Raw genomic sequence first — 262,268 nt, forward strand, 5'->3', positions numbered from 1 at the left:
CACACACTACGTCCTGCTAGGCCTCACATCCTTGTCACCGTCTTTTCGTCCTGATTAGTTCCACGCATTTTGTGGAAAAAAACTGGTGGCACTATCGACTCAGATATCAGAATAATGTTCCTGAGAGGCTTCAACGACGTAGTATTAAAATCAGTGATAAGTTATATGATAAACTGATAATGCGATTAATTGCATGGACTGTGTAGCAAAATTAACGCAGCTTTTATAAGATCTGACAAATTAAAGGTTCTGAAGTATGCACATTTGTGAATTGCGATGCCCTGGATTCAGGAACCTCTCTGCAAATTGTTGGTGAAGCAGACAAATGAATTGGACGGGAAAGGGAACAGGTGAGAGGATGAAAATGAAAGAAAGAGAGATCAGAGAGAGAAGGAAAACCACGGGATTATTCTGATGGTATTTCACCCGGATAGAAAGAAGATATTCTCCTGGTAGTGGATTCGTGCCCCTCTTTTTTCAATCTGATGCGAGACAGAGTTCTTAGTTTGGCGAGCACGGTTGACAAAGTTATTCAGAAATTATAATATTCTGCTTGTGATTCGCCAACTGGGCATTCATCTATGCAGACATTGAACTGATAATCTATAGTATGCACAGAGATAACGTCAACATTACGAAACCCAAATGAGCATCTTTTCCATCCCAAGCTGCAAGTCTCCATCCGTTTCATATCATAAGTCGTTTTATTTCTTTAATTTTTTAAAAAAGTTTTATCAAATTTATAGAAAAAATAACAATATCTATAATACCAAAGTAGTTTGTTAACTATTATATTGAACATATTTTAATGATATATGTTTGTTTTGTGTTTAAAACGTTACTATATGTTTCTATAAATTTGATTAAACATAAAAACTATTTAACTAGAAAAAAATTAAAGCAACTTATGATATAAAATGGAGGGAGTAGATTAGCCATGAATCAAAGCAACTTAACGAGAGGCCATGCAACGTGAGCGCCACGTCAGTGAAGACCGAGTCAAATTAGCTATGTAGACGTCACATCAGCCAAAATCGCCGAGGGATCTCATCTGCACTAGTTTTGACAGGACCCATTGTATCTGGTTTTCCTGTTAACAAGTTAAGAGACCTTAGATGAACTTATTTCAAAGAAAAAAACGTAAAGCATCAAGACCTCCCTAGTATAGATGGCCATAAGGTCCAAGGCTCGACGGCACGGCCCACGTCACGGCATTTTGGCATGGCCCAAGCACGGCACGGCTCAACGAGGGTCGGGCCCGTGCCGACCCGCGATGGAAGACGAGGGAGAGAAAATAGACTTATTTTAAAAAGGCATGATGGGCCACCCGGGCCTTCGGACCGAGAATTTTTTTCGTTTTAAGATTTTTTTTTAATATTTACAGAAATAATCTATCGACCAAAAAAATTGCAGAAATAGCCCCTGCCGCCCAAATGGTGGGCGGCAAGCTGACGTGGCAGACGGTGGGTCGACCGCGCCGTCTGCCGCCGTCGGCCAAAATTGCGATTAGGCCCTTGCCGCCCATACAGAGGGCGGCAAGGGGCTAATTGCAATTTTGGCCGCCCATTCAGAGCTTGCGGCCGTACTTTTTCATCTGGGTCCCTTGCCGCCCCAATAGAGGGCGGCAAGGGACCCAGATGAAAAAAGTACGGCCAAAAGATTTTTCTATGTTATGTTAATAATAAATAAAGAAGTATTTATTGGTAAAACTTGTTAATATTGTTATAAAAATGTATTGAAGTTGGTTGTTGCGCAATTTCATATGTTAAGTGAGGTATTATTTTGTACCTTATTCGACGTATTAGTACTCGGATAATTTATATAGGCCTATCGCAGTCTAGGTCGTAGAAACATTATATGGACTTAAACAAGGAGAATTATGTAACATGAAGAAATAGTAGTACAATTTAAACATGATACAACTATTTGCATTGCGGTTACATAGATGATATTAGATTCGAACTAGGAGGGAGGTAGTGCAATAGTTGAACACAACGACGATGTAATAATGGGACAAGGAAGCATGACAGTAGAAATTTCAATATGCCAAGTTGTCCGATAATAGCTAACCCCTACGTGAGGATCCCTCTCCTCTCTCAAACCGCGCTTTAGTAACGCTGTATTGCTCTGGTAGTTCAAGCTGCACAACACGGCTAGGTGGAGTTAGAACCCTTCTGGTGTCTATCCATTCTCTGTATTGACATCTCCTTGGTGGTTCCTGGGAGGAAAGAATAGATGTAAAGCAAGCAAAGTTAGTAAATGTTGTGAGAAAATAAGGAATCATGTAATCAAAATATTCTTACCATGAAATCGTCGTCAAGAATATTTGGACAAACAAAGAACCTTCGACCCAATGTTGTAGGATTTATGGAACGAAGAACCTGACAACGATCACCACACCTGCATCTTGGACGGGCTTCCCATGGAGGGAGTGCCGTAGTTAGCACCCGCCAGTCGCTCTGTTGTTCACGACATTGTCGTTCATAAGCCGCTTTTCTCTGTAAGTATTGCTCAGTACTTTCGGATACGAAATACCAGCGACCTTCTTGTAAACAAGTGGTTAGGTCGAGAACGGGATTTTCTGTATCGACCCACTCGATGTATGCGCAAGCCGTAGTGCGGGTCTGCCGAATAGAGTAGTGTTACGAAGAATAAAGCGATTGCCCATACGGAATGAATAAGCATATGCAGATAATAAAATACCTCACGGTCATAGTTAGGGCACCTAAAAAAGCGCCTTCCTCGAATATCAGGATTCCTCGAAGCCATTAGTTGGCATCGATCACCGCATAGGCAGAGAGGACGCTGGCACCAAGGTGGTAGTAGGTATACACAAGGATCGCCACGCCAGTTTGGATCCTCAACACACCGGCGTCTAGCCATTGACGAAAGCCGGTCGGATTTGTAATGAAGCAAGTGGGGAAGAGAGTACTGAATGTGACTGAGTTCTGAAAGATTGTGAGGCCTCACTCGTTAAGGCGACTTATATAGGCGCAAAAAATCGAGTGATACCCCTGACATGTGAACATGGTGGGGTATGGTGGGTACGCTTGATTGGCACCGAAAGATACATGCATGATCGGCGCCGAAAGTTACATTGGTCGTATGCGCCAAATGGCGGGCAAATACTCGTATCACACGCGAATAAAGGAGGCTGCATCGGTGCAGCAGAAAGTAGTCGTGCATGCGCCGAAAGGTATCGTGCATGCGCCAAAAGGTATCGTGCACATATAACAACAACATAGTCATTACATAAGCATACAGTACTGGAAAGTGAAGCAAGTAAACAAAAAGAAGACTGCTCTACTGGCCCTGCCCCGCGCCGCGACCACGCTTGGTCCTCCGGGCCTGTGCTCGCACGTGGTCCTGGGAGTAGGTGAAACGATCCGGTGGCACAGCACGGGTAGCACGAGTGTCCCGCGGAGGAGTGGCCTGCGCCTGGTCCTGCGTCTGCACCGGCGGTGCGCCTCCCAGCTGTGAGGGGCCGATGACGTCCTCTGTCGAGCCTGAAGCGAAGTCGAAGTCAGTGATGTCAAAGAGCACGGTGGAAGACAGGAAGGGGTCCGACGAGGTCCCAGCATGGTCCAGTGGTGGACCCTGACTCGACGTGCCGGCTGCCTGTGACGCTGACCCTGCAGCCTGGGAGAAGTGGGCGGCCTGCGTCATAGCGAACTGGGCGAAACCTACACATCGACAACGGGACCCTTGTAAGCTAAGACATAAAATGTATGTAAATTGATTGTGGAAGTAATGTTGTTTTTTTAAGTACCTGTGGGGGGCACAACAGAAGGCCTAGCCGAGGAAGGCGGGGTGCTGAACGGTGCACGAAACCCTGAAGCAATCGGCAAGTGAAACGGCTCACTTATATGTGCGAGGCATGTACAGAAGTAGTAATAAAAATACTTACCTCCGTGCGGAGGGGGAGTCGGCCTAGGAACGTGCGCAGCTGGACGGGGACCAGTCGGTACGGGTGGCCGCTGTACAGCTGCGTCTGCCCGAGCAACGTCGTCTGCACGACAGGTGAGCACTCGGAGAATCGAGCGCATCGACTCCACCATCAGCGTGTACGTCGTCAGGTGCTCCTCTACGGGTACCGGAATCCCCGCGTCTAAACGTTGGATAGTCGTTGAACCGCCAACGACGACCCGGTTGATGTCGTCGACCTGCATGGTTAATTTGTTCGTAAATATTCGTAAAATTTGACGAAGAGAAAGACATGAAAACATAAAGGAATGGTGCGATGCAGGGTACTCACAACACGAGCGAAGTCCTGGTCGCGGTGCCTGGCGTAGAGGTCTCTAGTGCTCGCAACGTGGGGCTGCTGCTCCAAGGGAGCGAAGGTGACCCTAGTACGGGTGCGTGGCTGGTACCAGCGTAGGTAGGCCTGGTACGACTCCTCAGTGTGTGGCTCTCCCTCGTGGTCCACGACCTCCTCGGTTGCGAGCAACCAGTCCTCAACAAAAGTCGCCAACTTGGCGGGCCAGTCGCCAGCTGACTGCTGACCCTCGCGCGAGTACCTGCGAATTAATGTGTAATATTAGTGTGAAACGACAGATGTTACAAATTATTGTGAACAGGCAGATTTTAATGCAACAACGGAAAGCGTAGTGCAAGATCTTACCGGTGAACAGCAGCTGGGACGGTGGTCGGAAACGGTACTGGAAAGGGCTGACGGAAGCCGAACTGCCGCATCACGCGGAAAGGGGCGTGAGGCTCAACGCAGATGTCGAAGACCATCGGAACCGTAGTCATCCAGTACGCCTGGTCCCTGGTGCAGAGTGTGGACAGACCCAACGGCGCACGAGCCTGGGTAGCCGCGGCACTGTAGGGCTCCCACACGACGTCAGTCGTCAGAAGGCGGTCGAACTCCATAACAAACTCAGGATACGACCGCCTAACCTGGACGTGAGCCCATCGGCGCTGCAATACGAGACGATCGATGTGATACAATGAACTTAGCAATTAACTTAACAATACGATAAGATCGATGCAACGTACCTGACGACGGAACCACAGAGTACCCATCGTAGGGTAGTCGACCTCTGGTCGCTCCTCGTACAGTGACTCCTCGTACGCGTGCTGGTCCACCTCAGGGCGGCCGATCGCAATCCTCTCAGCTGCCCAGATAGAAAGAAAGAGAGGGCACCCACCAAAGGTCGCGCTGGGATCCGTCTTCGTGCAAGACTCACAAAGTGCACTGTACAGAGCAGCCAACAACGCGGAACCCCAGCTCCACTGAGGCACCTCGCCTACCGCGGCGTCGGCGATGCTCGTGGCGTAGTGCACGAGTCCCTTGTCGACCGCGTGCCCGTGACCGCCACAGAACATCACCCAGCCAAAAAGCCAGAGCAAGTACGCCTCCAAACATCGGCTGTACGAGTACTCATCGGCCTCCGCCTGTAGCTGCTCAACCTGCAAGCAGTCAATAAAATGTTAGGCACCTTAACTGCGGACTAAATATGTAATACGATTGTCATTTCGGTACAAAAACACTCACGGTGAACTGAAGCAGCCACCTCTTCGTAGGTCCGGTATTGCGGTGGTGTGCCAACGGCTCGAGCGGGAGGTGCGGTGCGCGCTGTACTAGTGCGAAACGTGCCGTCAGATCGTCCTGCCAGTCCACAGCCGTGGTCACTGGCCCAACAGCGTCTCCCGCGAGCGGTAGCCCCAACAAGTACGATACGTCCTATAGGGTAGGGGCTACCTCACCGCACGGCAAGTAAAAAGTGTGCGTCTCTGGCCTCCATCGATCGACCAAAGCTGCTACGAGGGACCTGTCCACAGTCCATCGTCTGGCCGGGTCCGCGTCGCAGGCCGCAGCCTCCACCAGCCGACACATCGGTAGGAGGCCGGCCTCACGTAGCCTGCAATAACAAATTAATATGTCATTATAAAAAATATTACAGTGCAACTAACTTATAGTAAAACATTGTTCGTACCTCTCGACAAAGGAGTCGTGAACCGTGAGTAGCTCACCGCACGTCCGTGCCCGGAACGTCCCAAGCTGAGCCCCCTGCACCGCAGTAAGGTAAGACCGGTGTCGGTGATCTATCGCCGGGTCCAACAACTGAGGTGTATCCTGACGTGCCATCTCTGAAAAATATAGTGTTTCGTGTTAGAACAATTCAAAAAATAGTACTGTAAAACAAAAGATAACTTGCAAAATTATGAAATAGTAATAAAATCATGAGATTAATTATGTACAACAAGAGTACAGGCTATTTAAATATAGCAAACGTTACTAATGGTACATAACGATGACGTGCAATTTAACATATATGTAGAGTTCAATAATATAACATAACATTACGTGTCGAAGTCCGACATACATGAGCATACCTAAAGACGTTAGGCGCCTTAGTCCGACGTTACATCACGAGACCTAAAGACATGACATGCCGAAGTCTGACATTACACGACGAAACATAAACACATCGATAAGTTCGAAACGAATTACAAGCAAATCCACATGCCGACATAGAACATAAGAACTACACCACGTAACCAGACGTGGCACGACGACGCCTAGGACGTGGTCGAGTGGAGGTAGTGCCTTCACCCGTAGGGCGAGCTCCATCTGCTGCTGATCCTGATAATCCTGCCTCCGCCGCACTTGGTTTCTCCTTGTCTTTAGGACAATGCTTGTAGGTGTGCCCATGTTCATCGCATTTGCTGCAACGCTTCACCCTGCCAGCCTCCGACTCGTCCATATCGTTGCGGATGCGACGAGTCCTCCTCCTTCCAACCTTGCCTCGGAGCTTCGATGGGTCAGGAATATTGAGTACTTCATCGTTAGTCTCTGTGAACTCCCCAGCTATGCCGAACCCATAAATCTCGCCGCTCCATGTATGATATATTGCTTGCTTACTGAAGTACTGTGACACATATACTGTATCTGGTATGCCACACTCCGCTGCGGCAGCAATGACATGGGTGCATGGCCTGTGGAGCAGCTTCGGCTTTGCACAAGAGCAATGACATGTGCCGTCGTCTTTGAGAACACACTCCTGCTTCACTCTCTTGCGGTAGATACCCCTGCCTGCCTTATCTTGACATAGTATCTCAAACCTGTGCTGTTGGGTACCTTGCACTAGAGCTCGATGTTTCATGGCCTTTTTACGCAACTCCTCTAGCTTTTTCTGCATGAAAGCTCCAAACAAAATGCTGTTGTTCGGCATAGAGGGAAGAACTGCCTAGAACCGATCCCTAAAATACCTGCATGTCCCATGTAAAATGAACTCCACTATGCCAACTAGTGGCAGTCCACGGACACCGCGCATCACCCAGTTGTAAACTTCTGCCAAATTTGTTGTCATTATTCCATATCTAGCACCACCTGTGTCATACGCCTTGGCCCATTTCTCTTTTGGTTCATGCAGAATCCACTGAGAAAATTTCCGAATCTCCAATCCAGTTCTTCTAACCAATGTTGGACTATCCGTTGGGAGAGGTCCAAGAGCTTGAGGAGGGTCAGCAACGGCGGTTGATGGAGCCGCTGCACGCTGATCACTGCATTTGGCTGTCAACTCATCTAATCTCTTCCAAAGCTCATTGAATTTTTTCTCCTGGTTCTGATTGCACAGCCTCTTGAACATGTTCATGAGCTCCTTGTTCTTGAATTGCTTGAAGAAATTAGCTCCCATATGACGCATGCACCACCTACTCTGTACATCTTCCCAAACACCGGGGTATCCTCGTTCCATACTCCCAAACTGCAACTCTCCTATCGCTCGCAAAATGCCAGCGTGCCTATCATGTATCAGGCATACATTTGGCCTCATACCAACAACTTTTGTTTTAACCAATTTCAGGAACCAGTACCAGCTGTCGGTATTCTCACTCTCAACAAAAGCAAATGCCAAGGGCAATACCTGATTGTTCCCATCTACCCCTATTGCTGTTAGTATCTGGCCCCGATACTTTCCTGTCAAGAATGTCCCATCAATGCAGAGAACAGGACGACAGTTCACGAATGCCATCTTGCATGCATGTAGAGCTAAGAACGCCCTTTGCAGCACACTCTTGCCAGGATGTTCAATTGAGGGGAATTTCTTCACTTCGTAAGAGCTCCCAGGGTTTCTTTCCTCGATAACACCAAGCAGGCGTGGCAAATTGTCATACGAGGCTTCGTAAGTTCCAAATCTCATTCTATTATTTTCTGTTTGGCCCTCCAGGCCTTGGCATAGCTAATAGTATACTTGTATGTCTCTTCGATGTGTCGGATTATTGACCTTGGTTCATATGTGAGATTATCGATGACATGCGCATACATCTCAGATGCAACAAATGCACATGTAATGTTCCTGTGGTATTTCTGAACACCAGGTAGAAAACATGTATGCTTGGTAACAACTGACACTGTCCAATAATCCTTCCATTTCCCCTTATACGCGTGCACTCTCCAGGGACAACCATCTTTTTCCTTAACACACCGAACTTCATATTGTGACCGGTTCGACTTGGCAACCCTAAACTCTCTATGAAGTGACACTGCAAAATGTTTTACCGCCTCCTTCATATCTTCTGCTCTACTATAAATCGCTCCCTGAATAACCTTATTTTCTTTGTACTCCCATCTCACACTATCCTCTTCAGAGACGATCAGTCCAGAAAAATCCTCACTAGCCCATTCTGCTGGATTAATATCCGTCTCATCATCTGACGAATCACCTTCCTCTACACGCTCGTTGTCAGAATCCTCCCTCTCCATTTCATCCACAATGGCACCGACAGTCTCCCCCTCGTCGGCCACTCCACCTGGTTGAATGCCCACTGGAGCTACTACGTCCCCGTCCTCTCGTGCGTTGACCTCCTCCACAGAAGTCTCGTTTACTTCAGCACTTGGTCCCTCGCCATCATCCATGTTCATCTGCACACCTGGATCCTTCGGGTGAACAAACGGAACCAAAGCTAGAGGCCACCCGCGTTGCAATGCATTTTCCAAATACCATCTCCACACTCGAGAGTTTTGAACTGGCATTAGTTCCCAATAAAAACCCTCAGTTTAACATTGATTGTTATGTCACTTGTCTGTGGATCAACTCTCAAGCCCCTCATTAACCATCCTTTTATAGAAGGTACACTCCTCTCAGCCGGTCTCTCAATTCCCCTTTCTGTTACAATAAAATCTAACAGATCTACCCCAGTTGGCCCGTAACGGACGTTTCCTGGTCCATGGTAAACTTGGAATATTTGTTTGTTCGACATATCTGTCAACGAAATAACTAGATCATATTACTCTTTCATGCAATAAACATCTACAACGTAATATCTTCTTGTGTAAGCCAATGCAACGGTAATGTATTGATTCCAAACTAGCAGATCTACGTAGTTACCGATATCTATAATACGCACTTCTAGATTAGTACAACTAAAACCCTAAAAATATAATGCATTTATTCAAACAAATTTTTAAAAAATACACACTATTTAACTCAATAGTCACATATAGGATCTATGAATATTACCTGAAATCGGCGTCTGAATCCGGCAGGGCTTCGCCCCTTCTTCTCTTCTCCTCCCCTCTCTTCTTTTTTTTTTCACTGGAATTGAGGAGAGAAGAATGAGGGCTGGGGGCTGGGCAACAGGCCTTTTATAGGCAGTGAGGCCTGCCGCCCGGCCAGAGGGCGGCAAGGGGCCGCCTGCAAAATAGCCGGCCCCGACTGGCTTTTTTTGCATTCGGGCCCCTTGCCGCCCCACCAGAGGGCGACAAGGGTTTTCCTGCAAAAAACCCTCCCTCCGTCACCGCCCGTTCCTCCCCCGTTTGCCACGTCAGCTTGCCGCCCCAGAGGTGGGCAGCAGGGTCTATTTTTGTAATTTTTTTGGCCGATAGATTATTTCTGTAAATATTAAAAAAAAATCTAAAACCGAAAAAAATTCTTCGGACCGATACGGCACGACCCGACTGCTGGTGGGCCATGCCTGGACAGAAGTGCAGCCCATGGGCTGGCACGGCCCATGCAGAGCGAGCCTTATGGCCATCTATACTCCCTAGTCCCTACTCCCCTCTTCCCAATTTTCCATACCTAATACGTAGCGTTTGGTTATAGCTTTAGCTCCGCCCGCCGCCGCCGCCGCCTGCGCGAAGTTGAGTTCAAAACCGAACCACAAACAGACTGGGATTGCATTTGCAATAGGCAGGAGAGGAGAGGAGTAGAGATCTGAAGGGGGGGGGGAAACGGAAGTGATTTTCTCGGCCAGATCCGTGGGAGGAAGGGTATCTTCGTGTACTCGTCTATGGGGATGTTGGCGCTGAACGGGCTCATGTCCCTGCGGCGCGACCGCCGGCGGCGGCGGCGGCATCACCGGCCGCAAATCCGAGCGCGCTGTAAGCCTCTTTCCTCGCTGAACAGCTCACCCGCCCATCTTTATGTTAAGTTTGGCTCGGTGGATGTGTTCGTTATTGTCAGCTCATAAAAAGATAGTATTTCTTTTTAATACCTATCTAACTCGTCTGGATTGATGTGGGCCTGTTACCGATTTTTCACTTGTTTGACTTCAAATTTTTCACTTTGGTGAATACGGAATAGCAAAGATTATTGATTCTCCACCACTTTCTCCGTTTGAGCTCCTTTTAAGTTTTAATTTATTTTTTTTTCGCACAACTAAGCAACGGGGTATTTCAGATGGGTGATACCCTGCATAGGTTCCTCAGGAAAAAAAAGATCAAATTAATTTTGGGAGATATCAAGGGATTGAGTGCCTTTTTCTGCTTTTCTTCCGTTCATGTCTCTGCAACCATAACAATCCTTTTTGTGTCGCAGCAGGTGGGCTTATTGCCTCAACGGGTAAAAGAAAGACATCACCCTGTCAACAAGATGACTATGATGGTGATTCTCAAGCTGGCAAAATAATGAGAAATTCAATCCCAGACCTTCCTGAGGTACGAGGCATTGAATTCCGATGATCCAGAAATTTTCTTTAGCCTGGGCATGCTTAGGCTGCGTTTGAGATGACATCTATGATGAGATTATGGTCCACATGCAAAACGAGACAAGTGATTAGGGTATGGTTAATTAGGTATTAATTATCCATAGATTAAAAAAAAGGATATAACAAAACAGAAGAGAGAGATAGTGACCTCTGACAATAATCTATCAGCATCAAGAGTCCAATAACATGTTCTGCTTGTTTGCCATTTTTTGCTACCTGTCTTAAACTAGTGCACAATTAAAAGGCTGCTTTGGTGCTCAAATAGTCGTGCAGGACACCATACTAAACTACAGACTGCACCATATAGAAGCATGACGCCTGGCGCCGCTTGTTGCCCAGGAGCGAATGCCATTGGCTAGCAGAGGAACAGCATCAGAGTCCACAGCGGCAAAAGACTGGGAGCCCGGGCAGCTGCCCATGCTGGCCGGGCCCTGAATCCGCCGCTGCTTAGATTTCAAGCATAATATCACCACGACTCACCCATCGGACTGATTATCTTGCTGACTGTGCTAGGCTGGCTGTATATTACTCCATTTTTTTTATATGACCATATGGATTTGCAATATAAATGTTGATCTTTACGTCCTCCATTTTTTCTTCACGCATTCTGATGTTTGTGTATGCAGGACATATTGTTTCGTATACAGTCCTTTATGTCAATGCGTGAAGCTGCTCGTGCTGCTTGCGTATCTCGTGCTTTTCTACATTCCTGGAGGTGTCATCCCAATCTTATCTTTAATAAAGATACGATTGTCTTGAAGAGAAATGCGTTTGGAGAGAATTTCCACGGAAAAATTGGGCGCATTCTCAGGAACCACTCAGGCATTAGCTTGAAAACGTTCCAGCTTGACTACAGTGGTATGTGTGGGTTCGATGGCACTAGTTATCTTGACAGTTGGCTTCAGATTGCTCTTAAACCAGAGATTGAAGAACTCACCCTTTTTTTGCCTGAAACAAACAAACAATACAGCTTCCCATGCTCACTTTTATCTGATGGGGTCCGAGACTCACTTCGGTACATTAAACTTCGATGTTGTGCCCTCCATCCCACACCTGAACTTGGCCCCTTGAGAAACCTATCAAATCTGCATCTGTTGTATGTGAGCATTACATGGGCTGAGTTAGAGTGCCTTCTTTCCAACTCTCTTGCTCTGGAGCATTTAGAGCTCAATCATTGCAAGGGGATAATTTGCCTGAAGATACCTTGCACCCTGCAGCAGCTCAGCAGCCTTAATGTCGTTGAATGCTCAGGCTTGAAAGTGATAGAGAGCAAAGCTCCAAATCTCTCTAGTCTATTTGTTAGAGGATCCAGGGTAAACTTCTCCCTTGTAGAAACATTGCAAATAAATAAGCTAGACATGGGACATGCAATCTGTGATGCTCGGGCCAAGCTGCCATCCATTATGCCAAATCTTGAAACTCTTGTCATTGAATCGGGGCATGAGGTATGTATTCTCTAAAAGATGAGGTGCTGTAGTATGGCGATATATACGGATTACTTTAGTACAATGATATATACGGATTACATTAGTATAATGATATATATGGATTACGTTAGTGAGTGTTATATATCGATTACATTAGTGATACCTGTTGTGTAATAAATCTGATGCATGCCATATTTGTTGTGCAGGTGGTTGATGCACCAATGCTGCCTACCAAATTCCTCTACCTTAAGCACCTGACCATTCATGTGATAACAGGATCGACCATTTCCCAGCCATATGACTATTTCTCTCTGGTTTCTTTTATTGATGCGTCTCCGTCCTTGGAGACTTTGATATTAAATGTATGACATTGGCACTGTTCATTCATTCATTTCATCCTCCAAAGCTTTTTGATCACTCTGGGTCTAATTCAAGCATATCATCCTTTTCATGGTCAGGTGACTCAGGTACGTATGGTGCATGAATCGATTTTCACGGATTCACAACTGAGACACATCCCTGGACACCGCCATGGCCACCTCAAGAGTGTGAAGATCACTGGTTTCAGCTCTGCGAAGAGCTTGGTGGAACTGACATGTTATATCCTCAATAATGCGGTGTCACTTGAGTGTCTTACATTGGATACCATTTATGGTCCTAGGTGTGATCAAGATAAGTATAGGCGGTGTTTTCCCATGATAGATGGTGTTCTCACGGATGCTCCAAGAGGGCTTGCAGCTATCAGAACATACATTGAGGATAAAGTTCCATCTACAGTTAATTTGACTGTTCTGGAACCTTGCAGCCGGTGCCATGTTAGAAGAAGAGGGTGAACATCATCTCAATCGTGCAATGCCGATTCCATTCAATTTTAGATGAACCAATATTTGTTTCCTGAACTATTTATGGCTGTGGCCCAATGTGCAATAGTTTAATTATCTTAGATGGACAATGGACCAAGCTTTATCTCTGTATTATCAGACCTGTTTAATGTTTATTTTTTGCTGTACATGTATAAGCTGAAGATTTATATGTTTTTGTCCAAAGGTTGAAATTTTCAGGTGCAGGATGTGTTGTGATTTGTTTGTTACTAGCAGTTACAAAGTTAGTGTTCAATCTGCTGTAACCAGGGTTTGCACTTTTAATTTCAGCGAAAATTTCGGTAGCATCGGTATTTACAAATTTTTTGCACTTTTTGACCGAAATTATTTGAAATTTTAACCATACTTGAATAAACTTTAACCAAAATCAACAAAAAAATTGAGGAAATCCAAAATTTTCGGTTGATATAAGACTTGCTGGAGATGTCCAAAAATTTCGGTTGATATAATGACTTGCTGCAGACAGGAATCTCTTCTCCTGGGCCGAAAGCCCGAAACCGATTGCAAGCAAACTTGCATTCCACACGCTCATTCATTTTTCTATCATTGTATCCAACACTTGATAGAGTACATAAGAATGAACATGCAAAACAGAGAAAAGGAAACTTTGCATTCCACACGCTCATTCATTTTTCTATCATTGTATCGAACACCTAGTAGAGTACATAAGAATCAACAAGCAAAAGAGTCATCAGATTCAACATGCAAATGAGAAACGAAAGGGGAGTGTAACAGACAACATTCGCACTCTTAAAGTTTTCTCATTAGATCGCAGTCTTAGGTACTCTAAAGTTTTCTCATTAGATCGCAGTCTTAGGTGGAGTGCTTTGTATTATGTTTGGTGTACATGAAACAATGAAACAACTAAGTGGCAATGAGAAACTATTATTGCAAAATACTCTATCGAAGATGAATGGCTACAGAAGGTCTTGTTATGAGTGTGTGTACTGAATTCTTGGCCAGGATTAACCAAGAGATTTTGTAATCCCCTATAACTCTTGGTTTTGGTTTCTGGTAAGGCTGCAGCCTGATCCTCTTTGAAGCAAACAGGTCTGCCAGAATTAAAACATGCACTGAGAGTCCTAGAGACACTAAAATAGTCATCAGATCACAATTCACAAACTTCAAGTTGGCATAGCAAACCTGTTGGTATGATATACCAAAGGGCATTTGGAGTTGGAGACACTTTTCCTTGATGGATGGCACTAGAAAACTCAGTTTCCATCAGGGGCTTACAAACCTAACTCTTGAAAGGGAACCTGAATTTCAGCCATTAAAAATAAAATAACCAGCATTTCTCTGCATTTTAAACTGTAGAAGAAACCCATAGAAATATTTGCCAAGACTAAATCATGAATCAATAACAAACCATTAGAGACAACACGACCCAAACAATGACATCAAACTAGGAGAACGAACCCAATAAGAAAAGCAAAACTTAACTGGGCTGGCTGGGGCTTCCTCAAAGAAGAAAATGCATTTGGAAAAATATGTTCAGTCCTCCATCTGAAGTAGCCTCAAATACACCCCCCCCCCCCCCCTAATGTCTCTTTCCTGACACTGAAACACAAAGAGAAGCATACCAACTTTGATCTTCTTTATGGAAGCTACAGCGTGGCCAGGAAGCCCAAAATGTTTTTTTCACTACCATACGGCATACACTCCAGGTTTTGATTAAATCTATTCAGCAGGTACTGTTGCAGATTCCTTTAAAATGAAAGAGGAGATAATGGGACAATGCAAAGTATAACCAATGCAGGTTTTGTTCATCGAACACTTGCGGTTGCTATTCTCCAGAAGATTAGGCACTAGTAACAACAAGCAAGTCACTCACATTTAGCCTTCGCATTTCAAAACAAATCAAATCAACAACGATCATGACCAGTATACCTGAAGAACAATGTCAGGACCCCAACACAACAGTAGCCAAAATAACAAAACAAAAGCTTCTATGGTTTCAATAAATACCTCAAATCATACAAGATCAAATATCAATCAGGTACAGGTACTACTGTACTAGTGCTTCAGTCTCCAAAATTAGATGATGCAAGAACGGTAAAAAAAAAAGGCATACAAACTGAAAAGAGAACTACGAAAATGAAGGTCAAATGTATTTTCCATTGCAAATGGAGAGGAAGAACAAAGAGTTATCCCACAGTTTATCAGCTCAAATGCAGATGGTTTGTTTTGGACCATATGGTGAAACTTGATGCCCCGATCCGCCGGTAGTCAGAAGACCAACGCAGTCGGTGCAGAATGAAATAGCCCGTACGCCATGAGAGAAATACTAGCACGGGAGGAAATCCAGCCGACGGGGGAAGCTCGCTGCAGCAGGATCTACAGGCGTTGGTGTCGTCGAAATTCATCACATAAATCGGCTAAGCTCATTGCCTTCCCTTTCAGGTGAATTTGGGAAAAATAAATGGCACGGTAACCAAGGAATTCGAGAGAAAAAAAATCTGAACCCTGTGGATCCACAGTTTCCGCTGCAAGAATTTCCACGAACGATCTGATGGCAACAAAAAACGAACGACAATTGAAGAACACGCAACAGAAATGCAGCAAAATTCAGAAAGGGGATTTCACGACAGATGGAAGAAATCATTCAACGACGTCACAAGCAAAGTAAAATTCTGATGGACAACACTTAGATCGGGTGGACATTTCCATTTCATGGTATAATTGCTTGGATTCAATTTACAGTGCTCGAAGCGATCTGCATCTGCTACTAGAATAAGCACATGGATTCATGTACTACTGTTGACGAGATTCTAAGAATGTTACTCATATACTACTAAGGTTTCAGGATCGACAGTCGCAAAAGCAAGAGAAAACGAGAGTAGTCTACTGGAAGAAAATGTAGCAAACAACCCTCACCACACGCTCGGCGCTCGTACTCTTCACAAACACGCCCCATGGTCATGCATCGTCAGCTTCCTCGTTGTCACCTTGCGGGCTGCCGAACTCCGGGCCGTCCTCGCCGTCGTCGGATCCATCATCGCCACCGAACTCCGGGTCGTCCTCGCCGCCGTCCGGTCCATCGTCGAGGCCGAGCTCGGGGATGAAGACCACCATGGTGTTGAGGTCGGCGACCTTGTCGCGAACTCTCTCGACATTCGCGACAAGCTAGTCCCGATCGCGCGTACCATTGATCATGTGGTCGACGTGGTGGCGGAGGAAATTGCCTGCCGTGACCGCGACCGCGTGGAACGGCCCCTCCGGCCCATCGACATGGCGAGCGATGTGGGGGAGTGACCAGCCTTACTGAAGGAGGAGGCGGCCGGCGTCGTGGTGGAGGGCGTTCTCCCGGAGCATCGGCACCAGAACGTCGACGATGACGACGATCTCGTTCGCCAGGCGCGCGAGCTGACGAAGCTTGTGGTCACGGACCAGATCCCACCCGCGCGGGAGCCGACTGGCCTTCGTCAGCAACTCCAGCAAGGCGGGCGCCTGGCGGAGCTCTACGTCCGTGACGATGACCTTGATGGGGTCGTCGCGGCTGGCGTACAGCATCGCCGCCTCGCGAAGCCCCGAGATTGTGAAGAGAGGCGCCGCCATGCTCTCCTCCTCCTCCTCTTCCTCTTCCGCCGCCTCTCTCTCCTCCGGACGGATAATGATTTGTGGCGGTCACGGCGACCCATCTCGTGTGGACTTTATACAGACGAGGTGAGGGAGGGGATTTCTTCCGGAAGTTTCGATCTGACAAAGCGGAGATGGCGCGGGAATATTTGGCCGAAAATTTGAAGGCGGGCGCGCTTGCGAAAAAACGAAAAAGGAAAAGGGAAATGAGCGCGCTCGAGCAACGAAAATCGAAAAATGAAAGGAATAAGTCCACTCTGAGTCATTTAAAAATAGGTCGAATCTAATCCATGACAAAAACTATAAAACCGGATATCTCGACCCTCGAACTATTTAAACTGGTGTAATTTAACTGTCTTGTGGTTTTGGAAGACAGTTTTGTTGATTTGGCACTGACGTGGCAAGGTTGAGGGGTTGATGTGGCGCTTAGTTGGTATTTGAATTAAAAACGTATACGTGGAACCCGTTTGTCATTCACACATAAAAAATTCAGTACCACTGAGTTCGACACACTTCAACAATATGCCACTGACTTTGTCGATATCCATAATATACTATCGCCTTTTACTTAACCTCTACGATTTACCATCACCGTCTATAGCCTGTTAGTTTGCATTGGAGAAAAGACAAGTGTGCCCTTACTGAAGATTGGCAGCACTGAGACCATGTCGTGCAAGGTACCGAGAGTTATAATAACTGTTTATTTATGCAATATGATTATAAATAATTACGAGCACATATTTTAAGTATTTTAATTATGAGCAAATATCTCCAAGGCTACAGGAGGGGGCGGAGTTTTGTTTTGCCGAGGACTGTTGAGGAGCGGTTGAGGATTGCACTAATCACAGATGCAGCTCTCCAGCAGGGCCAGGGCCACCGTGTCCCCTTGCATGCGATGGCAGCGCTGACGACGGCGGTGGCACCCGCCACCAGCAACAGCTCTCCAACAGGGGCGTCGTGTCCCTTTGTTTGCAACGGCAGCACCAGCAGCAGCCCTCCAATAGGGGCGCCGTCTCCCATCAGATGTGACCACGGCGTTGACGACAGTGGTCGGACCGCCGCTGTGGATGGCACGCGGTTGGGCCAGCGCTACGGATGGTGATGCTGGTGACGAAGGTCGTGCCGGCGCTGGGGACGAAGGTCGTACGTGCTGGCGCTAGGGATGGCGGTGCTGGGGACAGCGAGCGGGCCGACGCTAGAGATGGCAACGCTGGCGAGGACATGTGAGCGGCGGTGGGCAGAGATGCGGCGTGGCGCCATGACGGCACTGGGAAGGGTGGCAATCCGGCGTTGGGAGATGCGATGCTAGGAAGAAAGGGGCCCTGGGCCATGCGAATTAGATGATTCAAAGGGTATTTCGGTCATTACTAAAAAAATTAACAGTGCAAACAGCATGTAGCTTGACGGCGATGGTAAATCGTAAAGGTTAAGGAAAAGGCGATGGCATATTATGGATATCGACAAAGTCAGTGGCATATTGTTGAAGTGTGTCGAACTCAGTGGTACTGAGCAGATTCTCTCAAAAAATTATGGGGCTTACTAACATGTGGCACCACATGTCATTCTCTCTCTTTCTTCTTCCTCCCCTCTTCCTCCCTTCCCTCTTTCTCTCCCCTTTTCTCCCTTTCGACCGGTCGCCGCCGCACGGGCTGGAGCGATGACGGGCGGGGGCCAGAGCGGCGGCGGCCGGCGGGAGCTGAGATCAGCAATGGAAACGATGGCGTGGGCGGCACCGGGGAGCATGGGGAAGGTGAGGACGCTGAGGAGGAACCAGTTGAGGCTGAGCGGCGCGACGGCGTCGGAGGAGGAGGAGGAGGCCGGCCTACCGCCCTGGAGCGCGGCGGCGGACTCGCGGAGGAAGAAGCGCGCGACGCTACACATGGACATATCCACTGTGGCGAACATCTCCGCCAGCAACGGCAAGCACAACGCGTCCGCCGCCCACACCACCGCCCCCACTGCCGTCGCCATGCCCAGGCTGACCATGCTCCACCGCCTTGCCCCGACGCATATGCACGGACGTCTCGAAATCCTCCTCCTTCGTGGTCACCTCCGTCGTGCCGCCGCCACCGCCCTCCTCCTCCTGAGCGGCGGCAGCTTCGTCTGCTTCGTCTCTCAGTCCTTCCTCTTCCTCATGTTCGATGGGCGCGTGGACGCCGCCGAGCGCCGTCGCCGGCGGCTTCTTGTCCCACATGGACTTGCCCCTGTGCTCCAGCCCGTGCGGCGGTGGCTGGTCGAAGGGGAGAGAATGGGTGAGAAAGATAGGAGGGTGGAAGAGGGGAGGAAGAAGAAGAGAAAGAGGATGATATGTGGGGCACATATGTCAGTGGGCCCTATAATTTTTTATGTGTGTGAATGACAAACGGGTCCCACATATACGTTTTTAATTTAAATACCAACTAAACACCACGTCAATCCCACAAAGTAGGTCAACCCTGCCACATCAGCAAAATTGCCATCTAAAACCATCAAGGGAGTCAAATTGCACCGATTTCAATAGTTCGGGAGTCGAGATATCCGGTTTTGCGGTTTAAGGTCATGGATTAGATTCGGGTTAGTAAGTCAAAGTGGACTTATTCCAAAAAAAAAAAAAGAAAGAAAGAAGGTAAAGGGCGTGCTCGAGCAGACCATGCCGGGCTGGCCAGCCCGTTGCTGGTGCGGCCCAAAAACAGCACGGCCTACTGCAGTACTGCTAACCGGATTGTGTCTTGTCTCGGTCGTCTACAAAGTGAATAAGTCTACTTCACATTCTTCATCTCGTACCTGATCGAATCGACTGGCTTACCACAAAACCGTATAACACATCCTTCTCTTTCCCCGCCCATTCATTCTCTCACCATCTCTCTCATCCGGATGGGTAATGATCTTGAGAGTGACATGCTAAAGAAGATTAATTAAGAAGATACCATTGAAGATTTTATTTCGAAATACACTATAATAATGTTTTAGTGCGATGCTTTCCAGGTGAAGATTAGAAAAATATTCTTCTTCCGTTCTATTTTATGTTGCTATGAGTATAAAAATATACCATGAGTAAAAAATACAATTGTTTTATTTTATGATTTACTTTCTCCATCCATCCTAAAATAAGTTCACCTAATATATGATGTGACATTCCCTAAATCTACAAGTTTAAACAGATAAATTTTTCAGATTCATAATACTATAATATGTTACATTCTATACTAGATACATTTATATATTAGGACGAATGGAGTAAGTTTCATACTTGTTTTTTTCATATGACCTCCAAAATTCACGGGATGTCGCTTCTCCTATCTACCACTCCCTCCATCCTAAAATACTCTCTCTGTCCCAGAATATAAGAACCTAGAATCGAATGAGACATTTCCTATACTATAAACCTAAGATCGGATGTGTATATGTCACTTTAAAATCTTATATATTATAGGACGGATGGAGTAGGAACTATAGCCTTTTTCGTGTGTGCGGTACTCGTGGTTTAGAAAACCATACGGTTACCATGGTTATCACGTGCGGTACCCTTCTCATTTTTAAAACTATAGTATATCTCGTGATAATCACACGGTTTTTATAATAACCAGGTAACCTTTTGGGTTTTGGGGAACCCTGGCGGTAGTGCGTGTGCCTCGCACGATGGAAATGAAAGAAAGGGAGAGAGATGGAAAACTACGCATTTCATGGCTTCATTAGAATTACACACTCACACAGGCTTTGCAAGTCAAGTTTAACTGCAACGTCAACTTCCGAGACCCATCGGCCATCGCTCGGTAGAAGCCTAATCATTTCTTCATCTCTCATTTTCTCACATCAGCTACTCAAAGCATAAAACAGCGTGCGAGACCCAAGCACTATCCGGGTGATATCAGTAGCTGGCTACTACTAGCTGCTGTATGCATATGCCACCGTCGCTGTCAGCTGGTTCAATTCTGAACACATTTGTTGCCGCTTTTCTGCTTGACTTTCAGGACTTCGATTGGTGCAGAACTAAAGAAGAATCTGACTTGCATCGCAATATCGCACGGTATGACGCTACTTCTGATCTCTGAAAAAGAAAAGGAAGAGGAGTTCGTTTTGCCAATGTCAAATACTCCCTCCATCCTATAATATAAGAGATTTTGATTTTTTTTTTCAACGCTTGATTACTCGTCTTATTCAAATTTTTTGAAATTATTATTTATTTTATTTGTGACTTACTTTATTATACACAGTACTTTAAGCACAACTTTTTGTTTTTATATTTGAAAGAAAAATTAAATAAGACGAGTGGTCACATATTTAAGATAAAAACTCAAAATCCTTTGTATTATGGGACTGAGGTAGTAAAAGATATATTAAGCTAGTATTAACCCCTTTACGGCTTTGCTTTACCTACCGGTAACCGACTACGTCCTGGTAGGCTTCACATCCTTGTCACCGTCTTTTTGTCCTGATTAGTCCCACGCATTTTGTGGAAAAAGCTGGTGGTACGATCGACTCAGATATCAGAATGCTCATGAGAGGCTTCAACGACGTAGTATTAAAATCAGTGATAAGCTATGTGATAAACTGATAATGTGATTAACTGCACGGACTGTGTAGCAAATTTAACGCAGCTTTTTATAAGATCTGACAAATTAAGAGTCATTTTACGGTACCTCCCACTTAAGGTGGTAGTAGTGTAGTAGGAATAAATCTCACCGTTGATTTTGTTGGTCATTCTAATAATTTGTTTAAGTGAGGTGGAAGGGTAATCTTGTAATTGTGCTCCCGTGATAGATCAAACGGGCCAGGTTTGCAGACCCAATTTTATTTCATCGTGAGTTGACGAAGCAGAAGAGAACAGGAGGGACAGCCGCCGCCAAAATCTTGCGCTCCTAGCCGCCGTCCGCCTTCAATCTCTCCTCGTCGCGCAAGCATGGTCACCGCGGAACCATGCATAACTGTAATCAATCCCAAATTCATGCTTTACTGTAATTAAACCCACAACATGCATGCGTGAATGTTTAGTTGTTTTTAATCAATTTAGTTATCCCGATTGGCAATTGCATGTATCAATGTAATTAATCCAGATGCATGTGATCTGTTGTACGCTAGTTTTTCGTTTATTTGATCACGTCGGTCATGCCGGTTACCGAGCAGATTCCCCTCCCGTCAGTGGCCGGCCGTCACGATCTCGCGGACGCCGTGTCCATGAGGAGGAGGTGGCCCTTCAGGGAGAAGCGAACGCGGCCGGAGGAAGACGGCCGCAGCGGCGAAGCCGCCCTGCTGAAAAGCTTTTATCCCTTTATTACTCTGTTCGTCGGACGGATCTACGGAATAGCGATGAACTACGAAACCCTTCAACAACTACGTATTTACATCAGTGCCATGTTTTTTTTTTCTAAAATACCCTTCTACTACACTACTACTCAATCTAATAGGTGCAATCTAATAGGTGCAGTAGAAACAAATATGATCTGTTGGATCTTATACAATAAACGGCTCGCATTCACTCAGAGGTACTCTAAAAAAATCCATTAAGATGCCCTGGATGCAGGAACCTCTCTGCAAATTGCTGGTGGAGCAGACAAATGAATTGGACGGGAAAGGGAACAGGTGAGAGGATGAAAATGAAAGATAGAGAGAGAGAAGGAAAACCACGGGATTATTCTGGTGGTATTTCACCCGGATTTTTTTTAGATGATGGTATTTCACCCGGATAGAAAGAAGATATTCTCCTGGTAGTGGATTCGTGCCCCTCTTTTCTAAATCTGCTGCAAGACAGAGTTCTTAGTTTGGCGAGCACGGTTGACAAAGTTATTCAGAAATTATACTATTCTGCTTGTGATTCGCCAACTGGGCATTCATCTATGCAGATATTGAACTGATAATCTATACTATGCACAGAGATAACGTCAAAATTATGAAACCCAAACGAGCATTTTTTCCATCCCAAGCTGCAAGTTCCTCCATCCATCTTATATTATAATACACTTTATTTTTTCAAACTTTTAAGTTTAATCAAATTTATAGAAAAATTTAGCAACATCCACAATACCAAATTAGTTTATATTGAACATATTTCAATGATATATGCTTATTTTGTGTTAAAAACTTTACTACATGTTTTTATAAATTTGATTAAACCTAAAATTATTTAACTAGAAAAAAATCAAAGCAACTTATAGTATAGTAAAATGGAGGGAGTAGTATAATATGGTTTAAATCTTAGTGCTCATGCGTAGATAGACTTTTAATATGATCTTAGTGAGAATGGGGATGGGCCATTGGTTTCCATTTGTTAGGGTCTTAGCTTAGGGAACATATTAATGGGATGTGAGTGTGTTGCTGCAGCTAATGAATGGTAATGCACAAGAACATATTCCGTGTAATAAAAAAACTAAAAGCGAAGTGAGCGTAGTTTAATTTGTTAGGTCAGCTCGCTTGGTTTAAATTCTGAATTAGATACACGTGCTCGCATTTACGACTAATTCAGCTCAATGGCGGAGCCAAGAATTTTTTTAAGCCCGGACAAGTCTAATGAATGGTAATGCACAAGAATCTTTCACATATGTAAGATTGTGCAAATAATATTTTTCACTAAAGTATCATCATGGTTCCTTGTATCAACTAAACGCCGTGACATTAAGTTTGAGCTAGAGCTAGATATAGATAAACACAGAGGATCCTAATCCAGTACAAATCTGATTGATTAATCAAATATAGATCACAATAAAGTAATGACTAATAGAAAAACAATTCTTATTAGCACTTCAGTGCTCCTGCTGATCGGCCAAACGCTGTGCTTGCTACTGCTCTTGCTGCCAAAAAAAAGTGCAGATTTTCATGCAGCTTCGCCAGCAAAACAGAGCAACCGATGTACTGATGCAGACCGAGGAGCCCGAGCAGCTGCCCAGCCTGGCCGGGCCCTAAATCCGCCCCTGATTCAGCTGATGTCCGTGCTGAATTCGTAAATTTTAAGATGTACCGAACCCGTAATTTTAGATGAGCTCATAGAAATAAGATATGTGTATGTTTTTACCGGGGTTAGTGCGTGCATTGTGAGCGCCACATTTGTCCCGTGTTTTTATAAAAAAAAAATACGCAATAGCTTCACGCCAAGGTTCTCTGGTTGTGATCGATCGGAGCATCAGACAGCCAGGTCGGCGCGCCAGCTGCCGCCGCGAGAGCAGCCCGCGCGCGACACGAGAGGCCGCGCGCGCCGCCACAAGTCGCTCGCCAAAGCTGCGCGTGCAGCACAGCAGCCAGCCAAGCCAAGCCAGCCAGCACGCAACGCAACGCAACGGCGCGCGCGCGGGCGCGCGGCGATCCCACCCAGTCACCCACAGCTCACGCCGCCGCGGGCCCACCCCCCGGCCCGCACACCATTTTGCCGTTCCGCCCCTGGAACCCGCGCGATTTAGCGCGCGCCCCTCGCATTTCTTTTCCCACCCAACCCACCCACACGGCCACACCACTCCACCACCAGAAGCGCAAGCGACTCCTCTCTCTCTCACCTCCGCTCGCCTCCGCGCCTCCGAGCACCAAACCCTAGATCTCGCGGCGGCGGCGGCGACCGGGGATGGCGAAGCCCTGGGGAGGCGTCGGCGCGTGGGCGCTGGACGCGGAGCGCGCCGAGGAGGAGGAGCGGGAGCAGGCGGCGGCGTTCCCGGCGCCCGAGCCGCCCGCGGCCGCCGGTGGCGCCGCCAGCTTCCCGAGCCTCCGCGAGGCCGCCGCGGCGGCGGGCGGGGGCAAGCAGAAGAAGAAGAACAAGGGCACCACCCTGTCGCTGTCCGAGTTCAGCGGGTACGGCGCGCAGGGGCAGCGTCGGGGCGGCGGTGGCGCCGCCCCCGTGGATCCGAGGGGGCTCACCCCCGAGGAGATGATGATGCTGCCCACCGGCCCCAGGGAGCGCTCCGCCGAGGAGCTCGACCGCTCCCGAGGGTTCCGCTCCTACGGCGGAGGGTTTGGCGCCGGCGGCGGGGACCGCCGCGGCGGGTTCGACGACGACCGCCGCGGGCCCGGTAGGTCCTCGGATCTCGACATGCCCTCCCGCGCCGACGAGGCGGACAACTGGGGGACGAATAAGAGGTTCACGCCGGCTCTCGGCGACTCTGGCCGCCGTGATAGGTTCGGCGGCCCCTCCCCAGCCGGCCGCTCCGATGACATCGATGACTGGTCGCGCGACAAGAAGCCGATGCCATCGCGCTACCCAAGCCTCGGTTCTGGTGGTGGTGGTGGTGGCGGCTTCCGTGAATCACCTGGTTTCCGCGACTCACCAGGCCCCTCCGACTCTGACCGTTGGTCTCGTGGTGGTAGCTTTGCGCCGATGCCGCACAACGGCGAGCGTGAGAGGCCGCGGCTCAACCTTGATCCACCGAAGCGGGATCCCTTGGCTACTGCTACGCCACCAGCTGAGGTGGCACGCAACCGGCCAAGCCCATTTGGGGCTGCAAGGCCCCGGGAGGAGGTGCTGGCTGAGAAAGGGTTGGATTGGAGGAAGATGGAGACCGAGATTGAACAGAAAACTAGCCGCCCTACCAGCTCACAGTCCAGCCGGCCGAATAGCGCACATTCCTCCCGCCCTGGGAGCCCTGGATCACAGGTCTCAGCAGTTGGGAGTGAAGGGGCACCGAGGTCACGGCCAAAGGTAAATCCGTTTGGTAATGCCAAGCCACGGGAAGTGGTGCTGCAAGAGAAAGGGAAAGACTGGAGGAAGATAGACCTTGAGCTGGAACATCGTGCCGTTAATAGGTATGTATATGAAGTCACCTCTTGATTGCACTTGGCATTTCTCATGAATCTCATGATACTGCAAACATGCAATGCAAGTGTACTGATATAGCTTAGCGAAGGTGTATTTCTTGTGGTAATGGAAACATGCAATACTGGAGGACTGATATAGGTTAGTAAAAGGAGTGCTTCTTGTGATAATGTAAAACATGCGTATTGCAATACTGGAGTATTGGTATAGGTTAGTAAAGGTGCAGGCGTGCAGCCTTGCATAAAGAATTGTGCAAGTTCTGCTTAGTTCTTTTCTAATATATAAAAAACCTAGCAATTTACGTAGCATGTCCTAACAATAATTGCCCTGCTGTTTTTGTTATGTAATATTTTGGAAGAATTGCTTTTGTGATAACTTCATAATTGAAATCCAAAAAATGAGCAACTAGAAGTGAAGGTTTACCTTTATAGTATACTTCAGTGAATTAAGCATTTAATGTTAATGTCGAACCATTTATTGTTATGAAGTTATCTGCATTAATCCTTTGAACGGTGCAGTGGAGTCAACAATCAACATTTACAGCAATTGTTCAGTTAAATTCAATCTTCTCTTGTGGGTGCTGAATGTAGTGATGCATATGCAGTTATATGTTGTCACTTCCATTCAAACTTGATTGTTCACCGTTACGCTTAGTTTTGTGGGAAGTGAAATTAACTGGGGTCGCTAGCAAAATGTAGCATGCTATTGTGTTGATAAAGACATAATTTGCTTTTATAAGTCATCACTCATGGATGGCAAGGACATGGATACTTGGATTGGTTCCTTCTGAAATTCTGTTCTTTTAGCCAGTGCAGGTTTGTTTTCTATTAATTCAATATATCTGTACCTCATTTTTCAGGCCAGAGACGAATGAAGAAAGGATCTTGAAAGAAGAAATAAACCTCCTCAAGGAGAAACTGAAAGAAAGTGAGGCCAATAAAACTGATGGTCCGGACCAAGCTTCCCCTGAGGATCCAGAGGATTTGTCGGAGAAGATAACTCAGATGGAAAAGCAGCTTGAGTTGCTTACTATTGAGTTGGATGACAAGGTTCGATTTGGGCAAAGACCTGGTTCTGGAGCTGGCAGGGTTTCAGCAGTTCCACCAGCTATTGCAGAGGAACCACAGATTGTGGTATCCATCGTGGATAGGCCACGCTCTCGTGGTGGTATGGAGCCATTTCCGAAACCAGCTGAGGAAAGATGGGGATTCCAAGGTAGCAGAGAGAGGGGCTCTTTTGGTGGAAGCAGAAGTTCAGACAGGTTCGTGCAATTCTTGCTCAATTTCTTTCCAGGTTAATGTTTCCTATTGACAGTTGCATGTAATTTGCTGGTTAGCTGAAATGCCTCCTTAATCCTTCTATATAGTTTAATTCTTTTTGTAAATGTATGATGCATCACACTTTCATATTGACGTTAATTTTTCATGCCTGCCTTGTTGTGTTTGTCATGTTTAGTTGAATACGGAACCTTTTATATAGTTATTCTTCTTGTATGGTGATATACCATGTTTTGATTATAAGCCAAGTAGCACTTCAACTTTGGACAGGTTTGAGATTGAACGTATAGTATACTGTTCGATTGAAGATGAGAGTTGGAATGGGATATTTGTCTAGGTAGGACACTAGAGATTCATAGAGAGGATACAAAGCTCAGAATTGGGGTTTCTTTTTTATTTGAAGATAATTGTCTGCAACTTTGTATAACCTTTTCTTTGTATTTTTTTTCCTCTGCTTTGTATTTATCTGTAATTATTCTCTATTTATATTATTTAATAAAGTACATGAGGAGCCTCTCCTGCTGTTTCTTGTAAAAAAAAAAAGAAAAGGAACCATGATCACCAACAGCTTAAACTTTGTGAACCAGTGGTGAAGTGTTCTTGTATGATGGTTGCTTTTTTAATGGGTAGAAATAGGAGCGTAGAACCTTTATATCTATCTTGTTCATCTTATTTGCTTTAGTTCTTGATGTGATACAATCTGGTCTATTTAAAAATATGATGGAAGTCAAATCAGTTTCTAACCAATTGATGTTGATATTATCGGTTCATGTGCAGCTCTTAATCGGTTTTGTTTTGTTTCTGTTCAGGCCAATGACAAGGCAGAGGTGGTGAGATACGGCGTTTGAGCATTTGTTAAGGAAACTCTGGGTCCTCGTTTTTTGTTTCGAAAGAATGGGGAAGAATAAGTCATTTTCTTCTGTGTTTTGACTCCCATTTTGTCTGATCTAGAAAGATTGGAGAGAAGCTTGTCAATGGAGGTTACTCTGCGTGAAGCTATTTATTATCGCCTCTTAAGTTGTAGGGTATTTTGGTTCCCTTTTTGTCATCTCCCATGCCAAAACAAGACCTGGCAAACTTTGATACTAACTATTGTTCCTGATCGGTTCATGTCGCATGTGGTCTCTTAAGCATTCATGGATGGAGACCTTTTGTATGGATATTTTGATATTTTGTACAGTTGCATGTGTTAGCCATCTGTTCTGTTATTTGTTGCTCCTACTATTTTGCCAATGCTTCTTAACTTCTCTTTACTGTGCCCGTTGTACTGGTGCCTTGCAATGACATGCCTGAAGTTCTCTCTCACACCAGTTCCATTGCAATAGAATGTAGGATAATCCCTGCGCGCTTGTTACTTATACTCTTTTTTTTTTTACGGAGGGACGGTAGGTGTTTAGTACCTGGAAATATGCAAGTGATTCTCTTCGCTGTTAGTTGCGTCTTGCCAGCTTGTGGATTACTGCTGTCTTTGGTCTTGGTGATTTCTGCCGTACTGCCGTTGCGCGCTCTGTTACTGGCTTAGTTGGTCATATGGTTTCTGTTTTTTATGTCAATCGCTACTTCCAAATCAGCTGCAGCCTCACCTGTGCTATTGGAGAAGCAATTCGCCGGAGCGGGGGGAGTGAGGGACCCAGCGCTGTGGTGAATCAGGATCATTTACATTAGAGGTTCTAATGTTCTCCCTTCGGCTAAAAAAAACTCAATCTTCAGGTTTAAATCTAGACACACACCGATTGAGTGTTTTTTTACGAAGGGAGTAGAGAATAAATAGCAGAGTGTATTAGGTGAGTTGTATCCACCCAATCAAGTATGTAAGGCTCAGATGTTGCGCTACAATATTTTAGAAACATTTTTATTGTGTGTTTTGCTTGTATCACGTGACCTGAACACCGAACTGGAATGGTGATTACTAGGAGACAACCGGCCTTGTTGTGGCTACCACTTCGATCTCCAGTTCCATTTTCAGCGGCTAGCGTTACACCAAACTCGTGCAGAAAGCGTCTAGCCGCCAGGGCACCTAAATCGCGGCTCAACTCGAGGAGGCGCGACTACGGCGACTTGTTCGCATAAAACGGCCTCGGAGACTAACGATAGGGCAGTTTCTGGTAAGTTATGAGAAGGATGCAGTGAATGGGCTGATTTGAGGCTCGCCGGAAAGGCAACCTCCGAGAAGGGGAAGAAGGTTGGTGATCGTTATAGTAACATTTTGAATGTACCTTTATCTCAATTCAGCCGTGTATCCGTCATCCAATGGCTACTAAAAGCGATGGAATGCCATTTTGCAATTTATCATATAATTTTGAGTTGCTGTCATTCATAGAGAACTTAGTATTAGCCAGTTTACGTACGGCGTTGACCGAAAGTAATCGGTTTTTACCGGTTTTCCACGGTTTTTGGTAACCGATGAGGAGGGTTTTTATTTCAAAAACCAAAAACGTCAGCACATCGCTGGGTGTCCTGTGTTTCTTTCATGCAAGGGTCTTCTCACTCTTCTGCGCCTCTTTGTGGTTTGGAGTACACTTGTACTTATGCTGTTGAATTTTGTGCCATAATAAAAGAGAGAAACTGAGTTGAATTTTGTGCCATCATAAAGAGAGAAACCGAGTCAGGAAGTGGAGGATCATATGAGCAGGTTATTTGCATTGCACTTGCGCCTGAGTTTTTCAAAGATCCATCTATTATTCCGTTGGTTTTGTAGGTTGAACATACGGAGGTGTGTGTGCTGGGCGCTGTAGACACACTCCGTGCTGTCGTACACAGTCACACATTACAATTGTACAGACTACTAACACAAGCAAACCACAATCACTTGTTCTTCTTCTTGTTCTCGAGGACGAGGAAGACGGCGAGCGCGGCGACGGAGAACGCGGAGAGCACGCCGGCGGCGACCTCGATGGACGCGGTGACGCCGGTGATGCCCGCGACGGCGAAGCTGGCCGAGGGCGCCGTCTCGCCATAGGCCACCCGCGCCCCCGACGCGTCGAGCGCGTAGGCGCGCACGTAGTACGACGCCGTCGGGACGTCGCGTGCCACCGTGTACTCGAACTTGCCGGCGCCGTCGTACGGCTGCTGGGCGATCTTGAACTGACACGCCTTGTCCTTGCTCAGGTCGTCGTGGGCCTTGCGCCACCCGCGGCCCACCTGGCTCGCCGGCGCGTAGCACAGGGTCACCTTCACCGCCTTGTAGCCGGCATCCGCCCCGGCCGCCGCCGCCGCCGCCGTCGCGTTCAGCGACCATGTCACGGTGATGGCGTCCTCGCCGGCGTGCAGGACTGGTCATCAATTTGACAGCGTGACAACGTTACATTGACATGCAACATGTTGCCAACTTGGAGTCACTATTCCACTTGAGATTGTAAGAACTAGACGAATTAGAAATTTGTGAGCCAAAACGCTTTTGCAAAGTCAATAATATCAGGCTCTAGAGCCAACCAAGTGAAGAAAACCACGGATTTATTCAAGTATTTGTCCTGAACTATATTTCGCGTGCAGATTATGCTAGGATCGTCCCCATTGAAAGATCAAATCAAGGTGCAAAGTCACAATCCTCTTGATCAGTTTTCACCAAATCAAAGTACACCAAACACAAAACAGCACAGCAAGGGAGAATAATATATATGCATATGGATGCACGCACCTTGGCCGGCACGGGGCGACGCCTCGACGACGAGCGCCTTCGCGAGCGCGGAGAGGCGCGCCCCCGCCGCCGCCGCCGCCGGCGTGACATGGCAAGCACCGAGAACTACAAGGAGCAGCAACAGCGGTAGAAACACGCGGTGAATTACCGCCCCAAACCGAGCCATGATCGTTCTCTGCTAGAGGTGGAGGCCATTTGAGCGGAGCGGTAGCTTATATATAGGCGTGGTAGCGTCGAGTAAGTTGACTCGTGGAGAGGGAGGGAGATCGGGGGAGTTCAACTTTGTGGGGTCGAGGAGGGTAGCGATGGGTGGTTCCGAAAGTCGGAGCTTGATGGTTCACGCGGGTCTGACTGTCGGAGCACGTACGTTTGGCTGTCTCGTCGGCTCGATGGGGCACCTCGGTCGACCTTTTGAGGGCCATGGCGATGTGAAGCGGCGAATGCAGGCTAATGCAGCTGTGTGGTATCTGTAGTACACTGCACAGTAGTAGTAGTAGACTAGTAGCAGTACCACGTTAACGGTAGTAGTCAGACAGTCTGTTGGTGGTGGTCAGAACACGGTACACTGTTTGCCGGAGAAAAATCACGAGCCCTCCAATCCAAGAAATACCATTAACGAACACAGCTTCCTAAAAATATTATTGTACAAGCGCTTTTATTCTAAAAATATCATCGTCGTTAGATTTTCGTTTGTAGCCATTCGTTGAGTGCTATAAAAAACCATTTTACCCCTACAAATTATTAAATGATTAAAACTTTTACTCTTTCAGTCAATTTTCAATATTTTAGTGTAAAGAGCAAACTAATTGAGTGTAAACTAACGAAAAGAGCAAAATTTTTAATCAACCTTTAATAATTTATAGGGTAAAATGATCTTTTTATAGCACTTAACAGATGGATGCAACCGAAAACTTAACAACGATGGTAACTCTAGAACAAAAGCACTTGTACGATGACATTTCTAAAGAGATTAGATTTATCGATGATATTTTTTGAATTGGGGAGAGTCTACACATCTGTCGACAGATTTTTCATCATAAATTTGTCAAAATTTGTACCTTTGGATTAAACCCATAAACGATAGATGGATGACACGTGTACAGCACTGCTGAGGTCCCGCATCTACTAATCGATAGTATGGATGGGCTTCCGACGTTAATTCACACTCTCGTTTCTTAATCAAAATTAGTTGGTTATTTATCCATATTAATTATTAATCCTTGAGAGCTCATCTGCTCATGTATAGTGTGATATCTACTAGATATTTTTTAGTGCATACAAAGATATTACCAATCCATCTACTAAAGTTACATTGTTGTTACACTATAATTACACCATAGTTACAAATGTAATTATGGTATAGTTACACTGTAATTTTAATTACATTGTTGTTACACTATAATTACACCATAGTTACATATGTAATTATGGTATAATTGCACTGTAATTTTAATTACATTGTTGTTACATTATAATTACACCATAGTTACATATGTAATTATAGTATAATTGCACTGTAATTTTAATTATATTATTGTTACACTATAATTGCACCATATTTACATACATGTAACTATAGTATAATTACATTGTAATTTTAGTTTTCTAACACTGTAACTTCAATATAAACTTTATTTTGTCTTGAACCAACTTGGCTTAATTGCTCTGTGGTGTACGTTTAACAGGGAAAACTAGTGCTCTTGGAATCGATCCCCCGCTACGCACAGACTTGTCTCTTTTATCCATCGTATTAGTTAGCACAAATCTCCACGCAAATCATATGGCCCAAAAATCGACAAATCTTTAAACGAAAATCTGTCGACAGATGGATAGCGAATTCGTTTGAATTGGGATATTTATCGATGACATTTTATGAATTTTCTCTTTTTACTATGGCAGTTCGCCTGTTGGCAATGCAATTTTGCCCAAGTAGCCCATAAAACCTCCGGACCAACACAAGCACAAGCAACAACAGAAGAAAAAGCCCAAAAACAGGTAAGGCCCAAACCGCGAGACAGGAAGCCGCACCAAAAACCCACACGGCCCCCCACGAGAGATCCATCATCCACCGTAATCCTCCTCGACGTCCTCACACGCCTCACCTCACCTCACCTCACCGCCGTCTCCTTCCTCGTCTCGTCTCGTGGCGTCGCCCAAAAATCCCGAGTCCAAAGCCACGCACGCAGCTCAAAACCCCACCGCCACCACACCCTCTGATCCGACGGCCCAGATCGCTCCCCCCCTAATTCCCGCCTTGCCCCCTCCTCCCCATGTCGCCGCCGGTGGCCGGCGCCGCCTCCTCCGGCGACGGGCCGCCGGGGCGCCCGCCGCGCGAGCTCTACACCATCCCTGCCTCCTCGGGTAAGCCTCCGCCCCCCCACCCCGAATCGAGGTTTCCTCCTCCTCCTCTTGCTCCCCCTCGCTCTCCTAGGGTTAGGAGAGGGGAGGATTGGGAGGAGGAGGAGGAGGAGGTTGCGGCACGAGAAATAATTCCGTGTGTGCGTGTGTGTGTGCGCGCTCTCGCAGGTTGGTTCCAGTGGGATGAGATCCACGAGACGGAGCGGCGGGCGCTGCCGGAGTTCTTCGGCGGCGCCGGGGGGAGCGGGTTCGGGACGGCGTCGCGGAACCCGCGGATCTACAGGGAGTACCGCGACTACATCATCAGCAGGTACCGCGAGGACACCTCCCGCCGCCTCACCTTCACCGAGGTCCGCAAGGCGCTCGTCGGCGACGTCACGCTCCTCCGGAAGCTCTTCGCCTTCCTCGACTCCTCGGGCCTCATCAACTTCTCCGCCTCCCCCTCCCGCCCCGAGGCGCAGCAGCAGCAGCGGCAGACGGAGGCGGAGGCCGTCGTGGAGGCGCCCGTGGGGCTGCAGGTGACGCCACGGCCGCCGCCGTCGTACTTCGCGGAGGAGAAGGGAGGAGGGGGCAACGAGAACGGATTCCGTTTGCCGCCGCTGACCTCGTATAGTGATGTATTTGGAGAGTGGGCGCCTGGGATGGCGCCTATATGTGGGCTCTGTGGCATGGAGTGCAGAGACGGGAATGCCCAAATATTGAAGGTACTATCGAGTTATAAAGTTCCTTTTTGCATTAGCTGGGATAAATGTGGGATATCAAGGAGGAATGCGGTATCAATTATTAAGAAAATGGAGGTGATGAGTGGCTACGTCATCGAACGCAGGCTGGCGCAAAGCTCTTGGCAGCTATCTGGCAACTGAGCTGTGCGCCATTCTCTCTCCGTTTGCATTAGGTTGTCTTCTTTAGCAAATTTTGGGTTAGTAATCATGTCTTGCTAGATTTAGGATGCTAATGGTTACAGCGCTACTGTGTGGCAATCAAATGATTGGTTTGAACTTTGTATCATGCATGCAAAAAATGTCCAAAGGTTTAAATTCTAGGCTTTAGGAATGCAAGTATTTAACATTTTACAACCTACAGTTTTGAATAAATTACTTGTCGTCTTGTGGAGAAATAGATTCGTGAATATGTTATGAAATAACAGTTCTTACAAAATATTAAAGGATATTTGGCTCTGAAATAGGTAAAGCGTTTAGATTATAGATTGGATCGCCATGTATGTGTCTAGCATGATGTCCTTCTGCACTAATGGTTTTCATGGAATACATACTCCGAGATGCCATTATTATTATTTTTTATTATAGTATTTCTTGCAGCATCATTACTCTATTTATGGCATTCTGTGAGATGTATCTATTATTGTTTTATTATAGGATTTCTTGCAGCATCGCTACTTTATTTATGGCATCCTGTTTATGTTGTCGTACTCCTTGACATGATTTTTGTTGCTTATGCTTCATAGCACACCAAGCTTCGACGGGAATAATCTGAGAAAAGTACATGTTATATGTTTGTTAACATTTGGTATGCTTGCTTTTCAGGATGGTTTTAAAGTATGCTCAAAATGTTATGCCAATAATGATAATAAGGGTGAAGCAAATATACATCCAGGTGACAAAAAGGAGCGGATCGACAATCATTCTTCTAGTGCATGGACAGATGCAGAAACTCTCCTTCTCTTGGAAGGTGTACTAAAACATGGAGATGACTGGGATCTCATCGCCCAGCATGTCCGCACAAAGAATAAATCAGAATGCATTGCAAGGCTAATTCAGTTGCCTTTTGGTGAACATATGCTGGGCACAGTAAATGGTAAATTGGATAACAGACTCCATAAAATCCAAACAACCGATGGAAAAGTGAACAAGTCCACTGTGAAGGAGTCTTCAAGTCAACCAACTGAAACAGTTGATGACATGCAGATTGATGGAAATGAAGATGGCGCTGATAAATCTGTTGAAGAACATCCTACAAAACATAGACGGTTGTTTTCTTCAATAGATATCACTGTCTCATTAATGGAGCAGGTAATAAATAAATAACAAACAGATAACAAAAAACTCGTGTGTGAGGACACATAGATTTTAAATGGAACGAACTGATGATTGCTATTGGTACCTCAGTTAGCGCATCTTACCACATCGACAAGCCCAGATGTTGTTGCTGCAGCTGCTGATGCCGCAATTAAAGCACTGGGTAATGAAAACCCCCAAGCAAGGAGAGCTTTTCAACTCAGTGAGAAAGAGTACCAAACCAGGGCATTCTCTTCTAACCATGCCCGGCAGAGGTAAAGATATGGTATATATTGTTCTTATTTGCCAGTATCAGTGCAGTTTGTTTGTATTAACTGTTAGGGATTATTGCAGTGATGATGTTGGTGGTGGTGATCGGGATGTAGAAATGCACGGGCACCCAGGTAGGCCAAATATTTGGATCATTGGATGGCTAACTATTACAGAATTCTTTCTATATCTGTTGGTGCAGTTGATCCAACCGGATCTGTTATTATGTTGTCTAGACTTGATCTGAATCACCACGACCAACTATTAAGAATTACAATCAGCGTGAAATTTGTCATCTCTTGTTATTAACGATGAGTAGATGACAAATCTGAACATAAATTATTACTACCAGTTCGGAATCTTGGTTTTGAGCCTCCTGGCTTGAGTTAATGTTATTATCTACTCCCTCCGTTTCATATTATAAGACTTTCTAGCATTGTCCACATTCATATATATGTTAATGAGTCTAGATATATATATATATATATATATATATGAATGTGGGCAATGCTAGAAAGTCTTATAATATGAAACGGAGGAAGTATTTGTGTTTATACTGTGATCGTCTAAAAGGTATATCCTTTCTTCATGTAATCATGTTTCAGATAAAAAGCAGGGGAAGATGTTTATTTCTACCACATATCAAGTAAGGGCAGCTGTTGCTACGTCCATAGGTGTAGCTGCTGCCCGTGCTAAAATGCTTGCAGACCAGGAAGAACGGGAAATGGAGCTCCTAATGGCGTCCATAATAGAAACTCAGGTTAAATCTCTTGACCTATTCTTATTTACATCTGCGGGTATAGTTTAAGTTCGTAGTTCTAACACTGTTTATTCATCTGAAAGTTACATATCTGACACATCATGTACATTCCTGCAAACCATTTCAGTTCATGACTTCACTACCTGAACACTACCATAATTCAATCTCCTAGCTGTTTTTATGTTCTAAAAAACATGATATTGTTTAGAGAGGGATGATATCGCAAACATCGTGCTTAAACGGTTGGGGAATAAATATGCAGCATGTTCTTCTACATCAAATGGCAGAGCGGAGGGACATAACTCTTTTTTTAGTTCTGTTGTGCGAGCCATTTCCTTTCTATCTGTGTGACATATTGTAATGTGGCTAAAGGGAAGAGGTCCGTCTAGTTAAGTCTGTTCACCTAGATATCATTTTTAACTTCGTTCTGGATCCTGCAAAACCTGATGAATCATGATTCAAGTTATGGGTTTGATTTCTGCTGCTAGCTGAACTCCTACCATGGTGGCACAGCACATGCCCCTTCCTTTCACAGGGCTCAAAGAAATGAAATTCTTATTGCTACAAATTCACAACCTTATTCTTACACTATTACTGCTGTCTTGATGATTGTCTGACTGTTTTGTTTCGAAACGAAATAAACTCTGACAGACCTTATCTATACTTTCTGAATGTATTTCCTTAATGACCGACTGCTGTCTACTTTATGTTGACCAGCTAAAAAAGATCCAATACAAGATCAAACACTTTGAGGAGCTAGAGTTGATCATGGATCAGGAATACGCTACTCTACAGCAAATGAAGTCTTCCCTTGTCGATGAATGGCAAAAGGTCCTCAAGCGAGCATTTGAGACTGGAGTACCAATATCGAGGGATGAAGTGCTTATAAAGTTGTTCCAAAACAAGCCAAATCTGTAGAGAAATTGACCAAAGTCGGTTAGATCTCCATGAGGGAGCATTGGAGGTTGGGATATCTGTACTGAGGGATGTGCTGTTCGAGTAACATCCCTATTCCTTAGAGAAGTTGACTGGAGTCGATTATCCCTCCTCTGATCTGCCTCTCCATAGAGCAGTCATCTAGCAGTTTAACATTGTGGTGTCAGAGCGTGGCTGTAAATGTGCTGATTGAGCTTTGGGTTGATCTCAAAATTTTGCGTTTGAGATCACATCGATCCTCTGTAGTTTGTATCATCCTATGCGATTGCACGTGATTGCTCCGTTATACTATCCAACTAGGTTAGACAAGTAGTGTTGCTAATAGCTTCCTGTACCTGTCTACATTTCGTTGATTTCATTTGTTGGGATGTGCAAATCTTCCTCCAGCTGGGAGTTTCTGTATGTTCTATCACATTGTCTGATTGGTTACTTTGATAAATTGATAGCCATTGTATCTAGAGTAAATTTCATGTAACCTAAGGTGTTGAGTTTGTCACACAAAATCATGTGTTTTAACATCTGATATATTACTCTCGGTTGTACCCAGACTTTAACAAAACCACACTATGAAACAATTATTCTTTGACCCACAATAATTATGAGTTCTAAAATCGAATCTTAATTTTTTGACATTATTGATCTATTCTATAAAAAGTTTTATCCAAGTTAACCTTTTTCTTAAAAAAATCTCTACCTATATAACCATAATAAGCGGGGTACTGGGTTGTGGTTTTAGTTTTATTTTGAAAGTTCATAACACCCATACCCAGGTTTTATAAAATTTACTCCATGACAGTTCTGCACCTCTAAACTGTGAAAGTTTAATAAAGGAGAATTCTTTCTTTATCTGCGCAGCAAAGCCAGCAATTCGGTGTTTGGAGAATTGGAGCCATCCTGAACCGTTTAGGGTTTGATCGGACGGCTGGTATGGAATCTCACAGAAGGGCACCACCATTTTTCCCCAACGCGGAGCGGCGGAGGCGGCAGCCAAAAACCCCTCCCTCCTCCCCTCCTGGACTCTCGGTTTCCCCTAACCTCGCGCGCCACCTCTCCTCTCCTCGTCCTCCGCCTCCGGACGCGCAGTTCACGGGCGCCCTAATGGCGAAAAAGGGCAAGGCGGCGGCGGCGGAGGCCGCGGCGCCCGACGCGGGGGTATCGAGCCCGCAGGGCGGCGGCGGGGAGAAGGAGGGCAGCTTCCTGCTGGGCTCGCCGACCTGGGAGGACGCCGGGGGCGGGCGGTGGCGGTGCAAGGAGACGGGGCACGAGCTGCCGGAGCGGGAGAAGGAGGCGTACGGGCGGTCCCGCGCGTGCAGGCTCGCGCTCATCGACCAAGCCGTCGCGCGCAAGAAGCCGCCGCTCAACGCCTTCAAGCCTCACCCCGAGCACAAGTGCGTACTAGTACCGGAATCCGCCCCCATCTTGTGCCGCGCTACCCATCTATTATTGCCTTTGCTCTCGCGTTACGCACCAAGGCGTATCCCACGTATCGTGCTCGGAATTTGTTTATGCTTAATCTTGGTTTAATTGGTTATTTTGCTGTTTAATACGAGGGTTCTAAATTCTAGTGTCCAACGTTTGATCGTATTTTGTGAAATAAAGTTGGAAAAAAATCTATGTTCTTTTTAGGATGCAGTCGAGATGTTGAATCGAGTATGTTATGTTGTAGGTCGAAGCTTATATGCAATATTACTGGGGACATTATAAACAAGTCGGAGGAACACATCTGGAAGCACATCAATGGGAAGAGGTTCCTCAACAAACTAGGTAAATAATCCTGTAGCGTTATCTTATATGCAATGCCATGTGTGCCAACGGCCTATTGAACTTTGAACTGAGCTCTGCCTTTTTATATATCGAACTACTAATTTAAGAACCCATGAGGTTGACTATTTCCATGCGGCTATCATTTTCTTCATGCTGTATTCTTCTATAGGCATGTGATTTATCATCTACTAGTATGAATTTTCATCAACAATGATTCTGAGAGAGAAAAATAGTGATTGACATTGGATGAGTAGTTGGTACATTTTCTCAGAACAATTATGAACGGATTTCATCGTTAATGCTTATTCAAGTGGATGATGTGCCTTGCTTTGCAATGGTTATTTGAACTTTCTTATATTTGTTTTCCATTGTTCTGGAAATAATATCTTCCAAAGCAATTTGCATGGAATTCTTTTTTCCCACACAGATAGCCTTTCCATTGCATTGGAATGTTTGGTTGCTCCTATATTTAACATGTCTATTACTCCTATTTAATAGAAAAACTAGAAGAAAAGATGGCATCAGGTGAAATGGCCGAAGGTGAAGCTGAACAGTCAAATGAAGGGGAAAATAAAACCAAGTCAAGGAAGAAGAAGGACAAGAAGAAAGCTGCTGTTGTTAACCCTTCTTTGCCACGAGAACCTAAACCAGAGATTGATGATTCAGATAATTCTGATGATCCAGATTTCTGGGTGCCTCCTGTTGGAAGTCGTTGGGATGATGATGATGGAAAAGACCGATGGACCTCCTCTCCAGTGAAGGATAAGGATGATGCAGCAGAGGATGAAGGTGAACTTGGCAAGCTTTGCTTTTGTTTTATTTAACTGCTTTAACCTAACAAGCCTTAAAGCCATGATCATAACTCTTAGCACATGCGGGAGATATTGTTGCTGCTTTGCTTGAGATAGTATTGGTCTAATACTTTGTATTTATATATACTGAGTTCTTTAGAATATGAGAAACAGATTCGTATGCAGTTGTATGAATGCATGCGAGGTTCGAGAGTGGTTACATTTGATCTGCTCAATACTTTCAGTGGAAATCTTCCGCTTCTGAATTTTGTGATTAGCTTATTATAGTCTTTTGCTATTATAGATATTGAAATTTGAACTATATGATCTGGTATGTTCCATGTCTAATTTGGAATATGATAGATGGTGATGACGATGGTGATGACATGGCTGACAAGGATGACAAGGAGACAAGAGAAATTGCTTCAAGGTACTCTCGAACATTTCTTTCAATATTTCAATAGTGCATACAACATAGTTAAGAGATATTTTTTAATATAGCAGGACAAAGCGACTGTCAGTAGAAGCAGTTGGCCCAAGTAGCTTCGCTTCAAGGAAGAAAAAAACCAAAAAGGAGCAGTAAAGGTTGGTCCACAGCTTATCATCGAGTTCAATGAAGAACTTATTTGATCTTTCTGTGTGGACGAACAAAGTCCATCTTTGATTCCTCTTGGCTGGCTAGTCAGGTGCGGGTTTTGTATTAATTGGTTTGCTTTTAGTTAGTGCTTCTCTGTGTAGCCCTATCGCTGCACCTTTCAGTGGTATACTATTGCATGACAATTCTCTATACTTGCATTAGTTAATTCCTGTGATTTTGATGTGAGAATGAACTGTGCTACTTGTCCTATATTTATTCTTGCTATATAACTTCATATGTTTCTTTTGTATTACTTGTGCATTTGAGTACGTTTGATGGTAACATAAAATCGTTTAGACTCCTCGTAACTATTGGCTTTGTTTAAATTTATAAGGCATGCCTGGTTAAAATAAAACGATATCGACAGGATGGGCACCTGACATTAAGCCTGCTAATGGATTGGATGGAAATGGATTAATTGGGTTGGATTTTTATTTGGTTAGCTTTGGATTGGAGGGAAATGGGCTCGTGCGGTAAATGGATTGGTGCGGGTTGGGTGCACATACTGTTGGGATACGCGTAGGCTACGATAGCATAAATCAAAATTTTCTATCCCGTAAATCAGGAACCATGCAAGTATTAGATCATAGATCGTTACCACTCGACGTGCTGCGCAGCAGAAGAAGACGCTGAGAAGTCGAAGGAACTCTCGCGAAGTAGCGCGCGTCGATGTAGAGGAAGTAGTCGATCGCACCGGCTCGACCTTCTCCTCGTGCGTTCTCCTCACCGTACTTCCACGCCGATCAGCACCGCAAACCAGCGGCGCCTCTACCGGTATCCACACGCATAGGGACGGAACGCCACGCGTAGATGTGCTAGCATGCACGCGCGGCTAGGGTTTTGCTCGGGAAGGGAAGTGACGGCTAGGGTTTCTCACGTGATGCAATGCCTCCGCCGGTCACACCCCTCACGAATATATAGGATCCATCACTCGGGCCTCTAAGGCCCGTAGGACTCCTATTCGGATCCCTATCCGAATTAAGCTCATATTGGGTCTCTATCCAATCCCCTTATTCCGGCCCATTAAGCTTGCGACCCTGTAGGTTCATATATACTCGGTTGTAACCTAAAAACTCATTTTCGGTCCACGCGTCAACAGCGGCCCCTAGCAGAACGTATTGACCCACCGGGTATACATAAAGATCATATCGGCTGAACCTCTAGTGTATACTTGTATGAACCCCTTTGCCTCACGATATCGATTGAGCTCAAGGCTAAATATGTGACATTCTCTAATAGCTCAATCATTCACTCGAACTTGTTGATAGATTATATAACTTGTGATTGACTCCTCAATCACCTTTGGCATGGCCATGCACTTCCATAATCTACAACATCGAGGAGCCCAGAGATATCTCTCCATAAGAGGGGCAAATCCCATCTTGATTATTCATATCCCACTACATGTTTCATAGCATACCCGAAAACTACTTTTATAACTACCCAATTACGGAGTAGCGTTTAGCAGTCCCTAAGTAAGCTACTACATATGTTGAGAACCATGATAATCTCAGGTCTAAGGATTCAACACCAACACTCAATGAGATCACTGATAACACAACACATATGGCTCTTGCAGTGTCTCATGTTGGGTCTATCCAACAACATGTTCACCAACATGTGTCCACATTATTAATTTGGTATCTCTATACCATGATCCATGAGACATGATCATCAATTAATACATGTGCTGTTCATATAAACATATTTATTCTACATATAATATTTGATCAGGGATCCTTTAGAAATAGTAACAAACAACATAAAGAGTCTTATGAAAGAATCACATATTCATTAACCAATAAGGAGTTATCTATTTCAAGGAACAATGTCGGATAAATATGTAAACATAGTATATAATATAATCATCTCTATGATTGTCTCTAGGGTATATCACTAACACATACCAATTGGTTTGGAGTGGTTTGGTTTTGGATGTAAAATATTGGGGCAAAAATGGGTTGCGTCCATGGGTTCAAATGGATTCTAGGCAATAGCTTCGATCCAAATCAGTTCAGAACACACGGGCAGTCTCCACCTTCCTCTCTCCTGTTCGTCCTCATGCAACCATCCATACCTCCATGCTGCATCAAGCACTTGAGTATCTGCAGCCTGACGAGGATGAAATCGTAGCCGACGGCGAGACGGCGCCGAATAGCAGGTTGACGACGACGACGACGCCGCCGCCACCGCCCATCATCATGAGGCGCGCCGCCTCGGCAACGGTGGCCGGGTGGCGGCCTGCTCGCCCGTACGTCGTCGTCACTGTCACCGCCGCGTGCTCTGGCGGCTGTGCCCTGCGCTGCACGCCTACTGGCCGACCCGTCCACGTGCCGCCGCCGCAGCTGCTGGTACACCATCTGCTGCTACTGCATCGCCGCCGCCGCAGCCGCGGGGTGGTAGCCGTGGCGGCGGCGGCGGTGGTCTTCTCACTCTCGCCTCGCCATCTTGCTCCTCCAGTTTCACGGCACAACGGCGACGACGAGATCGTGGCGGTGGAGGGGGATAGCGCCAGCACGGGGGATGTGGGGCTAGGCGCGCCGCGCGAGTTAGCACGGGGCACTGCAGCCATGGTCTCCGCCACCTCCACGGCTTGATACGAAGTGGCGAAGCCTGCAAGTCTTGCACCGCACACGACGCACACGATTTGGGTTGAGTCCATGGATTGGAAATGGGTTGAGACCATTTGACAATAATGGATTGGGTTGGTTTGGTCCTACATCTTGCGCGGGTTGGATTGGTTTGGATTTTAGATGTGATGAAGTAGACTGAACTGGTTTGGTGAACTGTGTATAATGGAGATGGGGTGGGTTGGATTTGGATTGGATTTCTGCCCATTAGCAGGCTGTGACAAGTCGATTGACTGGACGAGGAATAGTAACCCTGCACATTGTGAAGTTCAGATGATGTTGCGAGGGTCCATTTTCAGCTTATAGGTTTATGTTAGCAGACCAGACCATGTCGCACTGAATTGCCATTTGGCTTACAAAAAGTGGGCAATGATTAATTATCTATTAGTAATGTGTTAACCAGGATAGAATCTCATTATGGTGTTGGCTTTATATCTTTGGTCGAAAAAAAAGGGGATATAATCTCATATTTTTCTTTTTCATACCATATTGAGTTTTGCAAGGGTTTTGTGCACCGAGGATTAGTTTAGATTACCAGAAATCAAATTAATGAGAGGATAATTTAGAACTCCATAGAATTCATCTGAAAATCATGCAAATTTCATGTAAAACTTGTGTTCCAAATTGACCTTGAGCCCCGCTCACACACGCCCTGCCGTGCACGTCGTGATACCTGTTTTTACCTGTCAAACCATTCACTTTCCTGTCATTTCGGCCTATATCGGCCTCTATGGTTTCCAAATTCCAAGTCTCCTGCCATAACCAAATAGCCCCCGATTGGCCAATCATTTAGTGATCGTCTATGTTGGTTGACTTGACTCGGTACAAGGTAAGCTGGAAACACATGAACAGTAGTGCAAGGTAGGAGCACGAAACACCCAGCCTCGCGGTTGCGGTCTCCGGCGAGTCTAGTATTCGGGAGTCTAGTTTTGGGGTGAATTCAATTGAGGTTGCTACAGTTTAATTTGTTTATTTTATCAATTGACGTGTTCATGCAATCCACAATTGATAAAACAAACAATTGACATGTAGGGATTGCATGAACACGCCATTGCCGGCTTCCGCCATCACCAGACACCAGCTTGCAGCCTGGCACTCGCACGCACACCTTTCTTCTTCTACATGGAGAGATTACATACGAGCCGTAACCACGTCTATGGCTTCATCATCATCCTCCTCCTCCTCGTACAAGCTACGGCCGCGGCCACCTCGCGGTGCCCGGCGCAACAGGCCGCCGCGCTGCTCCGGCTCAAACGATCCTTCCACCACCACCACCAGCCGCTCCTCCTGCCGTCGTGGCGCGCCGCCACGGACTGCTGCCTCTGGGAGGGCGTGTCGTGCGACGCGGCCTCCGGCGTCGTCGTCACCGCGCTCGACCTCGGTGGCCACGGGGTACATAGCCCCGGCGGCCTGGACGGCGCCGCCCTCTTCCAGCTCACGTCGCTCCGGCGGCTCAGCCTCGCGGGGAACGACTTCGGCGGCGCGGGGCTCCCGGCGTCCGGGCTCGAGGGGCTCGCCGAGCTCACCCACCTCAACCTCTCCAACGCCGGCTTCGCCGGCCAGATACCCATCGGCGTCGGCAGCCTGAGGGAGCTCGTGTCCCTCGACCTCTCCTCCATGCCACTCTCCTTCAAGCAACCGAGCTTCAGAGCTGTAATGGCCAACCTGACGAAGCTGAGGGAGCTCCGGCTGGACGGGGTGGACATGTCGGCGGCGGCGGCGGCGGCGGCCGGAGACTGGTGCGACGTGCTCGCGGAATCCGCCCCCAAGCTCCAGCTCCTCACCTTGCAGTCCTGCAAGCTCTCCGGCGCCATACGCTCCTCCTTCTCGCGCCTCGGGTCCCTCGCCGTCATCGACCTGTCATACAACCAGGGCTTCTCCGACGCGTCCGGCGAGCCCTTCGCCTTGTCGGGTGAGATCCCCGGCTTCTTCGCCGAGCTCAGCTCACTGGCGATTCTCAACCTCTCCAACAATGGCTTCAACGGCTCGTTTCCTCAAGGAGTGTTCCACCTGGAGAGGCTCAGGGTGCTAGACGTGTCGTCGAACACCAACCTCTCCGGCAGCTTGCCGGAGTTCCCGGCCGCCGGGGAAGCCTCCCTGGAGGTGCTGGACCTGAGCGAGACCAATTTTTCCGGCCAAATTCCGGGCTCCATCGGAAACCTGAAGCGTCTGAAGATGCTGGACATCAGTGGCAGCAACGGCCGCTTCTCTGGTGCTCTTCCTGATTCGATCAGTGAGCTTACATCCTTGAGCTTCTTGGACCTGAGCAGCAGCGGGTTCCAACTCGGGGAATTGCCTGCTTCCATCGGCAGGATGCGGTCACTGTCCACGCTTCGGCTGAGTGAGTGTGCCATCTCCGGCGAGATACCGTCGTCCGTTGGGAATCTCACACGCTTGAGAGAGTTGGATCTCTCACAGAACAATCTCACAGGTCAGTTTCAACTTTCTTGTCGTACACAAAGCACACAAAACTGCTATCTTGGAACTCCTTTTTAGATAGTTTTTGGGTTATGTTATTTGCAGGGCCAATAACCTCCATCAACAGGAAAGGGGCATTCCTGAACCTAGAGATATTGCAGCTATGTTGTAACTCCCTGTCAGGGCCAGTTCCAGCCTTCTTATTCTCACTTCCACGATTGGAGTTCATATCGCTCATGTCAAACAATCTAGCAGGTCCCCTCCAAGAATTCGACAATCCTTCTCCGTCCCTAACATCTGTTTACCTGAATTACAACCAGTTGAATGGATCAATACCCAGGTCTTTCTTTCAGCTCATGGGCTTACAGACACTAGATCTCTCTAGGAACGGCTTGAGTGGGGAAGTACAACTTAGTTACATTTGGAGACTCACAAATCTAAGTAACCTATGCCTGTCAGCAAACAGACTGACAGTGATAGCTGATGATGAACACATCTACAACAGCTCTTCCTCTGCATCACTCCTTCAACTTAACTCCCTGGGGTTAGCATGCTGCAACATGACCAAGATCCCTGCCATACTAAGGTCAGTTGTGGTGAATGACCTTGATCTCTCGTGCAACCAACTTGATGGGCCTATACCCGATTGGATATGGGCAAATCAGAACGAGAACATAGATGTCTTCAAGTTCAATCTTTCGCGCAATAGATTTACTAACATGGAGCTCCCTCTGGCTAATGCCAGCGTATACTATCTTGATCTTAGTTTCAACTATCTTCAAGGGCCTCTACCTGTCCCCTCATCTCCACAGTTCTTGGATTACTCCAACAACCTATTCTCATCAATCCCGGAGAACTTGATGTCAAGGTTGAGCAGTTCTTTCTTTCTGAACTTGGCCAACAATTCACTGCAGGGGGGCATCCCACCTATCATTTGCAATGCAAGTGACCTCAAATTCCTTGACCTGTCTTACAACCATTTCAGTGGTCGTGTTCCACCTTGTCTACTAGATGGACATCTGACCATATTGAAGCTGAGACAAAACAAATTTGAGGGGACCTTGCCTGATGACACCAAAGGAGGATGTGTTTCTCAGACAATAGACCTGAATGGAAATCAATTGGGGGGGAAGCTACCTAGATCACTCACTAACTGCAATGACCTAGAAATCCTTGATGTGGGCAACAACAATTTCGTGGACTCCTTCCCAAGCTGGACAGGGGAGCTACCAAAGCTTAGGGTTCTTGTTCTACGATCCAACAAATTCTTCGGCGCAGTGGGGGGAATTCCTGTCGACAACGGTGATCGAAACAGAACACAATTCTCTAGTTTGCAGATCATCGATCTTGCCTCAAACAACTTCTCTGGCAGTTTGCAGCCGCAATGGTTCGATAGCCTCAAAGCAATGATGGTTACAAGAGAGGGTGACGTGCGAAAGGCCCTGGAGAACAACCTCTCGGGGAAATTCTACCGTGACACAGTCGTGGTCACGTACAAGGGCGCGGCCACGACATTCATCAGGGTCCTGATCGCCTTCACGATGATCGACTTCTCCGACAACGCGTTCACCGGCAACATTCCTGAATCCATTGGAAGGCTCACCTCGCTAAGAGGTCTCAACCTGTCGCATAATGCCTTCACCGGAACAATCCCTTCTCAGCTCAGTGGATTGGCGCAGCTTGAATCGCTCGATCTCTCTTTGAACCAGCTTAGTGGGGAGATCCCAGAGGTGTTGGTGTCTTTAACTTCTGTCGGCTGGTTGAACTTGTCCTACAATCGTTTGGAGGGTGCTATTCCGCAGGGAGGTCAATTTCAGACGTTTGGAAGTAGCTCATTTGAAGGGAATGCCGCCCTATGCGGCAAACCGCTGTCTATTCGGTGCAATGGTTCGAATGCAGGGCCCCCTTCGTTGGAGCACAGTGAGAGCTGGGAGGCCCGGACAGAGACCATTGTACTGTATATTTCCGTTGGATCAGGGTTCGGTTTGGGATTTGCAATGGCCTTCTTGTTCCAAGTGTTCCGCGGAAAGTGAAAAATGAAGCTTGGTGGTCAATAATAAATAGAGGGAAACAACAATATGACATGCCTTACCTTTTAGTATACACCCATGATAAGTAATGTACATATAAGCCTATTCTTTCTATATTTTTAAAGAACTGTCGAGATAAACTTGCTACACTTCCGTTTTAACTGAGTTACTCTAAATAGTTAGACTACCATGAATAAAAGTTCTAATTTTATGGTTGATGCAATACAATTTGATAACATGGCATCCACATATTTAAGTATTTCTAATTTTTCAAGAAAGACCGAGAGGTCAAAACTTGAGGATGAATAGCTGCAATGTCAGTTTTTTTTTTAAAAAAAAAGAGATAGGAGTACAGTGTTTTATTCTCTATCACTAAGTTAAAGTTCATGAAACCTTGTACAATTTATTTGGCATGCATATAACCCCATCGGTAACGACCTATACTTGTCGGTACCAATCTCAGAGATACTCGGTGGCACCAAGCCTTATGCCGATCGGTGCAAGATCGATACCCAAATAACAAGCTTAGCACCTACAAGATCAGGGGCATCCCGGCCAAATTAGTCCTCGTGCGAAATGTTAAAATGGGGCCCTAGTAGCCCTAGTGCCCCTGCTCGGTGGTGTCCTGGTGAACTGTGAAGTTTTTTTGGCAGCCAATTTTCTCTGGAAGCTTCACCTTCTCTGTATTGCTATCCTTATTTACATATACATGACTAGATGGGCCCTCTAGCAGATGGGCCAGCACATAAAACACACACATACTGTTGTATTTACAGCCCAACACTCCCCCTCAAGATGGGTGATAGATATCTATCATACCCATCTTGTCACATGAACTATTACACTCTTTAACACCTAAACCCTTTGTGAAACAATCAGCAACTTGTCCACCAGACATTACAAATTCTAATTCCAAAACTCCCTCATCCAGTTTTTCCTTGATAAAGAAACGATCCAACTCCACATGCTTTGTTCGATCATGTTGAACTGGGTTGTTAGCAATGCTGATTGCTGACTTGTTGTCACACCACAATTTCATTGGAGTATCCACCGGCAACATCAACTCAGAAAGAAGATTCCTTAGCCATAACAACTCACTCAAACTCACTGACATTGCCCGATATTCTGCCTCAGCGGTTGAGCGAGACACCACCGGTTGCTTCTTGCTCCTCCAAGATACTAGATTGCCACCAACAAACACACAATAGCCTGAAGTTGATCTTCTATCATCAGGACAACTTGCCCAATCTGCATCACAATAGCCTTCAACCTCCAAGTGTCCATTTTTCTTAAACCATAGGCCTTTACCTGGGCTTCCTTTCAAATATCTCAAGATCCTATAGACAGCATCCATATGCCCACTCCTTGGATCATGCATATATCGACTCACCATACTGACAGCATAAGTTATGTCAGGTCGTGTATGACATAAATATATCAGTCTCCCAACCAGCCTTTGGTATCTTTCCTTATTCACTGGATTTCCAGACTCTGCACATAACTTATGATTTTGATCAACTGGTGTAGAGGCTGGGCGACATCCAAGCATACCTGTGTCACTGAGCAAGTCCAATGCATATTTCCGCTGTGAAAGAACTATCCCTCTAGGAGATCTTGCAATTTCAATACCCAGAAAATATTTCAACTGGCCTAGGTCCTTAACTTCAAATTCTTTGCTTAGATTTTGTTTCAGCCTAGTTATCTCCGAGCAATCATTTCCAGTGATAATCATATCATCAACATAAACAGCAAGAATGGTTATATGATCTCCACTATGATGATAGAAAACTGTGTGATCTCCATTACATTGTTTATAGCCCATAGCACACATTGCACGCCTAAATCGATCAAACCATGCTCTTGGCGACTGTTTGAGACCATATAAGGATTTCTTCAGTCTCAATACTTTACCTTTAGTTTGCAAAGTAGCAAATCCAGGTGGAATTTCCATATATACCTCCTCTTGAAGATCGCCATGTAGAAAAGCATTCTTGACATCCAATTGATGTAATGGCCAATCAAAGTTAACTGCACAAGATATTATAGTTCTTACCGTACTCATTTTTGCAACCGGTGCAAACGTTTCATCATAATCAATTCCATATGTCTGGCTATATCCCTTAGCCACAAGTCTTGCTTTGTACCTCTCCACTTTTCCATCCGGATTTTGTTTCACTGCATATACCCACTTACAGTTTACCACTTTCTTTCCATTGGGATAGGATACAAGATCCCATGTTTTGTTCTTCTCAAGAGCTTCTAGTTCATCTAGCATTGCTTGATGCCACCTTGGGTCTTGCTTTGCCTCTTTCCAATCCTTAGGAATTATAGCTGAATTTAGAGATGCCACAAAGGCCTTGTATGTCGATGACAAGGAAGTGTAAGATACATAATTGGCTATATCATTCTCATCACCACTTTCATCTCCAATTTCAAAACCATATCTTTGTGGAGGTTTGCCTGCATTGCTTCTCATCCCCTTTCTTATGGCAATTGGCAAGTTTGATTCTTCTTCTCTAATTTCTATTTGTTCTCCCCCTGACTCCGAAGACACTTGCACATGAGTAAGATCATCTGATACTTGATCATCAACTTCAACTTGTTGAGTTGTTGGAAGTCTCATTCTCCTTGTGTAAACTTGAAGATTTTCCTCTTCATGTGGCTTTCTCCATTCTTGTTCTTGTACAGGATCACCTATAGCACATGGAATTTCACCAACCACAATCTTTCCCTTTGATTGTTCATTCTCCTTGAGACCCAAGATTTCACCTTCCTTTTGTTGATCATGGTCACCTCTAGTTAAATCATCAAGATCAACAAATAAAGAGCTTATATCTGTTTTCTCACCATAGAATGGAACAGATTCCCTAAACGTAACATCCATACTTACAAATGTCCGCCGTTCTGATGGACTCCAACACTTATACCCCTTCTGGCTGGATGAATAGCCTATAAAGATGCATTTAACAGCTCGAGGATCAAGTTTCCCAATAGATGGTCTATGATCTCTAACAAAACAAGTGCAGCCAAACACCCTCGGTGGAACCACAAATTCATTCTTCCCAAATATCATCTCATATGGTGTCTTCATTCCAAGTATTCTTGATGGTGTGCGGTTGATGAGATAAGCTGCCGTCATTACTGCCTCACTCCATAGAAATTTAGGTACATTCATAGTATACATTAGTGACCGAGCTATCTCCAAAAGATGGCGATTTTTTCTTTCAGCCACTCCATTCTGTGGAGGAGTATCAGGACAAGAAGTCTGATGTAATATTCCTTCCAAAGAAAGAAAGTGACCGAATTCACTATTCATATACTCCCCTCCATTATCAGTTCTAATAAATTGAACCCGAGCATTAAAATGATTTTTAATATATGCATAAAAGTTTTGGAAGCATTTAAGCACTTCATCCTTATGTCTCATGAGATATAACCATGTCATGCGGGAATAGCAATCAATAAAGGTGACAAAATATTTCATTCCACTCATAGAAACCACAGGCGACGTCCACACATCTGAGTGGATTAGCATAAAGGGCAAAATACTGCGAAGTCCTCTACTCACATATGATGTTCTAGTATGCTTCCCATACTCACATGCATCACATATCAGCATATGTTTATCCACTTTACTAAACTCTACCGGGAACATTTTACTCATAATTTCAAAAGATATATGTCCTAGTCGACAATGCAAAAGTAATACCTCAGTCACTTCTTTACTTGTTGAAGCCATTAGTGCACACACATCCTCATTTGTCCCTCTTCTGTCCAAGTACCAAAGTCCATCACGCATGATACCAATCCCAAGTTTCTTCCCTGTTCTTCTCTCCTGAATTAAACAATTCTCACGATCAAGGAAAACCCGACAATCCATATTATCAACAAGAGAACTTATTGAAATTAAATTCACTGGAAAAGAAGGGACATATAACACTGATGACAAAGTAATGGATGGAGTACATTGCACTATGCCCTCCCCCTTAACCTGACATGATGTGCCATCAGCAGTTTGAATGGTCTCTTTGTGTGCAAATGAATATGGTTTATATGATGTAAATTCTCCACTCATGCCAGTGACATGCCTGGATGCACCTGAGTCTAATATCCAACTTGAATGAGAAGTGTTCATAGACATAAATGCTTGATTAAAACTACCTGAAGTAGAATGAGCAAAGTTGGCAACATTGTCAGGTGTAGTCCCGGAAGAACCCTCTTCTAGAGTAACTGCATTAGCCTTGTAATCACCTCTATATCCATAACCTCTTCCTCTATTGCTCCTACCAGCATAGCCTCTTCCACCTCTTGTTCCACCTCTATCAACACCTCTTCCTCTCCCATAAGTAGGCTTGCGTGGAGCATGACAATCACGCATAAGGTGTCCCATTTCACCACAATTGAAGCACTCTCTAGTCTCTTTACCTTGTACAATTGCATAGGTGGGACTTGGTGAACATGGTGCGGCACTAGGCAATACTTTCTTCTTAAGCTCCTCCTGTGCCATAGCTGCAATGGCCTCATCTAAGGTAGGAAGAGTGGTTTGGTGAAACATTGCATCTCTTCTTCCTTCGAACTCTGGATTTAGACCCTTCAAGAACTCAATAACCCTTCTACGCTCAACCCATTTCTTCATTTTTGCTATGCAATCAGAGTGCTCTAATCCAAGAGGATCATAATGATCTAAATCGGACCACAAACTCTTCAACTCTGCGACATATTCTGCCACAGAGCGCTCCCCCTGTCTCAAAGCACTTATCTTCTCTTGTGCCTCCACCATTAGCATCACATTACCTTCTCCTGAGTATAGTTTAGTAAGAGTTTTCCACATCTCACTCGCACTAGAGATAGTCTCAACAGTTGTAGCAATAGCTGGGATTAATGAAGTCAACAACCATGCCACCACTAAAGAGTTGGTAGTGCTCCAAGTCTTCCATTCTACACTTGATGTGTTCTCAGGCTCCTTCACTTCTCCTGTGACATATCCTTCTAACCCCTTTGTTTTTAGTATTAGTAATGCCCTCCTTGACCAACTCAAATAATTTTTGACACCCAACTTGATTTCGTTTTGCATTAACTCAATCTTCAGTATTGATTCAGTATGAGGGATAATTGCATTGCTTGTAGTTGAGGCCTCACTAAATTTTTTCGCTAGCATGTCCACCAATTTACCCATCACTTGTTCTATTCCTTGATTTTCTGCCATAATGCAAATTCTGAAACTGCAAACCAGTAGAAACCCAACTAGCAGATCTGAGCCCCCTGTTCTACCTTTCCCTTCCTATAGATTGCTCAAATAGTCAATATCACAAAAGCAGTAGCTGTGCTTTTACCTCGGTTTCCTTGCCAATCACACACCCACAAGAGATGCAAAGTCTTCACTGTGCTGTGACCCCGCCACTACAGAGCAAGAGCCACTTCTTCCTGAGGAGCACCAACACCAGCTGTTTACCAGCACTTTCTTTCTTGCCTCAGCCCAAAGCAGCTCTGCACCTGCGAGCTCAGCCCCAAGCAGCAGCAGCAGCTCCGCACCTGCAGCTGCTCGGCTTCTTCCTCCTCGACGCGCCGCGCTGGCCCCGCTCTTCCGCGCCGCTGCTGATGCGCACTCTCTACCCTGCTCAAGCCTCCACGCCTCCGGCCAGCTAGGGTTCAGCCGTCGCCTGCCGCCGGCCGGTCGGCTCTGATACCATGAAGTTTTTTTGGCAGCCAATTTTCTCTGGAAGCTTCACCTTCTCTGTATTGCTATCCTTATTTACATATACATGACTAGATGGGCCCTCTAGCAGATGGGCCAGCACATAAAACACACACATACTGTTGTATTTACAGCCCAACAAACTGGCATGTGAAGCAGCGCGGAGGCTGGAGGGGACTGAGGAGAGGAGACTTCGGAGACGCGGATGGCTGTACAATGGAAATTGGAAGATGGATCGTTTACCTTCTGCATTATTTTGGGCCTTAGTTTTACTACTATTTAGGCTGCAAATTAACAAAATTAAAGCCTCTAATATCTATTATATTATTAAAGGAATAGAAAAAGGAGCCTCCACGTTCGCTCTCATGGCCTAGAAATTCTCACATTAATCGGAGAAAAAGAAAAAACAGAGTCCATATAGAAATACAATTTAGAAATAGTTGAAATTCGGAATTAAAAATAAGGAATATTAGAAGTAGAGTATAGAGTCCATATAGAAATACAATTAGGATATAACTGAAATTCGGAATTAAAAATAAGGAATATTAAAAGTAGAGTATATAGTACATATAGAAATACAATTAGGAAATAACTAAAATTCAGAATTAAAAAATAAGGAATATTAGAAGAGGAGACTAGAGTCCATATAGAAATACAATTAGAAAATAACTGAAATTCAGAATTAAAAATAAGGAATATTAGAAGTAAAGTATGGAGTATATATAGAAATACAATTAGAAAATAACTGAAATTCGAAATTAAAGATAAGGAAAATTAGAAGTAGAGTATAGAGTCCATATAGAAATACAATTAGGAAATAATAGAAATTTGGAATTAAAAATAAGGAATATTAGAAGTAGAGTGTAGAGTCCATATAGAAATACAATTAAGAAAAAAAAATAGAAATTCGGAATTAAAAATAAGGAATATTAGAAGTAGAGTATAGAGTCTATATAGAAATGCAATTATGAAATAATAGAAATTCAGAATTAAAAATAAGAAATATTCGAAGTAGAGTATAGAATCCATATAGAAATACAATTAGGAAATAATAGGAATTTAAAACTAACTAAAATTTGGAATAAACGTAATAAAATTAAAAGTAGAGTTTAGAGTCCGTATAAAAATACAATTTATAAATAACTAAAATTCGAAATTAAGAAAAACATGGGAAGAAGAGTTTAAAGTCAATATAGAAATACAATTTAGAAGTAACTAAAATTTGAAATTAAAAATTAAAGAATATTAAAAGATGAGTTTAGAGTCCTTATAGAAATACAACCAGAAATAATAAAAATTCAGAAATAAAAATAAATAATATTGGAAGAAGAGCATAGAGTCTATATAGAAATACAATTTACAGAAAATTCGGAATTAAATATAATTAATAACTGACACGTATATAAAATACAATATGAATATTACATATTTGTATTTTCGTAAAGCTATTGCAAAATTTAAAATTATGATGTAATTTTAATATTTTTGAATAATATAATGAGAAAACATATATGCTATTATATAAAAGAAAATATAATGATGCTAGCCGCGCAATCTGCACGGGCCACCATGCTAGTTATTATATATTGGGTATACTTAATAGGGGCCCTTAAGATTTGGGGCCCTGTTTAGTCGCACAGTCCGCACTGGTACAAGACGCCCTGACAAGATACAATGCCTCTAATCCTCATCCTCTTTCACCTTCACATTACCAATTCATGCACTTCTCTCACCACCAAAGACGCACGTACTCATTTTTTTTCCTACTCCTCCAAGGAAAAAAACAAAAAAAGAATAAAGATAGTGATTGAATTGATGAATATGTGGACGGACGACAATACCGCCATGATGGAGACCTTTGCCTCTGCAGACCTTTACGTGGAGGTAGCTTCCATGCCGCCGCAGCAGCAGCAGGTGGTGCCAACAGCGCTCGCACCCACGGTGACGTTCAACCAGGACATGCTATTACAACTCCTCCAATTCATCATCAAGGTCCTATTAAGAATATACGTAAAACATTTTTTTAAAATTTTCTATGATAATTGTATACACGTAAAAGACTTATGTGTATAGGATACATTCCCGTGCAACCCATGGCAATTATCAACCGAACCAATTAACCATTCGATTATTTTGAGGGCGACCCATGCATTCGCGCCCCGTGGCCGGCCTGCGTTGTCTGATCTCGATCGCGATGGCCCGTGACGCGAGGCTTCCGTGACCCGGTTTGTCCAAGTTTACTCCGTACGTAGTAGTATATTTGTTGCCGTTGCCAATGGAACGGTACTCAGGCGGGGGCGGCCGGCTAGTTCCACACGCTGCCACCGCTTTGCCGAACCCGCGCGTCGATCGTTCGTGCACGCGTCTCGCATGCATCCTCCACAAACTCCGGCCGTATTCTGCACGTTGATGTTGGCCTCTGGCGGTCCAACAACAGCGCTGCCCCAAGCCATCCAGATACGGCCATACGGGAAAACCAATGGCGATCGGCGACCGGGACGACCATCCGTTTATCTGTACCTTGAAGGTGACCCGTGCGCACGACGCTCGCCGCCGCTTCCTGTACTGTCTTTACCCAATCCTGCACCGGAAACAGGAGAGAGAGAGAGAGAGAGAGAGAGAGAGAGAGCTAGTAGGAACCGGATTAACTTCACGACGGCTTCCATATGCTCCCCGTTCTAGCTGGCCCTCTCTGTAATGTACTACCAGTAGTACTGTCATTTCTCACCAGGACGGCTACACAGCTACTGCGTTTATCTGAGCTGGAAGTAGGAAATTCGGGAACCCACCGAGCTTAAATTTTTACAGTATCACTTTTGATAACTAGATATATACTCCATAGTAATGATACTCCGTAAGTTACATGCCTGCATCGTCAATGAGCATCTCTGTTACTCTTGCTCTTGGTGGCGATGAGCACGAGAGGGTTCTTCTTGCGCACCGCCAGCCCGTTCTCCTCCTCCACGTCCACCTCGCGCCCCGGCAGCGCGCGCCAGTCGAAGCAGAAGAGGAGGTTGGCCAGCAGCAGCTCCGCCGCCGCCGCCGCGAAGTGCACGCCGGGGCAGCTCCTCCGCCCGATCCCGAACGGCACCAGCGCGAACCCGTCGTGCTCGTGCTGCTGCTCGCCGTCGGCGTCGTGGGCGCGGTGGCGCTCGGGCAAGAACCGCTCCGCGTTAGGGCCCCAGACGCCGGGGTCCGTGTGTATCGCCATCGCGTTGATGACGACGCGCGTCCTGGCCGGTATCTCGACGCCGTGCGCCGTGCGGAACGGCTCCGTCGTCTCCCGTTGCACCAGCGGCGACGCCGGGTGGAGCCGGAGTGTCTCCTTGATGACCAGCCGCAGGTAGTGGAGCTCCGGGAGGTCGGCTTCCCGCACCATGGCGCCGTCCTTGTCGCCGCCGCCGCCGCCGGCGATGACGCGGCGCACCTCGTGCTGCGCCTTGGCGAGCACGTCCGGGTTCCTGACGAGCTCCGTCATCGCCCACTGCACCGTCACCGCCGACGTGTCGCTCCCGGCAATGAACATATCCTGCAAGACCACACAATTCGGTTTCGATCGATCAACATGTCCAGGAAAACTGGGAAGCACCAGCGGCGTGGTGTTGGAGTCCTGGGTGCATGACTCCAGTTCATCCACTCAAGTTCAAATCCTAATGCTCACACGAATTTTACACAGACGTAGAGGGGAAATTGTTTTAAACACTCGGGTAGACGTCCACCCGTTTCTTGTATGGCATTTAAATGGTTATGAAAAATTTTCAAAAGAAATGACATGATAGGTTAATATGTAATATATCATCTCATAAATATGCAAGTTCAAATTTGGCGTCTACAAATTATAATAAAAATAACAAATTTAACTGTGAATATACGTATACTAGTTAGAGTTTAATTTGTTGTTTTTGTTACAACTCGTAGTAGTCGAATTTGAACTTACATGTTTGTGAGATGATATATTACATGTTAACCTATCTTATAATTTTTTTTCGAATTTTTTCATAATTATTTAGGCGGCATGCAAGAAACGGGTGGACGTCCACCCGAGAGAATAGGGCAGTCCCAACCCATAGTGTCTATAAGTAGTGTCTATGATGTCATGTCAATAAGACATCACAATAGAAACTATACTCTACAACCCATGGTTTTTTAAAGTGGGACATTAATAAATACATCATCTTTCTTCTCTACTAATCATATTTACTCTTCATCTATTATGAAGACACTATTCTCTCCCAATGCAAAACTTGATAGTGTCTATTGCATAGATTCTCGTGTTGAAGCTGTGTCTTGCATGAGACCCAGTTTCTTCCTCTCTTCACTCTCTCTCTTAATTAATATAGTGTCACATAAGCAACAAGTTTTACATGGTAATGTAGTTAATGCTATAGACACCATAGGTTTCGATAAAAATTTAATGAGATGTGAAATGTGTAGCTAGTTTCCGTCTACGAGTTAGGAGACATATCCGCGCGGTGTGAAAGTGGTGCGCGCGCGCATATCGCGTCTTCCCTATGTCCAGGAAAACGTATATCACAGCGTGCTATGCTCTTGTCCAGGTACGTAATATGTACACGTACCGTGAGAATGCCTTTGATGTGGGTGCGGCTGCCGAACATGCTCCGGTGAGCCGGATCGCCGTGGAGGCGGAGGAGCACGTCGACCAAGTCGTCTTCCTCGTCGGATGCATGCTTGCGCTTGTTGATGTGGTCGTCGATGACGCGCTCGTAGAATGCGTCGAGCTGGCGGAACCGCCGCTCCAGCCGCCGCCTCATGCCGCTGAGGGTGTCCACCCACCGGAGCCACGGCACGTAGTCGGCGACCCAGAGACCACCAAGAAGAGACTGGGTCTCGTCGAGGACAGCCTTGACGTCCATGCTCTCGTCGCCGTCGCCGTCGCCGAAGGCGACGCGCCGCACGATCCTGCTGCTGGTGGCAGCGACCATGTCGCTCAGGTTGACGGGGGAGGCGCCGGCGGCCGCCACGGCCGCGATGAGCGCGGCGGCCTCACGCTCCCTGGCGTCGCGGAGCTCGCACACCCGCGGCGCCCCGAGGAGCGCCGACATGCACGCGCGGCGCGCGGCGCGCCAGTACGCGCCGTCGGGCGCGAAGGAGATGTTCTTCTGGCCGTAGGAGAGCCTTGTGGCCGCGTACAGCGCCGGGCGCCCCGACAGCGCGCGGTCGTTGTTCCGGAACAGCGCCCGCGCCGCGTCGGCGGTGGAGACGACGAGCGTCGGCACGGAGCCGAGGCGGAGCAGCATGAGCGGCGCCGCATGCCTGGCGGCGAGCGCGGCGAGGGAGCGGTGCGGGAGCGCGCCGACCTGGTGGAGGTTGCCGATGAGAGGGAGGCCCTTCGGGCGTGGCAGCGACGGTGAGGCGGCGCGCTTCTTGGACGACGGCGCGAGAAGCTGCTTGAAGAGGAGAATGGTGGCGAGGAGGAGGAGGCATGACGCAAGGAACTCAGGAGCTTGGAGAGACGCCATGGACATTGCTGTCTTGGTTGTTCTCTAGCTTGTCTCTAGGGCGGCTGAGTTTATCTATCTATATATATGTCATGTCAGGAGGAGATATCTTAGGGCATCAACAATGTATCCTTACCAAGTAGTAAGTAAGTAAGGTTGGACCAACCAAAAGCAGAAAGCAGGTAATTGTTATTCAAGGTGGGTCCCACATGTATATAAATATAAATATAAAGACGTAGTGACGACGACGACGCCGTCACCAGCAGCAGCCGCCGCTGCCCACGGCCGTGCTGGCCCGCGTCCCCCTTGAGGAAGGGACCGACTTCGCCGCTGCCGTCGCGCGCAAGGGCTCCGGCTGCTACGTCCTCGTCGTCCTCTGCCGCTCCCGCCATCCTCGCCGAAAGCCGGAATGGTGCCGCCCGAGTCGTCACGCGCGCCGCCCATTCTCCCCGTCGGCCGCCGCTCGTCAGTCGTCCTCCCCATTGGTCGCCGCCCGTCCCGACACCCCTTCTCCCCGCCGGTCGCCGCCCGTCACGCCATCCTCCTCGCCGGCAGTCGCCCATCTCTTCGCCGCCTGTTACGCCGTCCACCCCACCGACCGCTGCTCGTCTCGGCGCCTTGGCCGCATCTACTCCTCCTCCGGCGGCCACCGCCGCACGCCGCCCCTTCTCCCCGGTGACCACCGCCTGTCGGCCATCGCGCCTGATAGAGGAGAAGAGAGAGGAGAGGGGGAGAGAGACGAAGAGAGGGGAGATGGGGATCGAGCGAGGAGGAAGAAGAGGGCAGTGAGATTGACATGTGGGGCCCACATGGCCCACCTTTATTAATTATTGTTTTTATGTAACTGACCTATGGGTCCCACGGGTATTGTTTTTTTCTCAAATCGAGTTGTCACTTAAGCGCCACATCAGTGCCACGTAGCATGGAGACCTAGTTAAACTAGCCACGTAGACACCACGTCAGCCAAAACCGCTATGTGCCGGTTTTTGTAAGTTTGGAGACGGGTAGTATCCGGTTTTGGAGTTTAGGGATGAAAATCGGACTGGGCGACGAATAGAGGGACTTAAAGTGAACTTATTCCTTTGCCGAACCCGCGCGTCGATCGTGCGTGCACACGCGTCTCGCAATCCTCCACAAACTCCGGCCGTATTCTGCACGTTGATGTTGGCCTCTGGCGGTCCAACACCAGCACTGACCCAAGCCATCCAGATACGGGTACGGGCCGGTTGCGCCTGCGTTTCCTACCTGATCGCGACGGGAAAACCAATGGCGATCGGCGACCGGGACGACCATCCGTTTATCTGTACCTTGAAGGCGACCCGTGCGCACGACGCTCGCCGCCGCTTCCTGTACTGTCTTTACCCAATCCTGCACCGGAAACAGGAGAGAGAGAGAGAGAGAGAGCTAGTAGGAACCGGGGCAACTTCACGACGGCTTCCATATGCTCCCCGTTCTAGTTGCTTGTACCAGTAGTACTTTCATTTCTCACCAGGAAGGCTACACCCTCAGTCCCAAAAAAGAATTAAACTCTAGGGATGGATGAGGACTGCCGTTTTTGTGAAAGTTTGGGGACGCAAACGCAACCCATTGGCTCTTGGCAAATGCAACAGTCAGTGTCATCATCTTTCTGAGGGCGACATACGTACCCATCCGATCCGGAACGACCGAGACCGTTCCAGAATCCAGAGTCCGTGGCTTCTGCCTTATGTGAACTTGTGGTATCTCAGTACGGATACGTCTGAGCTCCGTCTTGATGGGAGCAGCATTAATAAACTTTCTTACTGATGATTTAGTGCTTAGAGCTTCTTCAGTTTTTGCTGAAATCAACCTAACCGATATTTAGCGTTACCAAATTTTGGCACATTTTAATGTTGTCAAATTTTCATAGCATTAGTTGCATTTAGTTTGTAGCCCTATCAAAATTTGGTAGTGTTTATATAAGAAGAAACTTTTGAAATGCTAAATTTTGGTAGAACAGCAATGCAATAATTTGTTTAGTTTGTTAGAATGCGGTAACAAAGTGAACATATCCTTATAATACTATCAAGAAAATTTTATAACCCTTGAGAAAGTATCTCAAGATAATAATACCTTTTGCACATGTTGTATGTACCTTTTACACATGTTGTATGTACCTTCTGATAAAATTACCCTACCAGCAAGGTTACATGTCTGCGTCGTCAATGGCCACCTGTGTTCCTCTTGCTCTTGGTGGCGATGAGCACGAGAGGGTTCTTCTTGTGCACCGCCAGCCCGTTCTCCTCCTCCACGTCCACCTCGCGCCCCGGCGGCGCGCGCCAGTCGAAGCAGAAGAGGAGGTTGGCCAGCAGCAGCTCCACCGCCGCCGCCGCGAAGTGCACGCCGGGGCATCTCCTCCGCCCGATCCCGAACGGCACCAGCGCGAACCCGTCGTGCTGCTGCGCGCAGCCGTCGGCGTCGTCGCGGTGGCGCTCGGGCACGAACCGCTCCGCGTCCGGGCCCCAGACGCCGGGGTCCGTGTGTATCGCCATCGCGTTGACGACGACGCGCGTCCTGGCCGGTATCTCGACGCCGTGCGCCGTGCGGAACGGCTCCGTCGTCTCCCGTGGAACCAGCAGCGGCGCCGCCGGGTGGAGCCGCAGTGTCTCCTTGATGACCAGGCGAAGGTAGTGGAGCTCCGGGAGGTCGGCTTCCCGCACCTTGTCGCCGGCGGCGACGACGCGGCGCACCTCGTGCTGCGCCTTGGCGAGCACGTCCGGGTTCCTGACGAGCTCCGTCATCGCCCACTGCACCGTCACCGCCGACGTGTCGCTCCCGGCGATGAACATGTCCTGCAAGACCACACATTTCGGTTTCGATCGATCAAAATGTCCAGGAAAACGGGGAAGCACCAGCGGTGTGGTGGTTGAGTCGTGAGTACATGACTCCAGTCTATCCACTAAAGTTTAAATTCTGATGCTCAAATTTTACACGCACACAGAGCTTTCGACCGACCGAAATTTAGTGAGATAAGAAATGTGCCGCTAATTTCTATCTCTTAGTGTATGTGTTGGGAGACGTATTCGTGTGGGGTGTGAGTGTGGTGCGCGCATATGCGTCTTCCAAAACATGTCCAGGAAAACGTATATCACAGCGTGCTATGCTCTTCTTGTTCATGTACGTAATATGTACCGTGAGAATGCCTTTGATGTGGCTGCGGCTGCCGAACGTGCTCCGGTGAGCCGGATCGCCGTGGAGGCGGAGGAGCACGTCGACCAAGTCGTCTTCTTCGTCGGATGCATGCTTGCGCTTGTTGAGGTGGTCGTCGATGACGCGCTCGTAGAGCGCGTCGAGCTGGCGGAACCGCCGCTCCAGCCGCCACCTCTTGCCGCTGAGGGTGTCCACCCACCGGAGCCACGGCACGTAGTCGGCGACCCAGAGACCACCAAGAAGAGCCTGGGTCTCGTTGAGGACAGCCTTGACGTCCATGCTCTCGTCGCCGTCGCCGTCGCCGAAGGCGACGCGCCGCACGATCCTGCTGCTGGTGGCGGCGACCATGTCGCTCAGGTTGACGGGGGAGGCGCCGGCGGCCGCCACGGCCGCGACGAGCGCGGCGGCCTCGCGCTCCCGGGCGTCGCGGAGCCCGCGCACCCGCGGCGGGCCGAGGAGCTCCGACATGCACGCGCGGCGCGCGGCGCGCCAGTACGCGCCGTCGGGCGCGAAGGAGATGCTCTTCTGGCCGTAGGAGAGCCTGGTGGCCGCGTACAGCGCCGGGCGCCCCGACAGCGCGCGGTCGTTGTCCCGGAACAGCGCCCGCGCCGCGTCGGCGGTGGAGACGACGAGCGTCGGCACGGAGCCGAGGCGGAGCAGCATGAGCGGCGCCGCATGCCTGGCGGCGAGCGCGGCGAGGGAGCGGTGCGGGAGCGCGCCGACCTGGTGGAGGTTGCCGATGAGAGGGAGGCCTCTCGGGCGTGGTAGCGACGGCGAGGCGGCGCGCTGCTTGGACGACGGCGCGAGAAGCTGCTTGAAGAAGAGAATGGTGGCGAGGAGGAGGCAGGACGCAAGGAACTCAGGAGCTTGGAGAGACGCCATGGACATTGCTGTCTTTGCTGTTCTCTAGCTTGTCTCTAGGGCGGCTAAGTTCATCTATCTATACATATGTCATGTCAGGAGGAGATATCTTATTTGACTTGTACTGTTCTATCATAAATTCAGAATTATTGGCGGTGTTTAGTTCCCTTCAAACCTCCTAAATTTTTGTCACATCAAATATTTAAATACATGTATAGAGTATTAAATGTAGAGGAAAAAACCAATTGCACAGTTTACATGTAAATTGCGAGACGAATCTTTTGAGACTAATTACGCTATGATTTGACAATGTGATGCTACAGTAAACATTTGCTAATGACGGATTAATTAGGCTTAATAAATTTGTCTCGTAGTTTATAGGCGGAATCTGTAATTTGTTTTGTTATTAATCTATATTTAATACTTTAAATGTGTGTCTGTATACTTAAAAAAATTTTGTCACACGAACTAAACACGGCCATTGTCTCTTTGTTTGCTTATTTGCTGCAGTTAAATATTAATTTTTGAAATATAGTTTTAATTTACATTTGGGGTTTTTTTCTTAATCATAACCAATTTTTCAACTTGGCTTTTAAACAGCCAATATATTTTTTTAATACCCAAAATACTTGCGTACGTTTCGTATTAAGAGAGGGAAGTTGTAAACAGCCAATAATAGAAGTTTTCTTCATAAATTTTCTTTGATTATTTTGTTCATATTTCCGCTGCCTCTTTAGCTGTGGCTCAACCGATAAGAGTTTATAAGCATTATCGTTTTAATTAGTTAATGCACGAATGATGTACTCCCTCCGTTCCAAATTAGTTGTCTTTCTACCATTCAAGTACTATTTATCCCATCAATCACACACATTCAAATTTCTTTCTTTTTTAGTACCCCTCAACCACCCTTCTAGATTGGGATTCGGTGACATTCCCACGTGACATTCTCGGTGACATTGAGTTACTGACAGGTGGGTCTAGGCACAGACCCACCTACTCGCTAGTGACTGCCAAGTGCTAACTACTTTTGTTTAGGATCAGAGCAACATGAAATCTTCATTTCTTTGTCGATGTAAACGTAGCAGGTTTAATCTTTCGATGACATGGAAAAGATAATACAAAAATGAAAAGAAAACGAAATGCTGACAGCTTTGACTTTTGATAGTGTTACTTCATTTATACTCCATAAACTAAAACAGAAAAAAGGGTTGCTGTAAAGTACTCTACGTCTGTTTTTTAATAAATGACACCGATAGTTTTTTTTTTTCCTTGAACTAAAACCAACAATATTTATTCAATTAGTTATTTAATTAGAGCGAAAAAAATACCAGTACATTCGTCATCAAAACACTTTACACATGTCTAGTATGTTTAATCTATTTGCACAAATATTCCTAGAAAAAACATGGATAGTAAACAAATTTAAAAAGTCAACTCAATCATATATTAAGAATCGGAGGTTGTAATTGGTAAGAAAGGTAATGGGATGACTGGAGTATTCAAGATTCAAAATGCAAACTGTATTCCTTCCGTAAAAGCTAAGCACGAATTTGAGAGGTTGATTTCTCATTTGAATTCATGCGTAACACAGTAGCATGTGGTCTGCACACGATTCACACCAATTGATGGCTTGATGTTACAGTACCTTCCAAGTCTTTTTCTCCCCTTATACTAGCAGGTTAGCAGGTTTTCCTTCCAACAGTAAACGATAATTGTTGTTACATGTACTACTCCAACAGTAAACGATATTCGATATTTTGGAGTACTATTTACTCTCTGCTCCAATGAATAAATCAGGACATCAGGTGCGCCTCTTATATACTCCTATATAAAAGAAAGCTCAGCAGAGAGAATTAGTATAGCAACTCATCAGTAATCATTGGCTCATTGCAGGAGCAAGAACCATCTTTGAAGTGATTGAAATCTATTCTTGCCACGCACAACAATCTCCCTGTTGTACACCTTTGTGGTAGAGTGGCAGTCCAAGCACACTCTCAGATTCTTGGATAACTGAATTGTTGCACCGAGACGCAGTTTCATCAGGCTGAAGGCAATGGTCAACTTCTTGCTGTGATGTGTAACGGAGGCTTCCTTCTCATTTTGATCAAAGTCGAGCCTTACATCATCTGTACCTGGCCATAATGATACTTACAATCATCTCCTCAGCTTTCGCATATATCTCCGTCATCAGCTGGGGGTGGGGGTGGGATGGTCACTGTCTTCAGCGAAGAACTCAAAGAGAATGCACCCTCCAACTCAATGGGAATGCATCCTGGATCAGTCCAGTGTGATTGACTAATTGGGTCCAGTGGATGCCTCAGTGCATCTTGCATGTTACTATCAACATTTGTGTGCACTGTGCAGGCAGAAACTAGTGCACTCCAAATTACTGCATTTGGCTCTACCGCATGGTTTTGATAAACTGATATGCCTCATCGATCAGTCCAGCCCGCACTAACAGATCAACCATACAGCCATAGTGCTCGATCCTTGGCTGGCGCCATAATCCCGGGTCATTGCTAACAAAATGCCTGCGATCCTACTCATCTAAGCAGCTGTGAACTGCAAGACAGGAGAACACCAGTGAATGCCACGTCCGTGGGCTTTAACATTGGCCTCACACATGGATGAGAAGAGCCCCGGTGTTCCTCTGAGTTCCTCACAGGCAGCCACCAACTTTGAATGCTTATCTGCATTGTCACTGCATCCACACTTCGCATATAAGTCCACCAGTGCACTGCCAAGTCCAAGAACAATGGTAAGAGGAAGACCCTTCCTCCTTATGTACTACTGACTTACAGTAGCCTCATTTGGGTTCAGCAACAGCACGGTAGTCTGCATCTCAATGAAAAGAGTAAGTGCCTCCAGACATAGGCCCGTATGTGCGTAACTGTGTATCCAGAGATCATTGCAATCCAAACAGAGCAAATGCAACCACATCACACCACTGCATACCTGTATTCCATCGAACAACCTCGGCGCCTTGTCAAGAAAACTCAAGATCACCATACGTCCGCCATTGCATTCTTGAAGTGTCCCCGCAACCATTGTATTTCACGTGACCGCACCGTTGTCCTCCATGGCGTCGAACTGCACCAAGTGATGCCGTGACATCCCCACAGCCAGCAAACGATCAAACATGAGCCCATGCTTGATGGTGGTGTAAGCCTGGACGCCGCGCCTAAATCCAGAGCGCACATCCTCGAGGTGGGCTCGAGAGGTGCAAGCGACAGTGTGCTGTGCTGGTGCAGAATGGGGCCAGTGGCGTCGAGCATTTCCACGAACAGGTGGAGGGCGTCCTCCGGCTCCGAGTGACCAGCGCCGACGAGGGAGGGATGCTGTACAACCGTGCGGAGAGAGGCGAGCAGGGGCAGAGGAGGAACAGGCGGAGCGCGTGGGCGGTGAAGGTGCCATGGGCCGGGAGTGCGGTGGCGTCAGCTCGAGGAGAGCATCGACGGATTCGGGCGAGGTGGCGAGCGCGCCCGACTTGAGGAGGGCACCCCAGCGTGACGCTCGCACGTTGCAGAGAACCACGCCGCGAGGAATGCACAACTCCGGCGCCGTCGCCAGCGCGGTGGGGGGGCGGGGAGAGCCGCCGCCGCTGGGAAGTCGGCGGCGCCCGCCATTGGAGTCCGCTTGGGCAGTTGGGCTTTGGGCCCCAACCGCTTAACCGCACGAGCCGCGGCTGTCACGTTTCGCTAATTATCAGAGCGGAAGACCGCACGTGACACTGCAGCTGGGACCCACCATTTCCCCGGCCCCATCTGTCATAGGCACATCTCTTCCTTTTAAACCCCCCTCAGATCCGCCACCGTTGGCCACACTTGTTACCATGGCTTCTTCCTCTCCACTTCTCCTGCTGCTACTGCTGCTCCCGCTCGCCGCCGCCACCGCCACCGCGTCGCTCCCGCCGCTGCCGCTCTCGACGGCGTCGCGGTGGGTGGTGGGCGCGGACGGGCGGCGCGTGAAGCTGGCGTGCGCGAACTGGGCGTCGCACCTGGAGCCCGTGGCGGCGGAGGGCCTGTCGCGCCGCGGCCTTGGGGACATCGCGGCGCGCGTGGCGGCGATGGGGTTAAACTGCGTCAGGCTCACCTGGCCGACCTACCTCGCCACCAACGCCACGCTGGCGAACCTGCCGCTGAGAGCGTCGCTGGAACGCCTTGGTATGCCGGAGTCCGTGGCCGGCGTCCGGGTCAACAACCCCGGACTCCTCGACCTGCCCCTCATCGATGTGTTCCAGGTGAGCGTCTCTTCGAATAAGCAAACACGGAGTAAATGACAACGTTGGTTTCTCCAAGTTGTTAAGTAAACTTATTATTAATGGCAGTTCTAAGAAATGGCTGTTTTTTTTTTAACAACCACCATGGGAAATGGAAGCTGTTTCTATTGTTAGCGAGTTCGAGTCTTCGAGATGGCGCCAAATTTTACCGTGTCTTACCGCTAGATGCTACTACCTCCGTTTCAGATTATAAGACTTTCTAGCATTACCCACATTTATATAGATATTAATGAATCTAAGCACACGTATATGTCTATATTCATTAACATATATATGAATGTGGACAATGCTAGAAAGTCTTATAATATGAAACGGAGGAAGCAGTATTTTCGCTGATAGAGTGCAAGAAAATACTCCCTCCGTCCAAGAGTTGTAGGAGAAATTAAGTAAAGGTTAAGGTGAAACCACTTTCATGTACCCTGGTTGAATCCCCATGCCACCATCCGATTCACCGGGATGGGGAATATAACTATGAGGGATGGTTGAAAACTTGGAATGTGGAAATATACTCTAGAAATGTTTATAGAAAATATTCGTGGACTAAATTTAAACACTAGAAATGCTTATATTTGTGGACGGAGGGAGTAGATAACGTTGTACCTAGAAGAACATTTACATTTTTTGTTGTTGAAAGCTATGGGCTCATTTAAACATTTAAGTCAGAGTCCATGTAAATTTTACATTTTTCTGAAGAAATAGCTATTATGATGCATAAGGCTTAATTGTGGAAGCAACAGTATGCAATGAATCAATTGACTTATAGCTAAACCAACTGCAGGTCATGTGGTTTAATTTAACAAAAACAACTTGCTAAGAAGTCAAAATTTTGCAGATTATTGATTTTGAAATCAGATGATCTCGTCACAATCTTTTCACAAGACTTGCCAAAGAAACCTAGGGTATCCTCTTTTTTTTTTGCTTATTTAATAAGAACAATCAATTTCAAGTTGAAGGTTTAAGCATAATCAACAATCTGATCGTCCTTTTCTATTTCAGGAAAAACCAATGGTAATTGTTTGAGTAGCTTTCCCTTTTTCCTTTTGTTTCTCTTCCAAACCAGTTTATGTGAAGATGACATTATTCCTAATAGTCACCAAATTGATGGTCCAAGATAAGGGTGCCTTGAAAGTCTCTAGCTAGATAAATTCTTTCTTTGTAAAATATGTTCTGACGATAGATGGCAACTGGGGTCATTAGGTGGTCTGCTTCCTTTTTTTAAAAAAAAAAATCCAAACCAGGGATGTATTAGTTATCTCTCATTTTACAATGATGTATCTAGTTAGTTGACCTAGTAATCTACCAAAACATGTGTTCACATACTCAGGAGTATATTCTGGGAGAGTTTACCCGTACTAAACATTAAATGAAATAAAGTAAACGAGATTTTTGCTATCAAGTGTTGAATTCTGATTATTTACTCCTTCTGTTAAATTAATAACCATAGGAAGTGGTGTCAGCTTTGGCCAAGAACAATATAATGGTTATACTTGATAACCAAATGACAACTCCAGGATGGTGCTGCAGCGAAAACGACGGTAATGGCTTTTTTGGTGACAAGTACTTTGGCCCAGAAGAATGGTTGAAAGGCCTTAGTGCAATGGCAACAATGTTTAGGAACACAAAAAATGTTGTGGGCATGAGTTTAAGAAACGAGCTCCGAGGCTCCAAAAATGTTAGTTTGTGGTTCAGGTTTGTTACTTACACACTGAGTCTTACTTTTGCTTATAGAAGTATTGAAAAGGCTTTTATGTGTGACTCGTATCATTGGAAAATTTTCGTTTATAATCTATTCCAAACTTAGGTACATGCAACTGGGTGCTGAAGTTGTGCATGCGGCAAACCCTGGCGTTCTTGTTATTTTGTCAGGCCTGAACTTCGACAATACTCTGGATTTCTTGGTCCCAAATCAAATTCAGCTAACATTTACTGGAAAGTTAGTCTTTGAGCAGCACTGGTATGGTTTCTCAGATGATGGAAACTGGGGATCTCAGAACCAAAACGATGCTTGTGGGATGGTTGTTGATTCCATAAAGAAAAAAGGACTGTTCCTACTTCAGCAAGGCTGGCCACTGTTTTTCTCCGAGTTTGGGTTTGACATGTCTGGGACACATGTCGCTGACAATCGCTATCTTACCTGCTTCTTAACCGTGGCAGCTGAAATGGATCTGGACTGGGCTATTTGGGCTCTGCAAGGGAGTTATTATATCAGGGAGGGTACTCTAGCTTATGATGAATCTTATGGATTGCTATCCTGGGATTGGTGTACAGCTAGAAACCCCAGCTTTATTAAAAGGATTAATGCTCTGCAATCACCATTCCAAGGTTTGTACTTAACCTATCTCAGTTTTATTCTTACATAGCAACGTTGTTAGTAATACAACTCTCAAGATTTCTGGAACTGTGCTGTTGTTCTACGTTTTGATAATCACATTAAAAATGGAGCTCTCTGGTAAAATTGAAGTTATAATGAATCCTCAGTTGCTGAACCAACAGAAAAAACCTGTGCATATTTCATTGGTTGAATTGGACCGCTTTTCAGTTTTTCACCTTTTTGGGTTGTGTTGGAACAGATTTATTGGAACATATATGAAATCGGAGCATTAACTAGTATGCACACATTGGTTTAGCCCTCATCATAGAATAACGTGTCCCTTGAAAAGAAATCACTTGGATGGATACACAGGCCGATGTGCAAGAAAGTAAGCAAAGGGGCTATGTAACTTGTAAAAGTCCACTAAAAGTTTGGTCACAACAATATGCACTGTATTTCCTTGAGCTATACATATTAATGAATATTCCATCCTCCAGGTCCCGGGCTTCCAAACAGTCAACAGCCTTACAATGTTATATTCCATCCTCTATCTGGGCTTTGTGTCTTGGTGAAATCTTCAGAGGCACTTGAGTTGGGTCCATGTGATAAATCAAATGCTTGGAATTATACCAAAGGATACGAGTTAATACTCAAACAAACTGGACAATGCCTCCAGGCGAAGTCTGTTGGTGAGAATGCAAAGCTTGGCACCAGTTGCAGCAAATCCAGTTCAAAGTGGAAGCTACTATCAAATTCAGGAATGCATGTTTCAACTGAACTCACCAATAACGGAACCAGAGTATGCTTGGAGGCCAGTCCTGATGGAAATATCACGACAAATCAGTGCAAGTGCCTAACCGTAGATCCGAATTGCAATCCTGAGAGTCAGTGGTTCAAAATTATATTAAGCAGTAAACACATACCAGGCGGCACCTCCATTTTGCAGTTGCCATCTCATGGTCCCTGGTCTCCAACATCATCTAGTTAATCTTGGACTATTTCGAAAATATCCTGTTTGAATTTGATCAAGGACGAATATGACAGAGCAAGTGTCAAGTTCCAGATGGTTATTCAAGGCAATTGGATGACTATAGTATTGCAGCTTGTAAAATAATACACAGAACACCGTATGTGTACAGTAGTAGTACCATTGATTTCTTGTTTTCTAGAGTCCTGTTGAAATATGTCCTATCATATGTGTACAAAAATTAAGAATAAAAGAATGTACAGATAAATACCCTGCTTTTTCTTTGATACTACAGAGAATAAAAGGGATATCTTTTTATAGTTGGTGTCATATGTTGACATGGGTGAAAACATTTTTTAGCCGGGTTGGCCGAAGACATGGCCAACCAATTACTTCCTCCGTTTCACAATGTAAGTCATTCTAGCATTTCCCATATTCATATTGATATTAATGAATCTAAATAGATATATATGTTTAGATTCATTAAGATTAATATGAATGTGGAAAATGCTAAAATAGTTTACATTGTGAAACGGAGGGAGTACATCAAGATTTAGAGAGAAAAGTTACAAATTACAAATTGATGTTGACAGTAGGCTGTCGAGGGCGGGGCTAAAGGAAATAAAGCCGGCGCATCTTAGAACACAACTATTGTTAGCGTGCCGGTAACAGCAAACACCAACTACTGTTCTTGCATCTTGAACAAACCCCGCTTCGCGCCACACCATGATTTTCTCCTTCCTTCACTTCCGCGAACAGACATCAACTCTGCATTGCTTGTCACTGCATCCGCACTTGGCGAAGCCCATGCGAATATGCGATGATGGTGTAAGTCCGCCCGCACATACAGCCAGAGAAACGCATCCGGTGTTGAGCATTTCCACGAACAGGTGGTGGGTGTCCTGTGGGTGCCCCCCTCACGCGCACGGAGCAAGGACGTTGTGCGTTCTGCTCGGAGAGAGGCGAACAGGGGCCCGAGGCGGAGCAGACGGAGCGCGTAGGCAAGGCGGGAAGGGAGAGCCACCGTCAACTCGACGGGAGCGACGACGGATTCGGGCGAGGTGGCGAGCGCGCGGGGGCTTGATCAAAGGAGGGCCGCGTGGAGCTGATGCGCGTCGCACAGAGCCACGCCGGCACACCGCGGGAGGTATGAAAGGCGACGGCGGCGGCGGCGCCGTCGCAGGCGTGGCGGTGGCGAGGAGAGGCGGCCATCGGAGTGCGCGCTTCCGCAGTTAAAGCCCCCAACCGCTTAACCGAACGAGCCCGGGCTGTCACGTTTCGCTAATTATCCAAGCGGACGAAGACCATACGTGACACTGCAACCGGGGCCCACCGTCGTCCGGGCCCACCTGTCATTCACACGTCTTTTTTCCTTTTAAACGCACTAGATCCGCCTCGTTGGCATTCTGCCACGCCATAGTTACCATGGCTTCCTCCGCTTGTCCCACTCCACTTCTCCTGCTGCTGCTCCCGCTCGCCGCCGCCGCCGCCTCGCTCCCGCCGCTGCCGCTCTCGACGGCGTCGCGGTGGGTGGTGGGCGCGGACGGGCGGCGCGTGAAGCTGGCGTGCGCGAACTGGGCGTCGCACCTGGAGCCCGTGGCGGCGGAGGGCCTGTCGCGCCGCGGCGTGGGGGACATCGCGGCGCGCGTGGCGGCGATGGGGTTCAACTGCGTCAGGCTCACCTGGCCGACCTACCTCGCCACCAACGCCACGCTGGCGAGCCTGCCGCTGCGGTGGTCGCTGGAGCGCTTTGGCATGCGGGAGTCCGTCGCCGGCGTCCGGGTCAACAACCCCGGACTCCTTGACCTGCCCCTCATCGATGTGTTCCAGGTAAGGGTTTCTCTTCGAGTAGCCAAAACAATATCCAAGCATTGGTTTGGCAAAAAGATTTTGGAGCTATCCGGCCAGTGTTCTACCCTTCTTAGATTTTGGCATTTTTAAATCTAACCTCGTTAGATTTTGGCAATGTTAACCAAATCTTATTAATGATAGTCTGAAGAAATAGTTCCTTAGTTTTTCTTACCACCACCATTAAATTGGCAGCTAGCTGTTTCTACTGTTAGCAAGTCAAAGATGGTCAATTTTTTACTGTCTTGCCGCTAGAAACTAGTCTTTTGATGATGGAATGCAAGAAAAGTAAGTAGGAGTAACTTTGTGTGAGATGAACAGACTGATTTACAATCTTGATGAAAGCTATGTGTCCGTTTAAACATTTAAGTCGGAGTCCATGCAAATTTTATATTGTCTGACGAAATAGTCATTACGATGCAATGATGCATAAGATTGTAGACTTACATTGTGGCAAGCAACAGTATGCATTGAACCAATTGACTTATAGCTAAACCAACTGCAGGCCATGCGGTTTTATTTAACAAAAAAACTAGTTGCTTAGAAGTCAAAACTTTGGAGATGATGGATTTTGAAATCAGATGATATCATCTCAACCTTGTCATAAAGCTTCCCAAAGAAACTTTAGGATATCCATTTTTGCATAATTAATAAGAACAATCAATTTCATGTTGAGGGCTTAAGTGTATAAGAAAGATCTGATCATATTTTCTATTTCAGGAAAGGCCAACAGTAGTTGTTGCTTGAATAGATTTCATTTTCCCCTTTTATTTTCTTCCAAACAAGTTTAATTTGAACGTGTACAGATTACCTACTAGTTACCAAATTAATGGTCCAAGAGGGTATCTTGCAAGCCACAATACTCTAGCTAGAACAGATCTTTCTTTCTACGGATCTATTCTAATGATTAAGATAGACGGCAACTGGTTGCATTAGGTGTACTACTTTTTATCTAATCCAAATCAAGTATCTATAGTTATCTCTCTTTTTGCAATGAGTTATCCAGTTAGTTGACCCAGTAATCTGTGAAAACAGATGCTCATAGAGTCACGAGTATATAGAGAGTTTATATGTACTAAATATGAAAGGAAACTAAAGTAAACAGTTTTAATACATGATAAAAACTCTGGTTTTTTATTCCATCTGACATGGTTAACATTGAACAACTGTAGGAAGTAGTGTCAGCTTTGGCCAGGAACAATATTATGGTCATACTTGATAACCAAATGACCACTCCAGGATGGTGCTGCAGCACAACTGATGGTAATGGCTTCTTTGGTGACAAGTACTTTGACCCAGAAGAATGGTTGAATGGCCTCAAGACAATGGCAACAATGTTTAGGAAAACAAAAAATGTTGTGGGCATGAGCTTGAGGAACGAACTCCGGGGCCCCTATGAAAATGTTAGTTTGTGGTACAGGTTGTCACTGAAACCTAAAGGCCTTGTTTTTATCTCAATTGATAGGGATTTTTTTGTGTGACCCATGGTATTGGAAAATTTCATTTACAATCTATTCTCATTTAGGTACATGAAGGAGGGTGCTGAATCTGTGCATACAGCAAATCCTGACGTCCTTGTTATCTTGTCGGGCCTGGAATTCGACAACACTCTCAACTTCGTGGTCCCAAATCAAATTCACCTATCATTTACTGGAAAGTTAGTCTTTGAGCAGCATTGGTATGGTTTCTCAGATGGTGGCAACTGGGAATCTCAGAACCAAAATGATGTTTGTGGGATGGTTGTTGGTTTCATAAAGAATAAAGGACTTTTCCTACTTCAGCAAGGCTGGCCATTGTTTTTCTCCGAGTTTGGGTTTGATATGTCTGGCACACACACCGGGGACAACCGCTATCTCACTTGCTTCTTAAGTGTGGCAGCTGAAATGGATCTGGACTGGGCTATTTGGGCTCTGCAAGGGAGTTACTATATCAGAGAGGGCACTCTAGCTTATGATGAATCATATGGATTGCTATCATGGGATTGGTGTACAGCTAGAAATCCCAGTTTTATTAAAAGGATCAATTCTCTGCAATCACCATTTCAAGGTTTGTGCTTCGCCTATCTCAGTTTTATTCTTGTCTAGCAACATTATCAGGAATATGGGAACATAGATTTTTGGAATGTTCTACATTTCGAATTTTATGTGGTAAGATTATATACTTTATACTGGACTGTTCTAATAAAAAAAAAGCATTTGACCTCTTTTAGTGAATCAACACATAAACTTCTGCATGTTTCGTCATAGGATTGGGCCCCTTCTCAGTACTTAATTGTTGGCTGAAATTTATTTTGCACTGATATAAATTTCAGATTATCCACCAGTATGCATGCATTGTTTTAGCCCTTTCATGAAATGACAATATGACATGTACCCTCTTAAGAGAACACTTCGATATATGGATAGTGCCGATGTAAGACATTTAAACAAAATATGGTATGTAAGACATTAGACAAAATAAGTAATGTGCCATGTAAAAATCTGGTAAATTTTAATCATTGCAATATGCACTATATTTCCTTGAGTTAGATAATAGTGCAAACTTATTTACACTCCAGGCCCTGGACTACCGAACAGCCAAGAACCTTACAACGTAATATTCCATCCTCTATCCGGGCTTTGTGTCGTGGTGAAATCATCAGAGGCACTTGAGTTGGGTCCATGTGATGAATCAAACGCTTGGAACTACACATCAACACACGAGTTGGTACTGCAACACACTGGTCAATGCCTCCAGGTCAAGTCTGTCGGTGAGAATGCACAGCTTGGGACCGATTGCAGCAAATCCAGTTCAAAGTGGCAGCTAATATCAAATTCAGGAATGCATGTTTCGACTGAACTCACTAAAAATGGAACCAGAGTATGCCTGGATGCCACTCCTGATGGTATCATCACAACAAATCCGTGCAAGTGCCTAACCGGAGATCCAAATTGCAATCCTGAGAGCCAGTGGTTCAAAATTATATTAAGCAGTAGACACACAGGCACCTCCATTTTGCAGTTGCCATCTGATGGTCCCTGGTCTCCAACATCATCTAGTTAACCATGGCACTATTTCGAAAATATCCTGATTGCGTGTGGTGGATGAATATGACAGAGTAAGGGCCAAGTTCCACCTAGTTAATCAAGGCAATTGGATGACTATATTATTGTAATTTGTAAAATAATACACAGAACTCCACATGTATATAGTGATGCCATTGAATTCACTTGTGCCTTGTTCTATAGAGTTCTGTTGAAACATGTCCTATGTGTACAAAAACTAGAGAGAATAAAAGGAATGTACAGAAAAATACCATGCTTGTTCTCTGATATACTATATAGAATAAAAAGTGTTAGTATTTTACGGTTGGTATATGTTGACATGGCTTAAAACATTGCAAAGTTCACTCAAAGGGATGGTGTCCAGTTATTGAGGTCGCGTGCATGGGTTGTCCACTTATTGAAATTTCTCATGCACATCTCAACTTGTGCATAGTTGGATACTTTTTTTTCTTCTGAAGACTTCACAGGTACTGGCTCAACAACCTCATAAGTCACTGCTTTGATTCGAGGGATGAAGCAAAAAACTACAACAGGAGCATCAGTCTGAGATCAATATTATTTCAGTTCCTCAGCAATTTACTGAATAATGCAGCTAGGAAATCTGCACTTCCCTTCTTAATACATTGGTACACAACTCTCCTACGTGTTCGAGAAAATAAAATTGTATTCTGAATCTGAAATATGCAAACAGCAATCGTGGCGCCAGAGAAAGGCCTTTCCCTATATTTTCAGTACACTCAACTTCTTTCCCTCTTTGTTCATTTCAATGTCGCCTTTCTCCTTTCCTTTTAGTTGAAGGGCAAAATCCTCATTCATCCTAGTTCATATTCAGCACGGCATTTCTTAACTGATCTGATGTGAGACAGATACGGAATCGCAAGCAGTTTACATGCATGATCTGGAATACAACTAGCAACATTCTTAGAGTAAAAGCAAAACCTCTTAACCTGTCTTTGTAGCTGAATTGTTGACAACGGCGTGAGGCTTTGGACGAGCTCCTCATAAACAGGATGCAAATAAATCCCAGTTGTGTGTGCACCAATGCTACACTACTGAATATTGATTGCTTCACGAAAAAATTATACTAACCAACCACGATTAGATCTGGTATTAATTGCAAATGAGGTACTACTAATAATCGATGCAAGTAACCAACATCAATACTCCAGTATCACTATAAGAAGTCCAAACCGAAGCTGTAACTGCAAGGGTTTGGTGGCCATTTTTACTCCAACCACCCACCGACCGACGTGCAGAGATTCTTTGTTTTCTCTGGTTCTGATTTCTGAAATAGGCCAGGTTGGTTTGGCTCATCAGTCGGATTATCAACCGGATTATTAGTACCACGATTCCAAAAGTACGTCTTCGAAAAATTTCTTTATCAGCATTGCTTCTTTAATTCATAAGTACGCCATACATTGCCCATAATAAGCTATCATCCGCTTCTTATTAAAACGGATTATTTACTCCATATTTCAAAAATATTTATTTTCTTTACTATAAGCAATGTTGCCTAGGCTATTTATTTTATATTATTCATTAAGTTTATTTCTTTAAATATTTAATTTATCTTTATAATTAAATTGATAGTTCACGATAATAATGTGCAAATAAACGCGCTATGCACTGCATTGTCACAGACGTACAGTGATGTCGCTTAGCTTGTCCTGCCTTGAAGGATAAAACAGTATTTGGTTGCATTCTTGAAACATCAGCAATGCGATTTGCTCACTCACCCTCATTCATGGCCTCTCCACTTCACACATGTCAAGGACCAGCAGCATAGCTTAGGAGAGATCGTCGTCTTCCGCCCATGGCAATCCCGTGAAGCCTCGCCATTCCCCATGCCGAAGCAACCCCGCCGCCGTAGTACTCGCTATAAATCCACCTCGCCGCTGCTTCTTCTCGGTGTCTCGCATTGCCGGACGGCCGGCGTCGACATGAGGCTCGTGGTGGTGTGGCTCGCCGCGGTGGCGGTTCTTGGTCTGGCCAGCCATGGGCGCCCCGCGGCGGCGGCGGCAGCGACGACGCTGTCGACGGCGTCGAGGTGGATCGTCGACGAGGGCGGGAACAGGGTGAAGCTGGCGTGCGTGAACTGGCCGTCGCACCTGGAGCCGATGCTGGCGGAAGGGCTGGGCAAGCAGCCTGTGGGCGCCATCGCCAAGGACGTGGTCGCCATGGGTTTCAACTGCGTCCGCCTCACCTGGGCCACGTTCATGGTGACCAACGCCTCCTACTCCTCCCTCACCGTCGCCCAGTCCTTCCAGCGCCTCAACCTCACCGAGTCCCTCGCCGCCATCCGCGTCAACAACCCCTCCCTCGTCGACCTCAAGCTCATCGACGCCTTCAAGGCAAGATCATTGTTATCTACTACTTATTTTTGACAATGCGAGAGAGAGAGAGAGATTGACCGACGACGCGCGGCGCGGCGCGGCGTGGCGTGGCGTGGCGTGGCGTGCAGGCGGTGGTGAGTAGCCTGGGGGAGAACGGCGTGATGGTGATACTGGACAACCACGTGAGCAAGCCGGGGTGGTGCTGCGGCAACAACGACGGCAACGGCTTCTTCGGCGACGCGTACTTCGACCCGGACGTGTGGGTCGACGGCCTCACCAAGATGGCCACCATGTTCGCCGCCGTCCCCAGCGTCGTCGCCATGAGCCTCCGCAACGAGCTCCGGGGCCCCCGCCAGAACTCCGCCGACTGGTACAAGTAAGTCACACCAGTTCACCACCCATTTGCTCGATCGATCCTCCTCATCAATTTGCACACCGACCGCCATGATTAGCATCTGCATCCAAGAACCACGCATTGTTCATCGTCGGCCATGTCCTGGATCGATCAGTAAATGAACCTGAAGCTAGTGGTGGTTGGCAGCTGAGCTGACTGACCGCGTCCGCCATTGCTCGTCCCTGCACAAGCATGTGAAGAACAGTAATGGCAATAATCTGATGCAGTTGCAGTTCGCATCATTCATTTCAGTGTACTGTGTACTAGCGCCATCTGCAAAAAATAAAAATAAAAAATGGCGCCAACGATGTAGCGGCTGAGCTGATAGCTGACGACTGCGCGGGAAAAAAATGGCGTGCGTGCATGCAGGTACATGCAGCGCGGGGCGGAGGCGGTGCACGCGGCGAACCCGCGCGTGGTGGTGATCCTGTCCGGCATGAGCTTCGACAACGACCTGGCGTTCCTCAACTCGCGGCAGGTGAACGTCAGCTTCGCCGGGAAGGTGGCGTTCGAGGTGCACTGGTACGGCTTCTCCGACGGGCAGGCGTGGCGGGCGGGGAACGCCAACCAGGTGTGCGCGCGGGTGGCGGCGAGCGTGTCGCGCCGCGCGCTGTACCTGCTCGACCAAGGGTGGCCGGTGTTCCTCAGCGAGTTCGGCGTCGACAACCGCGGCGGCAACGTCAACGACAACCGGTACTACGGCTGCGTCGCCGCCGTCGCCGCCGACCTCGACCTCGACTGGGCGCTCTGGACGCTGCAGGGGAGTTACTACCTCCGGGAGGGCGTCCTGGGCCTCGACGAGGTCTACGGCGTGCTCGACTGGGCGTGGTGCAAGCCCCGCAACGACACCGCCCTGACCAGGCTCCACGCCCTGCAGCGCCCCTTCAGAGGTAGGTTCGCCGCCGCCGCCGCCGGTATCTATCTTCTCCGGCGATGACTTTGGTTTGGCGTGTGCAGGGCCTGGTCTGGCGGAGGCGGCGCCGTACACGGTGATGTTCCACCCGACGACGGGGCGGTGCGTGGTGCGGCGGTCGTCGTCGGTGGTGCAGACGACGCTGGAGCTGGGGTCCTGCGGCGAGGCGGAGGCGTGGGCGTACACGGCGAGCCAGCAGAGGCTGTCGCCGCGGGACAGCCCGCTGCTGTGCCTCCGCGCCGAGGGCGCCGGCCGGCCGGCGCGCCTCGGCCTGTCGTGCGGCGACGAGCTGGCGCGGTGGAGCCTCACCTCGGACTCCAAGCTGCACCTCGCCGTCAACGCCTCGTCGTCGTCGTCGTCCCCCGAGACCAGCAACGGCGGCATGCTCTGCCTGGACGTCGGCGACGATGGCCGGAGCTTGGTGACCAACCCGTGCCGGTGCCTGAGCGCGGACAACAGCTGCGACCCGGAGAGCCAGTGGTTCAAGCTGGTGACCAGCACGAGGAGCGTGGCGGCGACGAACACCATGCTCGCGCAGCTGCCGCCAAAGCTCAGGTCATGGAAGATTAGGTCCCTCTGATGATTAGCCAAATCCATCTTGCACGTGCGCGTGAGCACAAGCTCACCATATACATGGTGGAGTAATCCACGTATCCATTGTTGTTGTAGAATGATCTTGCAAATTGCAATCGCCATGACGCCATCTGGCGCAGGAAGGAGAAGACACTGCCCTTGAACAAGAGCGGTGTTCTTGTGATGTAACAATTCAATTCATGATTCATCCATGCAATTCCTTCCCGTCTCTTATAAAGTTACGTACAGGTTTACCGCGAGAGGGATAATATTTTTGTTTTAGGTAATATTGGCACAAAATTGGAATTGATCTGCCAAAATACATATTCGTATTATAACTGTCTCCGGCAGATTCGAAACTTAGAACAAGCCCAAATTAATTGGCACAAACAACACACGCGAGATGCAGTAATTCAGAGCTAACACACGCTTGCGGGAAGCAATAATTATCCACAGCTAAGAGCCTGAGAGCAGCATAATCTGCTCGAAAGAGCATAAAAATCACACTGAAAATGGAGGTTCAGGAAGCTCTGTACAGAATCTCAATGTTCCTGAGGTTGTCCTGGGACGAACCGTGAGAGAGATCAAAGGCCAGGAAGCCATCATCTGTGTGTTTGAACTCTACTTCATGCTCATCAACACTGCAAATTTCCGGCCTGGTTGCTGAATACGCCCCAAACCGACCTGGCCCTCGGCATTGGATCTGAATTGTGATCTCTGAACAATCACCTGTGCTCGTGACGTTTTCGAGCGCACCACCTGAGTTGTACATGTTAACCAGTCCAAGAGGAGCAAACTGAACAAAGCCACCAAAAACCTGGTGCAAAAACAAGAGCATTTCTCTAAGAAGTAAACATATATCGAATGATTCATTGCTCAAGTATTCACCCAAAAAAAAAAATTGATTGCTCAAGAATAGATTGAGTTCTTAATACAAAGATACAAAAGGCTTGCATATTCGCGATAAAAAATTGATTGCTCAAGTAAGTAGGTGAATGGAGAAAAATCTGACCTTTATCAGCGCTATGGTATATATCTTACATGTCATAGTAGACAAGGAAACCTCCATAGTCTGATGCTTCTGAAGCCTTGAGAGAGAACCTGAAGGCGTAGCTGCAGTTAATAATCGTGAAAAAGATCGATGAAGGAGATGGGTAACAGTTGCAAGAAATATGTGTCCAATGGAATTTACATGAATTAAAAGCAAATACTGCAGTCTCTCCGTTCCAATCATCCCCAGCTATCTCCTCAAGTAACTCCACATCTGATGGGGAGAGATCACCAGTGATGCAGACGGTAGTGGGAACATGAGCATTTTCTTTCACTGGATAAGTCCAATTTCCAGCACCCTGACAGTTAAACACTCCGATGACTCCAGAAAACTTGTTCAAGTTCCATATTTTCAACAGACTGCACAAAAGTTAACTGAGTTAGTATTATTTTTAGAACAAGTAGCAGGAAACTTTTTAGAAAAATTGGTGTGTGTGTGTGTGTGTGTGTACCTTTTGCCATCCATGACAGGGTCATTGAACAGGCAATCGCGAGTTGGACGACCAGCATGCTTTGTTCTTAGAATCAAGCCATCTGGCAGAACAAGTTTTTTAAGAACACTGAAATCATGCATCCCTGGTTTGTCGCTGCATATCAGTTCAGTAATATAAAATCCATAATGAGATCATGCAAATTTCTTAAATGCAAATACAACATCTGCATAAATATACTGCAAGAATTACCTGACATAAACACCACCACCACTCAGAGCCCTCGCAGCTCCATGAAATTCTGCTGATTCATGCTTACTCTTTACATTGGCAAGAATGGAAAATTAGCTGCCAGCCTGGCATGAAAAAAAAGAAAGAAAGAGGTACTGGGGATGCCATAATCTCACATGAAACATATCCCAGTCAGGTATGAAAATTTCTCCCAATAAAAGGCTATTGAATGCCACAGTAGCAATGTGCAGGGTTTGCATCGTTGGCTCCCGAGGCATGAAATCTTCTGATGCTCTAGCAACTGCGCTCTTCAATGAACTACAAAGAACCAAGATTTACGTCAAATTTCATGTATGTCACACATATTGTTCAGCGACAAGAATATGTACCTAAAAATGCTGTCTGTATTGTGACTCATGCAGCAAATTAGGTTGTTTCCTTTGAAGTTCCGAGCGATAGATTCCTCAAGTGCTTGTTGATACTTCTGAGTTAATGCAACACGACCACCAAAACCCTTCCCAAGAGTCTCCATCACATTCTGCACATCTACCTTCACACCATCCACACCCACACTAGAAAGGTAGCTGTGCTGATCATTGTAGAAGTCATATATCATGGCAGGATCAATGATACCCACTCCAAATTTCTCCAAGCTGTCCATAGCTATATCCCTCAAATTTGCAACATTACCGGGAGACTGGACTGGGTAAACTAGCTGTGGATTGTACTTCTTCATCGCATCAGGTGTTGTGAGGACACCACCCCAATACCCATGTAAAGCATGCCATATGTAGACATACCTGTAGTTTCATACAAAGCCTTTTTCTCAGCATATATTATGAAAAGCATATTATAGAACTAGTATTTCAATAAGAATCAAGTACTTGACTCCATAGTGCTCTTTGATTTTCTTGACATGGTCTCCAAGATTCTTGCAGGTTTCTCCCCTAAACTTATCGTTCTCTGTCAGATCGATAAGTCTCTCCGCAAACCTAATAATATTGCAACATGGGTAAGGAACAGATGAGTGCACTTTTATGTGTATAGATATAATATGAGGTTATGACAGTGATTTACAGTTTCAGGGGAAAAAAAAAAGGAAATTGGATAGGAAATCTCACAATAAAGAAAAAGTATACAGTCTATGTTGGTGGATCTAGATTCTCTTTCACAAACAGATAAGGAGAGATTTCAAAATGTATTGGTGTTTATTTAATATGAAATCAAATACTCAAACGTCCATTTCCTGGAGTAAATTTTCTTTGTTAAACAGGAATTTAATATACTTCATGGACCGATCAGCAAGTTGAAAAATGGTTAGACGCTAACACAGTCTGTTCAATAAAGGCCTCATCCACTTCCTTGAATCCGTTAACGGTTTCTTGCCAGCCATCGTCTATAATTAGAAACCTTGGTGGTGCACCTCCTTCACACAAACTATACAACAAGAAATGCTTTATCAGGAATTGACAAATGGAGGATGCGGGTAATAAAAAAGACCTTTCAATTGTTTTCGAATATCACATAAGTAAGATCGATTCATTTGTACCTTTTAAGGCCCTCTTCAATTCCCACTGGGTTGACAGATTTATAAAAAGCATCCCAAGTGCACCACCCAAACCAGTCCAGGTTTGCAGGGATCTGGCATTTGTGATGAATTTCAACAGGACTTGTGAAAAACAAAATAACATAGAACTATAAATGACTAGAAAAGGTTTACATGATTAACAGTCTTATTCTAAGTAGAAGATAGAAGTACAAAGATGAACATCCTTAGCTACACTATACCTCTTTGTCCTCTATATGACTGAAAGTTCCTTTGATCTTAGATAACATCCTAAATGGAGATACAACTGAAGTGAGCCAGTTGCAAATAGAACAAAAATATGTGTCATTGTGGTTATGTTAGAGGATGACATTACTTGATTGATTCCTTCATAAGCTTGAAAGGGTTGTCCCCTGAGTTGATGAATACAGCATCAACTGCTTCCAGTGTCTGAACCTCAGGATCACCTAAAAACAGTCCACCACTGTACTCTTCAGAAATTCCAACCGAAATTCCAAAATTTGCAGTTCGTTTCAATTCGAACACCTCAGAATCCAGCAAATCCAGAATAAACCTACCGCTCTCGAAGCAAAATTGGAGCTCATTCTCAGGACTCCCCTGGAGGCTGGCTCGGAAGCCGCCGTCAAGAACCGGCAGCATGAGCGCGTACAGCGCGGCACCCGCCTCGCTCCTCGACTCCAAGAGCAGCATCTGCGTCTCCGCTGGCACGCCGGCGGCGTCCTCGCCCACCGTCGGGATCATCCACCAGATCTTGAACCTGAACAGGGACAGCCACTTCCACCCACTGCACACCAAAACCCAACAACGAATCAGTACCACCGCTGCCGGCCGCGGCGCACACCGCAATCTCTGCTCTGGGGGCGGGGGCTCTACCTGGCGAGGGTGCCGAGGGAGAACACGTGGCGGCTGGACGGGGCGGGCGCCGTGGCGCCAAGGAACGCGGCGCCCCCCGGGGAGGCGACGACCGCGGGGCGGCGGAGGGCCACGCTGGGAGGGGCCCGCTCCAGGAGCTCCCGCCCGCCGACCACCAGCGACCCGCGCTCCAGCCGCGCCATCTCCTCGCTCCGCGGGCACGCGACGGCGGCGGAACTGAGGCTGGGACGCGGCCACGGCCGGCATTGCGCCGGGACGAGGCCGCGGGGGCGCGAATTATTCCCGCGCGAGGGAGTAGGAGGAGGGGCCCGAAGCGGCGACCTCCAGGGCGCCGTCCCCGTCATCGCCATGTCAGCTTCGAGCTGGGATAGACTAAGATATCCGGTAGTACTTCCGCTGCCATGATCGGGACCCCCGCGTGTGGATGGGGGCGCTCGCCGCGACGCGAGAGAGACGGCGACGCTCGGCTCGCGTGCGCGACTACGCGGGGGGGACGAGGGCGACAGCTACGAAATCGGGGTTTTTATGGACTATTTGGCCCCCTTCCTTCTCGAAGAGCACTGCTAAATGTACTTAGTCCTTCCGTATCATAATATAGCAATATAAAATCGAACGAGACATTTCATAGTACAATGAATTTGGACATACTTCCTGTCCAGATTAGTTGTATTATAAAGGATATGTTTAGTTCTCACTAAAATTAGAAGTTTGGTTGAAATATGAACGATGTGATGGAAAAGTTGAAAGTTTATGTGTGTAGAAAAGTTTTGATGTGATGGAAAAATTGAAAGTTTGAAGAAAAACTTTAAAACTAAACACGGCGAAAATGTCACATCTTTATAGCACAACTAATATGGACAGGGAGCATGTCCAAATTCACTATACTATGAAGTGTCTCATCCGATACTAGATTGCTATAATATGGGACGGAGGGAGTAACTTCTTTCTATTTTTACAAAACTCTCATAAACAATAATATCATGCGTTTAATTTAAGAAGATAAAAATCATAGATATCTACGTATACTCACAGCATGATACATAGTCTAGTCTTAGTAAAACTTTAGGAAAAGAAAATTTAATACTAATAAACTTTTCCATTCTCAAATACCACTATCCCCTCTTGGATGACTTCGTTTTTTTACTAGAAAGAGACGATTTTTTTTCTCTCGTGTCAATTTTTAGCCAGCGAAATGCCACGTCATCATTTATGAGGGCAAGACTATCATTTTTCCCTCAGATATGGCGACATGACGCCTCGCGGGCTAAAAATAGCACACGGGCTAAAATTTGAATTTCAGTTTAAATTATTTTAAAGTTTAACCTGTTTATTGAGGAATGAGGATGATATTTGAAGCCACATAAAACGATGGCCTGAAAAGAGGGAGTTTTGATCTGCACTGGACTGTGCCACGGTCACTACACAGTGCACACTGCGACGCCAACCACTCGAACTCCCCGACGAGATAAAGCGCCACGTCCAGCGACGAGCCAGTGAGCCTCCGTTCTCCAGGGCGACGGCAGCAAATCGCAGCCATGCTCCGCGCTCCGCCTCAGGCGCCGCGGGCCTCGCGACGGCCGCCTCCGCCGCGGTGCTCCCCTGCCGCAGGCGCGTCGCCGCCGCCGTCGGCCGGCGGCATCCGGCGGCTGGTGCTGACGCCGGAGGGCCGGGCGAAGCTGGACGCGCGGCCGGACCGCGACTTCTACGCGTTCCCGCGGCTCGTCAAGCACGTGGACGACGGCTTCCTCGCGGCGCTCGCCGACCTCTACCGCGAGCGCCTCCGCCCCGGGTGGGACGTGCTGGACCTCATGAGCTCCTGGGTCAGCCACCTGCCGCCGGAGCGCGAGCTCCCGCTCCGCCGCGTCGTCGGCCACGGCCTCAACGCCCAGGAGCTCGCCAAGAACCCACGCCTCGACTACTTCTTCGTCAAGGACCTCAACAAGGAGCAGCGGCTCGAGCTCCAGACCTCCAGCCTCGACGCCGTCCTCTGCACCGTCAGCGTCCAGTACCTTCAGTCCCCTGAGAAAGTATGCCCGCCATTGCTGACATTGGGAAAACTCTATTCATTAAGAGGATAAACATGTCACTTAAAAAGTCATCGCAAATTATTTTTAAAAAAATTAGTATAATAATTTAATATGTAATATATCATTTCACAACTATACATATTCAAATTCAACTTATACCGATTGAAACAAAAATAATAAATTTGACGAAAAGAACACGTATTTCATGGTCAAATTTATTGTTTTTTTCCAGTTGTATAAATCAAATTTTAACTTGTATATTTGTAAAAATATATATCATATATTGATTTATCTTGATTTTTTTAATTATAACATTTTGAACGCCAATCTGCCATTGCTGCATTCTTCTCCAGATCTCTTGATTGTTTTGTGTCGTGTAGGTTTTCGCGGAGATCTTCCGGGTGCTGAAGCCGGGGGGAGTGTGCATCGTGAGCTTCAGCAACCGGATGTTCTACGAGAAGGCGATCGGGGCGTGGCGGGAGGGCACGGCCTACAGCCGCGTGCAGCTCGTGACGCAGTACTTCCAGTGCGTCGACGGGTTCACGGAGCCGGAGGTGGTGAGGAAGCTGCCCTCCGACGCCGCCGGCGGGAAGCCGGCGTCGCCGCTGGACGCCGTGATGAGGCTGTTCGGGATGGCGGGCTCGTCCGACCCGTTTTACGCGGTCATCTCGTACAGAAACTTCAAGCCCATGTGAAGTTTTTACATGTAGGTGCCAGAGCCAACTTACTGCTAAAACTCATGGAAATCTTGAGATGTACATCTAGTATTATAATTAGGGATGTACTTCCTCCGTTTCAAAATATTTGACACTGTTGACTTTTTAGCACATGTTTAACCGTTCGTCTTATTTAAAAAAATTGAAAATTATGTAAAACTATATGTGTACATGAAAGTATATTTAATAATAAATCAAATGATATGAAAAGAATAAATAGTTACTTACATTTTTTTAAAATATTTGACACTGTTGACATTTTAGCACATGTTTAACCGTTCGTCTTATTTAAAAAAAATTAAAAAATATGTAAAACTATATGTGTACATGAAAGTATATTTAATAATAAATCAAATGATATGAAAAGAATAAATAGTTAATTATATTTTTTTTAAATAAGACGAATGGTCGAACAAACATTTTAAAATGGAGGGAGAGTATATAATTTACAGATTCTCACTATTTGTGCAAAAGAACTATTTTGTGGGTGTTGGAACTGAACTTGGAACAGAGGTGTTCGAGACAGAAACATCTCTGCGTAGCGCGTGGTGTTCTCTTCCATCCAAATTCCAAACTAACAACATTCTCAATGGAGAAATTATCAAGCCCATTCCTAGCATGAAACAAATCACGTATATGAAAGGCTAAGAAGTACTTTTATTGGTTATTATCGAGTATTGCTCAGAGCTCACGCTCGATCTACAGCATCTGACAGATGACCATGACTGAACGTCTCAGACCAAACCATCTACTCAACCTCGTTAGAAGAAACTAATTAGCACTAATCAAACTACCCAACTACCCAAGTAGACTGAGCGTCGAGATATTTACATGTGTTTTCATGACCTCCTAGAGCCGTCGACCTTAGGAATCCTGCAGCTGAGCGGAGCGGCTGGTCAGAGGGACGTAGCGGACGGACGCGTCGTTCTGGACGGTCACCGAGCCGTCGGCGTTCTTGTCGACCACCTGCAGCTCCTGGAAGTAGCTGCCGACGGGTATGACCATCCGGCCGCCGGTCTTCAGCTGATCGACCAGAGGCTGAGGAATCTCCGGTGCCGCGGCGCCCACATGAATGGCGTCGTATGGTGCATCGTCAGGCCAACCAAGCCTGCCATCTGCAGCGTTGAGAACGGCAAGAAATATTATGCGCATAGTGATTTTGCATTTTAGATTTCGCCAAGATGGAAGCAAAGCATGCGTTCAGTAATACACTAATTCTAGTGCCAGTATCAGACCAGTTAGCAGCTTAGCATACCTGCAACATGGAAAGAAAGAGATCCATCCTTCAGTAATTGTGCTGCGGCACTTCTTTGGACATTCTCAGTCGAAGCAGCGACAAGCTCAGGAATATGTTCTATCCCCACTGCACGGCCTTCTGGTCCAACCATCATTGCAAAACAAGCTGTCAAGTAACCGCTGCCTACAAGAGTTACACATGCAGATGAAATGTGTCAATAGTTAGAAAATTGTTTGTATCTCAACTATCTAATACTAATGGATAACAGCAAGTCGTTCACACAACTGCATGGTCTAGAAAACTCAACAGGGCACTCTAAAAACAACCGCATTTGCTATAGTACAGGACTACAGGAGTATGGTGTTTCAGTAATGAACCTGAATACCTGATCCAACATCTAGAGCATGCATTCCTGGCTGCAAGTGATCCTTCAGTAGCTCCAAGCAGGTCGCATGCATGTGAGGAGCAGATATCGTCGCGTTATAACCAATAGGCATAGGGCTGTCAGTGTAAGGAGTAAGGCCCTCTGCTACGAACAATGCTCTGTCAATGCTTTCCATTACTTCAGCCACTTTATCAGTTCTAACAGCACCATATTGCTTCAGGTATTCGACAAGAGCTTTGTTCTTGTCCAGTGATCCTTGAGTCCAGAATTGCTGGATGGCAAGCAAGCAATGGTCAGATGAAAGCATCCATCGCAGGTATGATCATAGCTTGAAACTAATACATGGGGTGTTCTTGAAAGTAGTGCATGCATCTGGAAAACAACCAAATCCACAATGCTGAAACTTTTTTTTTGGGGGGGAACGACAGAGCTCAAAAGTTAAATGTTCACTCATCATAATTCTATAGTACATGGATCATTTGGAAAGCAACCACGAATTCACAAGACCTAAAATGTAAATTCACATTTACATGGACATGGTAAGATACGGGATTCATTTACAGCATGGATTTCACTTTAAGGTAGTCCCTATATATGAAGTTAGGTCGCCAAAAGGTGAACATTTTTAGTCACAAGGGCAAAGCAAACAGCTGAGCAATCCAGCACACCTCCGAAATTCACTGGTTTGGACATCTGCGCTTTCAAGTGATTCCCCAAAATTAGCCACGCAACTTTACCCTAACAGGTCACACGAGGAGCCATCCGGAGCAGGTTCCGGTTGGGCATCGCCGGGCACAAATTTCCACGGAATCGGGATTGCCACAGGAGAAAATCGATAGGGGAGGGGAGGAGCACCAACGCTTACCGCCATCCGGTGGAACGGGATGCAGCGCAGCGGCGGCGGGGGCGGTGTTGGCCGGGGAGGAGTCGCGGCGAGGAGGAGGTGGTGGAGGAAGCGGCGGGGGAGCGCGGCGGAGGAGGGCGACAGGCAGCGGGCGGGTGAGGCGGACGCGGACGCGATGGCGGCGGCGAGGCACATGACGGCGGCCCCCCGTGCGTCAGAAACCCGTTAAAAAGAGGACGAGGCGGCACGAGGAGGGGAGCAGGACAGGTGGTGGGGGTGGTTGCCGCTGCGGTGGCCGTGTGGAGAAGCTCCCTCTCGACAGGTGGCCGCCTCTCCGGCGAACTCTGGTAGCGTGGGTGGGGGACGGGTGCCTGCCGGCTGCCGCCCAGGAAGGGACGGGTGTGCGCGCGTGGCCTGCCTATCCAGACCTTCCATTCAGTACTCAGTACTACTTCGCGGGTTGGCTGGTTGCTCTGCCCCGGTGCGATACGATACGGGTGTTCCGTCTCCTGAATTCGGAAGAGACCGAGAGATCGTGAAGGTTGAAGATTCACCAAATCACCGTAGATGCGCCTGCATCAGCAGGGTTCGCCCATCATCTGTCAGCAGCGAACTCGTAGTAGTAGTGACAGAAAGCATCTCGTTCAAACGCCTCTGTTGTTTATATTTAGATACTAGTAGAACATTATCAAGCAATCTGCAGTGTGGACATGACCAAGATCGTGCCTGTCAAAGAAGGTGGTATTTAGGACATGCCAGCACAGGTATCAGTGTAAAGATGCAGTACAGTGATTATCCAGAAATCCACGGATCCTAGTAGAAGTTGTTGCCCCAGGTCATTTTTACGCATTCACAGCAAGTGGTACTAGCATTAACAGGCTTCTCGAGTATGAATTTTGCTCGGGTCCCTTAGCTATCCATCTGACCACAAGCTTTTCTCCCCCAAAATAAAAGCACTAGCTGGTACAAGTTGTATCCTGTATGTGTATACATCAAGTCAGTAAACTGATTTATCCAGACGATTTTGCTTTGTTCAGATAATAAACCGTTTTGCTGATGCCATAGTTTAAAACTATATGCTTAGGTGTTTTTATATCTTTCTGCCAGAGGCAACCTTATAGATTTGGAAGCTAGAGATAAGAGATCCCTGAAGTACCTCAAAAGTCCAAAAGAAGTTGTGGCAATACACGCTCCAGATGGGTGGGTTCAATAGTTGTTGTGCCCTCTGCTTCGGCAATAAAAGCAGAACGTTGAACAGCCTCTGCAAGAAAATTTCTCTAGTTACACTGTAGCTATGGAGTATTGACTTCATGTCACTTAACACCATGAGGCAATAGAACAATTTAAGAGGTACATACCTGTGACAAATATCCGTAGAAGTTCACAGCTCACTTTAAGCGCACTGGCGTTGGCTGTGAAGGTGAACAGATTGTCAACACCACACAAGAAGGCTCTCATAGGATGATAGGGAGTTAATTTCAAGTTCAAGATTTAAACTACCCCAACAGAAATCTAAGGGTGGAGATTCTTTTTTCAGTATTAGGTGATTGGGCGCACAGAATTGAATTTAACAAGACTTGGTTTTTCACAACTCACAGCTATTCTTTTAACAAATACTAGAGACAAAATCTGATAATATTGTTTTTTTCGCTAGGATGCCTTAAACATTTGAGACAAGTTATTGTTACTTGTTAGGTCTATTTTCAATTTCTTATCCAACAGGCCAACAGGGTCAAATTGTTATAGCCTGGTTGGCACACTTGGTGCTGGCATTAGTTGCTGTTGTAAGGATATACCAAACCCTGAAAGGACTAGAGGTCTAGAGCCCATCTGCTACAATATAAAACAATAACAAAAACTGAATTGTACAACCAAGATGATCAACAAATGTCCACTGCTGCAGCATATGCAACTATAAAAGAGGACAGACTAACTGATGAATGTCTAAACTAGTATGCCAACAAGATCCTGTTACATCATAAGTGGCTGGACGCCTGGACCGATTGATTGTCATGCTGAAATCAGATAGACTTCTTGTTGCCCTCTGTATTGCACAACTTAAATTGTTGTCAGGATTCGCTTGTAAAGTAAAATAAGGTGCCACCCACAGGGCCCGTGAAACGGAGGTAAACATCACTGTAAAGTTACCCAAACTCCAAAGTAATAGTTACTAGTAATAAGAGAATTTAGCAAAGTTGATACTGATGAGATTCAGCTCCAAAAGGCAATTGCAAGAAATGTAAAAACTTCTGATGCTGCCACTAGTGTTGATAACCTGCTGCCATTTAACAGCACCGAATACTACCAACAGATGTGCATGGTCAAGCTTATTCCTAGTTCCTACCAGTGGCTAAGGAGACTAATCAGATGTAACAAAGCAAAACGCATAAATCGCATGTTTTACTGTAGCAGAAGGTGATTTACCAGTGGCACTACGATTCCTCCTTGATGTCTCCGGGGCAGGCTGTCAATTAGAGAAGGAAACATTCAGACCAGAGTACATACACAACAGAAAGAAGAGTAATCTGAAACAGATTAGGAGTAGCTGAAAGAAGAACGGCCACAGAAAACAATCATTTGGAGGCAAGGATCTGGGACCAGATCAAGGAATCACCTCGACCTCGATGACCTCGTCGCCGGCATCGCCGCCGCCGCCGCCCCTCTCGCCCCGCCGGCTCCACACCAGCTTGAAGATGGCACGGATCAGATCCTGCCCCCAGATCCCCAAAACAAGCCCCGTCAACGTACCGCATCAACCCCAAAACTGGATTTATTCCGATCAAAAGGAGGGGGGAGCTCACCGGATCGAAGGTCTCGCCGCCGCGCGCCGCCTCGTCCTCCATCGCGGGTGGCTTCCGTTTCGCCCGGGCCGCGAGCGGGAAAACGCCGGGAGGGGGAGGGGATTAGGGCAAGTAAATGGCGGGAAGGGGTTTCAAGGTGGGCCTTGGTGGGCCCGTTTCAGGTGATCCCTTTACTGAATTGGGTTTTATTTTGGGCTATAAATTCTACTAATAGGCCTCTTCGAGCCTTTTCCCTCCATTTTCTCCCTTGCTAGCCGCCAAGCTGACGCGAGATGGTTTACCTTGCAGGAAAGGTAAAGCTTTTTTGGTTCATTTCTTTCTTTTTTGAATGGAAAAGCAAATTGTTGATTGAACTGGCAAGTCAATCACCAACTCGCCTAGACGATGGCTGCAAGTTTCCTCTGGTCATCCCATATCATGCTCGCATGTCGTAAAGGGGCTCGTATTTAATCTGTTTGAAGATGGCCAGCATTGCCCTGATTAACTTCAGGATTGTTTAATCTTGCGTGATTGAACATCCTTGGTATACTACTAATTTCGTGATTAAGCTGCCTGCTTGCTTCCTTAATGGCAGGTGAGTCAGGATGGTCGGAGAAAAGGCAGAGAACGACCTTTTCAGGGGACTATCATCGCCGTGAACGAACTCCTCCCCTTTGAAGGAGCAAAACTGTTCTAAATCATCTGCTTCCCCTTTCCCTGTTTCCCACCGCTTTTCAGTTTCTCTCGCCAACTTCTGAAGATTGTTTAAGAAACCTTGCGTCCTTCCTCGTTTTCTTTTCCTTTTTTTTCTTTGGTGTGGAGGGTTTCATTAAAGAATGAAACTTTCCTGGAGTCAAAAGTCCAAACAAATTATGTACTATACATTGTTCACTGTTCAGAAACCACTTCCCCCAAACCGTGCGACCTCTCTCTCTCTCTTGTGATTTCTAAAAGCCATTCGTCTCCATGCTTGCAAATTGCGATCACTATTTCGAGTGCATTTTGGTTTGGACTTTGGAGATACAACATGACAACTTGACAAGCAGAACAGGTAGCTAAGACGCATCCATTTCGCAGGTCAGATCTGCTCCTTGATCGTTTTGCGAGATCCGAACAACAGCGTGCCATGCGTCCATATGCGTTCGACTTAAGCATAGGGCCCCTCTCTTATCCTATCAATATCATCATCGTCTTCTTCGTCGCCGTCATGGGGCCTCCTCTCCTTCTCCCCTTGTCTGCTTCCTGGGGCAGGGCTAGCACTGGTGACAGTTGACCAAACGCGATCGATCGCTTCAATTCTTTAATGACTTTTTCTTCTTCTTCTCCCGTCGCCTAGCTACTGCAGGAGCATGATCTGTTTCTGTGGGTGAAGGTTCTGGAAGCGGAATATCTGGCCGGCTCGCTCCATCCAATCATGGGGCTTGGCGGGTGGAAGCTTCTGTGCCAATGTCTGTTAGACTGTCACGCCGTGGACCTGCTGAAAAATGCAGCGTGCAGGGGGTGAGGAGAGGCGTGCACCGACCGCCACCGCCACGCGTACGGCTCGGATTTGTTTGGTTCATCGCCACAATATAGATCCGTCCATCAAGGTACAATCAGAAATTGGACAGGAGCTCTACTGCCAATTCAGCAGCTTTGGCCCCGCCGGTATAGATTATTTGTCACAGAATGGTGTCCGCATTTTTTTTTATATGTAAGTTTCTTAGAAATAGTATTTAAAATATCAACTTTGTGCTGCTTAATTATTTTCTTTTTGTACCCTTGAAATATTATCATAAAATCAATTCAGAGTCTTGCTCCGCAAAAATACCAGATGAGCATGAGCTGATCAATTCCAGCGCCGCAGCCGCAGCAAAGAGTGCAAGACAATCGATCAGGCCAAGAGGCACCAACCGTGTGTAGGGGACAAACAAAAAACGAGTAAGGGGGTGTTCAGATCTAGGGGTGTAAAGTTTTAGCGTGTCACATCGATTATTATATAGGTGTCGCATGGAGTGTTCGGGCACTAATAAAAAAACTAATTACAGAATCCGTCAGTAAACAACGAGACGAATTTATTAAGCATAATTAATCCGTCATTAGCAAATGTTTACTTTAGCACTACATTATCAAATCATGGAGTAATTAGGCTTAAAGATTTGTCTCGCAAATTAGTCGCAATCTATGTAATTAGTTATTTTTTAGCCTATATTTAATACTTCATGCAGGTGTTCAAATGTTTGATATGACAGGGTGTAAAATTTTTGTGTGGGAACTAAACGGGGCCTAAGGGAAACCGCTACTATGTACTGTATCACGAGTTCCTTATGAAAATGCAAATTATATTCAGGAACTAAATATGAACTCCTTCAATTTTAAAATATAACAATCTCGAATCGAATTTGATACAAATTTAGTTATACCTTGTTTTGTCCTAAAATATTATTACTACTATGTACCTAATATATGATGTAATATTTCTTTCATTTTACTAGAAAATATCACATCACATACATATACTATATATAGCAATATTTTAAAACTAACGAAGGATTAGTTTTTTTATAGGCGCGGAGCTATGTATAGTTAGGGGGTGTCCGGGAACCCGGTTGAAAAGAAAAATTAGTTATAATTTATCTATTTTCACCATATGTTTATATATCCTGTCAGTTTAAATTTAGATACTCGTATCAAGATTCAAATCAAAGTAACAAATGAATGGAATCATTCATTTTGTTCTAGCTCCGCCCGTAGTTTTTTAGATTTTAGGACTACGGACTGAGTATTATTTGCCATCACATCACGTCGCATGCTTAATCTCTGTGTTCGTTGTGAGCTGTGACAATACTCAATAGGATGTCCATTGTTGGAGTAGCTCACTGTGCTGACTTGTGAGCAGCTAGGTACTGTGCCGACTTGCTAGTTGATCCATTTGCTGTGTTGACGAAGCTAACAATGCCAGAATATTCCAAGACTTAATAGGCTCCATGTGCCACACTGTATACAAGTACACTACACGTCAATTCATACACTAGTATATATGTACTAGTAGATGGAAACAAAATGCACAATCTCAGTGTACGAGTAGTAAATACTAGTGTAATACGTGGTGCCTCGTTCATGCACCTAAAACTTCCTCCCGTTGATTGAAAATTTGAAACTATGGGTGGCAGAACAATGGTTTTGCCACTTGTTTATGACATACTCCTACCCTACCTGATCCATGGCATTTCTTTGTACTAACCAGGTTATTCCAGCCTGCCACGCTGACTTACACTTGGACGATACAGTCAGCTGCATCATCTTTTCACATTGTCACATTTGCTGGTCAAATACTCCACGATGAGGACCTCTCCTGAAATATTTCTATACACGACCTGCATAATCAGGGGACGTGCCAATGCACGCACCACCAGTTGAATCCCACATTAACAATCCATTCCCTTACAAAAAAAGTAAAAAAAAAAAAGAATGAATCTCCTCCTAACCTGCTGCTAGTATCCCACCAGCTACATAAATTGCATTTGACTCCTCGAGCTAGCGAAGCCTACCTACGTGGCTACGTGATTAAAAGAAGATGGCGGCGCGCTGAGGCAGACGTGAGTCAGTGTCGCGATTAACTAATCGGTCGAGATCGAGCTGCTGCTCCTCCGCCACCACCGCGCGCCAACGCTGCCGGATCATTAGCGCGACTCGCGCTGACTCGTTGCTCCTTTCATCTTAAAATATAAAAAGTTTTAATTGGATGTAACATAGTACTCGATATTCACACTCATCATCAAATAAAAAAAATATTGATTCAATGTAACAGATTTATTGTTTAAGTTTATAATACTAGATATATCACATATTCACGTCGGGTCAAAGTTACTTATTATAAAATACAGGGAATAATTCATTCTACCTTACTCTCACGCCTGTCATCATGTACTAGCAGTGTAGCTAGGATTTATCAAACCGTGTGATGGTTTAAAAACTGAAAAAAAAAACATCACATATGATAACCATAGTGACTGTATGATTTTGTAAACCCTGGATGTAGCTCGCTCCACGCACGCCTCGCGCCACCGGGCGAATCAACTGCGAGGCTCGTGTTATCTGCGACCGCGCGCCAAGTGGGATTACTTTACACTGATTTTTAAATCCTCAAGGGTGATGTGTACAGATATACTACTGCTACAACATGGGTTGATTAAGCTTAGCTCTAGAATACTATAATACAAGTGCTTATCGGATATAAGCTGCCGTATACAATCGAATGGATAGATATTGTGTTTATCGGCGTGTGTCGTTTTGCCGTCCAGCTCATGGAGGCACCACCAACCCCTGGCCTGCCTCTCTGCTAAAATATCTCCGGGGAAAAGGCTGCAGCAGATACGCCCTTGCTGCTCGGCTTCATCATGCACAGAAACAGAACCGAAGGAACAGCAAAATGTTCAGTTCAAGGACAGTTTAGCAACAGTCCTTCACTCGCATCGCATCTCTCCAAAGTTAACCAGCGGGCCCTTGCTAGTGAGGTCGGTTGCTTAAAGCTTATTGACATGGCTAAACAGCCAGACAGCAGTGCTATTCAGGTCACACACGACAAGCAGCAGCAGGGCAGAGCTGGCAGGCAATGTTTACATATGTTAGGCCTTAACACTGACAGAGCATGAGTCAAAAATCAAAAGGGTGTAGCAGGTACCATGATAAATCGGTCTAGCATCGGATCGTGCGAATCAGCAACAGTGCAGACCCAAAAAAGGGATTAAGCATCAGATTAGCTAAAACCTAGTCATAATCATCTGCTAAGTGCATGGATCATTGCAGTGCGTGGCCAACTCGTCTGCAGGACAGAGGCGCACAGAATCTTATCATTGTATCCAGCGAGATCGGTAGGGTTTGGTTCGTCACGCTCACGTCGATCCCAATCCGATCACGCCAGCATGAAAGCGATCGAGCCTGCACTTCCTCTCTGCTGCTTTGCTTGCTCCAGATCGATCGATCTCATCTCCAACTCCAAATCCCCAGCGATACACGCCCGCTTTACAGGCATGCAGCTGCAATGCTGCGTTGCCCACAAACTACAAACTATATGTGCAATTATTATCCATTGGCAGATCGGCGATTGGCGTCAGATTTGGAGTTTATCGTGGTGCAAAATGAACGGTCAGTTACTTCATTTTGGTAATTTGGTTGTATTCTGTGGATGATAGTTATGTCAGACATTCTCCTATCTGCTTTGACAGTAGCCCAGCCTGAAGAGAAATTGAATGGATAGATTGTTTCTTGACTTCTTTTTACTGAGCCATTCATGTCGATTTTGACACTTGATAGCCAAGCTAGAGTGAGAGACGACAATTGAAGAGCTTCTTTTCCTTTTGGAAAGTTACAGATCAGAACAGGACACCAGCCTAACGCTGATGAACCAATTAGGTGGGTCTTTCTCGCTATTCTTCTGGTCTTATATTTGTCAAAGTAGATAACACAGCTATTGTTGTAGCACACAAAGAAAGGCAAAAAAAAAAAACACATTGTCAAAACAGGATTTCGGCAATATAAACGGGATAGCGCACGAGATCTAAAAGTGGATAGATGTGGAGACAAGATCTAGACAGGTTCAGACCCTCTCATCAACCCTCTCATAATACTCTACTCCTGTTTGGGGATTTGAATCCACCAAGTGTAGTATTGATTTGACGATCTAGTTGTGAATCTCATGCCCTAGAGGGCCTCTTGCCTGCCTTATATAGGATGGGGGACAGGATTACAAGACAGAAACCTTAACTAATACGATATCGGCTTCCTAAATCTATTATCAAACCAAAACTTTACGCCATTCCGTAATATACAAGAAAACGTAATACCCAAGTTATGATCCGTTACATATTCCATAGATCTAAACTATCCCCTATAACTAGTCTGATAACCATGTCGTGTGGGTATGGGGTACCCATAATCTCCACACACATAAAGACAATTGATTTACAAGATTTTAGACTTATGAAAGTTATAAAAATTTCTTTCAATTAAAATTGCACGACATTGCTAAACCCTAAAATTGCTGCAATTTTATTTCACTTTACTGTGATTTTCTTGTTATATATGGTTTTACTTTATTTTTATGTATTTGGTTTTTTTCATGTACTTCTGTAAAATTTTATTAATTATAAGTTTGTTTCATGTCATTTGTAAATTTTTACATGTTAGAATAATTTATTGTTCAATCATTTGGGAATTTATGAGAACCATAAGATTATTAGTATCATCCAAGGATGAGAAATGTAACTGTATTTTTGAAAAATCCAGACGCCTGAAATGTCCACTCCCTGAAGGAAAATGTAAGCAAATTTGAAATCACTACTTAAGAGCTTTTGCACGTAGTTTTGTAAAGTTTTATTAATTATAAGTTTGTTTCGTGTCATTTGTAAATTTTTATATGTTAGAATAATTTATTTTTCAATCATTTGGGGATTTATGAGAACCATAAGATTATTAGTACCATCCAAGGATGAGAAATGTAACTGTATCTTTTGAAAAATCCAGACACCTGAAATGTACACTCCCTGAAGAAAAATGTAAGCAAATTTGAAATCACTACTAATAAGCAGCTTTTGGAAAGTCCAAAAATATAGTGGACCGTAGAGACTCCCCTCTCCCGTATATACACAAAGGCAGGAGTATCTCCATTCTCAAACAAGTCAAACTTCCGTGAGTCCAAAAACGAACAGAAAAAGAAGAAAAAAACGCACACTTTTCTACGTCAAAAATCGTGCCAAACCGGGACCTTGCTACGATGCCGCCGCAACCCGCAGCGACCAGAGCCGCACCTCGCCGTCAAAACTGGCGCTGCAAACCCTCCACTCCTCGTCGCCGCCGTCGTCGTCGGCGCGACGCTTCTTCTGCGCCGTCACGAGCGCCGCCGCGACCGACCTGACCGCGCTCCCGTGCCCGTCGATCACCGCGACGCAATAGTACCCGCGCCCGTCCGCGCCGCGCCGCCAGGCGCGGACCGTCTGGTCCGCCGCCCCGCTGACCACCAGCGCGCCGTCGGCGGCGTCCCCGGCCGCGCACGCGACGGAGAGCACCGCCCTGCGGTGCCCGCGCAGCGCGCCGACCGCGACCATGTGGCTCGCGCTGTCCTCCCGCTCCCACACTACGACGCAGCGGTCGTTGCCGCCGGAGTAGAGCACCTGGCCGCCGCACCCGACGGCGACGGCGTTGACCGCCGCCGCGTGGCGGGACAGGGTGGCCACCAGGTGGTAGGCGGGCTTCTTGCCCGGGCGGCGCGAGGCCCTGTCTGGCCCGGCCGCCGGCGCCCGGGGCGCCCAGACGCGGACGCGCCTGTCGGCGGAGGCGGTGTAGACCGTGCCGTCGTGCGCGACGGCGACGGCGTTGACGGCGTCGTCGTGCGCCGGCAGCGACTGGAGGCAGCGGAGGGACGGGACGGCCCACACCTTGAGCGTCTTGTCCCAGGAGACGGAGAAGAGGAGGCGGCCGTCGGCGGAGGCCGCGACGCCGGACACGGCGTCGGCGTGCTCTATCCAGAGCCGACGGTGGTGGCGGCGGACGGTGACGTGGTTGGACGGGACGGGGAACCGGCGGAGCCGGTCGGAGACGGTGGGGAGCGCGGCGGCGAGGCGGAGCCGGTCGGGCGCGCGGGAGGACATCCGCCACAGCCGCAGCCTCCCGTCCTGGTGCCCCGTCACGGCGGCCTTGCCGCCATGAAGGTGCGCCACGCACTTGACCGACCCGGCCGCCGAAGTATCATCCGCCATGTCGGAGGTGGAGGTCGCCTCCATGGTGAACACGTCGTGGAGGACCACAGCCGCCGGCCTGGCGACGACGACGACGAGACCACCACCGCCGTGAACCGAGTAGTCCGCCGCCGCGACGGCGGCAGCCGATGCCGCCGCCGCCGCCGTGGACAGAGGGCACAGAGTAGTAACATGGGCGAACGATGCGGCGAGGCTTGCGCTCATGCTACCCGTCACATCCGACAGCGACGGCAGCGAAGGGAGGGACATCGACGACGACGCCTCCGACACCGCGGCCGCCGCGGCGGAAGACGACGTCGAGACAGTCGACGAGGAGGACGACACCGCCGCTGCCTGCTGCTTACTGCCGCTATTGCTGCTGTCTCCCTCGCCGGCGGCTGCCGCGCTGTCGCCGGTGGCCATGCAAAGCCGCGGGAGAAGCCGCATCAGGAGACACCACCACCCACTGTGACAGCGGCCGCGACTCCGTGGAATGGAGGAGTTGGTTCGAGTGCGAGGAGGGGGTATTTGTACGCGCAGGCTTGGGTCGGCTTCCTCCATCTGACGACTGGGGATTGTCCGGCACATGTACGGGTGGGAGACTGGACGGTCAGGATGGCCCCGATGTGACCTGTCGGTACGCGCTCGGTTCGAGTGGACAGCCCGGGGCGGAGGTGTCGGGGGCACCGGTGTGCGGTCGATGGCGCGAGCCCGCCCCGCCTTACGGTCGGTCGACGTCGTCCGATCCACCCGGTTGGAATCGCCGCTGCGTCAACGTGTGATCTTTGCAAAAAAAAAAAAAAGAAAAATGAAGAAATAAGTGTGATGTGATCAACTTCTACACCAGCTTCTCAATCTCAGATCGTGATGCTTGCTGTACACTTACAAAGTGTACAGATCACGTTTGGTCCAGGATTAGTGCCTCGACTGCCTCCCCGGAATTTTCATACTACATTCTAACCTGATGAATTAATCGGGACCGATGTGATTTTTTCCATCAAACGAGGCTATGAATTTAACACTAAAATGTATGGTACCTTTTGCTTTGGACATCGCGGCCTGTACCAAAGTGTCAAGTGCCAATTAGCCCTGTGCAATTCCATTTGTGCGTGCACACGAGAGGCTCTCTCTCGATGAACAGTAGGGACTCCGAAGTGACGGTTCGGCAAGTGGTTCGCGTCAGGACCATACGCTGAAGAAATATGCGTGCAAAACATGTACGATCGAGTACGACCGTAACGTGACTGACATCTCGGCTCCAGTAACGGCATGGGTAAGATGTTATGTTTACGTCGGATGGAACCACCGGTTTTTGTTTCAACGTGGCAAACTGTATCGGGACTTGAAACGTGAGCCGCATGCGTTTTATGGCTTCACCTATGGATCCGTAAATTGACACGTCCATCTTCTCCTGTGTTGTGTGTTAGTGTGAACTTTGAAGGAGTATAGTACAATTCAATGTGGGTTGGTCCACTGCCACGCATTGTCAATTTGGCTCTGAAAGAAGCGTTTCGAAATTTTCAGTGATAACTGAACCAGCGTGTGGTACTGGTTGAGCTTAGTGGTCAGATAGTGATATATTTTTCAAAAAACATAATATAAATATAGACGCTCACAAATACGCATACACTATAAACATATAGACGTGCGTCCTATCATTATGAACATCTCGGAAAGATTGGACCGATACATCTAGAGATTAACGAAATAGATGTCTCGCTGTTGATGGGTATGTTGTCTGTCACTGAAAGAATAAATAGCCGCAAATATGAGTATCCATGTCAATCTAAAACTTGAAGTGAACTTGTTCTATTAAAAAAAACTTAATCAGTTGAGCTATACTCATTTTGCAGAAAGTATTATTTTTTTATCCAACATGCAAGCTCATCAGAGAACGAAGGCTGCTGCAAATTGGAGAACAAAATCTTGCAAATCTGCTGTGGAGGAAACGGCAGGAGGTAAGGACAAGCGTCCTTGAGAAAAACAATCTGAGGACAAATGCTCTTACTGGCTGATCATGTAAGAGAGACAAGATTGTACTATTAGCAAAGTAGAGAGTAGATCATGTTATATAAAGTTTTTGAGTAACTAGTATATGTTGCTAGTAACGAGATACTGCAAAAGCTACCTCCATTTGATCCAACATGCATGTGATGCCAAGAGTGGACTACTTAGACAACATTATCTTACAACACTTAATGCAGTAAAGGAAAAGCTAATTATGACTTATAAGAGGTTGGACAAATCTCAACCGAATATATATGGTGCAAAAAAGAGCATGGGGGCTACATGTAAAGCAATGCAATATATAGAATGTCAAATGAGGATCATATCCTAATCGCTGCTCCCTAACTACTCTCTCTCTCTCTCTCTCTCTCTCTCTCTCTCTCTCTCTCTCTCTCATTGCTTCACTTTACGCCAAAATTAAGCAGGATTTAAGCAGGCCTGTGTTACGGGTATGTGTGCAGTGTGCTTTCTGGTCCCATTGCCAGCTCCATAGCCACCCTAGAATATGATTCTACGACTACCATCTTGATAGCTTATTCAGCTCGGATCTCAAAATGTTCTGTATTTGCAGAGCAGATTTGTCAAACAATGGGTGTGTTTAGTGGAGATTTGCCAAAAAGATTTCACGGTCGTCAGGGATGTGATTTGAGTGGAGAAGCAGCAAAGAATATATGTTCCCTTCTGGAGAATGCAACATAAACTAATCTGTTGTCATTTTTCACTTTTGGCATGCTCCTCAGCCTTTCCTTTACCTCGCAGGGGTGGGTTTCAAAATTCAGAGCGTGACATGAACAATTTTTGAACAGAATCATTACATACACGCAGACAAATTGGAGATTTCTAGTAGGTTTGAAATTAACACCGAAAAGAAAAAAAAGAAGAGTTGCCAATGAGTTAACTCAATGAAATGAACAGGCGATCAATGGATCAGTGTCAAGTCGATGCCATTGGAAGATATTGAGCAGCCTATTGCGCTTGTTTACTCAAGAAGCAGCAAATTGGAAATGGATGATATCAAGCTGATCGCAACGTCGAGCAACTACACAGTGTTTTTTTTTTAATCTGCACAGTAACATCAGCGTCACGCTAAGAAAATCTGCAGACAAAATCCACAGTGCAATCAGCAAGGAGTGCCACGAGGTGAGCAGTGACGACGGCGACAGGCACATGCTCAGCGACGAGATAAGCAGCAACAGCAGATAACATAACAGATAACACGGCCACTAAATTCAAAGACCGGTTGTCTTCTTGAGCAGGATTAGGGCACTATACGAGCGTATCATCAGGATCAGTTAGTTCTTGCGTGAGCGTGACATACGCAAGAACTGGGGGCAGAGACACAGATCGAACTGGAAAGCCTGGATCCATCTACATGCTTCGTCTCCAAGCGTTGTTGATATGCTTTGCACTGTTCACTCTTTTACTAGCGCAAAGGTGATAAAAGCGACCAGAGGCAAGAGGATCGAGCGAAAATGCAACCAATCATTCGAAATGTTCGTTTCATGTTCGCTCAAGCAAAGGAACCTGTCCTGCAACGACATTTACGTATCTCCTAACGGCGTCTTGGGGCATAAATTATTGCCAAATCGCAAGCAACTGCCAACTGGTCACTAAGATACTGTTTGGAAGGCTTAATATTCCGAGAAACACTTGGTGAGAATTTAGCTGGTGAAAATATAGAAAAGCTAGGTTTCTCATTTCTATATTCTAGCTTATTTTCTGAATCCTACAACTGCATATTTTTAAAATCTGTATGAAAATCTGAACTGCTTGAGAAGAGTTTTTAAGAGCAGAAGATTGTAGAATAAGCTATATTTTTTAAATAGACCCTAAAAAGCATGCAAAGCTCAAGGCACGCAGCAGCCTAATGGCCGTCGGTATCACCGTGTTGGGTTGTGATTTCCTTGGATGGCAATATGGCATTGTGGCCCTGTCGGGTTGTGGCACCACGGAATCGAATGATCCGTGTCTCCACGGCGTCCCAGCCTCCAGGTGTACGTGGCGCGCTCGCGAGCAGGGTCAAGGACCGCATCGAGTAGGGACCTGAAAACTTGTGTGCAGCCACCACAGGCAGCACCGCACGAAGCCATCTTCGGTGGTGTCCGCTTCAATTGCAGTGGGCAACCACGCGCACATGTGCGTTTGTTTGCTTTGCTCGTTTGGTGCAGCCTAGGTAGGCCAACAGCAGAACACCTGGCCTGCCGTGGTTGGGCGATCAAGACGATCCAAAAGAGCACGTCTCGCTTTTTTTTGTTGCATCATATGGATTCGTAGTACTGCCAATGATAATATGCCGCGTTTCGTGCATGCTGCCTGCTGCTGGTGGTTGTCAGATGAAGTGGTCGTGAGCTCGAGATGGCATGGATTGGTTGGTTTTTCTGATCAGGTGACACGGCTCCGCTGGTCACTTGTGTCACCCTGCCAGGGCGTGCATGATTGGGGCGGGTCTTTTTGGGTGGCACTAGTACTACATTGGTTGTGTGGGAAAACGATGGGTTCTTCAATTGAAGGAGTCACGTAACAAAGTTTGTAGAAAACGGACAATGTAATCATGATGCATATTTTCAGACTTCAGTCAATCGCATTGTCCACAGTTTGATACAAACATATATAGCGTGCGTCGAATAGATGTGGGTGGCGTTGGATTGGACTCGAGATGAAAGAAAGGCGCCGTAGGGTGGTTACCTTTCGTGTCTCCTTGTTTTCTAAAGAGGATTTGACCTCGGCGAAAACGGGTCTCGCAAGAACGAGCAACATTCATCGATGCATCATTATATGTGGACAAATGTGTTCCATCCCGACGATTTCCAAACAAATTCCCGATAAATCGTTACATGGTGTCCTTAGATAGTGTCAAATCTAATCGTAAACACATTTTGGGATGGAAGTAGTAGCATATGCATTTGCCCATCGCGTATGCCTACGGCTATATATCGGATAGAGCGAGGGACTCGTGAACGATGCAAAACGTCTCAATGCGTTCTCCACGAAACTTTCCCGCATCCCGGCTGCGACACCGCGGGCATGCGGTGCTGGGCGCGACGGCGGTAGGCAAGGCAAACAACGATAATTCGTGTGGCCAAACCCAACCCACACCGTACCCACTAGGGTCACAAATTCGCCGGCGTAGCGCGTGTAGCCAGTAGGCCGCCAAGGCCAACCAACCGCTCGCTTTCCCCGTAACGCGAGGCCCGCGCCGCGGCGCTTTCTGTGCGGGGCGTTGCGGGGTGCGGCGAAAAACGGGCCGGAAAACGAGCGACCGGCAGGCTGCAGACAGAGCGAGGTCGCTCGTACGAGCACACGCCACTGATGAATAGCCAGGAAGATGCAGCCATTGCAGCCGGGGTGCGCCTCGGACGTGATACCTTTACTGCCCCAAAAATGGCTCTCCTGCGCACATGGCACTCGGCTGCAGTGGGTGATGGACGCTGCACCGGGGGCTGTGAACCTGTGAAAGTATGAGGTCAGGTAACGCAGATTCTGGCGGACCACGCTGCCGAAAGGGACTTTGGCTATCGATGAAACAAGGAAGGGAGCAGCTTTGGCCAGGTACGTGTGGGCGACCAGCGTCCTGGTTGGTAATGTTACGTACGAGAGGATTGTGAATGGTGGTGACATGGGGGCGGGGTAGTGGAAGTTATATATCAGCGTGGCATTTGGCACGCACCCTTTTTACGTGTGCCAACTGCAAGTTAGGATGATGAGAGTGAAACGCCAGCGCTTCTTCTCGATCCCCTTTTGTTGGAACTTGGAAGGGAACAGCTGCACTTCGTATATCAGATTTGCGAAGAAAAAGACTACGAGCAAAAGCTAGCGCCAAGGCCGGCGGAATATACAAACCAAATTAACTGCAAGCAGGGGCTATAAACACACGCTAATGGCTATGGGTATCTACTCTACGATCGTACTCCCTCCATCCAAAAAAAAAAAGACAAACCCTGGTTTCCGTGTCCAACGTTTGACCGTCTGTCTTATTTGAAAAAATTATGAAAAAAATTAAAAAGACAAGTCACGCATAAAATATTAATCATGTTTTATCATCTAACAACAATGAAAATACAAATTATAAAAAATTTTCATATAAGAGAAATCCAATGTTTGCTTTTTTTTTTAGGACGGAGGGAGTATAACATATTCTTCTCTACTGTTATTTGAACTGGCTTGGCTGCATCGTTCGGGACAAAACGGAAGTACTCACCAGATTTCGATATGATTGGTATATTCCTCACTCGAAAGGCCTTCTCTGACAGCAGGCTACGTGACAAGCTCGGATTAATCCGTCTAATTGGACGACAGACAGCCAATGACTAAGTGGCAGTTAGCTGATTAATAGTAGAGAAATTTTGGTTAAGCTTCGAACGCAATCGGTTAGTTCGCTTGGAAACTAGGCCCGATGGGCGACAAGGAGAAGCCGTCGTTCCTGCGGCTGGTTCGCTACGCCGACGCGCACGACCGGTGCCTGATGGCGCTGGGCGTTCTGGGCAGCTTCGGCGATGGCATGATGCAGCCGCTGTCAATGCTGGTGCTCGGCGACATCGTCAACAGCTACGGCGGCGCCGGCGGCGCCGGCAGTGCCCGGAGCGCCTTCAGCTCCGGCGCCGTCGACAAGGTGATCAATCGTGCCATCCATTTACGTTTCCATATGCAACTCCTTTCCTGAATCTTATTCTTGCGCGTAAGCTGCATTGCAGTTTGCGCTTCGGTTACTGTACGTCGCCGTTGCAGTGGGTGCCTGCTCCTTCCTAGGTGAGCAACTTTGAATCAAACAAATTAGTGATCAGTGATAAAAAATCAGAAGTAGTGTTTGATCGGTGAGAATTTTCTTTGGACGATCATGGAGAACATGAATGTTGGTTGGTGATCTTCAGAGGGTCTGTGCTGGACGAGAACGGCGGAACGGCAGGCGTCAAAGATGAGGAGGCTGTACCTGGAGGCCGTCCTGAGCCAGGAGGTGGCGTTCTTCGACGCCGCGCCCTCCTCGCCGTCGTCGCCGCAGGCCCAGGCCCAGGCCACCACGTTCCGCGTCATCTCCACCGTCTCCGACGACGCCGACGCCATCCAGGACTTCCTCGGCGAGAAGCTCCCCATGGTCCTGGCCAACGCGACGCTCTTCTTCGGCGCGCTGGCCGTGTCGTTCGTGTTCGCGTGGCGGCTCGCGCTGGCGGGCCTCCCGTTCACGCTCCTCCTCTTCGTCACGCCGAGCGTGCTCCTCGCCGGGCGCATGGCCGCGGCGGCCGGGGAGGCCCGCGCGGCGTACGAGGAGGCGGGCGGGATAGCGCAGCAGGCGGTGTCGTCCATCCGGACGGTGGCGTCGTACACCGCTGAGCGGCGGACGGTGGAGCGGTTCCGCGGCGCGGTGGCGCGGAGCGCGGCGCTCGGCGTCAGGCAGGGGCTCATCAAGGGCGCCGTGATCGGGAGCATGGGCGTCATCTACGCCGTCTGGTCCTTCTTGTCGTGGATCGGCAGCCTCCTCGTCATCCACCTGCACGCCCAGGGCGGCCACGTGTTCGTCGCCTCCATCTGCATCGTTTTGGCGGGAATGTAAGCATTCAAATTACAAACACACCCTCCATTTCAAAACAAGTGACATTTTTACCGATAATGTACGTTCGTGCTGTTGTTGCTAATGTCAGGTCGATCATGATGGCGCTGCCGAACCTCCGGTACTTCATTGACGCGACGGCGGCGGCGAGCCGGATGCAAGAAATGATCGAAATGCTCCCACCGCTCGAAGGGGCGGAGAAGAAGGGAGCCACCATGGAAAGGATCAGGGGCGAGATCGTGTTCAAAGACGTGCACTTCTCGTACCCGTCGAGGCCGGACACGCTGGTGCTCAACGGCTTCAACCTGACCATCTCTGAGGGCGCCACCGTCGGTCTCGTCGGCGGCAGCGGGTCCGGGAAGTCCACCGTGATCTCGCTGCTGCAGAGGTTCTACAGCCCGGACTCCGGGGAGATATCGATGGACGACCATGGCATTGACACGCTCAATGTGGAGTGGCTTAGGAGCCAGATAGGGCTAGTGAGCCAAGAGCCTGTACTGTTTGCGACCTCCATTAGGGAGAACATACTGTTCGGCGACGAGACGGCCTCGTTGAAGCAAGTCGTCGCCGCGGCGAAGATGGCCAATGCCCACGAGTTCATCGTCAAGTTGCCCCATGGATACGAAACTCATGTACACAAGCAACAGCAATTTTTACAGTGCATGCTACAGCACGCTGAATCTTATGGTGTATTTTTTTTTTCTCCGGTGCAGGTTGGTCAGTTCGGGACGCAGCTGTCGGGAGGGCAGAAGCAGCGCATCGCCATTGCTCGAGCGCTCGTCCGGGACCCGAGGATCCTGCTGCTGGACGAGGCGACGAGCGCGCTCGACGCCGAGTCGGAGCGGACGGTGCAGGACGCGCTGGACCGGGCGTCCGTGGGCCGGACCACCGTGATCGTAGCGCACCGCCTCTCGACGCTCCGCAAGGCGGACACGATTGCGGTGCTCGACGCTGGCCGCGTCGTGGAGGCCGGCACGCACGACGAGCTCTTGGGGATGGACGACGGGGGTGAAGGCGGCGTGTACGCCAGGATGGTGCACCTGCAGAAGGCGCCACCCGTGGCGGCGAGGGAGGAGCGCCACCGCGCCGTGGATGTGGTGGAGAGCGAGATGGTGTCGTTCCGCAGCGTGGAGATTATGTCGGCGGTCAGCGCCACCGAGCACCGTCCTAGCCCCGCGCCGTCGTTCTGCTCGGTCGAACACTCGACGGAGATTGGGAGGAAGCTCGTGGACCACGGTGTGGCGCGCTCCAGGAAGCCCTCGAAGCTTCGCCTGCTGAAGATGAACCGGCCGGAGTGGAAGCAGGCGTTGCTTGGGTGCGTTGGCGCCGTCGTCTTCGGCGCGGTGCTGCCGCTGTACTCGTACAGCCTAGGCTCGTTGCCGGAGGTTTATTTCCTCGCCGACGATGGCCAGATCCGTTCCAAGACCAGGTTGTACTACTTCCTCTTCCTTGGCATCGCCGTCGTCTGCATCACGGCGAACATCGTGCAGCACTACAACTTCGCGGTGATGGGCGAGCGCCTGACGGAGCGTGTCCGGGGCCAGATGCTCGCCAAGATCCTCTCCTTCGAGGTCGGGTGGTTCGACGAGGACGAGAACTCGAGCGCCGCGGTGTGCGCGCGGCTGGCGACACAGTCGAGCAAGGTCCGCTCCCTCGTCGGCGACCGCATGTGCCTGCTGGTCCAGGCGGGCGCCACGGCGTCGCTGGGCTTCTCGCTCGCGCTCGCCGTGTCGTGGCGCCTCGCCACGGTGATGATGGCCATGCAGCCGCTGATCATCGCGAGCTTCTACTTCAAGAAGGTGCTCATGGCTGCCATGTCCAAGAAGGCCAAGAAGGCGCAGGTGCAGGGGAGCCAGCTCGCCAGCGAGGCCGTGGTGAACCACCGGACGATCACCGCGTTCTCGTCGCAGCGGCGGATGCTCCGCCTGTACGAGGCCGCGCAACAAGGCCCCAAGAAGGACAACGTGGCGCACTCGTGGTTCTCCGGCTTCTGCCTGTGCCTGTGCCAGTTCAGCAACACCGGCAGCATGGCGGTCGCTCTCTGGTACGGAGGCAAGCTCATGGCCAAGGGGCTCATCACTCCCACGCACCTGTTCCAGGTGTTCTTCATGCTCATGACCATGGGAAGGGTCATCGCCGACGCCGGGAGCTTGACGTCGGACTTGGCGCAAGGCGGCGACGCGGTGCGCTCCGTCCTCGACACGCTGGACCGTGAACCGACGATCAAGGACGACGACAACGACAACGAGAGGAAGAAGAAGAAACGGAAGGAGATAAAAGGCGCGATCGAGTTCAAGAACGTGCACTTCAGCTACCCGACGCGGCCGGAGGTGGCCGTGCTCGCCGGATTCAGCCTCGAGATCGGCGCGGGGAAGACGGTGGCGCTCGTCGGGCCGAGCGGGTCCGGCAAGTCGACGGTGATCGGGCTGATCGAGCGGTTCTACGACGCGCAGAGGGGCTCGGTCCTGGTCGACGGCGAGGACATCAGGAGCTACAGCCTTGCACGCCTCCGGTCGCAGGTGGCGCTCGTCAGCCAGGAGCCGACGCTCTTCTCCGGGACGATACGCGACAACATAGCGTACGGCGCCGCCGAAGAGCACGCCACCGAGGACGAGGTGGCCCGCGCCGCGGCGCTCGCCAACGCCCACGGGTTCATCAGCGCCATGGAGCGCGGGTACGACACGCGCGTCGGGGAGCGCGGCGCGCAGCTGTCGGGGGGGCAGAGGCAGCGGATCGCGCTGGCGCGGGCGGTGCTGAAGGACGCGAGGATCCTGCTGCTGGACGAGGCGACAAGCGCGCTGGACGCCGCGTCGGAGAGGCTGGTGCAGGACGCCGTGGACCGGATGCTGCGGGGGAGGACGTGCGTCGTGGTGGCGCACCGCCTCTCGACGGTGGAGAAGTCCGACACGATCGCGGTGGTGAAGGACGGGAGGGTGGCGGAGAGAGGGAGGCACCACGAGCTCCTCGCCGTCGGCCGCGCCGGGACGTACTACAACCTGATCAAGCTCCAGCACGGCAGATCGCCGTGCCTTAGTCCCATGTGAAGTGATGGCGTAGTCCACCACACGAATCATTGCGTTGCATACATGGTCGAGCAATGGAACGGTTGAATGGATCAATATAAGCAAAATTCATGCTAGGATGATCCAGTTTATAATCATGCAAAACTACGACTGAGAATATAGAACGAGTATAACTTTGTATTAATTCATCATGAATTTCTAATTTTAAATTTAGCAGCACTAATCAAATAATTTTTTTCTTTCTATATACATAAATCTAAAGCTACATGAAAAATCTGTAGCTCCAAATCTAACGAAAAATCAATATACAAATTTGTACCGTGAACTGAACGAGAGATGCGCCAGTGACCCGTCGTAATCAAACTAGGAGTGGCCGGTCAAAGCCGATCGGACGGATGCGGCGGCCCAGCTTCCGGCGTCCCGAACGAACGCGACCATGGCCTCGCTCTCCGCGATCACCACCCTGTCAGTCCCGGTCCTCGTGATCGGCGGGACGATGAGCCAGAACCCCGTCGCTAGGATGAACGCCAGCGTCAGGGCGGTCGCAACGGCGCGCGGCGGCCGCGGCCACCCCTTGTGCGCAGCAAACCACCCCTCCGCCACCGCGCACGCCCCGTGCAGCGCGAAGAACGCGGTCGGCTCCCCCGTCGGCGGCCGCAGCGTGGCGTAGTAGATCACCGCCTCGTGCATGATCCCCGAGACGAGGAACGCCGCGAGCACCCCCGCGGCGACGCCGGCGACGCCGCCGCCTACGCGCGCGCGCACGGGGCGGCTCACGCACTGGCGGAGCAGCGCGGGCACCGACAGGTTCCACCGCCTGCCCCAGAACTCCCGCAGGCTCGCCGACAGGTAGGGCCGGTCGAACTGCGGCTCTAAGTCCATCCCCATCACCGCGCGCGCCGCCGCCGCGGCGAACGCCAGGACGAGCTCCAGCGCGAGGTAGACGTGCAGCGAGTACAGCATCAGCAGGACGTACTCGTTCATCCGCTCCTTGTGGGGGTAGACCGACACGATGGTGGCGAGCAGCGCGGCCATCACGGCGGAGGTGACGAGGCCAAGGCCCGGGCGCGGGGCGTTCTCGGAATCGCGCTGCGCGCGTCGCCTGACGGGCAAGGAGGCGATGGCGACGAAGGCGGGCAGCGGGAGGGACGTGTCGAGCGGGCCATGCCCCGAGGCAAGGAGCAGCAGCTTGAACTCCGCGAGCCATCCGAGGAAGAACCCGGAGGTGACGCGGAGATGGAGCGCGCGGAACGCGAGCGGGATGACGGGGAGGACGGCGAGCAGCGGCACGAACGCGGCGAGGCGGGGCAGGCCAGGGCGGAGGCGGCGCGCCACGAAGCGAACGTACGACATGGCCGCGGCCACCGCGGCAACGACGGCCAACAGGCTGCGCAGGTCGCCGCCGGCCATCATCGGGGTCCGGTCGATGGGGCGCGACGGAAAGAACAGATTGGCACGAGACGGGGAATTGCTGAATTTGCCAATCAACTCGTCAAGTTTTCTTTGATAAATTGGGCGCTCGCCGAGTCGCCGTGGAACAAATTAAAGCATCCCGGTGATGCAAACCATGGGCCGATGGTACAATCCACTGCTCACTACAGCCCATGTTATCAAGCGAACAAAATGTGCTGCAGTGTTTAACTCCGTTCTCTCACTTGAAAGTGATATATTCTTTCTCCATGGCGTCACCGCCAAATCCAAGTGCCGCCGGTGGATATCACTGTAGTCCGTTGGTAACAGAAAACCAGAGTTATTCGCGATCCAAGTCGCCCTCAACAGAATGGGGTTTGGTCCGAAATCGCTATCCGGCTCATGAAACGCACTACCATCATTCTCAGTTCACATGCTCGGTACCAAAATTATTTAGACAAATTTTATTACAGGATAGTGGGACTTTATGGTTTTAGTTTTTTGAACACTGCAAAAGTTGATCTTTAGCGAGAGATACCTATAAAATGTAGCTATTTGTTATTATACACCATAACCACCAACATATACTCAATCCATTCAAGTTTGATCAGCATATTTGGTCTATGCACCGAGACCAAGAGGAGAGCACAACTGTAAAACTCATTAGCTCTGTATGGAGATATGGGAGAAAAACAATACTCCCACGTCTTGGTCTGAAAATGGTTGGATGTAGATACGGAAGCCTTAGATGTAGGCAAACTCTTGTAAAAGTTAAATAATGACTCAAATTAGAATTACAATTCTGAAATCTAAGGGCCTAAAATTTTACGTTTGGCACAGAGCCTCCAAACAATTCTCCCATATGGCCCTGGTTGCACAGGGGATTGCTAGTTGGCGCGCGCGCCAGCTGCTCCCGGGCCTCCCGGCCCATCAGCCATTTTTTCTTTTTTTTTCGCGATTTGTTTTTTCCTTTTCTTTTGCGTTTTTTTCGTTTTTTTCTGATTACTTTTTTTTAATCTTTAGCACACTTATTTTTTTCAAAAATGTTTTGAGTTGGGAAGTTTTTAAATTTTAACTTGAAAATTTTTAAATCTGATTTGAAAGTTTTCGAATCTCGAGTTGAAAGTTTTCGAATTTGAGTGGAAAGTTTTCGAATCTGAGTCGAAAATTTTCAAATTTGAGTTGAAAATTTTCGAATCGGAGTCAAAAGTTTTCAAATCTCAAGTTGAAAGTTTTTAAATCTGAGTCGAAAGTTTTCATTTTTTTCAAATCTTAATTTTAAAATTTTTCAAATTTGAACTTGAAAGTTTTCAGATCTCGAGTTGAAAGTTTTCAAATCTGAGTTGAAAGTTTTTAAATATGAGTTGAAAGTTTTCAAAATTTGTCTTACACATTTAAATTTCGAGTTGAAAATTTTCAAATTGAGTTTTGAAAGTTTTTAAAATTTGACTTCAAAAGTTTTCAAATCTAACTTGAAAGTTTTCAATCGGTTAGTAGAAAAAATCTTCCGGAAAAAAGAAAATCATATCTTAATTACCGTTATTATCTACTAACCACTTAGTTAATTAGGCTAAATTATTGGAAACACTCGCCGCCAACGGGCACGCCCGCGTTAGCTTTTCCGGGTTGCACGCGTGATCTTATTAACAAGCGAACAGACAAACATGCACTGGGATCCCTTCCTTAAAATGGATCCAATACAAACATGTCAGAGAATCAGGACAACATAGGATGAATAGGGGACCCCATGACAGACACCAGTTGTCTGATCCACTCTCTTGCTGGAGTATTCGTAGAGTTGGATTTTGATGGGGAGATGGACCCATCATATCAAACTACTACTACAGTACGCGCGAGCGGCCGGTCAAAGAAGACTCAAAGCCGAGTGGACGGAGGCGGCCGCCCAGATGCCGGTGTCCCGCACGAACGCGACGACCGCCTCGCTCTCGGCGATCACCACCTTGTCGGCGCCGGCCCTCGTGATCGGCGGGAAGAAGAGCCAGAACCCCGTGGACATGACGAGCGCCAGCGTCAGCGCGGTCGCGACGGGGCGCGGCGGCCGCGGCCACCCCTCGCGCGCCGCCCACCACCCCTCCGCCACGGCGAGCGCCCCGTGCAGCGTGAAGAACGCGGTCGCCTCCCCCGTCGGCGGCCGCAGCGTGATGTAGTAGAACATCAGCTCGTGCATGACGCCCGAGACGAAGAACGCGGCGAGGACCCCCGCCGCGAAGCCGGCGGCTCCCTCGCCGACGCGCGCGCGCACGGGGTGGCTGACGCACGGGCGGAGCACCGCCGGCACCGAGAGGTTCCACCTCCGTCCCCAGAAGTCCCGCAGGTGCGCTGACAGGTAGGGCCTGTCGAACTGCGGCTCCAGATCCATCCCCATCACCGCGCGCACCGCCGCCGCCGCGCACGCCAGGACGAGCTCCAGCGCGAGGTACACGTGCAGCGAGTAGAGGACGAGCAGGGCGTACGGGTTCATCCGCTCCTTGTACCGGTACAGCGACACGATGGCCGCGAGCAGGGCGGCCATCACGGCGGAGGTCACGGGGCCAAGGCCGGATCCCGCGGCGTTCTTGGTGGGATCACGCTGCCTGACGGGGAAGGTGGCGATGGCGACGAAGGCGGGGAGCGGGAGGGACGGGTCGAGCGGGCCCTGCCCCGAGGCGAGGAGCAGCAGCTTGAACTCCGCGAGCCAGGCGAGGAAGAACCCTGAGATGGCGCGCGGGTGGAGCGCGCGGAAGGCGAGCGGGAGGAACGGGAGGACGGCGAGCACCGGGACGAACGCGGCGAGGCGGGGCAGGCCGGGGCGGAGGCGGCGCGCGGCGAAGCGGGCGCACCACATGGCCGCGGTCACCGCGGCGCACACGGCGACGAGGCTGCGCAGGTCGCCGCCGGCCATCGCTCGCCTGGTTCCGGGGAGCGAGAGCGACTGGACCGTGGACTGGAGAGGAGCGCCGCGCGAGATTTGGAGATTTGCCAGTCAAGTTTGGCTATTAAATTCGAGATCAGTACAGTTTGATACCTCGACGAACGTGGCCACTGGTCGTCGCGCGACAAATCGTTCTACGAACGTTCACCTTTTCACCAGCACACGTGGCTGAAAAAATGTTTGCCAACTACAGTCTGCCTCTGGTCCATCGCCACCTCAATTCGGCTGACGGGCCCCTTTGAATTGCATGGTAGAAAAAATAAAGGAATAGGAAAAACACATGATTCTGACAGAAATTGAAGTGTAAAACAGATGATCGCAAAACACGGAAAAACGCAGGAATCAGATGAGAGAGATAGATTCAAAGAAAATTTTCCAAGAGTTTAGAGCTCTTACTAAATTTCCTTCAAAATCCACATGCAATGTGCCATTCCATAGGAATTTCATAGGATTTGGAAAGCTTCAATCCTTTGAATCAAAGGGCCAAATAGAAAAATTTTCTATAGAATTTGAATTCTATGAAATTTCTAAATAAATCCTGTGATTCAAATGGCCCTATTTTATGGCTGCTAACTGACTCAACAACCAGCTGAAAATGTACATCATTAGTTAATCCCACAAAAGGAAATAACGCGTGCGTCGATGATCAGGTAATGAAGCAAATACAGCATAACTATACTGCACCTTGACAAGCAGTGCGTTTATTGTAACACAGATATATATACTCCCACAGTTTCAAACTTTCAATGGCACAATCGCGTACACCGCGACTTAGAATTTGCAGGTTCCTTTGACGAGTTTACGATACCGGTAGTTATTACTACAGTAAACATGCACACCTGCAAATGTGCAATGGAACGCCGGCAAATCGAGCGCACGGTCCGGCGAGTGCCGCTCGGGGCGGCGTCGGCGGCGGCGGCGTCAGCCGTAGCAACGGATGGGGTCGTTGCAGCTCTTCTTGGCGGACTGGCCGCCCTTCTCGAGGTAGCGCTGGTGGTACTCCTCGGCGGGGTAGAACCTCGTCGCCGGGAGGATCTCCGTCACGATCCTCTCCTTCCACTCCTTCTGCTTCTCCGCCAGCGAATCCCGCGCCGCCTTCTCCTGCTCCGCCGTGTAGTAGTAGATGCCCGACCGGTACTGCGTCCCGACGTCGTTGCCCTGCCATACATTGCGCGTGCATAAGTTCGCCGGGGTTAATTAGCAGGGGTAAAAACCAGGACGATATGCTTAGTTATTAGTCTCGTGGAAAACTGATAGCAGCACAGGCTGCACAGCTAGCTGATGAACTCGATCGGCTCAATATATCAGTCTTCACTGACTCACTTCTCAGTTACATAATCTGGCATGAAGTTAAATGTTCTTTCCTACTGGTATAGTGGTATTGGGTAGAATTACCACCGGATTGCAGTTTTTGGATAGTAAGGCCAATACTAGCTTCATGTCAAAATTACTTTCCACAATCATATCAAATGTGATTCTCATTTCACAATGCCAGTAGTTTGATCGCATCTATTTCACACAATTGCGCACTAGTTTCTTTCTTTCTTTCTTTTTTTGAAAGGAGCCCGCTAGTTTCTTCACAAAAATAAATCTTAGCGAGTTGAGTTTATCTTTCTCTTCCATCAACCGTTGCTGGGTTCTGGGAGTACCGTACTGCACCAAGAATGGCGTGAAAAATCTCAACGCAACTAATCACGGATGATGGCCACGTAGGTGTGTTTAAAACCGCATATTTTCTGATCTGTTTAACGGTCCAAAATACTCCCAGTGAGAGACCACAACTTCCGCGGCAGAGCAAAGTCAACACTAAACAAAAACCGAGCCAGGTTCACTGAACCTCCTGCGACGCCAGCGAAGAAGTCGCCGCCGCCATCGCCACCGCCCGCCGGCACACGCGTGCGGCGGCGCCGCCGGCGCAGGAGGAATGGCTCCCTAATCCCCCTACTACGAGCGAACGACGCGAACGCACCTGTCTGTTGAGCGTGGTGGGGTTGTGCTTGGCCCAGAAGACGTCGAGGAGGACCTCGTAGGGGCAGGCCTTGGGGTCGTAGTGCACGCGCACCACCTCGGCGTGCCCCGTGCCGCCGCCGCAGACGTCGCGGTAGGTCGGCTCGTGGCGGTGGCCCTGCGAGTAGCCCACCTCCGTGCGCGCCACGCCCGGGAGACGCTGGTACGTCAGCTCCACGCTCCAGAAGCACCCCGCCGCGAACTGCGCCAGCTCAAGGCCCTCGCCGGCCGCCGCGTCGGCGTCCGGCCCCAGGGCAGGGTTCGCCGCGCCGGGGTTGGAGTCGGACATGGCGATGGGCGGGGGAGTCGCGGGCGGCGGTGGCCGATCTGGCGATCTTGGTTAGGGATTGAGGTGGTGGACTTTTCCCAAGCCTAATTCACCGGAGGGGATTTTAAAGTCTACCAAAATGATATGCTAGCTCCCACTGAATGGTTGAAATTCGAGACGTGCATAGCCTACGTCCACATATCAGTTCTTCCGACTGTAAACCACGGACAATCCCTGCCGTTAATTTTACGGATTAGGTATGGGCCAAAATAATACTGCGTGAATCACATTGATCTGAAAGAATTTTAGTTAAGATCTATACAAAACTATTGCAGTCAACTTTACGAATAAAATTTGATCATCCAGCTTGTGAACTTTTGAAACTCAGTACACAAGGTCTCACGCGCTGATCGGTTGATTTGAGAGGTAGGAATGAAGCAATCAAAAATAACTTGGGAGTAAAACTTCTAAATTTATATCATTTGTGACTTTTACAACAAAATTAAAAAAAAAAGCATATTATCCGTGGAGCTACCAATCTCCTCGTTGAGAAAAGTAAACAGATATGAGTAAATTTCACAAAATTACACGTTCTGTGGTCCAAGTTACAGAAAACCACACACTTTGACACTTGACGCTTAAGTACATATGTTTTGTTAGTGTAGTTTCATAAAATCATACTATCAATGAATGGATTCACCCGTGATATGACGTGGTTGTTCCACTTAGGACAAGAACGTGGCATCCTATTACAAGCCATCGCACAAAATCAATAGGATGCCACGTCCTCATCATAGGTGGAACAACCACGTCATCTCACAGGTGAATCCATTCATTGATAGTGTGGTTTTGTCAAATTACACTACCAAAATATATGTACTTGAGTGCCAATTGTTAAAATGTTTGTGCTTTTCTGCAACTTGTATCATATGTGAAATTTACTCTACAAATATTGATTAACTAGATCTGACCAAAGCTCACACCACGAGCACACAATTGAGAAAATTGAAAACAAAGAAGTTTTTCTTAGCTAACAATAAGAAACACTACGTTGAGTTGTCAGCTGCCCAATCTCTAGAGAAAAATCAGATATTCAAGAATAACAACTCCTCGATGATGTTTGTGCCCACAACATAACTTCCTGAAGGTGATGACACGACGCTCTTCTTACATTTGTGCTAAGCGGTGGAATCTTCCGAATGAAAACCTTGTAGTCTATATGTCTCGAATAGCAATTGTGATATTCAAGATGTCATAATCTTCTTGAAGCCGTTGCATTGGAAATTCTTTGATGGTGGTGGCATTGCGCCCGTCGGATCGAGTTTGATGGTAATTGTGGTGGTAGGATTTGAGTGAACTAGTTGATACCCCGCGCGTTGCTGCGGGCATATCATAAAACTTGCAGTGAGTATTATTTGTTAGCGTTACAGGATAGATCAAGCAATTCTTAGCCTAGAACCATTAACCTGAGGATTGGATTTCATAAGTTGAGAAGAACGTATGCATATATATAAGTAAATTATCTTCATTAGATTGCAGCAAATTGTAGTGAGGTAATAGTAATGTATGGTAGAAATAACTAACACGCAATGTCAGAAGCACTAAATCTCATTATTTTTGAAGTCTTGTTCTGTGAGGAAGACATCTATGTGAGGAATTTTATTCTTCATGTAGGAAACAGTGTGAGTTTGAGTTGACTTGAAATAGGATAGGTCGTCAGCGGCTGATTTCCCTTGGATAGAAACATAAACAGTTGACGATTTGGATGCAGTAACGACGGAAATTGCTTGCAGGTAGGTGGTGTGACTAGATTGTGGGTTACAGTTCCTAAAGAAGAATAACAACATTTGAATATGTACAAATATGTAGAGAATGGAAAGACTACTGTAAGCATGTGAAACAAGAAACTTAAGTATGGCAAATATGTAGATGTAGGAAGTAACACTTCTATTCATATCATAGGGGAGAGATTACCTTTTTTCTCCTTGTTCATCCATTTGTGCTGATGATGGAATTATTGTGTGTAGAAGAATTTTTAGGAAGAACAAAGGTATTGTGGTACAGGCTTGTGCTCTGGGGGGTGATTCTTATAGTACTTTAGTGGTGTTGGAGGTGGGATTGCACAGATCAGAGGGATATTTTCTTTGAATTTTATTTGATTTAGGATCATGTATGATTAAGAATTATATCTCGAGCTATTATTTTGGTGGATAACATATTGATTAGCAATAAATGTTTTATTTGAAATCTGTTTGATTTGGCAAAGTGTATCAAAAATAATGGCAGTTAAACAATTTTATTTATGTAGTTGTACTTTGCAAATTCAATCATGAGAGACAATGGCAATATATTTTGAAATTGTTGGAAGACTGCAAATATAGGATGCATGCATGAATTATAATTGCAGCAGGGAATGTTAATGATAGGATTAGAAAAGGAGGGGCACAGACAATATGAACAACATATGATGAGGTAAGAAAAACACATACCGATACATGTTATTTGCTCTTAGTCAAATTCTTTGCTTGGAAGCTTATCCGATGGTGCGACAATTTTATCCGCTGCTATAAAAATCCTCAGATTTTCCCCCGAGTAATGGAACTGATATCCAGAATCTACTAAATAGATAAACACCAATTCATGAAAAACTTTCGCCTTGGTCCTGGGGAGAGTAAATTTGCAGCCTATGGTCAATAAGTAAAATAGAAGCAATTGACATACATGCACAAAACTGAAATATGATTGCTGAACTAAAAACTAAAATAACCTTTCATAGTTCAATTCCAGCCATCTGGTGGGTGCAGTCGAAGGATATGGCTGCTTGGTTGGATGGGCTGGGAGAACGGTGAAAGGGAACTATGGTTTATTATGGTGGAGAAGGGATCTTAAGAGGCTCATGAAAGTAATAAATTGAATTTACCATGCATTTTGCTAGCCACCTGGTGGCCTAATTGATTGTGGCCGTTTTTCATGCAATTGCTCAAATTTAAGAGAGGGAAAAGTAAAGGGGAATAGACAGCAGCAACCAAGGGTTCAACAATTTTGTTGCCTGAAATGCTGATCTGAACCGATGAATCCATGGTGGCGAACCCGTGGCCCTCCTGAGACGTGCAGGGCGCATGCCAATAGTACACCGCCCTCCCGAACTGGCAGATGGGCCCATCTGCTGCTAGCACAGTGAGAGGAAGTGCGGAGCCAGCCTGCGGAAGACGGCCACGCACAAGCTGCGCCGCCGTTCTCCTTAGCCACTTGGATGGCCACACCGCGGAACCCTAGCTGATAGATGAGACATAGAAGGAGACGCAAGCGAGAAGGGGTGCGGCGCCCCAGACCATGTGTGGTGGCCGCCGGCACCGAGCGACAACAGGAGCGGCGCCGCCATCCCGAGCCACCGGCTACCGCGACATGATGTTTCTAGCGATTTTTTTTTCTTTTCTTTGGATGAGCGTTGTTGTGTGGGAGGAGTGGATAGGGTTGGCATAGCTGGGCCTATGGGAAAAAGGTGTAACGTAACAGAGGCCCATGAGTAGCATGGGCTGGCCCAATACTGTTCAATGTCGATCTAACGTCCATCTGGAGACCTACAGACAATCCAACGGCTCGGGAAAAAAAGATGATGTGGCGCAATATGGTGTAAGCTTTATAGCAATAACTCCTCTAGTGGGTACTAACTATATAGAAAGAAGGGATGACTGATCTACAACTTGCTTTGTCGACACCAGTTCGTCGACATTGATGTGAGCGAAATTCGATTTACAAAGGATCGACCACATGTTTTGGACATCCTGCTTTTGTGTTTTGAGGAAAGCAAAGATTATGTACAACGTGTAAGCCATTGGTAGAAACAATGGTTCTACATATCTCTAAGAACAACTATAGAGGGATATTTATGTCTTTAAGTGGTATTAATTTCTTAGTTTTTGTTGTTTTTAATTAAGTTATAATTTGGTAATTTCACAGTTGGTTGTAGCTTCTCTGGAATAAGGACCGAAATAAATTTTATTATAAAAGGATATCATGGTGTGCACATAATGTAGTTTTAAGACTCTCTTGTTCATTGGATTTGATAAAGCGGACTAACATCTCATTTTGAGAAAACAGGGTTTTGTGTGTTCACGTATTGGGTCGGCGTGTAGGAACGTACACAAAATAGTGTGACCAAAGGGAGGCTTTATTCTTGGCAACATAGTCTGGTACGATCATATGGCGTATTCCGCAGCGTGGGTGCTGCAGGTTCCTTGACGATACCAATATACTATAGTTATTTAACATGCACATCCCAGCACACGTGCACGGTCCGCGGCGACGGTGGCGGCGTACGTTAGCCGTAGCGGCGGATGGGGTCGGTGCAGCCCTTCTGGGCGGACTGGCCGCCCTTCTCGAGGTAGCGCTGGTGGTACTCCTCGGCGGGGTAGAACCTCCTCGCCGGGAGGATCTCCGTCACGATCTTCTCCTTCCACTCCTCCTGCTTCGCCTCCAGCGACTCCCGCGCCACCCTCTCCTGCTCCGCCGTGTAGTAGTATATGCCCGACCGATACTGCGTCCCGGCTTCGTCTCCCTTCGTGCATATATATATATGTTCGCCGGAGTTAGCGGAGATGACAAATTAATGGACGGTATAAGCTAGTTAGAACGAACATGGTACATATATACCTGTCTGATGAGCGTGGTGGGCCTGTGCTTCGCCCAGAAGACGTCGAGGAGGACGCCGTAGGGGCAGGCCTTGGGGTCGTAGTGCACGCGCACCACCTCGGCGTGTCCCGTGCCTTGGCCGCAGACGTCGTCGTAGGTCGGCTCGTGGTGGTGCCCCTGCGAGAAGCCCACCTCCGTTCGCGCCACGCCCGGGAGCCGCTGGTACGTCAGCTCCACGCTCCAGAAGCACCCCGCCGCGAACTGCGCCAGCTCAAGGCCCTCGCCGGCCGCCGCGTCGGCGTCCGGCCCCAGGTCGGGGTTCGCCGCGCCGCCGTCGGCGCCGGTATCGTTCGACATGGGCGATGGGCGGTGGGTGTCGCGACCGATCTGGCGTTAGTGGTTGAGTGGTTCGGGATTGGGGTTGGACTACGCAGTGATCGATCGAATGGGTCCTGGACTCCTGGTTTCCGGGGTTTTATAAACAAGTCGTGCAAAGTGGATGATTGGAACCTGGAACCTGCATTGGATCTTGGCCCTCCCACAAAAATATACGTGCACCATTGTATAATTGACCTGAAAAGTTTCATGCCAAGATCTAAGGAAGACAAAATCAAGTCAACTCTTTGGGGACAGGAGCTTGGATGAAGATGTAGTATCGTAATATCATATCATTGACATGAAAATTTTCAAGTCAAGATCTTTCACTAAAAAAGATCAGAGTGTAGAAAAACAAATCGATCAAGCGGCAAAGATGTCAGTAGAATCTTAAGGCCTTATTTAGTTCCTAAATATTAATTTTTCCAAAAACGCCGTATTAAATATTTGTACACATGTATGAAGCATTAAAATAGATAAATGAAAAAACTAATTGCACAATTTGCATGGAAATTGCGAGACGAATCTTTTGAACCTAATTAGTCCATGATTAGCCATAAGTGGTACAGTAACCCACATGTGCTAATGATGGTTTAATTAGGCTTAAAAGATTTATCTCGCGGTTTCCAAGCGAGTTATGAAATTAGTTTTTTTTATTTGTATCAGAAAACCCCTTCCAATATCCGGTTGAACGTTCGATGTGACTTTCAAAATTTTTCTTTTCCCCAACTAAACAAGGCCTAACTCCGATCACTTTGCTCCCGACTCTCATTAGCTAGCGGCATGGCCAACCTTGAATTGAAGCGAAGCGGACAATGTGGTTGCATCAGCAATTTGCGGTTGCAGACTTGCAGTGTCTCAAGTCCAATAGCAGTAATGTCGCAGGGGTCCGCCGGTTAGACGTCCGCATAGTTCGGTGGAATAAGTTCACCGGAGGTTCCTCAACTTAACAGCGAGATTTTTTGAGGTCCCTCAACCACAATACCAGAAATGTTCGCCCCTAAACTCATTCAAACCGTTCACCGGAGGTCCCTTGGCAGTATACGAGGGTGGTTTCGCTGACGTGACATCCTAGTCAGCAAAAAAAATTAAAAAAATACGTGGGGCCCACATGTCAGCCGCCCTCTCCTCTTTTCCTCTCCTTCTCTTCTCTTCTCTCTCTTCTCTCTTCTCTTCTTCGGTGAGGGGAGGCCGGCGGCGAGCGGCAAAAGAGCACGGCAGGCGGGCGGCGCAGAGCAGGCGGGCAGATGCGGGCGCAGCGTCCGGGACGGAGCGGGTGCGGCGGCGCGCGGGGAGCACGGGAGCGACGGCGAGCGAGCGTGGGAGCAGAGCAGCGGCGGTTGAGCGCGACGACGGGCGCGGGGAACACGGGAGCGGAGCGGCGGGCAGCGCGTGGAGCGACGGTGGGCAAGCGTGGGAGCGGAGCGGCGGTGGTCGAGCGCGGCGACGGGCGTCGAGAGCGCGGGAGCGGAGCGACGGCGGCATGCGAGAGCGGCAGCGGTCGGCGGGTGCCGGGCGGAGCGGTTTGGGAGGGAGGGGGAGACGGCCGGCGAGCCCGTCCGAGCTCGCCCGGCCTGCGCGCAAGCCCGCCCCGCCGTAGCTTGGTGTGCTGGTGGAGGTGTGCTGCCGGCGGACGGCATGAGGGGACGACGACGAGGAAAGGGGGAGAGATGAATCGACGGCCGACGACAGCGAAGGCGGGCGAGCACGGCACTGGGCTGCTCACCATCGGCGAAGACGAGACGTGGAGCATGACGAGCGCCGCCGCTCTCGCCCGCAGCTCCCGCCGTCCCGGCCGCCTCTCTCCCTCTCCCCCTTTCCGCGTCGCCCGCTGCCCCACCCGCCGCTCCCACCATCCGGGCCGCCTCTCCCCCCTCTCCCGCTTCTTCCCCGCGCGCCGCCGCGCCCGCTCCGTCCCGGATGCCTCTCTCCCTCTCTCCCTTTCCGCGTCGCCCGCCGCCCCACCCACCGCTCCCACCGTCCGGGCCGCCTCTCTCCCCTTCTCCCGCTTCTTCCCCGCGCGCCGCCGCGCCCGCATCTGCCCGCCTGCTCCGCGCCGCCGGCCTGCCGTGCTCTTTTGCCGCTCGCCGCCGGCCTCCCCTCACCGAAGAAGAGAAGAGAGAAGAGAGAGAAGAGAAGAGAAGAAGAGGAAAAGAGAGGGCGGCTGACATGTGGGCCCCACGTATTTTTTTAATTTTTTTTTTGCTGACTAGGATGCCACGTCAGCGAAATCACCCTCGTATACTGACAAGGACCGGTGAACGGTTTGAATGAGTTTAGGGGCGTGGTTGAGGGACCTCAAAAAATCTCGCTGTTAAGTTGAGGGACCTCCGGTTAACTTATTCCTAGTTCGATTCGTGCAAGTCCGGCCCATAGCCCAACAAGTCAGTGTACGCACGTACAGCTTTTGGGCCTAGTTTTAGGCCTAGGCTCCAGAGGCAGAATTAAACAGGATCAAGGGCTTTCTCCCGGAAGGCTTTTTTAGCTTTCCTGCAAAGTGCCTGCCTCTCAGCGGATGACATATGCTGATATCCACTGTGAGGTTGAGGTACAACGGAGCCATCGAACAAAGGCTTCCGGGAGAAAGTAATTTATGAATAAAATTTTTATATACGTGTTTTAAATAATCTAAAAACAAAGGCTGAAAAATAAAATTCGATGAAAAAAATCTTAAAATCAGCTCCAAATTTAAGGATGAAAATTCAAATTCTGGCTGATAAGCATAAGCCGATCTAAAAGCAAATAATGAAAAATAAAATTCGATGAGAAAACTTCAGAATCAGCTCTAAATTTAAGAATGAAAATTCAAATTTTGGCTGATAAGCATAAGTGAAAAAAATGAAGCCCTATTACCGTCGTCGCTGCCTCCCTCTCACTCGACGCGGAAAACACCAATTTTGGTCATTAACACTCTCCCCCCTCACTTCATTTCAGCGACGGCACAAGCTGTGTTTTTAGAAGGATATGTTTTACCCGGCTTCTATATTCAACCGGATATATGCAGCCTTTTTAAATTGGTAACTTAGCCCCTCAAATAACTTAACTTGAAATTCGCTCATATGGAAATTTGAACTCGGAACCTTGGGATACTACTCATGTCACTGCGACCACTAGGCTACATGCCCTTTCACACGGCACAAGTTGTTATATCTCAACTGTACAACCGTATCAAGTGATGAGTGTCATGATCTTGGGTCATCATAAATAGGAGATAGGTGAAAAGGTATTGTTTTGCCCGCCTATTCTAAAAATGAGATGAGCTCGAATTGTAAACTCAAACACCTGGTATGGTATTTTACTATTAATCAATGTAGTCTTGGAAGGTACATGTGAAGTTACAATTTTACCCTGTGGATTCACAGGAAATTTAAACATTTATCTAGTCCCCCGAAACTTCCGGTGCCAGTTTAGAAGAGTGCTTGAAACATTCCCCGTGGTATCTTCCCCGGAATATATTTTGCTTGACGTGTTAATTTTAAAGTTTCATCTGCCCTAATCGAATAATACTTTCCTCTTACAGTAGGCCCAAATATTTCTTTTTAGACGCATGTCATTTAGTATTTACTTTAAGTATTTGTCATGAGTAAAATCCTATTTGGTTGGTGAGTACACAGCCAAATGTATTTGCTCTAAGCCCCTAAGTAATACTACTAGCATCTTTGTGGTGAGTGAGTGAAAAAGTATTCGAAGCAGAGGACAGGCCAATCCAGATTCTATGTAGTAATGCTGGTGCAATACTGTGAGTTAGTGTAGTACTGCAGAGTACTCACTCGAGGAGAGACGCCCCCACGGCCCCACTGCTGTACAGTAGTATAGGTCGTGTTTAGATCTAAAGTTTACATCTAAACTTCTAACTTTTCTCATCACATCATCCTATCATACACGTAAATTTTCAATCACATCGTTCTAATTTTCAAACAAACTTTCAACTTCACCGTAAACTAAACACAGGCGTAGAGGAGTACTACTACACATGAGACACGACGGGCAAACAGCAGACTCAACAGCGGTACACGTGCGATACATGAGTTGCTGACATGTTGCCATCCCACAGATGACAGACCCCCAGAGTTGTTGAGTCCTCGATACCAACAAGGCAACAACGACCACATATCGCGCCCATTCCCCCTTGTCCAGGTCCCTCCAGGCTCCTCCAGCTTAGCTGGGTTGCGCAACCGAATGCAGCCATGCGCAGATCGATCAGCCGATGTGTATGTCAGTATGTGTGCAGTCGTGCACCGTTCCATGCATGCGCCCATGCCACCACCATGCGCAAGACGGGAACTCCACTCGATCTCTCCCTTCTCCCCCGAGACGAAACGGAAATTAATTTCTCCTTGTGCGTGCGGCCGCGAAACGACACGGTTCACGCATACATGTACAGGCGTTAGGACTTAGGCATACGCATGACACATCTCCCTCCAAGCTGGCAATCGAATTAGTATTTCTTTTTTTCGTTTGTGCGCAGATGAGATCTAGCGAGTTCTGCTTCGAGCATCTGCCGGTGACAGATCAAATCACGTGTACACAGACCTAGGCAGGCGGCGAACCTGAACATCCTCGTCATCGTTCAATCTTCGGCTCCTCTTCGTCACCAACTCACCGTCTTTTTGTCATGTCTCCCACAGGAGAATAACCATTTCGCCTCTCCATGTCTAAATAGCGAGCGATGTGCTCGATCATCTGCTCGACAACGACGTATTTTACAAGCCGATAGCGATATAGACTGTGTTTAGTTTTAAATTTGTTCTTCAAACTTTCAACTTTTTTATCACATCAAAACTTTCCTACACACGTAAACTTTTAACTTTTCTGTCATATCGTTTGAATTTCAACTAAACTTTTAATTTTAACGTGAACTAAACACACCCATGATATCTCGCCGTCGCCTTGGCTTTGGAAGAGAGCGTACGTAAAGCTTCCAGTGAATCTAGCCATCACTGATTAACCGCACTAGCTGACACCCTGAGAGTCTTGCGTCTCGTGTTGTTTCTTGCACAAACGGCTTCGAACACCTCAGAGAAAATATCACAGAAGAAAAAAAAAATCTGTGAAGGAGAAGGCAACACTATCACGCAGTACATCACCTTGTCCTCTCTCGATGACACCCAATTGCAACTCCGACATTGACGTGAACGGTGCACCAAGACCGAACGTACCGGGACTACACAGTACTACCGCCCGTGCAAGCAAACCTACCCATGTTAAAGCCGTCACCTGTACTAATCATCGTCGTACTACGTAGTAGGCCGTCGTCCCGTTCATTTGAGAGAGTGAGACAGGTTTTGGTTTGCTTATCACCATGATGGGGACTGAAACTGATATCCTACCTCGCCTATTGATCTGTTTCTGTAACCCGATTGGCTATCGGCGAGACGACGAAAACAAGACAGATCAAGATTCATTCTTGCCCGTCCATATGACTCAAAGATTTTTTTTTTATTTGCGTGATTTAGGTGACGGTTTGTGCCACGAGGGATGTATTTGTATTTTGTATTTCCTCTCGTAGACTTTCTTTGGTCTTACATTGCGCTGTGGATTGGTTGTGTCTTTTCTTGTATATAAACGCGACCTTATAAAATTACTAGTGTGTGTATAAAACTGTTCCCGTTTAGGCATGGGTAACACAGATGGTAGGTATGCATATGACGCATATCCTACCTGACGGAGCAATGATCGATGATCATCATGTTACGAACGCGATGACAATAAAATAGAAGCAAATTAGAATGCCGCGTTTGGATTGGATATGAGATTGGAATTAAACGTGTGTCCGAGTCAGCAACTCCACAGCCAATCAGCAAATCTCTCTTCCCTTCTCTCTCCAATCCAGCTCGTGGCAATCCGACCGCCTACGTGTCCACATCGCAGCCGTCCGTGTTTCCACGCGTAAGGCATCGGCGCCTCCGGGGGTAGGGTCAGCACGTTACGGTAGGTCGCTGCCGGTGGGCCCAAACGCCGCGGGCTCCAGCGATCGGCTTGCTGACTCGGATCCACCCGCTTCTCTGACCGCGCGCCACGTTCGCTGATAATATCTGACCTTCCATTCGAAATCGGACGGTCACCGCGTGAGAACGCGTCCGCTCTCGGCTAGCTGTGAACTGTGCGTACTACGGCCTCGTCGTCGGCCTTTCCCCGCGCCATCGATCCACGCCATTATATAGCTGTCGCTGAGCTTGAGACCTCGAGCTCTCATCATTATTCCCAGCTCAGATCATCGTTGCGAGACCGATCGATCGATCCATCTTGTTGTTGCGTTGCTCTGTTTGGTTTCCGTAGTAGATCGTTTCTTGGTTAGCCGGCCTGTTGAATTGTTAATCACGAGAATTTGGGTATTTTCTGATCGATGACGCAGTGGGCGGATCTGGACGCGCTCCGGCCGGCGGTGGCCGCCGACGTGCAGGTCGTCACGTCGGACGGGAAGAGCATCGCCGCCCATTCGTTCGTTCTTGTAAGATGGACTTCTGGTTCTTCTCTGTTCAGGTGGTGAATTCTGGATGGATCAGGGGTTCTTGACGACCTTGCATCGGGGCTGATGGTTTTCTGTTTTGGGGTTTGGTGTGAAGGGCACGGCGTCGCCGGTGCTGGAGCGGATGATCGAGCGGGCACGGCGGGGGTGGAACGCCGAGTGCACCATCCGCGTCCTCGGCGTCTCCTCCGACGCCGTCTTCGCCTTCCTCCAGTTGCTCTACGCTTCCAGGTGATTGGGAGAACACCCATTCCATCATTCGACGTCCATGGCTTTGATCGAGATCTGATGGTCTGACATGTTTGGGCGTGTGTACGTGCGGCCGCGCAGGGTGACGCCGGAGGACGAGGAGGTGGTGACCGCGCACGGGCCGCAGCTGCTGGCGCTGTCGCACGCGTACAGGATCGGGTGGCTGAAGCGCGCGGCGGAGGCGTCCGTGACGGCGCGGCTCACGCCGGAGCACGCGGTGGACATGCTGAAGCTCGCCAGGCTCTGCGACGCGCCGCGGCTGTACCTGCGGTGCGCGCGCCTCGCGGCCAAGGACTTCGCCGCCGTCGAGCGGTCCGAGGGCTGGCGCTTCGCGCGCCGCCACGACGCCGCGCTGGAGCTCGAGATCCTCCAGCTCCTCGAGGACGCCGACCAGCGGAGGGAGCGGTGGGCGCGGGAGAGGGCGTCCCGGGAGGCGTACCGCCAGCTCGGCGAGGCCATGGACTCCCTCGAGCACATCTTCTCCGACGACGGCTGCTCCTGCGCCGACGCCGACGCCGACGCCGACACCGACGCGCCGCCGTGCCGCGGCCTGCGCCTGCTGATGCGGCACTACGCGACGTGCGGCGCCCGCAAGGCCGCGCCGGGCGGCGGGTGCACGCGCTGCAAGCGCATGGTGCAGCTGTTCCGCCTCCACGCCTCCGTCTGCGACCGGGCGGCGCCGCACGACGACGGCGACCGCCCATGCCGCGTGCCGCTGTGCAGGTGAGACACGGACACATCATTTCACGTGGTAAACCGTAAACGCGCGGATTTTTACCGCAACAACTCCTCCCGAGATATTTGCGCACGAGTGTCGCGCGTCGCTACAAAACAGTACGGTGGTCAGTGAAAATGTCACGAGATCGCGAACCACGCCTGTTTCGTCGTCACGTCAGATGCCCCATATTCCACGGACGGAATTCACCCGTTCGTGCCGTGCCCACCAGCTTCCGTTCCCCACGACGGAGCTGGACTCGCTTTCGCGAAAACGACGCGATTGGGCCACGCCGCCAACGCCGCGAAAAAATCACCCATTTCCGCATCCAATCTCCACGCGAATATACTCCACTACTATCGAACATTAAAAATTCGTAACTAACGCATGGTTAAAAATTGATCTGTGCAGTCATTTCAAGGGCAAGATGCGGGCGGAGAAGGCGGACAAGACGTGGCGGCTGCTGGTGAAGAAGGTGACGAGGGCGAGGGCGATGTCGCGGCTGGCGGCGGGGCGCGAGCGCGAGGTGGTGCCGGAGGTGGTGGCCGCGTCGTGGGCGAGGTACAGCAGCAGCGGAGGGGCCGCCAGGTTGAGATGACCGTGAGAACTGTGTTACGTACACAGGGCCATGTGGATGGCGTGCGGGACCTTTTCGTGCGTGTTCCTCGCGTGCAATTTTTCGTCGTGGGAGGGAACACCGCGGAAAATGGCGTGCCATATGCCCCTGCTGCTGCCATGGGTGGGGTTGGTGGGCTCTCGTAGGAGTGTGACATAAGCCTGTGATGTCAGGAGGGGAATTGAAGGTGGTGCACGATTCGATTAGACAGTGTAGTGTCGGTGTTTCAAGCTTGTTGTAGCTGGAATGAACTCAAGCGGAACTCGTGTATTAAGTACTGTATTTGTGTTCCATCAAAGAAAATACTTTTTTTTGTCTGTTCAAAGATGCAAAGGACATGTACGTATATATAAAGGCGATCTATACATAGTGATGTTTGGACCTAGCTAGAGTTTACTACTACCTCCGTCCCAAAATAAGTACAGCCGTGGATATCCGTGCCTAACATTTGACAGTCCGTCTTTTTTAAAAAATTTATGAAAATTTGAAAATATTTAGTCACACAAAGTACTATTCATGTTTTATCATCTAATAGCAATAAAAATACTAATCATAAAAATTTTTCAAATAAGACGAACGGTCAAACGTTGAACGTGAATAGTGCAAAACTACACTTATTTTGGGACGGATGGAGTACCTAATATGGTCATATGGATCAAGTATAGATATATTTTATTATACGTAAGTTTACCTGTGTACTGGAAATCACAGGTTTGTACTTCCTCCGTTCTAAAATATAATAATTTTTAGCATAATCACAAGTTAACTTTGACTATTAATTGCAAAAAAAATAATAAAAAAATCATGTAAAATTGATGTTACTATATTTATCATTAAACAAACTATCAAAATATGCAACACTTTTTATTTAAAGCATTCTACTTTTATAGATACTAGCATGGTGGCTCGCGCGCAGATTGCACGGCTAGCATCATTTTATTTTCTCTCATATAATAGCATATATATTTTCTCATTATATAATTTTAAATTTTGCAAAAACTTTACAAAACTACTAATGTGTAATATTCATATTATATTTCATATACGTGTTAGTTATTAATTATTTTTAATATCAAATTTTAGTTATTTGTAAATTATATATATTCCTATATGTACTCTAGACTCGTCTTTTAATTTTTTTTTAATTTCTGAATTTTCTATAAATTGTATTTCCATATAGACTCTTTGTTCTTCTTCCAATACTATTTATTTTTATTTCTGAATTTTTATTATTTCTAATTGTATTTTTATGTGGACTCTAAACCCATCTTTCAATATTCTTTAATTTTTAATTTCAAATTTTAGTTACTTCTAAATTGTATTCCTATATTGACTTTAAACTCTTCTTCTCATGTTTTTCTTAATTTTGAATTTTAGTTATTTGTAAATTGTATTTTTATACGGACTCTAAAGTCTACTTTTAATTTTATTATGTTTATTCCAAATTTTAGTTAGTTTTAAATTCCTATATGGACTCTATACTCTACCTCTAATATTTCTTAATTTTTAATTCCAAATATTTATTTTTTTTCTTAATTGTATTTCTATATGGACTCTATACTCTACTTCTAATATTCCTTATTTTTAATTCTAAATTTCTATTATTTCCTAATTGTATTTCTATATGGACTCAATACTCTACTTCTAATATTCCTTATTTTTAATTCCGAATTTTAGTTATTTCCTAATTATATTTCTATATGGACTCTATACTCAACTTCTAATATTCCTTATTTTTAATTCCGAATTTCAGTTATTTCCTAATTGTATTTCTATATGGATTATAGTCTCCTCTTCTAATATTTCTTATTTTTTAATTCCGAATTTCAGTTATTTCCTAATTGTATTTCTATATGGACTCTAGTCTCGTCTTCTAATATTTCTTATTTTTTAATTCCGAATTTCAGTTATTTCCTAATTGTATTTCTATATAGATTCTAGTCTTTACCTCTAATATTCCTTATTTTTAATTTCAAATTTCAGTTATTTCCTAATTGTATTTCTATATGGACTCTATACTCTACTTCTAATATTCCTTATTTTTAATTTAGAATTTCAGTTATTTCCTAATTGTATTTCTATATGGACTCTAGTCTCCTTTTCTAATATTCCTTATTTTTTAATTCTGAATTTCAGCTATTTCTAAATTGTATTTCTATATGGACTCTGCTTTTTCTTTTTCTCTGATTAATATGAGAATTTCTAGGCCATAAGAGTGAACATGGAGGCTCATTTTTCTATTTCTTTAATAATATAATAGATGATTGTTGATCAAAGTAGTATCTTGTAGACCGTGTTAGAGTCCAAAAGTGCTTATATTTTGGAACGGATAAAGTATCCAACTGTGAACAAAGAAAAAGGGGCAAATGATGAATACTGGATTGGCATGTAGGGATGTGGGTGTTGCCAGTGCAGGTTTTGGCGCTTCAAGGGCTTGGCTGATATCTAAAGTGTGAGCTTGGTGTTGCTTTGCTTGGTTTGGCGGTGCATCCAATGATGTCGTGATCGCCATGGAGTCGGAGCTGCTGGGTCGTTGGGCGGCAAGCTCGGCAACGATGACACGTGCCTTGTGATGTCAACGTTGTGTGCCGCTTCTTCAATATCTCGACATCGATGTTCGCTGTTAGATTCCGCCTTTGTTTTCGTTGATAGTTTGGCTAGAGTTGTGTGGAGTTCCGTGTGCTGTGTGGATGTACCGGTCGCGGTTGAAGGACTTGGCGAGTCTCTACTCGTTGAGAGGTTATTTTTTTCTTTTTCTATAGCTTGTCTGGGTTTTTACTCATGCTTGATGAAATATAATTGTCAGTTCTCCTATCGGTTTAGTTTTTTAAAAAAGAGTAAATTACGTTGACGGTACAAGAACTTGGTAGGTGGGTGCGAGTAGGTGCAAAAACTTGAAAACCGAGCGTAGCGGTACAATAACTTGGCTAGGTGGGTGCGCTCATGGTGCAAAAGTTGCCACGCCATTGTTTGGTAGAAAGATTGCAAAGATCTAGAGGTCCCGCCGCCGCCCACCGCGGCGTCGACGGAGCAGCCTGAGGCCACCGAGCAGGCGACCTCAACATCCTACGGGTTCGGCAACACCGGCGGCGCCATGACCATCGCCGCATCCGCTGCTAGCTCCTTCCTTCCACATTCGCTGGGCGCAGATCGAGTCTCTGCAATATCAAGTCCCTGTCTCCAACCTTGTGGCTAGTACCATTAGATCACTTCATTGCATTGTAATAACAAATAACAGGATATTCAAGTGAAAGACCAAAATAATGCAGCCATCGTACAGATCAATGAGACCTTAACTTTGCAATCATCCATCAATTGAACGAAAAATTGAAATCTACAACCATTGGCAAGTGATTTACCATAACAAGGAGCAGATGCTCCAAGAACTCGGCGAGTCGGAGCCATCCCAAAGCTTGAGGCAATCACGTCGACAATAGCAGTTTGTGGACTTGAATTGGTTTGGTTATTGGTTTAGGGCTTGAACTAGTGTGGCACACTGAGCCCTTGTCGCTGCCGCGATGTAGTTGCACGGTTTCCCTCGTTGTCGTCGCCACCGCCGCTGCGTCCCACCAGCGCAACCACCTCTCGATCAGGATCACGTCAAGAAAGATGAAAGGAGATATGTGTACGTCAAGAAATCATATTAGGTGTTTTTCTATAAAATGAAATAGTTCTTTTGCATCAAAGCCGATGCGGCAATTGTGCTAAGGTGGAATAGTAACGTGGCAATTTTTGTTTACGTAGCAACTTTTGCACCATGAGCGCACCCATCTAGCCAAGTTATTATACCGCTACGCTCGGTTTTCAAGTTTTTACACCTAATCGCAGCCAGCTGCCAAGTTTTTATACCATCAACACAATTTACTTAAAAAAAAATACTGCTGTTGGTGCTGCTGGCTGCTATGCAGCAACCGACCAGGAGCGACATGAACGGCCGCAGACGGCCCAGCGGGAAGGAGAAGGAAGCCAACCAGCACTACCGAACAGTCTCTATTTTCAATAGACTACTTGCTACTTTATGGTGAGCCGGAAAAATAACCAAGGGAAATGACTTTACAATAGAAAATGGTAGGCGATGCTAAAGCGCGGATAAATATTCCATCATCCTAGAGAAAAAAAAACTCCAATCCTTCATTAGCAGTTTGGCACCATTGCTTGGGCCGGGTTAGCATCTGCCCGACATATTGCGGAAGGCCGGAAGCCCATCCACATTAATATAGCACATTTAAGCTTTCCTGGGGGAATAAGTTCTCTTTACGTCCCTTATCTTGAAGCTCAGTTCGAATTTTGCCACTAAACCGTAATACCAGATATAACGCCCTCAAATAACAATGTATGGGAGATCCCATGGTAATATAGCTGCTGGTTTCATCCGATGTGACTAGTTGATCGGAGTCAACAACACCAAGTCATCATGGGACCCATGTGGAGGCAGTGGGCCCTACATTTCAGGGTCCCTTATATCTCTCTCCCTACCCTCTGTTTCCCATCTCACTAGGGCGGCGGGTGGTAGGAAGGATGGCGGCCGGCGAGGAGAAGCTAGCTTGACAAAGGAGCACACACGAAGGCCGGTGAAGAGGGGGAGCATTAGGATGGAACAACGCCGAGGTGACGGACATGCCGGTGAAGTCTGTCTCCGGAGAAACTCCATCGAGCTCGAGCTCACTAGATGTGTTGCTCCATCTTCGCCAAGATCCGCAATCTCCAAGCCAGAGTGGCGCCATGTGCCAATCCTCCCCTCTCTCGTCGATTATGAGGAGAAGCGATGGTGGTGGCTATCGACTACGGCCTCCCCGTCCCACGGACCCCGACAAACGACAGCGGCAAGGCAAACAAGAAGGAAGGCGAGGCCCGGGGCAGCAAGGAGAGGGGAAGGCAACGCCGTGCTCCCAGGGCCTCCCTGCTCTCTTCCCCTCCGCCGTTGCCGCCACGGCGGTGGCTTGGGCATCCCCGACCTCTACCATGAATTCTATATTCCCTCTTTCGTCTCCTTTTTTTCTCGTACCACCATTGGCCACGGCTGCTGCATCTGAGCCGCCGCTGTCTTCTCTGTCTCAAGGGTGCCTCTTCTTCTCTATCGAGGGCCACAGAGTGTGGATGACAAGCTTAGCCATCCCGCTCCACACCGCCATCGTTTTGTAGTGAGAGAAATTGCGGGAGAGAGAACACAAGCTGGAGGGAGATGGGAAGAAAGGGGAGAGAGGTGAAAGAAGACTGGGTTGCTGAAATATGGGTCTTATACTGACTCAATCATCACGTTAGCTAAAATTGAAGACTATATTGCCTTTAGCCAAAATTATAAGAAAAAGGATATCTTATATTTAGTATTGTCTCATGATAAAATTTGAACTGGACGTCAAGACGAGGAACCTGGAGTGAACTTATTACACTCAAGAGGAATGCTCCAAGAAACCCATGAAGCGGAACCGCAGATTGGCCGGAGCGGCCTTGCTGGCCCAAACGCTCGTCACCGTCGACAACCTCGTGCGGCTAACCTCCAACTTGCCGCGAGCAACACTCGCATCGGTCCGGTCCCCGCTTCGCAAGCCCCAAAGCTCGGCGGCCACCGATTTTTCTCCCCCCACCGTCTCCATGCACGCTCACACATGAAGAACCGAGGAACGGCACGCAGGCAAGGGGCATCTCTAGGGGCGCGGGGGCGCGACGAGACCGATGGCCACAGCACCGCACCCACCGGTGGGCGTCGCGCCGAGCACGCACGCACGCACGCACGCCTCGTGTCGAGGGCTCGCCCCGATCTCGATCCCGAGCAAGGACAAGGTACGCGCGCTCCTCGGTCGCGCGTGTCACACAACCCGCGAGGGGGCCACACACACACACGGAGTACGTGCCTCGGCCGAACCACCCGCTGCTTGCTGCATCCCGTCCCGTGCGTTCCGTGGTCCTCCTCCGTGTCGCGCCGACTCCGGGGTAGCAGTAAAGATTCTCTTCTAACCGCGCGCCGCCTGTACGTGCATATATGCACGGTCCCCGTCTGCTCTCTCCAACTCCCAACTCCCAAGTCGGCCTAGCGTTCCACCGCTCTGCACGGCAGGATGGCAGCTAGGCTCTGGCCCGTAAGTAAAACTGTAGTATGCGTAGCTTGTTGCTGCGAAATGGCATGGCGCCAAGTCGCGAACAAACGCGTCCAAATTGGAGGAGTAATTAAAGTAGACACACTATATGTTTCAGTGCGCCGTATCATTTTCTCCGGGACTTTTCAGCTTTACTGCCGCGCTCCTATCACAATAGCCCGGCAAATCCTGTGATTGCCCCCGGCGCATATAATTGCCTTTTACACGTCGTGACCTGCATTCCTGCAGCAAAGACACAGGCAAAACGTACGTACGTGCTGCACTTCACCTCCGAACTGGGCTGTTGCTAGAGCTAGTGTATTCTGGGGGCGTCGCTTGCCTGAAAGAAAGACACAGTTGTGGCGACCGGCGCCGTACTATACAGCGAACGTCTGAACTCTGAACATTTCTGAAGGAGAACAGAAAAAAAAAAAACAGCGTTTCCGAAGCAGCCGTGCCGGAGGTCAAAGCTGAGCGAGCACACAACCGGTGGTCAAAAGCCCAATCGCCGTTCTGCTGGACTCTTGTTTAGTTTCCACAAAGCCCTAGATGATCCCCATGTGATCTCTGCTTTTCATCGGTGCTAACAACCATTTTTATGTTAAGTTACTGCGCGCGGCAGTAAGAGTTATGACTTGGTGTGAAACTGTGAATCTGAGCACAAGTATTTACACGGTGATTTCGTGGTAAATTCAGTGCAAAGTAGTGGGAAGAGAGCCAAGTGATCGCTCCTCCGATCCTTTTTTGAGCTGCCATTAGGCCGTTTTTTCTGGTACTAGAAGGATGTCTCAGCTTTTAATCTTAAAAGGAGATTTGCATAATTGATCTAAGAGCAAGTTTAATAGTATAGCCAACTATTAGCTTCAATTTATCTATAGCTAATCTAATAGCTCATTCATACAATAGTTACATACTACAGTATTAATACCTGGTCCTACCTGTCATACACACATTGTGTTTTGGAGTCCGTACTACAGCTGATTACAAATCTGTAGCCCGCTGCTCTTCTCTCCCCCTCATTTATCTTCTTAAAATATGTTTGTAGCTGGCTTATAGTCTGCTATTGTACCTGCTCTAATGTTGAAATGACTTCAATACGCTGACAAGTGATTAACTACAAATTAAGTAGTGAATGGTCTTCTTTATGTGCCAAAGTATAGCACAAAAAGAAAACACGTCTTCATGCTAAGTTTGAATCGTGCGAAGTTTGAATGGTGAACTAGTAGTTCTTAAAGAACAAACACGTTAATTCTGCTTCAACTTCGGAAAGAATCTGAATGTAATTGTACTCAAATCAACTAATCAAGCGAAGTCTTGTAGACTGTAATGCTAGCCTACAGCTCTCATGTCACCTATCACATTTGCCAACATGTCATCTTCGTCAAGGATCCCAAAAGTAGTAATTCTCAAGAAAAACAGTTTTTTAACGAAACATATCGGTTTTACTTTACAGTGGTCATCTCAACTCTCAAGTTTTCAAAACAGGGGACAGGCCATTGAAAAAATAAATAAATATTAACTTCCAAAACCTGAAAAAGAAAATGCTTGATAAATGAGCTGATCATCCAAGTGCAAAGTAGACATAAATGATCCTTCAGTATACTTCTTCCATTATGGTTGACAAGCTCAATACATATGAATTTCCATGCCTGAAACTTCAGGCTGCTATCAGATGCTGCCATTTCAGTTACAGAAGAAGCAGATAAACTACAAGTTCTTCACAACTTCTTACAAAAATGTGACGAAAACTAAGCATTAGCACTACTTCTTGCTACTACTAGTATTGCTGCGTATATATATATCCAAATAATAACATTTGGTCAGGGGGGCAAAATTTGCTTGCACACGTCCGTGCACGCTGCTGGAGACATAGGTACAAGGACAGAATCACAGAAGTTAACGAAAAAGAAAAAGAGAACACATGATGGATCGATCAGCTTCTCCTAGCATCACGCTTCAGTAGATGTTGTTTGCTGCTGCTGCTGCTGCTGGGACATGGAGATGTAAGCAGAGCTGAAAGTCTCATGGTTTCTCATGCTATCTCTAATCAGGGCTGGTTTAGCTGAATCAGTTGTGTATCGGCCTCCGCCTCCTCACTGAGCTATAGTCCATGGTCATGAACGACCTCATCTGCGTCCTCTCCTCCTCCCACTGCTCCCCGTGCTGCTTTCTGTCATGCAGCCTGATGGCACCTGCTCGATCAATCCACAAAGAACAAAGATTTGTTTTATTTTTCAGAACTCAACAATCTTTCAAGTTCTAACACTAGGATGAACAAGTGATAGATTAAGATAACTGATCATGTTGATCAGAAAACGACTTACCGACACCTGCCTGCTGCTGAAGTGATGAGCTGAAGATCAGCAAGAACACCAACGCAACCAGCCTCACAATCCCTGAAGCTGGTAATAACCTCATGATAGCTGCCTTCAGTTAATCTTCAGTGATCACCTGTGCCAACCTCTCACCTCCTCCTGCATCCGTATGCAACTGAGTATATATAGAGCAAGGCTCCAAGCTAGTGATCGCTATTCAGTTCAGCTAGCTAGTCAAGGGCAATGGAGAGCAGACAGCTCGTAAGTCAAATTAAGGACACACACAGAGAGAGATATATATATCGCTAGTAGCTGCAGGTACAGAGAGAGAGAGAGCTCGTGTAGATTTATTACCTCCATCCTGTCCCCCTCGCTGGGCTTGTGGCATCGGGAGAACGACGCATCCCATGACCCATGGGGGAAGAATCTATAAGCATTGGCTGCTTGCCATGGCTTTCCTGGGGACGAGAGCTCGTCGAGCTAGTTTAATGGCGCCTCTCATGTGAGCGCCACTCGCCCCAGTGAAAAAAACCACATGGCACTAGTCTAAATGAGTCCCCTGGCACGCTCGCGAATTCCGAAGCAGAGATTAATATGTGGTTTAGTAGTGACTAGTGGGGTGATGAGGGATTTGGTTTTGAATTCGCAAAAGGTATCAGTAGGCCATGACTAGTCGAGCAACTATGCAATCGATCATTCTACTAATATGATCGATAATAGAATGAGATACGAGTTATTCCCAAGCAGAAGCAATTATACCCCCTTAATTCTATTACTAGTAATCAAAATGGTATTATAAATATATACGGTCTATAGGATAGGAAAAAGGTACTCCTAGAAGGTTAGATCACTAGTCGAGACCACCGTAAAAACTACTCCCTCCGTTTCAGATTATAAGATATTTTAACTTTGATCAAAGTCAAACTGCTTCAAATTTGACTAAGTTTATAAAAAAATAGTAATATTTTCGACTCAAGATAAATTTATTATAATAATATATTTAATTATTAATTTAATAAAACTAATTTAGTAATACTAATGTAGTAATGTAAATATTACTATATTTATCTATAAACTTAGTCGAACTTAAAACAGTTTAACTTTGACCAAAGTCAAAATATCTTATAACCTGAAACAAAGGGAGTATTATCGTTTAATTTAGTACTCCCTTCATCTACTTTTGATAGTCATATTTTCAAACCTGAAAATTTTATTTTTGATAGACATATTTCAATCCAACTACCTATCATTTTAATGACTTTATCGGATTTAATGCATAACTCTCCATTCTTCCACACATGATTGGCTACATGGGCATCGAGAAATGTAAATATTAATGAATCGCTTGTTTATGAGGAATGACTAGTAGCATGTTTAAATAGATGATAAGTAGAATTGCTTATCCTTGATCTGTGTGCCATGAAGAAATATAACTATCAAAAGTAGTTGGAGGGAGTACTTGCTAGCTAGCACATTCATTGTTCTAGCTACTTCAGTTAGCCTCATGGCCTCTTGAGTGTAGGTTAATTGCTGCTTGGATTTGCTCAAGATTCGCCATTCCAGTGTCATGCAACTCTGGTATATAAATCGCAATGCCATTAGATTGAATGATTGATGTATACCTAGCTAGCTGCTAGTTGTGAGCACTTAGAGCAGGTACAATAGTAGGCTATAAGCCAGTTGTAAATATATTTTAATGAGATAAATGAGGTGAGAGAAGAGCAGCGGGATATAGATTTATAGTCAGCTGTAGCACGGACTCTAAGACGCAGTGTGTGTATGACAGTTGGGACCAGTTATTAATAGTGTAGTAAGTAACTATTGAATGAATGAGCTACTAGATTGGCTATAGATGAATTGGAGATAGTAGTTAACTACACTATTAAATTTGCTCTTAGGTTGGTTGTCCTGAGAGCTGTTTTTAAGCTGAAAAAGGAGGGTGTGCTACTGCCTCCGGCGGCTGCTTTAAGTACCCTGATTGTTTGTGAAAGTAGATACAGTGGTGGTCAGGATAGATCATACCTTGATCCTGTTCTTTTCTATCGGAACAAACGTTTTGGGATACGTTTTGCTTACCCTTTTCTTTCTTTTTTGAAGCTTGTCGTCAGTATCGGTATGCATAGACAGCTTCGTGATGAATGCAACATCATTGGGTAGCTAGAGCTGCTGATAGGGTCATATATTCTACTTGAATTGGCCGTGCTGAAGTTGTCTTTAGTTGGAGCAGACATTTCGTTGCTGCCTGTGGATATGCTTTGCGAAAGTAGATGAGATAGCGATCGAGATTGTCAATTACATAATAGCATGATGATGCCGCGACCATTTCCTATATTATACTAGTGAAGTATTCGACATACTCCCTCCGTTTCACAATGTAAGTCATTCTAGCATTTCCCACATTTATACCGTTTCACAATGTAAGTCATTCTAGCATTTCCCACATTTATATATAAATGTGGGAAATGCTAGAATGACTTACATTGTGAAACGGAGGGAGTATATAACTAGCTCACCTCGACCATGCTAAACAAGAGCTGCATGCACATCAAGGCTAATGAAGATAATATGCATCTTAGGTGGTGTTTAGAAAGGAGGGACTAAACTCTAGTCCCTCTCACAAACCTGTTTGGTTGCTGCCCTGAGGAGAACTTGCCTGATGGAAGAGGAGCCCGAGCCTTGCCTGAACCTTGTTTGGTTGTTGCCCTGAGGGCCCTTTCCACCTGCCTAGCCTAATCCATCTCAGGTGTGCAATTAGCCTCGTCCAGGCGACCAAAATAGGTGGGCTGAGCTCCAGGCGGCAGCATCGGTTGATAATCACCGCCGTAATGCCTGCCGAGAATACGCGTTGATGCAAACCACCACCGCCTCCTTGCTGGATTCACCATCGTCGTAAGAAGAAACCTTTTTTTAGGGTTTCCAATCAGAAGGAATGATCTATAGATTAATGCTGTCTAATGGGAAGTGTTATAAACACTTTTTTACTCAAAGCACACTGTTTTGCGCCTACTAATTTTCCTCAGGCACGTTTAGTTTCAGGACTTCAACCAAACAGAACCTACTCAAGGATGCCCCATGGCCATCAGGCAACAGGCACCAAAATTTCAGGGAACTCTCAGGCGCCACTTTTGCTCAGGCAAGTAGCTCAGGGTAGAAACCAAACAGGCTTTAAAATTTTTGTGAGAGCCTCCTTCCCAAACACCACCTTACTTAAGTCACTGTACCTGGGCTAACATCGACCTACAAGAAGAAAAGTGGAAACAAAACAAGCGCAGTACGCATTTACACATGTTTTGAATTTCAGAAGAGAAGCAAAAACAGAAACACCTCGAACAAGACAGTAGCGTTTACCTCATGAAGAAGTAACCCATGGCACAAGTCTTTTCTAGGAGCTTATTATACTTTGTCCAACTATGTAATGCAAAAGATAATAGAATCATCATATGAGCTAATTCACTACAATGTTCATGAACTCGAGTCATGACTTATAGCCTAATACAGCTTTGCTCCAGCAAAAAAATAAGTTCTTTGCTTAACTACAATTGACTGAAGGGGAACAAAATTATCCCCAGCAGGGGTGCACAATCTTAATTCATGGCTTCTTGTAATGTTGCCAATAATATCATGGAGCCCTATCAAATGGGCGTGTATCATTGTAGCATATACTCCATACAGCCTCAACTGCATCTTTTGCAGCTGTCCCTGAACAGTGTGGGTTGTTCCTGAGAGACATCAGAGCCCGCCGTTTAACACATTCCTTCAGAAATGCAGAAAATGTCAGAACGTACATAAATTCATGTAGGGTTTAGCAAGTGTGCACATGTTACACACGTCGCTGAAAAAAAGGAGACTTATGCTCACTCAAATCAAGTTTACTTTAGAATTTCATAAGTTAACAACAGTATTGTTAGATTATCTTCAAATCATAGCAGTTAGGGACCATATTTCTTCTGGATATCCTACATTTAATCACATTAGAATTGTACAAGTTACTGGCTAAATGGCAAGCTCCTGATAATAGATCCATGGTCTCCCATTCTTGCTACCTCATTCTTAATACTAGTTTATATTGTTGCAAGTTCGCGCGACTAATACCTCCTTATCCGTTGAATGTGTGTTACATGTAGTTTGTAATAAGGTTAATACATGGGTTTCAAAAAATAGGAGAGATGTAAAAAAGGTCATGTCTATGGGGAACATAAACCATGGGTGGATGTAGAAAAGAAATAAAATGTATTGTAATTGTACATGATTATTTTCTTTTTCTTATGTTTTCTTCTTTCCTAATTTTTTTATTCTAAATTGTCATTTTGGACTCTAGGCACATTCGGCCTAGCTTCCTGGTCCAAGTCAAGGAGCTGTCGCCTGACTTGGCCCAGTTGGCCTGACCTAGGGCTGACAGCTGAACTTGTCCAGTCCCTCTCCCTCCCTCTCTTCCTAATAACATCGCACAACTCGCACCAGCTCTCATCACGCCGTTGCACTTTCCATGTCAGTTGCCTTGGGCCTCTTGGCTGGCCTCCGACAATGTCTCCGCGGCAGCTGTCCGCTGGAATCGCCGCCTCCTCTTTAGCTCGAGGTGTCATTGATGGACAGATCTGGCTAGGTGATGGCCGGGGTGGATCATCCCCAGCCTTTCACCACCTTTGAGTCTTCGGTATGCAACTCCGGCTTTCCAATTGGCTTTCCAATTGCTCCCTGGTTCCTGCTATTCTCTAATTGACTGGCTAGTGTGTTCTCCAATGAGGACAGCGGCGGCGTCCTGGATGGGTTGGTGGTGGGATGGCGTGAGGCCTGCGTGACTTTCTGTCCTTTCACACACCATTACCCGCAGTGCCATTACATCATCCTCTACATCACCATCTCCTTCTCGTCCTTCCCAACTCCGCCTTCTAGATCCCCAATTATGGATTTAGGTCCACAGTGGCGGGGGAGGCATGGGGTGGAAGCACTTAAGCAGCGGTGGAGTCGGAGAGCATAGAGGAGAAGCGATGTGGCATCGCCGAAGTCGGTCATTTTTTTTCCTTTTTCTTTTTCCCCCTTCTCAAACCCTCCTCGTGTCCCCTTTGCTTTACTATTTTTGTCTGATGGTTATCTTTTTCATCTCTTTATTTTTTCTTTTACTGAATTGTCTGATTTCTTCATTATGTGGATCAATCATGTGGCGTTTTGAGATTAATCTTTCACTTATAGAGATTTGGAACATCAAAATTAGGAGCAGCAAAAAATCTGGATGATGTCAATAGTAGCGTTGCTGACAAATGTAGCTTTAGAGTGATTATTGGTGATCCAAAGAGACTATGCACAATGCTTTGTACCTTTGAAATACACACATATTACAGTTAATTAGCTTCAAATACTCAGGTAACCATCGGAAACTCAAAACACGGCCAACAAACTCATACCATTGCAAGTTTCGTCTGAACTGGGTAGGCAAACATGTGAATGCACTTAACAACAGAAAAGGACACTAAACTAGATAAGGTTTCATGTTTGAAGACTCTGGCATAAGCTCAATTACAGTGAAAATACTTACTTGCTCATGCCCCCTCATCTTCATGAAGCCACGCAACAATTCACGTTTATAATGGCAGTCACCACTAAGGTGGTTAGCTCGAATCTAACAACAAAATGCACTGTCGATTATTACTGTAATAACTCGTAAGCGAGCATAAAATTTGTGCGTAACGTTAGCATACCAAATAGACAATAAGTAGAACTTACATGGTAAGAATTTATTACCTCGGAGCAAGCATGGTGAGCACAGTTCTTCCAATCCATGTCCTTGACAACACAATCATCATAGGCATGTATTAATTCGTGAATTAATAGCTGAGTTATCTCATCTTTATATCGTATTTCTTCACAGCAAACCGTTATCTGGACATAAACAGTTGCAATATTAGGAAAAGTCTTGTTGACAGATAACTTGAAATAGAACCTAGAGCAGATTTAAAGCCAATCATGAAAAAACAATGAAGACAAGAATTCTCTTTTTTACAAGGAATCTAGATTAGGAATAAATAACTATTGAGACCTAGGTTGCCACAATCAGGGTCAAGTGAGGATTCGGCCGATGTTCTACTAGTAAAAGAATACCATACTACATGGAGATAATGCTATGCTGGTACCGAAATTTTTGAGTGAACTGGTGTGTTAGTAACTGTTTAAGTAACACGGCAATCCAACTGATGAACCCATCGAAAACCCTAACAGGTTTTGATGAACAATAACCCACATCGATTACAGCAATCAGGGGCCTCGTTGTAACTGTTTTTAAAACGAGGTACAAATTTGAACCTAACATACTTGCATATTCAAAGATGAACTCCATCTAGCTACATAAAACAGCAGAGTATAGCGAACACTTTTTCAGTATTCCCAATACCAAACAACTGAAGAAAATATTAGTTCAACTTTAGACGCCTCCCCAACAACACGTATACACTCTCTCTCCCTAGCTCCAAACCTCCAATCATTTAGGCAATGCAGATCGCCAGAACAAAGTCCCATCAATTCCCACGCCTTTTCATCAGACGCCGCCCTCCCGCGATTCTTTGAAAAAGGATAATACGAAGTAAAAGGGAAGGAGAGGGGGAAGAGACGCATACCCCTATCCGGGAACCGTAGGAACCATTCTTATCGGCAGTCCCGCAGTTCCTCGCCGTGATCATCCCCGGCGGCATCGGGCAGCCGGCCTTATCCATCCGCTCCATCAGGAACCGCACCGTCGGATCTGGATTCGTTCACGGCGCGGATGAGGAACTCTTGACAGGACAAAAAGAAGAAGAACAAAAATTGGAAGACATCGACGGCAAGCAAACACACATACGGCGGCGCGCTCGTACTTTTGAGAGACGACTTGATGCCGGCGACGCAGTCCTCGAACGGCATGCATCGGCTGGATTCGGAGCGCTCTGGGGCGGAGGCTGCCTCCACTCCGGTGGCCTCCGGCTCGCCGGTTCTTCCGCCCGTCCCGGCCATCGCTCACTGGCTCGCTCCGGCGGCGGCGCGGCGGCTCCGGGGAGGTGGGAGGTGGGGGTTTGGTTTGCTAGGTTTAGTCGCCTTCGGCCGGTATGTCCCGCGCCTTTCTGCCTCGTGATTCGTGCAGGCGGTAGGATCGCGCGGAGGGATGGATGGGCCGGAGAGTGTCTTGGGCCTTAGCTAGCACGGGCCCTTACTGTGTTTAGGCCCACCTAATTAGGTCCGATACTTCTCAGCTGGATGCTGCTGCAGTGTTCTGCTTGTTTTATCCCCCAGAGAACAGTTTTCTGACTCGTGTAAACACTCGTCTCAGTCGTCTCTAATACTCCCTCCTTCTCCTAAAATATACTACTTAGTACTTTACGAATTTAAACATACCCTTATCCAAACTTATAACAATATGAAATGTTCAATTCTAAATTAATATATTTTAGGACGGAGGAGGTAGCTCGAGGTGAAACAGTTCTTATTTGTACTGTGAGAATGAAATGGAATGCGATGTGTAATTGACAGGAGGAAGCAAATATGAATGTGATGTGTATAGGCAGAATCTTTCATCCAAGAGAAGTGCAGTATGGGTATACCTGTAATTTGTGCCATGCATGCTGACACCGATTTCAATGTCATCAAAGGCAGACAGTGCTGTCAACTGTCATCGTCTTTAATAGTATCCCCCTAAGCAGGCTAAACAAAAAAAAAAGATGGACTCTAATAGTATCCTCCTAAGCAGGCTAAACAAAACAAAAAAAAAGAGGATGGATATGTGGCAGATGATGATATATAAAAGTATCCTAGAGCAATTGAAATTTAAGCAGCAAAGATGGGCAAGCACATTCACAATGACGGAGCTTCAGAAGCTGGAAGCCCATCGCCAGCTAATTACAAAAATTCCACTGGTCATGAACAGCTCTATTGTTCATTGCATAGCATGTCATAACCTGAAACGATATGGTTATTCATAACTCTCCCAGGGCATAAACTCCCAAACCAAACCAATGATGAACACTACCTCAACAAGTACCAACACGGCCAACCAACCTATCATCCTCCGGTATACGGTAACACAACAAGTACACTAGGAACAGGAAAACTTTTGGTATGGTGCTAAAGACAGCAGGGGTGGAGATGTACATTGAGAAGATTCATCAAGTTTAACCGCCTAGGCGAAGGGTGGAAGCAGCCATCCACGTTCAGTTGCGAGATCCACATATGCTCCAAACTTCTCCTGTGCATTTGGGATGTCGAGGATCAGATCATCGAGGCCTTCCTTGACGCGAGTGAAGCCTAATGTCATCTGGTTGATTGTTATCAGCCCCTCACCGAAGCACTCCTGTAGCAGAGCCAAGATCCTTGCTTCATTCTCCTTCTCCATTGCCATAACAAGCGCTTTCTTCACCACTTCATGGTTGAAGAAGGGCATTCCAAGGTCACGGATGCATTGGCAAGCCTCCCCCAAGTCACCGCCAGTATTGTATTCTTCAAGGAGCTTTGCGATCTTGTCCTTCGCATCTTCTACAGCCCAGCCAGTGCCGCCACCCCAGCAACGCAGTATCCTCTCACCAGAGTGGCGAGCAGCAAGAAGGGCACGAGCCATCTGGACAGTTTGACTACCACTGCTGTTAGGGCGAAGCCTGTTACCGATCTCATCCAAATTCAGTGGAATCAGAACTTCATCAATAACTGCCCTGGCAAGGAAGAGGGCAAGTTCACTGGGAGCATCCACAATGTCGAGGGCAGTGTCTTCTGCTGACTGCAGGAGCAATATGAATCCCTTCATGATGTCATCAGTGGAGAAAAGTTCCAAGCTGAGTGAAGAAAGCAGGGCAGAAGCCATCTCCTTCTCCCTATTCTTTCTGTCCATAGCGAGGGTGATAAGCTTCTTGAGGAAGATAGGATTGTACTCTGGGGCAGAAAGCTCTTGAAGGCTTATAATGAGTTCTGGGACATCATCTGAGAGAAAATACTCTTGGATTATGTGTCCAGATTCTTCTTTGAAATGCTTGATCTTTTCACCACTTGCATTTCGCATATCTTCATTAGGGGCAGAAGATGTAGTGAATGAAGCATCAAGCCATCCTTCAGATGTAGCAGTCAGAACCAGCTTGTCAAAGAGAATCTTGGCAGAAGGAATATCAAGGCTCAGATCATCAATACTCTCTGCTAGCCGACAAAAACCCTTAGACATTTGATTAGAACTGATCAGGCAACCTGCAGTTGATTCCTTCAACAGCTTCAGGATTAATGGCTGTGATGACAGATTCTCCATGCTCAAGGTGAGAGCGCGTTTAACAACCTCATGATGGAAAAATGGAAGGCCCAGCTCCCTTATACACCTAAAAGCTTCATCAATATCTCCACTCTCAATATACTCCTTCAGAATATCCTGGATTCTCCTTTTCGCCTCTTCCACAGTAAAGTGAGTGCTCCCACCCCACTTGCGCTCAACTAGCTCAGCATGATGGGGGGCTGACAAGTAGCTTTTCTCAGAAACTTGCAGAACTTCAATACCTTTAGAAAATTCAGGAAGCAGTGCTCTGGCTCGAGTGAGGAAAACAGGAGGCAGTATTTCATCCACAACAGCACGAGCAACAAAAACAGACAAGACATCAATAGCATCCGGTATGTCGACAGATAGATCTTCTGTTGACTCAAGAAGCATCATAAAACCTTCACTCATCTTGGAAGAGCCTAGTAGATCCGCATACAACGCAGACAACAGAATTGACGCCATTTCTTTTTCTTTGTCATGACGATCCATTGCCATGGATATGAGCTTCTTGATAAAGTAACTGTGGAACTGATCAGATCCAAGACTCCTTAACTCAGAAGCTGCCAGTTCCACATCTCCTGTACTAAAGTACTCCTCAATTACAGGAACTAAAAGCCTTTTATAGTCATCTAATGTAGCAGGAACCTACAATACCAGTGAGTTATTGATAAATTAGTGTCAAACCAACAAAATAAATTAGTGCCAAACCAACAAAGAAAAAAAAAAGCAAAATTATAGGAGCAGCGAGATCAAACCTTATTGTTCCCATTAACTAGTTTGTTCGACATCTTAGATGGTACAGAATCTACATCCTCAAGGTTGTATTGTTCATTTTTCCCACCAGCACCTTCTAAAGCAGTATAAACAAAAACAACAAAATCAATATAGACTATAAGAGTCACGTGGTACAAGTAGTACCATAAATGAACAGCGTATGCCTTACAAAGATTAAGTACAATTATTGCGCTGATTACCCACTATGTAAAAGATCAAGAATAAAAAAAAATGAAATCTACGTTTCCTTCATTTTGTCCATAACATCAAGCAAGTCTACCAAGTGTTTCCTATTGTATCCAACACTAACAGCCTTCACAGGCCAAAACACCATGGCCCAACATACTGATAACCTTAAGACCTTAATAGATGTAAAATCATTCTCAACTCATACTGCAGCTACCAATAACTTGATGGCAATTTAGATGTCCACAATTCAGATTCCCAAGGCAGGGTTGTGTAATAATGAAGGATAAAGTCAACAACAGCTATGTATAACAGATGCCAAAGCAAGGACAGATATGCCCTACTAAAAACAAATTCTTCACACAATAAATAACTTCCTAAACAGCTATATTAAGGAAATAACCTGATTATTTGAGAACTAGACCACACATAATCATAGCAATGACACACAACCCAATCCAGTGTAAACCAGGTGCATATGGTTTGACTTTCTCAGTAAATGGCACATGATCATTTCTGCTAAAAATTAGAAAAAATGAGCTTGGTTGGAGGTTTGGAGCTTGTGCTTTAGGCAGCTTTAAAATGAATATTAAGCCCCTCTGAACAGATACACATAAATACTGACCAATCATGGCCTCGTATCATACTATATCGAAAGCGACAAATGCATGTTAATTGCATGGATTAAAAGCGTGGTAGGACCTAACTTTTCTGAGCCCATAAGGATTTGGATTCCAGGCAACTGAAATTATTAGAAACGGTCACCAACGGCCGGTTTTGGCAGCTTTAAACTCAAGCATAGCCCTTCCAATAACGTAACTACAATACCAACCAAACATGAGGTGCAAGGACAGTATTTGCGTCACCTAGATCGAAACCAGTAAATGGCTAAATGCGTGCGCAAACAAACATAGGAAAGCAGGAACTAGCTTCCAATAAAAACCGGTAAACGTCTTTTTTGGACATTTCACAACTTTGTCGGAATTTGATTTTCCACCTTATTGAAATTAGGGTTTCAGCGGTTACAGACAAGAACAGTACAACCTAGAACTGCTAGAAACAGTCACGGATATACCGACAAACAAACAGAGTTCAAATGAACGCCTTTTGCTCTTCCCGCCATTCCTACGCCTCTTGTTCTTCCCGCCATTCTAAACTGCACTACAGAGCCTACAATACTAAATAGCATAAGAAATACCAGTGTACTACTTCTTGTTGGCATGACTCCATGCCTGATGTCTCCATGGACATCAAACCCATCAACAGTTAGACACTCTTATTTACTAAACGCTGTGCTTCAAGCAGCCAAGCCTATCCATTAGCATGTATAGCATCTAACAACCCTAAAGACGAATCACATCCCTCACCTCTTGCTACGCACCATATCACCCTCTAGAGGCCATAACCTCAAGTAACCCTAAGAACAGTGAAACCAAACCTGCCCGGTCCGAATTCTCCAACGAAAATCTCACACCATGACATAATTCAGTGGTACAGAAAATGGATAAGACATGCACAGGCGCGCACACAGGGATCGAGCCCAGTCACCTCTCTTAGATGCGTGGTGGTGTGGGAGGTGGCGGACGGCGATCCCGCCGTCGGCCGGCGCGCCCCCGCCGGTGGCCACCCGCAGGTGCCCCTCCGCCAGCATCCTCGTCGGCGACCTCGCCCCCTCCTCCGCCGCCATCTCCCCCCCACCTATGCGGTCTCCTCCGCCCGCCCTGCAACACCACCACGCACGCCCACACCCTCAATCAATCAGATCACCACAGCCACAAAAACAAAAAACAAAAAAATTAAGCAAAACCAAAAACGAAGCATACGATGACGAATCGGACGGGATGAGCAGACGAACACACCTGTGGAGATCGGAGGCGGAGACGGCGAGCGCCGACGCGGATCTCAGGCGAGCGGTGCGGCCGCGCGGGGGCGAGGCGAAGAGAGAGGGGGGCCAACGCAACGGGGGACGCGAGCGGAGACGAGAAGGGAGAGTTTTTATTTTATCTTTTTTTTTTTGCCTCCCGTCTCTCTCACTTATTACTATCTGCCTCTAATTACTTTTACCGCGCTGTATTAAGCTAATCTTTTCCACCCATTTTTTTTCTCTATTTTCTTATTTCTCATCAAGCAGTAGCACTGTGTGAACTGAGAGATCGCTACGCGCACTTAAATACTCGCGGGATTAGAGACACCTCTTGTCCCTCGCGGGCCCACCTGTCAGTGGTGGTACGTCGGTGCCGTGTAGCGAGCGGGGGGTCGGTCGGGGAGTTGGTTTTGAGTAGACCGGGTGCATGGACCGGTGAGTGGATGGGCGCGTGGAACGGACGGCCCGCGCGAGGTGGGGCGGCGTATGGACGCGGTTCACGTAATCCAGGTGGAGAGAGCAACGGGGATGGACGGGCGTGAGGGGGCTGACGCGGCCACGTCGTCGTGTTCGGCCCACGTGGCACCCCTCCCAGATGGGGCGCACGTAGCGTAAAGGCGTCCGTCACCGCGACGGACGCATCCGGGCCGTCCGTTGGTGGGCAAAGCCGCTTTCTGCTGATTTTGTCCGTGAGCAAAACCGCCCCAGGTTTCACTGGTCATAAATCTCACAGTCTTGCATGTTGTCACTTGTCATATGCTAACTACTGTGCTGGCTGATCAGTCATTCACATGGAATCTGCTTAAGGTTGCCTATTAGTAAGATACTAATCCTTCACGCTTTGTTAAGTGTTTATCTCGACCCATACGGCTTGGCAAGCTATAGCTAGCTACCTTACCTACCTCGTCATGATCAACACAACACACAAGAGCGTCGACGTGTCATCGGAAGTACAGGGATATGAATGAGGCGAAGCACGCGTGCCATTAACATCGTCACAACTCTGGCACCATGCGTGCAATCGATCGATCGATTCACTCCTCGTTGCAGAACAGCAGAGCAGTGAACAAACTAATTTAGTCTCTTTCTGTTGCTCCGCCTCTGAATCCATCCAGAGCACGCCATCCTTGGTCCATCACACAGGTGTTGGCGATTACAGTGCCAGTGCTTACTTACAGATACATATATACACATCTCTCATGACAAAAAAAAGAAGTTGATCGATGTTTAATTAATTGTACTGGTATGCTCATGTAAATACTGGAGTAGTAGTAGATTAGATGCATAATCTAATCAGATCAGGACTTGTCGAGGAGGCCGTCGAGGTAGAGGTTGAGGAGGTATCTGCCGGTGGAGAGGACGTCGAGGCGCTTCTCGCTGGGCTCGTAGCGCCCCTTGCGCAGCTGGTACCGGTGCGTCACCGCAGACACCGTGTACGCCTGCCCTTCGATCGTCACGCTCTCCCCGCAGTGGATGTTCTGCACCGTCATCACGCACCAACGTAAACACCGCTTCATCACACGAGATAGCATTAAAATTCACAGCAACAATACATAATCTGCCAACAACCACCGGCCATATACTCTTTTTTTTTCTTCCTTTTTTCTTTTTTTTTCTGGTTTTTGTTTTGAAGAACCATGTCAGCATGACAATGTATCAGTTCAACGGTGATAGCTGGCACGCAAGGAGGAGGAAAAGCAGCATAATTTTTTGTTTCCCCGTTGGAAAGTCGGGTCTTGGTATCTAGAACAATGGGAGGCACTCGGCTTGGCTTTGACAATCTTTTTATTCTCGAGGGAATTACTTTGACAATCTGACAGCGCTTTCGTGCATGTATGATGGCTATCTGGCAGAGATTCTTGATGGTAGTAGTACCAAATTACGTTGCTTCGACTTTCCAGCAGGAAAAGAGTTCGTTGTCTTGCAAGGTTAAAACTGCTAAAACAGGCTTCACAGACATCATCAGGACCTTGGCGAGGTTAAACTTGTCTACTTCCTCCGTTTCACAATGTAGAACTTTCTAGCATTACTTATATTTATTTAGATGTTAATGAATCTAGATATATATATATATAGTATGTGTTTAGATTCATTAACATCTATAAGTATATGGGTAATGCTAGAAAGTCTTACACTGTGAAACAGAGGGAATACTACCCTACCGGCTGCTCATCTACACAGCTTCTTCCTGCTATGCTTATGTGCCTTTGGAACCATAGGCATGAGGTGACTTTTAAGAATGAACAACCCTGCCTACGCCGTTTGCTTCGCCGCTGCATCGATCATGCTAGCCTCTGGGCTGAACGAATGAACAACGTTGGTAGATATGTTATATCTGCTTGAAAAACAAGCTTTCTCCCGTTTCTTATATCTTTAAAATAGGTAATGGCGCGACCTTATCGCTACGGCGCCCTACGTAACCTCAAACTCGTTACTTTCTCCGTTTCACAATGTAAGTCATTCTAGCATTTCCCATATTCATATTGATATTAATGAATCTAGATAAATATATATGTTTAGATTCATTAACATTAATATGAATGTGGGAAATGTTAAAATGACTTACATTGTGAAACGGAGGGAGTATTATCAATGGAAAATTCAAGTGAGGGAGCTCTTTCCTCCGGTGATTTCTAAAAAAAAACTACTAAAACAAGGTTTACAAACAAAAACACAACTAGAGTAGGATATATCACTATTATCTAAAAAGAAAAGGATAGCATGGAGGCTAGTTGTTGATGGTCCTAGCTGCGCACGGGTGCTGAATTGTTTTTTTTTTCGAAAAAACGGGTGCTAAATTGTTGTTCTTGAAGTTACAACAATAGCATAACCAGTCAGTGATCACTTCAGAAAACACTGTAAGGGTTCATTCGGTTTAAAGAATTTACAAATGATTATTTTATGAATTGAAACCTTAGGTTTTTTCTATATGCATTATTAGTTGTTTAGGAATAAATCCTACCAAATTCCTAAGGATTATATTCTTACAATCCTGTTTTATATGTTTTTTTAGTATGAGATGAGAGCTCTTCGAGAATTTTATAAGGATTTGTGGCATTCTAATCCTTTACTCTTTATCTTTTTTTTTCCTATGATTTAAAAATCCTGTGAACCAAATAAACCCTAAATTATTTTTTTGTTCTCGCAGTGCTGGAAACACTTCAGTAAGTTGTCAAAGAACGTGTCCTTTTTTTCCCCTTAATGAAAAACCACTGCATTACTACGTGCTACAATTTAACTAGTAGACTGACGCAATCTGTATTTCTCCAAAAGCTGCGAAGAATATTTAGGATCGAATTTATACACTGGGAGCAGACCGTGACTCTGCAACCGAAATTGTGGTGCACTGAATTCTGGAACAATGCTACACCATTTGTCACAGGAAAAATCTGTTCCACAGTTAATAACCGTTTCCAGAATCCAGATACGTTTTTTTTTTAGATAAGTCAGATACGTTTTTTCATTCTCGAATTTAAGCAACGATTTGAATGTTTTTTTATGATCAGGCTTGTGCATTGTGCATACGCATTTCCCCTTTTGTTCTTGTTAACGAGCGAATTCAATTCAAGCGTATCTATCGTGGTATGATCAGGCTTGTGCATATGCAATGCACCCATGACCCATGCATAAGAGAATTCAGAATTCAGGACGAGGCAGAGGCAGGGGATTGCAGAGACGACGTACGGTGGGGAAGCAGCGGACGCCGAGGCACCGCGGCGGCGGCGTGATCTCGACGACCTTGAACGGGTACTTGTGCTCCTTCTCCCGCTCCGGCCGCTCCCTGTCCCTGTCCCGGTCCCGGTCCTTCTTCCTGCACTCCACCGCGAATCGCGGCTGAATCGAGTAGCGTTGATCAGATGGTTTAGTTCGCCACGAACCACGATGGCGGCATGAACTGAACAATAAATCGTCTGCGGAAACGACGCGCTCACCTTGTGGTAGGAGAAGGAGGTCGCCGTGGACGCCACCATGGCCGCCATGGCCGATCGGTCAATCGATCGAACGAATGTTTGCCGCTGCGGAAATCCGCGCGAATCGTGCAGGAAGGGGGGGGGGGGGGGGGGGAGGGAGGATTGGATGGATGGCTGGGCCGCAAGAACGTGGCGGGATTGGCAGGCGTGCGGATATTTTTCGTCGATTCGGCGCCAAACAAACGGATGGCGAGTGGTTGATCGGGCTCGACTGATCGAGGAAGGATTCTTGCAGGAAGGAGACTTGGAAAGCAGCCGTGCCACGCGTACCTGTCGCCTCGCCCCGTCCAAGTCGTTTTCGTCGTTATTTGCCTTTCGTTTTTTCTCCCCCCATTTTCTCGCAAATTTCTTTCTCTGGATTTCGAGTAGTTCAGCATGTATTTACCCTTTTGTTTTTTAAGTTCACCTCTGCATTTTCTTGTTTCAGATTCTGTGTTCCTGAAGTCCGAATTCTGCAAGCATTGTAGCATGCCTTTTCTGAACTTTTACTGTCCACACACACGCTCACACCTAATCTGTCAAAGGGTCCAGCCGCACGAGCAATGAGCAAAGTTCTCTGGTGAACCTACGCCGAGCGTGTAAAACAAAATCTATACACATCCACACCAAACACTGTACCTAACCAATCATCTTCACATCCTCAAGTTTTCATCTACTCCTCGTCGTCTCTAACGAACATGTATCTCACATGGGTCTGTGAATCGGTGAGAGTCTGAACACCGCACCGCACGTACGCCTCGCATGGGATCGGTCGACCAGATGAGCAGGCAAGATCGTCGCCGCGCACATGCGACGGGGAATCTCAATCCAAGGCGAGGGTTTTGCATGTGGGTTCCGAGGCTGCGTGGCACCGGGAGAGGCAGGCTTAATTAGCTTCAGAAAAATGGAGAGATTCCCAGGCGATCAGGACAAGAGGATTAAGCATTCTCCCTTAGTTATATCCTGCACACGTTCGTCTAGCATCTGGGTGAAGTTCTCCGGAGCTAATCAGGGATCAGGAGATGGTAACTTCATGATTAGATGACTCAGCATCTAATGTCGGCTAGCTAACTTCATAATTAGGACTTGTCATCAATTTGATGACTCAGCATGGAGTCTTAATTATCTTTAGGATACAGATTGGTTATAGTTTTATCCTTCTCTATAAACTGTTTTTCTTTTTAGATCGGAGTTTGGCACATTAACCAAATTAATCCAAAAATTTTGCTCATACATTCAAATCAGTAAATGTTTCACATGTAGTGAACTAAATTTTTTTTTTATTAGAACCAATAATTTTGACAAGTTCGGAATTATTTAATCCATAATCATGGGCAAACATATAAAATGTACTTCTGAAAGAGTAGTAGGTAGATGAAATGTTGTATTGGAAATTTAAGTTTTTCTGAATGCCCCTTGATTTTTTTTTCCATTTATATTTCTACTTGAATAAGAGCGAGAAATATTTTCTGTTTATCAAATGGTGATACATAGTGCAATATGGTCAAAACATGGTGTTGTATTTTTTAATACAAATCCCTAGGAAAGAAAAGGAGTCTAATCCACCAATCATTTTACGCTTTTTTTATCCAATTAGTTTATATTTGTTCTAGAAAAGAAAAGTATGGATAGAGATGATTTTCTATTGTGTGAAACACTTTGATTAAGCATATTTTCGTCTCTTTTTTGGTGTCAATGACTAATTATTAATTGGGAATCAAGTTGACTCATAAAAGAAAATTTTGATCATATTTTTTCTCAGTGCTAGCCAGCCTATATCTATACGTGTATTATTGTCACACAAGGATCAAAATAGTACACCTGTATCACGAAAAAGACGAACCTAATCTATTTCAGATGTTTCAGACAAACTCCAAAACCCAAGCCCTAAACTAAACATTCCAAGCCCCACGTATGCCCTCAACCACCACTTCAGCCCCCCAAAAAAGCTGAAATTAAACCAAACATTTAGTACTACACCTTCGATTAATTAACAATGCTAATTAGTACTAACAATCAACGCACGTACAGAACACATCAAGAACAACTAATCATCAGGCTATGACCCCATGATTATCATCATCTTTTTTCTCCTGTGTATGAGCAGACGCGAGACATGAGCCGGAAAACTTGCGATCAGCCGCGGCGATTTAGAATAGCCAAAGTAGGTTCATGGCCTAACCCGCCCGACCGCCCTAATTATCGTGCTTGGAAAAGGAGATTACCTTAGCTAGCTAGGCTAGGCTAGCCGGACATGCGTTTTGCCAACTCCCATGTGATTGCGTTTTGCATGCGAGATTCTTTGTTCCTGTCCATGCTTTGCCCGTGTGGTCTATGCAACTCCCAGGCCTTTTCACCCACTTTACCCAGCAATGCCCCAACCAAAAATGCCAAACTCCTTTCCAAGTTGTATGGACAGTGGTAAAATTGACACGAATTTTGATAAATGTCCTTCAATCAGACTGAGATAATGTTTGGCGCTCTACCCTTTTAATCTACTGAAAAGTGATGGAGCTATATATGTATATCATTTTTCTTTCACTCGTTTACTTACTACTGCTAGTGTCATGCCCATATATTGCAACGGGACATGATAAAGGGTGTGCTCGACACGTTTTCCCAACTCTCCTCTCTCGTTTTTCGCATGCACGTTTTTCAAACTGCTAAACGGTGTGTTTTTTTTAAAAAAGTTTATATATGAAAGTTGCTTAAAAAACATATTGATTCAATTTTTTTAAAAAAAATTAGCTAATACTTAATTAATCATATGCTAATGGACCGCTCCATTTTTCGTGATCACTGTTACTGTTAGGAACCGCTCCACCGAACACAACCAAAGATAGCCTCACTAGGGTGCTCTCTAACTAGTAGTAGAAATCAATCTGAACCGTTAGATCTCATTTTATTGAAGGATACAGATCTATTTATACCATCCCCCAGTTAACGGTAGTAGAAACGTGGTGGGACATTATTATTAGAAAAAAAAAGGTATGGAGGGTATAATCGTTATTTAGAAGTGATTAAACTTTTTTTCTTTTTTTTGCTTTTTTTGATGAAATATGAGTGATGCAAGCGCAATGGATGATCGCAGATCGATTTAGCTAGGGGAAAAAAATAAATAACAAAGTAACTCATCATTATTATATTAGTAAATTATTAATTTATCTCTAATAATATTGATAGTATAATATTATGAGTAGAGAGCACCAAAGCATCGTTTAAAGAAAGATGGTCAAATGGTTTTACGGGGTTTAGTTTTTTCATCTTTTTTTGATCAATTTCGTGTGGGAACGTCTCGTTTTTTTGTGAGTTTTCCTACAGGCAGGTTTCCTTTTCTTTTGAGTGAGAGAAGTGCAATGGTTGGGAAGAAAAATAATGGCTCCATTTTTAAGGTAATAGAGAAATACTAGTACAGCTGATAAGTCTGAAACATGAAATGGCGTCGGGCCCTCATGTCAGCCCCGTGGTTCCATACTTTCATGGAAGCTGTCGAGCGAGCTGTATGGCTCTGTGTAGCAGCACAACCTGTTCCATCTTTGGACTTTGCGAGGATCGGCTGTCCCAGTGTCCCCCTCATTGGCGCCTTTGACAAACAGCCGCACGCTTCTAAAGCTTTGTCCTTTCCCACGCCCATGGCTCTCCCTTCGCCTTCGCTTCCTGTATATACACCCCCCACCCACCGAGCTCTCCTTCCACGGCCACACCGATCACCAGCTGCGCCCGCCAATTGTTGCAAGAACCGAGCCCTTTCAGCTGAGCGAATTGAGTCTCTCTGACCGGGCTGTGTGACAATGATCAAGCTGAGGTACTCCAAGAGGCTGTTCAGGAGGAGCTCCTCCAAGGGCAGCACTGACAGCAGTAGCAGTAGCAGCAGCAGCAGCGACGGCGATGTCGGTGGCCGGAGCGGCGGCGGCGGCAGCGGGGAGATAGAGTGGGAGGTGAGGCCGGGAGGGATGCTGGTGCAGAAGAGGGACGGGAGAGGCGGCGTGGAGGTGATCACCGTCAGGGTGGCCACCGGGTTCTCCTGGCACGATGTCTCCATTGGGGCTACCTGCACTTTTGGTGAGTATCATGTTGATTGTTTAGTACAGTTTCCTGTCCTTGATCAAACTAAAAATTGAATTTTCTCATCTTTGCAAAGTTTGCAGAAAAGTTTGTAAGTTTTGAGTTCTTTTCTCTTTCCTTTCAAAAGTTGATACGGTCATGGTTCCTTTTTTGTGTTAAAAGAAGCACGCATGGATATTCTCCAAGTTCTTTTGTAAGCACGATAAAGGCTTGAGGACTGAAGGGTGGCATGCACAATGGCACTCCTTTTGCACAGTTCAGTTGTTGCCGACTTGCCGTGTAGCACGTCAACATAGTTCAGTTTGCAGAGCAATGCATCAGTAAAAGGATGCTGCTAGTTCAGTTGCTTTTGATTTTAGATATTGATGCCATATGCATAATATCACTCCTAGTTTATTTTCGTTCGAATTTAGTTTTGTAGTACTACCTAAATGCCTTCTGATATACTAACTTCTGAAAGTGAAGTGCAGCTCCGAATCTCTGACGAGAACTATAAACCATTCACCCTCTTGTGGTGTTTACACACTAAAATTCACTCGTTCTACCAAACGCTTCTCCCAAGTGACCCTTGTGAGCTCTTGAGTTTTACTTACCACATAGATATATCACATAAAACACATGTGTCCATTAGAAAACTAGCATGGTCAGTCACCAGCTTCATAAATCAAAAAAAAAAAAAAAACTGACAAGAGAACAGGCAGTACCGTGTACTGTTACCTTCTCCTTCCCAGCAACTCCATAGCCCAGAATACTAGAGGTTATGGTGGTGTTCTTGCAATAGAAAACACAGAAAATGGCGTGGACATGTCTGAATATTGATCACAGATGGCGGCCGTCTACCTTCCCTGCCAACAGCACACATGATGTGAAGGAACCTGACCTGAACCTTCCTGCATTTCATTTGCTACGTACAAAACATTAGTTTGTTTGTTTCTTTGTTAGAACAACACCAAAATTAATCCTAATTGTTGTGCTGGTTTGGATTGATCATCGAGATCTAAACATGCGATGTTGCATTTTGTGCAGGTGAGCTGAAGACAGTAGTGTCTATAGTGACAGGGCTGGAGCCCAGGGAGCAGAGGCTGCTGTTCAGGGGCAAGGAGAGAGAGGACAGTGACCACCTCCACATGGTTGGTGTGAGGGACAAGGACAAGGTGCTGCTCCTTGAAGACCCTGCCCTCAAGGACATGAAGCTCCGGGCCGCCCTCGCGGCCCGGGCTACCGTCCAAAGCCCGTATCAGCCTTTTATCCAAGTCTAGGTCTAGCCCAGTCTGGTCCGGCCCATCTTATCGTGCTAACTGCTAGATTAATCGTACCATCAGCTGATCAAGTCTCTAAAAGCTTAATTCCTGTCTGGAATTGACCTGATGTATGGTGATTTTTTACTGTTGCTGTTAATCAGCAGTGAGTACCAGTCCATGGGAAGGGCAAAGGGGCCCTCCCATGTGAGAGCTAGAGTACCTGCCACTTGTTATGTCTCTAATTGCGTGATTTGTGCCATTTCTAGGTAGTTAATTTGCGAGTGCTTAGTGTGGTTGTATGTCATGCATTGTGTATGTGTGCTCCATTTTCTGCAAGTAGTAGTACCTCTAATGTGGAAGGGATCAATGTTTCATGCATGTAAGGATGCAACTGCGTGCAATCAACTGAGATTACTGCTGCAGATTTTATTTTGTGGTCTTTTTCTAACAAACTATTTCGTTGTTGGGAACAGAAAAGGGCACAGCTCTGAATTCGCTGCAAGCTCCTATAGAACATATGCACACAACAAAAAAAAATAGCAAAAGTTAAGTAATAGCATGCTATTAAATTTCTGAAGTCATCTTTGTCATTTGCAACAATCAATAGTACTTGACTGGCATAAGTAGTCTTACAATTCAGAAGTTTATCAAACATATCATGAATGATTAACTAGACGCAAAAAGTAAAGAAGAACAAGACATGAACATGCATGGGCGGATCTAGAGTGTAACAAGTGGGGCACCCACTCAATTTTGCAGCGAATGGGGGCAAATGCATCCTTGACACACTTCTAAGTCTACCTGAGCGGTAGATCCTTGGCCTCCACTTATACTATTTTCTGTCTCCGCCTCTAGTTGAGGGTTGTGTTTTGTCATGGTGTTTATTTGAGACATCTACTTGTGTGCACACTGAGCCTCATCTTTTCACTTATGCTTATGCTTATCTTTTCACTGAGCCTTAAATTTTTTAAATTGATTTTATGGTTTTTTCACATCGAAGTTTATTTTTCAGCATTTATTTTTATATCGCTAAAAACACGTCTATAAAAATTTTATTCATAAATTATTTTCCATTTACAAATATACCACTCGGCTTAAGCGATACGATGGACCGTGTGATATGCAACGTTGTGAAGAGGAGGGAACAGCGGCAAGAAGCCTGCTGGAAGCCTGGAATGCTGGCACTCAACGGCCCAGTCGGCCGTCACGGTCTCTAGAATTGCTCCCGCACCGGAAAGGAAGGCCCATTAGGTCAGCGAGAAAAAAAAAGGTAGATCAGTTGGATTTGCCAATTTGCGCGCCCCCGCCGATCGTGGGTTGGGGACGTTGGGCTCGTCGATCGCAGCATCGCGCCATGTTAATCTAGCGAATCCGCCTTTTCCTTTTCCGTTTCCCTTTCGCAACGCGCGCCGCCGTTGCGATCGAATCGAATACTACGGCCGGCGTACCAGTCGTAAGCGTGTACAGCGAAATCTCACGGATCGGCGACGACCACGCGTCGAAAATGGGATCCCATCGACCGAGGCGCGGAGGAAACACGTACCGGCCAGCGGAGGGGAGGCTCTAGACACCTGTAGAGTCCAGTGTCACTGCTCTGCATCCTCGGTCCGTATCTGTTCTCTCTTCGCAGTATCAGAGCAGCTGCAAATATATTTTAAAAAGATAAATGAGAAAAGAGAAAAGCAGTAGACTATGTGAATGACAGGTGGGACCAGATATTAATAGTGTAATATGTAATATTGTATGAATAAACTATTAGATTGGCTATAAATGAATTGGAGCTAGTAGTTGCCTATACTATTGAACTTGCTCTCAGGAAGAATATCGAGTACGCATGCATCCACAAAAGGGAGGAGCTGCTCTGGGATCGAATCGCAGCGAGATCATGTCGGTTGGCAAGGTGGTGTTCTCTTAACTCTTTTCAAACCCATCTCCCTCGTTTTCCGCATGCATGCTTTTTCAAACTGTTAAACTGTACGTTTTTTTCAAAAAGTTTTCATATGAAAGTTACTTAAAAAAATCAAATTAATCCATTTTTTTAAAAAAATTAAAAATACTTTATTAATCACCCGCTAATTACTGCTCCGTTTTCCGTGCGAACACTTAGTGTTGAGAACCAGGGGTTCCGAACCAGGGTTTAACTCCTTTCCCAAGTCGTTAGAGCAAGTTTAATAGTATAGCTCACTACTAACTCCAATTCATCTAGCCAATTTAATAGTCAATTCATATAATAGTAACTTAATATAGTACTAATATATGGTCCCACCTGTCATACACACATTGTGTCTTGGAGTCCGCGTTATAGTTGGCTACAAATTTATAGCCCGCTGCTTTTTTCTCCCTTCTTTTATCTCATAAAAATATGTTTATAGCTGGCTAATAGTATGCTATTGTACATGTTCTTAGCCGTTAGGCACGAGTTGCTGGGTTATAGGTAAATGCTGAAGTAACATGCTCGAATTAAATCTTCAAATTTATCTTGCGGAATCAACAATACTTGACTAGTAGTAGCAGTCTTGGCAATCCATCAGAAGTTTATCAGCTACTCCCTCCATCCCAAAATATAGCAACTTTTAGTTGGATGCGACGTATCCTAAAACTACGAATCTGGACAGGATCCTATCCAACCAAAAGTTGCTATATTTTGGGATGGAGGGAGTAGATGCAGCGTGATCCTAGCTTATTTGTAAATTAACCACTGCACCTAATAGAATAATAGATACTCCCTGTCATGGTTATGGATACCACATACCTAATAGTAGTCGACTAAATCTCGGCAGGACCCACCACATACCATGTCTTATACGGAAACTGACTTCAGATATGGAGGGAGTTCCGGATAAAGAAAGACAACCAGAGTTCTACATGGAAACGACAAGGACTGCTCGTATTGTATCCATATTGGTTTCCCTAGTTCTACTTGGACAAGGGGACACCTATGGGTATAAATACAAGGCCCCTTAGGAGGAGAGGGGCCACGGACAATCGACGACCACCTTAATCAACATCCACCACAATCTACGGAACAACAGAAGCCAATATACGCCAAGACAAGACGCCGGATATTGACTTCAGAGATAGGCATGGCTAGTCCCCTACGGTGTCTCCAGATACTATCAGGAGAGGCGAAAGCGCTATCTCTGATCTCGCTGGGCACGGATTCAAGGAGGAAGACTACCCTGTTGTCGACTACGAGTCAGATCGTCAGACCGCCATGTCGATAACAGTTAGATAGGCTACCCCAAATATTGTACTGGTGTGATTATCATGAATAAGAGCAATACCGGCTTCGGCCAACAGGATGTAGGGTTATTACCTGACAATTCAGGAGCCCGAACCTGTATAAAAATCCTCGTCTCCGTCTCTTTTACCTCAGTCTCGCATAATCCTAGCACCGACGATCCCCATACTATGCAAATACCAGAATTGCGACATCATATGTCGACAGTGGCGTGCTAGGTATGGGGACTTTGGTGCTTCAGGATTTCGACGAGATGGGTTCAAGAGATGGATTCTCCAACAACAAGCTACTCAACGACTTCGGCTGTGAGGAGATCTAACCCAACTGAAGTGCATCTTCCGACCAAATCGGAACCATCATCGTCATCGACAACTCGGTCTATCGAGATCATCCAAGCCTCAAGATACGCGGCGTACCAAAAGATGTTAGATCATGTGATGTCGAACGAGTACGCAATAAGGTAATTGGTAGATTGGTTTTTCAAATTGATCTACTATTATGTTTACCTAGAGCATGTTTTTTATACAATATCTATTGCGCAGATGTTTCCGACGTTAAACCAACTACGGTCTAACGCTGGGGGCTCGCTCTGTTATCTTCTGTATAAATCATGCTTGTTTACGGTTTACATAATGCCTGATATTTACATCTGCTCGTTATATCTTGATAATATTAGAAGATCCATGCAGTTTTTGAGTACATACTCGATATTCTCTGCTATATGTCTTGCCTTCTAGAAAATATTTTTCAGGAACAATTGAGCACTCGAGTATGTTGTAGTCGAGTACACCCCACTATCGAGAACATTCTCGACAAATGCGGAGTCGTCGCACCCAACTTAGCAACAAAGGTCGACGACCTATCTCATAGCACCGGCCATGGCTGGACTACTCGAGAAAAGGTTGTTAACGGATAATTCTCGCGAACGTCGTCGGCTTGATCACCCGACATGATTGCGAGCGGACATCCGGATATGCTATAAGTTGGGTATGTGAGCAGGGGCGGATCTACAGTAGTATGAGCGGTGTCAGGCGACACCGACGACTTTCGGCAAAACCTATAGCGAAATTGTTTATCTATATATTATAACACTATGAATTAAGTATAATTAACATACTATGACACCGATAGACATGTTATGACACCAACGAATCGATTTTCTGGGTCCTCCACTGTATGTGAGTCATGCTGGCCACATGATATGCACATGTAATGAACCAACTTTAGCGCCCCTATAGGTGATTAAGAAACTCCTACTCCTGGTTCTTGAACCAGTAAGACGTAGTGATCTCTCTCACCTCACTTTAAGTGGTCGAGTTACGACTACTGCCTGTTCCTCGACCAGCGATGTAGCGTTTCTCCCACTACTTCCACTTCAAGTGGTCGAGTTACGACTACTGCCTGGTCCTCGATCAGCGATGTAGCGTTTCTCCCACTACTTCCACTTCAAGTGGTCGAGTTACGACTACTGCCTGGTCCTCGACCAGCGGTGTAGCGATTCTCCCACTATTTCCACTTCAAGTGGTCGAGTTACGACTACTGCCTGGTCCTCGACCAGCGGTGTAGCGATTCTCCCACTATTTCCACTTCAAGTGGTCGAGTTACGACTACTACCTGGTCCTCGACCAGAGGTGTAGCGATTCTCCCATTACCCCTGCTTCAACAAAGTTGATATCAGGTACACAAGATCGCCAAGTGTTTTACCCAGAGATCCCTTACCACGACAACACTTAGCGTTGAAACCTATCCTACTGTCCCTTTACGCCGTCTTGACAAGGCCTCCGAGGAACCTAAGGGAACTTCGGCTGGGGACGCCCAGAGCCGATAAGGCCTTGTCGGATCTTTCAGAGACGAAAGACCATGTAAGATCTGGTCGTGTAAGAGTTCTCGCTATGCGTATTAACCAAGCTGTGTAATCGGAAATGGATTTTCCAACTTCACGGCTGGGGGTTAGGATCAATGCTTGTTCAACCGAGGCAGGTCAAAGGTCCAAGAGCCTTATCTTCCGAGAACGATTCTCTGATGACAAGGCTGGGGGCTAGGGAGAGTGTATAACTCAACAAACTGACTGATCGAAGTCGGTAAAAGAGTAGACGCTCATACACAAAACATTGGTCTGTAAGTCTAATTCATTTTCGGTTTTCCATACATATTATAACATGTTACCCTTTGAGTGTTCGCTCGGGGGCTATTTCTATCTAATATTCTTTTCTGAGTATTGATTTCAGGAAAATTCTATTCGACATTGACGAAGGCTTCATGTCTCTATGGTTCTACACCAAGATCGACTAAGGCGAGTACGACAAATGTTGACAAGGCTCCGTCGCAGACTGTACGCCTTCTCGATCGCTCGAGAACGGTTGCTGGATCTCGACAAGGAATACGGAATGAAGAGATGGTGTACCCGCCGAGATAAAATTTCTTGACTTCAATCCAAATTTTCGATTACAGCAAGACGGGAGACTTAGTCGTACACTATGTACTTTCTTGGTTGATGTCGGAGATTGACTCAGACAAACCCTTTAGGTGCCCGCACTAGGCTGACAAAGGAAGTCTAACGTTATCTCTGAACTCACCGAGAACGGTCACTTGAGCTCGATAACAGTTACTCCATGGTTAGCGGTCGAGAATATGAATTCGTTCATTTGCATTGAAGTCGGGGGCTACTGTCATGGTTATGGATACCACATACCTAATAGTAGTCGACTAAATCTCGGCAGGACCCACCACATACCATGTCTTATACGGAAACTGACTTCAGATATGGAGAGAGTTCCGGATAAGGAAAGACAACCAGAGTTCTACATGAAAACGACAAGGACTGCTCGGATTGTATCCATATTGGTTTCCCTAGTTCTACTTGGACAAGGGGACACCTATGAGTATAAATACAAGGCCCCTTAGGAGGAGAGGGGCCACGGACAATCGACGACCACCTTAATCAACATACACCACAATCTACGGAACAACAGAAGCCAATATACGCCAAGAAAAGACGCCGGATATCGACTTCAGAGATAGGCACGGCTAGTCCCCTACGGTGTGTCCGGATACTGTCAAGAGAGGCGAAAGCGCTATCTCTAATCTCGCTGGGCACGGATTCGAGGAGGAAGACTACCCTGTTGTCGACTACGAGTCAGATCGTCAGACCGCCATGTCGACAACAGTTAGATAGGCTACCCCAAATATTATACTGGTGTGATTATCATGAATAAGAGCAATACCGGCTTCGGCCAACAGGATGTAGGGTTATTAACTGATAATTCAGGGGCCCGAACCTGTATAAAAATCCTCGTCTCCATCTCTTTTACCTCAGTCTCGCATATATCCTAGCACCGACGATCCCCATACTATGCAAATACCAGAATTGCGACATCAAACGTCGACACTCCCTCAGTCCAACAAAAAAACTCAACTTCTAGAGTTTGAATTTTGTCTCACAAAAATCAATTTCTACCGTCCTACCTACCCTCAACACGTGAAACGGAAAGTTTTATCCCTTCAATACCTTTTACTACGTATCACTCTTACTATTTTTTCAGTGATTAAAGGCATTTTAGTCATTCTCTATCTCCACTAATTCTCCTTTGGAATGCTAGGAATGTTTTTTTTGGACGGAGGGAGTATAAGGCCCACTTTAGTTTTCAAAAAGTTTTTTCCAAAAACATCACATCGAATCTTTGGACACATGCAAGGAGCATTAAATATAGATAAAAACAAAAACTAATTGCACAGTTTGCATGGAAATCACGAGACGAATCTTTTGAGCCTAATTAGTCGATGATTAGCCATAAGTGCTACAGTAACCCACATGTGCTAATGACAGATTAATTAGGCTCAAAAGATTTGTCTCGCGGTTTTTAGGCGAGTTATGAAATTAGTTTTTTTTATTCGTGTCCGAAAACTCCTTCCAACATCCGGTCAAACGATCGATGTGACACTCGAAAATTTTCTTTTCGCAAACTAAACCGGGCCTAAGAGAGTAAAAGTGCACCCTGCAGGACAGTAGAACTACTACTCAACCCTGTGAAGAAGATTGGTGCTGTTCGTTTCAAAGAAAAACCCTGTGAAGCAGTGAAGGAGAGTGAACAGGAATAACTGTAATCTGCATCCAGTAATGGCAAATCCGCCTGCTGCTGGCACTGACCGGCCCCGTCGCGGCCCTCCCCGAAGTCGTTGCGCCATCACGCTGTCTCCACGCAGGGGTTGACGCAATGCAACCACCTGCTCCCGCACCAGAAAGGCCGGCCCATTAGGTCACTCTCCACTCAGCCAAAAAAAAGGGGGAGAGAGAGAGAAGCGATGATCAGGTAGGGCGTGTGGAGTGGTCGTGTCATTTCGATCGGTTTGGCTTTGCCAAATTCGCCGCCGCGCTGATGGTGGCGGTTGGATCCGTTGCTTTCGCGGAGACGCACGAGTACTTTTGGTTGGGAGTAGGACGCAACGCGCGATGCGGTCGAGTGGATCGCGTATTCGCGCGGTATATCGCGCCGTTCCTTCCGCGACGCGCCACGGCTATGGGCTATGGCTGTCACCGTGGTTGGGACTTGGGACACGTATATACGTGTTCGCGTGAGCACCTTGGGCCGCCGCCGCTAGTTGTACTGCTCCGTCCCTGCTCGGCTCGGCTAGCTACTACCTCCGCGTCCGTCGCGAAAACGAGAGATATGCCATCGGCCGACGCGGCGGAGGCGCGGAGCCAGCCAGCAGCACGGGCCACAACTAGCCTTTCCACTCCACAACTAAGCCACTGGTCGGATTGGCAAAGCATTTTACAACTATTTATATCGAATTTGGAAGAAAAAGGTACACATGCATCCCTATGATCCACTCCCGTCGCTAGTTTCATGTATGCTCTTCTCCTCTCCGGGCGAATCCGGTGGCACTGCTCTGCATTTTCGGCGGGTATCTGTTCTCTCTTTGCAATTTCAGGAAGGGAGGGAATAACACGCGTATCCATAAAAGGGACGAGTTGCTCTGAAAACTGCTGCGAGAGCATGTCGGCAAAGCTCTAAACTCTCAACTCCTTTCCCCAAGTTGTTAGGCACGAGTGACTGAGTGGGTGGGTTATGGCGCCACCGTTTTACATAAACACGGCACGGTGATAGTCTGATAGAAGCGTATGCTAATGGAAACAATGGCCCGATAATATGTAATAATGTAAACATTATACAGGCGTGGCGTGACAGTAAAGCACAACTGCTGCTTTTACAACAGGATCCCAGTCAAAAGTCCTTCATACTTTTACCTACTAAAAAAAATGTCCTTAGCACTCGATCCAGTTGTTCATCCGTGAGCCCCGTCCACGACAGTCCAAATCAGTACTTCGTTCGTCTCAAAATATAAGCATTTTTAGAATAGTGCCAAGTCAAACTTTAAAATTTTAACTATTAATAGCGATAAATTAAGAAAGATTAATCATATAAATTTGATGTTACTATATTTATCATTAAACAAACTTCATAATATGCAACTCTTTTTATTTAAAATATTTTACTTTTATAGATATTATTGGTTAAAGTAGTATATTAGACACTATATCCAGATTTAAAAATACTTATATTTTGACACGGACGGTGTCATTGCAAGCGAATTTTTTCAACGTGATTCTGGTGCACAGTCGGGTTAACTGGTTAAGGTACTCGTACTACTAGTACTAGTAGTGCATAGTACTGCATAGTGATAGTACTAATGATTTTGCCACGCGTCGACCGCGCCGTGTCTTTGCCGCGGATGCCACCTCCCCTCCTTCGCGCGTCGTCCGCCAACTGCAAAAATCCTCCACTCCTCCACATCGACCGCCTCGATCTCTCTCTCGAAAAGCTCCCACTAAACAAAGGCGAAAACCAACCGAGAACCTGCACAAAGTACACAAGCATAATCCTAATCCCTTCCTCCTCCTAGCCCAAAAAGCAAGAATCCGCGCTTAAGTTTCTTCCTCTCTTCCCCTCCCCTCCTGCCTAGCATCAGATTCTTCTCATGTCGGTTTTTTCTCCGCCCGGTTAATCATTTCCCACCATTTCCTTTCTCTCCCGGCGCCGGTGGATCGAGCTGCAGTTTCTTTTTGGTTCTTGGCACCTACTAGGCTACTACCATTGTTGCTGTTGTCCGGTGTACATCCACAACTTCTTTGCCTGCCTGCTGTTCCTTTTAGTTTCTCCAAGCTCCTGCCAACAGCAGCACAGCCTGTGTGTCACCACTCACCAGGGAGGAGGCCCCACTCCTCCTGTCTTGTTGCTCACTCACTCTGCTGGCAGCTTCCCCTAGGTTGTCCTTTGCTTGCCCTGGGTTTGGTTCTTGGGTCCATCCATCTTCAGAGTTTTCCTTTTTGCTGAATCCTTTGATCTCGGATGGATGATGGCCGGTTCTTGATAAGCCTTGCTGCAGGTTCTCCTCCCGAGAAGATGTGGTAACATTTCTTGGCTTCTTGCGTTTTGGATTGGAGGCAAGATTGCTTGTGAGGATCTTGGTTAGCCTGAAACTTCGTTTGCTGTTCAGAATTCGGGGGGCTTTGTTGGTTCTTGGCCTCTTGCCTGTTGGTTGGGTTTGAAGGAGGCTGAAGAGAGTTTGCCAATGGAGCCACCAAGTGGGTTCTGGGCCTCCCTGGGGAGCTTCCTCAAGTTCTTGCCCTACTTCTGCGGCCTCCTCATCCTGGGGGTCATCAAAGGTGGCTTGCTGGTCTTCTGTCTCTGTCCATTTTGGTAATTTTTGAACTGATTCCATGTGTGTTAAGTCTCATTTGGGAATAATTGTGTGTGTGTGTTTTGGGGGGGGGGGGGGGGGGGGGGGGAGGGCCATGAGTGCAACCAGTGTGCATTTTCTTGGCCTTATGAGGTTGCTTTATGTTGGTCTCTGTTCTGCTTTTATGGATCAGATGCTTGATTCTGCTCTTTCTTGGAGCATCTAGTTAGAGATCAGCAACAATAATCATTTTACAATTTACCAACCATCGACAGGAAGCTGTTCTGACTTTAGTTGTGATAGAATCAAATTAATTTGACTTGGCTTGGAGTAGTATTTGTAAAATGAGCAGTTATTTGATCAAATTGCTGAATGGCGTGGTTTCAATTAATCATGTCAATTTAACCGTAACTATAGATATTCTATTGTTCGAAAATTTTGGCTGGATTTGCTACAATTGGTAGCTTTGCATGCATTATGATTGCTAGAAGGAAAAAATAGAAAAAAACAAATTTACATTAGTTTTTGCTGTTACCTAGTTACATGATAAAAAAAATACAATGCTGCTCTGTTGTTACCTACTTACATATCGTCAGCTATTGGCGTGTTCATCTTTGTTTTGATTATCTTAAAATTTGATGTACTATCCTCATTTCACATTATTTTTGTCTGCAAGGTATTTTGATATGCCCTTGGGCATGCCTTATTATGGCAATTGGATTATCTGCGCTAATCCTGGGCTTATGGCCCATGCATGTGATTTGGACTTACTACTGCATTATCAGGTACAGTTTGCATATTCTTCCCCTGTATTTTAGCCGTCTCATGTAATTAATCAGGATATTACTCATATTTTGTGTCCTTTTCCTTGAAGACAGAACTAAGCTGGTAGGACCTGTAGTAAAGCTTCTGCTCCTTATTGCTGCCACTGCAACCTTAATCTTATGGTTGATAGTTGGCATCCCTGGAAGCATCTTAGCTGGATTGGTGTATGGCTTTCTAGCACCGATAATGGCAACATTTGGTGCGGTTGGAAAAGGAAAAGAAAAGCCGTTTGTTCATTGTTTTGTGGTAGAATTTTTCTTTCTCCATGTTCATTTTTACAAACTTTTATTTTTCATGTGCTAATTATCTCAAATTGCAGGATGGAACGTGGAGTACTATCACTGGGAGCTGTACGATAGTCAGGGACGTGAAAGACCTGCTTTTCCACTCCTATTTTTCTATTATGGACGATCTTCGTCTTCAGGCACCTCCTGATAACAAGCCATATGAGATAAGGTATGCTTCCGGTTCTTGTTTAGTATTTTACCATCACAACTCATAATCGCCAACCTTTCTGGATCATCTTTCCTCCTCCTCTTTCCTCCTTATCTTATGGACCTAAGCTTAATATGCAAGTAACACTCTTTCTACTTGACTTAAGATAACATTCCCAAAGCCAAAAAAGCATTTCAGACATTCCTCTAAGCTTTTAAGGTGAAAGTATCCCCAAATGCTATGCCATTTTCAGGGAAACATGATGCTATACATGTAGGTGGCATTTTTATGAATAATATTTTTGTTGTGTGAGGAATTATGATATATAAAATGAGGAACATTTGTCTTACAGATTGCTCGATATTCCTGGTGCTTTATTATCTGCTGCATGTGGACTCATACTGGATGGTATAATGTTCACGCTGATTGCCATCTACAAATGCCCTGTGATGCTTTTCAAAGGATGGAAACGACTGATTCAGGATATGATTGGGAGAGAGGGACCTTTTCTGGAGACAGCTTGTGTGCCGTTCGCAGGTCTTGCTATTCTTCTCTGGCCATTTGCCGTAGTGGGAGCTGTTCTCGCCTCCATCCTATCCAGTATTCCTTTAGGCGCATTTGGTGCAGTCGTGGCTTATCAGGTATGACCATATGGCTAGACTTTCCCTTTTCAAGTATGCTGATGTCACTGTATTTTTCATGGTAACTTAAAGAAAATATTTAGCTTATGTTAGTGATGGAACTTACTCTTGTTGATATATTAGGAATCCTCCCTAAAGATGGGCTTATCTTATGTTGTCTCATCTGTGTCCATCTTTGATGAATACACAAATGATGTGCTTGACATGGCACCGGGATCTTGTTTTCCGAGGTATAACCAACCATAAGCCTTTAGTCCATATCCTAAATAATTGAAGTTTGTGGTTCTGATGTTTGAACACTTTAGGTTGAAATATAGGAAGAGAGAAGATTCTTCACATGGAGGTAGCTTATCCAGGCCAACCTCATTCAACAAAGAAAAGCAAGAGGGAAAGAAACCTCCAGCACGTGTTACATCTTTTAAGAACAGTATTGAAGACTTCAATCCATTCAAGGTGATCTTTTGGTGCTATTCATTAGCAGATCAATTTGGTAAATTGTAATGACTATGCTTATTGGTGTTGCGGTTTCTGAACCCAAATTACCTTTTGCAATGCCTGAAATAGGTCATTCGATCTTTTAACTTTCAATGATCAATGCATCCTGCAAATATTTGAACTTATGGAATATGGACATTTTAACTGAACGGTTCCACTCTGCAGTTGCTAGAACACCTATTTGTCGAATGCAAGCACCAAGGGGAGACTTTGGTTAATGAAGGAGTCATAACAATGAAAGATATCGAAGAGACAAAGTCGGGAAAAGTTGGCACTGGAGTTCTTAATGTTGGTTTACCAGCATATGTAATCCTTAATGCACTCCTTCGGTCCGCAAAAGCTAATTCTGTTGGCCTACTCTTAAGTAAGTGCAGCAAAGAAAATTGATTTTCTTCCATTGAGAGGGATGTGTTATGCCCTTGACTCTGATTTTCTTTGAAAAAACTTGCAGGTGATGGCTCTGAGATTACATCTGACAATAGGCCTAAACATACACTCTATGAATGGTTCTTTGACCCTCTTTTGGTCATCAAAGAACAAATTAAAGCCGAGAATTTTACAGAAGAGGAGGAAAAATATCTCAAAATGCGAGTTTTGTTGATTGGTGGCCCTGATCGCGTCAAGGGCAGTCTTCCCGATGTGCCATCACTGGATGAGCGAAAAAAGGCCGAAATAGACGCATTTGCTCGCAGGTACTCCACTCCCCTTCACCCTCTGAATCTCTGATCCGATGCATGCCATATAACCATGATTGATGTTCCCTGATTCTTCTGCTCCTACTCTTTTGCTTCAAGACTGCAAGGGATCACAAAGTCGATATCAAGATACCCTACCGCGAAGCGACGCTTCGATATTCTTGTCAAGCAGCTCTTGTCTGAGCTTGAGAGGACGGTGGGTGGCGGTCAATCGACCAATGGGTCCCAATCTCAAAGCTTGAGAGGCGGCATTGCCAGAATGCTCAGCCAGAAGTCCATGGGGAAGGCGGCAAACGTCAGAGATGAAGATCCAGAAGCGCAAATGACAAGCCATGATCGCACTCCGTGATATAATGTTTGACAGTGCTGTTTTTTCACTTTGTACCGGACATGCTAGTGAAGAGGAACCTTTCCCTGTAATTACCAGCTACATTGTACAAATTAGTAGATTCTGCAGCTATATGAGCTAACCCTAACCATTCTTCTTTACCTAATTTTGCATGTTTTGAACACTATGTGAATGCAATTGCAATGCAACATCGCTCGTCATGATAAGGCAAACTCGCTCGCTAACCTACCTCGTCAGGATGGGACATTCTTTGCTTGTCACTTGATTTGATGCAGGTTTTGACGCGTCATGACAATTGCAACGCCTGGTTTTGCAAATACAACCAGTCCGTTAAATCCATGTTCCATGGAGTCAGGTCAGATCAGACTCTAAAAGTTTGTGAAATTTCTGTGCAGAAATTGTTACGATACCTGAAGGATAAATTACTACTATATGGTGGTGGTAACTGGGGTTTGTAAGTTACACAAAACCCGAGCTGTTGCACACTGCACTCGGTTATCAAAAATAGCCACGGTAGTAACTGGCAAAACATTTAGTTCAAGGAGCAGAAAAGCCGTGTGGTAACATGAGAATCAGCCAAGTGCATTTTTCTTTCCACTACATGGTATCAAGGCTGGTTGGGATACTAATATGCAATGCTCAAACTCCAGGGCATGCAATCAGGTGGATGAAAATAATGGAAAACCAAAGCTGTCCGTGTTTCTTCTTTCAAGTATCAAGTTCAGTCTCAGAAAATGTCCATTGGCTGGCTATCAGGAACCTCGGTGTCATCCAATTGCACGGCTTGTTTCTGCTTTGCCTTCTTGTAACTACAAGAGCCTCTGAGGATGGAGCCAAGCCCCCCTTTGCGAGATTTCTGTGATCTGAACAAATGGTAAGAAATAAAAAGAAAACGTGTCAGCGGTCTTCAACTAGAGCAAAAGACCAGAAGGTAGCCTTGTTCTTCTAAGTGATTCTCATGACAGATATATCAGGTGATTCTATAAAATTTTGGAAATCGCTATTGATAATGTGAAAAACGTTTTGAAATTTGCATCACCAAAGAACGATTTGCCACTCGATGAAGGCCCACATGTCACTGAGACAATAGCGAAAGATCCTAAACCAGTGTGCACCTCATTGGAGCAGCAAATCCTAAAGTTTCAATTTGTTGACGATCATCAACATTCAGTACCATACAATATCTGTACCTGCTCATCTACATTACTCCCTCTGTCACATAAAAAACCAACATAGTACTGGATGTGACACATCCTAGTACTATGAATCCATACATTTGTCCAGATTCGTTGTACTATAATATATCACATCTAGTCCTAGATTCACTTTTTTTGGGACGGAGGGAGTACATAAACAAAATCGAAGGAAACGTAATTCCTACACCAGACCATTCTCTTTGTAAATTAGAGAACTTACAGTGATGCATTGCCATCGTCATCAGGCTCGCCACTATCATGGGCTGCAGATGAAATACCTGTCACATCAATTAGATCACTTTCATAAGCAAGCTAGGTAGCATATCAGATGCACTGTTAGAAAATATTTCATAATTAATCACACTGAATCAGAATCCCAAGGCATATATCATGAAAAGTCTGCTCTAAACAAAGAGTACATTGCTCCTGACATTCCATATCGTAATCACCATAGCACTAAACCAGCATTACAAATATTAAATGATATTCTGAAGATACATAGAACATAATACTAGCCAAAGAAATATCAACACAGGAATTCCAAGTGAACGTACGAAAATAAATTGCAACACTAGCTGTTGTATGATCAGTTCTCTCAATAATCAAGTCTTCGTTAACTTTCTTTTAATTCATCGCTTTTGCATTTTGCATAGAACAGGGTATTTTCCAGAAGAAGTATAAGAGATAAACAAAGAGGGCATAGTTTTTTATTCCACGGTTAAACAAATGAAAAACAAAGTGCAAATGCAATCGGAGAGAATACTGGTAAGTAGCATGTTCAGTGATACTATTTCAATGAGGTTCCCACCTGAGTCAGCTGATGAGGATGCATCATCTGAAGAAGTTTCAATGGCAGCCTTTTCACTTCCGATGCCCAATTCATCATCAGAGCCATCACTGCTGGCATCATTGAAAATTGTACCAGTTCCTTTGTCTTTTTTGGATTTGCCACTGGTTTGCTCATACCTTTTTCTTGGAACTTTCCGAGCTGCTAGTCGAAATCGACTATTTTGTGGTGTGCCCTGTGTGCTGTCACTTGATGCTGGTGGGCTCATGGAAAAGCTCTTAACAAGATTTCTTATAGACTTAGAATTTGGATCTGCCTTTCCATTGCTAAACCTGTCAAAATTTTTACTCTCAGCATGGGGCTTTGTCTGAGAACTGGACTTTCTTTGTCCTTTGTCCATAAGCGCATGATCCTTATCAATTGGCAAATTACCCTGGTTATCAGAACCACTCTTGCTTTGGTTGAGCTTCTTTACTCTGCTATCACATGTGGCATCTTTTGGGTCCTGTGTCAGCATACTACTGTTCCAAATTACATTATTGTTATTCTCTTTCCTGTCATGCTCCATTCTTCCTTCCTGTGCAACAGAAAACGAAAAATCTTGTACACCATTGTCAATGTCTCGATGATCACTGTTAGGATCCACCTTCTGGGGAACTGAATTGAGCAAATCTGATTTCTTTTTTCGCTTCTTCTGCTTACCTTTCTTCACATTTCCATCTGCTATGTCCACATTTTGTGTTGAATCAGATGGCACACCAACATCACCAGGTGAATTATTAGTTGATGTAGTTTTTTCTATATGATGCGATTGTAGCAGATCATTTGGTTTGGCATTATCAGCGAGCTGAGACTGCAGATCCACTTCTCTTTTGTTACTTTCATCCTCAACTTCTCTTACAGTTTCCTCTCTGCCGTTTTCTTTGTTTTCTGCAGAAACATATTGATCATTAGTCCCTTTGGGGCTAAAATGGTCGAGGAAGTTGATTTTTTCATTTGGTTCAACAGCAACAGCAGATTTTTTAGGACTAGCTGTAATATGTTCAGCCTTGTAGTTCATCAAATCTACATCAGAACCATGATCCAAAGAGGCATTCTGACTCTGAAGTCCAGTCTTGGAAGATTTCTTCCTTCCCTTTAGAGCACTAGGGGTTAAAGTTCTGAGAGCTGTGGCATCTTCCTGAACTGCAAACGATTGTGTTGGAGCTCCTACTGCAGTGTCATTACTATGGGTCCCACTCTCACCAATGTAACTTACACATTTGCCCTGGCTGTCCTTGGCGGATTTACTATCTTCAAAATGTGCAGAAGGGTTAGCCTTTTGGACTTTAGGTGTACGAATCTTGGTAGACCTGCTTTTCTTCTGTACATTTTCAACAGTACCTGCAGGACCATCAATTACAGACCCTCCTTGAACTAAATCTGCTTTGGTAGCATTTGATCCGTTTAAGTCCTCAATAGCAACCTGGTTAACTTGCTCATCCAAAGACTGAATAGTTTTATCATTATCTGTAGGGACATGCTTTAGGGAAATCTTCTTTCTCTGACGTTTAGTGGCTTTGTTTTTGTCATCATCTTGCACTACAACATTTTCAGTTGAAATATTATTAGAAACACTTGTGTTGTCAGAAGGCCTCAAAGAAACAGATTCTCTTAGTTCTGCATTTGCATTTTCATCAGGTACACCACCTGAAAAATGAGACGAGTCATGTGCAGTTGGCAGTACTTCCAATTTTTCTCCTCTAGCCTTATTATGACTAGGTGAGCTGATGGGAGCATCAGAGTGAATTGCCGCTGGATATTTCAGAGGTAACACTGCACTAAGGGCACCTTTATCCACAGTGTTTCCATGCACTCCAAGTACATCGCTGCCCTGGTGTTTCTGTTTTGATAACTGACATTGATCCAAATCCTTACTTGTGTTATCAGTGCATCTTAAATCTGCCAATACCTCATCAATAACTTTTGCTGCTGCTACATCCAGGCTTACGTCAAACTTTGTTTGGTGACCAATTGTTCCTACTCCTGTTGTGGCCGGTGTTATTTGCTTTGGATCTAAGGGAGAAACATTTGTGTTTTGTATTGAGATTTCATTTGTAATCAATGATTTTGTCACATCATGAGTAGGACCAACATCCTTTGACGACTCTGAGTGATGTTTTGTCTTCTTCTTCTTCTTCCGCCTCCCATCACCACATGGGTTTTCTATTACATTAGGACCCTCTGATAGCATATTGCTTGAGATATGTTGATCAACAGGGTCATTAACAATCTTGCCTTGAGTAGCAAGCTTATCTGATTTGACTAAATTCTCTCCATACCCACACTGATCTTTTTCTCCAGAAATATCCAGAGACTCCATGTCAACAGAACTAACCTTTTTTGCTTTCTTGCGCTTCTTCTGTTGAGAAGTATGGCCAACTGACTGTGTCTCCTCCAAGATGCTTTTGCTGGATTTCTCCAATTTACTTGTTTCAATACCACTTTCATCATGTCTTACTTTCGTAGATTCTCCTGCACAGGCAACAAGTTCAGAAGAATTAACCATATCTCCCATGGTTGGATCTTTATAGTCCTTATGTACAAGGTCATCAATCCCTTTATCAGCAACTGAATTAGTAGTTGCCTGGGCATCACTCACAAACTGAACATGTTTAGTACCACACTGATCTTTTTCTCCAGCAATATCCAGAGACGCCATGTCAACAGAACTTACATTCTTTGTTTTCTTTCGCTTCTTCGCTACGCTTTTGCTTGTGCTGGCGCTCTCCATTTTACTTGTTTCAACAACACTTTCATCATGTCTTCCTTTTGTAGATTTTTCTGCACCGGCTACAACTTCTGAAGAATTAACCATATCTCCCATGGTTGGATCTTTGTATTCCTTATGTACAAGATCATCAATCCCTTGATCAGCAACAAGATTAGCAGTTGCCTGAGCATCACTCATCAACTGAACATGTTCAGTTCCACACTGATCAGCAATGTCCAGAGATGCCATGTCAACAGAATTAACCTTCTTTGCTTTCTTTCGCTTCCTGCCTTGAGAAGGATTGCCAGCTGACTGTATCTCCTCCAAGATGCTTTTGCTTGTGCTGGCTTTCTCCATTTTACTTGTTTCAACAGCACCTTCATCACGTCTTCCTTGTGTAGGTTTTTCTGCACCAGCTACAACTCCAGAAGAATTAGTCATATATCGAGTGATTGGTTCTTTATATGCCTTATGTACAAGATCATCAATCCCTTGATCAGAAGCCAGATCAGTAGCTCCCTGAGCACCACTCATCAACTGAACGTGCTTAGTCCCCTCACATCCACTATTGTCTCTGCTTGTCAATTCGACATTGTATGCACCATCACCTGGGAAACAAAAATAATTCAGATATTTGAGGAAATATAAGAGCATAATAAGTGTTTGAGGCAACATATACATGTATTTCAAAAATCCAATTTTGCATTCTTTGTCCAGGACGTGCATCAAAGCCAAAATTCGGACACCAAGATGCATGACTGGTAAAATCAACCATATTATACAATCTTTACGATTGAATACAAGCACAAAGGACGTCACACAGTATCCAATTTTCTTGTACCTCCAAAAAAGAAAGAAAATCCCAACCTATAATATTTCTAGCATGTCATGAAAAAGAATCCATGGGTTTTATTACCTTGCAGCTCTTGGTTGTTTTTCTGAAGCAGGACTTGACCAATGGATCCTGGTACCTCCACTGCTCCACTTGATGGTTTCACCATCTCCTGAGCAGAAACAACTTCCCTGGTAGCCTCTGGTTCACTCCTTTTCCTTTTCTTTTCCATTCCAGCAGTGCTGGAATTTTCCAGCCCAGGAAGACGACGGTTTGCAATTTGTGGTATCAGCGCAGGAATCTTAAGAACACACTTGTCCACATGAACTTCAGCTCCAGGACAACCTTCACTGGATTTTCCTCTATCCTCCATTGAAGTGTCTCTGCAACAGTGACTATCTGTCACTACCACTGTCATCTTAACATGCAGAAAGCATCCAGCCTTGATTTTGGCGAAGGCGCTCCTTATTGTCATCAAATCAGAGAGGTGATACAGTGCACCCTTCCGTCGCACCTGGTGAAAAACACACTAATTTAGAAACTTACACTATCATTTGCACCATTTCAAGATTACACATGCAAGCTATATGGTCCAATACTGTGAGGAAACATCGCGCGCTCTGACTGTCTGAATAAAAATATACATCATCCAATAATTATAAGCATGCATTCTTTTACAACAGTACCAGTTTGTGTGACACACAGTACACACATTCTAAGTTGTCACGCATTGCAATACAAAGACATTAACATCTCCATTTCGAAGTTCACATGATGGGATGGAAACAAAACAACCATCACAGAGGGAAGATTACGTGGAAGAACTACTCCTATGTCCAAACAAAACCCATGGACCTATGGTAGCAGGGTACATCGAGGGATCAGAGGAGCACAACAGTGCATCAAAGTAAATACAAATCAAATCGAGGTACCCATACTCTAAACGTTGGCAGCGTTTCTACAAACCCCATCGACTAAAACACCTGATCGCCAACAAAAACACTGATCAAAATCTCCACCGAAACATCCCTGAAACATCAACTCACCCCCCTAATATATGATAGATGTAATCAACCAAATATATGCGAAATGTAAATAACCACATAAAGCGATCCTTGAAAATAAATAGAAGTTCCCAAAGCCATGAGTTAGGGACCTGGAAGGATTTGACGGCGACGGGGCCGATGTCGGGGAAGGCGGTGGCGTGCTCCGCGGCCACCGTCGCTGCGCTCAGGACAAACACACGAAATCAGTCGAGTTTACTCGCGGGTTTGAGAAGAGGGGGAGGAAGCGAGAGAGGGGGGTCTTACACTTGAGGTCGCGCATGGTGGAGTCGCCGGCGGCGAGCAGGGCGAAGCGGGTCCCGAGGTCGGTGTCGATGAAGAGGGAAACGGGGGCCTCCCCGCTGTCGGAGTGCGCATGTGGCAGCGGCGGCGGCGGCGGCGGCGCCGAGGCGGCCATTGCGGGTGGTGCGGCCGCCGCCAGGGAGGAGGGAAGGGGAAGCGGAGAATGGTGGAGGAGACGAAGCGGCGTGGGGTTTTGGAGGGGTTGCGTTTGTTAATTGTTTATTATTTTATTTTTAGGTTAGGCCAAATTATTCAGGATCACGCTTTGAAATTCCTAAATTGCATTTCCAAGATTCGATCAGAAATAATTTAGGGATTTGCTAATATCTCGGTTGGTTCTGATGTTCAAAAATCGGAAGCGCAGTTCATAGGTAAGGAGATTTAGGAATCTATTATCTATACTATCTATACTAATGGAGGAGGAGTTGTCTCCTTACAATTCTACAGGTGAAATCAACATCTTTTCATTCCTTTCTTCAGCCGTCCGATCTATATATCTAACGGCTCGAGACGGTTGTGGGGCCACTCTGTCTTACGATGCAATGCAACGGTGGAATCAAAAACACTGATTTTCCATCCCCATCCCTACCGAGCGGACGAGCGGACGCGCTATTCTAGCGCAGAAACACCGCCTCTAAGCGCTATCCCCGCCACTGGACACAACCCGATGACACCGCTGCCGAGCCAACGCCTCCTCGCACGCTTCTGTCGCTACTATAGCACACGCTACGGAAGCCGCTACTCCTCCCACCACCTACCTGCAAATTGTGCGCTAGCTGCCGCCGTGCGCCTTCTCTCATTGCAAATCACGTCATCCCACCGCAGATCGTAGCCTCCCCCACCGGCGCCGAGGTAGGAGCGCCCTTCCTGCCGTCCTACTCCGATGTGAAAAGGATTTGCTTACCGTCCTGCACGGTGTTGTTCCTCAATCTTCGCAGTAGCGTCCTCAGTCGTTGCTGCTCCGCCGGCCGTGGTGGCGCATGCTCTTCCTTCAATCTCTCGGTTCATAACTCATGGTTCAGACTCCTTAGCCCACCGACACGCCATCCATCTCCATCTCCACCAAGAAGATGAAGGACGCTTGATTTGGCCGCCTCGCTTTGATTTGCCCGTCGATCATCTGTTGCAGGGTCAATCGTGGATACAGTACTTTTTATCTGAACAAATATTGGCCTTTTGCTTTTTTGTGTGTTGATTTTCAGTATGCATTTGTGTTTTGTCTTCAAATTATGTGGCGAATTGTAATCCATGGAAATCTCTTAAACAGTTGATAGAATTGTTGATGCTAATTCCCTTTGCGTGAGTTGCAGGTGTTCAGCAAAATCCTGCTTAGGTACTGTCTCTTGCAAGCAATTTGATCCATTGTGTTCTCCTTTCTTCACGAATTCAGGGCACAGTCCAGTTTGCTGACACTAAACACTTCAATGTTATACATAGTTCATACTCTTTCTCTGCAGGTAAACAAAAATTCTGATTATAGTCTATAGGAGATGTGAAACTTATTTTCATCACCCACAACATAATTTAATAATGTAGAAGAACAGAGTTATAACCTTGTAATCAGCTGATTTCTCATTGCATGCATGCAAAATATCATCACCTGATCAATCCCGAGATAATCAGTAATCATATTGATCGATCAATGTGCTCATGTATATATGCAGGTGGTCACTTATTTCTACCTTTCTGTCTACTACAATGGATAGCGCCACTGGAAGCTCCACACCAAATCCAGTGGAATGAACAGGTAATGACAAGTTCACGTTTCTATAGTTGGCACATTCACGTTTGCAAAGCCCTAAATTTCAATATGTATAAATCAGCCTCTCCATTTTTTTTATTTATTTCAACATACCTGTGTGTGTTTCCGAATAATTGTGTCAAGTCCTGACTAATATGTTGCCGCATACTGTCCTTTACTGATAACCTCGCTAGCAGGCCTCCAGCGTTGTTTCCAGGTGAAGTGATTTATCTGCCACCAGCAGTCAACACCTTCGTTTGTTTCATGCCTTGTGATAATCTGTGCCTCAGAAATCCTCCACTTCGCCCTACTATTATGTCAGGTATGCAGTTTCTTTTGCATATGGATATACATATATTACATTATCGAATTATGCACGATACTATATTTTTATTAAAAAAAAATAAAATTGTACATGCCAGTCAGGAAGTTCGGGTATCACTATGTACTCCTTCAACCAATGAAGATCACATCATGGTGTTTCAGATTTTGTTCGAGTATGGAGAAATTATACATAGCTTTTTTTGTATTGTAGCAATTAATGTTCAGATTTGCTTAGTAAAATGCTAGCATGCATGGTCAGAATTTTTATGTCATGCATGCAAGTATTAAATCTCTTTTTCTTCCCTTACTTAATAAAACTACAAATTAGGTTTGTAAACTATTTCTGGTATATAACAATAAGAAAAACCGTGATATCAAAAAGTATCTTTGTAATTCTATTAGGCATCTAAATATACTGGCTTACTTCTGTTGTTTATAATGCAGGTTGACATTGTAGACAACAACTGAACATTTTGCTAAAATCTTGTCATGGTTCACCATGGCATTTCACTGTTAGGTACACTGTTTTTAAGAGCTATTACTACAGTATATATTGGACTATTGAGGTAAAATTCATGTTTAAGCTTATTAACAGCATTCTTAGTTACCCGTTATTGTTTGGTCTTTCTCATAAGATTTCATAGTGAGCATTTGTGTAGTCAGAAATGATAAGATACATTATTTTGCTTTTTTTCTTTCTTGGAGAATACTCGACCCCTTGCTCCATATATACATCATGATGACGTCCAATTATGTGTTGCTCAATCCTGAAGAGAAAACCGACAAGACAATTGTGCAGGTATACATGCTTTTGCCAACTATGTGTTTGATAATTAGTCATGTCATGGTATAAGTCATTTCTTTGGCACATATACCAGCAGAAATGCAGGTGTTGCTGCTAAGTAACATCAGGGGTGCTAGAGCTTAGTCAAGATGCCTGGTGGCGGAGCTGATGATTTGGAGGCTTGGAGCAAACATATAGCGTGCTGACGATGACCCTGTATGCATGATTCCTATTGAGTAAATTTCTCTTTGGACAACCTTTTAGTATCGATGTTTCGCTTTGAACCACTCTTTAAGAGATAATCCATGAAATGTCATTGACAAACATCTAAGTCCCAGAAATGCCATCGACAAGTGTGAGTTCTAAGAAATGCCATCGTACAAGCGATTTTGTCCCAAAAATGCCATCGCCGTTAGGGTTCCTTCCATTCCGCGCCGTTAAATACACTGTTCATCCTATAGAACTTAAAGGCGTGGAATGGACGGAACCCTAACGGCGATGACATTTTTGGGACAAAATCGTTTGTACGATGGCATTTCTTGGAACTCACACTTGTCGATGGCATTTCTGGGACTTGGACGCTTGTCAATGGCATTTTATGGATTATCTCTTAGTATCGATGTTTCGCTTTGAACCACTCTTTAAGAGATAATCCATGAAATGAGATGTTTCACTTTCGACCAGGTACCAGGTAATTTTACCTTTGTGGCATTTTAGAATACCCTCAACTTTTTCAACCACCTAATCCAACTTGTCATATGTCAAAAGAATTGGTCTATATATTGCTGTGGGAGTTCATTGATAAATAGGAGCCAACGTACTTAAAATCTTTCATATATGTTAAAAGAGAATCGGGTAATCAAAAGTGGAACAAATGCAAGATTACCCAGTCCAAAGCAAAAACGTTAATTAAAGGGTGGTCCAAAACAAAACAATGGTGATAAAAATGATTGAAAGTGAAATTTACTCTATATTTTATTCTCTCCTATTATAAATGTTAAAAAAAACGTGCCTTGCACGTGCACGATTACTAGTATTATTAAAGGAATAGAAAAAGGAGCCTCCACGTTTGCTCACATGGCCTAGAAATTCTCACATTAATCGAAGAAAAAGAAAAAGCAGAGTCCCTATAGAAATACAATTTAGAAATAGTTGAAATTCGGAATTAAAAAATAAGGAATATTAGAAGAGGACACTAGAGTCCATATAGAAATACAATTAGGAAATAACTGAAATTCGGAATTAAAAATCGGAATATTAGAAGTAGAGCATAGAGTCCATATAGAAATACAATTAAGAAAAAAAATAGAAATCCGGAATTAAAAAATAAGGAATATTAGAAGTAGATTATAGAGTCCATATAGGAATTTAAAACTAACTAAAATTCGGAATAAACATAACAAAATTAAAAGTAGAGTTTTGAGTCCGTATAAAAATATAATTTACAAATAACTAAAATTCGAAATTAAGAAAAACATGGGAAGAAGAGTTTAAAGTCAATATAGGAGATACAATTTAGAAGTAACTGAAATTCAAAATTAAAAATTGCAATTAAAAATTAAAGAATATGGAGAGATGAGTTTAGAGTCCACGTAGAAATACAATTAGAAATAATAAAAATTTAGAAATAAAAATAAATAATATTGGAAGAAGAGCCTAGAGTCTATATAGAAATACAATTTATAGAAAATTCGGAATTAAAAAAAATAAAAGACGAGTCTAGAGACCATATAGGAATATATATTATTTACAAATAACTAAAATTTGATATTAAAAATAATTAATAACTAACACGTATATAAAATACAATATGAATATTACACATTTGTAGTTTCGTAAAGTTATTGCAAAATTTAAAATTTTGATGTCATTCTAAAAAAATTGAATAATATAATGAGAAAACATATATACTATTATATGAGAGAAAATATAATGATGCTTGCTGCGAAATCTGCGCGGGGCACCACGTTCGCTGTGGAGGATAGAAATTCCCACATTAGTTGGAAAAAAAGAAAAAGAAAAGAAGAATCCAAGTAGAAGTACAATTTAAAAACAGCTGAAATTCGGAATTAAAAGTAAGCAATATTGAAAGAAGTTTCCATATAAGAACCCAATATGAGATTAATCAAAATTCGAAATAAAAATAAAGTAAAATCCAAAATTAGAAAAGGAAATGAGAGTCCAAGTAGGAATACAATTTAAAAATAGCTGAAATTAGGAAATAAAAATAAGGAATATTAAAAGAATAGTCCATATAAGAACCCAACATGAGATTAATTAAATTCGGAATAAAAATAAATAAATCTGAAATTAGCAAAAGAAAATAAAAGAAGAGTTCAGGTAGGAATACAATATAAATTAGCTGAAATTCGGAATTAAAATTAAGCAATATTGAAAGAAGAATCCATATAAGAACCCAATATGAGATTAATTAAAATTTAGAATAATAAAATAATATAATATCCAAAATTAGAAAAAATAAAAGAGAGTTCAAGCAGAAATACAATTTTGAAATAACTAAAATTGAAAATAAAAAATAAAAACATTAAAAGAACACAATATGGTATTAACTATTTTTTAAAAAAAATTCTGAAATTAGATAAAGAAAAATATAGGAATACAATTTATAAATAACTAAAATTTGTGATAAAAATAAAGATTGTTGAAAGAAAAGACCATTTAAAACACATGATGAGATAAATTAAGTAATAGGCATATAAAGGAGTAGAGTGGTGGCAGTTGATACGACATATAAAAAGTGTTAATAAAACACCAAATAGAATCCTAATAATGATTAAAAGGAGGGACATCAGGCAGGCCGTGAAGCAAACAAGTAAGGCGGTTGCCGGGACTTCTAAAAAGTAAAGAAAATAAATCTCATTGATAATCATATTCAATTTTTAAAATCTCAGTGACAATAAAAAGGAGAAGCAGCGGGCGGGGTGTATAAGAGTATAGTTGCAGAGCCAGGACTTCTAGAAAATAAAAAATAAATTCCAACGATAGTTATGTTCAATTTTTAGAATCACAATGACAACAAAGAGTAGGCGGCGGGCGGGCTGTAGAGGGGCATAGTGGCATCATTTGATGGGACTTCTAAAAATTATAAAAATTAAAACTACAAGTCCAATTTTTAAAGGTTCGGAACTTCTAAAAAGTAAAAAAAAACAACGATAATTATGTTCGATTTTAAAATCTCAATGACAATATAGAAGGGAAGTAGCGAGTGAGCCGTAGAGGAGTACAATGGCAAAGTCACTTACGGTTTGACGGGACTTCTAGAAAGTAAAAATGAAACCAAACGATAATTATATTCATTTTTTAAAATCTCAATGACAATAATGAGTAGAGACAGTGGACGGACCGTATAGAAGTATAATGACAACGTTTGACAGGATATCTAGAAATTATAAAAATAAAACCTAATGTAACAATAAACTCTAAAAACTATAAAATCCAATTTTTAAAGGTGTGGTAGATCGAGCAAGCAAATAAAGGAGATGACATAAGGGGTAATAACTTGTGTGACTTTTAAAAACTATATAATTATAAACACAAGGATGATAAGGTTTGGTCTTTCAAAGTCTTAAGACAATAAGATAGCTATTTAATAAATTTTAAGTAAAATCATATCATACTTAAAAAAGTATATGATTTTGTTTGGGTGCTAGCCGCGCAATTGCGCGGGCCACCCGCTAGTTTTCTATTAAGGCAAATTGCACTTTCCATCCGGTAAAATGCATCTGGTTTCTCTTGGCACCAGTTTAACACATGCTTCCACTTTACATTAGGGTATATTAAAATAAGCTTCGTACTAAGTTCTGTCATACAATTGAAGAAAAAAAAGTAAAATATGAGTAGAACATATGACACTTTTTGAATCTATACCATGTTTCATAACGTTTCTTTCAGAATTATGAAACTTTTATTGGTTTGATGATATATCATAATGTTAAGTGAAACTTTTTGAAAGAAAACCTATGCTCTGTTCGTTCTGGGGAGACAGGGGAGATTGATTCTCGTTTTCCGCGTGTACGCTTTTCAAACTACTAAACGGTGCGTTTTTTGTAAAAAATTTCTATAGGAAAGTTGCTTTAAAAAATCATATTAATCCATTTTTAAAATTTAAAATAGTTAATACTCAATTAATCATGAGCTAATGGCTCATCTCGTTTTGCTTATCTCCCCAATCTCCTCAATCCCCTTCCCCTCAAACACACCCCTAGTTATGCAATATAAAGTGAAAGATATACTTAATTTGGTACAGAGCAAAACACAATGCGTTTTATCTGGTGTAAATACTCCATATGAGTTACTAGTATGTATACAAACTTTCACTTGGAACTTGAGAATAAAATATCTTGTTCCGAAAAAAAAAAACTCTAATAGGGAAACTTTTCGTTGTAGTAAAACTTTATTGGAGGCTATGATTTTAATTCCATTGAAAATCACTTTCAACCAAAAATGCTAAAAGGAAAAGAGAAGAATTAGCCCATCTGGCCCATGTAGTTCGTTGCCCGAGATGGAATGGAATGGAAAACGGAAATTGTATAGGATTCCTTTTTGAGATGTTGTCACGGGAGAATAAAACTAAAAAAAATCCGCCCAAATGCCCAATTGCATTTCCAACAAGTCCAGCCTCGCCAAAGGAGGAGCTGCCATGAGAAAGGAGGATAACATGCCATCAGAAAGGGCATGTTTAGCATTTATCATTTGCTAGTATAGGGTAGCAAATTTTGTCAAAAAGTGTTTCGATACCACGCGCTCTCTCTAGTGCTAAAATGGCAAAATCTTAGAATGCATCTAAACACCAACTCCATACCAAATCTTTTGCCACCAAAACTTTTGCCATTTGTCATTCCAAATGGATATAAACAGGTTGGAACTTACGATGCTTCCCTGCAAGTATACATCTTCAATACATCTTCACAGTGCAAAGTTAGTAGCAGTCGTTTGCCCTGTTCTAAAGACCGCTTAGCTATTTCTGTTTTTTAAACTGCTAAATAGTCCGTACGAAAGTTTTCTATATAGAAGATGTTTCAAAAAATTAAATAATATTTTTTTAAGTTTTCAATAATTAATACTTATGGTAATCGTGTTTTTTTAAGTGCAGCTAATCAGTTTTTTTCTTTTTTGGACATTGCAGCTAATCAGTTAAAACCATTCGTAAAATAACCCCCCTAAAGCTGAAAAGGCAATATATCCGTAGAATCACGGCTGTCTCAACAAGGAAGGTAAACAAATTGCAGTTGCAGAGTCAGGTTAATCCTTCCAACAATCTGCTCGCTTTCTCGCAAAGAACACCATACTTTGTGGAGTCTCAGTTGCTCTATATTAGCAGAAGGCAAAGCCTTTTTCCCGCGCTTTATTAACCAGGCCAGATCGAGTTCGTGTCACATGGTCTTAAACTCTTCAATCTTAGTACATCAAACCAGACACACTGTTTAACCATCAGCTCATCATCACCTTACTCATGAGAAGAACTAATCCAGAGATACGGGGTAAATCAAACGCCCAATGTTTCGGAAGCTGCAGAGGAGAAGAAGTAGAGAGTACTATCGCTCAGATTCTTTGGTGCTGGTTCGTCACTGCGTCTTCTTCCTGGCGTCCTTGGCCATGCCCCTCTTGCGGATGCCGACGGACATGTTGAGGAGGAGCCTGTCCACGATGGGCTCCGGGAACGCGGAGATGAGGAACCACAGCACCGCGTGCGGCCAGTAGGGCGTGCACCTCGGCTCGTACCCGATGTAGCGCACGGCGGCGCGGGCGTACGTCTCCGGCGACGGCGCGAAGAAGGACGCCTTCTTGATGGACGCCATCTTCGTCGCCGCGTACAGGGGTACCTGATTATGAGTTGCGCATAAAAAAAAAAACCATCCAAGTCAGTCGGTGCTCGTTTCTATGAAAATTAACTTAGGGCACCCAAAAAAAACCATTAACGCGTAATTAATTGAATTGAAGATGGATTTATATGATATTTTAAATCAACTTATACATATAGAAAGTTTTCATAAAATGCACAATAGTTTAAAAAACGTTCTAACAAAAACTAAGATAAAATATGTATCTTAATTAGAAAAGAAAGAGACAAAGATTCTGATGCGGCAGCTAAGACAATCTTGATAAACGCCGAACAGCTGACACACATAAATGGTGCCAGATAACGACGTTCCCAACAGCGACAGCGAGGATGTAAGTAATGGAAAATGAAAAACAGGTAGAGGTCGGCCAACAGATTTGTTTTAAATAGGGCTATATGGAATTCTCCTATCCTCCTAATGCTTCGCTGCATGTTATGCCCATTAATTTTCCACATGCACTGTTTGCCTGCCTTAGGAGCAGTTGGAAGAATTGAAAGCACGGTAGAAGTGCATTTAGCTTTCAGCCATGAAGGTTTCAGTTTCTTGTTGGGGCGTTATGTCATCATCGCCATGGCCATCCAGCAGATCGCGGAAGTACCCAATGTAGTACAAGTTTTTTTTTTTTAGGACAGCATGGCAAAACCATGTTCATGTTGAAAGGACATTTCTTGGATTACTGTATAATTCAGGTGATCACTGACCATATAAAAACTTCTACTCCATAGCCCATAAACAAAAATGTAATGATTGCAATAACGGCTTCGTGCAACATATGAAAAAAAAAATGGATAGCAGACAACCGGGAACAATTAGAGAAATTCATGCATCGTCAGGAATGGCTATTTCGTACCTGGCATTGCACATCGATGCCTTTGTTCTTGTACTCAACATAGAGGCATCTCGAGAATTGATCAACATACCTGAAAAGATTGAAAACAGAGTTGCATGAATCACTTAAGCCCACATATGACCCTATGTTGAGTTGAATTCAGTTATATCCAGTTGTAGCTGGATGTCACACAATTGTGCTGCGGAAAATATCTATGCAAAGATTAACCAATGACCACATCACAAAGCATGAATTCCACATTCCACTAGTGAAACATATAAAAAGCGTGCAAGAAAGAGAACCTTGTGGATAGCTAAATATATGTGTTGCTTGCCAAAGTAAAACATTAAACAACATAAACATGCTGTCGTATACATTATCAAACACAGAGCAAATGATCAAGCAACTACGTTTTGAGTTCAATTTTCACAAAACTGCTGGAATACTTGAATATGGCCCTGTTTAGTTCCCAGAAACTTTTTCCCAAAAACATCACATCAAATCTTTGGACACATGCATGGAGTATTAAATATAAATAAATTAAAAAACTAATTGCACACTTAGGGGAGAAATCGCGAGACGAATCTTTTGAGCCTAATTAGTCCGTGATTAGCCATAAATGCTACATTAACCTACATTAGCTAATGACGGATTAATTAGGCTCAAAAGATTCGTCTCGCGGTTTCCAGACGAGTTATGAAATTAGTTTTTTCATTTGTGTCCGAAAACCCTTTCCGACATCCGGTCAAACGTGCGATGTGACACCCAAAAATTTTCTTTTCGCGAACTACACAGGCCCTATATACATAATCCTACACCCTCCAACAAGTTCTCCATCTACATATAAACCCCCAGGAGAAACCTCAGTGCTCTATTCTAGGCTTCTAGCTGAAAACCCCTGAAAATGTTGGTGGACATTTGTATCCACATGACCACTAACTCTCGATCAATAAACCCAAATCACAATATGGAAGCATAATTTTATACTAGTAGTATATAATCAAGTATGAATTTAATTGACTCTAACTGTGCCAGTCCCCATTTCCGTGGTCCATGCCAGAACAACTGATCTGAGAGAGCACAAAAACTAAAAAGCTTGTACCAAAAATCTCACTGAAAGCATAAAATAATTTTCTGCCTCGTCTATGTAGTAGTAGTAAGCAAGAACACGCAGAGAAAAATCGTTACTGATGAAGAGTTGAAAGGTGAAGAAGTGAGAAGCACTCACGCCTTGGTGGCGGCGTAGACGCTGTAGAGCGGGTAGGACGGCAGGATGGAGGAGGCGCCGGAGCCGATGTTGACGATGGCGCCGCGCTTGCGCTCCACCATGCCTGGGAGCACGGCGTGGGTGACCCGGGTGAGCGCCTCGACGTTGAGGCGGATGAGGTTGCGCATCAGCTCCTCGTCCACCTCGTGGAAGTAGCGCGCGTACGGGTACGACATGCCGGCGCTGTTGACGAGCACGCCGACGTCGAGCCCGCGGATGGAGTCCCCGAGCGCGGCCACCTTGGCGGCGAGGCCCTCGGCGGCGAAGTCGAGCACGAAGGTGCGGACCTCGGCCCTGGGGTGCTTCCCCCTGATCTCCCCGGAGACCGCGGCCAGCTTGTCGGGGCTGCGGCCCACGAGCACGAGGCTCATCCCGGCGCCCGCGAAGCGGAACGCGAGCGCGCGGCCGATGCCGTCCGTGGCGCCCGTGACGACCGCCCACTCGCCGTACCGGCGGCGCAGGGGCTTCCCCGGGCGGAGGAACGCCGCGTAGAGCCACCGCGCGAGGCGCGCCGAGGCGGTCGCGGCCACCATGAGGCCCACCCCGGCCAGCGCCAGCGCCCACGCCGGCTGCGCGGACAGCGCGTCCATTTCTGGAGACGGGGCGGGCAGCGGCGGAGACCGCGGCGAAGGCGGCGGCGGCGGCGGCGGCGAGGAGAGTGGCGAGCGTGTGCGAGTTGCGATGGAGGCAAGCGCGATCCGTTCAACTGCAGATATAATAGCGCGGGCGGGGAGAGAGAGAGGAGGGGACGGATGGGGGGCGGGCCGGGCTGGCAAGCGGCCTGCATCGCCGGGGGGAGAGTTGGGTGGGGTTGGCGTGCCACCTCGGCTGGATGAACACGCCACCGTGGAACGGCTCAAGAAAAATATTTTTTAAAAAAAAAGGTAAAAACGCATAGGCTTCATCCTACCGCTATGAATTTCTCTGAAAGACTTTGCCATTAAGGTTCATAAAGTCATTCTATCGCATCTCTGAAAAACTAAGTCGATATATATTAAGATTCACAAAGTTATATGAACGTCTCGTTGCCAACAAGTATGTTGCCTATCACTAAAAAATAGTTAGTCGTAAATACGAGCACATATGTTAAGTCTAAGACTTAAACCCGTGTGGACCACAAGGAAGCTAACCAATTGAGTTATGCTCACTTTGTGACTAAAGAAAAATATGGGTGAGAAACTGGGAACCAAGGAACTTAAAAAGTACAGGCATGGTTGATAGCAACTGTGATAGCCGCTCGTGAATCATGGTAATGGAGTTGATTTCCATTTAAAAGAAATTAAATTAAGTTACCATTTCATCTATAACGGTTAGATTAATATGCTTAGTGATGAAACCATCGGAGAGGGGTTTATTTAATAAATGGTTTTTATAACCCTATGGAGAACATGCGAATTCAATTATATTTTTTACACTCTCCAATGATTCTATAACCCTACAATTTTTACAGAGGATAAATTCATTTCGTACGGAGGAGAACAACTGCTTGCTCTAAAGTCTAAACTCTGCAGCCATGAGCACCTTGCCTCACCTTCACCTTGGGTGCACGTACCGTTCAATTTCGGTGCCAACGGCACATTAGGTGCCATGAACACATTAGGTTGCATGTATGGTTCACCGGAGGCGTGGTGAACCGGGACCAGCAGGGGTTGGGCCGTTGGGCGGACAGGTGGTGCAGTTATGGTTGTTGAGGTTTGATGAGCTGAAGTAAATGGTGTGGTCAAAGTCCCACACAGATGACGGGCACGGCAGGATATTAAAAGCCCCCCCGCCTGATTTCTACTCCTCTCCTCGCACACCACACAATCAACCATCGCACATCGCAGCGCACACAAAACGCACCGCACGCACGCGAGCTCAGCTTCTTTTCGTGCGAACAAAACGGGAGCTCGCTGTTGGTGAGGTGAAGCGCGTACTCGCTTCGTTATTGTGGTTAGCTGTCGCTGGACGATCGGTTGCTCGCCCACCACCACCCGCTCACCACCATCACGGTTGCATCACCTCACCGCAGGTAGTATAGTACCCATCACTGGAGCAGTGGCGCCATGGGCCACCGTACAAAGGTACAAGATGGACGTTTCGACCTAAGAACAGTAGCACGAGCGTATGGGGAGAAAACTTGATCGATATACTCTTTTTTTTTTTCTGGAACAAGATCGATATACTCGAGAAGAAAAAAACAATATGTGTACAGAAGAGTACTCCCTCCGTTTCAACCATAAAACGTTTTAACCTTCGTCAAACTCAAATTGATTTAAGTTTGATCAAGTTTATAGAAAAAAATAGCAACATTTTTCACCCAAGACAAATTTATTATGAAAATATATTCGATTATTGATTTGATGACACTAATTTAGTATTATAAATATTACTATATTTATCTATAAATTTAGTCAAACTTAAAATAGTTTGTCTATAAACGTCTGGTAACCTGAAACGGATGGAGTGAATTTACACCGCACCCAGATACTGTTAGGGTGTACCGTGTTACATCGCAGGCTGTGAACACTGAACAGTAGAGAACTCAAAACTTGTACGTAGTAACGAATTTCCGATGAATAGAACTGTGTACAATCTCTCCATGAATGCTTCCGAGGAATCGCAAATACAGTACGTTGGAAAATTTTAACCATGGATTAAGCCAACCTACACAGGTAGTTATAGGCACCTCGTGTGGATTAATCGATCGAGCTGACCAATGGCTCAGAAAGGAAAAAATCCCAGATGGCTTAAAGCATTGGCCTAAACCACTCTCTATTTCGATATTTCGAACCAAAGCTATCTCATGCCACTCTTCTGCTTGCTTTTCTTCGTGTCTTTCTTGGAACTAGTGGAAGCACTAGCCTCTTCCTCAGCTTTCTGTTCAGCCTCGAGCACAGCCAGCTGAAGAGGGCGTGTAAGAGTCAGTTAATATGTACCAAGTCAGAAATACCGTTTTGTCTCAAAGGGGACACAACATGACAATTTTACCTCGTCGAGTATGGGTTTCAGTTCCTTATATCGAGTTTCGGCAAGATCAAAACCATCTTTGCGGAGCTCCTGGCATTGGATGAGCACGAATAAATACAGCAAACTCATACTGCCAGCAACCTAGAGAATATGATAACAGGTATGACGGGTGAAGATACTTAAGGAGCAGAAACTAACCTTTCCAGTGTGTTGAGTGTGCTCATATGCAGCCATCTGCCAGTACATATCCGTTCTCTTGTAGAAATCTTTTAGTGACTCTCCTGGCTTTAAAAGTGTGAATATGGGAATTAGTGATATATGGTTTTAATTGTTAACTGTGTGTAACAAATTATCAGCCAAGAGTTCCTCTGAGTAAACAAAGTATATGTACTTTGTCGGAACAACTTCAAACAAATTTAGAACAAAAAAAATGTTGATTACAACATCACCATTGGAGTCCTTTGAGAATCAGAAAGACCGAGCATAACCCGAATTTGCTCTATCCGAGCACGCTTCTCTTTTCTTCGCAAGTTCTTACGTTCACCCTTTATTAGCGATACAGCAGTGGACATATCGACATTCTTCTCGGCATCTTCATCAGACTATGAAAACAGTTTTAGGATTACAGATTAATAACCACACAGTATGATTGAGAGGAAATGAAAGATACACAATAGCTATAAATCTCAGAAGGATGCCATGAGAACCATGGACTTCATATTAACGTATACAGTATCCGTAATAGAAGATGAACCATCATGCAGTATTTTGGTCAAACACCAAGATTCAACTAGAAACAAACAGGCCAGAGACAGGATGTTTGGTTTGTGGCAGAATTGTGGGACACATCAAGTCAACATTATCTTCCCCATTTTCTTAAAAAACATTTTTTGAAAATCTGTTCTAATTTGTAGAGAAAATGTAAACGTGCCTAAATCAGATATAAAGTCCTCGCCCACGCGAACTTAGAAAGATTCTATCTAGTACAGCCATTAATCATGAACTTAGCAAGATATAAATCCCAAAAATGTGTGACCAAACCTAAAATAATTTTGCATACCTCTTCATCATCTTCATCGGTCTGATTAGCGTCATCCTCGCTATCATTCTCATTATCATCATCATCATCATCTTCATCATCCTCATCTTCAGAAATTTCTAGCCATTCAGATTCAGATGCCTGCATAAGAAAGGTGAGTAAGGCAAGTTCAGAAACCAATGTGAATAGTAAAAAATGATAACAGATAATTTTCTGTTATCTCTGATTGAAATAAACAACACTATCAGTTAAACAACAAAATGGCAAAAAGAAGGGGCCAATCTGCAACTGACCGGTATGATACACTTCCACTCATCTAGTTTGCTAAGGTTAAGTGAATACATATCATCAAGAGTAATTTCTCTATCTTTCAATTCCATCATTCCTCCATATAAATAGAGTGTATCTTTCCCTACAGCCAAGCATGCATTGATCCGACCACCGGGTTTCACTGCCTGTAAGCAGCAAATGCTAATGAGAAACAAAAGATCATTAGAATGTAAATGTCAACATCTAAAAGAACAGCTGCAATACCTCTGGGAGTACTTCTTGTGTTGTCGAATCAGAGAGAATATCAGAGCTATTGCCTGAGCCAGCTTTATTTAAGGTTAGACTCTTGGTCAAGTGATTCGAAACCCCATGGACTTCGGATTGCCCTCCAGTAGTTTCTGAGTCCTCCATGATCTCATCCTCCTCATTACCAAGATTATCTTCCACATTGTTCGATGGTTCTTTTCTTTTGATGTCCTTTGTCTACACATGGCACCCAAAAAAAAAAAAAGAAGCACAAACTGCTTTTAAGCAATGATCCAAATATTACTATATAATAGTCAATGTGAATATGTCGACAGATCGCATATGCTTATTAAGAAAATAACAGTATAATAGTATATGAGAATATGTACATATCGTATATGCTTATTAAAAAGAAAAACAGGCATACCCTATACTACATGCTTAGTCTTTATGTCTGAACTAATGAAATAGATTCCTGCAGAGTAGACTGTGTATCAAGTACCTAAAAAATACAAACTGTAAACATGAGATGGCTGGTCATATGATTGAATTCGAGGAATCACCTTATTTTTAGCAGGCTTGTCTTTCCTGAGCTCTAAAGGATACCTGAAACAGCAAGGAAAATAATCTGAACATAGACACACAAAAATGAAGCTAAATAAGAAAGCATAACATTTCTCATCTATGCACCAGTGTGGACAATTGAAATTGGAGAATATGTGAGCCGTGGACCAGTAGTTTCAACCAAAATGAACATCGCTGAACAATTCCGCTGAAGTAAACAATAATATGCTACGAAGGGATCCCAAGAGTAAACAATAATATCACTGAACAATTCTCAAAGTAGTTATGTTATCTAGATAACCACAAGATTACAAACAAAGTTCATCCTAAGACGATAGATGAACATAACCATCAATCAGCCGAGAAAGATTTAGACCTTTAATAATTTTAAACCTAGTTAGAAGCAGTTTGCATATCGGAATAGGAAGTGACATTAGTTAGCTGCACTGTTAAATAATAATAAAGAAAGTTGCAACAATACACAAAAATAGCAAGGAACAAAATAAGCAGGGATAAAACTAGCCTGTGTTACTTAAAAACACAAGATACTCAAATGGAGTATTGAAGTATACCAGCGATGGTTGTCCAGCTGGAAACCATAGAGCTCATTCATAAACATGCTCATAATGACATCCCCTGCAATCACAAAATTGGGTTCTACAGTTAGGCCTTGAGAACTTCTACAGAAAAGGAACAAACTTGACACGCGTGGTATTTCAAATACTTAGTAAAATAACCTAAGTAGCTATGCACAGAGCAAAATTGAGCTGAAAATAACCTTCAATTTCCATATCTACCACACCACCGAAAAGAACAGCCCTTTTCTTGTGAACGCACATAGAAAACCCAGCTCTGGGGCCAGGTGGCATCCCAGTTTTCTTAACCTATTAAGAAATCAAGTGAAGGTAATAATATGCAAATCACTCAGTGGATATATGGCTTAAAGTAAAACTCGATACACTATCATGATGGAAGTTGATACAATGTTCTAAAAAATTGCAAGAGATCACCTTATTCCACTCCCAAGTACGAGGATCAAGAGTCCACATATCTGCATGAACTGTTCCTTTTTCTGATGCAGATTTGTCAGAAGAAACTACTTCTTTAAAATATCCGCCATACAGATATATCTACAGAAATAAGGGCCATTAATACTCTTGTAAACAAAAGTAGTCGAAGACAAGGTTGGTTTATAGTTAATTTAAACTCTTTTTATGAAGTATCAATGTCCTAGCTTTAAATCCAAAAAGACCTACCTGATCTTGGTATACCATTAGCTGAAAGCCACTTCTTGGACTTGGCCACAAGCACCCAGGGCGAGGCTTGATCTCCTCCCACTGAAATACAAATATTCCCAGTAAGAGTATTAAAATAAATGACTTCATGTGTTACTACTAACAGTATTAAACAAAATATTAACATGGTGTACTCACCTTGAAATTATCTAAATCAAAAACATGTAAGTCATTGTAGTATCTGCAGAAGGATATTATAAAAAAAATGCAGATCAGATCATGTCATGTCACACTATTTATTCAGAACGTACTCTACGCCACACCATTTCATTCTTTGCGGATGATCAGCTGTAAGAGTGCTACACTGTTATTCAGGTAGTGCATAATTTGTAGTTTGGACATAATGACTCCACTACTTCTAGACATGGTCCAAATATAAATGTTACTCTAATAACAAGATTACCAGGGTAGAGTCATATAAAATGTAACTGTACTAACCTCACTTCCCTAAGAGTGTCATAAAAACCACCAAATAGCACGATCTTGTGCTTATAGAGGACCTGTAGGAAAAAGAACACAATTTACTACTGCTCATAATACAGAAATATTAAGGTGAAAAGAGGGGAGCAGAATAGTTGATGACTGATTTTAATGTAAAACCACTAACCATCCTGTGCCCTGAACGTGCACTTGGACAACCCTTCGCAAGAATTTGCTCCCATTGATTTGTTTTTAGATCCAATGACCAAAAGTCCTACAGTACAAAATCAGACCAGAAATTTGAATAGAACCATAATAATGAGTTTTCCATCTAAGATAGCTAATCTCGAAATAACCCCATTAATATCACAACAGAAAGGAAAAAAAAAGGCAATCAGGAATAAAAAGTGATGTTATATGTGCAAATCCAAATAAAAGGGCAGGTGAACCCCGCATCCTCTACATCTTAATCTTAAATCAATAAATAGCAGAAGAACTGCACATATTAGTCTCCATTAGTCATATTTCAACTTATAATTATGTAAGAACATGGGAATCAGTACCTATCTCTTGGTTTAAAATTGAAAAAAAATCATGCCAGATATGTATTGCTTATGAAGCTACTGCTTATATACGAATTGTGCAAATGCCTTGTGCCAAGAGAAGATACTCAAAACAGTCACAAGAAATAGACTGACAAAATTAGTCTTCTACCTTGTAATGATGAAAACGTTCTTGGTTTGGCGAAGTGAATTCCCCACCTGAAACATCAACACAGAATAAAAAACTAAATCATACATACTGAAAAAGCATTTTAACTCATAGAATGCCTTCCCAAAGTTAAGTTATGTTACCAAACATGTATATATTATTCTTCCAGGCAACTGTTTGGTGAGCACTTCGTGGAGGAGGACTGTTAGGACTAGATACCAACTTCCACTCATTTTTCTCTACATCGTAGCGATAAAGATCACCATAAACAAAGGTCTGCAGAAATAGATTGTGGCGAGGAAAAGAAATACTATTTCAGTACTCAAAAACCTCTAGAAGCAGAATAGAGGCAAAAAGAACACTAGATGAACATATCTCATTCAACCAGCAGTGAAATCGTGAAGGATATGTCTCCCACCTTGCTGCCATTGTAGAACTCTCCTCCATACAGAACCAATTCTGTATCTTTCAGGGGATTTATTGTAAGCTGCATTTAAGAAGGAATTAACTTGGTCAGCTGGAAGATCATATGCAGGTTTATTTGTTATAGTTAACATTTAGAGGGAGGATCTCTGTACAACATCAAAAACTTTTTCCAACAGTTAACAAAAAAAAAAACAAAACGAACATCTATCTTTTAACACATTTTGCCCCTGAATTGTAATTTGACATCACCTATCCGGAACTGAAAAACCAATCGGTTCAGTATCACCAAAAGATCATCATATTTGATCAAATTACTTCATAAAAAAATCCATCTTGCCTGAAGAAATTTATTAATCCTACTGGAGTATATAAATTCTAAGCATGCAAACATGACCACCACAAGCATAAAAATGATACCTAGTCCACTTCAAGTACATAATCACAAGAATACCGAAAGATTAACTTCTTTAGCTGGCACTTGCTCTAAAATGTCTTACCGAGCAATTGGACCGGGGAGATGGTGCAGGGACATTCTCATCTATATGTACCTCCTTCTTCTTAGCCTCCTCCTTTTGTATGCTCCTCTGCAATGAAAAATAACCAGAGCAAATAGATAAATCAGCAAAAAAAAAAAGTTCAAACAGCACACATAGCAACACCAAACTCATCTAAAATCCATAGCTGCTACGCAACGAAATGTGAAGGGAAAAAGGTGAGCCAGTGCGAAAATCGCTTCCAATTTTTCAGCCACCGGAGTGCATCACGAGACGCAGAAGGTGGTGGTGAGCAAACAAAACCGCACATGGAGACGCCGATCGAGCTAGAGCGCACTGAGCGAGCGTGAAGAGCTGACGCAGAGGAGGGGGGCGGGAGGGAGGGAGCACACGTACGAGGATGGCGTCGATGTCGTCCTCCTCGCCGACCTTCCGGGCCTCGCGGCGGGCGCGCTTCTCCTCGCCCTTGGCCGTCTTCCGCTCCGTCTTCTCCTTCCCCTTCCTGGGCTTCTTCTGCTTCTTCCCCATCTCGCCCCGCCGCCGCCGGCTTCTGTCTCTCTCCCCGCGCTCACTTGCTGCCGGAGGCGGAGGCGGAGGCGGAGGCGTGCCTAAAACCCTCGTGGGGAGCAGCAGGGACAACGGTGGCGCCGGCGTTCGCACCGTGGGCCGACGGCCCATCTTGGACTTAGTTGGGCCTCAACGGGCCGTGACGAACGCGTGCAAGCGGGAGTCGGAGTCGGACGCTGGGGTTGGATACTACTCCCTCCATTGGAAAAAGTACACCGAAGGTCCCTCAACTTGTCATGGGGATAAAAAAACATCCTCGAACCACAAAACCAGATATACGGGGTCCCTTAATTATACAAAACCGGTCACCGAGGTCCTTCGGTGGTTCTGAATCCGGTTTTATCCGACGTGGCGGCTGAGTCGGCGCGGGACCCACGTGGGCCCCACATGTCAGCTGGCCACGTCATCAAACTCCTCTCTCTTTTCCCCTCTTCTCTCTCTTCCTCATCTCTCTCTCCCTTCTGGCTGTGCTGCGACGCCGCCGCAGGTCGGGGAGCACGAGCGTCCGGTGCGCCCACCCGAGATGTGCTGCGACGCCGCCGCCGCCGACAGCATGGAATGGAACGCTGTGTATGCGGCCTGCACGAAGTCGCCGTAGCGGAGGACCTCGCGGCGGAGGTTCTGGTCGAGCGGGTCGAGTAGCCCGTCCCAGCCGCCACTCGTCGGCGATGGAGCCCGAGCGTGAGGAGGCACTGCAGGTGTGCGAGGCTGCGCGGGGACATCTCGTCGACAGCCGGCTTGCGGACGAACGGCGGTGGTCGGCGACGGTGTCCTCGCCGTCTTCTTCCCCTCCTGACAAGAGAAGGATTTGGCTCCGCGGACACCGAAAGGTTGTTTCTTGCTCCCTCTTTAATTCTTCATCTAATGTGCCACAAAAAATGATGGCAATTTGGGCGGTTTTGCTCCCAATTTAGATTTGCCTTTGCCTTTGGCTTCAGCAACTGATTTGTTGGTGCTCTGCATTGTGCAGCAGATCATCGGCGACTACCTCATTGAGGCACGGGCTGCTTTCGCTGCCGCCGCGCCGCTCAATGGGGAATGTGGCGACCACTCAGCGGCCACGACGGCGCTTGGACTAGTGGAAGCAGTGCTAGAGTTGTCGCCGCGCATGGAGGCCGCTCTCGAGCTCCGGGCGTGCTCTCTCCTCGCGTTCCGCCGCTACCGCGGCGTCGCTGACATGCTCCGCGACTACATCCCCAGCTGCACCAAGCCTACATGCTTCCTCTGCTGCTTCGACATATCCAACCTCAAGCACCGCGTCCTCGCCGACGGGGAGGCGGCGGCGCACCGCAGGCGGTGGGCGCAAGCTGCGGGGGGAGGAGCTATGCGTGGACGGCGACCGGCGGGGAGCCCGTACGCCGCTCCCCCCACCGCCGCCGCCATCACCGCCGATGCCCGCCGCCGAGGCACTGCCGGCGGCAGAGAAGGGAGAGAGATGAGGAAGAGAGAGAAGAGGGGAAAAGAGAGAGGAGTTTGATGACGTGGCCAGCTGACATGTGGGGCCCACGGGGTCCTGCGCTAATTTAGCCGCCACGTCGGATAAAACCAGGTTCAAAACCACCGAAGGACCTCCGGTGACCGGTTTTATATAATTAAGGGACCCCGTATATCTGGTTTTGTGGTTTGAGGACGTTTTTTATCCCGATGACAAGTTGAGGGACCTTGGGTGTACTTTTTCCCCTCCGTTTAAATTCCGTTTAAAGGTTAAACGACGCTTTAACTTTAGTCAAAGTCAAACTACTTAAAATTTAACTAACTCTGTAGAAAAAAAATAGTAATATTTACAACATTTTGTTAAATCTATAATTAAATAAATTTTTCATTATATATTTGTCTTGTGTTAAAAATATTGCTATTTTTTCTACAAAATTAATCGAATTTATAGTAGTTTGATTTTGACTAAAGTCAAAACGTGTTGTAACCTGAAATAGAGGGAGTAGGTCAGTAGGACTGTAGTCGGAAACGAGTACGCCGCGGCCAGCGGTAGCGTCGCAGATAAATACAGTGTGACAAGGGCACTTGCTCTCGCCGGCTCGCCGCAGGTTTGGTTTCGGTTCAGAAATCAGAACTACAGACAAGCAGGTTTCCTGCTGCTGTTCAGGCCTTGAGACGGTGGGCTGTGGCCTGTGGGCATTCACGGTGCAAAAGCAAGTAACCAACGCCAGCGACGACAAGACAACACGATGAGCCTGAGCGATCTGCCGGACGAGGCCCTGCTCGTCATCCTGAACAAGCTGGACACACGGGAGGCCGTGAGATGCAGCGTCCTCTCGAGGCGGTGGAGACGCGTCCCCGGCATGCTCCCCAACATCGAGCTGGACGTCGACTCGTTCACGCCCGACCACGACGACGGCTTCACGTCCACGCTATCCGACGCCGCGAGGAACAACTACGCGATGGTGAGCGCGGTGCAGAGCCTCCTGTCGCACGAGAGCCGGCACGACATCCGCCGTCTGGACCTGAGCTTCTTCTCGAGGGACGAGTCCGTCGGGATCATCCACGCCATCGACGACGCCATGGCCCGCGGCCGCAGAATCCTCGACCTGCGGTTCGACGTCTTGTCAGAGAAGTCATATATGGAATGCCCGGACAGTGACAGGGTCAAGCAAGGGAGGCGCCTTCTTCACTGCTTCGACCGCTATCCACGCGTGTTTGCTGGCCTCACCAGCCTGCACCTGGAGTGCGTCACCGTGCAAGGACCCCGCTTCTCCGACGTGATCACCGCCTGCGAGAAGCTCATCGACCTCTCCCTTGTCCGCTGCAACTTTGGAAAGGAGACGGCGCTAACGATCCAACACGAGCAGCTCAGCATGATAAACCTCGAGTTCTGCACATGTGACACCGTCGAGCTTGAGTGGCTCCCGAAGTTATCGGAGCTGTCGATGTCCGTCTGGTTTTGGTCGCCGCGTCAGTATCCGCTGGTGTTTGGCCATGCTCCTCGGCTCCAGCGGCTAGAGCTAACTCATGCCGGTTTAGTTCATTCCAAAGTGCTCCGGTTGAGCAAGCTACTTGACAATTGTACAAGCCTTCGCGAACTGTGGTTGGACTTCGAATGCGAAAAAGTAAGTCAATACAAGCATAGCTAATACTGGTATCGAATCTTTGAAGGGAGGTCACAACAATTCGTATTTATCCTTGGTTCTTGTTTCTTTTTATCTTTTGCAGATATGGATTCAGCCAGAGACCCCGACACATTTAGCTCCTATTTTAAGGAATTTTGACGTTTATGGATGTCAACCGCATTCATCCAAATAGTGGCATCATTTGGACACTTTTTCTTTTGGAAGCGGCACCTCTCTTGAAGATTCTTAGTATTATGGTACTATTTTCATTATTCATTATCACGTAATTGAAAATACAACTTTTCAAAAAGAACATTCAAATAATTTGTCACCAATATCTTCTCAAATGCTTAGTTTAAAAGGGAGAAAAATGGTGTGTAGATTTGGCATAGAAGTATTATCATACTACCATAAACTTATGCTAACATAAAATCAATAGACAAAGTTTCAAAAAAAATAATCTTATGATTGACATCAAGTATTTATAATTGGAGGGAGTGTATATATTCACTTTGGTCCTTCTTTTTTTATGTTAAACACTAAAATGTGCTATCTTTATGTAGGTAACGGACCATCACTGTGTGCCCCTTGAGGAAGAGCTGCTAGAGAGAATGTTCATTTGCGAGAAAAACAATATAAATTGGGAACCATCTAATTTCAAGCACAACAATTTGACGAAGCTCATCATTTATGGCTTTCGACCTGAAAATAGATTCATGAGCTACATAAGAAGGGTCATGAAGGCAGCAGTGAATTTGGATGAAATATCATTGCACGATGATAGGTGTGAGATTTGTGAATCTTATTATCCAATTACACGATATCCACATACTAAAAAAGAGAGGGATTTGGTAAAGAGAGCTATCAATGAGGGAAGAACGTCCCCTATCAAAAGTATTCAATTTTTTCACACATCAGAAGCTAGAACTATCAAAATCATTGATTGATTGGTCATAAACAATTTTGTACTATGTTGCAAAAGAAAGGACTGCACTCAACAGTACAGTAGTAGATATGTATGTTTTTCTTCTGGAGTTGTTTATATGACGTTCAGCTTATGATTAATTCTACATCGTCACCAATTACATAATAAACTACTTTTAATTATATAGTAAACTATTGTTTTCATTTAAAAAAACTTCGGTTTTGACTTTGAGTTACCATGTCTTTTGACCAACAATATATTTTAAATAACTTAATGATTTAGCATCAAAGATGTGTCATTACATTCAAACCTATATGTTCTATGGTTGCTTAAAAATTAGAGGGTTTTCACCTCATTACATTCAAAGTCGTGACATTCATCCAACACTAGGCTAGAAGCGTCGGTTTCCTTTTCATTGCCATCGGATGTGCAAGGAACGACGATACGTGGTCGAACGTCTCTGACTTAGAAGAGGATCTGGTTCCACTGCTACCACCGATATACTCCCTACCCCATGCTGCAGACACTAGCTCCGAAGGCTATGGTGGATAGCGATCGGAGAGGAATATCGGAGCCGAAACGACCAAGGAGAGGATCAGAGAGGAACAGGAACCGATTCCACTGCCGCCACTGATGTACTCCCTACCCCACGCTGCAGACACTAACTCCGAAGGCTATGGTGGATAGCGATTGGAGAGAAATATGGGAGCCGAAACGACCAAGGAGAGGATAGAGAGGAACATCGAGTGTGCGTGCTCAACGTCAACGGAAATGGCCAGAGGAGGTTCAAAACTTCCAATCCGCAAGCATAACATGACAAGCTCAGATTTGCGTCTCGCTCCGCCAACGCGAGGCAGCAGCCATGGATATGCCCATGGAGAACCGGCCATAGCTGGCGACAGTCGACGACAAACAGTATTCGGGCATATTTTCGAGGGTAATTTGGAACCATGCCATTATAATTTTGCAAAGTTTGAGATATGTCATCGGTATCTCAATGACATGTAGCATCCACATGAGTCAATGACATGTGGGTCAGGATGGTATATCTCAAATTTTATAAAATTATAATGGCATGGTTTCAATTTTTCCTATTTTTATTTTCGAAGGACATGGGCCTTACCGTGGCAGGCCTAAGCAGCCAGCGTCGGAGTCGGATGTTGGAGTTGGAATCGGAAACGAGTCAAACGACTACGCAGCGGCAGCGTCACAGACAAATAGGAGGTACGGGCAGGTTTTCCTGTTCAGAAACACATTATCGCGCCGTAGGTCGTCCGTTCCCTCTTGCTCCCAAAGAACATAAGTACCCCTGCTGCAGTTCAGGCCTTCAGAGGACAAGGCACGATGAGCCTGAGCGATTTGCCGGATGAGGCCCTGCTCGTCATCCTGAACAAGCTGGACACACGGGAGGCCTTGAGATGCAGCGTCCTCTCGAGGCGGTGGAGGCGCGTCCCCGGCATGCTCCCCAACATCGAGCTGGACGTCGACTCGTTCACGCCCGACCACGACGACGGCTTCACGTCCACGCTATCCGACGACGCGAGGAACAGCTACGCGATGGTGAGCGCGGTGCAGAGCCTCCTGTCGCACGAGAGCCGGCACGACATCCGCCGTCTGGACCTGAGCTTCTTCTCGAGGGACGAGTCCGTCGGCATCATCCACGCCATCGACGACGCCATGGCCCGTGGCCGCAGGATCCTCAAAATGTGTTTTGACGTCGTGTCGGAGAAGTGTTACCTGGAGTGCCCGGACAGGGACAGGGTCAAGCAAGGGAAGCGCCTTCTGTACTGCTTCGACGCCTACCCGCACGTGTTCGCCGGCCTCACCAGCCTACATCTGGAGTGCATCACGGTGCAAGGACCATGCTTCTCCAACGTGATCACCGCGTGCGAGAAGCTCAGCTACCTCTCACTCGTCTACTGCGACTTCGGTGAGGAGACACCGCTGACGATCCACCACGAGCACCTCCGCGTGGTGAAGCTCGAGTTCTGCACCTGTGACACCGTCGAGCTGGAGGTGCCAGATCTGTTGAAGCTGATGATGTCCGTCTGGTCATGGTCACCTCGTCGGTATCCCTTCGTGTTTGGCCATGCCCCACGGCTCCAACGGCTAGAGCTAGCTCATGCTGGTCTAATTGATTCCAAAATGCTCCAACTGAGCAAGCTACTTGACAATTGTACAAGCCTTCGTGAACTGTGGTTGAACTTTGAAAGAGAAAAGGTAAGTCAATCGAAGCACCGCTAATATTGGTAGCAAACCTTCACACGAGAATTTGTATTTATTGCTAGTCTTGTTTTCTTTTATCTTATGCAGATATGGATTCTACCTGAGACCCCAACACGATTGGCTCCTCTTTTAAATAATTTGACGTTTGTTGGTGTGCACCGTATTCATCCAAACAGCGGCATCACTTGGACACTGTTTCTTTTGGAAGCGGCACCTCTTTTGAAGATGCTCAGTATTAAGGTACTACATTCATTCTTCATTCTCGTTTACCCGACAGTTATTTAATACACCCTATAGTCATAAATATTTAAAGTTTAGGATGAGATTTTATTCAACTCCCGAAATTTTTACCACTAATAACTTCTCAAATACTTTATTTAAAAAGAAAAAATGGCTTGTGTACATTTAGCTTAAATCTATTTATAGCCAATATTTTGGCTTGTCATAAACATCAAATATTTATAACGAGATGGAGTATATATTCACTGTTGATGCTTCTCTGAACTTTTGTGTTATTGAACACTAAAATCTAAATCTGATCTTTATGTAGGTGACGGACCATCAATGTAAACCAATTGAGGGAGAACTGCTAAAGAGAACTTTATGTGAGAAAAACAACATATACTGGGAACCGTCTGATTTCAAGCACTACAGTTTGACCATGCTCATATTTTATGGCTTTCAACCTGGAAAAAAATGCATGGAGTACATAAGACAAGTCATAAAAAGGGCAGTGAATTTGGAAGACATATTATTGCACGATGATAGGTGTGAGGTGTGCAAGTCCTATTATCCAGTTACACGATATCCACGGACCAAGAAAGAGAGAGATTTGGTAAAGAAAGCAATCAACGAGGGAAGAACATCGCCTATCGAAAGGATTCAGTTTTTTCACACATCTGAAGCTGGAACAGTGAAGACTATCGATTAACTAGTCCTAAACAGTTTGTATTTGTTGCAAGTTTAGTACCATATGCTCATAGTCGCAAGTTGTGTAAATCGCAAGCTGTGTAATAGTTATTATGGTTATTGATGAAACCAAATAAAATTTGGATAAATGTCGTTAAAAAAAATGCATTTTAGTATAAATATTTATAAAGTAGACTGATTTGTGTAGCCATCTCGCATAACGTATCGCGTTGATAACTCATATTGTGCAATGACTATGGTTCTGAAACCCTACGTCTCACCCGTTCCTCCATATACCGCTGGAAGTCTACTCGAAATGTTCCTCCCATCATGTCGACCCTGTGCCACAAGCTCATTGCCGCGGCCACCTCCTTGGGCAATGTACTGCTTCACAGAAGCTGGCCTTAGTCAAAACAATGGCGAATAGTGAACAAAACTGCGGTCAGCTTCAATGTGCCTGGGAAAAACCTATCGTGTTGCTCTCCCCCAAAGGCCACTCGCGAGGCGACGACCCGGCCGCCCCCTCTCCTTGCGGCAGCGGGGCTTCTTGCTTCTAGCGCTCAGGCGGACAGGGGACCCGCCCAGGGCGGCGACGGCAATGACCACCAGATCCGTACCGCTCCGATCGAATCTTGCGGGGCGGCGGCTGGCGACGGGGATGGCGATGGCAGCGGGGATGGCGACGGTCGGGGTGAGCAACGCCGAGCAGGGATGCGGCCGATGGCGGCGGGGATGGCGACGGCGGTGGTGGAGTCCGCGGATCCGGCGGCGGCGCGGCGTTGGACGGTGCTGCAAGCGGCCTGCCCCACGTCTGGCGCTGGCGTTTGTGGTGCTCCCACGCTGGTGGTGGCGCTGTGGCGTCAGCAGGCGGTGGTGGTGAGGAGGACGGCTAGATCTGGCTCTAGGTTCAGATCCGACGCGTCATTAGTCAGGTCAGGGGTGGCATGGAGTCCGGTTGTTGTGATCTTCGATATGTAGGTGACATCTGGTGGCTTTTGCTGTGGATGCTATGGTTGATGGGGACTCCGAGGCGAAAGCCTTGCTCCACTTCCGGTGCTAGCAACGGGGACGCCCTCGGCGCCGTTCACCTTCTTGAGGCATTGCTATTGGACCCCTCGTTCAACTCCACTGCAAGGAAATTCTCCAGGTGAAAACCTAGATTTGTTAGGATCGGACGATGTCGCTATTCTGTCGACGCAACGTTCTTGAAGACTTCGTTTAGGAGTTTTTTTTCCCTTAGTGGGCTGTTGTTCTTAGGTTAAGTATGTCAATGTCATGGTTCTCACCGGTTTTCCATTAATTAACCGTGCTGTTATAAGGTTTTTGTCCGTTTTTACTTATAAACTGAATCAACTCTCTTCTTCTATAGTGAATTGCAGAAACTCCCAACCTGTCCCCTCGAAAAAAAAAGCCTCAATGTGCCTGATAGAAGCTTTGGTACTCTGCTTCTCTGTGGTGTTTTTGCTTACAAATACTGAAATAATATTCTGTAATCAATTCAATGCTCTACTATTAATGCAAGGAGATTTGCATGAAGTTGGCATTTGAACTTCTTATGGCAAACTCTTTAAGGCAAGCATCTAAACGCGAAGTGAAGACTTCCTACTAGGCCAAAAGCTCCCTAGTCAATCTGTTTTTAAATTCTTGCCCCTTGCTATTATGAGATTTATTTTACATTTTCTTCCTAGTCACTTTTACAATTTCTGAAGTAGTACCTTTTTCTGAGCCATAACAATTTATGTTTTTCTTTTGGGTTGATTGCTGTAGCTACACCGAGGTCTGAACTCTGAAGTATACCTGCATTCAGCAGGGATTTTCCATCGAGACCAGAAAACAGGGAACCTCCATTTTGCGAAGTGCGTGATGTTCATAGTTTTGTAGTGTAATGTTATTTTATTTTTTTTTGTTGTGTGAATGCCGTGTCATATACTCCCTCCGTCCTATAATATAAGGGATTTTGAGTTTTTGATTGTACTGTTTGACCACTCGTCTTATTAAAAAAAATTGTGCAAATATAAAACCCGAAAAATTGTGCTTAAAGTACTCTGGATACTAAAGTAAGTACCAAAAAAAATAAATAATAATTCCAAAATTTTTTGAATAAGACGAGCGGTCAAACAGTGCAAACAAAAAATCAAAATCCCTTATATTATGAGACGGAGGGAGTATATATCTACTTCGGTTTATATTTCCGTCACACACTTTGCACCTCACTAAGGGCCTATTTGGCACAGCTTCAGCTCCAACTCCACCCCTCCTGGAGCTGGAGCTCAGCCAAACAGTTTCAGCTCCACCAAAATTGGAGCCAAACAGTTTCAGCTCCAACAAAATTGGGAGTGGAGTTGGGTAGAGCTCTCTCACAAAATGTACTAGAGTTGTGGAGCTGGGTTTAGCTGCTCCACGACTCCACTCCAGACTCAACTCCTGGAGTTATATTTAGGAGTTGGAGCTGTACCAAACAGGCCCTAATAATAAGTGTTGAGCAAATCTCTCATGGCTTATCCCTTCAATATATACACATGAGATGCTATCATATTTTCAAATGCATCCCTACGACAAGTGTAGTGTGCTAGTTGGCTGCGTTGTACAATGATATATAGATAGAAAAGATTTCTTTAATCTGCGCGCACATTTCCAGAACTACTAAACATTGAATTATCTTTGTTTAAAAAAAATCTATAGAAAAGTTGTTTTAAAAATCATATTAACCCACTCTTAAATTTAGAATAATGAACATGATTAATTAATCATGTGTTATAACTCACCTCTTTTTACGTATCTTCTCTTTTCTCCTCCTCTCAAACACAGTTGTTCATTATATATAAATGGTCTGAGCATCTAAAATACGATTGTAGATATCACTACCAGATGACTACATCCTTTGCAGAAGGGGCACAAAAGGAGATACGTACTTTGGCTGTCCAAACACAAACTACAGCTTCAGTGTGTGTGACAGCTTGAACTTTTTCAATTTCGTTGGTGTTTCATCTCAATGCATACCATATTGACGAACTATTTGTAGTTCTCACGATAATTCAAGGAAGGACATGTGGATTCACTTTATAGATTGACAATGTCAATCAGAACATGATGGTGGAAGAATAACTGAGGCTGAAACATGTCACTCCCCAATTTTCTCAGGATTTAAAAATCATTAAACAAATCAATTCTAGAATCTATATTACAATTTAAATGAATTATCAAGTGAATTAAATATGGTAAATAAAATTTTCTTTAAAAGTCATGGCTAGGAATATTTTTTTAAATATATTCTTGATGGCATAAAGTATTCTTTGGAAATTTCTTGGAATTTTCAGAGCTCAAGATTTAATTTTCATAATACAAATTTCATTTCAGACATGCCATCCAAGGCGGCGGAAGTGTGGGTCGATCATGCCCTGGCCGCTGGCGGCATCAGATAGATGAGTAAATTTACTGTCCTTGAAAAGGTATCACAAGGTACCATATTTTTTTAAGTCTAAAATTTGACATCTTTTGTTAGGAGGTATCAAAATTTATACTAAAAATATTGGTACCTTCCGATACCTCTCAAGGACCGTAAAATTACTCCAAATAAATCGATTGAGACAGGAACGAAGACAGAGCGGAGCAAGAGGCTGGGCTCATACCAGCTCGACAAACCTCGGTGCGAGAAAGCCTGACTTTTGTTCGATTTTTTTTGTGGGCTAGGGATTTTTTATTTTCCATAAACAGCCCATCCTATCACTTTTCCAACTAAAAATAAAAACTGGCAGATACTTTTACACTGGTTTTAAGCTAAACCCAGGCTTCCAAGCAAGCCTAAAGCTTTGAAAAACAAACTGTTTTGTTTTCCTGTGATTAAAAAGCATGCAAAGGACAATGCAAGCCCCTAAAGTGGTGTACGTGATTTTCGACAGGTGCAAAGGGTGAACACTGTATCAGCTCGCAGAGCCTTCAAAGGGTGCTGATCCTACTCATGAGGTGACCAAATCAGCTGGATACAAATGAAATCTCAATACAGAAGACAAATGCTTCTCCCATAGATACAAATTCCAAAACAAATAACACCAACCATGACAGGAGAGGCCGAGAGGGAACAGTTAGTGACCAAAAGGAGTGAGAAATGCTCAGGGGTCTTCCGGCTAGCTCCACAAGGTGGTGGGCTAGACGACCTGGGTTCAAAGCCTCACCCCTTCTAATTATTTGATATTATGTCCTTCCCTAATATTCGAGTTTTTTTTTAGTGACCAAAAGGAGAAGGAACAGTTTTTTACTCAGGGAACAAAAATTAACTCATAAAATCAACCATGACAAGAATCCATCCTAATCTAATTCTTTTCTGAATCAAAAGGATATCATATAAGACATATATAATCTGAGAGGTTGGCATACCATGCCATGCCATTCATCGAGGATGTATGTTCTGGGCTACTGGCTCATGTTTTGTCAATTTACATTTTGCATTCACACAAACTATTTCAGGCCATCAGCGTTACTTTGCACTATACATATACATGCATAACAGCCTCACAGCTTTTCTTTTGGGAGTACATTCGATAGTTTTTTAAGTGAAAAACTTTCAAATATAACTATAGTGAAAAGGTTGAAAAGAAGACTGAATTTTATATATTAATGATATACATTACTATATCAGGAACATGAGTATCAAATCTACTGTTGACTGAAGCCGTTTCTTTGGTAACCATTGCACAACTTGCAATTGCAGCCATACTAAACTCGCAACATAATACAAAACAATTTAAGACCGGTCAGTCAATGATGTTGATAGTTCCAGCTTCGGATGTGTGAAAAAACTGGATGCTTTTGATAGGTGATGTTATTCCCTCATTTATGGCTTTCTTTACCAAATCCCTCTCTATTTTTGTTTGTGGATATCGTGCAACTGGATAATAAGACTCGCAGTCCTCACACCAGTCGTCATGCAGTAATATTTCTTCCAAATTCATTGCGGCTTTCATGACCCGCCTTATGTACCCCATGAATATATTATTAGGTTGAAAGCCATGGATGGTGAGCTTGCTTAGGTTGGAGTGCTTGAAATCAGATGGTTCCCAGTTTATATTGCTCTTCTTGCAGATCACGAATCTCTTTATCAGCTCTTCCTCAACGGGTACACAGAGATGGTCCGTTGCCTACACAAATATAGCATTTTAGTGATTAACAAAAAAAAAGTTGAAAGAAGAGACAACGATGAATATCCGTACACTACCTATGGTTATAAATAAGCTTTCTGTTAGATAAGTTTTAGAAAAAATCTACTAATAAATTTATATGATATTATGATAGTACTTTCAAGCCAAATCTACACATATCATTATTTCCTTTTTAAACTAAGCGTTTGAGAGTTATTGATGCTAAAAATTTTAGAAGTTTATGAATTATGGTTAGAGTGTGTATTACTGTTGTGTTGTCTAGTAAGTGAGAACGAAGAACGAAGGCAGTACCGAAATACTAAGTATCTTCAAAAGAGGTGCTGCTTCCAAAAGAAACAGCGTCCAATTGATGCCACAGTTTGGATGAATGCGGTGGACATCCACCAACGTCAAATTCCTCATAAAAGGAGCCAAATGTTTTGGGGTCTCCAGTTGAATCCATACCTGCATAAGATAGAAGGAAACCAAGGACGAAGTGACGAACAATGAATACACATTCAAGTGATGTTTCCTTCAATGGTTCGCTACCGATATTAACAGTGCCATGATCGACTTACCTTTTCGGTTTCAAAGTTCAACCACAGTTCTTGAAGGCTCGTAGTATTGTCAAGTAGCTTGCTCAACCGGAGAATTTTTGAATTAACCATACCGGCGTGAGATAGGTCTAGCAGCCGAAGTCGTGGGGCGTGGCCAACCACCAGCGGGTACTCATGCGACGTCCATGGCCAGACGGCTATCGATAGCTCTGCCAGCTTCGGGAGCCACTCCAGCTCGATGGTGTAACAGGCGCAGAACTCGAGATCTATCGTGCTAAAGCTGCTCGTGTCGGATCGTCAGCGTCGTTTCCTTGCCGAAGTCGCAGTAGACGAGGCAGAGCTTGATGAGCTGCTCACAGGCGGCGATCAAGTCGGAGAAGCGAGGCCCGTGCACCGTGACAAACTCCAGGTGCAGTCGGGTGAGGCCGACGAACACGCGCGGGTAGGCGTCGAAGCAGTGCAGAAGGCGCCTCCCTTGCTTGACCCTGTCCTTGTGCGGGCGTTCCAAGAACGACTTCTCCGACAAGACTACGAACCGTGTCGTCGATGGCGTGGATGATGCCGACGGACTCTTCCCTCGAGAAGCTCAGGTCCAGGCGGCGGATGTCGTGCCGGCTCTCGCGCGACAGGAGGCTCTGCACCGCGCCCACCATCGCGTAGTTGTTCCTCGCGGCGTCGGATAGCGTGGAGGTGAAGCCGTCGTCGTCGTGCTCGAAGGAGGAGTCGACGTCCAGCTTGATGTTGGGGAGCATGCCGGGGACGCGCCTCCACCGCCTCGAGAGGACGCTGCATCTCACGGCCTCCCGCGTGTCCAGCTTGTCGAGGATGTCGAGCAAGACATTGTCGGGCAGATTGCTCAGGTCCATCGTGTTCGTGTCGTGTCGTCGCTTGATTCGATGATTCGCTGGAGAACCCGGGCACGTATATACGTTCGGCGACAAGGAACGGGCGAAGGGCGCGGTGTGTTCTGATTTATAAACCGAAACGCCTCCTACATACATTAGAAAACGACGTATCCGTATCAGATACACAAAGGGATACGGATAAGTATCCCATACGTATTGGCGATTTTTACAATTTTTGAATAACTAAAAAAATGTATGTGTGTTGCAACGGATAAAGTCTTTTTTAATCTTATTATTATTGTTATATAGTTTAGTTAAGTTGAAATTCACTGTGGGAGTTCGTTTGCATATATATATTTTTAGAAAATCATGAGCTGCAATTAGGAGTCCGGTTGTCTCAAGTTAGCATGCGAGTTTTTTTAAACAGATTTTTTATATGATTCTATCTGTATTACCAAAAGTGAACGATCTTAAAAACCGACTCAAATACATATATGTAATTCCATAAGCAAACGAACTTAAAAACCGAATCATGCACGAATGACGTACCAAAATACTAACTTAAGACAATCATATAAGAAATCTGTTTAAAAAAACTCGCATGCTAACTTAAGACGATCAGACTCCTAACTGCAGCTTATGATTTTCTAAAAATATATATATATATCCAAGCGAACTCCTACAATGAATTTTAACTTAACTAAACCATATAACAATAATAAGATTAAAATAGACTATGCCCGTCACGGGTATATGGTTTATCTACAGTTAGGAGTTCAATCGTCTCAAGTTAGCATGCGAGTTTTTTAAATAGATTTCTTATATGATTTATTCTGTATTACTAAAAGTGAACGATCTTAAAAACTGACTCAAATACGAATATGTATTTTCAAAAGCAAGCGAACTTAAAAACCGACTTATACATGGATATTGTACTAAAATACTAGCAAAAACAAATCTGGATACGTTCTCGATACGTCCGTATGCTTCATCCCTAGCAACGATGAATGCGCTGCCTCCACTTTTCTCGCCCGAGGCACGACCGTCGCGGGCTCGCGGCACTTTCCCACCGTCAGCGCCGCCGCCCACCACGCCGAAGGCCGAACTCAGCACCGCCGCCAAACGCTGAACGCAGCGCCGCCGGCGCCATCGCTGCATGTCGGGCCTTCAAAGACCGAATGCAGATCCGCGTCTGGGTGTATTCACCGCCTCCTTGACCAGGCGCATGCAACGCCAATATGGCACAACACCGCCGTCGCAACCACTGACTTAATTCCTTCGTTCCCCGGTGAGGCAAGTTTCATTGAAGGATGATGGTGCGATCAATCTAGCAGTTAGCGTGATAAGATGGGCCGGACCAGGCTGGGCTAGTCCTAGACTTGGATAAAAGATTGATACGGGCTCTAGATGGTAGCCCGGGCCACGAGGGTGGCCCGAAGCTTCATGTCCTTGAGGGCAGGGTCCTCAAGGAGCAGCACCATGTCCTTGAGGTGGTCACTGTCCTCCCTCTCCTTGCCCCTGAACAGGGGCCTCTGCTCCCTGGGCTCCAGCCCTGTCACCATGGATACTACTGCCTTCAGCTCACCTGCACAAAATGCAACATCACATGTTTAGATCTTGATGATCAATCCAAATCAGCACACCAATTAGGTTTTATTTTGTTGTTGTTCTAACAAAGAAACAAACAAACTATAGGACATCTTTTTTTTTTAGAGCGGGTAAAGTATGAAGGACTTTTGACTGGGATCCTGTGGTAAAGCAATAGGTAAAGTATGAAGGACTTTTGACTGGGATCCTGTGGTAAAGCAATAGTTGTGCTTTACTGTCACGCCACGCCTGTATAACGTTTACATATCATCGTGACATTTTTTTCGATTAACATATACTCCTATCACCGTGCCGTGTTTATGTAAAATGGTGGTGCCATAATCCCCTTGCTCGTGCCTAACAACTTGGGGAAAGGGACTCTTGACTTCTAGTTTTAGTTTTCTTATTAATTCCGAATTTTAGTTAGTTCTAAATTGTATATTTGTATGGACTCTAGTATCTTTTTCCTGTATTCCCTACTTTTAATTCTGATTTTTTGTTATTTCTAAATTTTATTTCTAAATGGACTCTACTTTTTATTTTTATCCGATTAATGTGAGAATTTATGAGCCGTGAGAGCGAACATGGAGACTCCTTTTCTATTAATTTAATAAGTTAATAGATTCATATTGGTCATCCAAACTATAAAGGACAAATTTCAATTTTTATTATGTTGAGTGGGGAAAATTCTCTTGCACCTCGCTAACATGCTTTGCGAAGACATGAAAGTTGGTTTAGATAGGGTTCTTGTTACTTATGATCAGACGAGTTTTTTTTTTTTAAAAATGATCAGACGAGTTAGACAATGACTTGTGAGACCTTGGAAGATCAACTTTGTATAATTGTAGGTTTCCATCCAGGTCGAATTTGTCTCCCATAATTAATATACAGTTTAATAAAAAATGCTTCTGCTTGTAAAGTTCGGTTTGTATTAGTTCAAGGCAAATATGTTTGGTTTGTAGGTTACAATTTTTATTATTCTCGTGACTATCTTATTAGCAACAATACAATAGTCCCTCCGTTTTTTAATAGATGACGCCGTTGACTTTTTCTCACATGTTTAACCATTCGTCTTATTCAAAACATTTACGTAATTATAATTTATTTTGTTATGAGTTGTTTTATCACTCATAGTATTTTAAGTGTGATTTATATCTTATACATTTGCATAAATTTTTTGAATAAGATGAATGGTCAAACATGTAAGAAAAAAATCAACAGCGTTATCTATTAAAAAATGGAGGTAGTATTTTTTTTCAAAGTTTATTTTCTTGCCTGAGTATCGTGTTTACCTTATTTGCTCTTTTATAAAAAAAATATATGTTGTGATTTGCATTACAGAACACAGTCGTTGCGTTAGAACTGATGTATTACTAGCCTTACAAAGTTCTCGGGTGGTTTAAGGTATGCATAGAGTTGCGAAAGGGCCTGTAGCCTAGTAATTTAAGAGCCTCAGTAGCACCTGAGGTCCTGGGTTCGACTCTCCATGGGGGAGCAAATTTTTCAGGATTTAACGGCGCTGTGCTTTCAGTGGTAGGCCATGGGAGCGAATTTTTCAGAATTTAACGGCGCTGTGCTTTCAGTGGTAGGCGAGGTGCCTGTGGTGACTTCGTCAATCTCTCCAGTATTTGCCGGCCCGGTAGGCGAGGTACCTGTGGTGACTAGGGGTGAAAACGGAGCGGATTCAAACGGATAATAGCTATACCATATCTATCCTAAACCATTTTTTTTAAGCGGATGCGGAGCGGGTGCGGATGACGTGCGGATGCGAATGCGGAGCGGATTATTTCGGACGTCGGATTCGGTGCGGAGTCGGTTCGGTAACGGACAAAAAATTGTCGGATGTCAAGTTTGTATTCAATCCATACAACAAGGGGGCAGCAATACAATTAGCCCGGTCTCAATATAATTCAAGGTACATCCATGATCCATAAAAAAAATAATATAAGTGTTCAGTTCAATAGCTCACTTGTCACTGAGTTGCTTAAAATGGAAAAATAAAAGTCATCACTCATCAGCGTGAGGCAAGGCATACAGGCATACAACATAGAGCACATAGAGCAGTAGAGCACGCAGCATACAGCAGTACTGCAGTAGTAGTACAGCACACAACAGGCATACAGCATACGACAGACAGCAGTGAGGACTGCACGTGTGCACACAGGCACACAGCCTCGTCGTTGGCCATCACCTCGTCGGACTGGAACAGGGGAACAACAGCTGGCGATGGGGATTGCGCAGGCGACGGTGCCGCCTGGGCGCTGGCGGCCTGGCGCCGGCGACGGGCCGACGGGCCGACAATTGGGATGGCGCGGATGGCGCGGGCGACTGTACTGGCACTGGCGGCGACGCCGAGGAGCCGACGACGACCAGCGGCGGCGCCGGCTGGAGCTGAGGAGGAGCGGCCGGCGCGCTAGGAGGAATGGAGGATCGGCGGCGGTGCCACCAGCCTGCAGTGGCGTTGCGGTGGCGCGTGTGGGAAAAGAGGCGAAGAGGCGACTCGAGAGAGAGATAGATGGCGCACGGCATTCGGCAGAGAGAGAGAGAGATTTCGGGAGGAGTGGATTAGGTCACAATAGATGGGCTAAATGGGTTACAATATATGGGTTGAAAGACTGAAAGTTGCGGATTATCCGCCAAATAGTGCATCGGATAATCCGATCAAAATATCGGATAATCCGTATCCGTCGGATATCGTTGATACCACATTTACATGATAAAATCCGCATCCGCATCCACATCCGGCCGAATATCTAAAAACTTTTACCATATCCTCACATCGGACGGATTCGGAGCGGATAATATCCGCTCTATTTTCACCCCTAGTGGTGACTTCGTCAGGCGAGATACCTGTGGTGACTTCGTCAATCTCTCCAGGATTTACCGGCCCGGTCTTCGAAGATGCTCATAGGGGTAAGTGCGCGTGTGTTGTGAGTGTCTGTGTTGTAGTGTGTAATTAAAAAAAAAGATATGCATAGAGTTTGCAGTACATGTTTCCCAATTAAAATCCTGGAAGAAGAGCGAGAGCTCGACCAGCCAATCGAAGGTGTATGTTGAGTCAACTTCAACGAATCGAACAGCGATGCATGCACGCGTTACGCGTAGGCCGCTACATGGGCTGAAGCGTAAAGCCTGCACGACACTACTGCTCTCAGGTGCGGCCCAGATAATCAACTGAAAATTTACGCGCGCGAGGGCCATAGGTTATCTTTTGTTCGGCAGTGCAGGATGAAAAACTATCCCACGTGATTAATTAAGTCTTAGCTATTTTTTTTAAAAAAATAATTAATATTATTTTTAAATTAATTTTTATATAGAAATTTTTTTAAAAAAACTCGTTTAGTAGTTTGAAAAATGCGCACGCGAAAAATGATAGAGATGGGTTGGAAAGATGGGAATCCGGAACGGAACAGACGAGTGCGCAGGATGTCGTCGGGCGTGGGCTGGCCGGCTGGGTTGGCATCGGAGAGCTGGGCCGCTTCCCGCCTTCCCGTGCGTGCCCGTGGCCGACTATGCAACGCATCCGCCACGCGTCCAGTCCGGATCGAATTCCATTTCCCGTACCTACGTAGTACACCGTGTAAAAACCGAATCGGACTCCTCGGCCAAAACCGAGCAGTACGCGCACGCCGGCTGCGCCGATAAATACCATGAGCGCCCGCTGCCGCCGGACGAACAGATACGAGGCGCGGCAGCACTAGTGGTACAATTTCCACACCATCCGTTGTACTGAATTCTTGTTTTTCCTCCTCATGGCATCAAACGGCACCAGCGTGGCAGAGGTAACTACACTAAGAGCAGCATTTCCTCGTCTTCCATGTGTTCCTATTTATGTGTGTGTTTTTTTTACCTTTTTTTATTATTTATGAGTATTAAGGTTTGGTTTACATATTCCTCGAGAAAAGAAGGAATGTTTATTCCTTATGAGATATTAATGTCACTTATGAGTGCCTACAAAAGTGCAGAAATACTTATTATGTATAATACTAATGCAGGGTGACAAAGCTAATCAAGAAGACAGGCTCAGTGCACTTCCCGACGACATTTTGATTCATATATTGGATAGACTCAAAACACGTGATGCTGTGAGGACTAGTGTCCTCTCAAGACGGTGGAGGCATCTCCCTGGCGTCCTGTCTAAGATCATTCTCCATGTTGGATCATTTAAGCCTAAGGATGGTTCCATGCTAGCCAAAGACGATTTGAGAATAAGAAGCAACATCTCTGTCATCGAAGCAACCCAAAGTATTCTAGCACATAAAAGTCAGTGCAAAATTAATTTTTTGAGCGTGGGATTCTATTTGAGGGAGGAATCTATCAGCATCGCCCACTCCATCAATGATGCCATGGCAAATAGAGAAATCGTCAGTACGAAGTTTATGATTTTGCCAGAAAAACATGGAATACAACGGATGGAAGATGACAAGATCATATGTGGAAAACGTTTCATGTCATTCTCTTATGCTTGCCCCCGTGCATTTGGTTGCCTCAAGCAACTAATCTTAACCTGTGTGAGGCTAGGTAACTCAGACTTCACTGATGTGCTTAGCACATGCAAGAAGCTAGAATACCTCCAACTAATAAGCTGTGACTTTCAGCCATCAGTATTGCAAATGGAACACCCGACGCTTATTAAAATGGAGCTTGTGGTGTGCACATTTGGAAGTGTCGATCTTAAATCTCTTCCGAAACTAAGAACATTGATTGTTGACACGTGGATGGGTTTGGAGGAAATTTATCCGCTATCATTTGGTTATGTTCCACAACTTTCGACCCTAAAGCTAACTTATAAAGGCACAACTCGGGACAAGAATATCAAGCTAAGTGAGTTTCTTGGTAATGCGGCTATAGGCGCACTGCATCTGGATTTTGAATGTGGAAGGGTGAGTTTGAAACTTTTTTTTTTGTTAAAAAGGAAATTGTTTTAGGTTAGAATATCATGGTTTGATCATTAGCTGTATGTTGCAGATTTGGATTCAACCGGAACATCCGAAACTATTGGCTCCTGTGTTGCGGAATCTGCAGATTGCTAGTCTTACTTGCATTCATGAAGAGTGCAACCTTACTTGGATATTTTTTCTTTTAGAAGCTGCGCCTCTATTGGAAACCATGCACATAAAGGTATGTGTTCTTAGGAATACATCGGTAGCTATGTAAATAATATAATGGCATAAACTATAACGTGTTTTCCTTATATCAGAATGACATAAATATGTCACCATTCAAAAGATATTGATTCATAACAACTGCAACCTCAATTTTTTTTTGAAACTAAACTGCAACCTCAATTGTGTTCTTCAATACTCTTGTTGACATACATTGGCAGCAAATATAGTTTATTTGATTTCTTAAAATATTGTCTATTTTTTTTGTTAACTTGGTTTCTCCTATACGCAGATGTGGGACCATGAATGCAAAACGAGTGAGGATGAGGAACTATACCAAAAGGAAGGTGATAAATTATTGAAGTGGGAATCATCTCGTGATTTTAAGCATCAAAATTTGAATGTTCTCAGAATTGTGGGCTTTCAAGTTGACGAGAAGTTTATGACGTACATAAGACGGGTAACTGAAATAGCAATTAATTTAGAAACAGTATTACTCTTTGAAAGTGTTTCTTGCAAAGGCTGTCAATTTCGCCCCTCGACGAGATATCCATACACCGGTGAGGAAAAGGTTATGACGGTGAAACAGATTTGTGAGGGGAGATCTTTGCCGATTAAATTTCGTTTCGGTGGCCATGTAATTGATTAATAGTATTATTCTTTGAAAGTGTTTCTTGCAAAGGCTGTCAATTTTGTCCCTCGACGAGATATCCATACACCAATTGAGGAAAAGGTTATGACAGTGAAACAGATTTGTGAGGGGAGATATGACAGTGAAAAGGGGAGATCTTTGCCGATTAAATTTTGTTTTGGCCATGTAAGGCCATGTAATTGATTAATACAGTTTCATTCAGATAAGTGTGTTGTTTTCTTGTTAGCTTAATGGGTATTACAAACCCACGGCGGAAAGATCTTACTACTACCCATTTTACTACCTACATCCACAACGTTGAACCGGAAAGATCTTGCTACTACCCATTTTACTACCTACGTCCACAACCACAACGCTGAACCAGATAGTTACTACCCGGTAGTAATCCTCTTGTTATCTTTTTTTTAGCATATTGTGAATGCCCGTTGTGCCACTCCTTGTACTATTCAAGTTTCTTATGTTCTTTCTTAACTAGTCTGGTGCTCGTGCGTTGCAACAAGTCTTAAATAACGTGAAACACAATAAACTTGAGCATTATTGTTCTGTAAATATATTTGTGAATACAATAATAGTTACTCCAAAAACCTTCAAATGTTGTCAATCAACTATAACACTATGAATTGGACAATCTAAATTACAAAGCATATACAATCGATCTAAAGATTAATAATAGACTGTCTTTAGGGAGCGAATTATAGAAAGTATGCAATTAGAATATAATCAGATTGTATGGCAAACACCAAAATTATAGGCGGATATGTACACTTAAAATGGCAGCCAAACAAGTACTCGTATTCTTTGGAGCAGTCTGTCATTATACACTCATGCCAGATAACCAAATGTGTTAATCAAGATTGCCACTAGATTGTTCACCCTGATTATGCAAATAACAACTTATTTGAAGTACCGCCATAATCTATGACCCGCATAATAACAACTTATGGCATGCATGACTCCATCAACGGTGTCACCTCTGTTGCTTCTGTTCCTTGAATGAAACACCTCGAATGTTGCTCTTGCATCTGAAAGTAGCAGCAAATTCAGCTTTTAATTTCAGATGGTAGTATCATACCACTCATCTTGTTGAATTGATGAACATAAAATTGGCAAATGACTACAAACTTGCAAAATACTAATAAGATTTCAGTCAAGTTTTTCAACACAAGATCGTAGCCATTTTTCTGAAGTATGTGAAGGGCCATTCACATGAAGAACACCCCCCCCCCCCCAAGCCCACACATCCCCTGAGCATTCTAGGAGAGTGCATAGCTATGCTGTAATAAAATCAAGGAAAAATCTCGGTACTCCTGACCTGACCATAGAGGCACATGACGACAAAAAATAGAGTAAATCATATCTATTTTTGCAGGGACGTTTATAGCTTCCATGCGCAAGAATATAATGCATAAAAATTGGAGGAAAGATAGCAGAAAGGTCGTATGCACAGTTGATGACGTTTGCAAGCCAATATTTATCACGAATATCATTGACACTCGTAAAAATATAGAACTCCAACCATTTGAAAATATATGCAGTTACTTTGTTCCTATTTTTAATGTAAGCACTCATGTGCCAAGAGAAAAGATTGAAAGTAGTAATCAAAATAGTAAAACTGATGATCAGATAAAACTTAATAAATCACCACGTAAAGATTTCAATCTATTTCAGTAACACCACATATGTAGGAATGAAGTAGATGCAAACACATAAGTGTGTGTAGACGTTGAATAGCATCATCAAACTTCAATTTAACTTTGCCTCAACTCAAGTGCAATTGCAGTATGTCATGCAAACATCACCAAAGATTGCCATGCAAATATCACCGAAAACTGATCTAATACCAACATCTGTTGAGCTTTAATTTGATTTAGGTCATATTAAATAAATTTGAGGTGAAGTAATGAATATCATTGGCAGAAAAAAAAACAATCTAAAGACCATCAACAATTATACTATGATCCCTACATTACATATCCCACGAACATTTGTCTGATTTTTTTGTGTGCAGGGACTGAATGAGCATCTGTGTGACATTTTTTTAAGGAGAATCACACATTGGCAGAATGTAATTAGAGAAATCTTATAAAGTAACGAACTAACCAGCAGGCTAGGGCTGCAAACACCACGACGGGGTGGGTTGGTGTGGGGAAGGGGGAGCCTGAATCTTCCACTGTTACAGAGTTGCAGGCATTTTAGCAAGCATACAGATGGCTAACATCACGGCTGAACCATACCACAAATAGGGGAGGAAAATCAGTGTAGGAACACTGTGCAAATCAATTTACAAGCATTGAATGGTGCCTGCGTTTGCAGTGCAAATTAGATTCGGAGAAATACTTGCTCCCACGCTGTGGACGGGAGGTCGAGGGGAACTTGGGCGCCGATGGAGTTGTTAGCTAGCCAACAGCAGCGCCCCCCCCCCCCCCCCCCCCCCCGGAGCTTGGGGCCAATAGGATTTCTATGCCACAGCCAACGGAAACTACATCCGATAGGAGCCCACCGGCCGATGGCTGCCACTATCGCCAATGGGAGCTGGCGGCGCCGCCGATAGAAGCTCTGCACATATGTAGGTTTCATTGATCATGAGGCCAGCATTATATTCCAAACAGTAAAAAAACAGGCTTAGAGCAAGTTCAATAGTATAGCCAACTACTAGCTCCAATTCATCTATAGCCAATCTAATAGCTCATTCATACAATAGTTACATACTACACTATTAATACCTGATCCCACCTGTCATACACACACTGTGTCTTGGAGTCCGTGTTGCAGCTGGCTACAAATCTGTAGCCCGCTACCCTTCTCTCTCCTTATTTATCTACTTAAAATATGTTTGCAGCTGGCTTATAGTCTGTTATTGTACCTGCTCTTAGAAAGTAGTATAACCATTCAAAGCCCCACGATTGTTGTAGGATTAACAAAATTAACAAACAGCAGGTGCTATTGCAATGCTGCAGTTCCATTGAGTTGTATCAGCTTTGCACACTATTGGCCGAAATTTTTCAATTTGTAATTTCAGAAGAACAGGGGCTACCCATTAAAACCAGTATTGGTCTATCGGATGAAAATAGCCAATAGGCATGCAGAAAACATGGTTAAAAACAAAATGAAGGTGGAAAGATTTTGTTCCTGTAAATCTGATGAAAAATTCAAAAGCAAACTAATGAGAGTTAAAATAAATGATTCTGAACTTAACTCTGAAAAGAGCTTAGAAAAGTTGATGATATTCGCAACATCATATTCCTTTTGAATAAATAATATGAACTCCAAGCAACTATTATCTACGTTTATGCCATCGATTAAAGACACTTTCCATTAGGAGATAGATATATTAGTTGCACATTTTGTAGAACTCATGAATATTTGGAGGTACTCTCCATGCATTGGTTATGTATTTGTGTATTTCTGGTGATGACCTGAATTTGTTTCAGATTACACCAAACTCTCAATATATTTTGAGGATGAATTATGAATACACTCAGAGGTCTTTCTTGGAAGGAAGATTACTGTGATCTCACTAAGAACAACAATAATAGTGCAGTATACACATATCAGTTATCAATGTTGATAATTCAAAACAACAATGCAAACTTTTTGGTGGGTCAAAATGTGCGAGCAGATCATGTGAAAATGTGCATATATTCTGTTCGGTTTCAGAATATGCGAAGGACGAAATGGACTAGGAAGAGGGAGGCTTTATCGACGGCCTGGACGAAATGGATTAATATAATATTTTAATCAACTTTCCAATATAACTTTTTATAAAATACGTACCGTTTACTAGTTGTGATCTCACTTTGAACAACAATAATAGTGCAGTATACACATATCAGTTATCAATGTTGATAATTCAAAACAACAATGCAAACTTTTTGGTCGGTCAAAATGTGCAAGCAGAGCATGTGAAAATGTGCATATATTCTGTTCGGTTTCAGAATATGCGAAGGACGAAATGGACTAGGAAGAGGGAGGCTTTACTGACGGCCCGGACGAAATGGATTAATATGCTATTTTAATCAACTTTTCGATATAACTTTTTATAAAATACGTACCGTTTAGGGCCCCTTTAATTTGTAAGAAAAATGTAGGAAATTTGAAGGACTTCAATTCTATGAAAAAAATTCCTATGAAAGCCTTTGAAACAAAGGATTAGGATTGAATCCTATACTATCTTTTAAAATTCCTATGGAATGTGTAATCCTACAGAGATTTTGGAGGAAAGTTAGCAAGAGGTCCAACCTCTTGGAAAAATTTATTTGAGTCTATCTCTCTCATCCGATTCCTGCGTTTTTCCTGTGGTCCAATCAAACGGTCATTCTTATGTTTTTCCTGTATTTTCCTCTATTTTACATCTGCATTCCTATCAGAATCCTGTATTTTTTCTATTCCTGCGTTTTTCCATTTCTGCGATTCAAAGCGGCCCTCAGTAGTTTGGTAAATATGTGTGTGAAAAACGATAGAGATAGTTGGAAAAGGTGAGGGAAGAACACCGCCTAAACACAAAATCAGGCACACCCCCATATATTTTGGTTGCATCTGTCGCTCTTGCTAGTTGTGGTGTTAACAACTTTCGTGCATGTGGTGAGGGGCGTACCTGACTGTTTGACACGAACGAGGAACATTCTCTCAAAGGTGCTTTTACCTTTACCTCCTTCAGCCAGCTAGGAAAATCGCCGACGTGTCAAGCCGGACAGCGTCCTTCCTAAGCCACTCGCCCCCACACAAGGAGACGCGATATGCAAGTGCGTGTATACGATCAAATCAAATGAACAGATCAGATCACACCGGAGATGTTGTTACTTGTTTCGTGGAAGGAAGAAGAAGACAGTCGGAAGACTGCCTCAAACTTGAAATAAAGAAGAGGATAATGTGCTGGTTCGGCAAGGGAACGCTGCGCCGAGGAAAAATGATACTCCTCCGTTTCAAAATTAGTACAATTTTACACCGTTTGTCTAATTTAATTTTTTTTATAATTAGTATTTTATTTATTATTATTATTATTAGATAATAAAACATGATTAGTATTTTATATGATTAATTTTTTTATATATAAATTTTTAAATAAGACGGACGACACGTGTAACCACGGCTAGGATGGAGATAGTACTTATTAACACATGGTTCCCACAGATACATTTTTTTCAAGTGCTACATTAACGCCATGTGGTATAAAAACTCAGTCAAACAAAACACTTAGGCTGTGTTTAGTTTAGTGCAAAGTTTGGATTTTGGTTGAAATTAAAGATAATGTGACTGAAAAGTTATGTGTGTATGACAAGTTGATGTGATGGAAAAGGACTGAAGTTTGGATCCAAATTTTGGATCTAAACACAGCCTTAGACGTGTTGTTAGCAACATCTAAATCAATCCGGGTTGCACCAGTTTAAAGAGATGGACTTGAATGTGGCATTTCGGTTCAAGTTCAAAAGTCAGACTCTGGGTAAAATCGAGGGACGTAAAATAAACTGCATTATCTCATCATGTAGGTTGTTAAGCTCTACTGAATTGATTATTTTGTTGGTGAAACGAAAATGTGATGTTGGTCAAAGAAAGTAGAGAATCTGATGCAGATCGACGGAGCATACGTTGCAATGATACAAACAAATATGAAGTTAACGATGGTCGAGGTTAAAATGTACAATGAAAGAGTGTAGATTCTAAGTACGAACTATCTTCGATGGCTGTGAAGCTATGTATCTGTGGAGCTTTATATCGAAAACAACTCCAATCGGCAATAGCACTATAGCAGAAAAGGTGATTTCGATGGCTAGAAAAGGTAGGTTTCTAGTCCAATGTGGCATGTGCTGTTCTTGCTATGGACTTCTCCTTGCCGCAAATGACCTCACTTTCTATTTCAGGCCCTGCAAAAACAGTTAATCAGACATGAATATTTAAGGAAGACATTAAAATTTCTCTATTTTGCTATATTCTTGCTTCTAAAGTTTTGTATGGACTAGAATGGATCGAAAAAGGTAGATTAAGCCCAATTACTTTGTTTTGTCATTTACTTCAAGACCCTTCACTGTACATAGAAAACACATAATACCAGGGACCACCACTGTACATAATTATGGACCAGCAAGTTCGTCACTTTCAGGATAATGTAGGACAAATATAACACAGTAGGAAAAACAGAACAAGAAAAACCTTGAACAGAACTAAGAAAACAGTGACAAATGTGAAGATTAACGGCACAGTTTTTTTGAAAACCAGAGCTAATTAGAGCTAAAATGTGACATACAGGTAAAGCAACAATCATAGAACATCAAAACAGAAGATTCAGCATGATATAATCACTAGACACTTTAACAGACCTGTAGTAGGCTGTACCAAGTTTTCCACCTTCCAGTCCTACCAGGCCTCCCGCCTTGAGAGTTCTCTTACTGACCCTATAATACCTTGCATCAACTTCTTCATATTGAAAATCCTCATCAGAAAAGTCATCACACAACACATCAAAAACACTATCAACCAGCACTCCAGAACTGTACTCAAACTCATCATCGGAGCTAAAATTGGTAAAATCATCTACCATTGCTGCAAAAGCGGTAAAATGTGGTTAATTTTCATGCAACCGATAATAATGTGTAATAAAAACAGTGACCACATTAGATAGCCATAATCTACAGTGTTTTCTGTTTACAGGCAGACAGGCTCCTTCAATTAATCATAAGAAGTCAACATAAGACCACACAATCAAAACCAATTAGACAACAAAATACTATTACACCTCCCAAATGTAATTTATCATAGGAATAGAGCTACAACAGCAAGCAACCGTGGTATTAAACACTCACAATGTTACAACCCATTAATTATAAGGTGTCCAAGTAAATAAGAAATAAAAAATTAAACAGGGTGTTAATAAGAAATGTCTTACTAAGCCAACATAAAATTAAACAGGCTGGCCTCAGAAGGTACCTTGAGAACGCTGCGATGCAGCTTTAGAAACAAGTGGCCGTAAGTGCGCAAGCCTATAAACTTCACGGTCAAAGTCCTCATCAGAATTGTTGGAGACCAACCTTAGCACAGACGAGTATCTGCATTGTTCAAAAATCTAGAGCTGATTACAACTTTAATGAAACCACATTGTTCAAATATATAGAGCTGATTAAACATTAATGAAAACTACCAGACACCTATGAGGCTACAAAAGTGAACAAAACAAACAAGATAATGGATTTAACAAAACACGTCACTACAGTCAGCAAAGGAACACAAATCATCCGGTAAGGGAAATTAGGCCAACATTTCATCACTCCTTAAATATGTTCTATGCACCAACAGGTTACATGATAATGCACTCATCACATGCAACAACAGAAACACTCCCTCCATTCAATCCACTCAACAAACAAGAAACAGGGGAAGCTAACATAAGGTCAACCAAGAATTGCTCAGAACCAACTACACATTGGAAAAATCTAAGCATCAATAAGCAGAACAATCAACTAGGTTCAATAAGGGATTCAAATAGCTATGGCTTGAGAACAGGGCAAGATCATATCAATCTCTTGAAAAAAAAAGGAGAAACAGCACAACGAATCAACTATACGTCACATCCACCTAACAATACAAGATTCCCCCAATTGTGTGGCAGGGGATCAGATCCGAATAGACAATCACATGATCAATAGCTGCACAACGAATTAACAAGTATACGCCAAATCCACCTAACAACAAGATACACCAATCATAGCAGGGGATCAGATCCGCATAGGTAATCACTTGATCAATAGCAGCACAACGAATTAACAAGTGAACGTCAAAACAACCTAACAAGAAGAATCACCAGGGGATCAGATCCGAATAGACGAAGAAATGGCAAAAATATAACATACGAAGGGCGTGCCGCTGGCGCAACAGGTGAGGGCGCCTCTGGAGAAGGAGCCGCAGGTGAGGGCGCCTTGGAAGAAGGAGCCGCCGTTGCGGTCGCCTTGGGAGCGGGACCAGCCGGTGCAGTCGCCTTGGGAGCGGGACCCGCCGCTGCGGGCGCCTTGCGAGCGGGACCAGCCGGTGCGGTCGCCTTGGGAGCGGGACCCGCCGCAGCGGGCGCCTTGGGAGCGGGAGCCGCCGGCGACTGAGACATCACGCCGATCGGGGAGGTGGCCGTGGCCTAGGCGGTGGCGGTGGCGGCGCAAGTGCTCGGCGAAATCGTGATTTTGGCGGAGAAGAAGAGATCGGAGAGGCTGTATCGCTCATTTATACCAGCGTGTCGAGGATAATGTGCTGCGGCTAAATGTTCGTGTTTCGCAAGGAAATCCGGCACCAGCACGTTGAGGCTAATGGTCTGTGTCCAATTGTTCGTGTTTTGGAACATCCAGTAATTTTTATGGTTCTGATCGGGCTAGTGGGCCAGAAATGTGAGAGGTAGAAATAATCGAATTTCATCAAAAAAAAGGCCATCCGAATCACAGAAGTGAGAAAACCAGGAGTACTTTTTAGCTAAAACACAGAGGGGAAATGCGCCGTGAGGGATGTGTCGAAACAATACTGCTGCTACTAAATGGTACGGAAGAATCGTAAGAGTAAAAAGAATTGAAGAAAACGTTCGAAAAAACTAATAGGCTGGAAGACATTAAAACACAAATGGAATTAACCAAAGGATAAAACATCGACAAAGAAAAACAAACATAAACAAAAAAAAGGTAAGACAATGATGAAAATATTTTACCGGTTGTTAGATCCCAGATCTGAAGAAACGACCCGTCACGAACCCACGGATCCGACGGGACCGGACGGATCCAACGGCTGGCGGACCGGATCAAATCAAACAGCTTGACAAGAATACCGGGGCGCCGCCAGTGGCTGGATTGGTAGACTCGGGCCTTCGCCGCACAAGCCAACCCAGCCAGGAGAACGATTGCTGCTACGGCCGGCGGCGTGGGACACGGCCACCGTTGATGCAGGCCACAGATAGCATGTCGCCAAGACACACCATGGGAGGTGGCCGCCGTCGTAAATCAACCGGTCACACATGCGCCTGCCTCAGTCGTCGCAGTCAGAGGCCAGGCTCAAGCTGGCACCATGGAACGGCTGTAGAGACCAACACCGTCCCTCGACTGTACAGGCCGGCCAAAGAGACTCCTCCGGCGAGGCCAGGTACGAGGCCATATGTCAGAGACCTCGCCAAGGGCTAAAGCCGGCAACTTGCCGGCCGGCTGCAGAGACCAAGGCCAGACGTCCCTCCACTATAGAGGACGGCCACAGAGACATCCCTGCCGAGACCAAGGCCGTCCTCTGCAGTCACAGATACATCACCGCCGGCGAGGCAGGGTGAGGAGGCCATAGGTCGGCAGCAGGCGCCGAAACCAGGCCGCCGGCGACCGGCGAGAGAAGTTCCTGTATGAGATTGGGTGGGAGACAAATGAATGAGATGGAAAGAGGCGGCCAAGGGGTGGAGAGGAAACCCCCCCTCTTGTTATATAGCGGTGAGATCCCACGCGGGCGGAGAAACCTAGGTTCACACGAAAAGCCTGCCACTACCTTTACGCGTCAACAGGACCCTACCTGTCATCCTGCGTCAGAGTAAAAAACGGGTGGCCATTCAAACCTTTCCAATTTTGCGCCGTCGAAAGAGGTGCGATGCTAACCGCACCGCCCGGTGACGGGACGCCTCCGCAACCACCAGTCGACACGCAATTAACTACCCCACCACATAACGCCTCCCCCACACAGGGTCACCGTGCAGTGGGGCCACGAGCGCTAAAGATAAACGTGGTGGGGCCCGCTTGGGAGGGTGGTGGGGAAAGCGAAAACGAGAGATCTGGGAACTCTACACCACCCACCCGACACGGGAATCCCACCTGCGTTTATCTTTTCAGTTTTTTATTAGTAGATTTTTATTTATGTAGTAGTACTTCTCTCTGACGCTCTGGTCCTAGCTGTCAATTGAGAGCAAGTTTAATTCGGACCACTAGCTTCAAATTATCTATAGTCAATTTAATAACTAATTTATACAATAGTTACATATTACACTATTGATAATTAGTCTCACCAGTCCTACACACATTACGTCTTGAAGTCCATGCTACAGCTGACTATAAATCTGTAGCCTGATATTTTTCTCTCTCCTCTTTTATCTCTTTAAAATATGTTTATTGCTGGTTTATAGCTTGCTACTCTTGCTATGGTAGATGCTGTGAAACATAGTACTTCTACAGTAATAAAAAAAAAGGAGCCCCCCGAGACTGGCTCACACAGCCAGCTGCAGATGGACCAATCAGCTGTAGTAGTAAAAAAAATTTAACTCGCCGCGGTGAAACGGACGGGTCGGTTGGGTTGTCACTTGTCGCGCCTTTTGAACCTTTGAAATGGCCTAGCGCGACGTCTCGTGTGCTTTGCTGGAAAAGACGGCAAGGGCGGCAGCTTTGCCGGGCACGCCCGTCACCTTCCCCTGGATTTTTCACATTTTGGTCCTTTTAAAAAACTTATTTCGTAAATAGATCCCTAGAAAAACTTATCCCAAAAATGGTCATTTTTGGGGCGCCAGAGTGGCTGGTGTCGTCGGACGGCGCCAGCCACTCTGGCGCCGTCCCCCTGCCGACGTGGCGGGGCGATGCTGAGGTGGCTAGGGGGAGTGCGCCAGAGTGGCTGGCGCCCCCCCCCCCCTCCCTCGAATTTTTTTTTGTTTTATTTGTTTGATATTTTTTTCACGCTTAGGGACACACAAGAACCAACCATAGAAAAATTGAACTCAAATGAACGTAATATGTGACCTATAGAATTTTTCCTCTCCTCTCCTCTCTCTCCGAACTAGTGCAAAGGGGAGATGTACAACTTTTTTATTTTTATTTTATTTTTTTGATATTTTTTCACACTTAGGAACTCACAGGAACCAACCATGTAAAAAATAAACTCAAACGGACGAAATATGTGGCATGTGAAATTTTCCAAAGCTCTACCGAAAAACTTCTCTCCTCGAAAACACAATCTTGCAAGCGGAATTTGGAGGTTTTAATATCGCCGAACCCGGCAAAGCTAGGGAGAATTGGATGTAACTTTTTCTGTAGATGTCCGTGCATATATTATTTGCCTGATTCCGAGTCCGTATGAGAAAGTTACGCCTATTTTAATAGATGACATATTTTGTCCGTTTCGGTAGAGTTTTGGAAAATTCTACAAGTCACATATTTTGTCCGTTTGAGTTTATTTTTTATACGGTTGGTTCCTATGTTCTCCTAAGTGTGAAAAAAATATCAAAAAAATAAAATAAAAATAAAAAAATTGCATCTCTATGTACTGTTTAACTTATATATGTCATTTCATGTGGTTATATTTTGAATTAGATTAAGTAATTTCATATAGTGGTAGAGTGCATTATGTTTAACATGCTGATCAAAGGGTTTTACTAAAGAAATTATGGTCTAATTTTAGTGAAGGTGCAAAGTAGACTAAGTGGTATGCTAGCTATTTTCAGACTTAGCTAAGTGGTAGTTCGAGTTTAAATTTTTTTTGTGGTTGGTTGTATCGTGATCCTGAGTGTGAAAAAAATCCGAAAAAATAAAATAAAAATGACACCGTTGCAACTCCATACAGAAAAACAGAAATGGAGGCGGCAGCGCAGCCATGCTGGCGCCCTCCTCCCTTGGGCGGCGCCAGCATGGCTGGCGCCCTCCTCCTGCCACATCGGTTCGCGTGCGCCACGGTGGCAGAAGGACGGCGCCTCTCGTTGGATGACGGCGCCAGCCACTCTAGCACCCCAAAAAGAACCATTTCTGGGATAAGTTTTTTCAGGAGTCTATTTGCGAAATAAATTTTTCAAAATGACCAAAATGTGAAAAATCCAGTCACCTTCCCCACTTTGAAAAAAGAGGAGTAGTAGCTTGCTGATTGGTGTTTTACATTTAGGTAAAAAAAATAAAAATCGTTGATTATGCCGATCTTCTACTGCTGCCTAATTTGGGTACATTGTTTTAAGAAAAAAATTAAGGCGCCTGCTTGGCTGTGTTTTGACACGTCGTTGTTGCCTAGCTAGCCTGTCTCCCATGTGTGTCGCCGACGTGTTGGACCCACCCGCATTTACGGACCCACATGGGTAACGTGAGGCCGTGATAAACTGGGCACCACAAAGGCACAAACCGACCGGACCAAACAAATGTGACTCGCACGGTCGCACCACAAACCGACCGGACCACAAAATGTGGCCCGCACGGTCGCACCACAAACCGACGGATTCGCCTCCTCCTCCCCCGTCCGAGAGTTGTGGTTGGATTGGACCGAAGGACCAAACACGATCAAGCACGGTATACATTTTTTTTTGTGCGAATTTATTCCCTCACGACTTTTTTAGTGAATGACCACCCTGTCATATATGTTTCCATGAGACACTGTACGCTCGTGGACAACGCTGCGACCGATAGAAGTTCTTCAGCTCGATGCCTCGATACCTCTCTAACACGTGAATGCTATATTTTCATAGTATATTGGTAGTGTTATTTATTTTCATACACCAAATGTTTCCATGCTTAATTGCTGATATTAAAAGTTGCCAGGTTCTGAAAATCACGTCACACCCAATTATCGATTTCCATATGTGCTAACTCCATACGAGTAAATCCCAATTACTCGTATCGATTTCCTTATGTGCTCCAGCTGTAGTATATACTTCCAAAGTTCCAAATTGAGGCTAGGCTGGACCCAAATACTAGTATAAGGAAAAAGAAAGCAGTATTTATATTTTTCCTTATTTTTCTATTTTTTTTCCTTTCTAGGGAGATCCAGCCAATTCTTCTGGCACCGTTTCTCTTAGCTGTAGCTGTAGGATTGTCTTGACACGTCCTTGTTTCCTAGCCCGCGCCCATTTGTTCCACCGACGAGTGGGACCCACCCGCCATTAGTTGGAACAATATGGGTAAGGCACCACACCCACAAACGGGACCCACACGTAACCCGGTGAAGTGTGTTCACGCTTTTTGACACTTCAAGATGATACTTCTTCGGTCTCAAAATAAACAACTCCTACACCTTCTTACTATTAGAGCAAGTTTATAATAGTGCAGTCAATTATTTGTTTTAAATCATTTATAATCAATTTTCATATAATCGTTTCATATAAACATATACTCCCTCCTTTCAAAAGTCTAAATCATATTCGTAGTTAGTCACTATGTGCTATATTATTTTTTTTATCGGAACCAAAAAATTATTTTAGTACTTATTGGTTACATGTTTATTGGTTTTGGATTAATAAGTTAATTACACATTAGTCTTGGTGAAAAAGAAACAGGACTAAACTTTTGGAAGGAGGGAGTACTACACAATCAAACTACGTGTCATACACACATGCATGTTAGAGTCCGTGCTGCAGTTGGATACAAATCTGTAGCACATTGATCTTCTCTCTCATCTCTTATCTCCTCGAAATGTGTTTATGGCTGGTTTATAGTCTGCTATTGCACCTGCTCTTACCTACCCCCAATATGCAAATTGAGAAATTTTATTACTCCACTACCCTCACTTAGCCATCAACCAATATAATTTTCACATTAATTAAGGATGCAGTGGTCTATCCTTACCGGTAATTGTGCACGGCACAATGCACGTTTCCCACGTTAGCTATCGTAATCACATAAAAACACTTAAATTTTGTTGCATTTTCCTGTATAATATGTCACGCGAAATATACAAATATACTAAAATTTTAAGAACTATATGTACTATGGGAGAATTTACTATTTGCCACTTTACCAAAATACCAGTGCTCAAATGATTGCTTAAATTAATAAATGAACAAGATGTGTGGCAAGACTTATTGGAAAGGAAAAATCTTAATAGTAAATCAATAACTCATGTAGAGAGAAAACAAGGGGATTCCCATTTTTATCTGGCCTGATGAAGGTAAATAGTTACTTCTAAATATGGGTTCTATTCCGCTTAATGTTTCTTTCAGGAGAGCTTTAGTTGGTCAGAATTTGGTCAATTGGCATAATTTGTGTGGTTCAGTTGTGCATATTAATTTAACAGAGAAGGATGATATATTTAGATGGAATTTTCATAAAATTGGTCACTATTCTGTAAGATCATTGTATTTAGCCTTGATTAATAATGGGTATATAGAAAGAAATAGATCATTTGGAAGCTTAAGATGCCCCTTAAGATTAAGATTTTTATGTGTATCTCCTTAAAGGAATTGTGTTGATAAAAGATAATTTGGCTAAGAGAAATTCAAATGGTAGTTTGAGATGTTGTTTTTTTATGAAAGAACCTTATGAAAGGTGAAACCTAAACTGAAACATAAATGAGCCACATCATCCAATAAATATTAGCCATTGGATTCATGAAAAACAAAAGAGGGTGAATGAATCAAGACCGTTGGATTAGATGGATGATAAAAAAAATATTCAAATAGGTTTTCGGAAGCTACTAGAAGAGGAAAAAAAGGAAAAATGAAAGAGAGCCAGGAAATAAGTAAAGGAAGATAAAAGATTACATATATATTTTTACGATCTGCACCTATAGCAAATTATTTTTTCAAATGAGCCCTTCATCTTTTAGGTAAGATTAATTGGTAGGGATTGAAGGTAGGGATTGAACTATTAAGAGCATATTCAAAATGTATACTCGTATGATAAATTTAGTTTCTATAAGTTAATTGTTAATATGTTTGATAAGAAAAATGCTACTGGGACATACATATTCCTTCCAATGAGAGGTCATTATCTCCCAAATATAGATTTAATGATTTTCACACTGATTTAAAACAAAACAAAATTATTCCTTATAAACAGACAAAATATATGTACGTAGGCTACATAAAGGGTGAACACCAAAGTCGAATAAGGGGATGATAGAGGGGGTCATGTAACGATGAAAACAACTATAGGATGAGATGTAAAGTTTACAATAAATAGGAAGTCATTTATTATATCAGCATAATATCACTCATCCCACCCATATTCTTTTACGAGCAACGAGAAGCCCAAGAGAGATGGCTTGCCACTCTAATGTACCATGTTACAGGATTTTAGAGTCCGGCGAACGCGCGACATGATGTGCTAGTTTTTTATGAAAAACGGAACATTTTTCCATCTTTTCCTATATTGTCATTTTTCTAGATTTCTTTGGAGATCAATTCAATTCTCATTTGAATTATACCCACCACATAGTATTTCTCATATGTTTGAGAATTGGCTGGTGGGAGTTAATAAAAAAATTAAGAAACTTATTCTTGTATGGGCTTTCACCGTATGTTAGACTATTTGGCTTAGTAAAAATGATACAGTTTATGATAAAACACCAACAAAATATTATTTGCAAGTACTTTTCAAGGCAACGGGGATGGGCTCAACTACAAAGGTATGATAATGATATCAAGCTAATAAATGATGCATGTCGTAAACCCGAGTCGATAATTATGCACCTTTTTACCAACTTTGGATGGAGATTCTCGAATAGAATTCATAAATTCAGGGTTCTTTTATCTTGTGTGGTTGGGCCCAACTACAAAGGCATGATGATGATATCAAGCTAATAAATGATGAATGTCGTAAATTTGAGTCGACGATTATGCAAATCGGGATTCTCGAATAGAATTCAGCAATTTAGGGTCTTTTTATCTTGCGTTTGTGTTTTCTTTACAGTGTGTGCTAAGTTTGTTTATGTGTGGACTTTATAATAATTGGTTGTAGCTCGTTAGCAAAGGTCGAAATGTTACTCCATTATCTTCTTATAAAAGGAAAAAAATACGAATTACCCCCTAAACTATCGTGGTCGACCAAAATAGCCCCTTGAACTCAAAAACCAGACATCGCTCACCTTGAATTTTTAATACCAGACAACACCCCCTAGTACTATTGCAAGCGGTTTAGGGTTCAAATAGCACATGTGGCAGTCCAGTCATCCTTTTTTTTAAAAAAAAAATCGCTAGGACCCACTTGTCAGAATCCCCACCCACCTCTTTCTTTTCCATCCCCTTTTGAAGCGTGCGACGGCCGGGGAGAGGGCGTGACGCTACCGGCACTCTTCTCCCTCCTCTTCTGAAGCGCGCGGCGGCGGGGGGAGACGGGGTGACACAGTAGGGTGCGTGCGATCGGCGGCGGCATGGAGGCAGAGGTGAGGGCAGCGCGTGCCGGTAGCGGCATGGAAGCGGATGTGAGGGTTGTGTGGCAAGCACACAGAGGACACGGCGACAGTCGGAGTGCTGCTAAATCTATCGTCTATCTTTCTTCCCTTTGGTGCGCAGTGAGATTGGGGAGGGCGCGTTGCGACGGGGCCAGAGGGGTAGCGCCGTCAGCGAGGGCGTCGGGAAGGAGAGGAGATTGGAGCGGAGGCGGCGGTGACAGCGATGGAGCGGGTGGCGGAGGAGCAACCGGGCGCGGGGATGTAACACCCTGAAAATTCGACGACAAAAATCTAAACTCTAAAAATACGGATTTTCAAAAACTTTTTAAATTAATTGCATCATGCCGATCTTATTCGCCTATTTTATTTGAATTTGATCTCGAAGTTTATTAATCGTGAGTAAAGATTAGTTGTGGATAGGAATAAATAAAGTATTATCGCGACCATATTTGGATCAATTAAATTTAAATATGATGGAATAAGAATTAACCCTAATTAAAAATTCAAATAAATTATATAAAAATAAAATATGAGTAATATTAATCTAGGGTGAATTCATTAGTTGAGATAACACAAATATTGAGTAAAATGCATATATCCAAAAATTAGGAATTGTGGAATCAAATTTATATGGGAAATACACTAAAATCGGGATAAATAGGAAAAGCCACTATTCATTGCCCCCTAGGTGTTCGGTCGCGTTCCCTAGCCCTAGCCCCTCCTCTGCCGCGTTGCCCTCGCGCCCCGCACGCCGCGCGCCGCTCCGCCTCCCCTCTGCCGTCGCCGTCGCCATCACCGCGCGTGCCGCCGTCGCCTCGCCGCCCGCCCGTCGCCATCGCCGCCTGCCGCCGCGCTGACGTCACCGAGCCGCCCCGAGCCCGCGCCGACATCGCCACCCCCGTGCCGCGCGTGCTGCCGTCCCGTTGCCGCGTTGCCTCGAGCCCCGCGCCGCCGTCCCTTCGCCGCGTCGCCGCCCGTCACCGTCAAGCCCGCGCCGCGCCGTCCTATCGTTGCTGTCACGCCGTGCCGTCGTGTCGCCGCCCATCGCATCCCGCCCCGAGCCGCGCGCCACCGCTGTCGCCGTCGCCATCGACGTCCCGTCGCCGCGCGCGTCCCATCGCCGCTGCCGCGCCGCGCGCCGTCTCGTCGCCTCGCGCCGCGAGCCCGCCGCCTCGCGCCCCGCGCCGCCGCGCCGCCGTCGTTTCACCCCTCCCCCTCCTTCCCCTCTCTTTCTTCCCCTCTCCCCTATAAAGACCCCGGCCCAATCCCCCCCTTCTCCACCCCACTCCATTCCCTCCTCTTCTCCCTCTTCCCCTTCTCCACGCGCCGCCGTCGTCGCGCCGCCGCGCCGCCGTTGTCGTGCCGCCGCGCCGCCACCTTCGAAGCCGCCGCGCCGTCGCCCCGGAGCCGCCGCGCCGTGCGTCGTCGCCTTGCGCTGCCGTCGCCGTCGTCGCCGCCACCGCCGCCGCCGGTGAGCCGTCTTCCCCCCCTCACCTCGCGCCCACCGCCGTCGCCGCCCGGGGAAGCAAAGAGCCGAGAGAGAGAGAGATATAGAAAGAAGCCGGGAGGGAGCAGAGAAAAAGAAAAGAGAGGAAAGGAGGAAGGAGCCGGGAGGAGAGAAAGAAAAGAAAAGAGAAAAGAGAGAAAAAGAAAGAGAGGAGAGAAAAAGAGGGAAAATAGAAAAGAAGAAAAGGAGAAAATAGAAGGGAAATTTGGGGAGAAATTAGGAGGATTTAGGAAATAAAAATGGTCGGGGTTAATCGTAGATTATTTTTGGAAATTCCTCGAGCGTAATAGTATTTCGGTCGAAATTCCGAGTTAATTATAAAAATATGTTTCTTGATCAGATTAGATTAAAATTAGTAGTAATTTAGATATAATTAATAACTAAACAATTAGATGAATTCTTATAGATTATTATAGATTATTTTTGGTAATCTCTAAAAGTCATCGGTTCACGGTAGAAATTCGGATTTAATTACTAGGGATTTTAGCCGTGTATTATATTTAATCATTTAGTCATAGACTAAATTAAATCATATAATATTTCTAGGATTTCGTCCGATATTTAGCTCGCGATAGAAATCTCTAACCTATTATATGGATATAATGCTCGGGTAGATTAAATTAAAAACTTATGACAACAAAATATTTATACCCGCAAAATAGTTTAAGTCGAAATTGGGTTTGCCGTAGTTCGCAGATAGTAAAGTTTATAAAAAGGAATCGACTTTCACATTCGACTTTCATTTGGATTTATTTGGATTTTTATTTGAATTCTAACCGAATTCAAATCAATTTTTGCACGTAACTATAGAGCCCGAGGGAGTTGCGGATCCAAGCGAAGGCAAGACCCGCAAGACTCTGAGCAAGGCAAGTCATCACTATTCCTTGAACATGTTGATCCCAATTGCGAAATTGTTTTGTTTACAAATAAAATTGCATGCAATGATGAACATCCTACTTGTGATTATGCCATGCCTTGATTATTGTTTACCCTTAAATCTTTGTAACCATGTTTACGTATGAGTCCCTAGTCAACTATGACAATTGCTTAGAAATGCTATTCTAGAATCATGCATACTCATATTTATCAAATGCTATATGCTTGGGCAATTACCTTTGGGAAGGTAATTGAGATGCGGCATGTGGAGACATGAGCGCCACATTGCCATGATGTTGATGACATGATTTGTGAAAGGAGAAATAAAATTAAATAACTGTTTTCGACTGGGGCGGACGGAGGATTTGGGTGGTATCTGGAAAAGGCTAGTACCGTCCCCGGTCAATTAAGGACCGAGCCATGAAGTTAAGCATGAAACAACCCCCGTACAACCGCACTTCTCGTATGGGTATAGACCTAGCGGATTAGATAGCCGAGCGGAGGCAGTATCCCTGCATAGATGGTTCACCCCTGAGTGAGGCAGGTGCGCTACGATGGGACAGCCGTTGAGGTAGGGCCGAGAAGCGTGCCCTACATCGGTGTCGCCATTGGTAGGACTGCCATGAGTGTGTGAGAGAGAGAACTTAACTTGAACCATAATTTAATATGCGTGTGAGACTTCTCTTTCCCGGGAGCGCCAGAACTCCTCTCACTGCTAGAAACATGGACGCCTAGAGTGCATGAGGATTTAAGTTCATGGAGCGGGTACTGCCAATGCGAGGTTATCGAAAAGCTTTGCCGTGACGCGTCTCATGTGTTGGGACGAGGCTCATGTGTTGGGCAGTCGCGGAGTGCGGGTAAAGTGTACATCCACTGCAGTGTGAGTAAACCAAATCTATTCGAATAGCCGTGCTCGCGGTTATTGAGCACCGGGACATGTATTACACTTGGCTAGACTCTAAATTCTTTAACTTGTGTGGGATGGGATATTGCATGATGATTTTTATGCTGATGGAGCCACTTCCTGAGAGGCGGGAACGTGGACGTCCTCAGAAAACCATAACGACTCAATGGCGGGAAGCTATCCTTGGGATCACAATGGATGGTGGACAGAACCGTCATTGTTTAATATGAACACTGGTATTAAAACTTGATCAGTCTATGCTAGGTCTTAGGCTTGTGAAAAGAATTACAAAACTTGCTTTGCGCAAAAGAACCATAGCCATCCTTTGAATTCCTCTGTCATGTGCATCATTGCTGTGGTGGCTTGCTGAGTACGGTTGGTACTCACCCTTGCAAATATAAAATTAATCAGAAGCGGGAGATGAAGCCTCGGAGGATCCCTATGCCTACTACCAGGAGGGAGATGAAGACGATGGCGCTCAGTAGGTCTTAGTACGGTCGTTGCCTGTGGCAATGGCATGCCGCTGCCTGAATTCCGCTGCCTTATCTATTTCTGCTTTTGGATGTATTCCGGACCGCTCGGTCCGATGATTTAAGACTACGCCTGCGGGGTTATGATGTAATAATTCGTATTAGACACTCGTGTATGTGCACTTGGTATTTCAGCTATGAATTCGTGTGTACCAGACTACTTGATCTAGGGAAATTGTACTGTTTACACAATTGATTCCTGTTATAAAAACGGGGGTCCACAGGGGACGACGGGGATGGGCGACAAACTTGTTACCGTAGCCTGCCGCCTCCAATGTCCTCGGTGCCGCCCGTCTCACCCTCTTCACCGCGCGCGCCTCGCCTTCCCCGTGGAGGACTCGTCGACCACCGCCTGCCTGAGCTGAGAAGAGATAGAGAGAGAGGGGGGGGGGGAAGAGGGAGGCCTCACTGCCGTCTCCAGGGAAGGGAGCATCAGCGGCGCCGACTAGTGACGTCGACAATGAACCACTCGTCTCCTCTTGTGCTTGTTGCTCCGAGTCCTCGTCTTTGCATGGATACAGGAAAGAGGAGTCGGGAGAGAGAGAGAAAGAGGGAGGCGACGCGTGCCGACGGCGCTCACCCGTGACCCCGAGATACCTCAGCCTTTCCGCTAACCACGCCGCCCTCACCTCCGTGGTCACTGGCCTCTACAGCCACCCCGCCGCATCACCCCTCTCCCCCACCCCCGCCATGGCTACCTTCTCGTGTAAGTCTGGCGTCATCCGCCGCTCCCCCGACCACAGGAGGACAAGGCATATGGTGAGCTCGACATGCCAGCCATAGCCCGCGCGCGTGCCGCTCGTTCTTAGCGGCGAGCGAGCAACGGGCGAGAGAGATAGAGGTGAGAGGGGATAGAGAGGAGAGCGACTATGACAGGTAGGCCCAACATTTTTTAAAATAAAAAAATACTAACTGGATTGCCACGTAGGGCCAAAACCACTCCGATGTTGAGTTAGGGGGTGTTTTTTCCTGTATTGAAAGTTTAGGGTGAGCGATATCTGCTTTTCAAGTTAAAGGGGTAATTCGGTTCACTGCGATAGTTCAACCAGTAATTCATACTTTTTCCAAAAGAAAAAAAAAACAAACAACTTTCAGGCGTTTCCCTTCCTTCCTGACGAGTTTTTGGTGTTCGTCTTCCCTCCCGCGCCCGCGCCTTCTCGCTCGCGCGCCCGCGGGGACGCGGCGGCTAGGGCGATGCAGCTGGTGGACGACGCCGACGGGGCCCTCGACTCGTGGGCCCGCTTCTGCGACCTCTCCGACGAGCTCTTCGGCGGCGCCGGCGACCTCTCGGCGGGCCCGCGCCTGGCCCCCGTCGTCGCGGACCTCTGCGCCCGCGGCCTCGCCGAGCTGCTTCGGGACCAATTCATCCGCTCCCTAGAGGTGACGCAACCCCCACGCTTCTCTACCCACACTCACCTGCTGCGTGTTGCTCCCGCCGCGCGGAGTATTGGGGGGCTTTCTGCATTGCACGGTTTTGGGGACTCGGATCGCGCTGCGCGCTGAGTGTTTGTGAGAATGCCTGCCCCGAATTTGAGACGGTGTAGCAGTAGCAGAGGGGGTATGGACTTGGGCTCAAAGACCCTTTCGTGTGTGCTTGGCCATAGACAGTCAAGGTTGAACTAGGCCACACTATGGAAACATGGGGTAGACGGGTAGTAGGACTAGTTTGCTTTCGCTGAAACAATTGTCAGGACATCACTTCTTTCATCCCTTCAGGTTTGTGGTGAACCCTTTTATTTATCTGTGACGTAGTTAAAAAGGAGGGAAGAGATGGCCACAATGCACAGGGTGGCTGTTTCCTGTTTGTCAGACAGGCAGAGCCCCCTGCAATTTAGGGGAGAGTATCTATGTGCTAGAGTGTCTACAATACTTGTTTTAGTTTTATTTGAGCATTGAAAATTGACAGAATGCCTCAGGTTTTCAGGTTGGTTTGAAATTGTAATGGCTTAGGATTTGCACTTAACTTTTTTCACTCCTTACATTTTAGTTGAATTAGCTCTTATGCAAACATATAAGAGGATCCTAGTCTAAAAGATGCCATATTATCTGTTGCAAGTCTGCTGGCTGTTTAAAATTCTATACCCTTGCTCGTATTTATGGAATGCTATGCAAAGCTTTTTATTCTTACTCTTTCTCTATTCAACCTGTCCTTATTAATGCAGGGAATATTTAGAAGCAACGCGGTTAAGAAGTTCTGGCAGCAGTTTCATCCTTATTGCAATTCCTCTGCAGTGGAAAGAATTAAATTCTGTGTGAGTTACAGAATAGTTAATTATTTGTTCATCCATACGTTTGTTTCAGGGTAGAAAATTTATGTTGCAGAAATGACATCTTGCCTGCTTCATATTCTGATTGTCTTTCTTGCATACCCAGGATGTGATATCTTTCATATGTTGTATCAAGAAATGAAATGGCATTCTTTGTATTGAAAGATGAAACCATAAAACCATCCCAGCCATGCAAATATTTTAAAGATACTTTCACCAGTTTGTCAATACTGCTGTATCATAATTTGAAACTAGTGAATAAAGTGTATATTAGTAATCATCTTACCTAATTTCGGTCTTTTAACATTTTACAACAGCATAATTTCTCTAACCATGAATTTCAGGTTCAAGAAAACTGGCCTGAGGATATCTTAAGTAAAGCATTGGAAGACATATGTTTGGAAAAGAATTACCAGGAAAAGTGTGTTCTGGCTCTAGTTCATTCTTTACAATCTTATGAGGATAGGTCACCACACAGAAAATCTAAAGCACTGGATTGTAGTTCCAGCTTAATGCCTAGGTACCAGTTAATGGTATCTTCAGTACTTCTGACAACACTACCATTGAGTTTTCCTGGTTAGTATCTTTTTCACCACTGTTTTACTGTATGAAAAGGCTTGAGTTTGACACTGAGCCAATTCTGAAATGTTTACCATGACTTCCATTTCTGAACCTTGCGGAGTGGTTTGTGTTTCTCTAGATTATTCTTTAGAATCATGAAGGATAGGGTGCATGGCAACACAAACAATGTTATATTTTCAGTTTGTTTTCTAGGCATCAGTTTTCTAGGCCTCACAATGATCTTTAGACCAGTTATGACTAAACTGGAGTGTTGTGTTATCTCCTATGCGTTAATTCTTCCAAGACTCATGTGGCCTTTTCATAAAGAGGGAAAGATTTATTACTAGTATTAAATCTTATAGAGCCGCAGATTGATGCAAATTACCCAACTGCCTTTACTTTTTTGGCACTTTTGGATGGGATATTTATGGTTTCCAAACTTTGTTCTCTGTATCTTTGCTCCTTTGGTCCTGCCATCTGGGGGCCATATGAATAATCACTCATTGTTAGGACAATAAGTTAGAATATGGATGAAACTGCAAATTGGATCTTGTATTGGCAATTTGGATTGATTTTATTAGCCTCTGCAGAAAAGGTCATAACCATTGGAAAGCATTCAACAATCCAAAATTTTTTCTATTCATGTAGCATGCATACCCATCTTCCACATTATAGTTGGGTTGCGGCCGTCCTTTTTTTTGTTTTTTGTTTAAGGTTACTTTACAGGGTTTCTTGGATTGATGGAATCATGGACAGATCTCCTATTCTCCTCCCTCTGATAAAATCAGTTACAATATCCTCTTTTAGCTGCCAGAGCACAGCATGCTTGTTGCACACCCACTGACACAGTTAGTTCAGGAATATTGCACATGAAACATTCTACAGTTACTAATTAATCCAAATAGAAGCTATTGTTTTTAACAAATACATTTTCCTGAAATTATAATATTGGTGACTTGTTTTTTTTTCTACTTGATCTGTAGAGATATTAAATGTATACTTCAAGAAGAAACTGGAAGAGTTAAATATCATGATGGCTGGATTGGATGGGAGCGATCCATTTGATAATCATGATCTTTTTGAAAGGAACAGTACCTCTGCTTGGCATTCTGAAATGGACATTGATGGTCAAGAACCTGGGATTTCTGAAAGTAGAAATTTGGTTAAGAACATTGGAAAAGTTGTTCGTGATCTAAGATATCTTGGTTTTACATCAATGACTGAGGACTCATACTCTTCTGCAATAATCTGGCTTTTAAAGGTCCAGGCTCACTTCTTTACCTTAAGTACCTAGTGTATACCACATATATTATTTTGGCATGGACAATCTTGAATTTCTGCCTGTATCCTTATCTGAACTCTCAATTCTCATATTGCAGTCTAAAGTTCATGAACTAGCTGGTGATGATTATAGAATTCCTGTACTTGGGTGTGTCAAAAAGTGGATTCAGGTAACCTTTCTTATCCTCATTCAGTCATTTATTCAGAAACATCTCCCTGTCCGTCAAATTTGTTCTGTGTTTCTAGCTTCATATTATACCCGCTTAAGTAGTTGGGTCTTGTAAGGATAAATTATTCTCTGCAGGTTTAGCCTTTTTTCCCTCGCACATATTTGAATTGAAATAAGACTTAGTGTTAATGTAATAGAGCTGTCACATCAGTGCATCTATCATGAGCTAGTGCGCCTTAAGAATATTAATTTTTGTCTCATTGTTCTTTCAATTACTTAATACCTCTTTTGAATCAGTTCTGTAAGTCCATTGTATTTAGTGTAACATGATATCTACTATGCCCTTAATTCCATCTGTAAATGCTGCTCAGCATAATTTGCTGACAATAATTTCTGGGTCTTGCCAGGCCGTTCCTCTTAAATTTTTGCATGCTCAATTGACATATCTGGGGGACTCTCTTGACAATGAAAGTGGATCATCTGGTCTCAAATCACCTTTGGCCTCACGCCCTTCTTCCTTCCCTGGGATTGGCGTTCCTTCAGAAGCCCTTGTGAGATGGCACATGCGCCTTGAGTATTTTGCTTATGAGACCTTGCAGGACCTGCGAATTGGCAAACTTTTTGAAATCATAGTTGATTACCCTGAGAGGTTAGTCATTGTCCACTACATGATGCTGTTGGGCATTGAATATCCAAATATCTTTTCCAACCTTTGATATGCCTGTATTTTCTTTGCACTGTAAGGTGTAGAAGTGTATGCAGATTACTTGTTTTATTGGTAATGTTTATGGTGTCCTGTGTCTTGCTGGCAATCCTCATTTACCTGAAGGAGGTCTATATAGCATGATATAATTTATTTAGTTATTGCTTTTTTTCGTCATCTCTTTTTGTGACCAGTGAATAATTTGTTGCTCTTGAACCAAACATCTGCATTTCTTTTCATGTGCCACACCATGTCTTTTCCATGTTAAGGTCTAACCAAATATGTTCACACTTCACACGGCCATCTCAAACAGAAGAGTTTGCTTATGATATTTCTTTTATGTTGCATTAATTTAGTTTTATTCTTTATGATGTATGTGTTCTTAACTGGAGCACAGTTTTTAATCTGGAAATTTTTGGGTATTGATGAAGCTCTCCTGCCATTGAAGACCTAAAACAGTGTTTGGAGTACACGGGTCAACATTCTAAACTTGTTGACTCATTTATCTCATCATTGAGATATCGCTTGCTGACGGCTGGTGCATCAACCAATGATATATTACACCAGTACGTGTCCACTATCAAGGCATTACGTACAATTGATCCCACTGGTGTCTTCTTGGAAGCAGTAGGTGAACCAATTAGAGATTACCTGAGAGGTAGAAAGGACACTATCAAATGCATAGTAACAATGCTCACTGATGGATCTGGAGGAAACGCGAACGGAACTGGAAATGCTGGGGACAATCTTCTGGAAGAATTGAATAGAGATGCTGAAAACCAGGAAAATGTTGATTATGATGACCATACGAACATTGATGAGAAGCAAGCATGGCTAAATGCTGAAAGGTATATTTGCTCTCTGTTTCTTGAACTATTAAGAAATAATTGCTCCTTTAATAAGTACATCAATAAAACTGCTGTCATTGTGATTCCAACTTTTACAGCTGGGAACCTGATCCTGTGGAAGCAGACCCATTAAAGGGCAGCAGGAATAGAAGGAAAATTGATATTCTTGGACTTATTGTCAGTATAATTGGGTCAAAGGACCAGCTAGTCAATGAATATCGTGTAATGCTGGCAGAAAAACTGCTCAATAAATCTGATTTTGATATTGATTCAGATATCCGCACGCTGGAACTGCTTAAGGTTGGACTGTTACTTTTGTGATTGTCTTCTTAGCTATGCCTTTTCTATGTATTTGATTGAATTGCATATGATGCTATTCCTTAGTTGTTATCTCTATTTTTTTTAATGATGCTGTTGTTTTGGCAGATTCATTTTGGGGAGAGCAGCATGCAGAAGTGTGAGATTATGCTTAATGACTTGATTGACTCAAAGAGAACCAACTCAAATATTAAAACATCTTTATCAAAGACATCTCAAACTGGTACTGCTTAAACTGCGAGTGCTTGTACCAAACAGATCAAATGTTACAGCGTTTGCATTTAAACTCTCTTCTTTTTTGTCAGTAGGAACTGTGCAAGAGGAGACAGAATTGTCTCATGAGGTTCTTGACGCAACTATAATATCCTCCAATTTCTGGCCACCAATTCAGGTATGGTACAAAGCTTTTATCGAAACCATCATGGTAACTGTTGAGCTAAATTAGTGTCATCTGTCATGTCTTCCCTTTTCTTATTTTCTGCTGGGGCGTGGGGAGACCTATGACTAAAATAGTCTTCAGTTCTCATACTAATATTTCATATGGTAAGGAGATGTTGATTCACAGCTATTGTAAATTGGAAATCTCTAATCATGTTGAACTTGTTGCTCAACCAAGAATCATGCGGTCAATTACTGATGTTCGATCTTTACTGTTTATTTCACTTGACCTTAGTACGACAATCTGTCTAGATTCACTAAACCTCTCAAAACAAATGTAGACAGAAGACCTCACAGTTCCTGCTTCAGTTGATCAGTTGCTGTCTGATTATGCAAAAAGGTTTCATCAGATAAAAACACCACGCAAGCTACTCTGGAAGAAAAATCTTGGAACTGTCAAGGTTGGTATGAAACTTTAAACTGAATGTGTAGCTACAAGGAATCATTCCTTTTTAAGAATTTCTTTTATTTTCCCAGCTGGAACTGCAATTCGAGGATAGGAGTATGCAGTTTACTGTAGCTCCTGTCCATGCTGCAATCATAATGCAATTTCAAGAGAAACCAAGGTAATAAAACTACCATGCTGCACATGGCTCTTATTTACTCTTAATTGAGGTCATCAATTTTTTTTCAGTTGGACTTCAAAGACCCTAGCTACAGCAATCGGAGTACCTGTGGACTCTCTTAACAGAAAGATAAGTTTCTGGACAAGCAAGGTGTGGCAAATACATAATACTCGTACTTAGCATGCTGCATTTTTGTTAGTACCTTATGAATTCTTTAGTATCCGACCAAATCACTGTAGCACATTCATGCTTGGTGCTCCTAACAATTATGATGGACCATCAATCGTTTTTATTGTGATTTTTTCAGTGTGAATTCTTTAGACTTATGATCAGATGGGCTAGACAGTTAACACTTCATATCATCTATATTTGAGTTTGCATGAAACATATAAGTTGTGGTTAATATAATTGGTAAACAGAAATGGATGTAGGATATCTTTAAACATGATTTAGGCTCCATGACATCTGTAAGGCGTTCCTGAAGAGAACCTCTCAAATTTAGTATGATTAAACCAACTTATGATTTAAACCTAATTTCATGCTATATCGTAGGGCGTCCTGACAGAATCAGTTGGTCCAGATGCGGATGACCCCACATTTACTGTTGTTGATAGCACATCTGATTTTAACAAAAACAGCACCGTGAACCAACTCTCTGAAAGGTTTCAAATTACTGAAGAGGAAGGTGAAAGTTCGATTGCGTCTGTTGAGGAACAACTTAGGAAAGAGATGACAGTTTATGAGGTTTGTTTCTTGAGATCTCAAGAATGTGTTGAAAAGAAGATGCCTTCGTTAGTTATGTCATTTATCAGTTCTCCCTACACCAACCAAGTAATCATTCATTTGACTCCATTCGCTGTACTGCAGAAATTCATCATCGGGATGCTAACCAATTTTGGAAGCATGACACTGGACCGGATACACAACACTCTCAAGGCAAGATAAATGGGACACTGTCCATTCATCCTCTCTCTATATTAATCTTTTAACCCATTCGTTAATTTCATCCAAAATTGCTTGTTTCAGATGTTCTGCATAGCCGAGCCATCATATGATAAATCACTGCAGCAATTGCAGAGTTTTCTTTCTGGTCTAGTGTCAGACGAAAAGCTGGAGATGAGGGATGGATCATACTTGCTAAGGAAGTAGGAGTTACATGGATTAGCCTGTTCATCTGTTAGACTAGATATGGAAGGTAATCAACTAGTCACACCATCATCATCTGATGGTTACACTATGACCATCCGGTTCCTAAAATGTACTCCATTTTACTCTTCTTGTTGCAGGAACTGAAGAATGGAGGCCCCATCCTGCGCCATTCACCTCACTGCGTGCAGTAATATTCTGCACTCGCTGTTTTGTTCCTTGCTGAGGGGATGACGAAAGTAGAGAAGCACAGGAATCCTAAAGCTTTTGAATGTTGTTATTGTGCGTATATTGCACTGTTGACGCTTGACGACGCTCTCAACGCGTTCGGTTGTTTTCCGACGTGGATAAATGCATATCTTTTCGGTCTGTAAATGACAGAAAGAAATTCAACCAGACTTCTTGGCATTAAATGGCAGGGGCAATGGCCGGAATGCCTTTTGGCTACTGGCACCCTTCGGTGTCAGCTTACTTATCACTCGTGGCCGTGGGTTCGTCAACACGTGCGTGCATTATTCAAGTGTGGCCGTGCTTACACTTGACAAGTTGACATGTTAAAAACAGTCATCTCTGAAAAAAAATTATGATGTTCAATGATCTAATGTGATGTTGCAGTGAAAACTGAACATGAATTTGGCATGTCCGGCGAGGAGTTTGGATGAGATGGCTATTCTATTTCTCTATTATAAATGCAGCTTCAAAACATGTAGTGAGATGTATGTAATCAAATGTTATGTTTACTCATTTTTTGAAAGGAGGTGTGTTTACTCATTCATATAAAAAAAAAGTTACACTGGTGTACAAAACCCATACTACAGTGACAATGCTGCTGGAGTACAAGCATCCATAAATAGAAGTTATTAGACCAGACATTTGACCATGTAAGGCCCCTCAAGTTCATAACCCAGTTTACGGTAGTAGTGGCGAGTCCCAACTCCTGATATAACAGCGATTTTCTTTGAACGATGCTCCTTGCGAGCAATTCTTTCTGCTTCTTCCATCAAAAGAGTACCATAACCCTGTCGATGTTGAGTCAAAAAAAAATCAGAAATGTAATTTATATTTCTGGACAATCAAGTTAGGAAGTATATCTATAGGCATGTACCAATTGCAAGTCAAAACAGGAGAAATAATCACCATTTATAGAGCAACACTACATTTCCTCTAATGATAAGAAATTGGATAATATGTGACAATATACCATACCAGAATGCCATACTATTGAGAAGTTTAGACACTAAGCTTGATTTAAAACAGTGACTACAATTTATCAAGCGTGCCAGGATATCTAATTTGCAAGCATAGCAAAGTCGTTGGTGCTAACTGCTACTAATACTGTCATGGCACCGATCCATTTCCCAAACATGGTATGCTAATAATATCACATGTACTATGGTCACCTGGTGTTGTAGTTTGTCTGCATCACGACCATGTACAGGGACTGCAGTTCCATATACATGAAGTTCACGGACAATTGAACACCTCCCTACTAGCTCAGGGCATGTAACATTGCGGCCACATTTTCGCAATCGCAGCAGACCAATAAGGATATCCTGTATAATTTGTAAGATGGCAAAATGTGAGTGCTCCAAAAGATTGAGAGAACATAAGGCCAAGCGTTGAACTCTGCAGAATAGTATCGATCTAATAATTTTAAAAATAACAAATAAATACTTCAATGGACTGCTGAAAGTCTGAAACACATAACAGTAAAAATTCCCGGACCAAGAAGATAGGTGTTGGTCATATAATTTCAAACAGGCCTGCTCAGACATTCTGCATATTTTCAAGTTCCCCAAAATCACATGAAATGCTGGCAAAATATATGTACCTGCTGTGTATCCTCGTATGAGAGAAAGGTCTCCCAGCCCTCATTTGCAGCATAGTCACGCCTAACAAGCTCTACTTCGTCAGGTCTAATTTTGTGATGGATATCCTACATAAAGACAAACAACGAAAATAATAAGGACAAAGAGCTAAGTTAAATTACAAGCATGTGAGAGTGAGAGGAGATGCAGTGTTCCAGACCTGAATTCCCGCCTCACGAGTTCTAACATCTCGGCACTTCAAGCCTAAATCTTCCATTCGAGCCAAAGCAAGCTCACGAAGATTACCTTTTTCAACACCAGAAGTAACAAGAGGCATAGGGATATCTCTTTGTACACGGTAAACTCGTGTCCAAGGTGGTACCATGGATAGAATTCTTGCAACAATATCCACCAGAAGTTCAGGTGGATAGTTTCGGTATCTGAAACACAACAAACATTGGCAGGGCCTAAGTTCTCACTAAAAAGTTCTAGAGAACAAACACAACAGTGAACACAAGACTAGCAATCTAGAATATCAAGTGCTAGATAAAATAAGTACCTGCCAGTTTTCCAGAGCTCATAAAGGCCAGTTCCACGAATCACAAGAGTTGGATAAATCTTTAGACCATCAGCTCGGAATGCTGGATTTTCAAAAAATTCTCGGAAACTTTCCAGATCTCTTTCAACTCCAACATTAGGTAAATCTGGCATCATGTGGGCGACCACCTATCAAAAGGTAATCAATGGAGGATTAAAACAGTTCAACCATATGAGATGATACTTTATTTTAACAAATGCTGCCAGCAACAAGTTGACTAAACGAGATGATTAATGATTTAAGGAGACTACCTTAAAACCAGCATCTTTAGCCAAACAAAAGCAATCAGCAACAGCAGCTACAGTGTGACCTCTGTTTGTGTCACGTGCAACATCCTCGTATGTGCTCTGAACACCAATTTCTAAGCGGGTACAACCATAAGATAGCATCTGGCGCAAATGAGGCCCCAAGCAATAATCAGGTCTCCTGTAATTTTGAGGAAAGACAACAATAGTTTATAGAACTGAAGTTAATAAAGATGTTTCATGGGGAAATCATACAGAACCATCAAGGAACCTAAGCATATGGGTAGTTTAGATTGTCAAATGATCTTACGTCTCAATTGTCATGCCAATACATTTGACTGCACCATGTTCTGAATAACAAACAGCCTCTTCAACATTAGCAGAAGTGTGTCCCGATAAGGCATCATGAAGATTTCTAATGAAATAATCCCGATAATCAGCTGGTAATGACATGAAAGTTCCACCCATCAATATGAATTCGACCTGCATAATGTATTCAAATTATTTTAAACTTATGATAGCATTAATCAAATGTAACTAGAAAGTGAATCGAATTACTCAAACCAAGACACAACACTCTCAAGGGTAAGGGCAAACCTTGTCTACACTATGGCCTAGCCTTTTGAGCTGATCTATCCTGCTTCTGGCCTGCACATATGGATTGTACCTACAAGTAGACAGATCAGAAAGTTCTGAAACCCAAAGGGATGAAGCAGTCAAAATAATGGCGACAACTTCATGGCTATATCGCCCAACACAATCTGTTGCTATAGAACTGCCAGACCAAAAGATCACTAGTGGGCATTGGTGTACTTTCTTGTTTCATTAGCTAGTGAACTTTGATCACAGTAATTAATGAGTTGTGCATCATTTGTACTCCTCTAATGCAAGTCTTCAATTTCGACAAAATAACTACCCCGTGGCTTGCTGACAATCGACTAATTTTCAATAAATAACAGAACTCTGCCTTCACTTGCAGTTCAGCATACTTCAAAACAACACTAGAGAAAGCATCGCCGTGCAGCTCATCTCACAGGTGGTATAGTATTTCCAAGTGACATCAGTAGCCAGTGAGGTAAATCACCTTGCTCGAATGGCGCGCATGCTGGTGGGCTCGTAGCCGGTGTAGGACTGGGTGCTGTACTCGAAGTCGGAGTCGGGGCCTCCGGGGCAGTACACGCAGATGTTCCCCGTGGTGGCGATGTGGGGGCACCGGTGCGGCTTCGACATCACGGCGACCACGGCAATGCCCGACGCCGTGCGCACGGGCTTGGCGCGCAGCCTTGGGAGCAGCGCGGCGCGGTCGGCCTCCGGCACCGCCGCGATCATCTCCACCAGCTTCGGCGCCCGCGCCAGCCCGTACCTCCGGCACGCGGCCGACTTGAGCGCGTTCAGGTCCACGTCCTCCCCTCGCCGCGAGAGCTCCCCCATCGCCGACACGATCTCCGCGATGGCCCGCACCCGCGCCTCCTCCTCCGACAGCCCCGCGGGGAGCACCACTCCCCCTCTCCCCGGCGCCGGCTTCCTCCTGCGCGGCTGCTCGCCGCCGCCGCCACCGCCGGCGGCGGCTACGGCGGTGGCCATCGGTGGAAAGGGTTTTGGGTCTCTCGGTGAGAGCTCGGGATGTAGCGTGGCGTGGCGGCGCGGGTCGGAACTCGGAAACGGAATGGGGTTTGGAGTTTGGACTCGGGTCGGTGTTGCGCTTTGCCCTTGTACACGTGCCGTACTAGATCTCGGCCCCCCGCACAGCCGTCGGATCGTGGTACGGACGTCTCAGATAAGACCACGTCGCTCTGCAACGTCGTAGTAGCCTGGAAATACTCTCCCGAATTAAAAACTTTGGAGGACGAAACTAGCCTTCTCTCCTTCTCTCTCGTGTTCTCTCCCAATCTCTTCTTGCGGCGGAAGCAAAGCGAGAAGCGAGGCGACTCTTCTCCGGCGGCGGCGGCGGCGGAAGCGGCGGCGAGATGGACGGCGGCGTAGGCGAGGAAGGGAAGCAGCAGCCGCACCTGGTGCTGGCGCACAAGCTGTTCCTGCTCTCGCACCCGGACGTGGACGACCTCGCCAAGGTCGACCTCCGCGCCGATGTCCTCGCCGCAGTCAAATCCGATGGTAGAAAACCTCAACCCCCCCCCTCCACTCGAATCAATGGCCGTGGCAGCTTCCGCTTGCCGCGTGCTTCTGACTCTGTGTGTGTGTGTGTGTGTGTGTGTGTGTGTGTGTGTGTGTGTGTGTGTGTGTGTGTGTGTGTGTGGGAATTTGGCGCTTGAGTTGATTTGATTTGATTTGATCTGATCGATGTGCTTGGCGTCAGATATGGCGTCTCTGTACGAGTCGCTGGGGGCCGGCGGCGTGCTGGAGACGGACGCTGCGCTGCTCGCGGAGATGCGCGGCAGGATCGAGGAGGAGATCCGGAAGCTTGACGAGAAGTGAGTAGATCTCGCTTGCTCACCTTTTCCTGTTCGATTTGAAGTCTAGGTTCTAGGGTTTCATAGAAATCGTGGAGTTGACGCATCTAATACCGTGACTAGATCGCTACTTTCATACTCGTATCTCTAGTCTGTAATTGTCCATTGTTCAATGTTAGTGCGCTTAATTTGCTTTAGCACATCTGACCATCAATTGGTTAGTCCTGTTTTCTGTAACAGAATTATCAATTGAGATTTGTTTTTCTGCATTAAGGGCATGCCGAGTTCTGCTCATCTGAATTAGAGTAATCTAATCTAGCCATCCAGATTAGAACAAAATGTTTAGTGATGATAAATATAAATTTGATGATCGCATGGACAAAATAAATGCTGTTGAGGAAGCACTTTAGTTTATGCCATCATAAATTTTATCAACACTTGCTGAAAGGCTCACAATTTGTGCTTGTTATGGATAGCTTTCCGTTCTTCTTCTAGCATACATGAGTTATCATTTTGCTTGAGAGTACTATTCTGAAATATAATCAAAGTTGTTCAGTTATATTCTTGTTGTTAAAAATCGTCCTTTATCCCTGAAGGATCGCTGATGCTGAAGAGAATTTGGGTGAGAGTGAAGTGCGTGAAGCCCATCTAGCCAAATCGTTGTATTTCATAAGGGTTGGAGAGAAGGTAATGTATCATGTATCTTCAACATTGTTCTAGGATATCATCCACATCACGTAGATATGCTGTCTTAATAACTGAAATTTCAGGAGAAGGCACTAGAACAGCTTAAAGTTACTGAAGGAAAAACTGTAGCTGTTGGGCAAAAGATGGACCTTGTTTTCCACACTTTACAGATTGGGTTTTTCTATATGGATTTTGATCTCATCTCTAAGTCTATTGACAAAGCCAAAAAGTAAGTCCGAAGTCTCTCATTTTTGTTATTTATAATGTTTTGCTTGTTTTTTTGTTTTGCATTATGATGTCTAATACTTCACAAATTTGTTGGCTGGATTGAAGATTGTTTGAGGAGGGTGGTGATTGGGAGAGGAAGAACAGATTGAAAGTGTACGAGGGCTTATACTGCATGGCCACTAGAAACTTCAAGAAAGCTGCAAGCTTATTTTTGGATTCAATTTCAACATTCACAACCTATGAGTTGTTCCCCTATGATACATTCATATTCTACACAGTTCTTACAAGTGTTATCTCATTGGATCGTGTATCCCTAAAGGCAAAGGTATATTCGTCTTTGCCTAGTGAGGTTTGCTTTATTAGCTTGAATGTCCATTGAACAAAAATATCTTTGCAGGTTGTAGATGCACCTGAGATCCTGGCTGTAATTGGCAAAGTACCTCACCTCTCTGAGTTTCTCAACTCCCTCTACAATTGCCAGTACAAGTCATTTTTTGCCGCATTCTGTGAGTAACAAAATCACATTATTTTGCGATGATTTTTGCATTATACTCTATTGAGCAGTAATTCTCCTACAGCTTGCTATTGTTGATATCTTTGAATTTCTTATTCCTGATTCCTATTTGTTTTCAGCTGGCTTGACGGAGCAGATCAAGTTAGACCGTTACCTGCAGCCTCATTTCCGTTACTACATGCGTGAAGTCCGTACTGTTGTCTATTCACAATTCCTCGAGTCCTACAAGAGTGTGACGATGGAAGCAATGGCTTCTGCATTTGGTGTGACCGTTGATTTCATAGACCTGTAAGTGCCATCCTCTATGTTCTGTTGCTGTGATCCTGTCGTGTCATACGACGGCAATTGTGCTGTTCATGGCCATTGGTTGCTAACCTTTTCTTCCAATCCAGGGAATTGTCACGCTTCATTGCTGCTGGAAAGCTCCACTGCAAGATCGATAAGGTTGCTTGCGTCCTGGAGACGAACCGGCCTGATGCCAGAAATGCTTTCTACCAGGCAACCATCAAGCAAGGGGACTTCCTGCTGAACCGCATCCAGAAGCTATCACGAGTCATTGACCTGTAGGTGTTAGTGTTGGAGCTGGTGCTTGCCAAAACTCTGCTCGAGCTCCCCCGCACGAGTAACTTATTTGCTTTGGTCCCAGGGGACTACGAACAGTACTTGACTTCGCATTCGAAGTAGGTTACGAGGAAAGAGAGCTTAACAAAATCAGCGTTAAATCTGAGAATTTGAGCTTATGTAACCTACTATATGGATCGATGAAAGTTCAGACCCGTTGTTTCTAGACTCTCTTCTGTGATGAATTCATCCATTTATTTCATATCGGTGATCATTTGTGTTTCCATCTCAAATCTTCAATCTTTCTGCTTGGCTCCTTTCGTAACTTTCTTTAACAAGAACACAAGCTACTGTGCTTCTAAGCTGAACCACAAACAGGAGAACTGAGGAAGGCCATAGCCAACAGATAAAACAAAAGGTATCAGAAAATATCATGCATTTCATCTCAGAATATGATAGCTAACACATAACACAACGATTGCTGCCATTACAGTAAGCAACACAACTATGTATCCGCAACAGAAACTTAACACTGTTTATTCAACTATATGATAATTCTGATTAATGTGACTACACATAGGGCAAAGCTCGCAGAAATTCTTCTGTATGTGTACATTTTTCATCATGCAGTTCTCAGGAAACCAAAGACATCCTACCCGCCTAGAACAAGGGGGAAACCAACTCACCAACAAAAAATTTTCAACACTAAAATCACAAACCAAGTTCCAGAGAATCGCACATGGGGTTAAAGGATTGCAAGACTGTAATTGCTATGGTATTTTCTAGCCAGCTGCTTGACTGAATTTGCCATTAGGCGTGCCCACAGGGTTGTTATTGTCGGATCTGGGGACAGCCGCTTCCTCTAAGCGCTTCCACAAAGCTTCTCGCTTCGAATTAGATTCTTCCTGCTTGAGTTCATCGTCGTTGAACTTCTGTGTGCACTCCCCGAAAAATGCAGAATCATGATCTGAGAAGATCTTGCGTACGTTCAGTGTCAGGCTTCGAACTGCTTGGTTCCAGTGACCCCTTGCATTCCTCTCAAGCGCAGGAAAGATAATGGGTAATATCACCTTGTAATTCTGCTTAATTAAGTTCTCAATGTGGTCATTGTTCCAAAGAAACAGCGCCCGCTCTGCCACCTAGGAACAGACAAGGAAAAGAAAAGGTAAGCCAGGCTATATGTTTTTCTAAACACACTAATTTCTCAATATGTTTCTCAGATGTCACCAAGTATCTAGGCATCCATCTACAGGAAATGTTTAATAAACTACAAAAATGCTTCAGCAAATCACATATAACTAGGCAGAACCACTGGACCAACATGATAGACATAAAATACCATTCCAAGACAACAGATGGTACCAAGGCACTGCATTATTTTGCTAGATAGATGAGTAGCAGCTTGCAAGATAAATGTTATTTACATAGCAAGATAGCAAAAAAAGAAAAAAAAAGAGAAAGTAATCCTGAATACAAGTCTAAGACCTGTTTCTGGCATGATTTGCAACCAGCAGTTGGCAAATATAGATAACCAAAACTAACTAATGACTTCAATAAGACACTATGTTTCTTGTAAAACAGACATTATACTTTCCTAAAGCAGGATAAGAATATGTTAAAAACATGCATAATTAATCCAAATACAAACCAAAACAAAAAGGGCAACAAAGAGTCGCACCATCTTTTCATAGACATACATAATTATTTGGGTGGCATGTTTCCTCTTTAACCTAACACCACCAAGTTCTAATTTTGGTGACTTAGTATCTTGGAGTAGCAGTAGTTCTATGTTCAGATAAAATTAACAGCTTGCACTCAACAATCAGCTTCCACAGTACAGAATGTCTTTCTAATCTTGTAAAATTACAGATTGGCATGCAAATTTTCTTTCCTTTTTGGAGGAGCATGTAAGATTCTAGAAGGTAACAAGCACCTAAATCTGCAATCACAGATTATTCAGGGGACGCACATGGGTAGGATAGCAGGATAGAGATAAACAAGAAATTTCATGCCCCTATAATGATTAGCAAGGGTACATATCAATTGTAATAAGGATTTCAAGCAAGATAACAAAAATGAGTGTAGTAAAAATGAATAAATTGGTGGTATGTACCCTCCAGAAGATTGGCATATATATACAAAAAAATGATATGCTGATGTTTAGAATGCCCTAGCATTGTAAATTTTCAAACTAACAAGTACCAACAGAATTTCTTAAGAAAACAAATGCTCAAGAAGTATAAAACATCTTGGTGATTTTTTAAATATAATTCCAGATTAGCATATGTCAAAAGCAGCTCCATGGTTCACCAGAAAAGGTAGATGAACACCAAAGCTTGATCTTTTTTAAACTGATGAAGCAAATTATATAATATCATCTGTGGAGGAGAGCAATGTGGATACACAGTAATGGAATCAGAAACCTAAGCAGCAAACTGCATATATCTTGGACTGTGAACAACAAAGAGGATTGAAGTTGACATGGATTTGAATTTTGAAACTTGATTGTTGGCATGAGAGATTTTACCTGGAAATGTGAGCTATTCATGCTACAGGCAATCTGACGGAAGAGTGGAACCATGCATCTTTGGAATTCTGCAGGCTGTGTTGCCTCCAGAACCTCTTCTAGTTCACCCAAGAACATCACCTCCTTTGAACTGTTTGTCACAGGCCAATATTTTAGCAAGCCCCTAATAACAGTGTCAGCAAGTTTGCAGTCCTTCTCAACAAACTGTGTGATGCAGTATGATAATTGCTGATGGTACATAGATACACATTTTGGCTTGTGAAGTGGGATCAGTGCCCGGACAAGGAACAATTTGTGCTCTTCTTTAAGTGGAAGAGCAAAACCATTAATTATGCTGCCCAAGATCTCCAGCAGCTCTGCAACACCATTATGCTTCTCTGTTTCAAATATAAACCTGTAGAAAATATTGTTGATTGCTTTCCTGATGAAGGGGCGGTGCACCATGAATTTACCATATATGCGATGGAGGATTGTCTTCAAATAATCCCTTTCCCTGGGGTCTTCCGAATCAAAAAGATCTAGTAGCCTAAGGATGAAGGAATGATCTATGTATCTCTTAGCCAGCTTTGCATCTGTCTCCTGTGATGCGACAAACCTCAAGAAAACCTCATAAACTATCTGTAAATGTGACCATGCTGGGTCCATGAGAGGCTCCTCCTCCTCCAGATCAACTCCTTCGATGGCCTTGTTCTCTCGAGGGGTGGGGCTGGAGCTCCGGAACAAGTTAATCGACACCATCTTGGTAATCTCCGACATGACGACTTCAGAGAACTTGCCATTTGCAGAAGTGACATAGTCAACAAGTTCCATAAGCGTCTGCCGCTTCGTCTCCTTTTCCTTCAGATTCTTTGTCGGATCCGCGAAATCGTACACCGCGCAGCACAGGTTCACCTTCTTGACAAACAAATTCTGCTTCTCCGAGGCCGGCACGTCCTTGAACGCCGGCAGCGGCTCGTTGGAGTGATACACCACAGTCCCATTCATCATCGGATTGGGCGTCAGCCCAGCCGGCACCACGTAATCCCCATTTCCACTCCTCTTGTTCCCTTGCTCCACGCTCCTGGCGACGCTGTACGAGTTAGACGGCTCATTGCCGTTCGGCCCAGCGGCGTCCCGGCTATCGCCGGCCTTCCCTGGCTTCCTCGGCAGCCGGCCAAGGATCTGCTTGATCATCTTCTTCCCCCCCCCCCCCCCACCACAGCCAACCAAAAACCCTAGCAATACCCAAATCAGCCGCAGCAACCAGCAGGGATCTACAAACCCACAGCTCCCTCCCAACTCACCCAACAGCACAAAGATCTCCAGACCTGAAGGAATCCACCACCCAGCCTCCCCCAACCCAATCAACACGAGGCCCAGATCATTTGAACCACAGCACGGAGAATCAGACCTGGTCCAGGAACAGCCGCTCACTCCACCGCCCGGGGCCTCATCGGATCAGGCGACGGCGGCGACGCCCCCATCGCCCCTCCCCAACACACTCCCAAAAACAAAAACAAAAACAAAAACAAAAAAAGAAAAATCCAACCCTTTCCGCTCCCCGGACAGCCAAATCTAGGATCCAAGAACCGGGGCGGCAGGGGCAACCGGCCGGCCGCCGACGCGAATGGCGAGATCGGGTGAGGAGCGCAAGCAGCAAGAGCGAAGAGGAGAACCTTTTCTTGGCTTGAGGGCGAGCGAGAGCGAGAGAGAGAGAGAGAGAGAGAGAGAGAGAGAGAGAGAGCTCTCCACTTTTTCTCCTCCTCTGGATTTGAGAGGCGGCCTTGAGGTCCCCCAAAAGTAGCAAAAGCAGTAAAAAAAAGCTTTGCGCTTGCGCCGCAGCGGAGGAGAGGAGAGGAGAGGAGAGTGTGGACAGTAGTAGCAGTAGCAGTATTCTACTGCAACTATTTCTGGGGGTGAGCTGCAATTAATTGCACACGCAGGCGGCTGTCCCTTCGCCATCTTGTGCATGTTTTGGCCTCCCCACACAGAACCTTCATGGGTGTTAGTGCTAGGTAGGGGTAGACTGATGACTGTGACTCAAAAGTGGGAGTAGGAGTACGAGTACTCCTTTTTTTTACGTCATCTTCCAGTATTAAACTGAGTTTATTTTTGGTATTGTTTAGTTCACACCAAACTTTCCCTAAACTAGTAATTTTCCATCATATCACATCCAAAACTTTTCTCCTCACATAAACTCCCAACTTTTTTTCCTAAACTATCAACTTCCCAAACTTCTCTCCAATTTCAGAAACTAAACACAGCCTTTGTTACGGTATAGTACTCCATCCGTACTTAAAAAAAACTCAACCTATCCCCTACTAGGTTGAGTTTTTTTAAGGACGGAGGGAGTAAATCAACTTTTATGTTTGAATTTTGTCTTAAAATAAGCCAACTTCTACATTCTTAAATACCCTTGGTTCGCAAATGAATAAAATTTATCATTTAAACATCGCCCATCTACCCATCTATCAATATAGTTCTCCTATTTGTCTTTCTCCTTAATTTTATCTTGGGAAGTTAGGGTTTGGCATTTTGTGACACTTCCTCTATCCCATAAAAAACCAATCTAGTATTGGACATGGCACATTACTACTACTACGAATCTGAACATTCATAGTAATATTCATTCGATTATATATTTGTTTTTTTAGGGAGTAAATGTTTTGGAGATAACCAAATGGAGACAATGGGAATTGGAGTAGTTTATCTATATAGCGGAAGTCGTTCTCCTTTTATCCTCCCCTACTTTCGTCTAAAATTCACTTCCCTCTAAAGACTGATTTATATAAAAAAGAATTGACTACGGTATAAAACCAATTAACCCATTTTGCTCAAATGATGTGTTCCATCTCATACTTGGATCGAGCTGGTAGGAATAACAAGCTGTAGTAGGAAAAAAAAATTGTGACAAACTTTTGGATTGGATAAGCCAGCATGGTGAAGTGGCTAGGAGATGTGGTGTCAGTGGTACTTGATGCTGATTTAAAAGGTGTCCCCAGTAGTGTCTTGATGTACTAGTAGTACTACTCTCCTTGCTTGTACCGGGGGGGTGTTTAGTAGGAGAGAGGGGTGGGACTTATGCTTCTATGAGAGGGACTAAAGTTTAGTCCCTAGTTTCCAAACACCTCTGAATCATCCAAATGTACACCATACGTTGCTGAATACTCAAATCATTATTTGTAATTTCTCTACAACTAATTAGTACATATTTGTCATTATAAAATATCCTGAACTTATGTAAGCTACGGTGCTATGTTACCCAAAAGGACATGGTCAATCAGTACTAGCAATACTGACAGTAGTATTATCTTTGGATAGTATAATCTAGGTAGCGAAGGGCACCTAAATGACACTGTTAGTGACTACTAATCAAGTCCTATATTGCATTACTAATACTATAATCGTGTGGATCATGCCAGGCTAATTAGTGGAGTAGTAGCATGCACGCCAATAAATGCACTGACCTAAGCTGTCTACCAAATCGTTCAGTCGACTGGCCTGACACATTCCGTCGGCGCCAACGACTCGTTTAGCAGCCATCAAAGCGCAAAATTATGGGAAAATTAGGCGATAATTATAGTATTCGAGAACGGGACCGTCCACAGTCTATCATGCCAGAAATACACACAGTGCCCCATAATTTCAGCAAATTAATTAGTAGTTGGTCAAGTTGTACTTATCGTCTTGCTGTTCGTTGTAGCGTAAGAGCATGTACAATAGCAAGGCTATAAACCAGCTATAAACATATTTTAAAGAGATAAAAGAAGAGAGAGAAGAGCAGCGGGCTACAGATCTATTGTCAGCTGCAACACAGACTCCAATACATATTGTGTGTATGACATGTGCGATTAGATATTAATAGTATAGTAAGTAACTATTGTATGAATTGACTATTATACTGGCTATAGATGAATTGGAGCTAGTAGTGGGCTATACTATTAAACTTGCTCTAAGCATACAGTTTGAAAAAGAGTAAAGTCCATCACCGGTCCCTAAACTTGTACCGTTGTGTCATCCCGGTCCCTAAACTCGCAAATTGACCGTTCAGGTCCTTAAACTTGTTCGACTGTGTTATCCCGGTCCTAAACTTGCAGATCACTCGTTTAGATCCTCCAACTTGTTCAGTTGTGTCACCCCGGTATTTAAACTTGGATTTAAATATCATCTGGGTCAAATAGGACGGTTTAAAGACTTCATATTTAAAAATAATTTATAACTTTTTCATGTGAATTCTAACGAAGACAAACTTTATATCAAACTTGTAGCCCTCGACGCGATCTACAACTTTGTAGTTGAATTTATTTTTATTTTAAGTCATTTTTTGTCCCAAAATGTAACTTTAAAATTAAAATTTCAAAATCTATAAACATGCAACAATATTTTGGGATCCTAAACAGTTTTAATTCAAAAACTTTTCAACTACAAAGTTGTAGGTCGTGTCGAGGGCTACAATTTTGATATAAAGTTTGTCTTCATTAGAGTTCACATGAAAAAGTTATGAATTATTTTTTGATATAAAGTTTTTAGACCATCATATTTAGGGACTGGGGTGACACAACTGAACAAGTTAGAGGACCTAAACGAGTGATCTGCAAGTTTAGGGACCAGGATGACACAGTCGAACAAGTTTGAGGACCTGAACGGTCGATTTGCGAGTTTAGGGACCGGGATGACACAACGGTACAAGTTTAAAGACCGGTGATGGACTTTACTCTTTGAAAAATCACTGCCTCAACCAAAAGATTTTTAAATAGT

The 262,268-nt window shown here is 45.1% G+C and overlaps 41 protein-coding genes, 4 long non-coding RNA genes and 1 pseudogene across 70 annotated transcripts; 20 read left to right on the forward strand and 26 right to left on the reverse strand.

Annotated features, from left to right (window-relative positions):
* Positions 1–3,268: 3,268 nt before the first annotated feature.
* On the reverse strand, positions 3,269–4,049 carry LOC136356370 (uncharacterized). Its single transcript, XM_066310142.1, has 3 exons — positions 3,908–4,049; positions 3,770–3,832; positions 3,269–3,683 (listed from the first exon to the last, which is right to left on the reverse strand). Exons 1-3 carry the CDS (start codon positions 4,044–4,046, stop codon positions 3,304–3,306), a joined length of 582 nt encoding a protein of 193 aa, XP_066166239.1. The 5' UTR covers positions 4,047–4,049; the 3' UTR covers positions 3,269–3,303.
* Positions 4,050–10,013: 5,964 nt separating this feature from the next.
* On the forward strand, positions 10,014–13,425 carry LOC4336173 (putative F-box/FBD/LRR-repeat protein At5g56810). 2 transcript variants are annotated; one of them, XM_015778201.3, is made up of 5 exons: positions 10,014–10,327; positions 10,764–10,882; positions 11,559–12,377; positions 12,566–12,721; positions 12,818–13,425. In XM_015778201.3, the coding sequence occupies exons 1-5, from the start codon at positions 10,237–10,239 to the stop codon at positions 13,190–13,192; spliced, it is 1,560 nt and encodes a 519-aa protein (XP_015633687.1). In that variant the 5' UTR covers positions 10,014–10,236; the 3' UTR covers positions 13,193–13,425. The 2 variants fall into 2 exon arrangements, with proteins under 2 accessions (XP_015633687.1, XP_015633688.1); XM_015778202.3 differs by having other exon boundaries at positions 10,767–10,882.
* A 10,821-nt stretch (positions 13,426–24,246) lies between these two features.
* LOC4336174 (eukaryotic translation initiation factor 4B1) lies at positions 24,247–28,050 on the forward strand. Its single transcript, NM_001419580.1, has 3 exons — positions 24,247–25,516; positions 26,386–26,787; positions 27,613–28,050. The coding sequence occupies exons 1-3, from the start codon at positions 24,345–24,347 to the stop codon at positions 27,635–27,637; spliced, it is 1,599 nt and encodes a 532-aa protein (NP_001406509.1). The 5' UTR covers positions 24,247–24,344; the 3' UTR covers positions 27,638–28,050.
* Positions 28,051–29,458: 1,408 nt separating this feature from the next.
* LOC4336175 (probable high-affinity nitrate transporter-activating protein 2.2) lies at positions 29,459–30,623 on the reverse strand. Its single transcript, NM_001419579.1, has 2 exons — positions 30,441–30,623; positions 29,459–30,075 (listed from the first exon to the last, which is right to left on the reverse strand). The coding sequence occupies exons 1-2, from the start codon at positions 30,604–30,606 to the stop codon at positions 29,609–29,611; spliced, it is 633 nt and encodes a 210-aa protein (NP_001406508.1). The 5' UTR covers positions 30,607–30,623; the 3' UTR covers positions 29,459–29,608.
* Positions 30,624–32,660: 2,037 nt separating this feature from the next.
* Positions 32,661–37,369, forward strand: LOC129388410 (RSC chromatin remodeling complex subunit RSC8). Its single transcript, NM_001419614.1, has 7 exons — positions 32,661–32,801; positions 32,967–33,502; positions 34,343–34,828; positions 34,925–35,088; positions 35,168–35,217; positions 35,689–35,843; positions 36,561–37,369. The coding sequence occupies exons 1-7, from the start codon at positions 32,711–32,713 to the stop codon at positions 36,759–36,761; spliced, it is 1,683 nt and encodes a 560-aa protein (NP_001406543.1). The 5' UTR covers positions 32,661–32,710; the 3' UTR covers positions 36,762–37,369.
* Positions 37,370–37,801: 432 nt separating this feature from the next.
* LOC4336176 (SWI/SNF complex subunit SWI3A) lies at positions 37,802–40,221 on the forward strand. Of its 2 annotated transcripts, none has more exons than NM_001419615.1 (5): positions 37,802–38,167; positions 38,446–38,543; positions 39,042–39,332; positions 39,698–39,764; positions 39,836–40,221. In NM_001419615.1, exons 1-5 carry the CDS (start codon positions 37,878–37,880, stop codon positions 39,915–39,917), a joined length of 828 nt encoding a protein of 275 aa, NP_001406544.1. In that variant the 5' UTR covers positions 37,802–37,877; the 3' UTR covers positions 39,918–40,221. The 2 variants fall into 2 exon arrangements, with proteins under 2 accessions (NP_001406544.1, XP_066165259.1); XM_066309162.1 differs by having other exon boundaries at positions 39,839–40,221.
* Positions 40,222–43,361: 3,140 nt separating this feature from the next.
* On the forward strand, positions 43,362–47,296 carry LOC4336178 (receptor like protein 22). 2 transcript variants are annotated; one of them, XM_066309250.1, is made up of 3 exons: positions 43,362–43,550; positions 43,634–45,032; positions 45,125–47,296. In XM_066309250.1, the coding sequence occupies exons 2-3, from the start codon at positions 43,724–43,726 to the stop codon at positions 47,050–47,052; spliced, it is 3,237 nt and encodes a 1,078-aa protein (XP_066165347.1). In that variant the 5' UTR covers positions 43,362–43,550; positions 43,634–43,723; the 3' UTR covers positions 47,053–47,296. The 2 variants fall into 2 exon arrangements, with proteins under 2 accessions (XP_066165347.1, XP_015634426.1); XM_015778940.3 differs by having other exon boundaries at positions 43,362–45,032.
* Positions 47,297–55,526: 8,230 nt separating this feature from the next.
* On the reverse strand, positions 55,527–58,317 carry LOC136351115 (cytochrome P450 71A9-like). Its single transcript, XM_066309285.1, has 2 exons — positions 57,322–58,317; positions 55,527–56,273 (listed from the first exon to the last, which is right to left on the reverse strand). Exons 1-2 carry the CDS (start codon positions 58,228–58,230, stop codon positions 55,620–55,622), a joined length of 1,563 nt encoding a protein of 520 aa, XP_066165382.1. The 5' UTR covers positions 58,231–58,317; the 3' UTR covers positions 55,527–55,619.
* Positions 58,318–60,230: 1,913 nt separating this feature from the next.
* Positions 60,231–62,290, reverse strand: LOC4336179 (cytochrome P450 71A9). The gene is made up of 2 exons (XM_015778871.3): positions 61,354–62,290; positions 60,231–61,013 (listed from the first exon to the last, which is right to left on the reverse strand). The coding sequence occupies exons 1-2, from the start codon at positions 62,257–62,259 to the stop codon at positions 60,384–60,386; spliced, it is 1,536 nt and encodes a 511-aa protein (XP_015634357.3). The 5' UTR covers positions 62,260–62,290; the 3' UTR covers positions 60,231–60,383.
* Positions 62,291–63,645: 1,355 nt separating this feature from the next.
* LOC136355991 (uncharacterized) lies at positions 63,646–65,906 on the reverse strand. Its single transcript, XR_010740613.1, has 2 exons — positions 65,188–65,906; positions 63,646–65,067 (listed from the first exon to the last, which is right to left on the reverse strand). It is a non-coding gene; the product is annotated as an uncharacterized lncRNA (long non-coding RNA).
* Positions 65,907–66,052: 146 nt separating this feature from the next.
* LOC136351116 (glycosyl hydrolase 5 family protein-like) lies at positions 66,053–70,105 on the forward strand. Its single transcript, XM_015778133.3, has 4 exons — positions 66,053–66,472; positions 67,956–68,200; positions 68,313–68,833; positions 69,320–70,105. Exons 1-4 carry the CDS (start codon positions 66,065–66,067, stop codon positions 69,808–69,810), a joined length of 1,665 nt encoding a protein of 554 aa, XP_015633619.1. The 5' UTR covers positions 66,053–66,064; the 3' UTR covers positions 69,811–70,105.
* Positions 70,106–71,192: 1,087 nt separating this feature from the next.
* Positions 71,193–74,991, forward strand: LOC4336181 (glycosyl hydrolase 5 family protein). Its single transcript, XM_015778134.3, has 4 exons — positions 71,193–71,619; positions 72,810–73,057; positions 73,163–73,683; positions 74,195–74,991. Exons 1-4 carry the CDS (start codon positions 71,215–71,217, stop codon positions 74,677–74,679), a joined length of 1,659 nt encoding a protein of 552 aa, XP_015633620.1. The 5' UTR covers positions 71,193–71,214; the 3' UTR covers positions 74,680–74,991.
* An 896-nt stretch (positions 74,992–75,887) lies between these two features.
* On the forward strand, positions 75,888–79,123 carry LOC4336182 (glycosyl hydrolase 5 family protein). 3 transcript variants are annotated; one of them, XM_015781233.3, is made up of 5 exons: positions 75,888–76,038; positions 76,454–77,032; positions 77,143–77,390; positions 77,778–78,298; positions 78,366–79,123. In XM_015781233.3, the coding sequence occupies exons 2-5, from the start codon at positions 76,526–76,528 to the stop codon at positions 78,899–78,901; spliced, it is 1,812 nt and encodes a 603-aa protein (XP_015636719.1). In that variant the 5' UTR covers positions 75,888–76,038; positions 76,454–76,525; the 3' UTR covers positions 78,902–79,123. The 3 variants fall into 3 exon arrangements, with proteins under 3 accessions (XP_015636719.1, XP_066165662.1, XP_025880339.1); XM_066309565.1 differs by having other exon boundaries at positions 75,901–76,038; positions 76,460–77,032; XM_026024554.2 differs by lacking the exon at positions 75,888–76,038 and having other exon boundaries at positions 76,388–77,032.
* A 77-nt stretch (positions 79,124–79,200) lies between these two features.
* On the reverse strand, positions 79,201–83,541 carry LOC4336183 (probable galactinol--sucrose galactosyltransferase 2). Its single transcript, XM_015781231.3, has 14 exons — positions 83,047–83,541; positions 82,731–82,957; positions 82,529–82,619; positions 82,395–82,443; positions 82,156–82,247; positions 81,936–82,043; positions 81,491–81,598; positions 80,996–81,406; positions 80,783–80,924; positions 80,628–80,695; positions 80,397–80,531; positions 80,087–80,304; positions 79,907–79,995; positions 79,201–79,711 (listed from the first exon to the last, which is right to left on the reverse strand). The coding sequence occupies exons 1-14, from the start codon at positions 83,394–83,396 to the stop codon at positions 79,415–79,417; spliced, it is 2,385 nt and encodes a 794-aa protein (XP_015636717.1). The 5' UTR covers positions 83,397–83,541; the 3' UTR covers positions 79,201–79,414.
* Positions 83,542–84,366: 825 nt separating this feature from the next.
* Positions 84,367–85,900, forward strand: LOC4336185 (uncharacterized). Its single transcript, XM_015779113.3, has 2 exons — positions 84,367–85,073; positions 85,454–85,900. The coding sequence occupies exons 1-2, from the start codon at positions 84,582–84,584 to the stop codon at positions 85,766–85,768; spliced, it is 807 nt and encodes a 268-aa protein (XP_015634599.1). The 5' UTR covers positions 84,367–84,581; the 3' UTR covers positions 85,769–85,900.
* Positions 85,901–86,426: 526 nt separating this feature from the next.
* On the reverse strand, positions 86,427–88,679 carry LOC4336186 (protein-L-isoaspartate O-methyltransferase). Its single transcript, XM_015778385.3, has 4 exons — positions 88,277–88,679; positions 87,412–87,682; positions 87,045–87,209; positions 86,427–86,904 (listed from the first exon to the last, which is right to left on the reverse strand). The coding sequence occupies exons 1-4, from the start codon at positions 88,448–88,450 to the stop codon at positions 86,654–86,656; spliced, it is 861 nt and encodes a 286-aa protein (XP_015633871.1). The 5' UTR covers positions 88,451–88,679; the 3' UTR covers positions 86,427–86,653.
* Positions 88,680–88,960: 281 nt separating this feature from the next.
* Positions 88,961–91,140, reverse strand: LOC4336187 (protein MHF2 homolog). The gene is made up of 6 exons (XM_015778386.3): positions 91,057–91,140; positions 90,870–90,965; positions 90,680–90,719; positions 89,614–89,667; positions 89,412–89,516; positions 88,961–89,232 (listed from the first exon to the last, which is right to left on the reverse strand). Exons 1-5 carry the CDS (start codon positions 91,096–91,098, stop codon positions 89,413–89,415), a joined length of 336 nt encoding a protein of 111 aa, XP_015633872.1. The 5' UTR covers positions 91,099–91,140; the 3' UTR covers positions 88,961–89,232; position 89,412.
* Positions 91,141–97,503: 6,363 nt separating this feature from the next.
* Positions 97,504–99,249, reverse strand: LOC4336188 (protein JINGUBANG). Its single transcript, XM_015778904.3, has one exon. The coding sequence runs from the start codon at positions 99,195–99,197 to the stop codon at positions 97,785–97,787; it is 1,413 nt and encodes a 470-aa protein (XP_015634390.2). The 5' UTR covers positions 99,198–99,249; the 3' UTR covers positions 97,504–97,784.
* Positions 99,250–105,118: 5,869 nt separating this feature from the next.
* On the forward strand, positions 105,119–109,506 carry LOC4336189 (ABC transporter B family member 15). The gene is made up of 5 exons (XM_015779080.3): positions 105,119–105,366; positions 105,449–105,503; positions 105,626–106,298; positions 106,391–106,931; positions 107,013–109,506. The coding sequence occupies exons 1-5, from the start codon at positions 105,151–105,153 to the stop codon at positions 109,341–109,343; spliced, it is 3,816 nt and encodes a 1,271-aa protein (XP_015634566.1). The 5' UTR covers positions 105,119–105,150; the 3' UTR covers positions 109,344–109,506.
* Positions 109,480–110,945, reverse strand: LOC4336190 (probable long-chain-alcohol O-fatty-acyltransferase 5). Its single transcript, XM_015779081.3, has one exon. The coding sequence runs from the start codon at positions 110,733–110,735 to the stop codon at positions 109,686–109,688; it is 1,050 nt and encodes a 349-aa protein (XP_015634567.1). The 5' UTR covers positions 110,736–110,945; the 3' UTR covers positions 109,480–109,685.
* Positions 110,946–112,307: 1,362 nt separating this feature from the next.
* On the reverse strand, positions 112,308–113,702 carry LOC4336191 (probable long-chain-alcohol O-fatty-acyltransferase 5). Its single transcript, XM_015779143.3, has one exon. The coding sequence runs from the start codon at positions 113,632–113,634 to the stop codon at positions 112,597–112,599; it is 1,038 nt and encodes a 345-aa protein (XP_015634629.1). The 5' UTR covers positions 113,635–113,702; the 3' UTR covers positions 112,308–112,596.
* Positions 113,703–114,105: 403 nt separating this feature from the next.
* LOC4336192 (peptide methionine sulfoxide reductase A2-1-like) lies at positions 114,106–116,091 on the reverse strand. The gene is made up of 2 exons (NM_001419583.1): positions 115,634–116,091; positions 114,106–114,822 (listed from the first exon to the last, which is right to left on the reverse strand). The coding sequence occupies exons 1-2, from the start codon at positions 115,958–115,960 to the stop codon at positions 114,586–114,588; spliced, it is 564 nt and encodes a 187-aa protein (NP_001406512.1). The 5' UTR covers positions 115,961–116,091; the 3' UTR covers positions 114,106–114,585.
* Positions 116,092–117,459: 1,368 nt separating this feature from the next.
* On the reverse strand, positions 117,460–119,439 carry LOC136356330 (uncharacterized). Its single transcript, XR_010741054.1, has 3 exons — positions 118,707–119,439; positions 118,429–118,601; positions 117,460–117,766 (listed from the first exon to the last, which is right to left on the reverse strand). It is a non-coding gene; the product is annotated as an uncharacterized lncRNA (long non-coding RNA).
* Positions 119,440–120,094: 655 nt separating this feature from the next.
* On the reverse strand, positions 120,095–121,091 carry LOC107277650 (peptide methionine sulfoxide reductase A2-2). The gene is made up of 2 exons (NM_001419587.1): positions 120,593–121,091; positions 120,095–120,497 (listed from the first exon to the last, which is right to left on the reverse strand). Exons 1-2 carry the CDS (start codon positions 120,926–120,928, stop codon positions 120,261–120,263), a joined length of 573 nt encoding a protein of 190 aa, NP_001406516.1. The 5' UTR covers positions 120,929–121,091; the 3' UTR covers positions 120,095–120,260.
* Positions 121,092–127,132: 6,041 nt separating this feature from the next.
* On the forward strand, positions 127,133–129,320 carry LOC4336193 (BTB/POZ and TAZ domain-containing protein 1). 2 transcript variants are annotated; one of them, XM_015781532.3, is made up of 4 exons: positions 127,133–127,429; positions 127,513–127,646; positions 127,746–128,387; positions 128,791–129,320. In XM_015781532.3, the coding sequence occupies exons 1-4, from the start codon at positions 127,403–127,405 to the stop codon at positions 128,975–128,977; spliced, it is 990 nt and encodes a 329-aa protein (XP_015637018.1). In that variant the 5' UTR covers positions 127,133–127,402; the 3' UTR covers positions 128,978–129,320. The 2 variants fall into 2 exon arrangements, with proteins under 2 accessions (XP_015637018.1, XP_015637017.1); XM_015781531.3 differs by having other exon boundaries at positions 127,133–127,397.
* A 7,332-nt stretch (positions 129,321–136,652) lies between these two features.
* On the reverse strand, positions 136,653–138,053 carry LOC9271760 (uncharacterized). 2 transcript variants are annotated; one of them, XM_026024660.2, is made up of 3 exons: positions 137,739–138,053; positions 137,394–137,543; positions 136,653–137,261 (listed from the first exon to the last, which is right to left on the reverse strand). In XM_026024660.2, the coding sequence occupies exons 2-3, from the start codon at positions 137,485–137,487 to the stop codon at positions 137,137–137,139; spliced, it is 219 nt and encodes a 72-aa protein (XP_025880445.1). In that variant the 5' UTR covers positions 137,488–137,543; positions 137,739–138,053; the 3' UTR covers positions 136,653–137,136. The 2 variants fall into 2 exon arrangements, with proteins under 2 accessions (XP_025880445.1, XP_025880444.1); XM_026024659.2 differs by lacking the exon at positions 137,739–138,053 and having other exon boundaries at positions 137,394–137,724.
* A 2,650-nt stretch (positions 138,054–140,703) lies between these two features.
* On the reverse strand, positions 140,704–144,444 carry LOC4336195 (mitochondrial inner membrane protease ATP23). Of its 3 annotated transcripts, none has more exons than XM_015779889.3 (5): positions 144,230–144,444; positions 143,993–144,117; positions 143,124–143,261; positions 142,918–143,001; positions 140,704–141,138 (listed from the first exon to the last, which is right to left on the reverse strand). In XM_015779889.3, the coding sequence occupies exons 1-5, from the start codon at positions 144,363–144,365 to the stop codon at positions 141,004–141,006; spliced, it is 618 nt and encodes a 205-aa protein (XP_015635375.1). In that variant the 5' UTR covers positions 144,366–144,444; the 3' UTR covers positions 140,704–141,003. The 3 variants fall into 3 exon arrangements, with proteins under 3 accessions (XP_015635375.1, XP_015635374.1, XP_066165523.1); XM_015779888.3 differs by having other exon boundaries at positions 143,106–143,261; XM_066309426.1 differs by having other exon boundaries at positions 144,210–144,444.
* Positions 144,445–145,144: 700 nt separating this feature from the next.
* LOC4336196 (MA3 DOMAIN-CONTAINING TRANSLATION REGULATORY FACTOR 1) lies at positions 145,145–149,564 on the reverse strand. Of its 2 annotated transcripts, none has more exons than XM_015779892.3 (4): positions 149,454–149,564; positions 149,143–149,315; positions 147,390–147,481; positions 145,145–147,279 (listed from the first exon to the last, which is right to left on the reverse strand). In XM_015779892.3, the coding sequence occupies exons 2-4, from the start codon at positions 149,279–149,281 to the stop codon at positions 145,525–145,527; spliced, it is 1,986 nt and encodes a 661-aa protein (XP_015635378.1). In that variant the 5' UTR covers positions 149,282–149,315; positions 149,454–149,564; the 3' UTR covers positions 145,145–145,524. The 2 variants fall into 2 exon arrangements, with proteins under 2 accessions (XP_015635378.1, XP_015635377.1); XM_015779891.3 differs by having other exon boundaries at positions 147,390–147,484.
* Positions 149,565–150,521: 957 nt separating this feature from the next.
* On the reverse strand, positions 150,522–153,646 carry LOC4336197 (uncharacterized). Its single transcript, XM_015779893.2, has 3 exons — positions 153,391–153,646; positions 153,143–153,292; positions 150,522–150,936 (listed from the first exon to the last, which is right to left on the reverse strand). The coding sequence occupies exons 1-3, from the start codon at positions 153,436–153,438 to the stop codon at positions 150,757–150,759; spliced, it is 378 nt and encodes a 125-aa protein (XP_015635379.1). The 5' UTR covers positions 153,439–153,646; the 3' UTR covers positions 150,522–150,756.
* A 3,456-nt stretch (positions 153,647–157,102) lies between these two features.
* LOC4336198 (BAG family molecular chaperone regulator 1) lies at positions 157,103–159,136 on the forward strand. Its single transcript, XM_015779894.3, has 2 exons — positions 157,103–157,470; positions 158,500–159,136. Exons 1-2 carry the CDS (start codon positions 157,200–157,202, stop codon positions 158,730–158,732), a joined length of 504 nt encoding a protein of 167 aa, XP_015635380.1. The 5' UTR covers positions 157,103–157,199; the 3' UTR covers positions 158,733–159,136.
* A 9,080-nt stretch (positions 159,137–168,216) lies between these two features.
* On the forward strand, positions 168,217–172,216 carry LOC4336199 (uncharacterized membrane protein At3g27390). 6 transcript variants are annotated; one of them, XM_066310155.1, is made up of 11 exons: positions 168,217–168,364; positions 168,454–168,622; positions 169,313–169,421; positions 169,515–169,707; positions 169,781–169,917; positions 170,249–170,537; positions 170,661–170,767; positions 170,843–170,990; positions 171,198–171,396; positions 171,484–171,724; positions 171,827–172,216. In XM_066310155.1, exons 2-11 carry the CDS (start codon positions 168,529–168,531, stop codon positions 172,074–172,076), a joined length of 1,767 nt encoding a protein of 588 aa, XP_066166252.1. In that variant the 5' UTR covers positions 168,217–168,364; positions 168,454–168,528; the 3' UTR covers positions 172,077–172,216. The 6 variants fall into 6 exon arrangements, with proteins under 6 accessions (XP_066166252.1, XP_066166253.1, XP_015635382.1 ...); XM_066310156.1 differs by having other exon boundaries at positions 168,268–168,364; positions 168,454–168,656; XM_015779896.3 differs by lacking the exon at positions 168,217–168,364 and having other exon boundaries at positions 168,375–168,622.
* LOC4336201 (uncharacterized) lies at positions 171,999–179,157 on the reverse strand. Of its 2 annotated transcripts, XR_010741136.1 has the most exons (7): positions 178,954–179,157; positions 178,800–178,867; positions 177,728–178,157; positions 174,081–177,419; positions 173,493–173,550; positions 172,487–172,939; positions 171,999–172,380 (listed from the first exon to the last, which is right to left on the reverse strand). XR_010741136.1 is itself a non-coding variant. In XM_015779895.3 (6 exons), exons 1-6 carry the CDS (start codon positions 179,102–179,104, stop codon positions 172,804–172,806), a joined length of 4,182 nt encoding a protein of 1,393 aa, XP_015635381.1. In that variant the 5' UTR covers positions 179,105–179,157; the 3' UTR covers positions 172,484–172,803. The 2 variants fall into 2 exon arrangements, 1 of the variants encoding a protein (XP_015635381.1); XM_015779895.3 differs by lacking the exon at positions 171,999–172,380 and having other exon boundaries at positions 172,484–172,939.
* Positions 179,158–179,632: 475 nt separating this feature from the next.
* On the forward strand, positions 179,633–182,172 carry LOC107277960 (uncharacterized). 5 transcript variants are annotated; one of them, XR_001545215.3, is made up of 7 exons: positions 179,633–180,446; positions 180,654–180,736; positions 180,928–181,052; positions 181,153–181,227; positions 181,499–181,620; positions 181,760–181,853; positions 181,936–182,172. It is a non-coding gene; the product is annotated as an uncharacterized lncRNA (long non-coding RNA). The 5 variants fall into 5 exon arrangements; XR_010740711.1 differs by lacking the exon at positions 181,153–181,227 and having other exon boundaries at positions 179,633–180,322; positions 180,427–180,446; XR_003242039.2 differs by lacking the exon at positions 181,153–181,227 and having other exon boundaries at positions 179,633–179,841; positions 179,928–180,446.
* A 5,000-nt stretch (positions 182,173–187,172) lies between these two features.
* On the reverse strand, positions 187,173–190,478 carry LOC4336202 (very-long-chain 3-oxoacyl-CoA reductase 1). Its single transcript, XM_015778168.3, has 3 exons — positions 189,757–190,478; positions 188,550–188,619; positions 187,173–187,681 (listed from the first exon to the last, which is right to left on the reverse strand). Exons 1-3 carry the CDS (start codon positions 190,383–190,385, stop codon positions 187,424–187,426), a joined length of 957 nt encoding a protein of 318 aa, XP_015633654.1. The 5' UTR covers positions 190,386–190,478; the 3' UTR covers positions 187,173–187,423.
* Positions 190,479–192,203: 1,725 nt separating this feature from the next.
* LOC4336203 (uncharacterized) lies at positions 192,204–198,867 on the reverse strand. 2 transcript variants are annotated; one of them, XM_015781748.3, is made up of 20 exons: positions 198,606–198,867; positions 198,213–198,299; positions 197,708–197,776; positions 197,433–197,565; positions 197,293–197,339; positions 196,766–196,852; positions 196,597–196,658; positions 196,297–196,339; positions 196,120–196,200; positions 195,874–195,993; positions 195,642–195,747; positions 195,436–195,499; positions 194,863–194,905; positions 194,318–194,536; positions 194,077–194,238; positions 193,805–193,924; positions 193,194–193,346; positions 192,943–193,029; positions 192,766–192,834; positions 192,204–192,678 (listed from the first exon to the last, which is right to left on the reverse strand). In XM_015781748.3, the coding sequence occupies exons 1-20, from the start codon at positions 198,735–198,737 to the stop codon at positions 192,574–192,576; spliced, it is 1,989 nt and encodes a 662-aa protein (XP_015637234.2). In that variant the 5' UTR covers positions 198,738–198,867; the 3' UTR covers positions 192,204–192,573. The 2 variants fall into 2 exon arrangements, 1 of the variants encoding a protein (XP_015637234.2); XR_001545675.2 differs by having other exon boundaries at positions 192,327–192,678; positions 193,186–193,346.
* A 336-nt stretch (positions 198,868–199,203) lies between these two features.
* On the forward strand, positions 199,204–200,436 carry LOC112938772 (uncharacterized). Of its 2 annotated transcripts, none has more exons than XM_026025124.2 (2): positions 199,204–199,606; positions 199,747–200,436. In XM_026025124.2, exons 1-2 carry the CDS (start codon positions 199,349–199,351, stop codon positions 200,251–200,253), a joined length of 765 nt encoding a protein of 254 aa, XP_025880909.1. In that variant the 5' UTR covers positions 199,204–199,348; the 3' UTR covers positions 200,254–200,436. The 2 variants fall into 2 exon arrangements, with proteins under 2 accessions (XP_025880909.1, XP_025880910.1); XM_026025125.2 differs by having other exon boundaries at positions 199,750–200,436.
* Positions 200,437–200,790: 354 nt separating this feature from the next.
* On the forward strand, positions 200,791–202,785 carry LOC112938732 (putative F-box protein At1g67390). The gene is made up of 2 exons (XM_066309225.1): positions 200,791–201,838; positions 202,402–202,785. Exons 1-2 carry the CDS (start codon positions 200,960–200,962, stop codon positions 202,783–202,785), a joined length of 1,263 nt encoding a protein of 420 aa, XP_066165322.1. The 5' UTR covers positions 200,791–200,959.
* Positions 202,786–203,534: 749 nt separating this feature from the next.
* Positions 203,535–206,876, forward strand: LOC112938733 (uncharacterized). Its single transcript, XM_066310092.1, has 6 exons — positions 203,535–203,700; positions 203,873–203,997; positions 204,033–204,983; positions 205,077–205,229; positions 205,540–205,764; positions 206,391–206,876. The coding sequence occupies exons 1-6, from the start codon at positions 203,535–203,537 to the stop codon at positions 206,874–206,876; spliced, it is 2,106 nt and encodes a 701-aa protein (XP_066166189.1).
* Positions 206,877–210,649: 3,773 nt separating this feature from the next.
* LOC136356341 (F-box/LRR-repeat protein At3g62440-like) lies at positions 210,650–212,527 on the reverse strand (annotated as a pseudogene).
* A 5,247-nt stretch (positions 212,528–217,774) lies between these two features.
* LOC112938734 (F-box/LRR-repeat protein At3g26922-like) lies at positions 217,775–221,640 on the forward strand. Its single transcript, XM_066309998.1, has 6 exons — positions 217,775–217,804; positions 218,018–218,905; positions 218,991–219,143; positions 219,420–219,474; positions 221,149–221,336; positions 221,560–221,640. The coding sequence occupies exons 1-6, from the start codon at positions 217,775–217,777 to the stop codon at positions 221,638–221,640; spliced, it is 1,395 nt and encodes a 464-aa protein (XP_066166095.1).
* Positions 220,505–224,748, reverse strand: LOC136356276 (uncharacterized). The gene is made up of 2 exons (XR_010740975.1): positions 221,880–224,748; positions 220,505–220,801 (listed from the first exon to the last, which is right to left on the reverse strand). It is a non-coding gene; the product is annotated as an uncharacterized lncRNA (long non-coding RNA).
* A 570-nt stretch (positions 224,749–225,318) lies between these two features.
* On the reverse strand, positions 225,319–229,228 carry LOC9270693 (predicted GPI-anchored protein 58). 3 transcript variants are annotated; one of them, XR_001545144.3, is made up of 4 exons: positions 228,454–229,227; positions 226,701–226,819; positions 226,094–226,316; positions 225,319–225,640 (listed from the first exon to the last, which is right to left on the reverse strand). XR_001545144.3 is itself a non-coding variant. In XM_015779042.3 (4 exons), the coding sequence occupies exons 1-4, from the start codon at positions 227,866–227,868 to the stop codon at positions 225,634–225,636; spliced, it is 597 nt and encodes a 198-aa protein (XP_015634528.1). In that variant the 5' UTR covers positions 227,869–229,228; the 3' UTR covers positions 225,319–225,633. The 3 variants fall into 3 exon arrangements, 2 of the variants coding, with proteins under 2 accessions (XP_015634528.1, XP_066165329.1); XM_015779042.3 differs by having other exon boundaries at positions 227,621–229,228; XM_066309232.1 differs by lacking the exon at positions 228,454–229,227 and adding an exon at positions 227,621–228,010 and having other exon boundaries at positions 226,094–226,190.
* An 11,543-nt stretch (positions 229,229–240,771) lies between these two features.
* Positions 240,772–248,432, forward strand: LOC4336204 (anaphase-promoting complex subunit 2). Of its 2 annotated transcripts, none has more exons than XM_015780314.3 (17): positions 240,772–241,038; positions 241,821–241,910; positions 242,270–242,501; positions 243,470–243,747; positions 243,866–243,937; positions 244,344–244,585; positions 245,071–245,487; positions 245,586–245,787; positions 245,914–246,028; positions 246,114–246,196; positions 246,525–246,644; positions 246,721–246,809; positions 246,878–246,959; positions 247,362–247,553; positions 247,677–247,745; positions 247,836–248,004; positions 248,096–248,421. In XM_015780314.3, the coding sequence occupies exons 1-16, from the start codon at positions 240,853–240,855 to the stop codon at positions 247,956–247,958; spliced, it is 2,592 nt and encodes an 863-aa protein (XP_015635800.1). In that variant the 5' UTR covers positions 240,772–240,852; the 3' UTR covers positions 247,959–248,004; positions 248,096–248,421. The 2 variants fall into 2 exon arrangements, with proteins under 2 accessions (XP_015635800.1, NP_001406519.1); NM_001419590.1 differs by having other exon boundaries at positions 240,775–241,038; positions 246,111–246,196; positions 248,096–248,432.
* A 176-nt stretch (positions 248,433–248,608) lies between these two features.
* LOC4336205 (elongator complex protein 3-like) lies at positions 248,609–252,288 on the reverse strand. Its single transcript, NM_001419591.1, has 9 exons — positions 251,691–252,288; positions 251,204–251,273; positions 250,917–251,089; positions 250,613–250,787; positions 250,323–250,489; positions 249,984–250,203; positions 249,787–249,891; positions 249,356–249,508; positions 248,609–248,974 (listed from the first exon to the last, which is right to left on the reverse strand). Exons 1-9 carry the CDS (start codon positions 252,188–252,190, stop codon positions 248,816–248,818), a joined length of 1,722 nt encoding a protein of 573 aa, NP_001406520.1. The 5' UTR covers positions 252,191–252,288; the 3' UTR covers positions 248,609–248,815.
* A 159-nt stretch (positions 252,289–252,447) lies between these two features.
* Positions 252,448–255,290, forward strand: LOC4336206 (26S proteasome non-ATPase regulatory subunit 6-like). Its single transcript, NM_001402380.1, has 8 exons — positions 252,448–252,718; positions 252,921–253,035; positions 253,611–253,701; positions 253,785–253,930; positions 254,035–254,254; positions 254,327–254,435; positions 254,563–254,731; positions 254,836–255,290. Exons 1-8 carry the CDS (start codon positions 252,574–252,576, stop codon positions 255,008–255,010), a joined length of 1,170 nt encoding a protein of 389 aa, NP_001389309.1. The 5' UTR covers positions 252,448–252,573; the 3' UTR covers positions 255,011–255,290.
* A 224-nt stretch (positions 255,291–255,514) lies between these two features.
* Positions 255,515–259,168, reverse strand: LOC4336207 (serine/threonine protein phosphatase 2A 57 kDa regulatory subunit B' theta isoform). The gene is made up of 2 exons (XM_015781127.3): positions 257,532–259,168; positions 255,515–256,143 (listed from the first exon to the last, which is right to left on the reverse strand). The coding sequence occupies exons 1-2, from the start codon at positions 258,702–258,704 to the stop codon at positions 255,787–255,789; spliced, it is 1,530 nt and encodes a 509-aa protein (XP_015636613.1). The 5' UTR covers positions 258,705–259,168; the 3' UTR covers positions 255,515–255,786.
* Positions 259,169–262,268: the final 3,100 nt, after the last annotated feature.

The sequence above is a fragment of the Oryza sativa genome, chromosome 4 (genome assembly GCF_034140825.1).
Source record: "Oryza sativa Japonica Group chromosome 4, ASM3414082v1".
In the NCBI taxonomy this organism is placed as follows: Eukaryota; Viridiplantae; Streptophyta; class Magnoliopsida; order Poales; family Poaceae; genus Oryza; species Oryza sativa.

Bases quoted from the DNA above. Each gene is read 5' to 3' on its own strand.
- LOC136356370 (XM_066310142.1), bottom strand. From the start codon at position 4,046: ATGCGCTCGATTCTCCGAGTGCTCACCTGTCGTGCAGACGACGTTGCT. The intron at 3,833-3,907 runs GTAAGTATTTTT...CGATTGCTTCAG, and splicing joins GACTCCCCCTCCGCACGGAG to GGTTTCGTGCACCGTTCAGC. The intron at 3,684-3,769 runs GTACTTAAAAAA...GTCGATGTGTAG, and splicing joins TTCTGTTGTGCCCCCCACAG to GTTTCGCCCAGTTCGCTATG.
- LOC4336173 (XM_015778201.3), top strand. From the start codon at position 10,237: ATGGGGATGTTGGCGCTGAACGGGCTCATGTCCCTGCGGCGCGACCGC. The intron at 12,378-12,565 runs GTATGTATTCTC...TTTGTTGTGCAG, and splicing joins TCATTGAATCGGGGCATGAG to GTGGTTGATGCACCAATGCT. The intron at 12,722-12,817 runs GTATGACATTGG...TTTCATGGTCAG, and splicing joins TGGAGACTTTGATATTAAAT to GTGACTCAGGTACGTATGGT.
- LOC4336174 (NM_001419580.1), top strand. From the start codon at position 24,345: ATGGCGAAGCCCTGGGGAGGCGTCGGCGCGTGGGCGCTGGACGCGGAG. The intron at 25,517-26,385 runs GTATGTATATGA...CTCATTTTTCAG, and splicing joins GAACATCGTGCCGTTAATAG to GCCAGAGACGAATGAAGAAA. The intron at 26,788-27,612 runs GTTCGTGCAATT...GTTTCTGTTCAG, and splicing joins GGAAGCAGAAGTTCAGACAG to GCCAATGACAAGGCAGAGGT.
- LOC4336175 (NM_001419579.1), bottom strand. From the start codon at position 30,606: ATGGCTCGGTTTGGGGCGGTAATTCACCGCGTGTTTCTACCGCTGTTG. The intron at 30,076-30,440 runs GTGCGTGCATCC...ATTGATGACCAG, and splicing joins GTCGCCCCGTGCCGGCCAAG to TCCTGCACGCCGGCGAGGAC.
- LOC129388410 (NM_001419614.1), top strand. From the start codon at position 32,711: ATGTCGCCGCCGGTGGCCGGCGCCGCCTCCTCCGGCGACGGGCCGCCG. The intron at 32,802-32,966 runs GTAAGCCTCCGC...GCGCTCTCGCAG, and splicing joins CACCATCCCTGCCTCCTCGG to GTTGGTTCCAGTGGGATGAG. The intron at 35,844-36,560 runs GTTAAATCTCTT...TATGTTGACCAG, and splicing joins CGTCCATAATAGAAACTCAG to CTAAAAAAGATCCAATACAA.
- LOC4336176 (NM_001419615.1), top strand. From the start codon at position 37,878: ATGGCGAAAAAGGGCAAGGCGGCGGCGGCGGAGGCCGCGGCGCCCGAC. The intron at 38,168-38,445 runs GTGCGTACTAGT...GTTATGTTGTAG, and splicing joins AAGCCTCACCCCGAGCACAA to GTCGAAGCTTATATGCAATA. The intron at 38,544-39,041 runs GTAAATAATCCT...CCTATTTAATAG, and splicing joins GAGGTTCCTCAACAAACTAG to AAAAACTAGAAGAAAAGATG.
- LOC4336178 (XM_015778940.3), top strand. From the start codon at position 43,724: ATGGAGAGATTACATACGAGCCGTAACCACGTCTATGGCTTCATCATC. The intron at 45,033-45,124 runs GTCAGTTTCAAC...TGTTATTTGCAG, and splicing joins CTCACAGAACAATCTCACAG to GGCCAATAACCTCCATCAAC.
- LOC136351115 (XM_066309285.1), bottom strand. From the start codon at position 58,230: ATGTCCATGGCGTCTCTCCAAGCTCCTGAGTTCCTTGCGTCATGCCTC. The intron at 56,274-57,321 runs GTACGTGTACAT...GTGGTCTTGCAG, and splicing joins ACATCAAAGGCATTCTCACG to GATATGTTCATTGCCGGGAG.
- LOC4336179 (XM_015778871.3), bottom strand. From the start codon at position 62,259: ATGTCCATGGCGTCTCTCCAAGCTCCTGAGTTCCTTGCGTCCTGCCTC. The intron at 61,014-61,353 runs GTACATATTACG...GTGGTCTTGCAG, and splicing joins ACATCAAAGGCATTCTCACG to GACATGTTCATCGCCGGGAG.
- LOC136351116 (XM_015778133.3), top strand. From the start codon at position 66,065: ATGGCTTCTTCCTCTCCACTTCTCCTGCTGCTACTGCTGCTCCCGCTC. The intron at 68,201-68,312 runs GTTTGTTACTTA...TTCCAAACTTAG, and splicing joins AATGTTAGTTTGTGGTTCAG to GTACATGCAACTGGGTGCTG. The intron at 68,834-69,319 runs GTTTGTACTTAA...TCCATCCTCCAG, and splicing joins TCTGCAATCACCATTCCAAG to GTCCCGGGCTTCCAAACAGT.
- LOC4336181 (XM_015778134.3), top strand. From the start codon at position 71,215: ATGGCTTCCTCCGCTTGTCCCACTCCACTTCTCCTGCTGCTGCTCCCG. The intron at 71,620-72,809 runs GTAAGGGTTTCT...GAACAACTGTAG, and splicing joins CCCTCATCGATGTGTTCCAG to GAAGTAGTGTCAGCTTTGGC. The intron at 73,684-74,194 runs GTTTGTGCTTCG...TTTACACTCCAG, and splicing joins TCTGCAATCACCATTTCAAG to GCCCTGGACTACCGAACAGC.
- LOC4336182 (XM_015781233.3), top strand. From the start codon at position 76,526: ATGCCGAAGCAACCCCGCCGCCGTAGTACTCGCTATAAATCCACCTCG. The intron at 77,391-77,777 runs GTAAGTCACACC...GCGTGCATGCAG, and splicing joins AACTCCGCCGACTGGTACAA to GTACATGCAGCGCGGGGCGG. The intron at 78,299-78,365 runs GTAGGTTCGCCG...TGGCGTGTGCAG, and splicing joins CCTGCAGCGCCCCTTCAGAG to GGCCTGGTCTGGCGGAGGCG.
- LOC4336183 (XM_015781231.3), bottom strand. From the start codon at position 83,396: ATGGCGATGACGGGGACGGCGCCCTGGAGGTCGCCGCTTCGGGCCCCT. The intron at 81,407-81,490 runs GTACTTGATTCT...ATGAAACTACAG, and splicing joins AAAGAGCACTATGGAGTCAA to GTATGTCTACATATGGCATG. The intron at 80,305-80,396 runs GTACACACACAC...ACTTTTGTGCAG, and splicing joins CCTGTCATGGATGGCAAAAG to TCTGTTGAAAATATGGAACT.
- LOC4336185 (XM_015779113.3), top strand. From the start codon at position 84,582: ATGCTCCGCGCTCCGCCTCAGGCGCCGCGGGCCTCGCGACGGCCGCCT. The intron at 85,074-85,453 runs GTATGCCCGCCA...TGTGTCGTGTAG, and splicing joins ACCTTCAGTCCCCTGAGAAA to GTTTTCGCGGAGATCTTCCG.
- LOC4336186 (XM_015778385.3), bottom strand. From the start codon at position 88,450: ATGTGCCTCGCCGCCGCCATCGCGTCCGCGTCCGCCTCACCCGCCCGC. The intron at 87,683-88,276 runs GTAAGCGTTGGT...CTTGCCATCCAG, and splicing joins TCCCGTTCCACCGGATGGCG to CAATTCTGGACTCAAGGATC. The intron at 87,210-87,411 runs GTATTCAGGTTC...TAACTCTTGTAG, and splicing joins TGCTCTAGATGTTGGATCAG to GCAGCGGTTACTTGACAGCT.
- LOC4336187 (XM_015778386.3), bottom strand. From the start codon at position 91,098: ATGGAGGACGAGGCGGCGCGCGGCGGCGAGACCTTCGATCCG. The intron at 90,720-90,869 runs GTGATTCCTTGA...TCTAATTGACAG, and splicing joins ACGAGGTCATCGAGGTCGAG to CCTGCCCCGGAGACATCAAG. The intron at 89,517-89,613 runs GTATGTACCTCT...ATTTTCTTGCAG, and splicing joins TCTACGGATATTTGTCACAG to AGGCTGTTCAACGTTCTGCT.
- LOC4336188 (XM_015778904.3), bottom strand. From the start codon at position 99,197: ATGCGGCTTCTCCCGCGGCTTTGCATGGCCACCGGCGACAGCGCGGCA.
- LOC4336189 (XM_015779080.3), top strand. From the start codon at position 105,151: ATGGGCGACAAGGAGAAGCCGTCGTTCCTGCGGCTGGTTCGCTACGCC. The intron at 105,504-105,625 runs GTGAGCAACTTT...GGTGATCTTCAG, and splicing joins GGGTGCCTGCTCCTTCCTAG to AGGGTCTGTGCTGGACGAGA. The intron at 106,299-106,390 runs GTAAGCATTCAA...TGCTAATGTCAG, and splicing joins TGCATCGTTTTGGCGGGAAT to GTCGATCATGATGGCGCTGC.
- LOC4336190 (XM_015779081.3), bottom strand. From the start codon at position 110,735: ATGATGGCCGGCGGCGACCTGCGCAGCCTGTTGGCCGTCGTTGCCGCG.
- LOC4336191 (XM_015779143.3), bottom strand. From the start codon at position 113,634: ATGGCCGGCGGCGACCTGCGCAGCCTCGTCGCCGTGTGCGCCGCGGTG.
- LOC4336192 (NM_001419583.1), bottom strand. From the start codon at position 115,960: ATGTCCGACTCCAACCCCGGCGCGGCGAACCCTGCCCTGGGGCCGGAC. The intron at 114,823-115,633 runs GTGCGTTCGCGT...AATGTATGGCAG, and splicing joins CCACCACGCTCAACAGACAG to GGCAACGACGTCGGGACGCA.
- LOC107277650 (NM_001419587.1), bottom strand. From the start codon at position 120,928: ATGTCGAACGATACCGGCGCCGACGGCGGCGCGGCGAACCCCGACCTG. The intron at 120,498-120,592 runs GTATATATGTAC...ATATGCACGAAG, and splicing joins CCACCACGCTCATCAGACAG to GGAGACGAAGCCGGGACGCA.
- LOC4336193 (XM_015781531.3), top strand. From the start codon at position 127,293: ATGACGCAGTGGGCGGATCTGGACGCGCTCCGGCCGGCGGTGGCCGCC. The intron at 127,398-127,512 runs GTAAGATGGACT...TTTGGTGTGAAG, and splicing joins CCGCCCATTCGTTCGTTCTT to GGCACGGCGTCGCCGGTGCT. The intron at 128,388-128,790 runs GTGAGACACGGA...TGATCTGTGCAG, and splicing joins TGCCGCGTGCCGCTGTGCAG to TCATTTCAAGGGCAAGATGC.
- LOC9271760 (XM_026024660.2), bottom strand. From the start codon at position 137,487: ATGAGGTTATTACCAGCTTCAGGGATTGTGAGGCTGGTTGCGTTGGTG. The intron at 137,262-137,393 runs GTAAGTCGTTTT...TTGATCGAGCAG, and splicing joins TCAGCAGCAGGCAGGTGTCG to GTGCCATCAGGCTGCATGAC.
- LOC4336195 (XM_015779888.3), bottom strand. From the start codon at position 144,365: ATGGCCGGGACGGGCGGAAGAACCGGCGAGCCGGAGGCCACCGGAGTG. The intron at 144,118-144,229 runs GTACGAGCGCGC...GAACGAATCCAG, and splicing joins CATCAAGTCGTCTCTCAAAA to ATCCGACGGTGCGGTTCCTG. The intron at 143,002-143,105 runs GTAAGTTCTACT...TTTTGTTGTTAG, and splicing joins AGGTAATAAATTCTTACCAT to ATTCGAGCTAACCACCTTAG.
- LOC4336196 (XM_015779891.3), bottom strand. From the start codon at position 149,281: ATGGCGGCGGAGGAGGGGGCGAGGTCGCCGACGAGGATGCTGGCGGAG. The intron at 147,485-149,142 runs GTGACTGGGCTC...ATACTGCTTTAG, and splicing joins CCACCACGCATCTAAGAGAG to AAGGTGCTGGTGGGAAAAAT. The intron at 147,280-147,389 runs GTTTGATCTCGC...CTGGTATTGTAG, and splicing joins TAGTTAATGGGAACAATAAG to GTTCCTGCTACATTAGATGA.
- LOC4336197 (XM_015779893.2), bottom strand. From the start codon at position 153,438: ATGGCGGCCATGGTGGCGTCCACGGCGACCTCCTTCTCCTACCACAAG. The intron at 153,293-153,390 runs GTGAGCGCGTCG...TACTCGATTCAG, and splicing joins CCTCCTTCTCCTACCACAAG to CCGCGATTCGCGGTGGAGTG. The intron at 150,937-153,142 runs GTACGTCGTCTC...ATGACGGTGCAG, and splicing joins GCGTCCGCTGCTTCCCCACC to AACATCCACTGCGGGGAGAG.
- LOC4336198 (XM_015779894.3), top strand. From the start codon at position 157,200: ATGATCAAGCTGAGGTACTCCAAGAGGCTGTTCAGGAGGAGCTCCTCC. The intron at 157,471-158,499 runs GTGAGTATCATG...CATTTTGTGCAG, and splicing joins TGGGGCTACCTGCACTTTTG to GTGAGCTGAAGACAGTAGTG.
- LOC4336199 (XM_066310155.1), top strand. From the start codon at position 168,529: ATGGAGCCACCAAGTGGGTTCTGGGCCTCCCTGGGGAGCTTCCTCAAG. The intron at 169,918-170,248 runs GTATGCTTCCGG...TTTGTCTTACAG, and splicing joins AACAAGCCATATGAGATAAG to ATTGCTCGATATTCCTGGTG. The intron at 170,538-170,660 runs GTATGACCATAT...TTGATATATTAG, and splicing joins GTGCAGTCGTGGCTTATCAG to GAATCCTCCCTAAAGATGGG.
- LOC4336201 (XM_015779895.3), bottom strand. From the start codon at position 179,104: ATGGCCGCCTCGGCGCCGCCGCCGCCGCCGCCGCTGCCACATGCGCAC. The intron at 178,868-178,953 runs GTAAGACCCCCC...TCCTGAGCGCAG, and splicing joins CACCATGCGCGACCTCAAGT to CGACGGTGGCCGCGGAGCAC. The intron at 173,551-174,080 runs GTGGGAACCTCA...TTGATGTGACAG, and splicing joins ATCCTCATCAGCTGACTCAG to GTATTTCATCTGCAGCCCAT.
- LOC4336202 (XM_015778168.3), bottom strand. From the start codon at position 190,385: ATGGACGCGCTGTCCGCGCAGCCGGCGTGGGCGCTGGCGCTGGCCGGG. The intron at 188,620-189,756 runs GTGAGTGCTTCT...CAATCTTTTCAG, and splicing joins GTCTACGCCGCCACCAAGGC to GTATGTTGATCAATTCTCGA. The intron at 187,682-188,549 runs GTACGAAATAGC...ACTCATAATCAG, and splicing joins GCATCGATGTGCAATGCCAG to GTACCCCTGTACGCGGCGAC.
- LOC4336203 (XM_015781748.3), bottom strand. From the start codon at position 198,737: ATGGGGAAGAAGCAGAAGAAGCCCAGGAAGGGGAAGGAGAAGACGGAG. The intron at 195,748-195,873 runs GTGATCTCTTGC...ATTTCTTAATAG, and splicing joins GTACTTGGGAGTGGAATAAG to GTTAAGAAAACTGGGATGCC. The intron at 194,537-194,862 runs GTGATTCCTCGA...TGCCATGTGTAG, and splicing joins ACAAGCCTGCTAAAAATAAG to ACAAAGGACATCAAAAGAAA.
- LOC112938772 (XM_026025124.2), top strand. From the start codon at position 199,349: ATGCGGCCTGCACGAAGTCGCCGTAGCGGAGGACCTCGCGGCGGAGGT. The intron at 199,607-199,746 runs GTTGTTTCTTGC...TGCATTGTGCAG, and splicing joins GGCTCCGCGGACACCGAAAG to CAGATCATCGGCGACTACCT.
- LOC112938732 (XM_066309225.1), top strand. From the start codon at position 200,960: ATGAGCCTGAGCGATCTGCCGGACGAGGCCCTGCTCGTCATCCTGAAC. The intron at 201,839-202,401 runs GTAAGTCAATAC...ATCTTTATGTAG, and splicing joins TGGACTTCGAATGCGAAAAA to GTAACGGACCATCACTGTGT.
- LOC112938733 (XM_066310092.1), top strand. From the start codon at position 203,535: ATGGCCAGAGGAGGTTCAAAACTTCCAATCCGCAAGCATAACATGACA. The intron at 203,998-204,032 runs GTTTTCCTGTTC...ATCGCGCCGTAG, and splicing joins CAAATAGGAGGTACGGGCAG to GTCGTCCGTTCCCTCTTGCT. The intron at 205,765-206,390 runs GTGTGCAAGTCC...TCTCCCCCAAAG, and splicing joins TGCACGATGATAGGTGTGAG to GCCACTCGCGAGGCGACGAC.
- LOC112938734 (XM_066309998.1), top strand. From the start codon at position 217,775: ATGGCATCAAACGGCACCAGCGTGGCAGAG. The intron at 219,144-219,419 runs GTATGTGTTCTT...TCCTATACGCAG, and splicing joins TGGAAACCATGCACATAAAG to ATGTGGGACCATGAATGCAA. The intron at 221,337-221,559 runs GTAAGCACTCAT...GTGCAATTGCAG, and splicing joins ACTTTGTTCCTATTTTTAAT to TATGTCATGCAAACATCACC.
- LOC9270693 (XM_015779042.3), bottom strand. From the start codon at position 227,868: ATGTCTCAGTCGCCGGCGGCTCCCGCTCCCAAGGCGCCCGCTGCGGCG. The intron at 226,820-227,620 runs GTATGTTATATT...TGAACAATGCAG, and splicing joins GCGCCAGCGGCACGCCCTTC to ATACTCGTCTGTGCTAAGGT. The intron at 226,317-226,700 runs GTACCTTCTGAG...CCGCTTTTGCAG, and splicing joins TGCATCGCAGCGTTCTCAAG to CAATGGTAGATGATTTTACC.
- LOC4336204 (NM_001419590.1), top strand. From the start codon at position 240,853: ATGCAGCTGGTGGACGACGCCGACGGGGCCCTCGACTCGTGGGCCCGC. The intron at 241,911-242,269 runs GTGAGTTACAGA...CATGAATTTCAG, and splicing joins TGGAAAGAATTAAATTCTGT to GTTCAAGAAAACTGGCCTGA. The intron at 243,748-243,865 runs GTCCAGGCTCAC...CTCATATTGCAG, and splicing joins CAATAATCTGGCTTTTAAAG to TCTAAAGTTCATGAACTAGC.
- LOC4336205 (NM_001419591.1), bottom strand. From the start codon at position 252,190: ATGGCCACCGCCGTAGCCGCCGCCGGCGGTGGCGGCGGCGGCGAGCAG. The intron at 249,509-249,786 runs GTACATATATTT...CAAATTATACAG, and splicing joins CATACGAGGATACACAGCAG to GATATCCTTATTGGTCTGCT. The intron at 248,975-249,355 runs GTGACCATAGTA...CAACATCGACAG, and splicing joins CAGACAAACTACAACACCAG to GGTTATGGTACTCTTTTGAT.
- LOC4336206 (NM_001402380.1), top strand. From the start codon at position 252,574: ATGGACGGCGGCGTAGGCGAGGAAGGGAAGCAGCAGCCGCACCTGGTG. The intron at 253,702-253,784 runs GTAATGTATCAT...CTGAAATTTCAG, and splicing joins TCATAAGGGTTGGAGAGAAG to GAGAAGGCACTAGAACAGCT. The intron at 254,255-254,326 runs GTATATTCGTCT...ATATCTTTGCAG, and splicing joins GTGTATCCCTAAAGGCAAAG to GTTGTAGATGCACCTGAGAT.
- LOC4336207 (XM_015781127.3), bottom strand. From the start codon at position 258,704: ATGATCAAGCAGATCCTTGGCCGGCTGCCGAGGAAGCCAGGGAAGGCC. The intron at 256,144-257,531 runs GTAAAATCTCTC...GTCTGTTCCTAG, and splicing joins TGAATAGCTCACATTTCCAG to GTGGCAGAGCGGGCGCTGTT.